This window comes from Peromyscus californicus, unplaced genomic scaffold (genome assembly GCF_007827085.1).
Source record: "Peromyscus californicus insignis strain IS unplaced genomic scaffold, ASM782708v3 Scaffold_11__1_contigs__length_118956290, whole genome shotgun sequence".
Lineage (NCBI taxonomy): Eukaryota > Metazoa > Chordata > Mammalia > Rodentia > Cricetidae > Peromyscus > Peromyscus californicus.
In genome coordinates this window covers 45,112,451-45,356,883 of record NW_026294402.1, presented here as the reverse complement: position 1 = coordinate 45,356,883, position 244,433 = coordinate 45,112,451, and the positions used below count along the sequence as shown (strand labels likewise).

Genomic DNA, 244,433 nt, shown 5'->3' with positions numbered 1-244,433 from the left:
AACTAGGCCCAGTTTTAATCTCCCCAGTTCGGTGGGGTGGAAACTGGCCTCCCTAGACCTCCAGAAGTCCTCCCAGAGGACCCCAAGAGGAGGTGGTCCTGGGCATTTTCTCACAGAACTTAATGGAAAGTTTTCATTGCCCTTTGAACTGCACAAAGTAACTTAAATGCCCTATCTTCTTATGTTTTAGACTGAGATGTAAGCAACTTAGATTGGTAGTTCTGTACGACTATCACAAGTTCTCAAATGACACTATTTTGTGCCTTAATGAATTGTCAAGTTATTAATAAATGCAATTTAGGAGGTGAAGATTTTTTTTTTCTTTTTTCTTTTGAAAACATGGGACTCCTAGCAGGAAACAAGAGATGGTTAGCCTTTAGTAGTCAAGGCTCGAAAACCAACAGACTTCAGCAGTTTGGGCTTTGGTTTTTTGGGTTTGGTTTTGTTTTGTTTTCAAATTGGGCCCGTGAATGTATGCTTGAAGGCTTTCATTTTCTTTTTATTTTGATAACTTTTAGGTTCGTATAAGGCACAATCTGGACTGCTGGGGTGGCTACTTCGTTTTTTAAGTTACAAAATGTGTGTGTGTGTGTGTATTGCACACATAAGCCACTGAACAAGCATGATCAGAAGACAACTTGCTGAGTGGGTTATCTCCTTTTACCAGCTGGGTTCCGGTAACTGAACTCAGGTTATCAGGTCTGGTGGCACACACAAAGTCCACTGAGCCATCGAGCTGGCCCCCAAGCACTCCTTTAACCAGCCCTGCCACATGACTTCAGCATCAGTTTCCACACAGCTTTTATTGTTCTGGGCTCATAAGAAATGAACAGAGGCCAGGCAGTGGTGGCACACGCCTTTAATCCCAGCCCTTGAGAGGCAGAGGCCGGAAGATCTCTGTAAGTTCGAGGCCAGCCTGGTCTACAGAGTGAGTTGCAGGACAGCCAGGGTTTATACAGAGAAACCATGTCTCTGAAAAAAAAAAAAAAAAAAAAAAAAAAAAAAAACGTAAATTAATTAAATTAAAAAATAAAAGTGGATCCAAGCCATGCTTAAGGGTGCATGCCTTTAATCCCAGCCTATTAAGATAGAGGCAGATGGATCTTTGTGAGTTTGAAGCCAGCCTGGTCTACATAGCAAGCCCCAGGTCAGCTGAGGTTACATAGTAAGACCCTGTCACACACACACACACACACACACACACACACACACACACACACACACAAAATGCACCCAGGTGCATGCTCATAATCCATTGCTTAGGAGGCAGAGGCAGGGGAGACATCGATAGCTCGAGGCCAGCCAGGGTTCACAGAGAGACCTTGATGGATCCAGCCTGGCATGGGAAGTTCAAGCCTGCAATCCTCCCTGCACTTGCCTGGCATGCAGAAGGCACTACTCCATCCCTAATACCCAGCAAAAGAGACAGAGGGCTAAGCTAAGAAGTCCTGACTTTCCCAATAGAAGATTTCTATTCCCTTAGCTAAACCGTGTTCAGCAATGAAGAAACAAGCACAGAGAGGAGTAGCCTAGTTGTTCCCATACCTCAACAGGCTAATAAAACTGGCGCACTGGCCTTAAGCTACCCTGCTTAAATGTCAGACATGATCTGCTCCACCAAGCACAATGAGGTGGAGGCCTAAGGAATAACTATGATTAAACATGATATCACAAGCTGAGGAAATAGAACCTAGAAAATTGCCTGGTTTGAGAGTTATCGAGGCCAGACTTCAATACCCACCTGTGTCTCTGACTCATGGTGACCTACCTCTCCCCAAGCCTCAGTCACACTCTCCACCCCCTCACCCCTGTAAAACGGAGCTAACCACCTGGTTCCTCCTCCAGTAACTGTGAGACTGTGAGAACAAAGCAGGTAATAAGGGCAGAGATGCTAATAAAGCCTCCAGTAAATGCATGAAAATGGGCCACAGCGGGGAGAAGCTGCTTCCAAAGGGGGCCAAGTCCAAAGGCGGGCTTTGAGGAAATATGATCTACTGCCCATCATCCAAGGGTTTTGTCATAAGTGTAGATTCCTGGGCCTGTGGATGTAGCTCAGCGATAGAATATGTGCTTTATATGCTCAAGGCTTTGGATTTAACCTACAGGCTGAAAGTTGAAAAGCTAGCTAGGGAGACAGTTCAGTGAGTAAGAGCACTTGGAACATAAACATGAGGTTCTGAGTTCAAATTGCCATTTAAAAGGCTTGATGGAGCTGTAATACCTGTAGCCCTGGTGCTGTGATAGGAAGACAGGAGTGCTTGGGGCTTGCTGCCTGCCAGCCTGGCCCTGGGTTGAGTGAGAGATGCTGGCTGTCTTAATGGAAGTGGTAGAGAATGATAGAGCAAGACACCCTCACACATGCCCCCTACGCACACACGCATGCATGCATGCATGCATGCACACTTTAAAAAGCATTTCATTTCATGCATCCCAGTACTCAGGAGACAGAGGCAAGTGGATCTCTGAGTTCCAGGCCAGCAAGGGCTATATAGTGACACCTTGTCTCGATATAAAATAAATAAATAAAATTGAAAAATCTTTTTAATGCAAATTCCTGGCCTCCACCTCAGCCTTACTGAGTCAGAGTAAGTCTCTAAAACTGGAGCCAGGCAACTTACAGGGCTCTCCAGAGACTCTAATGTGACTGATGTTTGAAACTCATTAAAAGGGTTTATCCAGAAAGACAATTACCAGGTCAAGCAACAGGCATGGGCTCAGAAAGGATCTCAAATCTTTGGAGGCCATCTCTGTCCAGAAAATGCAAACAACACCAACTGTTTACCAATAAGGAATTCTGTCCCTCCTGGCTATGGGTTTTGCCTGATTAGAAAGGTAAACCCTCTGTTGCTAGGTTGCTGGCAGGCAGCCAGGCTCTACCAATACAGCCTGTGGTACTGAACAACTTCCACACACACACCCTCTCCTTTCCAAGGCTGCCTCTAGCCTCCTCTCCACTTCCCACACACACCACAAGAAACTAATGACCAGGGAGCCCAGGGGGCAACAGCTGAGTCTAGGCTGAGGATTGAAGGAAGCCTCTGAGACAAGGCTGTCTTAGCACAGAGCCAGAGCTGACGCCCACACAGCAGTTCACTCATCCAGTGTGAATTGAGAGAAGACAAGGCTAGGCTTGCCCAGTTCCGTACAATAACGCAGCAAGAATATGATCACACAGCCTGGTGAAATCAACAGCCATCACGGCCCTCTGTGCCACAGAAAAAAGGACCAATCCTAAGGAAATCTGAACATCGCCATCCTCAATAGGCTTTTTGCCTGTTCCTCACAGACACAGGTTTACAAACAGGCACAATGGCAAAGGAGGGTCCGTCCCATCCAGTCACTCAAAAAGGCTAGCACAGAGGGAGACCTGTAGGTTACAGCACTCCTAGACTTCTGACCCACTACCACCACCAGCAAGAGAGGGGTGAATGGCTCAGTTCATGAAATGAGACACACAGGTGCCTTCCCAATACAGCCATCGCTCGGCACGAACCAAGGGCTTGGTTGCAGACACACCCCTGTGCCAAAATCCAACGATGTTCAAGGCACTTCTATAAAATGGTTTGGTCCCTGTGTATAGTCTGCACCCAGCCATGTGTTTTAAACATCTCCAGATCATTTCACCTAACAGGTCCATGCTTTTTTTTAGGGATATTTAGGGATAAAGACAAGGAGAGAAGTCTGCTCATAGTTAGTAAACTTTCATTTGGATCTATGAACACGGATCTGCATCTTCATTTAGCCAGATGACAGTGTAAACTGACTCCCAGGCTCATGCTCAATTCATTATGATGTAGCAGTCACCACGGTGGCACTCATGACATCTTACATTTATATTTATTCAAACACTGTCTCATTCTAAGGAACTCACATATTTCATATCAATCTTTTCACCTTCTTTCCCTCTTTTTTCTTTGTGTCAGATTTCTCCCCCACCCCCGTCTATGGATGGCGATACTCCAAACAGTGAGACAAGGCTTTAGCTGAGGTCACACAGCAGTGAAAGGAAGCTATAGCACTCAGAAGCATGACCAGGGCTATTTCCCCCCTCATCCCCTCAGCAGCTAGGGTAAAAGCATTACCTGAATTCTTTTTTTTTTTTTTTTTTTTTTTTTTTGAGCTGAGGCCTGAACCCAGGGCCTTGCACTTGCTAGGCAAGCACTCTACCACTGAGTTAAATCCCCAACCCCTACCTGAATTCTTGGCAAGAGCAAATCAGAGAACTGGCCTCATCAGTCTGGTTCAGAATACTGCATCCGACTGTTGAGAGGACACTCGGGAGTCAGGGATGCTGTGGGCTGCAGGGCCATTTCCACCAGTTGCCTGCCGTGTGACGCTGGGCAAATAACTTACTCTCTACTGAACCTTGGTTTGTGTATCCACAGCCTGCCCAGCTTCATGTGGCTGTGCAGCAGAATAAATCATATGATGCTTAGAGCTGAATACGGCAGCGTGCACCTACAAACCCAGCACTCAGGGCTATCTCCAGGAAGACCAAGGATTCCAGCTAATCTTGGCTGCACATCTTAAGAAAAACCAAGCCAGTGTGGTGGCCATCACCTTTAACCTCAGCACTCACTCCAGATGTGGAGGCAGGTGGGTTTCTGTAAGTTTGAAGCCAGTCAGTGACATAAGAGCACCCATTTCCCCATATTTCTATGATGCCCTTTTTGATTTCCAGCCTCACTGCATTTTGAATTTGAAACACGAAGATTCTTACAAACCGCTGGGTCTTGATCACCGCACTGCAGCCTCCCCAATCTGGTCCTACCTATGGCATCCATAGATGCCCAGCTATTCTCTGCTCAGTTCCGCTCTGTCCACAGGGTAGAGCCCAGCTTCCCTTCCCCTCTCTTATTTTAGAAGCTTCTTATCACAACTTATACTAGGCCCAGTCAGCGTAACAGGATAGTAGGTCTCAGCAACCAGCGGAACTGCCCCTGCCAGAGATTTGATCTCACAGAGAAGAGGCTTATTCTCACATGTTCCTGCTCTCTGGGTCTCTTACCTGCATCTCCCCTGAAGGTGATGTTCCTTCTTACTTCTTTTTCAGAGCTGCCCAGGAGAACTCTTAGGAGAAAAGTCACCAGGCAGAGAAAGGACCTGTGCCCAAATCCCCTGCCTATGCCTCTCATAACTCGGCAGAAAGAGAGCTGGGGCTGTAACCACAAACCAGAATGTATACTAATTTCTAGGACTTCAGGAAGTCCACTCCCTCTCTGATCTGGCTGTGAGATTCCATTTAGCTGGGGTCCGTGGTGTTCTCGGGAAGCCCCAGCGAAGACTGAACTTGCTGACTGCAAACTCCAGGCTGTGGTCACTGAAGACGATCAAGGAGCGTAAAGAAAGAGAGGACCCGCCTTGACTAGATCACATTCTCTGTGCTCATCTATTCTTTCCACGTCCCCCATCCCAACATCCCAAAGGAGGTGAAGGACGGAAGACTTCAAGCATGTGCTGCTGTGGGATGGTCTGTATGTCAAATGTGTTGCTGATTGGTCAATGAATAAATCACTGATTGGCAGTGGCCAGGCAGGAAGTGTAGGCGGGACAAGGAGGAGAATAGAGCTGGGAAATGGAAGGCTGAGTCAGGGAGACACTGCCAGCCGCCTTCAGGATAAGGAAGATGTAAAGTACCGAAAGCAAGAGGCTATGGATTTGTTCCAGAGTAAGATACATCAGGTTTGACCAGCCAAGACCCCCTGAAAGGTCTCCGATGACACCATGGCCCAGATGATCCAACATCCAGAACCGTTTCAAGGCAACTGGCTCAGATGAATACACCCTCATGGACTACTCCATAATCCTAAAATGTTCTTTGTGTCCCCATAAGATACAGCGCCCCCCCTCCAGCAGGAAGTAGTAAAAAAAGCTACGCCCAAATTCCCAAATATACCAAGCTGACTTTGGAGATGTGTAAAGGTTAAAACCTTCCTTTTTAAGAAAAGAAAACGGGAAGTGCTGTGGGATGGTCTGTATGTCAAATGTGTTGCTGATTGGTCAATGAATAAATCACTGATTGGCAGTGGCCAGGCAGGAAGTGTAGGCGGGACAAGGAGGAGAATAGAGCTGGGAAATGGAAGGCTGAGTCAGGGAGACACTGCCAGCCGCCATCAGGACAAGGAAGATGTAAAGTACCGGTAAGCCACAAGCCACGTGGCAAGGTATAGATTAATAGAAATGGATTAATTTAAGCTGTAAGAACAGTTAGCAAGAAGCCTGCCACGGCCATACAGTTTGTAACCAATATAAGTCTCTGTGTTTACTTGATCGGGTTTGAGCGGCTTGGGACTGGCGGGTGAGAGAGATTTGTCCTGACTGTGGGCCAGGCAGAAAAACTCTAGCAACAATGTGCCATGGTGGATGAGGCTGAGCCCAGTAGTAAAGTATTGTCTAGCACAGCTGAGGGCCTGAACTGGATTCCTAGGGGAGGGACAAATGGGGGGCAAAGCTGAGGGGGGGAGGATCTGTGAGTATCAGTTTTCCCTTCTAAAATAAAAGGTTAGTATACACCGATTGCAAGTGCTCTATCACTGAGTTACAAATCTAGCCTAAACAGTAGCATAAGGTGTTATTTGTATGCTACTTGCACAAATCCAATCTGATGATCTAGAGGATACAAAAGCAAACAAAAAAACCCTCCTCTAAATCATAAACAAAACACCAGCCTCAAACCGAACAGTCTCCATGCTTCTAGGTTAAGCTAGAAGACTGGTGCCAAGCAGCACATCTGAAGGCGTGGACCCTCATTCCATGTCCGGCATAGCTCACCTTGTTCAATCCCAAGTCTGCCTAGGTCGTTATCTGCACATTTAAAATGTGAACACTGCTTTTGAACCTCACGGGCTAGGCATGAGGAATAATCATAATAGAAAGCCTCCTAAGGCCTTTTACTGCCCAAGGCTCACGCCCTGCTAAACACAATTACCTTCCACTGAGCTACTGTACTATAAATGATGTGCTGGCATCAGAAGGTGAGCGCGCTAGACATTCATACATCCTCCAGGCTGCCTCTGTCAGGATCAGCAAAGCAGCAGTGGTAGGCTTAGGGATGTGTATGTGATAAAATTTGCTGTATGTGAAAGCGTGACAATGGGCAGGTGGCTGGTAATTGCCCCTAGGAGAAGCTGTTCCTCCTCTTCAAGAACATGGTCTTTTATTATCTGCAAATACAATCAAGGACATAACAAATACAACTGAAATTAACAGAGAAGTGTCAACTTACAAGATAGCCTACCAACGAGGAAATCTTAAGTGTGATGGACAATTCATCCACATAGGAAACATCTGCAGCTGTAGAAATAAAGGAGGCAATGTAAGGACGTGTCCCAAAGCTTCCAGCCTGGCTATTTCAACACATACTGGAATTATAACAAACAAACCCAGCTAAGTTCCTGCAGAGAAAGGAACCCTGTGATGTTTAGTGAGAGTAGGGTGCCCTCTGCCGGACAGGAAGGGAGTCTCCATGATGGCTCTACAGATAGGGTAAACCTGAAGCAAGTATGTGGCAACAACGTGTGGTACTGTGTGTGTACACATACATACACACACACACACACACACGTGTGCACTGTACTATATTCAGTCATCACAGGCTGTGAAAATGAAAATATAGAAAGAGCCCAAGACAACAGAAACAGGCGGGATCAGGAAAGTTGCTAAGATTCACTCCTAAACGTCACACACAGAGACACACCTGTTTCCCTATGAATCTCCACAAGTATTACTCTGGAAAGAAAGAATGGAAACACCCCATAGGGGATTCCAGAGAAACTCAGAGATACACTGTTTACAAAGAAACAAGAAAGAGGTACCACACGCTCCTGAATGGTACGTTGAGTGAACGCACTTCAGGTCACTTCTCTCAAAATGGGATTAACCTTTGCTCTCATGCCTGAGCCAGCTAGCAGCAGCTGCAAGAGGCTGTCTGCAAAACAAGAGTGGGGGCTTCACGGCACTCAGCTCCAGTGAAAAGCTGAGTGTGCTTCCATACACACATACACAGGGTTTCTCTGTGTAGCTCTGGCTGTCCTAGAACTCACTCTGTAGACCAGGCTGGCTAGAGATCCGACTACCTCTGCCTCCTGGGAGCTAAAGCCATGAGTCACCACGCTCAGCTAAGTGTGTCTTAAGAACCATACAGTTCGAGGCCAGCCTGGTCTACAGAGTGAGATCCAGGAAAGGCGCAAAGCTACATAGAGATACCCTGTCTCGAAAAACCAAAAAAAAAAAAAGAAGAAGAAGAAGAAGCCGGGCGGTGGTGGCGCACGCCTGTAATCCCAGCACTTGGGAGGCAGAGGCAGGTGGATCACTGTGAGTTCGAGGCCAGCCTGGTCTACAGAGCTAGTCCAGGACAGGCTCCAAAGCTACAGAGAAACCCTGTCTCGAAAAACAAAAAACAAAAAACAAAAACAGAACCATACAAAGCTGGCTCCAGGCTGTGCCTTGAGAAGGGAGGATGGCTCAGCATCTGCACACATTCTACCCCCATTGTCCCGTTCAACATGGGTCCTTGCCTGATGAGGCCAAGCAGGGCCAAGCCCTCCAGTGAAGCTTGAGTCTGCCTACTCAAACTTTCTTTTCCTCCCTAATAAATCCATAAATGGCAAAAAATTGTATTCGTTCCTTTTCTCTAGATGTGTTAAATAGAACACTACAAGAGACCACGAGCATCCATTAGTATACATCAGTGTCTTATTAGTTAACTGCTCTTCCAGCAAGGACTCCAGAGGGCATGGGAGACAGAGCAGGGAAGGAATGCTTGGGGCCTGGAGTGGGGAGAGCCCAAATAAAGGCCTAGGAGACTAGGGGTTACAATTAGAAAAGGATGCCAGCATTCTGCATGCTTCCTTAGCAGTGGTCTTTGGTGTGAAGTTTACCTAGTTAGTCTCTATCGAGGGCAGTGGTGGTTAACTCTGGCTACACACGAGAGCGTTCTAAAAATAACGATGCCTCTGCTCATCCCTGGCTGCTAACTCGTTATTCCTGAGCGAGGACTGAGCAGAGTGCGGCGGCTTTGAAGCCTCCCCCACGTTCCTACCCTGCAGCTCTGGCTGAGGACTGCTGCTTTATTGGTTATGATTTCTGCAGCGTTGAGCACAAGGCTTCTGCAACAGCTAGCAAAGAACCCGAGAGGCCCTGCCCTTCTTATTTGGCAACGTGGCTGACTGGTGAGTTTAAATAACTGGCTGAAGGGCAAGGGTACTAGCTGCCCAACTGTTCCCGCAAATAGAGACCAAAGAGCTTCTCACAGCAGTGCTGTCTCGAACCCACAATGCAGCTCCCTGAAAAGCCCTACTCTGAAGAAATCACCCTTCAATCATCCACTTTGGCTTTTTAAGGCCCACCAAAAAGTTACCTAGTTTATCCTTTTTATCTATAAGAAAATTTTTCCTATAAGAAATTATAGGAAAAGCCCAGAAAGTAGAAACAAAAACAAAAGCAAACAAAAGTCCTCACTTACCTTGAGGTGTTTTAAAGATACTTCAAGATGCACTTAAATTTCAAGAAAAAAAAAATCCATGCTTAAAATGTTCACTTAAACTCAAATTGTTCATTCAAACATAAGCTGGTTTACAAGGCTCTAACAGGAAACATGCAGCTAGTTCTCCCTACTACAACTCTACACCCTCACATGCCTAATCTCAATGTCCCTCATTTCATTGGACAGACATGTTGATTTGAACTTGTTCAAATATCAAGTCTAGGCTGAATTCCACAGCTAGGGAGACCCAGGGAAGTTTTTAGCTTGAAAATAGTATTTGCTACTTAATATTCAATCTGAATGTGTGACTACAAATCCAGATTGCAGCTGGGCATCTTCTACAAAGGACAGGGGACAAGAAGGACCTAATGGCTCTTCACATCTACAAGAAAGGTCTTCTAAGGCAGACTCATTCAGAAGACCATCTGTGCCAAGTCTGGCCCTCCAAAACCAGGAGATAGAGAAATGTAAATATATCATAAAGGGCCTTGTTGCTCTTTTTAGAAGCAACCCTCGGGAATGTGCTCTCACGCCCAAGTCTGGAGTTCAGAACTGCTAAGCTCCACACATACACTAACAGGCTTACTTAACAGCTGCCCTTCGAGTTCTCAAGACTTATGACTTGCTGTATTTTCTGTGTCTAAGAATTCAGACCAAGATGCTGGGCACGGTGACTTGTGCCTAATAATCACAACACTGGGAGGTTGAGGCAGGAGGATTGTTGTGAATCCCAGGCCAGTCTGGGCTACATACTGAGTTACAGGCCAGTCTAGGCTACAGAATGAAACCGTGTCTCAAGAAATAAACATTAAGAATCTGTGCCAAACTGAAAACAAGAGCTGTGTGTTAGTAAAACGGTGTCTCTGTCTTTTCTTTCTTCGTTGTCAATAAGAATCCATGGGACCAAAATGCTGGGGGAATGCTGAGCCCTGGAGTAAGACTATATGGAGTTTGCCCCATCATGCCAATTATCAAGACACAGGTTTACAAGGTTTCTGCTTAAGGCTGTCTGCGCCTAACAAAAGGTGAAAAAGGAAGTCGCCACAGGGGTCTGAAGTCTAGAGGGTTCTTAAATGAGGTTCTAAAGATGGAGAAGCAGACAGGGAGTAAAAGTGGTGTCCTACACAGGACAGAACAATGGCTACAGTGGTCTGTTCCCACTTGGGACTAGATTAATGAAAGCGTCTAAAATAGCATGGGAGAAATAAACCAAACTAAATCTCAAGGACACCTGGTTCATGAGGGAAGAAAAATGAAAAGTAATTATGAAAAACCAGGCAATGAGATTGCATGTGAAGAACAAGACAAGAAAATGATGTGGAAAACTCACTTGCTCCTACCACCCCCCAAAAGTCTAACACCTCCCCAAAGGGAGAAACGATCCAAATGCCAGCTATAACTGGATCGAGATGCCTATGAAAACTAGACCCTTGTACTCCGGAGACTTGAAACCCAAACCGTAAGATAAGCTAGGCATGTGGCACATTCTCTCTTTGAAGCACAATGCTCAAAAATAAATTCCTGTTGTGCTTTATTTCTCCTGGAAGGAATAAAACATCACTGATTCCAGAAGGCTTCTTCCCTAAGTTTCAGGGTAAACGTTCTGGGATCTTTGACCTGGAGAAGTTGCATCTATGAACTGAGGCACGGGCATGGGGATGGAGAATGCCCAAGTCATGCTGTTTCCAATTCCAATTCCCAATGATGATTAAAGCTGAATGCAAAAGAAAAAAAGTGACCTTAAGAAAGGGGAAATCAAGTCCAGGGTTGGGATGACACCTTTAATCCCAGCACTTGGGAGGCAGAGGCAGGTGGATCTCTGAGTTCAAGGCTAGAATGGTCTATAGAGAGTGTTCCAGTACATACAGCACTACACAGAGAAACCCTGTCTGAGAGGGAGGGAGAGAGGAAGGGAGGGAGGGAGGGAGGGAGGGAGAGAGAGAGAGAGAGAGAGAGAGAGAGAGAGAGAGAGAGAGAGAAATCAAACTGTCAAAATGTATTCACTTTTTCCTTCACAGAAACCCAGTAGGTATGTAATGTAACCACCGGCACAGGAGAAAGCCCAAGGGTCAGGAAGACAGTGACCTGGACAGCACTGGTTTCAGCCCTGTGCTGCTTCCTGGTTTCATCTGCATCAAGAATCACAAGGTCACAGAGACTGGGAAATTTAAAGGAACATTCAGATTTATGGATCCAGCAAGGCCCTGAAACCCAATCAGTGCCTTATGGAGGCCTTCAACTTCCTGTTACAAAACCATTAAAGCTGAACACATGCCCACGTCATCCATTCACCTGAGGAGTTCAATGTGGGAGCCTAAACGTAGACTCACATGTAAGCTTTCCTGAATCTGGGGAGACAGAGATTTAATTGCCTATTTTCCCCTTTAAAGAAAACAAAACTACATTAAAAGCCAAGGTGTCTGGTGTTAGCTACACAGCTATACACGCACAGTGACTCTCATTCACCACCCTAAGAAGCACACGTAGCAAGGTTCCCACTGGGGAAGTGGCTATTTGGAATCCTTACAGAAGGATTCCAAAGGTCTTTCCCAGAACTCCAGACTAGGAAACAATGACCTCAAGACAAGACTGGGATCAATCACCACCTTGATTGAAAACCGTGTCTTTTGTACGCCTGACTTCAGCATGAGGAGACAAGGCTGCAGTTTCCTGCACATCCCCGAAAGGATTAAGATAACCTGTCTTCTTATCAGATGATAAAAAAGGCAAAGGAAGATTTTGCTAACAGATTCCTATCATACAGACTGGGTCAATACTGGTACTTGGTGTCACAAGATTTAGGTTCAAATAAAGCCACTTCAGGGCTAGAGATCAGAAAAGTCTAGATTTGCCAAGTCTACCCACTACTTCGTTCCGTCCGCAAAGGAGATTATGAATCATGTGTAGATCTCATTCCTCAGCAGGAACAATTCACAAGTACCTTAGTCTGGGGACTGAGCAATGGTGTATGCAGCACCACAGTTTTCGGTGAAGATGTGAGACTGACCAGATGCCTTTTTTGCAGGGGAAGCTAACCCCCATGTTGCCAAGAGGTACTTGGCATAGTGTCCAAGATGTACTGTGCTCTCACCAGAAAACAGAATGGAGAAAACCAGAGTGAGGTTTTCAAAGGGACAGGAATTGACATTCCCAAGAGATCTCTATACCCATCTGGCTTTTTTGTGCTACTTTATAATTAAGTTCTTACTCGGACGACTGTGTGTGCATGTATGAGTGCATGCCTATGTATGTGTATGTGCAGGCCTAGGTTCCTGTCAAGCACCTTTAGAGGATCTTTACATTTGTTTCAAACTTGTAAGATGATCAAATAGCTCAACTTTGTGCCATTGGGAGGGGTTTGCATATGTTAAGAGTTGAATCTAGGACCTTACTTACAGCAAACACGTGCTCTACCACTCAGCCACCCCCTACTCCTGTACTTGGACTGGAAAAGAGTCACTCTTCACAGAACTCCACCATCTACTCTTCCATGCATCCTGTAGTGCCTTGGCTTCTGCAATGTGTCTCACTACAGTTCTGTTCTTCAGATCACATTCCCACTATTTGCTTTGGAAAATGGTGATCGGATACTGAGAACTAAATTGCAGGGACTATTCACACAGTAGGGCTGCAGTTCATCGTTCCTATTCAGCTGTCATTCTGTATGTCTGGACCTGCTACCTCACCTCTGCTTCATTCAACTCCAGATGTTCTTTTAGAGGGGAACCCCCAAGAGTAAATACTTTCATTCTACTTCTTATTTTTCTGTCCTCTTTATTCTTTTATTGGGACTAATTCCCATTAGAAAGCTACTTTCCTCTAAAGGAAAAAGAACAACGGAAACCATGACCAGTTCTACCCTCTCGGCACTCCTAGAACCTGTCACCCTAAGGAAATAAGGCACCTGTAACATGGCCCACAGGGACAAGAACACTGCACACAGAAGATTCTGTGGAGTACAGAGCAAGGACTGTCCTACCAAGGCCTGGCAATACCACACAGCACTGCTAAGAAGGTATCACCCACAGGCTCCAAGAACTCAAAGAACTGTACCTAAACATCTTCCCTAAAATAGAGACTGGCAAAACTAATCTGGTCTGTGGCCAGTCTATTCCTCCTTTCAAGTGGTGTTTCGTAGACGAGTGGAGAGGCATGGGCAATTTTGAAAGCAGGAGAGGTCAGACAGCCTGGATTCTACTCCCAGGCCTGTGACTGACTGCCCACACACATGACACTGGATTCTACTCCCAGGCCTGTGACGGACTGCCCACACACATGACACTGGACAAGCCACTTCTCTCCACCTTCATCTGCTTCCTCTTCTGAGAAGTGGGTCCTCAGTGGTTGTTAGGATCAAATGAGAAAACGCCCTCCCCACTGTGCCGTATCTTAAGGGAAGGGGAGGTAACAGGCAGGCTCACTACCTGTTAACTGTCCTTACCACGCCTATGCAACCAGACCTGCCTGCTGAAGGTCCCCTTGCAGCAGAATTGAAGTATGGGTGCTTTATATACACAGTCCTTTTCATTTCATTTTACATAAAGAATTCTCGATGTCCCCAAAATGGCCTCTGACTACTTTAAAATGTGACTTCACCCAAATCTATTATACTTTTCTCCAAAGATGCTCAATATAGTTATAATCTTTGTACAGAGTCTAGAATTCAAGATGTATCACACTGAAACTTTAAAAATCTTAAAACCCTTCCCAAATATAATTAAGACTGGTTTGAAAGAAGATAAAATGAAAATGAAGGCATCGTGAGCAGTAAGATTGGGTCCCAGTTCTTCAGTGGCCGTCTTTTCCTGAGCTCCAGGCCAGGGCCGTAGTCCTGCGAATGCTTCTGTCTTGCTGGAGGTGAAAGGACATGTCGGCGGCAACTAGGCTGCGCTTTTCAGCACTAGGATTTGAACACGGTCTGCTAGGAGCTGCCAAACAGCTTGGGTGGAGAAACCATGTGGCCTAAGGATAGTTTGCTAGTTCCCGGATGGCAGGCCAGAGTGTGGAGAAGAGCCAGCACACACACACCCAGCCAAGAGCGCTCAGCTCTTCCTGTAAGCGGCTTCTGCTCTCCTCCACTCTAGTAAATGACTGAACAGAGAAAAGAAGGACAATGGAGCAATGTTTCTCCCCAGGCTTTCGGGACTCTGTCTGCAGAAAGCTCACAGGCAGAACAGACACAGGGGCAGGAAGCGTGTGACTCTGACACAGACACGACAAACTCAGAGCACCCGGATCTGGCTTTCGTATCAGGCGACCTTTATTACGAGCGTTATATGATGACCTGGAAGTCAGCTCAGTGGAACCACTAGTTAACATGGTGGCTGTCCGTTGGAGCCATGGGGGTGCTGCTAACCTCCACTTCTCTTCCTGCTTTGCTTTGTTTTCCGAGGCTTAAGGATGGTGTAGTTCACATACACTGTATATTGATCCGACAGGAACGGGACATAGAATGCCCGAAGCAGCTTTGAAGACCTGAAAGAGAGAGAAAGGAGGGGATAGGAATTTCATCATTTTACTAATGGCTCTGGAAATAATTGAAAGAAACCAAGTGCTGCATCAAGGATTATATTTTATATAAATAGAGAAAAGTCTACTGTTCAGGTACCAGATCATGATAATAGATCTTGCTACTCATGCCCCCCCCCCTCAAAAAAAAGTATATCTCCCTAATAGGCAGCCTTTCAAGAGCTATGGGTCTGCATTTTGCATTCGAACGTGACACACAAAAGTACCAAGGTATACAAAGTTCCAAATAATTTTATATCTAAACAATTACAGAAATGCCAAATGCTCAAACAATCCTGGTTCCAGCTCTAGCTTTTCCTAGAGAGACGAGGAAAACTGTATCCTGGGTACCTGTACAGTCTTGCAACAGTGCCTGAATCAAGTGGCTGGTCTACGTACGTACAAGCTCGGGCTAGCACAATTTGTTCTGGAAAATTTTCATGACTGAAGTATGAGAACTGGAAACAACCTACCATGGGGTTTTGAAGCATGTAAGTGATTTGGTTTTAAATTTGTTTATTCCATCCGATAAATCTATGAGAAAGGTGACAATGGTGTCCCTGTTTCACAGATGGAGAGCAGAGGCATAAACCTACTCAAGGTCATGCAGATTAAGTAGCTTGTTCAAGTTCACGTAGTAACTGATAAGAGCCTCATTCAGGTTAGATTATAGAATCTGCAAGCTTAACCATTATGGGTTATCCTACAGCCTATGAATTTATCCTTTCCTGGAAGAGGTAATAATGACAGCTTCAAACACATCAAGTATTACTTCCTGATTGAATGTTTCAGTCTGAAAATCCAAGTTGGCCCAGTTACTGATACAGGAAACAAGATAGCTCAAGGGTGTCCACGGCCAGTCCTTTTCCAGATTCTAAACTTGTAAATGCCATGTCGACGTGGCATTTGCACTGGCAGCCTACCTCTGGGCTTGGCAGACTGCTGAGATGCCTGCACACACAATGATATTGCACTTGGCAAACACACCTCTTAGAGAGACTTCCCAGCTGAGATGCTGGCAGTGGCCTGTGCTCAGCAGAGACGCACTTTACTTCAGCAGCCAACAGCTCAAGGGCTTGGAGAGACAAAAGAGGCTTAGAGGAGACCTGCAGACAAAGCAGGGCTCTCGTGAGCAGATGACCAGGAAGAGGATGCACCTGTTCCAGACAAAAGAAGTGAATTCCCTCCTTCTGCTCACAACGCAATTGATGCCTCACACGGGCACCAATTCCTTCAGGTCTGTGACCATTCTGGAAATGACTCCTGTTCGTTAACAGCAGATATGCTCAGGTGGAGACAAGCCCTCAGTGTAACAACAGGGTCTGCAGAGTCAACTGTGGTGTTCCCTTCTAGAGCAGCTCGCGCAGTTTCAGTACAGAATGAACCACTGGAGGCACTTCTAGCTGCTTTTGGCCTCCAGTGAACACAGTTCGGAATCCTTACTTCAACATATTCCATCTCTAATGGTCATAAGAAAAGTGGGGCAGGAAGACACTCCACAATTCCAAGACAAATCAGATGTGCACACGCACGCGCGCACACACACACACACACACACACACACACACACACACACACACAGAGAGAGAGAGAGAGAGAGAGAGAGAGAGAGAGAGAGAAGTGCACAGCACATGTCCAATGGCAATGACAGGATAAGCAAATTTCACACTATGGTCTTTGGGTGGCAGTAGACCAGATGAATGTCCTCAAACTCAAGAACTGCTGAGTTGGGCCAGCACCTCCTGCCAAGCCTGGTGACCTGAGACTGATCCCCAGAACCCACTCGGTGGAAGAAGGGAAAAAAACTCAAAGTTCTCTTCTGACTTGCCCACATGCATTCCTCCCCACTCAGGAACACACAAAATATACAATAAATGTGATTTTTAAAAAAAAGCATTGATCAGTAGACAATATATTCCTAGCACAAAAAGGAAAGAGCATACTCTCTGCTCAGTTCAGCTTCACCAAGAAAGATGTTCCGCAACATTTGCAATACGATCCTGGATGACTCCTGTTATAATAAAAAGACACACCCTATTCTTTCATTTTCCATGACAGTGTGTGTAAGATTGTATTTGGTATAGTTCACAAGTGGGTAAGCTAGAGGAAGGTCTACAATAATGACAGAGGGACATAGATGACAAAGACATCTTAAAAATCATTGACTAGCCAGGTGGTGGCGCACACCTTTAATCCCAGCACTCGGGAGGCAGAGGCAGGTGGATCTCTGAGTTTGAAGTCAGCCTGCTCTACAGAGCAGTCTACAGTCAGGGCTACACAGAGAAACCCTGTTTCAGAAAAACAAAAACAAAAATCAACAACAACAATAACAACAAACCACTGACTAGTCTACTCTAAATACAAAATAAATAAATAAATAAAATGTTTGAATTAGGAAACAAAGGAGCCATGTGACTCACCAAAGGTGTCACAAAAAACAGCATTCAAGTGCTGTTTTTGAATGAGAAGAACTAGGAGCAACGATGCACCAGACTTTATTAGTGATAGAACCAAAACCCACAATCAGTCTTTCAGGACGGCTGCATCAGTTTCATGCACAACAGCTAATGAGCAGTTGGCTGTAATCTGAGACATTATCCATTTCAGGAATAACACATGTGTATGTGTGCGTTCCCAACAAATAGAATACAGAATACAAATTCAGACTATATGGCCAGGTGTGGTGGCACACACCTTTTATTTCAGCACTTGGGAGGCAGAGGCAGAAGGAGTTCTGGGAGTTCAAGCCAAGTCGGGCCTATGTAGCAAGTTCCAAGCCAGAGTTATATGGTATACCATGTCTCAAGAAACAAAACACAATAAAATAAGTAAATTAAAACTTAAAGAAAGAAAACACAATAAAAAACACCCAGTATGTCTGTGTATGTGTGCATGTGCGTGTGTTTATCCATAACCAAAAGAATATAGAAAAGTTGCTTCATGTATTATATATTTTTTATGTATTATTATTTTTATGTGTACAAGTGTTTCCCTATATGTATGTGCATCATGTGCAAGTCTAGTGTCCAAATAGGCCTGAGTAAGGCATTGGAACTGAAGTTACAGACAGTATTGAGCCAGGTCCTTTGTAAGAGCAGCAAGTACTCTTAACCAATGAGTCACCTCTCCAGTCCCCCATTTATTATATTTTCAAATGAATCTTTAGTTACCCTCCTATTCCTACTTTTGTAAATAATTTATAAGATAACTAAAAAACAGGGTCTGCTGGACCCAAGACAGTGAATGCTGGTGACCATTTTCCTGGCATGCTGACAGCAGACACCACAGTCCCACATATTTCAGAACGCTGCTTCAGCTGCACACAGAACATACCATCACCAAAAGTACTAGACTAGACTGAAATGGAATATCCACTATTGGTTATCGTTGGGTATAAAAGGCGAGCTCAAACAACAGAAAGATAAAAGAGATTGAGACAAAATACCTGTAGTCTACACAACAGAGATTGCTATGTAGAGTATATAAAAGAGATTGAGAGAAATACCTGTAGTCTACACAACAGAGATTGCTATGTAGAGTATATAAAAGAGATTGAGAGAAATACCTGTAGTCTACACAACAGAGGATTGCTATGTAGATTGCTTATAACTCAGGAAGACAAACAACTCAATAGGAAAAGCTACAAAGTGCTTGAATAGCAAAGAGAAATGCAAATGGCTAATGTGACGTGACAAAATGCAAGCCTGGACACTAATTCAATAACCAGGCTTGCAAAAACTATCAAGTCTGGTGTTAGCAAACACTGGTACAGAAGTAGGAAACATGTCAGCCAAGTTCAACCTACACAGCCACATGGATGGGCAAGATGAGCAGAATCAGTTAAAACAAACAGTGTGCATCACGGCATAGTAGGGGCTGTTACTATGACTCATTTACTTTTTTGCTTCACAAATAATTTACTTTGTTTTCTATTATACCAGAAAACTTCAAACATACAAAGCAGGCAAAATATGTTACTTATATACTTAAAAGGAATGGACAAATTTGTCTCAAATTCAGAAAAAAAAATTACTTTCTTGTTTTGTTTTGCTTTGTTTTGTTTTCAAGACAGGGTTTCTCTGTGTGTAGTCCTGGCTGTCCTGGAATTCGCTCTGTAGACCAGGCTGGACAGATCCGCCTGCCTCTGCCTCTGCCTCTGTTGGGATTAAAGGCATGTGCCACCACTGCCCCACTACATTTTCTTTTTCAAAGACAGTGTCTCACTGTGCAGCCCTGGCTGGCCTGGAACTCAGAGATCCACCTGCCTCAGCCTGAGATTAAAAGTGTGCACCACCATGCCTCACCTGGAAAACATCAAATTCTTAATAAGCTAAACAAATGAAAACAGTCAATATGGCAATTATGTATGAAGATTTGCATGCTTGCCACATAGACACAGTTCTTTCTCAATGGGCTAATGGTCTAATTGAACATATTCATATCTGAATACAAATGATATAACCATAACTTAGCATATTTACTATTAAAGCACCAACACACAAGTTCAAAGTGATAATGTATGCCTCTGAGAACTGGCTAGAATGGGAAAAGCATTTAGTCCACATCTTTCCATCTCACAGTCACCTCGCTGGAGGCTGTGTGGATGTCTGAGGACGCTGGTGACCCTTCTTCCACTTCCTCTGGCTCAGTGTACAGTCAGTCTTTTTCATTCTATCTTTCCCAATTTGTATGTACTTATTAGTTAACTTGTTGACTGTCTCTTTACTCCATATTCAGGGACCGAGTATGTTTTACCTATACTACATGCCTGGTACTACTGTATGATGAAGAGCATATATGCTGGGAGGATGGATAGAGGGGCAGAGGACAGACTAGGTAAAGCTAGGTAAAGGAAGCAGGCAAAGGACATCATACAACCACACTGCACTGAGCACCATCAGTGACAGGGCTTAGATAATGCAGGAATACAAGGATGGTAACCGACAACTCCTACTCCCAATGAGGAATTCCAAGTCCAAGAGGTTGTGGTTTGGGATAATCATCTTGTCAAGAACAAACGTGAAGTGAACCAAGAGAAACCCCAATTCTGCCCTGTTCACCCAGTGTAGAGCCATTGGAAAAGTAGCACTAACTTCTAAACACAGCATTCAGCAAGGAGGCTTTTCCAGGTAAGCCTGAACATAAAACTGTATAAAAGGTGGGGGATCAGCATAAGGAGAAAGCAGGAGAGTTAGAGGCTCCTCTGAGAACCCAGGGCTCCTCTCCTGCACACTCTGGCACGATCTGACACAGAACCACTAGCTGAGTGCTTCTAGAAGGCAGGCAGAAGCTAGCAGCCGTAGACGCATGCTCACCCCTCAGCTGGGACAGGAAGAAGTCTACGGTTGTCTGACTGCTGGTTTTTAGAACAAGTGAGCTGGAGTCCTCTCGTCTGACACTAGCTTCAGTTCTACATTTCTTCCTTCTTTCTTTTGCTTTGACCTTGAAAGAAGGGAAACCCTGATTACACTCGTTTCTTAACCATCAGTAGCTGTAGCAGCTTGAACAGTTAAGGAAGATCAGAAAGACTTGTTACACTGTATTGTTTCTGAAGAAAGGGAAGTCGGATTTATAAAACAGAAGAACAGTTAAGTACCGGAAGGCTGAGTCTGCACACACTCACACATGTGGAAACATAAATCAGCTTCACCACAAGCCAGGACAAAAGGAATACCTATCAAAGCTCATAGCACAAGGCCTGTAATGAAATGAAATGCCACCAGTGTGACCTGAAAGAACACGGGCATGTAACTGGGGAGACGTAAGATATATGTATGTCATCATCACAAAAGCCCAAACGCTCTGCCCCAGTAGGAAAGTCTCTTAAACAATTCAGGCATGGAACAGACCTGGACAAAAAAACTGCCTGGGCAGCATAATTGGCTGACAGCTCATAATATGTTCTGATTCAATTACCAGCCCTGTTTATTGGGGCTTGGGAGCACTCTGCTGTGCAGACTTAAATCTGCACTTGCTGACATCAATGGGAGACTGGCAGCTAGTCCCCTACATCACCAGTTCAGCAGGTGATGAATATTGGGTCATTTTGTCAGCTCAAAAAGAAAATCTTCTGGCACTCAGGTTTCCCTTCCATTTTTACCTATCTGTCCACCCACCTGCCCATCATCTATCCAACCATTCATCCACCTTCATTCAAACAGTAAAATCATGTTCAGCCCCACTGGGCACTTTCTAGAGCTGCTCTTTGCTCTTTCTCTTCCATGTAGTGCACATTTCAGTGAGATATTTTCTATATCTGTCAGTGCAGAACTGGCCCTTCAAAGTACCTGCAGTTCTAAATAGAATCTGAGACCAAAGCAACAATCACAGAGCCTGCATGGGTCTGCTCTAGGTTCTCTGCATGTATGTTATGGCTGGGTAGCTTGGTGCTCTTGGGGGACTCCTAACAGTGGGAGTGGGGTGTCTCTGACTCTTTTGTCTGCTCCTGGGACCCTTTTCCTCCACTGGGTTGCCTCATCCAGCCTTGACATGAGGGTCTGTGCCTAGTCTTATTGTAACTTGTTATGCCGTGTTCAGTTGATATCCCTGGGAGGCCTGCTCTTTTCTGAAGGGAAATGGAAGAGTGGATAGGGGGAGAGGGGAGGTAGGAGGAGTGAAGGGAGGGGAAATCGCCATTGGGATGGATGGATGAGAGAATAATGAGAAAGAGAGAGAAGCTGAGCTCCTTTAAGATTCAGCCATAGTCAACCTACCATCCCTTGCTGAGCAATTCTAATGTTCAAAAGGCTGGTGTTGGGCAGAACTCAGAGTGCTTATTAACGCAGCGTCTAACCCATGTGTGAGGACACTGATCTACAGTCAGTGACACCGCAGAATGACTCACTCCTGTTCGGCGAGAGTGCACACGGGAATAACGGTTAACATGCTGCCCTTGCTGGAGGGCCAGCTCCTAGGGACAGGACTCTGTCCAATGCTGCATCTCCAGCTTTTAGAACTGTATCATGGAAAACACTCACAGTTCTGCAAATGGAAGCATAGGCCACTCTCAAACCAGATTGTCTCGTCGACTTCCCTAGCATCTAATGTTCTTCCACAAGGAAATGAAGCACCAAAAGTAAAACAGGTTCTTTGTTTTTCCCCCAAACATTTTAGTCCTAAAGTCATGAGGCAGAGCAGAGCAAAGCAGGAAGGTACACAGTGTGGGTGGAAAAAAGAGGGAGCTACGGTGGCCCATGGGGTGGCAGGTACAAGTGATACAGAACTGTCCATATTAATGAAGAAAATGTTATTCTAAGAGGTCAAATAACCTTTTCAAGTTCCAGTTCACACAGGATTTGCCAAGTCATGGTTATCTGTGTGACTGGTGTAATACTTAACTTTCAGGCCATGTGAGGACTATGGTCACAGTTCTGACCATTTAAAGGAACTTACAAAGATCTGTGATGTGGCATGATCAGGAAGTCTGCCGAGGCACAGACTGGAATCACAGCACTGTGATATGGGTGCACAGTGAATCATGCTGCTGATGTGTACAACATCTGGCAGAGCATCATAGCCTCTGCACCAGTCACCTTTACCCACTATTCGCAACAGCCGAGTTGAGAAAGACGTGCTATTAGGCAACTGGACACTTGTGACTTTCAGTCCCAAGGGTTGGGGGGAGTGCTCTTCACCAGTCTGTTCCCATCTGGTATCGACTGAGAGATACAGGTAGTACCATTCTGGTGGGAGGAGCACACATGGTGTCTATCGGTCTCTGTCTTGCTCTTCAGACCCTTATCTGGGCTTTATCCTTGTGGCAGAGAACAGTGGGAGCCGTGCCAAGACAAAGGCTTCGGCAGGCTTTAAAGGTTTGAATAAACATGAGTATACTTTGCCTCGACAGTTTGTATTTCATTAAGTGCAAGCCTCTGACAAGATCCTTTTCACTGCTACATCAATCCAGCTCTAAGAATGCAAATCTGGGGCTAAAGAGGTGCCGGCTCAGCAGTTAAGAGCACTTGCTGCTAATGGGGAGCACCCACAGCAGATGGCTCACCACCACTTGTAACTCACGGCGCACATACATGTATGCAGGCATTCATACATAAAGTAAAAACAACAAATACATCTTTTTTAGAAGAACAGAAAATCCACCAAATAGCATTTTTAAGGCCCTACAATGTGCTGCGAGTCACGAAGAAGCTAGAATGAAGACCGGCGGTGCCAGCTGCTCGTCTACTGGCTTGGGGCGTCCTGAAGCACTCCAGCTCTGCAAATGGAGCCCCTCACACTAACTCAGTGAGGAGATGTGGAGATGGTCTACTGGCTTGGGGCGTCCTGAAGCACTCCAGCTCTGCAAATGGAGCCCCTCACACTAACTCAGTGAGGAGATGTGGAGATGGTCTTTCTAGACAACTCATTCCACAACCACAGAAAGCAGAGCTCTCTGAGCTCCACGAGGGATTAAAAAGGTTCTTTTACCCTTCCTAAAGGCCAGCAGATTTCAACCATTGAGGAACTGAATAAGACATCGGTCCACATGTAATGTGTTCCGAGGCCAAATCTGGCCCAGAGTAGCTCTGTCCGATGCAGGTCTTGGGAAAGTGTCTGGGGAGGATGAGGCAGGTGGATACGGAGGAGGGAGAGGAAGGCGGGGTGGCAGGCAGAGGCTGACAGACTCGGACTGAGAGCAGTAAGCTGGTAAAGAAGGGTAAGAGTCCATCAACTCTTTTGCTCCTGTTTCTCAGCATCCTTGGCACCAAGGAGAGAGGTAAGGGCACCACCGTGACGGGCATGGAGGGAAAAGACAAGAGCCCATCACTTATTGCTCAGGAGGAAGAACTGAGTCTACCCAAGGACCAGCCACCATGTGAAGCATGACAACTGTTGGCCATCAAATCTTGCTGTGGGTGCAGTCTCCTTCCCTCCTGAGCATGAAGGGGCAATGGCAGGTAGGGCTGCCTTTATCTCTCTTGTAAGAATCTTAGAAAAGTTTAGAATATAGCATGCCCATAAATGCTTCTGTCATAGTAAAACAATCCTAATCGTCATCCCTTGAGCATGGGCTGTGGCTTCCCACCACCACCAGGAAGAGGGAGAAGTGATACAGTCTGACTTCCGAGGCTAGGTCATAAGCAACAGAGTTCTTGGAACGGAAATGGAAAAGCCAGAGACAGGTATGCTGGGTGACGGCCTCAGCTGAGATCTAAGCAGAAGCTAGTCTCAACTGCCAGATGGACGGGTGAGAAAGAGACTCTGAGGAAGAACTAGCTAGATGAGCCAGCTGTGGCTTTCTTTTACATCTTTAAGAATGGGTGATGGCTAGACCGCAATAACGGGACCACAGCTTCCAACTAACCCACCCTTCACAGCACTTTCTTCAGTCACCGTACTTGACAGAAACAAATAGTTCCACCAATGCTGGCTCCCATCAACCAGATACAAATGGATATAGGTGTACAGGTGTGAGTGTTTCAGGCCTCATAGTTGCTAGCTTCACATCCTGGAAGCTAATTCAAAGGCCATGCACAGTCTGTAGAAATTCTCTAGGTTAGCCAGAGTTCAGGGTCCTATACTGGGCATTGAAAGAAGAAAGCAGCAAATATTATCATATACTCCCTATCTGGCTACAGCTGAGGTCCTTCGACTAGAAAGGGCCCCTACTCCGCCCCGTCAGCTGCTGTTTAACCTGCCTCAGTTCCTCAGCTGTAATGAAACCTGCAAGAGTTTGAAACCCCGCCTAAGTTCCCACCACCTGTCTCAAGCCTCTAATCATGCCAGTCTAGAATTCAATTAGATGACGCTCCAAAATGCTCCAAAATGGGAAGAGCCACACATGGAAGCAACATAAACAGACAAAAGCATCTATGAGGAGCCTCTGCAGGTGGAGAACGCTGCACAAATTGGTGTAGGGCCTTTAGACAGCTTCCAAAGCTACAAACCAACCCCACTGCTCATGAGGTCAACTTGAATAACCTGGAGAGGACTTCCCACCAGGCTCCACCAGGCTCCCACAGCCCCACACTCACCACTGAGCTGTTACTTTATTCCAGCACTTGCCCATCACTCCTCTCAGGGGACTCTTACAGGAAGCATTACATCCACCCACTTGTCAAGCTATTAGATACAAGCAGCAATTGTGTCCTGCTTCAAAGAAAGGAAAATCGCCTCTCGTTTCATCAAGTACATAATATGAGCTGGCCATTCAATGGCAAATCTGCACTCCTACAGTTGGGGCTAGAGAGACAGCTCAGCAGTTAAAAGCACTGGCTGTTTTTCTGGAGGACCTGGGTTCAATTCCCAGCACCCACAGGGCAGCTCACAACCATCTGTAATTCAGTTCCAGGGGATTGTTACCCTCTTCTGGCCTTGGAGAGCACCAGGCTCTTGAGTGATGCACGGAGATACATGTAGGGAAAACACTAGAGAGGTAAAATAAAACAAAACAATTTTAAGTGCTACTGCCAACTAGATTGGACCCATCTCCTTCAAGTCTGCCGGTCCTTATAAACGTAGCCAGACCCTGCCATGACAAGGTCAGAAAGCCTGGGCGAGAACCAATCCCACCTGAGCATCAGCTGTACGCTGGTCACTGACATCTGCCTGGATGCTTCGGCTACAGGGCCTGAGTCTCGAGGCCTCAGTAAAGCAGAAAAGCCAATTAAGACAAGAGGACAAGGACACAGGCTGCCATGCTCCCAATTATCTTACTAAGTAGTCTCCTGAGTCCAACAGTCAAGCCTCACCTCGCTTTCCATTCAACAGAGAGTGGGCTACTCACACAGCCACTGGGGTCCAGCATTTTAAAATCTGCCCCAATCACAAAAATGCCCTGATAATCTTTAAGTTACTTCTCTCTTGCAAAGACTCTCCAGTAACATTCTCTCAAGTGTGTTTCTTTTTAATATGTTGGTATTCAAATTATCCTGATTGCTTCCATTTCAGAGAGCTAAGGCCCTATTTAGACTATGTCAGCAAGGAAATGTCAGCAAAATCAATCAAGAAAACTGCACAATCTACAAAGAAATGTAAAGACAATATAATCAGGAACCCTGCAGAGCTTGTTAATTAATCCAAAGGTCTAACTTGCTAGAATACTTCATAATTTTAAAGCACTTTCACTCGCTCTCATTTAATCCCTACAAAACATATAAAATACCTTTGCTTTCCAGGTGTGAGGTGTGGGCCTCCAAGCAGTCCTGACAGCAAGCAGCCAGGATTAAAGTCACAGATCCTCGACTCCAGGCTTTCACGATACCCCATGTCTCTGTGAGAACCTGACCTCTTTAATTCACAAAGCAATGGGTTTTTCTTCCTTTCTTTTATCTTGAAAGTCTACCACTGCACACAAGTTATAAGAAATTAAAACCCTCTGGGCACAGTGGTGCACACCTTTAATGCCAGCACTCCAGAGCAGAGGCAGGTGGCCAGCCTGATCTACATAGTGAGTTCCATGATAGCCAAAGCTACATAGTGAAACCCCATCTCAAAAAAAAAGAAAAAAAAAAAGGAAAAGAAAAGAAAAGTTAATACCCCCTGAAGGCACCAGCTCACAGGAAGGTGGCTTAGGATCTGCTGTTCCTCGGAGATGAAGCTCTTTCCTAACCCAGATCTCATTGTCACAGCTTTCTCAACTTGAAACCAAAGACACAGTAAGATCTAGCCCGAATACTCAATCAGGTAGGAGCCAGGCACCACGAAACCCATGTACTGCAGACAGAGACCTTGGCGTCACCATGCTGCTCCGCTCTTTCAGAGTCCCCCCATTCACAACCTGCCGCCTTTCACAATTGTTCCCTCACCCCCTCAATGCCCTCCCCATCTCCCTTGTTATCAACTTAAAGCCATGGCCACTAATTAGAAGATTTCTCACGTGTGACTTTCTGTCTCTAATGCTGTGGTTTCTTAACCACTATCAACATCAACAACAAAAATGATGTGTTTACAGCATCATTATTCATACTGCCAAAAAGTGGTAACAATCCGAAAGTCTATCAGCTAGAAGAAGGAATGAACAACAGGAAAGTAGTAGTTCAGCAGTAAAAATCATGCTGAACAAAAGAAGCTGTATTAGTTACTTCTCTGTTGCTGTGACAAAACACCACGATCAAAGGACTTATGGAAGAAAGTTTACTTTGACTTATGGTTCCAGAGGTAAATGGCAGCAGGCACCTGAGCTGGAAGCTGGCAGATCACATTTCTGTTTACACACAGCAAGAAAAGTGAGCCAGCCGGAGGTGGGAGGAGACTAACTCTCAAAGCACACCCCCAGCAACACACTTCTTCCAGCAAGGCTAAACCCCCAAAAGGTCCCATCACCTCCACAAACAGTGCCACCCACTGGGGACCAAGTGTACAAACACATGAGCCTATGGGTGACTTTTCTCATACAAACCATCAAGGAAACCAAACACAAAACCACACACATTGCATGATCCCACTTATAAGAAATGGCCAAAAAATTCAAACCTATAAATAAGAAAATTATGAGTTGGGGCTGGCAAGGTAACATACAATTGTGGTTGTATAATTTGGCATGTAAATTATACTTCAATAAAGTTGCTTTTTAAAAAACTGGTTAAATTTGCCTTACTAGTGTGGCTACAGTCTATACGTAGTTGGAGAAGAAAATGGCAATTGAATGGGCAAGATGGCTCAGCAGGTACAGGTGCTTACCACCAAGCCTGAAAACCCAAGTCCAATCCCCAGGACTAACATGGTAGAAGGGAGAAGCAAGTACAGCAAGTTGTCCTCTGACCCGATGAGAGTCACGTGCACATGCACACAGTTTAAACAGAGAGAGCAGGTACTACCCTCATCCCATTCCAAGTGGGAACGCTTGACCCCACCCTCTTAGCACACTCATTTCTCCACTCTTGTCATTTACTGTCCTCAATCACTTCACACCTACTCTTTCCAACTTTCCAACATCTCATCTCTTGTTTTCTCATCAAATGAAAACTCCCACTTCCTAGTTCCCTGAGAAAACTGATGGTATCAGAAGAAACACTCTGCATCTACTCCTCACACCCATCTGCTGACTAGGAATTCTACTATACTCAAGATTACATAAGCTTCAAACCATTCCTCACAAACACTGGCTGGAAAGGCATACGTGGCCTGGGGCTGTGACATTAGACAGACAGACTCCTGCTCCGCAGACAGCTCCAGCAGATGGGTATGCACTATGACCTGGATGCTTAAGGCTTTGTGACGTGAGTTTCTTCTCTCACTGAACTCAACGGCAATGCTGCAGCAATGGTGCTTTCTCCGGCGGCATCTGCTTTTAGCTGTACACGAGTCTTGGCATCAGCACATGGCTCATTTCTTTCCCTCATCCTTTTTTTTTTCTTTAAAGGTCATTTTGGGGTGATAGGCATTTTAGAATTTCCCAGAACTCATTAACAATTACAATAAAGTAGCAGAACCCAAAAATTAACATATAAGAGTCAATCAGTTTTGTACAAATCAGCAATGAACAAGCGGAATTTTACATTCTCTTTAAAGAATTAGTACGATTTACATTAGTACTCCCCCAAAAGATATACTTAGGTATATCTTCTACAACATGTGTACAAGATCCATATGAAGAAAATTACAGTGAAATACACCACAGAGCGGCTAACAGAGGCATTCCATGTTCATGAACAGGATGGTTCCATATTATTGAGATACCAGTTGTTCCAACTAATCTTGACACAATCACAATCAAAATCCCAGTGAATTTCACAAATACTAAAAATCTGATTCTAAACTTTATATGGTGGGCAAAAGAACCAGCATAACCAACAAAATATCAAAAGTTCTTTGGAAAAAATGACCAACTTGAAGACTGACTATAAAGCTGTATCAATCAAGACTGGTCAAAAGAACGAATTCAGGGGTGGAAGAGATCCAAGAGTCCAGGAAGTGGTGTATGCATACACAGACAACTATAGTTCTCTGAGAAGGAAGCAGAGCAATAAGATGGAGAAATGAGAGGCTGCCCTACTAAGTGGGCATTTAAAAATATATTTTATATCTATAGAAAAATAAATGAATCGAGACACAAATCTTATAGCCTTTAAAATTAACAAGGATCATAGATCTAAATATACAGTGAAAAATATAAAACTCCAAGACAGCACAGAAAAATAACTAGATTTTCAGTTTGCTAACTAATTTTTAGAAATAATGTTGTGATACAATCAATGAAAAATAACTGTAAGATGAACTTTATTAAAATTGAAACATATGCTTTTTGCAAACGATATCAAGAGAACAAGAAGAACAAAAAGGACACACTTAAAAAGATGTATGTGTGGGCTGGAGAGATGACTCAGAGGTTAAGAGCACTGACTGTTCTTCCAGAGGTCCTGAGTTCAATTCCCAGGAACCACATGGTGGCTCACAACCATCTGTAATGAGATCTGGTGCCCTCTTCTGCAGTCATATGTGCTGTATACATAATAAATAAATAAATCTTAAAAAAAAAGATGTATGTGACAAAGTATTGTAATCCAAAACACACCAAGAATTCCTAAAACTCCACAACAAGGATATAAACAATTGAAAATGAGTCAAAGGAGCCAGGCAGTGGTGGAACACATCTTTAATCCCAACACTTGGAAGGCAGAGGCAGGGGGATCTCTGTGAATTTGAGGCCAGCCTGGGCTACAGAGTTAGTTCCAGGACAGCCAGGGATACACAGAGAAACCCTGTCTAGAAAAACAAAACAAACAAACAAAAAGAGTCAAAGGGGCTGGAGGGTTGGCTCAATGGCAGAGCACTTGCCTAGCAACTATAAAGCCCAGAGCTGGAAAAAAGGAAAGAAGGAGGGAGGGAGGGAGGGAGGGAGGGAGGGAGGGAGGGAGGAAGGAAGGAAGGAAGGAAGGAAGGAAGGAAGGAAGGAAGGAAGGAAGGAAGACAGGCAGGTCCCAGAGACTTTAAAAACACCTCATCCGAACAGACTTACAGATGACAAACAGGCATATAAAAAAAACGTTCCACACCATATATCACTAGAGACATGTAAACTAAAGCCATATGAAGATACATACTACACTCCCTACCACAAGCAGGTAAATCCTCACTCTTTCTGAGTAGGATGCAGAATGGCATCTTCCTACAAAGCTAAACATGCTCACACCATACAATTCAGCAATCATACTGTTCAACACTGACCCAAGGAGGATGAAAACTCACCTGCCCAAAACGTGTAAATGGATATTATGCAAATTGAGCAGCCCTAATCTGATCATTTGAAATCCCGAACAGTCTAAAGCTTAAAATTTTCTGAGTGCCACACCATTAAAACTTGTTTCTTGCACAAAATCATGATGTAAAATTACCACAAGGCTGGAGAGATGACTCAGAAGTTAAGAGCAATGCTGTTCTTCCAGAGAACCCAGGTTTGATCTCCAGCATCCACATCAAGTGGCTCACAGCTAGTTGCCTGTAACTCCAGCTCCAGAGGATCCAAGGCCTCTGGTCACTGTGGGCACCCCCCCACCCCCCCACCCCCCACACCACATGCATATACAAGCGGCAGACACATGCACCTGAATGAAAATAAAACATCTTTTAAGAAACTTACCAACAAGGTATATGTGTAAAGTATATATGAAACATCAAGGTTGTGAGTAGACCTGAGTTCTATCCCTAAGATATGTTATTATAGATATCTGTACACATCCCCAACTCTGACATGTAACACACTTCTAGTACCAAGTACTTCAAATAAGAGAAACTCCGTTTGTAATAGCTTTACTTACAACTTCTATTATATAATATACTACATGTGTGCATCCCTCAAAATTTATGCTGAAACAGATATGGTGACTCACACCTGTAATCCCTCAGCAGGGAAGTGGAGGCAGGAGAATTGCAAATTTGAAGTCAGCCAAGGCTACAGAGTAAGAGCCATCTCAAAAAACGTTTTTCCTATGCTCTAATTTGATCCCCAGTTCGATGATGCGTGGAGGGGAGCCTCTAGGAGGTCGTTCATCCATGTGTGTAGAGCCCTCCAGAATGGGGCTAGTTCCTGCAGAGATGCCAGACAACTGGTTCATCCTCTTCCTCATGTTAGATAAAAGTCAGCTATCTGGAACCTAGAGGAGGCCCTGCATGAGAACCTGACCACAAGCACACTGGCCTTGACCTTCTAGCCTCCAAGCCTATGAGGAACACAGTGTCTGGTGCTTTGGCCATTCAGCCTAGAGTAACAGGTTACAGCTGCATGAACTGAAACCAATTTGTTCTGAGGCTTCTAACTTCTTTAAAAAAAAAAAAAAAGATTTATTTATTTATTATGTATATAGTATTCTGACTTGCATGTATGCCTGCAGGCCAGAAGAGGACACCAGATCTCATTACAGTTGGCTGTGAGTCACCATGTGGTTGCTGGGAATTGAACTCAGGACCTCTGGAAGAGCAGTCAGTGCTCTTAACCGCTGAGCCATCTCTCCTGCCCCGGCTTCTAACTTCTTGGACTGACCAGCTACTAAGTCTCCAGTGTGCTCCTAACAGTCCCTTTTCGTGATTACCAATACACTCAATTGGATATCATCCTCTAAAGAACCTTCAGATATAAATCTAGTTCCTCCTTTTTTTTTTTTTTTTTTTGGTTTTCGAAACAGGGTTTCTCTGTATAACAGCCCTGGTTGTCCTGGAACTTGCTCTGTAGACCAAGCTGGTCTCCAACTCCTGACAATTTCCTCTTTTATGTTTATGGCTGTCTCCCTCTTTCACCTTCAACAGTAAGTTTACAAACATCCTCACACTCCAATTCACACTTCCCATCATTCTTCTCACCACTAATTCCAGGGCCTTTGTGAAGAGCCAAGCAAGTCCTGGATCTCTATTTTAAGAAGAAAATATTTCTCTATTTCTAGAAGCCGGGCAGTGGTGGCGCACGCCTTTAATTCCAGCACTCAAGAGGCAGAGGCAGGAGGATCTCTGTGAGTTTGAGGCCAGCCTGGTCTACAGAGTTCCAGGAAAGGCGCAAAGCTACACAGAGAAACCCTGTCTCGAAACAAACAAAAAACCTTCACTAGATCTGCCAGGCATGGTGAGGCAGATTTGCTTAACGTGGGAGGCTGAGGCAAGAGGATCGCCACAAGTTCAAGACCAGACTGGTCTATCTAACGAGTTCCAGGCCAGCCTGAGCTACAGAGTGAGACCATGTTTCAAACAACCACAATAAAATCAAACAAGTCCTATCTAGTACTTGCTGAGCTTTGATTCTGAAAATGATGGACATCAAGCTCCTCAGAGCACAGTTAATCTTGTTAGCAATGTCTGAATGCTCAGTTAAGACAGTTAAAGTCAGTTACCAAAACTAATCAAAATCTTATTTGAGTTTCCACAGTCGACCTACCTGTACTACTCAGGACCTTTCATTACGATAATAATAGAATGTACTTTGCATTCCGTGGCCTCAAGAAGAGAGTACTCTTAAATTTCTCAGTACTCATGGACAAAACTGTACCAAATAAAAAGGAAATAAGAATTACTCGAGACAGCCAAGGACTAGATTTGCTCAACTCCAGCATTCATTTTTACCACTGATTAGGACATCTGTCACAATTGAAGTCACATACCTAGATGCATCCAGGAACGGTCTGTGGGCCAGGCTGATCCATTCTTCTCTGTTGGATGAATAGTTTGGCTCCCGAGGTGTTTCTCTCATGGTATCCAAATCCACTAAGTAATGGCATTTGCTGATGTTAATCTGAAATGGAAAGGTCAGCTCTTTATCAGTAATTATGAAGATCCCCAAAGAGTGGGACCCAATTACAGTCCTAAGAATTCCCACAGCGCTGTAAAGGAATAAACACCCAGGCTACCTATGCTTCTTCCACTCTGCTAACAGCATGGGCTACCACTGAGGCTCCCGGGGACAGAGCATGCACTTGTTCAGACAAGCACATAGGAAGTTGTGGATGGTCTGCAACTAGTCTATGTTTTTAAGTCTCTCTGGTCCCACAGACACTTATAAAGCCATCTTGAGTGTACAGCCTACCTCTAGAAAACCAGTCTTGTGCTCACTACTGCCCCCTTCATCTATCTTATTCTAGAGGTCTAAAGGGCACGATTAATGCAGATGCCAGTCTAACTCTCCTCATGAAGCCAGAGGTGGAACTGCACCTCATAATACAGCAAGATCATGAGCATCTCCTGCAAGAGGTCAACAGAATGGACAGAAGTGTAAACTGTCTCCACAGCAGGCTCAACACAACTGAGGAACTACAGCAGCAGGAGTGAAGAGCAGGAAAAGTACAGACTATTAGCAGTAGTTGTCCAATTGCTCACAACATGGACACTCTAGAACCTACAGGTGAATATCAATACATTCCATCTTAAAACTGAAAAGGCCTGTTCATCAAAATCACCATTATGAGAGTAAGCCAACCAGTGTAGACTAGAAGACAGATTACACACAACAAGCAGTCAAGGTTCATAGTATATATATGATGACCTCCTGTCTATCAGTAAAACAAAAGAAACCACCCAACAAGAAATGGGCAAACTACTTTAATAGGTATTTCAAAAATCTCTTAAATGAAACAAATGAAAAGTGTTCAATCTCACTAGTAAGCAGAAAATGTAAAATTAAATCACAATGAAAAAAAAAATAGAAGTCAGGCAGTGGTGGTATACACCTTTGATCCCAGGAGGCAGAGGTAGGTGGATCTCTGTGTTCAAGGACAGCCTGAACTACAGACTGAGTTCCAGGACAGCCAGGGATACACAGAGAAACCCTGTCTAGAAAAAAAAAAAATTAAGACAAAAAATGTTGGCCATAAAGTTTGGTACAAATTTTTTTTAGAAACTATTTGGTAGATCTACCAAAACTGACCTTACAATCACAGGAAACCATCTTAATATCCCCAGGTATAATAACATACCCAAGTATAAGATCAGTGTATGAAATCATTAATATTCAGTCTGACATATAAAAATAATTTCATATAATTCAATCTAAAATATATCTAACAGAAATACCTGGACCATAAGACAAGTTCAAGAATGTTTAAAGTGAGGGTGCAAGAGGGCTCCGTAGGTGAGGTGCTTCCCACCAAGCCTGAGGACCTGAGTCCAATCCCCAGGAGGCAAATGGTAGAAGGAGAGAACTGACTCTCTCTCAAGTTGTCCTCTGACCTCCACATGTAACCCATGGCACATGTGTGCCCACACACATATATACAAGCAGCACATATAAATAAATAAAAGGAAAGAAAGTTTAAAATAAAAACAAAAGCAAGAAAACTATTACTATAAAGTCAGCAGACTACCTCGGAGATGATGTAGACCTGACCAAGGGAAGCACTGGGAACCTCTAGGTCTGGGTCATTCTACTTTTTGTCTTTGAAATGGCTTCACAGGTACGCTCTCTTAAAACGATTAGCTGTACACTTACATTTTATATATTTAGGTTGTACCTGAGGGAAGGGTTTTCCAGCACACACAGAGCAACCTGGTTTTTCCTTTGGCAGCAAGCTGTTCTTTTCCAACTGCCGCCTCACAGCAATGTTCTCCTTCTCTCTCAGTTTTATTTATATGTCAAAAAGGCTTTGGTCTCACATCTGTCTCTACATATGGGCTATTCCTCCAGGGGAAAGAAAGCACACTGAGAATTCATGTCAGACCCAATCCCATTCCACAGAACTCTCTAAAAACGGTCCTTTGCACAAACACTTCCAGAAGTAGCCTTTTTTTCTGTCTGCACACCCACTCTGAAGCTCCTGGGTGATTGTAAGAACATGACAAAATTCTTTAAAGGCTTTCAGATGCCATGCCTCAAAGGAGAACCAGCAAGGGCAGAGGGCCTGATGGCCTCCTGCTTGGACTCCTTCCCACTGGGGGTCCAGGCCTGCATGGTTACAATCCCTCACCTCAGCCTGACCTTTCCTGGTCAGGCACACCACAGGTCTAATTACGGAGGTTTGGCTGGATACAGTCTACTGTAGCTGGAGGTAGTAACTAACTTAGCAGTCAGCCCAGGCTCTACTCATCAAATCGTCCCTAAGGAAATTCTAAGCAAATTAAATTCTAAGTAAAGGTCTTCGAAAGACACCAAGGCAAAGCCATATTGAGATAGCAATGCATTTTGTAAACCTTTAACTCTGCCTTATCCTTTGGCAAACAGTTGCTGAAAACTAAAAGCCACAACAAAGGCCTCCAGGTATGGTATGATCAGAGCAGGTTCTTCATTCAAGGGAAGATAAAGTTATTAGAAAAGGAACTTCAATGCAGCAGGCTTAGTTTCATTCTGGTCTACATTCTACCACCAATTATGTGTGAGCTGTACTCATTTAAGGTTTCTTTGTCTGTAAAATGAACATACTACCACTAACCCCTCAGAGTTGCTATAAAGATCAATGAAATGCTTGAATAGAACTTACCAATTCTGTGGAACTACACCAATAGCTCAAATAATAAAGGAATATTTGACCACCTCTGCAAAATCAGAACCTAATGGGGAAACCTGAAGCAACAGCATCCACCAGCACCAACCATCCTACTTTCAACTTGGACTGTTGTCTATTGCCAAGTCAAGCTAAACCCAGCATGTAAAATGGAAGGGCTGCAGTCACTGACTATCCCTGACTGAATCAGAAACATGCACTAAATGGTGTCCAAATCAATCATCAGGGAGTTGGAGAGATGGCTCAGTAGTTAACAGCACTTGCTCTTGCAGAGGACCCAAGTTGGGTTCCCAGCACCCACATCAGTTGCAAAACCCATGCACAGACAAATCAAAAATTATATATATAAACTCTACACATGAGAAGGAGGGAAGAAGAGGGGAATGGAGGGAAAGATTGATTTCAATAATCACTTAAAACTCAAGACAGTCCCCAAATTACATGCTCTCATAGCACAGAGTGCTTCTCAAAACATTTCATAATTATCATTTATAAACAGTGAAATTTCTACAAACTTTACAAAAAGCTGGAGCCATGTCTATCTGATTCACTCTTTTTTTTTTTTTTTTTTTGGTTTTTTGAAACAGGGTTTCTCTGTGTAACAGCCCTGGCCGTCCTGGAACTTGCTCTATAGACCAGACTGGCCTCGAACTCAGATCTGCCTGCCTCTGCTTCCTGAGTGCTGGGATTAAAGGCATGGGCCACCACCACCCAGCTGGCTGATTCACTCTTATATTCCAAAACACTACAAAGCACACAGCAGGTGTCTTGTAAATGCATATTTAACAAATGAACAGGAAAAAAAAAGCATCTTAAGAGGAAGAGGGGGAGAGGGAGAGGAAAACTAGAGGAGGGCCAGACATGGTAGCATATGCCTGTAAGCCCAGTTCGGGGCTGAGGCAAGAGGATCAAGTGTTTGAGGCTACACTGGGCTATAGCCTGAGGTCCTGTTTCAAGAGACTCCCACCCCACACCCCTGAAAAAGTGAAGGAGAAAGAGATGAAAAGACATGAGAATGAAAGAGACCATTTGAGAGGAAGGGGTGTGCATACTACGAAACAAACTCCAAGCCTACGGAAAGGCTGTGAGAAGCCGAAAGACTGAGCAAAGGTGACCCCTGAAACGGCCAACATTATACCAAGTGTATTTATCTCCACTACAATGTTGTGTGAGGACAAGGAAAGAACAGCCCAACCCCCTCCTTTCAGTGTCATCCCGATGTCCATCCAGCACCTGAGCCAACTCCCCAAGTCCTAAAACAGGAAGGGTGTGAACTTGCATTCAGGCATGTACCAGTTGGAAACAACAGTGACGCACACACTGTAAAAATAGAGATCTCTGTCGAAGGCCAGTGCAAAGTTCAGGGAGGATCACAGAGAAAGCATCTCCACAAATACCACAGACCTTATTTCTCTAATGTCACTCAAGATGCTATAGTAACCAACTGCAGAAAAAAACTGTAGAAGCATAAGAGAATAATGTGACAATCTCTGGAAACCAAATGTCCTATCATATCCAAGACAAGGATTAAAGCTGAAAAAAAACTAGACATTTTTCCCACAGCTAAAATTTGGTACCGAGGCTGCCCAATTCAACAATGGCTGACATGAGCTATTAATACTTAACCTCTGAAAAAGAATGTCTTTCCAAACACACAATATCTGATTAATGTCTCCTCATATGCCTCTGTAAGCAACTGCAGTGAGACCCAGAACTTATAGCTCAGTCCTCCAAGCTCTGTAAAGAGAGGATTGGGTTTTCCTGGGTCAGCATTATCCCCCTGATACCTGATACCACACCTGGCAGGTCCCAAGCATCTACAAGGCCGTATGGCAGGAAACAATGGTCCCCATGGTCAGCACAGGTCACCACAAACACCAAGACATTCAAGACTAAAAGCCATCTCTTGTGCTGAAGAGACCTTCCCCGGGCTTCTAACCCTGGGAGGCAATCTAGTCCCTTCACGATATCCTACAACAAAGATCAAATCATACTATCATAAATCTAACAAACATCTCTGGTTAATAAAATAAGTTCAAGGTCCAGTAAACTGATGACCAGTTTTGAATGAGGCTAGAAAAATCCACTGTAACAAGATTCAACTTCTTAGAAATTTTACAGAACAGAAAATTAAAGTAAGTAGTTAGCATCATCAATTTAAAGACTTACAAATTCTACCACTGGTATCCTAACACACAGCTCCACTCAGATATTAGTAGGCACCTGATACTGAGAATGGGCCTAGAGAATCCAAGGGAACAGAAAATCAAAATCGGATTGAAGAGCAAGTGCCTGCTTGAAGAGAATTACCTGGAGCAGGAACAGTGGTGCATACCTACAATCCCAGCACTTGGAAGGCAGGGAGATCAGGAGTCCAAGGCCAGCCTCCGCTAGTTAGTAAGTCTGAGCCAGCCTGAGCTACATTATATCTTGTTTCAAAACAAAAGGAAAACAAGAATCTGAAACTAGATAATTGATGAAGACAAAAAAAAAATTTCCTCCCAATCCTGGAGGCTAAGCAGTCCAAAAGCAAGGCCACGTGCTACGTCTGGGGAATGCTTTCCTTCAGGCCTCTCAGGCAGAAGGCATCACACATTCCAACAGCAACTGAGTCCAAACTCGCCCTTTTATACAAATCAACTCCCTTGTGAGCAACAGTGACCTGCCCATGAGGTGGAACCCCACAACCCAAACATCTCCCACTGGCTCCATCTCCCAGCACTACTGTTGAGGATCAAGTTTTCACACATGAAGTTTGGAATACGAACTCAAACATTAACCCAAACTCCACACAGATGCCCCTTGATTTTGTCAGTTCTCAGATGAGATATTAGAGACAATCCAGTGCACTTCTCCAGCTCGCAGGAGTCTGTGCAAGTGAAGGCCTTCTCTAAGGTGTCTTTTTTATTATAAGAAATAGGAAGCTAAGAATGCAGCCCAGTGATATGACATTTGACGTGATTAAGACCCTACGCCAGAGCCTCAAGACCAAGAAGAAGGAAAAACAACCAAAAAGCCAAACCAACCTGCCTGCAACCCCTGTACTCAGGAGGCTGGACCAGGAGGAGTGTGAGGCTGAGGACAGCTCAAACTACGAAAGCCCATCTCCAATAAAGAAAAAAGGGGAGGAAAAGCAAGGAATAGATGGGAGGAGAGGGCAGAGGAAGAAAGGGAGAGAAGGAAACAGTTTTGCATACACTTTACCAGATCTTACCGTATTTGGCTCAATACATCTTATTTAAGCCTAATGTTTCTACTGTGTCAGGAAAGAGGACAGCCAAACACCCTACCCTGTCACTTACCCTCGGAGGTCTTACCACCTCTTCAAAGGGTTTAGAATACAATGAGAGCCTTCTCAAGTCTAGAAAGGAAACAATTCCACTGCTAAAGGCATATACTTGTCAAGAGGTAGAGGCAGGAGCATCAGGACTACAAGGCTCCCTTTGCTGCACATCGAGTTGGAAGCCAGTCTGGGTTCCAGGAAACTTTGTCTCAAAAGACAAAACACAAAATTCTAGATTTTTATAGCGCTTCCTCAGTGTCAAGCATTTTATCAACAAAACCGTATGACTTGAGAGAGGGAATACAGCAGATCAGACACACCTAGCACAAACATCTGAGTCTCCAGGGGACTGAAAAGAGGGGAGAACACAGCTGCTGCAGTGATGTGGTTTGGGAAACAAGGATTACAGCAGGAAGCAACAGAGAGAGACTGGTGAAATCGGAAAACCCTGGAATTTAGATCTGTGAAAGACAGGAAGGAAACTTACACTGGATGCTCATCGACACTATAGGAAGAGGGACATTTCCCCTCAGCAAAGCTTTAGCAAGAGAGAGAAGGCAGACTTCTATGGTGAGCTCCTAAGACACATGACCTGATATGATGCAAAAATGTAGTTAAAACAGAGATTTGGCCAGGCAGTGGCCTTTAATCCCAGTACTCGGGAGGCAGAGGCAAGTGGATCTTTGTGAGTTCAAGGCCAGCCTGGTCTACAGAGTGAGATCCAGGACAGGCTCCAAAACTACACAGAGAAACCCTGTCTCGAAAAAACAAATAAACAAACGAGATATGCACAACAGACAGCAGATGCCGGCTTCCTACCTTACTCACTGGTGCTATGTTGGAAAGTCATCTTGGGGAGGTCTTACCATCAAATGAATGACTGAAAGGAACAGAGGCCCTTGCATTTTACATCTGCAAATCCCAGTGGCTACTCTTCTCCCCTGGCTAAGTGAATAGCCACCCTGTGAGTATGGATCCAGGAAATCAGTTCCAGGTGGGACACTAATTCTGACAACACATCTATATGGGACAAAGTATCCATCATGCTTCCACTTGGGAAGGGCAGAAGAAACCAACTGTGTGTGTCTACAAGTGGAGGCTGGGACAGAGACCGGAAGCACCAGCAGGTCATCCAGTACTTGAGTCTCACTCCCACCCCATCCCCAGGGCAAACTGTTCTGCTTGGATCATCTTCTCTCTTAAAGCCCCAGAGACATTAGGTAGAAATGCAACCTCTGCCCATCTATATCTCACATCCACATATGCACTGGCCTAGCACCTCTGGCACAGTGAGCATCTAACCAGACAGTCCTCAGGCTGGACCAGTGGGATCAAGCTGAAGGATTTCTGAACATGCTGTACTGTGGTCTGTGGGCAAGATCACCAGCATGAATTCAGGCCAACAGCAGTTGTCCAAGGTAGTCACTGTCTTAGCCCATAAGTCAGTGCACAAAGCAGGATGGAGCTCAGCCTCCTTAAAGCCTTTTCTTGTTTGACCTGTTCAGAACTGAGAGAGAAAAGGATTCACAAAGCCCTCCACATTCCTCCTAGTGAACTTCAATACAAGAAGTCTAGGAAAATGTAAAAGCTCTTCATCTCATCTCAGCAACAAATAACTACTGGCTGGACTTTTTCCTCGGTTTGTTCATTTACTGATGGATTATAAAAATTGCATGGGAGATACCTTAGTTCATCCTTCCAATAAATAGGCCTGTTGATCTGGACCTCCAGCATCTCCACATTCCACAAAATGGTTTGTCTATCTTCATCCCGCCTCATGGAGAAGATGATCTCAAGGGTCACAGAAAGTTATTCACTTCTGTAAAGTGTTTCTTTTTTTTTCTTTTTTGGTTTTTTCAAGACAAGGTTTCTCCGTGTAGTTTTGGTGCCTGTCCTGGATCTCGCTCTGTAGACCAGCTGGCCTCGAACTCACAGAGATCCGCCTGATTCTGCCTCCTGAGTGCTGGAATTAAAGGTGTGCACCACCACCTAGATCTCATGATCAGCTCCTCCAAGCAGATGATGCCAATTGTACCAAAAGATTGAGCAATCAAAGGGTTAACTGTCAAGGCAATTTGATTCTTATTGATTTTTGCCATAACCATCTTGCAGATTAGCTCATTACTGACTTCAGATTGGGGCAGTCTCATGCACTCTATGGTCCTGCACCCCTCAGCATCTTAACTAAAGCCCTTAACAAAGGTGTCGATGAGTGTCTGGCATGGGCAGAGAAGCTGCAATACCTCGTGGATCTTTGGGCTTACACCGTTGATAGACATGATAGACTGATAAATGATAGATTGACTGGTAGATGATAGACTGACAGACTGACAGACAGATAAATGATAGATGATAGATAGATGAATAGATGATAGGTAGATGAATAGATAGATAGATAGATTTATTGATGATAAACTGACAGACTGACAGATAAATGATAGATGATAGATAGATAGATGAATAGCTGACTGATAGATGATAGATAGATTTATTAATAGATAGATTTATTAATAGATAGATGAATAGATGATAGATGAATAGATGATTGATAGATGATAAATTGATAGATAGATGATAGATAGATAGATAGATTGATGGATAGATGATAGATATTAGATGACAGACAGACAGGCACAGTGGCAGATTTTGCTGACAAATGACAATTTGGGTTCTGCAGATCCACAGAAGTTTCCAGCTGTTTTAAAACTCATTTTGAAAACAAATTCATACCAACACAATGAATATAATGAGGGCTATTTAAGCATAATTTAATTATTACATTTGCTTATGCTTAAGGAATGCTAGGTAAATGCAGAAAGCTGCATATAGTTGAACCAATCGGTGCAGGGATACACAAAATGCACAAGGCTCATCACGGTAAGTCATCTCCAGCTCCCTCAGCTATGGGGGATGAGCTCCTCACTGACTCGCCTCTGGTGTGTGTCAGGATTCACATGAGCTTTCACTGTTCCACAGATGCTGCTATCTCACCTGCCCTCCTCAAACTTATGGAAGACAAGTACCAACCCATTATGGGAGTATATACCTTTAAACATTAACAAATGTAAAACTGGGCTGCATGCTTATTGGGATCATATCACTTTTCTTTTGGAGACAGGGCCTCATGTATCCCAGGTTGACCTTAAATGTGCTAGGTAGCCAAGGATGACCCATCCTCTTGCCTCCACCTTCCAAGTCACCAAAATGTATCACCATGAAGTGCTAGGGATCAAACCCGGGGCCTTGCAGACACTAGACAAGCACTCTACCAATTACCTTTTATTAACAGTGTTTTATACTGTGGCCCTAATCCCATTCCCCATAAACTTTGTGGGTTTTACTTTACAATGACACTTAGCTCTTCTACGCCATCTTGTAACAGAATTGTAGCTATTGCTGTTTGGGGGAAAACTTATTGATCAATCTATTTCTTCCAAAGATAACACACGAGCAAGCACCCAGCAACTCCATTTACACATCAAATCAAAGTCAGAGAAAAGTCTTTTCTCTAAGCTTCCTTAATAGTTGTCTTCTCCAATGCCTAGCCACTGTCTGGTAAGTCTAAAATCAGATCCCAGACTTAAGAGCTGGAGAGTTATTTGCTTTGAAATAGGGAACAAAATCTGAATTTGTCAAGAAAGGCAATACTAACATGTCTTTTAAACTCAGAACTAGTTTCTAGCAGAAATCTTGGCATGATCCACTATTAAGTCCATTTTTTAGTAATGGGTGAAATATGAGGCTGAAAAAATGATTTCTGCAATACAGCTCTAACAGTGCACTAGAAACCACAGTTCCTTTGCAACACCCCTAATTCCTGAAAAACTCAGGGGGACAGAGGGACAGTGAAGTAACACACCTTCCCTAGTTTCCATGCGGGATAGAAATAGGGAAGGACCAAACTACTTATCTTAGACTGCCAGCAGACTAAAACCCATCACCGACAGTCAGTGAGCCGAAAAGCACAGTGCTACAAAATGTGTGTGGTGGCACACTCCTATAACCCCAACAGTTCTGAGTTCCAAGTCAGGCTGGGCTACACAGCAAGCTCCTGTCTCAACAATGCACACAAGAGCCAACAGTATCAGCAGGTAAATGAACTTGCTGGTAAGCCTGATGACCTGCGTTCGATACCCAAGACCCACACGGTGAAAGGAGAAAACCAACTCCCAAAAGTTGTCCTCTGACCTCTACATGGGAACATACAAATGGAGAATAAATTAAGTAATTATGTAAAAAATGTAAATGCAAACAAACGCCCTACTAGTTACCGTGCTCTGCAAAGACGGTAACAGAACGGTGCCGCGTTGCTATAGGAACTGTGACTGCTACCAAAAGGAACAAGCACGAGAGAAGGAAAGCATGTGCTTCCATAAATTAGTTGTTTGGCTATTACAGTCAGAATTCTAGCACTATTTCTTAAATAATTAAACATGACTAAAAACTTTAAAAAGAAATGATATTTTTGTTTCTATCTAAAGAACACACACACACACACACACACACACACACACACACACACACGAAGGAAAAGTGAAGGGGCCAACCAAGATTGCTCAGCAAGTGAAGGTCTTGCTGTACAAGCCTGACAACATGAGCTAATGCACCAGAACCCATGTAAAGGTAGGAGGGAACTAACGGCACAAAGTCCTCTGACCGCCACACGGTCCATGGTGGGCAATATATAAAAGCTTGAAAAGGTAAAAGAAAAAACAAAACACCACAATAGTAACAGTGATGGCAACTGGAGAAGGAAAGGATGTTTTGTTCTTGGCCATCGCTGTCATTATTTCACACAATGAATGGGTATTGCTTTTATTGTCAGAGGAAAACAAATCTTTAAGTAGCCAGCTCCAAGAGATGAATCTCGCCGGGCGGTGGTGGCGCACGCCTTTAATCCCAGCACTCGGGAGGCAGAGGCAGGCGGATCTCTGTGAGTTCGAGGCCAGCCTGGTCTACCAAGTGAGTTCCAGGAAAGGCGCAAAGCTACACAGAGAAACCCTGTCTCGAAAAACCAAAAAAAAAAAAAAAAAAAAAAAAAAGAGATGAATCTCTAGTCTCAGCTCATATGGAATTAGTAATAAGCCATCAACTGTTCCTACAGATTTCCAAAGGTCCAAAGAGAACAGCCTGGCTTTGGAAAGCACTTTCCCTACCACACAAGAAGCCCACTGAAGGTGCAGCAGGCTTCGGTAAGAAACTCTCAACTGCAGGAGCACAGATGAGCACAGGGCTGGTACCAAACACCCTGTCCTTGCCTGTCCTTGCCTTTAACAGCCAGCATTTTGTGACTCCTACTGGAACTACGAAAATCTCCCCCCCTAGGGTAAAGCTAATGTAGAGTCAATCAAATGTAGCAATGTCTGATAGTAGGAAATATGAAATGATCTAACCCAAGACAACTACTATAAATTTTGTATCCAGCTTTCTCTCAACATTATCCCAATGGTGAAGATTCATCATCTAGGTCCCTAATTCATTCCCCCATCATCCAAAGTTTCATTTCTCATGGTTTCAATAACCTTCACAGACAGAATATTCCAGAAATAAACAATTCTTTTTATTTTATTTTATTTTTTACTTTTTGGTTTTTCGAGACAGGGTTTCTCTGTGTAGTTTTGGTGCCTGTCCTGGATCTCACTCTGTAGACCAGGCTGGCCTCAAACTCACAGAGATCCGCCTGGCTCTGCCTTCCGAGTGCTAGGATTAAAGGTGTGCGCCACCACTGCCCGGCTTGAAATAAACAATTCTTAAAGTGCTCAACTGCACACTAAGTATGATAAAGTCTATTATGATGAAACCTCACAGTCCCGCTGAGCACCTGAATCATCTTTGTGTCCAGTATATCTGTGTATATATATATAGTGTATATCCAAACAATATACACTACCAGTCCATTAATCATACAGTAGCATCTTGGTTATCAGACCCAGACCCATTATCATAGCACATCGGTGCTCACGCTCAAGGAACTCTAATTTTACTAAGTAATGGCTCCATAGCACAAAGGAAATGATGTTGATAATTTGGATATGGCAAAGAGAAGCCAAAAAGTATTTCCTTTAAGTTAAAAAAAAAAAAAATTCTCAACTTAAGAAAAGAAAAAATTTCTATGCGAAGGTTACTAAAATTTATAGTACAATGAAATATTTTGAGAAAACATAGTCAAATAATTTTTAATACAGTATACATTTATAATTTTTTATTTCGTTACTGTTAAATTTTTTACAGTGGCGGGGGAGGGGGTAGGGAGTTCAAGACAGGGTTTCTCTGTGTAGAGAACTGGAACTCACTCTGTAGTTCAGGCTGGCCTCAAACTCAGAGACCCGTCTTGCCCCTGCCTTCCCAGTGCTGGGGTTAAAGGTGTACGCCACCACACCTGGCTGTTGCTGAACTCAGAACGTGCCTAATTTGTAAATTAAAGTTTATCACAGGTGTATGTCCAGGAAAATCATAGCACATCCAGAGTTTCAGAAATCCACTGGGATTTCTGGATAAGGAACTAGCAGAAGGCCAGGCATGGTGGTCCACCATTAATCCCAGCAATTGAGAGGCAAAGGCAGGTAGATCTCTGAGGCCAGCCTGGTCTACATAGAGAGTTTCAAGACAGCCAGGGCTGCATAATAGAGAAAGCCTGTCTCAAAAAATAAAAAATAGAGAGAGAGCGTCTGGCAGAGTGAGACTAACTGTAATTACTACAGTAACAGCAGCAGGCTAGCAACTAGGTTTATAAGCCTGTCCTATACACTGTGGTGAATACACAGGGGACAGGGGGGGTCACCCCCTGGAGCAGTCAGGCACTCATGAGGAAAGACACAACAAACAAATCAGAATGCACAGGTAACATAAGAGAAGGCAGGCCAGTGACTGAGTGACTGCAGACAAATCCGTCATGCACTAAGAGACAGCCTACTAAACACAGATGAACGTGTTCACTCACACGGAAGAGAATTCTGATAGCATGAGCTGGGAGACTAGTACTTCAGGCATGGTCGCCAGCACAAAGACACTGATAAGGAAAAGACAACAGCATGGATAAACAAATCAAAACTAGGTTGAGATTAGTAATAGAAGGAAGGAGAAGATCTGGGCAGATTACAGTTTCTGTAAGGGATCCTTCGTCAGAGGAAGAGTATTTGTGAGAGAAGCCTCAATACCAGACACTATGCTAAATGACAGGTTTCTGGGGGTGTAGCCCAGTCCAGCACACAGCAGACCCTGGGTTCGATTCCCAGTACTGCAGACACCAGGTTGCTCACACAAGAGAGAGCCTCACTCTCTGGCTGCAGGTCAGTTTCAGAAGACAACTACAAGTCTCAATATGCTATATCTTGAGTATATGACACAAGAGAACCCAAATTAAATATATTGACATTTAAGCTATTACCTATTTAATAATAAGTTGGCAAAAAAAATAGTGCTTTCCAACCATTTTACCAAATGGTCTTTCATTGTCTATGAATTTTATTCTATAATTTTTATTTATCATTTTATTCTATCACTTTAAAATTTTTTAATTATATATTTATTTATTTATTTATTTATGTGCGTGTCAAGGGAGCACACAAACTCATATAGGCACCACATTGTGGAAGTCAGAGGACCACACAATGCCTTCACCACTAAGCCATCTCCAAGGCCAGCCCTCACCTTTTTTATCCAGAGATTCTACCAATATCAAATGTCAAAACTGTTATCTTTCAAAAGAGACAAATAAAATTCACATGACTCCAGAGTGTGTGAAGACAAGTAGGTAGAAGATCCTGGCACTGACAGGGATTGCTCCATGGGACTTACTTACTATGAAACAGCTTTTCTGAGTGTCTCTGTGCTAAAAGCAGAACATAGCAAAAGCTAAGTCAAAGGTAACCTGGTCACTTAGACGTTCCCCACCAAGTATTTCAATAGACCAAGGAATGATGTGAGTTTCAGTATACCTAAAAAGACAGTTCAAGACTCTCAGGAAAATCTCCAGCCCCCTCAAAGCTTTGTAAGTTAACTGTATTATATGCTTTACATAGAAAATGAAGCATGCTTTGGAAAGAAATGACTCCATTCACTCCTTCCACACATGCATTATTTCATCTTTCACCCTCAAGAAATCATTTTCTGAGATGCTCATCTGGTCAGTGCTCCAATGTAACCTGCCTAGAGATCTAGGGTGACTTTTTCTCTGGGCAGCAACAAGAGAAGATTGGCAGCCCTTACGTATCTGGAAGGCTCCTCTTGGTTCTGGTCATTCATGTGAGCAGGAACAGTCCGAGTGGCCAGTGGTCCCTCTGCAAAAGGCTTTGGTAGCTGACCTCTGAACTCGGATGGAATGAACCGAAGCTGCCAACTGTCAGAAGCACAAATGAGAAGAATGAGAAATACAAAGCAATCATGCTGCTCAACAGACTTGAAACAAACCACCCTTCACCCCAAATCGCGAGGAAAACCTTCCACTTGAACAAAACATGATTTCTGCTAAAACTTCAACCAGAAGCAGAGGCAGAGGTCACAAGTCGGTCTGAAATCAAGAAATTTGCAACTAAAGGTTTCTCAATCCCTTTACTCAAGTCTCGGCTTCGAAACTCTCAACTAGACAGTCATCCACAGAACAAGGAGAGTGTTAAAATGTTACTATCTCACACACAATTAAAGAATTAAAGCCAACTCATCAGGTGCACAGAAAAAGATGGCAAACACACTAGGAAAATACTATTTTGGTGTGAATAATCCTCAAAAGGTCTTTCAGCTATGAAACGATCTGGAATATAAAAGTCAAAGGCCCAGGTCACCATTTAAAAGACAAGTTTATGACTGATACAAAAATGTTCATTATGTTAATAACAAAACAAAGCAACAACAAAAAAACCAACATTACCAGGTGAGGAACTGTGGAAGTCAGCAACATTACTCATCTTAACCAGTCTTTTTCACTTAAAATGGACCAAATAAGAAAAACACACAAGTCCGTGGTAATATGTTACCACATCTAACAAAGTAAAAAGGATGCCGCCCGTATATCTCAATCATAGCTCTCCCTACTGCCTATGGATCAGTGTGGAAATTTACTACTGAATGGAAAAACCTCCTTTCTAAATCCATTCTTCTTGCCAGGGTCTCTACACCACTGTTAGAAGTGTGTTAACGTCAAGTGCAGAATGATAAATACGTGCCCTCAAGAAGAGCGGCCTGGATGAGGAGCTTGCTATGCAAGCTGGAGGACCTGTGTTTGGAACTCCAGCACCCAGATAAAAGCCGGTGTGGCAGTGTACACCTGTAACCCCAGCACAGCACCGAGGAGACACACAGGAAGATTCTGGAAGGATTGCTAGCTGAAACCCTGGGCTCCAGGTATAGTAAGGAGAAAAACCCTGTCTCAAAAACTGGAGTGGAGCTGGGCATGGTGGCACACATCTTTAATCTCAGGACTCAGAGGCAGAGGCAGGTGGATCTCTGAGTAAGAGGCTAGCTTGGTCTATGTAGCAAGTTCCAGGCCAGCCAGGGTTACACAGTGAGACCGTGGCTCAAAGGCAAAATAAATAAACAAAGAAGGTGAAGAGCAATAGAAGATGATACATGACATCAACCTCTGGCCTCTACACATGAACATGCAAGAATGTGAGTGTGCATGCACACACACTACTAGCAGAAGCCCAGGGACAAACCATTTCACAAATCCTTACACACCTGTGACTAGGAGACATGCAAAGCATATACCTAGATACACCCTGTTTATGAAAAAGAGAGGCAGGTATACAATGCAGATTCTGCAGCAGTCTAAGAAGATAAATTATTCAGTAATTCCTGTAAAAACTCCAAAGAGGGCTGGGAAGACGTCCAGTGTCTGAGTTCAGTCCCAGAACCCATGTGAAAAAGCCAGTTGTGGTGAGGTGTACTTACAATAGCAGTGCTGGGGGGGGGGCAGAAACAGAAGACCCCAGGGTCTTGCTAGCCAGCCAGCCGGCCTAGCCTAACTGGCAAGCCCTGATCATGAGAGACCCTGTCTCAAAAACCAGGGTGGACATGCCTGGGGAACGACACCCAAAGCTGACCTCTGGGCCTCCACACACATTTACACATGGGTGCATGTGTCCCAAATATACACACATATACATACACCTCCAAAGAAAAAAATTAAACCCTCCAAAACAAATAAATCCTAACACAATCTTGCCATAGAATTGCTACTTTTTTATGTAAATTGCTGGGAAACAGGGCTGAAGAGATGGCCCAGAAGTTAAGAGCACTTGCTGTTCCTACAGAGAACCTGAGTTCAGTTCCCAGTACCCACATGGAAGCTAACCACTACCTAACTCCAGTTTCGGAGGACCGGATGCTCTGTTCTGGCCTAGTTGGGCACCAGCCACGCATGTGGTACACATAAACACATGCAAGCAAAACACAGATGCACATAAAAAAGAAGTCAATCTTTTAAAAATAAATAAATAAAATGCTGAGAATTAGGGACTGGAGAGATGGTTTAGTGGTTAAGAGTGCAGGCTGTGCAAGTCTGAGGGCCAGAATTCAGATGCCAGCACCCATATTAACACACCAGGTATCCCATACATGCCTGTAACCTCAGCACCGAGGCGGGCAGAGACAGGAGGATCCCACCAGGGCTTGCTGACATCCAACCTAGTGGGAAAAGAAAAATGGAGGCAGCAAGCTCCAGGTACTGGGAGAGACTCTGCCTCAAAGGAACAGGCAGAGAGTGACAGAAGAGGGCACTCTATGTCCACCTCTGACATGTTTGTGCACACACACATACCCACATACATGCACACATACCATCCCCACATAGAGCCTCCACACATACAGGAATACTATCAATTAAAGGACAACTTACTTATCAGGCAGAAGGAAGCTACTGGGAAACCGATACCATTCTTTTCCTACACAAACATTCACAGGTCTGCCTTCTGGGACAGTGTGGATAGTTGGGTCTGTGGCAATTCGGTAAAATTCTGGATACAAATCAAGGGGCCCATGATATCCTAAAAGGGAGAAGAGTTCATGAAAATCAAAGACGAGGTTCTAGCTTTTAAGTATAATTCATGTTAATATCCCACTATAATCCACATGAAATTTCTAAGAGTGTGAAAGCCCACAGCAACTCAGTGGGAAGCCTGCTCTACCAGCACAGATGTCTCTCTTGGTAGGACAACCACCACAGTGGAGGCCTTATTTGCCACATGGAACTTGCTTCCTTGTTCTCTGTATACTGTTCTACCCTCTAAAAGTTCTATTCTTTGGGTATATTTTACTATTATGACCCCAATACTGGTTATTAGGAAATATTTGGCCATGAGAATTTAACTCCAATTTGCATAACATATATAGGCTTCATTACATTAGCAGCAGCCACTAGAAAGGCTGGAGAGATGGCTCAGCAGTTAAACGCACTGACTGCTCTTTCAGAGGTTCCAGGTTCAATTCCCAGCACCCACACAGCAGTTCACAATTATCTGTAATTCTGGTTCCAGGGAATTCAATGTCCTCTTCTGGCCGTCACAGAATCAGATACCCATGTGGTACCTATGCATTCAGACAAAATACTATACACACAAAAATTTTTTAAACTGAAAAAGCGGGGAGAAACCAATGCTATTGGAGGGGTACATGAAGTATACATGGGTAGTGATGTGAAGATATAGCAATCTTCTCCTTTCAGTCCTGAGATATGGAAGCCACACCCCACTCACTATCAAGTCTACATGCCTTCCCTTTGGGAATGGCCTTTTCCCAGTATAAGCCAACCACATGCTACAAGAAAACCCTAAGGTGAAGTTCTTTGTGAGTGTGGGTTAAGACACTCCCAGCATGTCTACCTCTGAACAGAGCCACAGAGCGAGAGAATGACAAGAGCCCAAACAGGAAGACTGTTCCTAATGCCAGCCAGCTGGACGTCACAGTGTAATGCTCCAGGCGATACCGTTGAAACACAAAGTGGTAACATTTCTAGAAGGAAAGGCAACCATATTGATAAAGAAGATACACATCATCACAGAAGCAATATACATAGCCACACACCATCACAGAAACAATATACACAGACACACACCATCACAGAAACAATATACACAGCCATACAGCATCACAGAAACAATATACACAGACACACACCATCACAGAAACAACATACACAGACACACACCATCACAGAAACAATATACACAGACACATACCATCACAAAAACAATATACACAGCCAAACACCATCACAGAAACAATATACACAGACACACACCAACACAGAAACAATATACACAGACACACACCATCACAGAAACAACATACACAGACACACCGTCACAGAAACACTGGGGATGCAGAAGCAGAACAAGGGGTATGAGGAAGGGTCTAGCATGTGCAAACACTTGGTGTGGTACCTATTCCAAATTTAAAGTCCAAAGTCAACTCCTCTAGCACTGTGTATAGGTCTGCTTAGCCAACCAACTTTCCAAGAATGAACTCTAGTGTCAAAGGAAAATAATGTGCATATTTTTGCTGGAGCATAAAGTTCTAGGTGTTTTTCTTTTTGGCTTCAAGACAGGATTTTACTCTGTATCCCTGGGTAGTTTGCAATATTCTTGCTCCCATCCCTCAAATATAGGATTATAGATGTGAGCCCCAACACCTGGCATCTAATAGCTTATTTTAAAATATTTGAATAAAATTAGTATTTTAGATATGACAATATTATGACAAAAGTTAAAAATGATATATAGTTGCATGTGTGCCTATTAGAATCACAATAAACTTGATATAGTATATGATGCAAAAGTGTGAGGTGTCTTGATGGAAGATGAAATGTTTTTAGCAATTTCTAAATTATCTCACATGAAGTTATATTTTTATAAATAAAGTTATCTTTTAAAACCATCACCCTGATGGACATGGTGTCACACACCATTAATCCCAGAACTAGGGAGGTATTCGAAGCCAACCTGGTCTGCATACCAAGGCTACACAGTGAGACCCCCATCTCAAAATGTGTATATGTAATATAAATATTAATATTATATATATATATATATATATATATAATATCACCCTAACATAGACAAACCTTAAAACATGCCAAGTGAAAGTGGCCAGTCATAAAAGAGCACACACTTTAGGATTTCATTCACATGGGATGTACAGAATAGACAAATTGATAACAAAGGAGATTAGTGATAGGATACTGAGAAAATACCATGACAAAGGGGTGGGGTCAACAGGTAAGGGGCTTAGGGCTTTTGAGGTGATAAAAATGTCCTAGGCTGGCGGCTGCAGACATCTGCAAAGTCAGATGTTAAAGTCACTAAGTTATACACTTGAGAAAGCTGAACTCATAGTTTATGACTCTCACCTACTAAACCTGTTAAAAACAGGAAACTACCTTTTTTTCTCTCCCTGACAACTGCAAAGGTCAGAGACACAGAGGCAATCAGACAAATGGAAGGTTAACTCTGCCAGAGAACCGGCCTGGACCGGCTTGACACCAGGATTACAAACTGGCCATATTGCTAATTGTCTGCTGTAATCCAAAGTCCTGATCACGGCTGACTCTGATCTAATAGCTGCAGAACCCACATTCTGTTTAGTCTGTCCCAGGACCACCCTATATAGTGGTCCACATGATAAGTTAAAATGCGTTAGTAAATGGAGCCTACTGACAAGAGACAAATGATTATAAACATAATCAGCAAACAGTGAAACACGTTCTTATCAATACACAAAGCTTTCAGAGTATGGTCTGTAGCAGGTTTTACGTTATGGATAGAGGTGCTCTCCGTAACTTATCTTTAAGGGTTTTTGTTGTTGCTGCTGTTGGGTGAGACAGGGTCTCACTGAGTAGTGCTGGCTGGCCTGGAGCTCACTATGGAGCCCTGGCTGGCCTGTAGCTCACAGACATCCACCTGTCCTTAAAGTTTTACAAGCAATTGTGCAATAAATGAAACATAAAGAGGCAGACCGACGCTTCCCTAAGACTTACCTGCAGTGCAGAAAGAGCAACGGCACCACAGAGACATATAAGTGGGTACACGGGGAAAAGAAACCGCTCCTCTTTGTGAGGTTGAAGGAAGAAAATTATAAACCAAATGTACATGGGTGCCAAGGTAAGCCAATATGGGTGTCCTAAATTCTGAACTGCAAGACAAAATAACATTCCCCTGTCATCATAAGAGAACCAAACAATATATTGTTTCAAAGTTTGTTTTTATTTAAATTTGATACTATATCCTAGGACATCCCATAAAATGTTTCAGCTTAGGAATTTACCCTCATTCTAACAATGGAGACATCAAACAGAAAGGAACATATTCCTGAGTTCTTCCAAGACATCCAAAGCTTAGAAGAAGGTACAAGAGTTAAAACACACAGGAAAGCACAGTTAATGGGTAACAGAGCTTAATAAATTCTAGTTGGGTAAAGATAAAAGGCATATTGTCCGTAATGTGTCCTGCCACTAAGACTAAAGAGTCCCCAAATTAGCCAAATCCACTTTGAGTAATCCTTTTATCTACACACCAGTGGGTTTGAGGGGGGAGGGGGAGGGAGGGAGGGGGGGGAGAGAGAGAGAGAGAGAGAGAGAGAGAGAGAGAGAAGGAAGGAAGGAAGGAAGGAAGGAAGGAAGGAAGGAAGGAAGGAAGGAAGGAAGGAAGGAAGAAAAGATAAATCAAGTCAATTCTTGAACCCAATCCAGTCTGCTATGTTTTGTTCTGTTGTCCAAACTGGAACCAAACGCCTCATTCTCTGGAGTGCTAGGATTACAGGAGCGTTACCATGTTCAGTAACAGTATTTCAAAGCAAACATAAAAAGTTTCCTGATTATGTTTTCTCTTTATAATACACATCTACTCTGAATCACGAAATTGGAACCAACATGTACTTAAAGACTCTGAAAGGATGAAAGGAATACAGAGAACCACCTGAGCACCTGCTGGAGAGTTCCTGGCTTTACAAGAGCACTGAGGAAAAAAGGCAACCATACTGGGTTGGCATTATCGACAATGAGGGAGGGCTGCAGAAACTGTCAAGAAGTGGACAGACAGCACCCCCTGCTGTTCATTACGTCTACAGCGTGACAGGCAAGAGCCCTCCCAGCTGTCTGATTTAGCTTGCTAGACCATAGGTGCAACCACAGAACTCTTTGGAGGTAAACACTCCTGACCTTGGGCCAGTGAGATGGCTCAGCGGGTAATAAGATTTTCCCTGCCATATAAACTTGACAACCTGAACTCAATCCCAAGATCCCACAATGGAGAGCGAAAACTGCCTCCTACAAATTGTCCTCTGGCCTCCACAATATACACTCCCCCAACATACACATACAAGTAATTTTCTAAATCTTTTTAAATGAGTGAAGATCCCCTCACTGTCTAGACAGCACATGCCATATAAACCATTAACAAGAAAAGCTGAACAGGAGAGAAGGAAAGATCAATCATCTGGCACACAAATCCAACTGAGATGTCTCCTGGTAAATCTTTCCAAATCTCTCATGAATTTCTGCTCAGATCTGTCTTCCACAGGGCAGACACCAGATACCCAGCTCCCCCGCTTGAGAAAACAGCAGCTGTATGACACAGGGTCAGAGCTTGCAGCAACATGGGTGCCACACAGCAGAGGGAGCTGGGAGCATCGGTCCCCGGCAAGACCAGAGCAGCTGCTTTGGTTCCAGCTTCAGAGTGTCTGTCTGCAGATGGATCACTGTCAACAGTCATCCGAGAGCCTCTACAGGGGAATGGCTCAAAAGGGCTGCTCTCCAGAGCTTTTCCAACATCGATGCTTCTCTAGTGATGGTAAAATCCCACTGACCTCCTTCCCTTCACGCAGCGGTTCTCAACCTTCCTAACCCTGACCCTTTAATACAGTTCCTCATGCTGTGGTGATGGCCAGCCATCAAATTATTTCATTGCTACTTCATAATTGTAAATTTGCTACCATTATAAATCATAATGTAAATATCTGATATTCTACCCCAAGGGATCATGACCCACAGGTTGAAAACCACTGCTTTAAAAGGATACAAAGCCCCATCTTGTTTATATCAAACAATTAACCAAACCTTAATATGGGTTCAAATAACCTACAAATACAGACTGAAATCTCAGTTATTCAACCATTTTCAAAGAGAAAAAATGGAGACTAAAATAAGCAGTTTTTCCACTATTTAACCTGTTACTTGCTTTCTGCTCCCTCCCCCGAAACCTACCGCATCCTAAATCACTCACCATGGAATCTCTGCAGCAGGTACTCCATAAGAAAAGTCAGTGGCAAGACCAGAAGCGCCAAAGCAAAGGCAACATTGAAATTCAGAAAACCATTGATTAAGTAGAAATACCATGGTTCTGTACCTGAGGGAGACAAATAGGGAATCATTAGTGATGCCTTCAACACCGGCTACAGTATTTGACCCTTACTGTTTTCTGCTCAAGAAACACTGACAACCCAACACTCAACGAAAATCCACAAGACTACGCTTTCTTTAGTGCTCAGGCATACACGGGAAGCACATGAGCAGAAGACTGGAAACAGACTGCTTAAGATGCTTTGGATGGGAATTATTGGGTTTTAATCATTTCACCTTATTCCTATCGGTAGGAATTTAGTCCATCTTCTCCTCTACCATAGAAGATGCAGAATTCTTCTCCTCTAGAGGGTCCAGTAATTTGGTGCCACTGCAGAAGCATAGGCTCAGCCCTCACCAGGCACTCAAGCTTAAGAGCTTTCATGCTGGACTCCTGGTCTCCAGGAGGAAAACATTTCTGTTCTTCATAATTTTACTAGTCTTAAGTACTCTGTTAAGGAAGCACCAACAACTCAAACAGAAATTTACTATACCTACTCCCAAATGCCATGCCCAAATGGGACAAACACTTTCTCTAGTATTAATAGCTTAAGAGCACAGAGCACACGAAGCTAACAAATCCTAAAACATCATTTGAATTTAACTGCAGTTTCAGTACTCTGTAGACCAAATAACAGATAAACTTGCTTGGAGCCATGCAGCCCCTTGAAAAGTTCAACTCCTATTTTATAGTCACACACATAGGGCACCATGTGTTTCATAAAAGGCAATAACTCAGGGCTAGGGATATAGTTGAGTGGTAGGGTACTTGCCTAGTATGTATGAAGCCCTGGGTTCAGTCTTCAGTAGAGCCAGACACACATACACACACACATACACGTTTGCTAAATATATATTTAGCAAAAACAACAGCTTAGCATGATTTTTGTGTGTGTTTCTGTGTATGTGTGTGTACAGGTGCCCACTGAGGCCAAAAGAGGAAATCAAATGCCCTAGAGCAATGGTTCTCAACCTGGGGGTTGGGAAACCCTTCCACAGGGGTTGCACATAAGATGTCCTGCATATCAGATAGTTACCTTATGATTCATAACAGTAGCAAAATTACAGTTATAAAGTAGCAATGAAAATAATGGTCAGGGGTCACTACAAATGAGGGACTGTATTAAAAGGTCACAGCATTAGGAAGGCTGAAAACCACTGCCCTAGAGCTACAGGTGGTTTTAAGCTGCCTGTCATGGTGCCAGGAACCCAACTTAGATCCTCTGCAAGGATAGACATTCTTAACCACTCAGCCATCTCTCCAGCCTTCCCAGCTCCCCTACCCATTATGGTCAGAGACTCAGGTCCTGCTCAGAACTCAAAGGATTCAGAATGAACTAAAATGGCTGAAACATAAGTCTCACTCACACTAGTATTTATTCTATCCTTAGACCTGAAATATGAACTAGCTCCCCTCCCTGCACATTTACCATTTTCTCATCTGTTTTCCTTCTGTATGATCACTTCAATCAGGCAGTGAATGACACGTGTAGGTTTTAATCAGTGTGTGTTGTGACATCTGCCTTACACCATAGCAATTTCCTGCTATCAGCTTTGCTTACAGGGTAATCAGGAGGCAGAGGCAGAATCAGAAAAACCTGACTCTTGTAGCTTGCACAGCAAACTAAGGTTAAATTAAAATCATAACGCTAGAGACACTTAGATGAGTAAGAGGGAAGCAGGTCTACTGTGGAAAGGCCCAACCAAGTTCAACTGTGCCCCCTCTGGGGAAAGCTCGTTCCTATTCAAAGACAACTAAAGGGCTAGGGACAGAAGTCCTGTCCCAAACAATTCGTTCAGGACATCTTTAATCTTTCATTTTTTTCCCATTTAATCTCGGAGTTGTAGAAAATCTCTGGATGGTTATATTTTCAAGACAGAAAAATGTCTTCTCTGGGTTTCAAATTAGTGACTTCACAACATCGAAGCATCATAATGTTGGTCCCTGAGACTAGCCAACTGACAGCCAACAAGCATTTTAAAGTAAGTTACAAGTATTTTTCTTATTTGGTATCAAGAAAAATCCCAAGTCAGCACTCTATTGGGCCCAACCAAAGCAGTTCTAAGATCTAACAGTAATGAGGTCCTGATCGATACTCTACAAATCAATCATCCATTCCTTCTTGACAACTTTTGATTATAAATCTACAGTATATAAGGAGTTCCAACTCAAAGCTAGGATAGCATTCTCTGTAGGAAAAATCTAAACGAGAAGCTAACACTCTTAAAGAATGTAAATCAGACTTTTAAAAAAATTGTCGCCAGTTGTGGTATTACATGGCAGTAGGATTTGCTGAAGGAGGCAGAGGCAGGAGGATCACAAGTTCAAGGCCAACCTGGGCTACAGAGTGAGTTCCAGGACAGCTAGGACTAAGTGGAGAAACCCTGTTTCCAAAACAAAACAAAAATTTGTCAAGTTCAAATTTTGATCAGAGTAGAATTTGTGTTCTTGGAAGAGTTCTATCAAGGAATCCTTAAGGCCAGCTACCTACAGTAATACACAATCACTTTCATGGCTGCTGAGACAATCCCCACAAAGCTTTTCCACAACTGAGAGAGTAACCAGTACTCTACATCCAAAACAGCAAAAGTAAATGGAGTAAAATTAAAGCAGATTTACAAAGGGGCACACACCCCTAAGGTTCTTCTCAACAAACACTGTGTGAAATGAACAGCAGACACCAGTGTCCAAAGAAGGACTGGACACAGCTCTACTGTAACCCCAAACCTACTGCAGGGTCCTTGACCAACCCACTATTAAACTGGAAACATCCAGTCTTTCCTCTCCACTTTCCCTACTAGCCTGATTATTTCTAGAGCTATCTAGAGGACTACAAAACCACCTCACTTTCATATTTTCTTTAAAAAGTTTAATAAGCAGTCAGACTACCCAGCATATAATGGCCCATTTATGAAAACGGAGAAGCCAGATTTTCAAAATTAACAAATTAACTCATTCACCTATAAATAATGGATAAATTTCCAATTGGGTACATGTAAATCAATTTTCACCATGCAGTCTGGACTGTAGTCAAATGAAATCATATAAGGTGCAATTTAAAACATACGAACTTTCCTTAGCTGAAGGGAGACATCTAGAGGCTCCCAAAGCAAGCTACTAGTTTAACTGGCTATGCTACCAAACAAATACTAGACATGAAAGCTGACCTGGACACAGATATAATATCAACCTGATTCCCAACAAAACCAGGACATCCGGATATAGAGAGTATTCTGGAGACACCTAGAAGATTAAAAAAGAAAGTACACTAATTCCAAGGGGGTAATTTGTTCATAAAGTATTTCCTGGCTTGGCTGATCTAAAAAAAATCTCTAACACATCCTTCTGTAACTAACCAGCTCAAATGCACTCAGAGACTGGAGTGGTTGGGTAAGAGATGGAGGTACCCAAGTTCCTGGAGACTACATCCCAGGAGGTACAGGCATCCAGTTTCTCTTCATCTTAAACTGGACCATCTACTCACTCTTTCCTGACTCTAGTCTCATTTGCTCATCTTGTAGATTTTCCAAACTTTCTTCCCCCCACCCCCCAAAAAAACTAACATCAAGCCAGGCAGTGATGGGGCATGCCTTTAATCCCAGCACTTGGGAGGCAGAGGCAGGTGGATCTCTGTGAGTTTGAGGCCAGCTTGGTCTACAGAGCAAGATCCAGGACAGGCTCCAAAATTACACAGAGAAACCCTGTCTCGAAGGAAAAAAAAAAAAAAAAAAACAAAAAAAAGTAACATCTAATGTGTATGTATAGGAAACATATGTAGGAATATACTCCTGAAAGTTAATAGTATTACATGGAGATGATGGGGCTATGTATTTATTTTCTTTTTGTTATTATATTCATTTTCTGATAATACAAAGAAATTTGGTTTTTGTTGTTGGTTTGTACTTGTTTTTGTTTTTGTTTTTTTTGTTGTTTTTGAGATGTGGTTTCTCTGTATAAAAACCACAGCCCTGGCTGTCCTGGAACTCACTTTGTAGCCCAGGCTGGCCTTGAATTCACAGATATCCACCTGCCTCTGTCTCCCGAGTGCTGGGATTAAAGGTGTGTACCACTACAGCCAGCTGTTTCTTAAGACTGGAGTCTCATGTAGCCCAAGCTGGCTCAAACTTGCTATGTAGCTAGCCTTGCACTGCTGCTCCTGCCTCCACCTCCCCAGTACTGGAATTACAGGCATGCACCACCACCACCACCACCACCTCAAAAGTCGTTTATTATTTAAAAAAAAGTTGTTTTGTTGTTGTTGTTTTTCGAGACAGGGTTTCTCTGTGTATGTAGACCAAGCTGGCCTCAAACTCACAGAGATCCGCCTGGCTCTTGCCTCCCAAGTGCTGGGATTAAAGGCGTGGGCCACCACCGTCCATCTAAAAAATTTTAAAAGCACCAAACCCGTAGCATAAGACAGGCTCGGATGGTCAACTCTGTAGTTCTGTCACTTGGGAGGTTGAGTCGGGAGGTTTGCTACAAGTTTGAGGCTAGTTTTGGCTACCAAGTGACACCATGCATAGCCAGAACTCCTTAAAGCTCTTTAGGTCTGGATCTAGGGATAACGTTCAGGAGCACGGAGGGTCAGTGCTAACTACCACACCAGTCAAAGAGACGCAGGGGCTATGTTATCACTGCACTATAGTCAAGAGCTCTGTGTTCAGCAGAAAAGGACACAGCACAAAATGCCACATTTGGCCAGGGCATGCTGTTATCCCAGTACTGGAATGTAGCAAGCAGATCAGCAGTTCAAGGCCGACCTGGACTACACCTGGAGCACACAGGGAAGGAGGGGGAGGGAGGGATGTCTTGATGAAATGAGAAAACTGGATTCAAATTGTGAGGCTCAGGTAAATTAAGCTGTTTTCCACTTTTTCCTCAAATTTTCCAAAGCCTTACCATAAAGATCAGGCCCATGAGAGGTAAAGACATTATACAGAACAATGTTGAGAGGAGCAATCACCAACTTCCCATAATAGTAGCTGTCAATGACCACCACGGGTACCTAAAGTAAAAGAAAAAACAGCAGATGTAGTTTCCAAAATGCTAATGGAAGAACTTCAGAATGAAAAATAAAATAAACTCCTGACGTTTCCTTCCCAAATCAGAAACTACTTAGAACATGAGAGTAAAACAAGAAAAAAGGGAACTCACCAGGAAGAGAATTAGGGCCACCAGTGACCAATGGAAGAAACTCTTCCACCTGTTTTTCAGGGCCAGCGAATCAAAGGCGATGGGTAAACTATTCAACAGAGAAACACAGTAAGACGTTAGTAAAGCACTTAATACTTAGGACAGAGCAAAGACGCCTGTGCTGAGCAGAGAACCAAGCAGCCCTCCCAGGAGCACAGAAGAAAGGAAGCTGGTATGTGACAAGACGTCTTCTCAAAAATAAGCTGGTCTTTCCAAGGACCCATCAAGAGAGACTTGCCACAGACGGACAAGAAACAGACACTATGCTGCTAGACAATCTTGACACTGATCTATCTATATGTACTGTGCATGTAAGACATATTGATTATAAATTCACGTACACTGTTATCCTACACCTACCCAACAAGCACCGACCTCTCCCTTCTGAAATTAACGAGGATTTTATTATATACTTTTAACTTGTAAATAAGTAAATTCTCGGGCTGGAGAAATGGCTCAGAGGTTAAGAGCCCTGGCTGCTCTTCCAGAGGACCCAGGTTCAATTCCCAGCACCCACATGGCAGCTCACAAGTGTCTGTAACTCCAGTTCCAGGGCATCTGACACCCTCACACCAATGCACATAAAATAAAGTTAAATTTAAAAAAGAAAAAAAGTAAATTCTCACGTGTGTGGGAGTCTGCAGGTGCCATGGCGGATGTGGAGGTTAAGAATGACTTTGAGGAGTCAGTCCTGTTCCTCCAGTTATGTGGATTCCAGGAATCAAACTCAGGTCTCCAGATTTGTATGTAAGTGTCTTTCCTGCTGGGCCAACTCTCCCTCAGGGGCTCTCCACTGCATTTTTTGAGAGCGAGTCAACCACTGACCTAGAGCTTATCAGTCAGTCCATCAAGGCTAGCTGGCCAGTGAACTCTAGAGACTCCTCAGTCCCCAGCCCAGCCCTGGCGTTTCAGAAGCACCACACTTGCCTGAAGTGGGTGCGGGGGATTAAACCTGAGTCCTCAGGCTTGCATGGCAAAGTCTCCAAAAATCCTTTTCACCACATTAAATCTGCTCTTTGTTTATCTGTTGCTGTGGTGAGGTCCTATACATTCTAGGCAAACATTTTACTACTAAGCTATACCCTATAAGTACTTTTAAAAATATGGAATACTATATTTAAAATAACATTCATAACAACTATTAAGATTTATTTTTTAGTTATGTGTATAAAATACATTTGTATACATGAGTGCTGATGCCTGCAAAGTCCAGAAGAGGGTGCCTGATTCCCTGGAACTGCAGTTACAGGCAGTTGGGAGCCACCCATCACGGATGCTGGGAACCAAAGTCAGGTTCTCTGCAAGAGCAGCATGTGACCTTAGTCACTGAACCATTTCTCTGGTCTAGTCAGGAAGTTAAGGCAGCACAAACCAGGAAAGAAGTGTGGAAACAGAGTAGGCAAGGAAGTGGAGACACAAAGTCAGGGAAGACATTGGAGCAAGAAAGGGGAAGGGCTGCAGGAGAAACGCCCTAGGGATGAGGAGCACGGGCTGCTCTTCCAGAGGACCCACCTGGCAGCTCCGTTCAGGGGATCTGATGCCCTTTTCTAGCCCTGCAGGAATACTGCATACATGGGGTACACAGACATACATACACTCCTTACACACCTTTTTTTTTTTTTTTTTTTTTTTTTTTTAAGAAAAGAGAAGGACAAAAGGAAACATTTCAATCCTCGGTGACAAGGAAAATAGCAACAAAGAATGGAGCAGTGTGAGAAAACAGCAGTCTTTAGAAGAAAGAGGAAGGGGATTAGCAGGAAAGGGAGGGGGACAAGAGAGTGTACTCCGAAGAGGGATATGGCTGGAATACATTGCATACATGTACGAAAATGTCATAGTGAAACCCAGTATGTATAATTAGTACATGCCAGTAAAAGCATTTTAAAAAGCAAGCATAATGTTAAAGGCAAATTACCTCAAATCTTACTGTCTATATTCTCATTTATAAAATACTAATTATTGCTGGGAGGTGGTGGTGCACGCCTTTGAGCCCAGCTCTCAGGAGGCAAAGGCAGGAGGATCTCTGTAAATTCGAGGCCAGCCTGGTCTACAGATCGAGTTCCAGGACAACCAGGGCTACACAGAGAAACCCTGTCTCAATTACCCAACCCCCAACCCTCCAAAAGTACAAATTATTATATTTTCTTTCAGTGTTGTAAAATTTAGAAATAAAACTTTTGAAGGGTTTGGTAATGCTAGCAATGCGTAGCATTCAGCAGGAGCCTAGTAGTGACTCCTCTCGTTAGAATAAACCACATGAATAAACAATGAGAACAATAAGCTTTTGTTCCAGAGTCTCTGTCAGTCAAACTGATTCCTTTAACTTTAGTTGATGGCTGGACAATCTGCATTGGATACAACACTTGGATTGCCCAGGTGCCCAGTGGTATACAGGAGAGGAATAACTTAAGTTTCTTACCCAAGGGCTGCGCTGAACGGCCACCCTAGGATCGCCCCGGCTGCTACTCCCAGCACAGCAATGGGCGTCTTGTCCATATACCACCCGGTCATGGCGATCAGTGTGGTGTACATGCAGAAGCTGCTAGGAAGGAATGCTACAAGAGCACAGAAACGAAAAGAAAAACAAGAGTCTGAGATTAGATACTGATTTTTAAAATTCATCTGCACTGCAAAATGCCAATATTATGAATCTATTTTGGAAAACCACTATCAGAAACAAGCACTAAGTAAGGCTAGAGGCATGGCTCGGTTGATAGAGTGCTTGCCTATAACACACAGAGCCTGGATTCGATTCCTAGGGCCACAAAAAACTGGGCATACTGGCACACGCCTATAATCCCAGCCCTCAGGAGGTAGAAGCAAGACCAGAAGTTCAAGGGCACCCCCAGCTGTGCAGCAAGTTTGAGACACATGAGGCCCTGTCTTGGTCCATGAGCCCCTGGGTAGAAAGAAATACACAAAGGGAGGAAGCGAAGGAAAGAAATGGGCAGTCAGAGGACATTCATTCCTCTTCAAAACACAAAGTGTACTGATTTTGATTTCCTCACATCTCTTTTCCAAGTACACAAGGCCCCAAGTTACACAATTTTAGTAGCCATCCACTCCTCTCCTGGCCTGCACCTAAATTTAAAGCTTACAAAAGCCAGGAACCTCCAACTTTATTTCAGGGAATATAATTCAAGACTCAGACCCATTGCAGATGATGTATTGGTTCCTTTGGCTCATCTTCTGATATGCTTCTAAGACATCCTGGCTCACCCTGTACCCTATAGGGACACTAGGAAGTCTTCTCAAGGCTCAGAGCTACATTCTGGCCTTGGCATAGCCCCTTAATTATTACATCTGCCATAACTTTGTCATGGCATGCAACAGTCTGAAAACACTCAAGGCCTTTGCAACAACAGCAAGATATTCCTAACAACTCTAAACAAAAATGTGGCTTCTTATGCTTTATAAGGCCTGATTCCTGGAGCAGAAAAGTCAGTTGATTCTAACAAGAACAGAATGAATAGGCAGTGAAATTTAAGACACTCAGCGAGGGTCCACTTCAAAGGCTCTACGGTAAAGACTCTGAATTCATGAGTGCCTCAACTGACAGTGTGAAACTAAAACTCACAGGAAGCTCCACACACATACATTCTGTTTCTGGATTAGCAAAGTAACTAAAACATTAAACATGTGAGATGCAACTTTCACAGATAGATGCTAAATATTGAAGTCAATTCTAGCTGCCAGCGCAGAGTACAAAAGAGCAGAAATATCTGAGGTCTCTGCTAATCTTGATGAAGCAGATGCATTTACTACAGTGGATCTCAAAGGGTGGTCTAGTTGGAGTCCAGAGGTCCCTGTAGAACATTCATTTTGATATATCCAATGAAGAAAATGCTAACCATGCAACTCGGTACAAGGTACAATTGTGTATATTTAGTGTACGTACTAGAGTCTTAATTATATAAACATAAACTAAAATTGAGATAATTTAGCAAGATAATTTTTCTGGAAAATTGGAAACAACCTATCTTTTGTAGCAGGCTGCCTTAGCTCAGAATGTAAGAGTTCAAAGGCAGCACAGCTGAAAAGCCACCAGTCCTACTTAGAACCTTTATTCTAAGTGTCCAGAAGCTAACTATAAAAATAAATGCCCAAGAGATGGAACCTCTATAGAATACATCAAATAACAGGCAGAAAACAGAACCATCAATCAAAAATACTTTCCTCCCCCTGATGGCCAAGAAAGGAAGTGAGTCATTAGGAAGGAGAAGGAACAGAAGGTACTCTGTGAGACTGCCAGTTCCACTACTCACGAATCTGTGCAGTTCACACAACAGTGACCTGCCAAGCACTTGTGTATATAACCTTGTTGGACGAGTGCTTCCTTTCAAGACAACTGTATAGGAAGGTAAAGCTGCTACCCCCTGATCTGCCCTTCTACTTACCAGACGATGAACAAAACATGCCAGTGCTGAGCACCAAGAAGGCCAGCATCATTCGACTCACATGCAGCCCAAATTTCTTGCACACAGCCCTGGAAGAAAAGATAAAGACCATTAATACTGTGGATACTAAGAGACAGAAATTGCAAAGCAAAGAAGAAATGCAGGCCTGTATGAGAAATAACAACGAAGAGCTAAAGTCAAATATAGACCTGTCTAGACTTGTTAGCAATTTCATATGCACAAGAAACCCAAACCTCTTACTCCTGACACAGAAAAGCTCCTTAAGAGGAAATGCATTTAAAAGTTGTTAAGAATGTCATGTGCATAAGAAACAGACTTCTTACTCTTGGCACAGAAAAAAAGCTTGTCTTTAAGAAAAGCTACATATTTAAAATTATGTCTACTATCAATAGGGAAATAGCATGATATAGTGAGAAATAACAGACCCCAGGTTCAGGTAGGTTCAAATTCTGGCTCTGCCATTTACCAGCAGTGGCTAATTATATAACCTGCCAGATTTCACATCTGTAAGATAAGGATAGCAACCATGCCTACATAAAGTGTCTGTGATGATTAATGCCGGAAAAGTACTTAGTGAAGTGCCTAGCACAAGTTGTTTAGCAAAGATTGTTCTCAACACAGATGGTAGAAAAGCAGAGAGGGATGCTTTGTGCAGTGGTGTACACCTTTAATCCCAGCACTCAGGAGGCAGAAGCAGGCAGATCTCTGAGTTCGAGGCTAACCTGGTCTACAGAGTGAGTTCCAGGACAGCCATGGCCACACAGAGAAACCCTGTTTGGAAAAAAAAACAAAAGCAAAGAGGAATAATACAAGGGGTTAAAGGTTTAAGCAGTGATGGGGGAAGGGAGATAAAGAAGAGGGGCAGATTAATCAAAACTAAGGATGTTTGCAGGACAAAGAAATCAAACTAGAGCTAACCTGGAAACGGCCTCCCTGCTGGCTAGCATTCATGGTGCTGGAAGGTGCACTATAGACAACTGAAGGAGAAAAGTCATCAGTGATCTTCTCCAGCAGTGAGCCCTGCATGCCATAATACAAACCTGTCAGGCAAGATGTGTCCACAGGCTCAACAGTGACTACTGTTAAGGGGTAACCAACTGCGTTCTGATGGATCTGAGTCCTCCTTCACAGGAGGAATTCATGCTGAAACGGTAAACCTGGCTAGAAGCCCACTGCTGGGAAGATCCAGGCTACAGTGGGTAAGCTACTATTTCAGTTTTGCTAAATGGACATGTTGTCAACTGTCTTCTGGGGCTGGAGAGATGATCCAATGGTTAACTAGCACTGGCTGCTCTTCCACAAGACCAGATTTCAGTTACCAGCATCCACATGGTGGCTCACAACCATCTGTAACTCCAGTTCTAGGGATCTGGCACCCTCTTTTGGCCTCTCAGGGCACCAGGCACATACAAAGCACATATACATACATGTAAAATATCTTTACACATTAATTTTAAAAAATCTAAGTATTTGTTTATATCCATAGATTAGTGCTATACTCAACCTTGGGCAGAGAAGCATCAATTTACAGTGGTCAACGTTAATGGAGAGACCCTAACCTGCCCAAGTGATGAGAGTAAGTGACAACTGAGTGCTTAGCCCTCAAAGGACATCTATATAAAGCACCAGCACCAGGGTTCAGGAACATGACTGAGGAGGGGATGGAAAGAATGTAAGAGCCAGAGGAGTGCTCTGAAATCCTGTCTTCTGGACGTGACAGGGCCACATCCCTCATCAACTCACTGCAGCTGTGATTACCGGCACAAGACCAAGTCCATCAACATTCTAGCACAAATGAGGGAGGGCTCCCGAGGCCCTACCCACAGCTGAGGACCTACTGATATTGATGGCTACTGGCAAGGGAGTCATTTTTCTTGGGGATGTAGCGATTGGTAGGTGGTCTGTGTTCTAGTGAACTGTTCCGCACCCATTGGCATGCAAGCAGCACTTAAAGAACTCAGTGGGGATTTTTTGTTGTTGGTTTTGGGTTTTTTGTTTTGGTTTGGTTTTTGGGTTTGTTTGTTTGTTTGTTTGTTTGTTTTTGAGACAGGGTTTCTCTGTGTAGCCCTGTCTGTCCTGAAACTCCCTTTGCAGACCAGGCTGGCCTTGAACTCACAGAGATCTGCCTGCCTCTGCCTCTGCCTCCCGAGTGCTGGGATTAAAGGCATGGGCCATCACACCCAGCGCTGCTATTGATTTTAGTATTTTTCATGTGTTAGGCATGTTCTCACTCAGGTTTATTTCATCTGTTTCTTTCTGAAATGGTTTTGATTCATCTTTTAGAAGTTCTTTTAGTGAGAATATATTAATAATAATTTCTCTAATTTGTAGCTGGTTTTTCCTTTTGTGTGTGGTTTTTGTTTTGTTTTTTGTTTGTTTGTTTTTCAACACAGTGTTTCTCTGTGTAATAGCCCTGGCTATCCTGGAACTCGCTTTGCACACAAGGCTGACCTTAAACTCACAGCCACCAGCACCTGGCTGGCTTTTCTTTTTTTAAAAAAATTGGAAATCTGTATTTAGCTCTTGATCTTAAAAGACAGTTCAGCCCAGCACACACTTTGAGCACAGCTGGCATTTGCCTTGGCATTCTGGTTTGTTCTGCGAGGGATGGAGCCCAGAGCCGAGCACGGTATTCAGGCGCTCTGCTGCTGAGCCCTCCTGCCCCCTCTCACACTGTGAAGTGCTCTGTCTGCTGCTGTTGATGGCTCTTCTCTCTGTCAGTCTCACTGCTCAGCATGCCCTCACAGGTACTCCATTAATTCCTCGTCCAGTTTCAAGACCGTTTCTTTATCTCTGGTGCTGTACACAGTGTCACTAAGTTCTTTTTATATTCCCATACTAAGATGCAAGACTTACTGAACTTATGGATTACCTCCCTTTCCCACTAACTCTGGAAAACTGTGAGCTATACCTCCCTGAATATTGCCTCTTCTAATTCTCTATATCAGACATAGACACCTTACACGTTAACTTCCTCTATGTTTCTTTTTTTCTCTATACTTTATTCCTAGCAATTTCTTCAAATTTATCTTTCACTTTACTACTTTGCTTACTAGCAATCTTAATCTGTTTAGACTATCTGAGTTTTAAATATCAATGTTATATAAATTGTACTGATGTTACACACACATATATGTATATATGCATATATATAAAGTCAACATAAAATAATCACATTTTCATCTCTATACGCTCTTACTATTTTTCACACTGGCCTGGTCATTTCTGGAGGTTCTTGCTTCTCTTCATGTTTTCAGTTCCCTCTTTCACTTCTCCACATACAATGCTGTTTTCATTTTAATAATTTCTAATAAATGAAGATTCACAGGCCAGCTTTCTGGTGACTGTTATTTCTGCTAGCTCTTCAATGTCTTGTCTCTGTGATTTCCCTGGTTTGTGTGGGACTTTTACTGGGACTTCTTTGCTCTTTTCTCATGCCTCCTGGAACTGAACCCAGAGCCCCGGGGTGCACATGAAGCAAGAGCTCGAGGCACAGCCACTTCCCAGCCGGACTGTCATACTGTCTTGAGCAGCCGAACTTTACTCCTGGTGATTTTCTGACATCTGCATTAAGAGTCCCGTGCCCTAGGGAAATGTTTACATGATGTATGGAACCTCCACTAATCCCGGACAATTTACCATAAACCCCATCGTGGGACTTAGGAGATGAGACAGGTGATTTGAATTCAGGCCCAACTCCACATGAAAACCAACTTATGGCTACAATCCCCAGAGGGAACACTGGGTTTGTCTTTACCGCTACCCTCGTCAGAGTTAAGGCCAAAAATTAATTTTAATCTGGCACATCTAACTATGGGAAGACTTCTAATAATGATCCTTAACTCTGAGTACCTCTTTTAATGTGTTAAGGCACTATTAAATTTAATGGTTTTTATGTGTTACATTTTTTAAAAGGCAGCTATTTTATTGCTAGAATACTTCAATGCCTAATGGATTCATTAACATTCAATCAACTGAGAGCTACTCGGTGTGAGGCAATGTACTGAGTGCAAATGAGAGCAGAATCTTACACTGGGAATAGTCTCCCATCAGCTCAGCTCTCGGGAAAAAGTGAATCTATCCTTCACTGAGAACCAAAAATAAGGTTTCACTAAATGCTACTAAGACTAGCGAGACATGTAGTGCGAATTAAAATCAGAGGTATGCCAATGGGAACAGGAGTTGGATGCACTCCTCCTCAATTACCTTTCAGACGAGAAGCTGTCCTTAGCTAGAGCGCCAGAAGAGAGAAGGCGTGATCTCTGACAGCTGCTGACAGAGATCTGTGCTACAGTGTGCCAAGTTTTGATACTTACTTATAAAAGTAAAGTTCACAAATACAGCTCACAAAAGCCAGGAGACATCTCAAAAAGTAGAAGACAAGAATCTGAAAGAAACCCAGAGTGAAAAAACAGAAGTCAGCAACACGAGCCAAAAAGCTTGTAAGGATGAAAAGTTGTCATTTGCTGTTGGTAAACTGTTCTATAAACTGATACAATCCTCCTGAAAGCTGAGTTTATTAAGAACCACACAAATTTCCAGATCCCCAAACTCGGTGTACCTACTTCTTTTACTGCAGGAGGGGTGGGAGCTTCCATTCATAAAAACATCTATTGCAGCGCTATTAATTTACTAAAAACTGCAAAATATCCAGTGATAAGTAGATATGCAACTAATCATGCCACATCTATTTCAGAGTATAACAGTCGGGGTTGCAAAGATGGAAAAACGTGATACCTTGTTCATTTGTTGCTAACCCAACGAGTCTTCTCCTTTTCCCTCCCTCTCTCCTTCTAAATACAGGGTCTCACACTGTAGCTCAAGCTATCCTCACCATGGATCCCAGGATGACCTAAACCTACAGCAATCCTCTTGCCTCAGTCTCCCAAGTGCTAGGATTGTACATATAAGCCATAAACAGCCATAAAATTTTAAATACTGATTATTTACAAAATACATCAGCATTACAGCTATGGAAACTACATGCATATGAAAGGCTGGAAAGACACACAATGGTAAGAAGAGATGTGGCAGCCTACTGGGATTAAGGTGTTTAACTCCTATCTTCTAAATGTCTGCACTATGGACTAATTAATTCTATAATTAATGGCACAAGTTTAGTTAAAAATAACAATAAGGGTTATATTGACTAGCTCTTAAGATCAACTTATTTTTATTTTATGCATATGTGAGTTTTGCCTGCATGCATGTCTGTGCACCACCTCCATGCAGTGCCCCAGGAGGCCAGAAGAGGGCATCAGATTCCCTGGAACTGCAGTTACAGATGGTTGTCTTAACTGCCATGTGGGTGCTGAGAAGTAAACCCAGGTCCTCTGGAAGAGCAGCCAGTGCTCTTGAACCCGCTGAGTCACCTTTCAGGCCCTTGCTTAGCTGTTATACTATAGAGCACTGTATGTCAAGAGTGCTGAATCCTCACAGCTGACTCTGCTTCCATACACAGAAAGATAAATGTAAGGTGCCAACACGGAAACCTTGCCCATGCTTATCACTACAACCGACCAAATTCCCAATTGAGTTTTATAAAGAGCCCATGAGTCAGGTTCATTAATAGAACACTGAGAGCCTACGACACAATGGCCACTGTTACAGGTGCCGCGGGGGCAGATGATTTGAGACAAGTGTCTATGATAAGGACTCCTCATAAGCAACGTTTGAAAGTTAGAAAAGAAATGAACTGGAGCTGGAGAGGTGGCTCAGAGGTTAAGATCACATACTACTCTTTCAGAGGACCCAAGTTCAGTTCCCAGCACCCGTGCGTGTCCAGCTCCAAGAGATCTAACACTTTCTTCTGGACTGTAGACACCTGCACTCTCACGCACACACAGACACACACACATAATAAAAATAAATTTTTTAAAAAATGAACTGAAGCCGGGCGGTGGTGGCACACGCCTTTAATCCCAGCACTCGGGAGGCAGAGCCAGGCGGATCTCTGTGAGTTCGAGGCCAGCCTGGGCTACCAAGTTAGTTCCAGGAAAGGCGCAAAGCTACATAGAGAAACCCTGTCTCAGAAGAAAAAAAAAAAACTGGTCTAAGAATGTTCAGCAGGACAATGATGCCATTGGCTCCCTATCAGCACTGTAACTCCAAGTCCCCGTCAGTGCAGAAGGAAAGAGAAAGGAGGTCTAAGGGCAGAATGAGAGAAAGAAAGTGTATAGCTATGGTTTGTCCTAAGCGTTTGAGTTCTAGAAGCTGGTCTCCAGAGAGGGCATTAAGATGATGAACGTACAAGAAGCAGGCCCCAGTAGACAAGCAAGGAGGCTTAGGAGATTCTGTTCAATAAACAAATTAATACTCTCTCAGAAGGGGCAGGTCCTCGTGGGACTGGATTAGTTCCCCTGAGAATGGGCTGTCACAGACTGAGTATGCTACCTCGGCTTTGCCCTCAGGTATACACCTTGTTTCCTTCTGCATCTCCTTCAAATGATACAGTCAGGGTGCCCTTACCAGAATGCTGACACTGTATCATTTCAATTCTCCAATCATTATGTACACCAGGCTAGCCTCAAAAAAAAAAAATCACTGAGATCCCTACCTCTGCCTCCCAAGTGCAGGATGGAAGGCCTGTGCCACCACATCCAGCTGTTTGTTTCCTTTATAAACGACCCAGCCTTTGCTATAGCAACATAAAACGGATAAGGACATAAACACAACTGAGAAAGAAGCCAAGAGATTCGGTTGACAAACTACCAGCATCAGTCTGGAAATTTACCGAGACATTCCGCATAAAGATCAAAATACAAACTCAATTACGTTCCACCATTGTAAAAGGGGGGAGGGGACCAATGACAGAAGTCTCATAAGAGACAGGTAAAAAGAAAGCTAACAGAAGATAACAGGAAAAACATTCCTGCAACTTGTGGGATGAAGGAGGAGTTCATTTAGAAAGACCTAGGACCCAGGAGGAACGTACTTGACTATGTCAAAGGTAAGGATTTCAGCAAAGAGCTGCGGACAAGTCAACAGAGCTGGCGCTCTGAACAAAATGACACTTGCATGACATCTACAGACCAGAGAGAAAAGGAGGAAATCCAACAGCAGCTAGGTGAGGAGGATCACATCTTTTCCCCCCATTCTTCGTTATTTTACTTTTTAAACAAATTTATTTTACATCCCAGCCCCAGTTTCCCTTTTCTCCTCTCCTCCCAGTCCCTTCCCCCACTCTCTTTCTGTTCCCATACCCAAACCACTCCTCCTGTTTAGGAAAAGGCAGGCCTCCCATGGAATATCAACAAAACATGGCACGTCAAGTTGCAGTAAGACTAAGCCCCTCCCCATGCATTAAGGCTCGGCAAGGCAACTCAGTATGAGGACTAGGGTCTCAAAAGCCAATAAAAGAGTCAGAGACAGGCCCTGTTCCCACAGTTAGGAGTCCCACAAGAGGACCACGCTACACTACTGTAACATATATGCAGAGTGCCCAGGTCAGTCCCATGCAGGCTCCCTGGTTGTCTGTTCAGTCTCTGTGAGCCCCTATGAGCCCAGGTTAGCTGATTCTGTGAGTTTTCTTGTGGTGTCCTTGACCCCTCTGACTCCCACACTCCTTTCTCTCCCTCTTCTGCAGGATTCCCTGCAGAATGTTTGGCTGTGGGTCTCTGCATCCATTTCCATCAGTTGCTGGATGAAGCCTCTCTGATGACAATTGGGTTAGGCACCAATCTGGTCACAGGAAACGGCCAGCTCAGGTTATGCATCCATTATTTCAGGAGTCTTAGCTGGGGTCATCCTTATCCTTGTAGATACCTGGGAGATTCCCTTGTGCCAGGTTTTTATCTGACCCCGAAATGCCTCCCCTTTCCAGTAGTCTCTTTCAGTACTCTCCCCTTCAATCTCCCACCAACCTGATCGCTCATGTTCCCATCCCCAACTGCCTCAGTCTACTCACGAAATCTCTATTTCCCTTCCCAGGGAGATCCTGGCATCCTCCCATGTACCCTCCGTGTTACTTAGTCTCTCTGGGTCTGTGGATTGTAGCATAGTTATCTTTTATATTACAGCTAATGTCCACTTATGAGTGAGTGCATACCATGTTTGTCTTTCTGGGTCTGGGTTACTCATTCAGGATGATTTTTTCTAGTTCCATCCATTTGGGAGGCTCACGTCTTAATACCACACTCAGGAGGCTGAGGCAAGAGGATTGCCAGGAATTTGCAGCCAACTGGACTACAAAGTGAGTACCAGGCCAGCCACAGCTACAGAGTGAGAGCCCATCTCAGAAGCAAAAAGAAAACCTAATTTAAAAACAAGTAAAGGAAGCCAGGTAGCGGTGGCGCACACCTTTAATCCCAGCACTCAGAAGGCAGAGGAAGGCAGTTCTCTGTGAGTTTGAGGCCAGCCTGGTCTACAAAGCGAGATCCAGGACAGGCACCAAAACTACACAGAGAAACCCTGTCTCAAAAAACAAAACAAAACAAAAAGTAAAAAATGTGAAAGGGTAATTCACAAAAAAGGAAATCTGATTAACAAATACATGAAGAACATTTGTCCATTATAGCCAAGGAATCCAGCCACAGTGAGAAGCAGTTCAAATACACGAGAAAGTCAGAGGCAACAAACAGGACTGAGGACTGCTGAAGGGAACACTAGGCTTCTAAACCACATGGAGGCTAAACAAGAATATTTTAAGGGTGTTACTTTAAGGGTTGTTCATGTTGCATTTGTTTAACTCTGTGAAGCTGTGTTACTGTGCCTGTGTAAAACACCTGATGGTCTCATAAAGAACTGGCTAAAGCCAGGCGGTGGTGGCGCACGCCTTTAATCCCAGCACTCGGGAGGCAGAGCCAGGCGGATCTCTGTGAGTTCGAGGCCAGCCTGGTCTACAGAGCGAGTTCCAGGAAAGGCGCAAAGCTACACAGAGAAACCCTGTCTCGAAAAAGAAAAAAAAAAAAAAGAACTGGCTAATAGTGAGGCAGGAGAAAGGATAGGCAGGGCTGGCAGGCAGAGAGAATATATAGAGGGAGAAATCTGGGAGAAGAGGATGGGAGATCTAGGAGCCAGAGAAGGAGGGGGACTCCAGGGGCCAGCCACCCAGCTACATAGCAAGCCACGGAGTAAGAGTAAGATTTACAGAATTAAGAACAGGAAAACCCCAAAGGCAAAAGGGAGATGGGATAAGTTAAGGAAAGCTGGCTAGAAATAGTAAGGCCAGGCATTCATAAGACTAAGCCTCCGTGTGATTTATTGGGGGAACTGGGTGGCAGGCCCCCCCAAAGGAGCCAAACAACGACCTTCAACAAGGGCCTCTGTGTGGAGTCCCACCCCTGTGCATGACAGAGCAATTCACACACAGATCCAGAATCAGAGAAGTGCTCACACTCGGAAGAGCAAGAAGGGAGAAAGGCAGCCATGAGTAGAGTGCCAAGCATCACCACACTGTCTTCCACCAACAACCTACTCTCTCTTCAGCATTAGGATGCAGGTGAGGGGGATGAGGGGCGTAGAGACTCTCCAACAGTGGTTCTCAATCTTCCTAATACAGTCAGGACTCTTTACTACAGTTCCTTGTGTTGTGGTGATCCCCCAATCACAAAATTCTTTCGTTGCTACTTCATAACTGTATTATGCTACTGTTATGAATCATAATGTAAATATCTCATAAGCAGGATACCCAATATGCAACCTCTTCAGGAGCTGCAACCTACAGGTTGAGAACCACTGCTCTACAAGCTAAAATTCTCTTTGCAAGTGGGTCCCTATTGACTCGGGCTGGCAGAACTAACAGGGAGAAGAGACTGAAGTATGAACAAAAGGGAAATCTCTCTCCCATTTTACTTGCATCCTGGTTAGTTTTTATTATCAATTTGACATAAACTAGCATAACCTGGGAAGAGAACCTCCCTTGAGGAACATCCTTAATCAAACTAATCTGAGGCCATATCTGTGAGAGACTGTTTCAACTGATGACTGACACAGGAGGACCCAGCCCACTGTGGACAGCACCATCCTAAGCAAACAGACCGGCACTGTATAAAAAGCTAGCTAGAAAGAAGTGGTGGCACATACTTGAATCCTAGCATTGGGGAGGCAGAGATAGACACATCTTGGTGAGTTCAAGGCCAGTCTAGTATACAAAAACAAGAAAGCCAAATGATTAAGGCCAGGGAGCACACCAGCAAGCAGCATTTCTCCATGGTTTCTGATTTACTCCCGGCTTGAGTTCCTGCCCTGACTTCCCTTAATGGTGGATTACGACCTGGAAATGTAAGCCAAACAACCCCTTTCCCTCCAAGTTGTTTTCAGTCAGAATGTTTTACCACAGCAACAGAGGGAACTGGAACATGTGCTGTTCACACCACATGTGTAAGGTTAAGTGAAAGAAGAGGAACACTTCTGGAAACATCAAGTTCAATGTGATAATGGATATTCAACTGGAAATAAAAATGTAACACTGCAAGCTGCTGGTTCTCTACTGAGTCCTCCAGCTTATTTTTCCTCTAACAAATTCAGAGGCAGAATGAAGCCTAAAAAGCCAGAAATGAGATACTTGGTACAAAAAGAAGAGACGGTGTCCTGTCACGTTCTATGTGTGCTACCACCCTGATCATTGTGAAATGCAACTATAACCATGGCTCTCTTCCAAATCTTTTCAATGTGTGTGTGTGGGGGGGGGGGGGGGGTAGCCAAAAAACAAAAACAAAAACACTCCCAGTATTTCCTAATAGATCCTATCAGACCTTACACAGATTTGACCTCTTCCCTATTCCCAGTCTCATTTAATCCAGTCCACCACTTTCCATACATCAAACTAATTTATAGGAGAAACAATGCTGGCCTTTTTCCTATCCTTAGACCTTCAATTACAAACACTGTTCCCAGGGCTAGAGAGATGGCTCAGCAGTTAAAAGTATGTGTTGCTATTCCAGAGGACGGGAGTTCAAGTCCCAGCTGAGCCACCTGTAACTACAACTTCAAAGGTTCTGACACCTCTGGACTCCACAGGCATGCACACACACACGCTATTAAAAATAACAGCTAAAAAGTTCTCGGATTTGGGGCTGGGGACATGGTTCCACAACAAAGAGTGCATGCTATACAAGCATGCAGATGTGAATTCAGACCGTGGCACCCATGTGAAAGCTAGGTATGGATGGATAGCCATGTGCTTTTGTAACCTCAACATCGGGGGCGGAGACAAGTGGCTCCTAGGAGCTCACGGGCCATCTCCTAGGCAAGAGGAGAGTTTCAGGTTTAGTGAGAGACCCTGTCTCAAGGGAGCAAAGCAGAGAGCAATAGAGGAAGACACCTGGTGTCTCCTCTGGCCTCTGAACTTGTGCCCAGGCACATGTGCTCACACAGACCCACAAACCTACACCCACACCCCTACCTCTTCCCAAATTTGGCAAAATGCATACGCCTAGATATTCAAGTAACAAAATAAACTCAAAAAAAAATCCACATCAAAACATACATAGTCAAAAATTTTATCCCTAAGGCAGGTCAGGTTGCAGTTAACTCTTGAGCACTCTACTTAAATTAGACCCTCTTAAATATGCTACCCCATCATGGCTGTACTTTTCTCTTATAAACCTACATTTCTGAATTATTTAATGTTTCTCTTCCCCCAAGGAACTGTAACTTCCATGAAGGCAGACTCAACTTGGTCATTGTTCCATCACTTAACATGACCTATACTAAATCAAAGCTGCTCTATTAGCACGTGCTGGATGATGGGCAGTGAGGTGACTCAGCAGGTTAAAAAGTGTGGCTGCACAAGCCTGACAACCTGAGTTTGATCTGAGACACCTACAGTGGAAGGAGAGAACCAAATCTAAAAGACTGTCCTCTTACCTCCACATGGCTCACACACCCACACCCAAACATGACCATACAGACACAATTTCAAACAAACAAACAAAAAAGCCCAGGCCTGCGGACACAGTAACTCAGGAAATGAGAGGGAAAAGTACATGAGTCCAACAGTTCCAGACTCGTCTATGAAACACAAGACGACTCCTCCAAGAAGAAAAATAAAAAGAAATCAGCCTCTTCACCATCAATGGATTTTGTTCTCTTTTCTTTTTTTTTTTTTTTTAAATTTATTTATTTATTATGTATACAGAAGGGGGCGCCAGATCTCATTACAGATGGTTGTGAGCCACCATGTGGTTGCTGGGAATTGAACTCAGGACCTAAGGAAGTGCAGTAAGTGCTCTTAACCTCTGAGCCATCTCTCCAGCCCCCTGTTCTCTTTTCAAAAGTGCTCCAGACTTACCTGTTGATGGATGTGATTGCTATCAGGTTAGCTACACAAACTTACTATTGATCGATGTGGCCGCTATCAGGGTAGCCACCCTTACCTTATTAGTCTGCAGAATCCGGGCATGAAACGCAGCTGGCCAGGCATGCAGCAACAGGTACGCATACGAGCGAATGGCATACACTGGGGAGTATTCCCACGTCTGAAACCCCTTCCCATAGATGAGGTAGTGTGTCTGAAAGCAGAAACGGATGCGATCAGGGTTGTACTAGCAAAGCCCCTCCTAAGGGGCTACAGGTAAAGATTCTGTGTCAAAACCTTTAGAGACAAAATGTTGAGAATTAACATTTGTAACTAATGAATAAGAAAAACAAATGACCTCATAGTTTTAAATTCAGAAACTAAAAATTTTACTGTATTTTCTTTTTTTTTTTTTTTTTTGGTTTTTTGAGACAGGGTTTCTCTGTGTAGCTTTGCGCCTTTCCTGGAACTCACTTGGTAGCCCAGGCTGGCCTCGAACTCACAGAGATCCGCCTGGTGTATTTTCTTAAAATAAAGTTTAACCAAAACAGAGGCTTTAAGTCTTTTATTTTCCTAAATTATACACACTAAGCAAGCATCTTCCCTCTGGTTTTTGATACAAATGTGTTCGGGTAAATTTACTTCCAAATTTTCTGTACTAGAAGTCAGCAAACAATACATAAACATATAAATCAAGAAACAACATTCAAGTGCACTATCAGTGGCACTATTGTCTTAGTTAAGGCTGCCCTTGCTGTGAGGAAACGCCACTACCCAAAGCTACTTGGGGAATCCAGAGTTTATTTCTTCATTATTATTGTTATATTTTTCATTATTTAAAACAATTTCCAAATTCAAATATATTTTGGTCATATTCTTCTCCTCCCCCAAGTTCCTCCAGATCCTTTCCTCCCTACACACCCAACTTCAAGTTCTTTCTCAAAGAAACAAAGGCCCAATACAAGAAAACAAATAAAACCACATTCAAAAAGGAAAAAACCAAATTCAAAAAGTCACCACCACCCGGCTGAAAACTGATTTTCCGTCTCTCGGCAAGTATAAATGACAGTTCAGTTGTTAACCTTTACCCTAGTGACTAGGTTTCCATTCATTCACTCATTTAAAAAAAAAATAACAAAATAAAATATAATAAAACAAAAACTATCACATTGAAGCTGGACAGGACAAACTAACAGAAGGAAGACAGTTCCAGATCACAGCTCATCATCAAAAGCAGTCAGGACAGGAACTCAAACAGGGCAGGATCCTGGAGGCAGGAGCTGAGGCAGAGGCCATGGAGTGGTGCTGCTTACTGGCTTGCTCCTCATGGCTTGCTCAGCCTGCTTTCTTATAGAACCCAGGACCACCAGCCCAGGGACGGCACCATCCACAATGGGCTGGACCCACCCCCATCAATCACTAATTAAGAAAAACCAAAAACCAAAAAAAAAAAAATAAGCCGGGCGGTGGTGGCGCACGCCTTTAATCCCAGCACTCGGGAGGCAGAGCCAGGCGGATCTCTGTGAGTTCGAGGCCAGCCTGGGCTACCAAGTGAGTTCCAGGAGAGGCGCAAAGCTACACAGAGAAACCCTGTCTCGAAAAACCAAAAAAAAAAAAAAAAAAAAAAAAAAAAAAAGAAAATGTCCTACAGGCCAGCTTGCCTACATCCCGCTCTCATGGAGGCATTTTCTCAATTGAGGATCCTCCCTTTTCTAATGACTCTTGCTTGTATCAAGCTGACATAAAACAAGTCAGCACAACTATTTTGGCAACATCAGAAGAAATACACTTAAAAAATTGGAAGAATGTAGCTTCCCTCTAGGAAGTGGAATCTGGACATGAGGAAAATGAATAACTGTACTTCCCTCAAGTAATTGTTAGCTTTAAAACCTATATCTACAAGTATTACTAAGATTTACAAAACCATTTAAAAGATAATTATAAGCCTCACCTTCAAGTGTGTCAGCTAAAGGCCACAGACTTCAACAGTAACTAAATCAACAGTGTGGGCTTTTTTAAAGATCTGTTTTATTGATGTGTGTATGTCTACATAAGTGTATGCATGCAAGTGTGTGCCTGTAGAGACCAGAAGAGGGCATCAGATTTATCTGTCTGTTTATTGAGACAGGGTCTCTTTATGTAGCCGTGGTGGAGACCGGGCTGGCCTTGAACTCACAGAGATCCACCTGCCTCTGTTTCCAGAGTGCTGTGATTTAAGGGGTGCGCCACCACCACACTGTGCTATCATGACTTGGAGCTGGAGTAACCTACATCTGAGCCTCTGGGATTTGAACTATAACCCTCATGACTGAGCAGCAAGTGCTCTTAACCACTGAGCCATCGCTCCAGCCCCAAATCAGTAGTTTTTAGGATACAAAAGTGCAGACAATTCATCACAGTTTTTATGATATAAAAGTGAAAACAATTTATTTTAGTATTTTCACACTTGCATTTTACTTGTTTGTTAATTAGTTCTAAGTACCAAATCAAGATCAAAGGCCAAGTCCCAGAACTGGGGGATGGGGATGTAGCCCAGTGGTAAAACATTCGCCTAGCACGCCCAAGACCATGGGTTAGATCCCTTGGATTGCAAAAACTAAAACAAACAAACAAACAAAAAACCAGCTAAAGAGATGACCTACTGGTTCCCAGTAGTTGAATGTTTCATCACAGTCAGAGATGTTGCTCAGAAGAGCAGCGCACAACCTTGCTGAGAGCAGACACTTGAAAGCAGTGGATCCTTCAGGGGCCCAGACTTGCCCTGCTTTATTTCCAGACCTGCCCGGAAGGAAAAGCAAAACCATTAGTGTATCAGGAAGCCTGCCAGCGAGGACTAAATCCAGATAGAAAAGACAGGAATGACCAAAGACAGCAACGCAATAAAGCCATTCACCTAAAAGAACGCCTTGCCATGTTTGAGTAGAATGGATAAGGGATTGCGTTTCAATCACACCTTCCACTTCCTGCTACTAGGGTATCCTACACCTTGGCCTGTTTCACCTACAACACTCGCTTTCACCTCAAGCCAACTAATCACTCACTTGAAGGCCACAATGTTCTCTCTCCATTTCTTAAGGTCATCCCTTTGCCAAGACTCTATTCCCCACTCTTTCAGATGAATGGAGGCCTAATACAAAGTGCAGGTGCAGCAGACTGTTCCTTTAATGCAGACCTCACCTACAGGCTACAGGCATGCTGATGGATTCCAGGGGGCAGAAAACAGCAGAGGCTACTGAGAGAATAAAGCGGCAGGCAGGGAGACTCGGGTGTAAAAGGCATACTCTGCTGCCAACAGCTCCCACACAGGCTCGGCTAACTACCAGCACGAAGCCTGCTCAGTGTGGGCCTGAGCCTGAAGCGTGGCAGACCCTCGCTCCCATAATGCAGGGACCTGCGGAGGGGCGAGGATCAACCCGAGCTCGGACGCTCCCAGGAGCGGCAGGAGCAGCGGGCCAGCAAGCCCCGGCTCGCCGCGGAGACCCCCGGCCGCCCGGCCCTCCCGCCGGCCACGCCCTCCGGCCGCACACGCACTCGGGCCGCTGTTCCGCGCCGCCGGCCTCCCGGCCGCCCAGCAGCTCCCGCAGCTTCTCCGCGGCCGGGCCCGTGTCCCCGCCGCCGCCGCCGCCGCCGCCCTTGAGGCGCTGCCGGGCCCTTCGGCTCGCCATGCCTAGCGTCGGGGAAAGGGTAGAACTCCGCACGCTACAATATCGGGGAAAGCGCAGACATTGCTGGGCTAGGAAACGGTGTCCGCCGAGGGACAAAAAGCTTTGACATGCGCACAAAAGACGACAATACTGTTGTCATTAGACCAACTGGGGCGAGGGCGGGGATCATCAGCCTGGACTAGCCCTCCCACTGCTAACACTGGGTGTTTCTCCCTTCCTTTAATTCGCTTCTTCCCATTTCTCAGCACGCCACACTTGCCAGTGCTATAAAGAGTAGTGTGCGGAGGTATTCAGTTAAAGAGCTCCACACAGCTGCTACCCAAGGGGTGGGTGGTCTCTAAAAGGTTACTTAAACATTTAACACCTTGCCTAGTCTTGTTGAGAGGAGAGACAAACTAGCAAGGCAATAATCCATACTGAGAAGTGAAAGCCTGAGGAAACGGTACGCCGAAAATTCAATCAGGCATTTGTCACAGGCGTTGCTACTACAGCGCCGCGGTAGGCACTTCACACACGTGCTTTTTAATTCGCTCAGCTACCCTGCTTTTACTGATAAGGAAGCCAAGGTCCAAAGTTGCTTGTCTAATAAATGGAGCTATATTCCAATTGAGGACCGATTACAAACATACTATTCTGGCTACATCAACAAAAGGCCTTGTTGGGAGAGTTTTGTTGTTTTTATTTTTATTTTATTATTTATTTGTTTATTTATTTATTTATTTATTTATTTATTTATTTATTTATTTATTTATTTTTGGTTTTTCGAGACAGGGTTTCTCTGTGTAGCTTTGCGCCTTTCCTGGAACTCGCTTTGGAGACCAGGCTGGCCTCGAACTCACAGAGATCCGCCTGGCTCTGCCTCCCGAGTGCTGGGATTAAAGGCGTGCGCCACCACCGCCCGGAGTTTTGTTGTTTTTAAAGAGGGCTAGGAGTTCGAACTTGGTTTTAGAGGCACTTTACAGGGGAGCAGGGGGGGGGGGGTCGTAAAAGAAGTTAGGTGGTGATGGTGCGCGCCTTTAATCCCAGCACTCATGAGGCAGAGGCAGGGGGATCTCTGTGAGTTCAAGGCCAGCCTGGTCTACAGAGTGAGTTCCAGGACAGCTAGGGCTGTTACACAGAGAAACCCTGTCTTGAAAATCCAAATAAATAAATAAAAATTTTTAAAAAATGAAGATTGATCATATATGGATCAGTTTCCATACATAGTCATTAGTTACCAAGACCAAACATCCAACTTCAGTAGAAGTCATATATATCCCTATTTCCTTTCCTGGAAACCAGGGAGAGAGAAGTAATAGAGTAGGTCTTTGGTCAGACCCAAATGTCAACTCAAACTCTGATACTTGAGTTCTATAACTTCAAAGTCAATGACGGAAACAGCAGTATCGTGATGTTCATAATCTCAAATGTGTAACATATGCAATAAGACATTCCTAAACTCAGTGAGATGATAAAGAGGAACTGAGAATGTGGGAAATATATCTACAAATACATGTGGTAAGAAATCCAGACTACAGCCTCTTCAGCAAAAGAACAGTTAAGTACATAACACTTGTTTTTCAGTCATTACTCAGGATCAGAACTGAACTACAACACCAATCACATTAGTCTGTAAGAGTATTTTTGTTTGTTTTGGGCATAGCTTCGTTTGGTTCTTTGAGACAGGACCTTACTATGTAGCCTTGGCTGGCCTCAAACACAGTCCCTTGCCTGCCTCTGCCTCCTGAGCACTAGGTTCAAAAGAATGCACCACCACCACCACCACCACCACGCCAGTCTGTAGATTTAAATGATGTTCACAGGTGTCTTTAGGGTCCATCAAAACTACTTTAGTCACAATAAAAAAAAATCTTATATACACACACACCAAAAAACAAACAACAACAACAAAAACCCCACAGATTCCAGAAAGGAGTAACAGTTCCAAGTCATTCTTTTTCACTCACACACAACATACAATGAGGGGTCCGGCTGTAGAAAAAAGGACTTTCCTAGCCTATCGCAGTGAAACATGCAGCTGTCTCTGAATCTCTTTCCTAAACTGGGACTGCATTGTTGCTGCTAGCTGGGGGCTGAGCGCCTTATCACAAGCTTGATAGGTCAATCTGTAGCAGAGACTGACCTGTTCAGTGTCTGGATGCTGAAAACGACCAAGGAACTGTATGGAAATAATAGTGTCCTGGGACACTGCTCGGGCTACGGTGTGAAACTCTAGTTCATCAAATCCTTTCTTTTCATCTAACCAAAAACTAATATCATGCACATAGCGTGGAGGATACAGGGAATAGCTTTTAAAGGGCTCTATTTTCCCAGGGGCAAATCTTTTCAGGAAACGGTTATCAAAAGTCCACAGTATTCTCCAATCAGAAATATCATAGACAAGCATGGCCAATATGTCCAAGTTTATAGAAACAAACACAAAACGCTGGTGTTTGTGTGCAACAGTTGTAGATGTGAAAACAGTCCCAATAATCAGATTCTCAGTACAATCTGGGCCCAAATTTAGAGACTTCACATGAATTATATAATCCTTTCCATTTGGTTGAAGGACAAATTCCACTGAAGTGCTCAAATTGGAGCCCTCCAGCAATGTCTGAGTCAGAAGGTTATCTAGACTCTCCTTCAGGTGACCCAGCAGTGACATAAGGCAGCTATCCTTCCCATTTGTATTTAACCCAAGAATAAACAAAGTCTCGTGAAATGCTGGCATCCTGAAAGGTAAAATGTGGCACTTCTGAAAGACAGGCCCACTGAGGATGTGCAGAGAACCTGGGAGGAAGTCCGGCGAATGGATGACAGCTTCAGCGTGAACTAGAAGAGAAGATCTAAGGCAGAGCTTGACCTGTTCACGGATCCCCGCGTGAGCTGCTCTGCAGCTGTCTCTCCCAGGACTCTTGGGAAGGGCATGTCCTGAAAATGACAGGACAACGTCTTCCATTTCTTGTGTTATTCCACCAGTCAGGGACTCAGAATCTGAGTTATCTTCATGGAGACTAATCCAAAAGGCAGGCAGAAGGTCGCCAGTCTCTGGAGGGAGGACACTGGTGCCTCCCTGTGACAACAAAGGGAAGGAGCACTTCAGCCTTTTGAAAGGAAAATTTTTGCCCAGTTCAGCAATGAGTTTCTCATTGATGGTTCTGATAGGATGACAGGAGGATGCTTCAAGAAACCGCCTGTTTAAACACATAAAATAATTTTTCACTTACAATAATAATTGCTAGCATTAAAATCGTTTGTTCTTATACAGAAAACAATTATCCTTAAACTGATCCTGAAAATAAATCATTTGTCATATGGAGAAAGAGCATGCACATTTTTTTTGAGAATGTACATTTTGGGGTTTAGTTTGGGGCCTGCTATTTGTTTTGTTCTGTTTTACAATGACGGGAGCAAATTCTGGGCCTTGTGCATGCTAGGCAGGTTATTCTACCACTGAACTGTACTCCCAGGCCTGGAGAATTAGCATATAGTCTAGACCTCTGCCACCACCCCTACAATATATCAGCCTCACAGCACCAACATCATTAACAATTCATGAACCATTCATTCAAAATTCGGTGACCATTAAGACGATCATGGTACAAGTAGGGACAGGAGTGATTCCAGCAAAATAAAAGATTACCTGTTCAACTTTCCTGCAAGTCCTTCTGGTTCTGTAAAGGAAAACCACTGGTCTTCCAGTCTGACTCTGAATGCTCTGGGCTGAGAGCCTTCAAAGGGTAAGCTCTGGGTGAAGACATGGTTCAAAGCACCTTCTACATGAAATGACTTAGCCTGACTCCTGCCAAAATAAGTGAACAAACAACTTCTTTAAATTAAATATTATACATTTATATTTCATTTAGTTTAAATTAAATATTATGTACTTACATTTTTGTTTAAATTAAATAGATGCATATATGTTGTTGTTTGTTTTTGCTCTTTTGGGGGGCCCACCACCCAGATCTCAAATAAATCACACATAGAGGCATATACTTAATTATAAATGTCCGGCCTTAGCTTGGCTTGTTTCTTGCCAACTTTCCTTAACTTAAATTATCTCGTCTACCTTTTGCCTCTGTACTTTTCCTGTTCTCTTACTTCTGTAAATCTTACTCTTACTCTGTGACTTGCTGGTTGTGTAGCTGGGTAGCTGGCCCCTGAATCCTCCTCCTTCTCTGGCTACTTCCTCTTTTTCCCAGATTTCTCCTATATATTCTTTCTGCCTGCCAGCCCCACCTATCTGTCCCTCCGGCCTTGCTATTGGCAGTTCAGTTCTTTATTAGACCATCAGGTGTTTTACACAGGCACAGTAACACAGCTTCACAGAGTTAAATAAATGCAACATAAACAAAAGTAACACACCTTAAAATAATATTCTCCAACCTGTGTGTGTGTGTGTGTGTGTGTGTGTGTGTGTGTGTGTGTGTGTGTGAAGGCTGCCATCAGTTTAAAAAAATATTTTTGAACCTAAATCTGGAAATTAGAAAGGCAAGAGCTTACTTTTGATTTTTTTTTTTAATTACTTCATGCAAGAGATGGGAGGAGAGAAGGTTTAGGCCTACGGTATCACTTACCTATACCCAGTGCATTTGTATCCTGGCACAGCCTCACAGCTGAAGGGGTACACATCACTTAAAATGAACCCTCCCAAGGCTGCCATGGCAACCACTTGCCAACTGTTGTGCCACTCTCTCTGGGGCTTATCAGCAGGAGTTCCACCTTGTCCTCTGCACAGTGCCACATGGACCTCTCCTTCCTTTGCAAGAACATCAGCACAGCTTATGGAGGACAAACACCAGAAATTTATCAAGACACAGAAACTACAAAAGGAATCAGCAATACGCACATGGTTTAGCTCTGAAATAATTAAAATTCACCTTACTTGCAGAGGTCTATTAAACCTAAGCATATTAAAAAAAAAAAAGTCCATCTGTGTCCCCACAACATTGGCCACAAGCTTTGCATCTGTGTTCTTTTCCTGTATGTCACAGAAAGGCCAATGTCCACAAAGCTCCTCCATAGAATTCACTCTGTGTTGCTTCTCCCCATTAGGAAAACATCTTACTACCTTCTGCCTACTCTAGAGTTCAGGGTTTGGATGAGCACTACATCACCATGCATAAAGCTCTGGCTTTAATAATCACCATACACACGCATCTATACTTCAACGGCCTAATTTAAAATACTGCCCTTGCTAAAGGTTTCTCAAATCTATAACCCAGGGGAGCCCTCCAATACTATCAGTTTAGTATACTGGTATAAAGTTATTGATATTTTAAAGTCATAATCATTTTAAGAAGCAGCTACTATTAGTAGCCCCAGTTTATAGGTGTAGAAAAAGAAGCAGGTAAGGACTAAAGTTGCCTACAGTTTTAACTAGTAAGTGGTGAGCCCGCGTTTGAACCCAGGCCATGTGGCTCTTGAATCCATGCTCTTAGTCATCAGGCTATACTGGCTCTTACTATTTTGCATTTAAAGGCATTTGGGGGGTGAGCTGGAGAGAAAATTAGGCAGTTAAGAGTTCTGGCTGTTCAGAGGCTCGATTCCCAGCACCCATATGATGACGACACCCACCAGAAACTCCAGTCCCAGAGGATCCAATGGTCTCTTCGGGCCTCCCTGAGCAAACTAGGCACACTCATGATGCACAGATATGCATGTCAACAAAACACCTATATACAAAAAAAATTAAAAAAAAAAATTGGGACCATCGAGTGCTTGACACCAAGCATGACAGCCTAAGTTCTATCCCCCAGATCCACTATGGAAGGAGAACTGACTCCTCTAAGTTGTCTTCTGACCTCCACACCCATACATTAAACACATGCAGATAGACACTAATTAAATTTTTTTAAACAATCTTGCCTTCTTCCTCCTAAGGCCTATTTGTGCTTTTACACCTCGGGTTATATGACTCACTTTAAGACAAGATTGTGGTTTCCTCTGGGTTTATCTTCTTTCCACGTGTATCCTAGCAACTTACACACGTCCGCCTTATTTCCCCAACTACAAAGTTTGTGTGCGGTAACTTGGTTAAGGACACCTGGAAACATTTCCCACGCGAGGACTCGTCTTTCCTCACCTCTGGAAAAACCTGGCAAGCAGTTCCCTGTTCTTAGCTACTCCAGCTTTTCGACCACAGTGCGGAAAGTTGAAATAAATTCGATCAAAGTCTCTGTCGTGTGCTTGCAAGGCGTGCGCCAGCTGGGTGCAATCCACACCAAAACAGACTTCGATACCTGGCAAAGAAAGTTTAAAGGCGTGGAAAATATAGATCAAAAGAAGTCTTAAGATCTGTAACCCAGACGAAAACACAGAAGCGCAAACCAGCCCAGGCCTGGGCACACAGCACTTCCACGTGAGCGCCTCCAGGAGGCGCACTCGCATCCCCCAAGCGAGCCACACCCCCGGCGCTCTGGGCCGGGCCTGGCGGAGGGGTGGGACCCGCTACCTCGCTCGCGCAGGCGCTGTAGGTTCTCCTGGGTCACCCGATCCTCCTCCAGCTCGGCCCGGTGCTGAAGGCAGGTAGCGGTAATACGGACGCCGGGATCCAGGGTGTTGATCAGAGAAGCTGTGAAGGAGAAATTCCCTTCCCCGACCAACAGGAGGCGCCGAGGAACCATGGTCTCCTCTGGCTCCCTGCCGGCGCTCGCCGGGGCGCACCTTTATGGCGTCACTTCCTTCGCATAGGCCTCGGTTTTCCCCCCCTTCTCCGTCCGGCACTCATTGATGACGCATCAACAGCGTGTGGTTGCCTGGATAAACACTTAGAGCCACTGCCGGGGAGCTACAAGGTTGAAAGTGGGATGGAGCTTTCGGCTTTGCCCCCTCACCTTCGTGTGCCTCGGAAGGCTCGTTTGCTCTTCAGCACAAGGACGGACCTGAGCGTCTTCGCCACACCTGCTTGAGGTCACAAAACAGTCACTAAATGAGGGGCGGGGAGGCGAGTCCTGCGTGTTCCAGAGGCACAGGGTTTTGTAACTGCACCCACCATCTCCTGAATGGCTACCTCTTGTTCTCTTAGCTACTGCTCAACGTATCTCCAGGTGCTTGTAGATCCTATTTTCAAGGGGAAACAAACAAACACAAAAACATTGAATGCCTGTTTTGTTCCAGGGCACTGTGAGAGCAGTTAGGTGTGTGGATGGACTAGATGTGGCCTGCCTACTGTCTGATAACGAATGCACACAGCAAAAGAGGCAACGCTGTTATAATGGGGTGTGTGTACCCACCGCGAGTGGAGGAATTCAGATCACAATGAAGCGCACACAAGGGGAAACACTACCAAGTTGAGAAAGGGAGGTATAGATTCCCTGAAGTTAGCCTGTGTTGAAAGCTGATGGGAGGTGGGGGCAGGTGTTCATTTTATCCACATAAAAAGGATTGGAATCAGAAAGAACACTGTTTACAAAAGCATAATGAAAAAAAACAGTGATTACTGGCTGAACACGGTAAGAGAGTGGCAAGTGACACTGAAGAGTTCAAAGGTGGCCAGGTTATGTGGAGTGTTGTAACCATAACAGCCTAAACCTTATTCTGAGAATATAGAAAGCCACTAAAAATCCAGTATGTCAGCCAGCAGGAGGCTGATGAAGAAGCTTGGAGAGGTCTCAAAATATGAAATGAAAAGCTTTGCTAGCTTTCATCCAGGTTGATGAAGCTAATTAAAATTTATTGATTTGGCAAGGGCTTGTTGTTCTAGTGAATACACCTGATAAAGTGGCCTTCAGAAAAATCAACTTTCCACCCAAGGTCACATTTAAAACGAAGATCTGTCACCCTGACATGGATGGGAGGGGGCATGTCGCATGTCTGTCTGCCAGTGATTAGCTGAAGACCGGAAAACAGCCACGAAGTAATTCATTTGCTCATAGTACTGATGAATGATCCCCAGCCCGAGGACCCACCCTAGGCTGACCTAGCTAAAGAGCACTCTAAGGACCATAACAAATTCTGGAAGAATGCTGGAGAATTTGCAAAGAAACATGGGGGAAAGTGACCTGTAGACTAAAAGCTACCATGAGTAGTCCCAGCAAGTTTGATCAGAGACCCCAATCAGTGCCTTCAGATACCCCAAAAGCAGGCCTCTCTGGGAAATTGATGAGTGCCACCAACTGTTGCTTGATTGTGACATTTGCTTTCTACAGTTTCCTTAATCAAAAATGGTCTAGGTAACCAGTAAAGTCAGATTAAAAAATTCAGATGTTCGGGCTGGAGAGATGGCTCAGAGGTTAAGAGCACTGGCTGCTCTGCCAGAGGTCCTGAGTTCAATTCCCAGCAACCACATGGTGGCTCACAACCATCTGTAATGAGATCTGGTGCCCTCTTCTGGCTTGCAGGCATACATGCAGGCAGAACATTGTATAAATAATAAATAAAAATCTTTAAAAAAAAAAATTCAGGCCGGGCAGTGGTGGCGTACGCCTTTAATCCCAGCACTCGGGAGGCAGAGCCAGGCGGATCTCTGAGTTCGAGGCCAGCCTGGTCTACAGAGTGAGTTCCAGGACAGGCTCCAAAACTACACAGAGAAACCCTGTCTCAAAAAAACAAAAAAAAAAAATTCAGATGTTCTAACAACAACAAAAGCCACTAAGAGATTTAAAATAGGAAGACACTGTGATTTTTTTGGTTTTCAAAAACAACTTTACTATGGAGAAAGGATTAGACAAGAATAAGATTGATGACAAGGAAATCAGATAAGAAGCTCCTTACAGTAAAGGGGACAAAAGGAGACAGTGGTCTGAATTGGAAATTGGCAGTGAAGATGAAAAGTAGTGGACTGATTCAGAAATCAGCAAGACTTAGTGACTGACTGAATACCAAAAGAAAAGTCAAAAATCAGCCTTGGTTTTCTGTCTCAGACAACTAAGTGAATGTGTGTCATTCTAGCTCTAGGGACAGCATCACCTCTAAACTCTAGGCCTACTAGGCTTTCTGGGTCCAGCTACCCAAGTCATCATGCTGTTTGGTGACATCAGCACAGGCATGCACATATCTTCACAAAGGTAGATGATGTGAGGGCAGTTGCTTACAATCTCATCCTTCATTGCTATAGTATTGGTTTTGTCTGCCTGTGAAAAGGCAGTTGGGGTGTGTTTCTCAGACCATTGGCCATGTGTCTGTGGTGATCTGTATTCCTTTGTTTGGAGAACTGGAAAGATCAGGTTTGAAGACATCTTTAACGAATATGGAATGGCCACATAAGGATTATTGTTTCTCTCTGAGATATTCAAACAAATCATTGTATTCACCATCAAGTTTCTCATCGATAACACAGGTATCATCTTACTCCTTTGCCCAGGGACCAGGCTTATTATGTAACAAAAAAGCTTGGCTTTTGATTGCTTGCCAAAAATTTAAAATATAGACATTTCCCATCTGGTATGTGCAAAGAACTATTGATTGGGATGGTAACTATTGGTTGGAAGGATATATACAACCATGAACAAAATACAAATTCTGTTCTTAACAGTGTGGGTTTCAGTTGATAATATATTGCATGTTCTTGAACCTATGACCAATATAAAGTAAACAATGTGAAGAAAACTTCTATGTGAGGTAGAAGGAGTGTTAGCTTATTTGAGCTGATCTGGAAAGGAAGTTATTGTTAATCATTCATTGTGTTGTCTGACTGTTCAACGTTTCACCTCTCATTCTCCCTGTGGCAATACCCTTAGACCCTCAACTCTTACATCTTGAAATCACTACAACATTTAGCTCATTGCTCATACGGTGTTGGGGATGCTGAAAGGTTTTCTGTCTTTTCGAGCAATGTGAGACAGTGGCATTTGTATAGTCAGTCATCCACTACTGATGATTGACATGATAGATCTGTTGTTGGTGTAACTCTTTTGGGGGCCTGCCACCCAGCTCCCAAATAAATCATACACACAGGCTCATTCTTAATTATGAATGTCTGGCCTTAGCTTGGCTTGTTTCTTGCCAGCTTTTCTTAAATTATCCCGTCTACCTTTTGCCTATTCCCATTCTCTTCTGTAAATCTCTTACTCCATGGCTTGCTGTGTAGCTGGGTGGCTGGCCCCTGATGTCCTCCTCCTTCCCTGGCTAGTTCTTTCTCCTCTCTCCCTGAGTTCTCCTATTTCTCCTCTTTGCCTGTAAGCCCCACCTAGATCTTTCTCCTGCCTCACTATTGGCCATTCATTTTTTTATGAAACCATCAGTTGTTTTAGACAGGCAAAGTAACACAGATTCACAGAGTTAAATAAATGCAACATAAACAAAAGTAACACACCTTAAAATAATATTCTGCAACATAGATCAAGGGGTATATGCACCTTAAGAGGAAGAATCAGGCCCTTATAAATTATATTTGGACAAAAGCCTAGCGTGTTATTAAGGTGTGCTTATGTTAACACTTGGCCCTGTAAAGCAGAAGTAGAAACAAGTGTGTTTTCTGCTCTCTCATTATTTAGTAAGCTTTCATGTTCTTTGTTTTTCCAGAGACAGAATCTTATCTGTTTCCTCAGAAACCCACACTATGGCAGCCTTATTTATGCTGATGGTCATGGTGAAGTGTGGACAGACTGGACTAACATGTCCAAGTTTTTTCAGTACGGATGGAGATGCAACACTAATGAGAATTCCTATTCAAACCGTACTCTGATAGGCAACTGGAACCAGGAAAGATATGACCTAAAGAATATTGTAAAACCTAAACCCTTGCCTTCCCAGGTAAGATAACTTTCTCTTCTTTTGTTACTTTCTGTTAGAAGAAATGCCAGGAGCCATGTGAGAGGTTTATATTTAGTATTATGAGAGCTCATTCTTCAGCTGGATCACCTAGCCCACTTCAGTGTCAAATTCAGTGTTCCCCATAAGTTATCAAATGATGAGTAGATTGCTTTTTCTCTTGTTTTGTTTGGATTTCACCTGTTAATCTACAGAAAGCGGGCTGTCTTCTGACTCAGAATACCTTCTCCTCTGAGCTTGTTGTTTACCTGTTTACCTGAGCCTTGCCCTTTCATCTCCTAAACAAACAGCCAATGGATTAGAAAGTATGACAGTCTAATCACAGATGAACCTCTAGACTACCTCAAATGATGGAACAATTAAAGTCGTGCTGCACTGGCCCTTACTTTTTGATGTTAGCTATAGATGACTGGATTCTTTGTGTGTGTGTGTGTTTTAAGACTTACTTAGTTTTTATGTGCATTGGTGTTTTGCCCACATGTATGTCTGTATGAGAGTGCCAGATCCCCTGGAACTGGAATTACAGATAGTTGTGAGCTGCCGTGTAGATGCTGGGAATTGAACCCAGGTCCTCTGGAAAAACAACCAGTGCTCTTGAGCATGGAGTCATCTCTCCAGTCCCCAACTATGAGATTCTTTTGTTTTTTTTTTTTGTTTTTTGTTTTTTGAAACAAGGTTTCTCTGTGTGTAGCCCTGGCTGTCTGGGAATTCACTCTGTAGACCAGGTTGGCCTCGAACTCATAGAGGTCCGCTTGCCTCTGGCCTCCCAGTACTGGGATTAAAGGTGTGTGCCACCACCCCCTGGCTGTATTCTTAAGCTATCACTTTTTCCTTCTAGTTTGGACACTACTTTGAAGCAACATATGATGCAAGCTACAACAGCAAAAAGCCACAATCAGCCCATAGTAGGTGGACTTGTCTTACTAATTCTTAACTCTTAGCACACATCTTAGTTCCTGGCAGATGAAAGGAACTCAAAAGGAAAATGAATGTGTAAATAAGTGAACAATTTCTCTAGTGGCTCAGTTTTGACAAGACTAAGAAATAAGTATGAGCTCTGTTAAAAAAAAAAAAACAAACTCCTTGTTGACTGTGTTCCCGTTTATCTTTCCTTCCCTTAGGATTTAAGCGAGAGCCTCATTGGTTCCCTGGACATCAGCCTGAACTGGATCCTCCTCAATACAAATGCACAGAAAAGTCAACTTTTATGAATAGCTACTCAAAGCCTCTACCTACTCATTACTCTTGGTGTGTATATGATCCAAACATGGCCCAATTTTAGGATCCAGGAATCTAAGCAAGAAAAAGTAGCATCACTTTTTTCTGAAGTAGACTGTAGAAAGGAACACAAAACATGATTTCTGTCTAAATAAAGCACAGGACACCAAAAGACAAACAAACAAACAAAATCTCTATTTCTATTTACGCTAACTGTCCTGGTGAGTTTTTATCAACTTAACATAAACCTAGACAGACATGTCTGGGAAGAGGGAATTTTAATTGTGAAATTACCTCCATCCAGTTGACCTGTAGGCAAGCCTGTAGTAAGTGCATTTTCTTGATTAATGATTGATATAGGAGGGCCTATCCCACAGGGGGCAGTGCCACTGCTGGCCTGGTGGTCTTGAATGCTAGAAAGCAGGCTGAGCAAGCCAAGGAGAGCAAGCCAGTAAGCAGTACACCTCCATGGCCTCTGCATCATTTCCTGCCTCCAGTGTTCTGTCTTGAGTTTCCTACCCTGACTTTCCTGGATGATGGATTTAAAAGGTATAAACTGAAACAAATTCTTTCCTTTCCAAATTGCTTTTGTTCATGGTGTTTTATCACAGCAATAGAAACCCCACCTAAGACTATATACACAAATATCTATGTGATAACAATTAATGGGGGAGGAATTTGAAAAAGAACAGTAGGGGTATAGGGGAAAAGGCCAGCCATTTTAAGTAAGCAGAGTCATGCAGCACATGCCCCTAATCCAATCACTTATCAGGCAGGGTCTCTGTGTGTTCAAGGCCATGCTAGGGAACAGAGCCAAATGTGGTGACACACGCTTTAATCCCAGTACCAACCACAGAGACCTGGAGGTCTGTACAAACAGGCAGTGACAAGGAAGTGAGGTAGCTGGGCTAAGATAGCCAATGAGAAGGCAGAACAGCAAGGCAATAAAGGTGTGGGTAGGATAGGAAGTAGCTCGCATTTGGAAGCTGCAGAGTTGGTGAGGTAAGGTTGGCTGGCAGCTCTCCCTATTTCTCTGATCTCTCTAAAGCTTACACCCCTATATTTGGCTCCGTGTTTTTTTATTTAATAAGACCATTTAGAAATTCGTCTACATATGTATGTCTTTCACATCTGTAAATGCTCCTCTCTGCTTTCCATCAGTGGCAAGTCTGAAAACCCTGCCATGGCTTAGATGTTGCTGGGTGCATTCCCAAAGTCAGTCAGTTATAGCGGGTTTTTACTGTGTCCTTACTGAGTAAGCCCAGCTGAGGACTATGAAAAGGAACAGCTGACCCTATTATTACAGAGAATTTTAAATATATTGACTTAATTTTGGAACATCTCAAGAATACAGTTTCATCTCAATAATTTCTGTATAAATAATAATAATAATAATAATAGAGAGACAACCAATTGTTAACTCCTCCACAAAGAGCACCAAAGGATCAAATAAAGCTAAGTGTGCTGAGCCTAGCAACAAGGAATAGCAACTTGACATGGGGTCTCAGTGGCTCAGAAAGATGCTGGAGTAAGCCGCTGGTTTGAGGGAGGGCTTGCAAAGCAGTGAGTGGGAAGACTGGAAGAGAATTGTGGGTAGTTCAAGTTGGTAAATGTGGGGAGAATTGTGGGTAGTTCAAGTTGGTAAATGTGGGGAGGCTTTTCTTTAGTGTAATATTGTGGTTTCTGGTTCAATCCCCTTACTCCAGAAATGTGCTTATTTAGATAATCTGTTTCTTCAGAACTTCTTTGGGTAAATTATGTGTATCTTGGGATTTCTCTGTTTCATCTGTATTTTCAATACCTGGCAAGGTGTCAGGAATAAGGTACCCAGTCTCTTTGGTACTCGGTAACAGTGTGTAAATCATTAGGGTGTCACCAAGTGGCCCTAGCCAGTGCCTACACTACACAACAAGGTCTAATAGAACAATTGTTATTTTAGGCCACTAGTGGGCTAATTTAAAACGTAGGAATGGAGAACTAGAACAGAACTTTATACATAGATTTTTATCTTGCAGACTTTGTTTGAACTCTATTTTCCTGGAGTTTATTCCTTTGTTTATTTTGACAGATTATATCTTTGTAAATTATAGTTCTGTCTCTACTTTGTATCTTTTACATCTGTTCTAAATGGGCATTGGTCAGAATCTTGAGAGTAGAGTCCAATATCAGATGTGATCATGGCCCCCTCCTCTTGCTCAGAATGTCAATCACTAGGAATGTATCTAAATTCTCTTGGGCAGGCATAACATTTACACTACATTTCACTGTACCTGACCTTTTGTTTGTTTGTTAGTTTTTTGTCTTTTGAGACAGGGTTTCTCTGTCTATCCCTGGCTGTCCTGGAACTCACTCTGTAGACCAGGCTGGCCTCAAACTCACAGAGATCCACCTGCCTCTGCCTCCCGAGTGCTGGGATTAAAGGTGCGCGCCGCCGCCACCACCACCGCCGCCGCCGCCGCCACCACCCCCCAGCTGTACCTGACATTGTCACATTCCTAATTCTAGTTTGCAGAAATACCTTTCTGATGCCCTTATTTCCCGTTTACTTTCTACTCTTCCATCACCATATTTCCATATAGTAAATTTTAAAATACTAGATTGTTCATTCCACTCACTTGATTTAATCCGTTCATTGGCTTCTGTTGCCTTCCAAATAAATGCTGCTTCATTCCCCATATTCCCTCTCATATACCCAGTTCTCCAATCAGACCAAAATACCGGGGCACTTCATGCTGTTCTCTTTCTAAATTCACACTCCCACCATGTATGTCTTGCTAACTTTAATAAACCATTGAGAATAAGGAAGAGGCAAGGATAACTCAGTGTTAAAGTGAGTGCTTAGCATACCTGTAGTTCTATCTCCAGCACTAAAACCAAAACAGGGGCTGGAGAGATGGCTCAGGTTAAGAGCCCTGGCTGCTCTTCCAGAGGTCCTGAGTTCAATTCCCAGCAACCACATGGTGGCTCACAACCATCTGTAATGAGATCTGGTGCTCTCTTCTGGCAACCAGACAGAACACTGTATACATAATAAATAAATCTAAAAAAAAAAAAAAACCAAAACAGATACAAATACAAGCCATCAGATACCTCATTAGATATAATACAAAGAAAAAGCACCATGTTTTAAAAATTAATGTGGAATAATCCTATGACCAAAAAGTCCAATTACATTTATGCCACAAGGAATTGAAAACAATTACAAAATTAATGTAAAATATGTTAATAGCAGCAGTCTCCATAATAATTAAACAGTAGAAACAGCAACTGATGTTGGACAAATAAACAAAGTCCAGCAGCTGATGAAGGATAAAATCTGGCGTATCTATTCAGTAAAATATTATTTGATGTAGACAACAGCATGACTGAACCTTGAAAATGTTATACCAGGTTTAAAAGGGGTGGGGCCTGGAGATGTGTCTCAGCCATTAAGAGCACTGGCTGCTCTTCTAGACAACCCAGGTTCAATTCCCAGCATCCACTTTGCAGTTCACAACTGTCTATATATCGCCAGTCCCAGGGGATCCAGTACCCTTTTCTGGCCTCCATGGGCACTGCATACATGTGGTGTATAGAAGACATATATTCAGGTAAACACTCAGACACATAAAATAAAAATATATTTAAAATATCAACTGTGTGTGGTGACACATGCCTTTAATCCCAGCACTCAAGAGGCACTGGCAGGTTTATTTCTGAGTTGCGGCCAGCCTAGTCTAAGAGTGAGATTCAGGACAGTCAGGACTACACAGGGAAACCCTGTCTCAAAAACCATTTATGTATGTATAGAAAATGTACATGTATTTATATATGTATATACACATATTTAAAATCTCAAAAAGATATATAAGCTAGTCACAAAGGGCCACATGTTAAAGATTACATTATTAGCAAGTGTCCATATCAGGCAAATCAGTAAGTAAATAGACATATGGTTGCCTAGAGCCGAGGGATATGGGATCTTCTACAGTAAAGTCTAAAACTGACTGTAGGATAGATGTTCAAATCTATGAATGTATTATTGAGAGTACACTGTACAGTTAAATGACTAAATCATATGTAAATGGAATCTTAGCAATTCTGTCTTAAAATTTTAGTCAGTGACTTATTCAGTAAATTGTTTGCTTCACTAAGTCAAGTCCTCAACATGTACAGTTTAAAAAAAAAGACAGTGATGTACATCTCAACCCTGGAGAGGAGGAGAAAAGAGCATCCCTGGAGCTTGTTGGACAGCCAATCCTGCCTAATCTGTGAGCTAAAGGTTCAGTGAGAGACCTTGGCTGGAGAGACAATTCAGTGACCTGTGGAGAAAGCATTTGCTGTGCAGGAGTAAGGACCTAGTTCAAATGCTCAGAACCCAAGTAAAGCCAAACACAGCACATGTGTCTATGATCCTGGAGGTCCCATAGTAAAGGCAGGGGCAAAGACAGAAGAATCCCAGGAAGCTAGAAGGCTAGCTAGCCTGGAGTGCATGGTGGACAAAACAAGGAACTCATCTCAAACAAGGTGGAAAGCAAGGACCTGAGGTTGATCTCTGACTGACACACATGCACCGTGGCATATGCACACCCTCACTTATGTACACAAATGTTCACATGAACACACGGACACACAAACAAAAATAAGGTGGAGAACAACACCATCAACCTCTGACCTACACACACACACACACACACACACACACACACACACACACACACACACGGCACACATACAGAGACAAAGAATTTCAGTCAGTATCCATCTCCAAAATTTCGTCTACATTCAAAGTAGGCATTCATCCCAGTGTCTCCTCCCCATCTCTCTTCCCCCCTCCCTCATACACACACACACACACACACACACACACACACACACACACACACACGCACGCACACGCACACCTCTCCTTTTTCTACCTTTCTCTCATCTCAACTTTTTCTTAGTGTTCTGTTTTTATTTTTGCAATGTCAAGGGTGGGAACTAGGACATCACACAATCACACATACTAAACAAGAACTCTACCCCTGAGCTAGCCCCTCGGCACTCTTTCATAGTTTAAAAATAGTTCCTGGCCGGGCGGTGGTGGCGCACGCCTTTAATCCCAGCACTCGGGAGGCAGAGCCAGGCGGATCTCTGTGAGTTCGAGGCCAGCCTGGGCTACCAAGTGAGTTCCAGGAAAGGCGCAAAGCTACGCAGAGAAACCCTGTCTCGAAAAACCAAAAAAAAAAAAAAAAAATAGTTCCTAGAAGCATTTCAAGTAGCCCCCCTTACTGTATCTCTTACCATAATTGGGTCACAGCCCTTTCAAGTCAATCACTGCAGACAAAAGGAATTTGCTTTATTTGAACCACCTGTAGCTGTGCACACATGGCTTGAAAGGGTGTATAATAAATTCTGGGACAAATCTTGTCATTGGCTAGACCAAAAAAGGAATAATAGCATTTCCTTATGCAACCGATATTGATTGCTGCACAGACACAGAAATTGATTATGACTTTAAAGAAAAGGGCTTTCTGAGTAGACCATGGTATGTCAGATTATTAGGGAGTTGTGTTTTTTGTCTGTCTGTTTTGTTTTAATAAGGAAATCAGTATGAATCTATAGAGACTTGAAACTTGGCTAGGCATGGTGACACAGGCCTTTAATCTCAGCCCTTGGTAGGCAGAGGCAGGCAGATTTCTGAGTTCAAGGCCAGCCTGGTCTACAAATCAAGTTCCAGGACAGCCAGGGCTACACGGAGAAATCCTGTCTTGAAAAAGCCAAAAAAAAAAAAAAAAAAAAAAAAAATCGAAAATGGGGGGGGCTGTTGAATCCTTTACACTACACCTAAGAGGCTTGTTTGATGATTAGCACCCATGTCCTATTTACTGTCCTGTGAGTTAGCTGATAGCCCTTGTCAGGTCACACTAAGGTCACCATGTCTCCCTGGTGAGGTAATTAATTTCAGAGATGCACTAGAGCCTTTGATGTGGGGTTAGCCAGAGCTCTTCTCTCTAGAGGAACTGATATTCCTTGGACTTGGCCGGGCATCACCTGTTTTGTTTTGTTTTGTTTTTCCTCCTTAATCTATCCCTAACAGTACAGAGTGTTGCAGAGAGAAGACCAGAAGACCAGGGAAGGTGAATGACTCGCCTGGGTTTGTACCACTAGGAAGTGCTGCCAGTCATTCTGACCCAAAAGTCCTTGGAGTCCCCTGAATCATAGATGGAGAGTTAGATCCGTTACGTTTGTAGATTTATTTAAAGCACAATGAATGTATAAACACAAGACAAATCTGTTGCTGAATGATATTTTATTAGCTTAATAATCTGGGCCGGCCCTTAGCATTAATAAGCTTCAGCACTAGTCACAGATTTTCATTCACTGATGGGAAACTTTCGAGTTTTAAAAAACGCAATGAGAGAAAGGGCGTCTACTTCTTAGGGGCCGCAGTGACAGCAGGCTTGTCTTCACGGGTGATGGGAATGGTACGCTCAGGGCCAGAGGCCTGTTTCCTTGGTCCATTCACAGTGAGGACCCCATCAGATGACAGGGAGGAAGTAATGGTGAGAGGATCCACATCAGCAGGGATCCGGTACTTCCTGTGGAACTCCCTAGAGATGAATCCGTGTTCGTCCTAATCCAAGAGAAGGAAAAAAGAAGCAGAGAAATAAGAACAGGAAATACCACTGCTTGCCCCAAACTCAGACATCCCTTTTCCTGAGGTTCCCAAACAGCCCTGCCATCATAAGGAAAAAAGAAGTATCTGGAGCTGGGAGTATAGTCTTGTGGTGAAAGCCCCTGAACTTCATTGCAACAAATACACAGATAGCTAAGTCCAGAGCTGTTCATCCACGTTTAAGGCTAGAATAAAACTGCCCAGATTTGATTCCTACCTACAAAGGAATGATTCTGTGTTGGGTGGACTTTGGCACTGAGGATCTCTGTCCTTGAGGAAGCCTATAAGTTGTCCGAATCCCTCAGGAATGTGTCAGGATGTTCCTAACCCACAGGATTGCTGATATTAAATAAAGTTGACTATCGGGGAGACTGGTCCAGGCTTAAAACAAAACTGAAACAGCCTGAGGACATTAAGATACACTTATTATGCACAGGTTCTGAGTCCTTAATTTGTTTTGTTTTTTGAGATAGGTAGGGTTTCTCTGTGTAGTTGTCCTGGAACTCACTCTGTAGACCAGGACAACTCGAACTCAGAGATCTGCCTAACTCTGCTTCCTGAGTCCTGGGATTAAAGGTGTGCACCACCATGCCTGGCTGAGTTATTAATTTTTTTTTTTTTGGTTTTTCGAGACAGGGTTTCTCTGTGTAGCTTTGCGCCTTTTCCTGGAACTCACTTGGTAGCCCAGGCTGGCCTCGAACTCACAGAGATCCGCCTGGCTCTGCCTCCCGAGTGCTGGGATTAAAGGCGTGCGCCACCACCGCCCGGCTGAGTTATTAATTTTTAAGAAGCAATCGTAACACCTTTTCATGAAGTCAAGAAAAAAAAATCGCCAAAAGTGCAAGAGGAATTGTTGGCCCTAACCCTTACACCTTCTGAATCCCAAGCATCCACCCAAACAAATCTCAATTTGCTGACTTCCTTGCAGCCATAAGCCTGAAGCTCTGGAATATGAACAAACCAAGTAGCTTAGTATTAAAATGAGCAGAAGAAGAGACGTGGAATCCTGAACATCTAAAAGTCACAGACAGAAATGCCTCCAACCCTGCAGTTAATGTCATTATGTACAACAACCATTATGTACAACACACTGCGCCTAAATCAATGGTTGCCCGTTTTGATTACAGACTGAAATTACCCAAGGAGATCTTTTTAAATAAATGTTGATGCCTGAGTTATATCCCTGAAACTTCATATTTACTTGGCGCCTAGGGTGCGCCCGCGGGTTGGGAATTTTGAAACGTCTTTTGTTACTTTGTTGTCACCAGACAACGACAAAGCAATCAAAATAAACAGCAAGGGGCACTTCTCTCAGCAAAACCATAACAGTAACTACAGATCTATCCCTAGTTTAGCTCCCTAGCCATTGATGGCAGCTCCTGCTCTAGTCCCTTACGTTTCGGGGGGCCTGGAATTCTGCCAGCCTCGGAGACTGGTGGCAGGATCCAATGCGCACTAAATGGATTCACATAGATAGAGAAGCGCCCACACACCTGGCGTTCCTCGTGCTTCCCATGCACTTCAATCACATCTCCCAGCACCTTGACTTTCAGTTCCTCTGGGGAGAAGTGCTTCACGTCCAGGTTGACAGAGAATCTGTCCTTCTCCATACGCATCTAGAGGAAGGTGGGGAAGGGAGGAGAAAAGATGGGAGAATGTTTATGAAATTGGAGAAGACTCATTGTTTGATAGATTTACTTCCTGTCCAGGTAATTCATCCTTTTCACTGCTAAAAAAAAAAAAAGTCCTTTTTTGAATGACTGTGGTGCATGTGAGCCACCATAGTGATACACAAGGAACACCTCTTGGTCATCAGTCCTGAAGTTTACTTAAAGGCACAGAGAAAAAGGTCACTAGGGGACCACAAGGATGGGTCTAGTCATAGCTTCTGCTGCCTCTCTACCCAATGCTGGCTTTGTCATTTGTCTGTAAGACAAAGGCCCCTTTTTCTTGTTCAGCTCCCTGCCAAGTTTCCTACCCACTCCATCTGGAATGTTCTGCTGGTCCTGTCCTTCCAAAGCCCTTGCCCACTCAGCTCCTGTGTCCTAACACTGGAATATTTTTAAACCAGCGTGTTATCTGTGGCAGCCTCTCTTAATCTTATCTGTTCAACCCCTCTCCCACTCTGTCAGGACAAGCCGGGGCTTCCCAGGAGTGGACATACATCCATTCCTCATAAGGCACAGACTGAGGTCAGGGCACTGTCTCAGCCCTGAGGAACCCAGAAAATCAGAGGCAAGGGAAGAGAGAGACAGAATATAGTGATTGATGTCTCCAGCTCCATCCAGGGGGCATAAAAAGTTCAGAATGAATGGGTTTCTCTCTGATCTCTGCAATTGGAGATGATAAAATCCGCCAGGACCATGGTTGTTAGGGAGGTAAGTAAAGGAGTTGAAACAGCTTTTAATGCAGATCATTATGAATAAAACCAGAAAGGGACATCCTGCTTTATCATTAGGGGACAGAAGATGATTTTCACCATGCACAGAAAAACGTAACAGGGAATGGAGGAACACCAAACAGCATGTTTCTTCCAAGGGGAGAAGCAAACAGTAACCTCATTTCTCCCGTACCTTGGCACACACACGTGCCTGAAATGACTTAGGCAGGGACAAAAGGGAAAACAAATGAAGTGTCCAGGAGGCTCAGGAAGGACTCCTGCCCTGGCACAGGGGAGACTCACCTCTGAGAGTCCAGTGTCAATCCAGCTGGGGGCGCGAAGGAAGGAGGGTGGCCGAAGGTAGAAGGGACTCAGCGAAGTGGCAGTTGAGAAGAGGTCAGACTCCAACAGGTGCTCCCCGAAGAACTGGTCAAAGAGGCGGCTGGGGGAGTGGAAAGGGAAGAAGGGCCGACGAATCCAGGGGTGGTGGATGGCGATGTCCATGGTGGCTAGATGAATGTAGGGTCCGTTGGCTGCTCAGCTCCTTCAGCGGCAGCTACAGCCAGCCCCTTATATATGCAGTCTTGTGAAGCTTCTGGAATGGTGATGTCAGGGGTTTTATTATCCCAGCTCACCGCCAGTTCATGGAGACTTGTGATCAGGGATTTGGCAGGGTGACACATACCCAGTACTCACTGAGCTAAGAAAAGAGAAACACAAACACGGCTGAGCTGGCCAGTGACTTGTCATGGTCTTGTCTCACTAGCTCCCTGTCCACGCCCAGTGACACCCACCCCCATCCTTGTTCTCTGGAGCTCGGACAGAGGCAGGAATCCCAGGCAGCTGGTGGTGTGCCCCTCCTCCTCTCCAGTCTTGCATGCCAGGGGAGTTGAGCCAGCAGCTATCTTGAGCCTGGGCAGGGACTGGAATCTTCCTAGGCTGGGCCCCAGGGACATTAACCCTTTGTGGTGCCCTAGCGGGGAGCAGTGACCACCAATATGTCGGTCGGTACCAGGTGTCTGGCTGGAACCCTGAGTTGACCTGAGTTCAGAATACCCTGAAATTAAAGAGACAGAGCATGCTTCTTGCACCTTTGATGCTATGTGGCTCATGGAACATTAAATCTTTTTTTTTTCAGTAGTGTGCATGGTGCCCACGATTGAGAAAGACAAAGGGTGATATGGAAGTGTACAATTTGTGAAGGGCCAAACTAGGCCTCCCTTTGCATTCCTGCAGTGAGTGCACCAACTTCTTTTCCCAGGTCACTTCCGGGACCAAGACCCTCAGCTGTCCTCCCAGGCTTCTGCGACAGCTGAAGGGTGTGCAGAGGAGGGGACTTAGGGGGTCCAGGCTGTGCTGGTCACACCCTCATCGCTGCACTCTGGGACCAGGCTCCCGGCCCTCCCCCAGAGGCCTTGCACTATTTTGGGTGGTGTAGACCCCGCCCCCACTCTGACCGAGTCCTGGCTCTCCCTCCCGCTGAAGGGGTCGCGTCGATCTTGTTGGGGCTGCACTTGGGATCAGGGCTGCCAGTCGCAACCGCAGTCATGTCGGGCCGCACAGTGCCACATGCCCACCCAGCCACTGCCGAGTACGAATTTGCCAACCCCAGCCGCCTGGGCGAGCAGCGCTTCGGAGAAGGTAAGGCCCAGATGCTTCCCACCCCCACCTCCTGAAATTCTGGGCTCACCGCCCAGTCTCACTGGCCTCCACCCTACCTGGGGCTTAAGTGAACTCCTGGAGCGAGGCATCTCCCACCCCAGACTCCCCCCTCAAGCAAGGCTCTCCTCTTGCTACAGACTTCAGGACAGGACTTTAGATCCGCAGAGCTTTGGGTACCCGGGCCTTGCACGCTGAATACCTTCTGGTTTCGCTTCTGTCCTCCAAATCCCTGCTTGCTTCATGGCCGTCTAATTTCCTTCCCCAGGCCCTCTTCAGCAGCTTCCCCACCTGCTCCTGATCTCGCCTTTCAGCCCTGTGCACACTGCTTCCTCCTTCATCCTGCCTCTTGCCTTCTCTTTCTCTCTCTGCCCCCCTCAGGCCTCCTGCCAGAAGAGATCCTGACCCCCACCCTCTACCATGGCTACTATGTCCGGCCTCGGGCCGCCAGAGCTGGGGAGGGCAGTAGGGCAGGGGCCTCAGAGCTCAGGCTCAGCGAGGGCAAGTTCCAGGCGTTTCTGGATGTGAGCCACTTTACCCCAGACGAGGTGACCGTGAGGACTGTGGACAACCTGCTGGAGGTGTCGGCCCGGCACCCCCAGCGTCTGGACCGCCACGGCTTCGTGTCCCGAGAGTTCTGTCGCACCTATGTCCTGCCAGCAGATGTGGACCCCTGGCGGGTCCGAGCTGCCCTCTCGCATGATGGCATCCTTAACTTGGAGGCGCCTCGGGGTGGCCGGCATTTGGACACGGAAGTCAATGAGGTCTACATCTCCCTGCTCCCTGCGCCTCCTGACCCAGAGGAAGAGGAAGAGGTAGCCAGAGCTGAGCCCTGACTGTCCGCGGTAGACCCAGCACCCAGTGAATCCCCTGTCTACATCCCACGGCGATTCCAGAAGTCCACCACCCCAGAGGTAGCAGCGTCCTCGGGGGAAGGGATAGGTGTATGGTCCACAGTGTATGATTTGGTCCTTTGATGTACCATAGCCTTTGATTTAGTTCTGAGTGGAGCTGAATAAACCCAAACCTTAGGGCCTTGTTTGTGCGGCTCCTGTTCTGTGGCCTGGAAGACCCAACCGCGAACCGACTGGAAGAAGGTCATAGGTAGCAATTTCCACTGTGAAATGCGCCCATCGTCTCAGCATCCTAAGCTCACACTTGGATGCTGAGATCACCCCCGGAAGCTGACACTGGCTCCAGATCAAATTCCTAGCCATAATTTTCTCACAATGCAACAAAAGGGAGAGTGATCCTGGGAGGGATAGGGATACGCCATCCAAACAGCCCAGAGGGCACTGTCTGAGCTGGTGATTAGAGGCACAAAACAAGGGTCTCCAGGCTGTCTGGCCTTTTTGGGTAGGGGTTGGGAAAATGTTTTTGGCTGGAGAGAGTTGCCTAAAGCTCTGGGGTGACTGTTTTGCTTTCCTGTATCAATGGCTTTGCACTGAAAGGTCTCTGATAGAGGAAAAGAGTGTGCGTACATGGGCATACAGACACATTAACCCACCAGTATCCCTGAACCCACAACCTTCCCATCTTGAGTACAGGGAAGGCCCATGCGAGAAAGCAATTGTCTCTGATTTTGTAATAACCCATGGAAAGGAACCACAGAACACTGTACCTAATCTAAGACTCAATGCAGATTCTACCATCACATTGCAGTGGCAGTGATCGGGAAAGGCTGAAGATGGTTTTAATGCTAGGAGTACGGTGTGTTCAGAAAAGTCAGTTCACTGGGAGAGGCTGTGGCCATACTTAGTCTTTACAATCAAGAGAACATGCATGTGTATGATTTGAGGGGTTCCAAAAAAGTTCTTTCCATATGTGTGTGTGTGTGTGTGTGTGTGTGTGTGTGTGTGTGTGTGTGTGTGTGTGTGTTTTCCAGGTTATGGTGGATATCTGAAATTCTTTCATTAATGTGGTTATTTCTTAACTCTTGGGGGTTAAAAATTCATTTGAAACCTGACAAAAGTTATCAATCCTCTTACCAGAAAAATACACACACTTGCAGATTCATCAGCACAGATTTTAAGATCCATTCATACCCTAAGAGGGATGTGTGGACCTCTGAGGTAAGAGCTCTTCTTCAAATAATTTGATTATTGGCGTAAAAATCTCTTTCTTTTCAAAACCAAAGCAAGACCTGGAGTGTATCTCAGTGACAGAGTGCTTGCCTGACAGGCACAAGGCTCTGGAGTAGATCCCCAGCATATTCCATAATGAACAAATACGATAAAGGCATACCTCAGAGAAACAACATTGATTATATTCACCTCTCCATTTAGTAGTTCAGTAAATATTCATCAAGTAATATACAAATCAAGCAATAAAGTATGGGACACAAGCATTGGAAATATAAATAAGGAATGGGTATCTTTGATTAGCTACTCTTAGTAAACCTAACATCTAGGTGAGAAGAAATTTAAAAGGCTGAGCGTAAGTATGAAGAGAACAATTTCTATGACAAAACAGAGCAGATACATTATAGCAGTGGTCAGAAAACTACCACTTGCAGACCAAGTTTGGCTCTGTGTGTGTGTGTGTGTGTGTGTGTGTGTGTGTGTGTGTGTGTGTGTTACATTTTTAAAAGCTATAAAAGAAAGACTATAGACGTGGCCTGTAAAACTTAAGATATTAACTCTCTAGCCTTTGAGGGAAAGTTTTTTGACTTGTTTTTATATCATCAGCTATGAGATTAGTAAGAATGTTCATCTTTATGCAAAAAGCTTAAAAATGGTTAAGGCAAAGGAGGTATGCTACCTCTTTAATCCTATAATCGTGACGCTGCAAAATTAGCCACCTTTTATAAATACATATAAAAGGGTTTTTTGTTTTTGTTTTTGTTTTTGTTTGTTTGTTTTCAGAGCTGAGGACCGAACCCAGGGCCTTGCGCTTGCTAGGCAAGCGCTCTACCACTGAGCTAAATCCCCAACCCCACATATAAAAGTTTTAAATAAAAAAAAGAAAGTAAGTGAAGTTGGGTGTGTAGTGGCACACAGCTGCAACCTCAGCTCTTGAGAGGCGGAGGCAGGAAGTTTGGGAATCCAAGGTCAATCCTCAGCTACATCATGAGTTTGAGACCTGTCTAGACTTCATGAGACCCTGTCTAAAAGTAATAATAAAATAAAGATTTTCAAGTTCTCCCCTCAGATTACAACCTGAGCAGCTTCATAATTTCTTTTATAGTTAAAATTAGTTGGCCTACTTACTTATTTTGGGGAAGCCAGGCCTCACACTCATTAAACTTACACTCTACCTACCACTCAGCCCTGACCTGAGTCAAAAAAAGACTTTTTTTACAAGGAAACATTTTGAAAATCTCTAATTTAATCTAAACCTTCACTTCATCAAAACTCTTTTAAAGTAGCTGGACAGTGGGGGTGCACACCTTTGATCGCAGCACTCGGGAGGCAGAGGCAGGTGGGTCTCTGTAAGTTCTAGGCCAGCCTGTTCTACAGAGCGAGTTACAGCCAGAGCTACACAGAGAAACCCTGTCTCAAAAAACAAAGCAAAACAAAATTTTCTTTAAAAGTTATTAATCAACTTCTGTGACATTTTGAATTGCAGAGACTTTGAACTTTACAAACAGCCCACTCCATTTTTCTTATTGGACATTTATATATACATATATATTCACAAACAAACATTTATATATTTACATATATGCTTACATATACATAGCTACATACACACATATACATATATATGTATATACACACACACCCTTGGTAGGGCCTTGTACATGCTAGGCAAGTACTCTACCATCGACCTGGTTTTTACTATTTGTTTTAGGACTGGGTCCAACTAGGCAGTATCATGGACTATGGGGGTCCAGCCCCTCCATAGTCCCTTCCCAGGGTCCGGGAAGAATCTACAACCAGCTGATAATTAATCTTTGATGAAAAGAAATGAATCTATGTACACGAAACTCCTTAGTCCATACACTTTTATTACTCTGAGTCAGTTCTCTCTCTACACAGCTTCTATTCTGCTCTCATGCCTAGCTCCTTTCTTGCCTGATTTCTCTCTACATTTATCTGCTGTCCCCTCTAAGTTCTGTCTTAATTCTCTCATCTTAGTTCCGCCCCGTCTAGGTTCTCATCCATCTAGTTCCTTCCCATCTTAGCTTCTCTCTCATCTCCTTCTTTCTATCTTGTTCTTCCCCATCTGGCTCTTCCTCATCTTCCATCTCGTTCCTCTAGTCCTCTCTTCTAGCCCTTCAGTCTAGTTTTTCCCCAATCTCAGTTTGTTCCTCTCAAGTTCTTACCCATCTAGTTCTTTCATTCTCTTGTCTCTTCTCCGTCTCTTTATTCTCCCAGTTCTCCTTAAGTCTCTCTGGAATCCAGTTATAAACCCAAGCAATAGCAATCCTCTGGCCTAGCAAATTCACCAGGCTTGAATTCTACAGGGTCATAAAGGTAGGTAAGAATTTTCCTCAGGTAGTGACTGTCAGGCCTTCTTTTACAACCCAAAATGGGAGTGGTAAAAGAGGAGGTCAACTGAGTGCTAATGACCGGTTAGTACATCAAAAAGGGATCTATGTGCTCAGTCTACATTCCTAGAAGTGGTTAGGTAAGAAGTTAGGGGTCTATTAATAAGGTTGTATAAGAAAGGAGGGTCTCACCCTTAAATGCACAAGAAATAAAGCTATCTGCCTGACCTAGGAGACAGGTGTTGTTTCATATAGCCTTGGATGCTTGACAGGCATTTTAGATAAATACACTGTTAGTAGTTCTTGGAAGCACACAAGAAAATCATTTTAGGAACCAGCTAATATATATATATGCTAAAGTATCACCAAGACTTCTTAAGCCATGGCTTGACCTTTGGAGAAGTCCTTGACTTTTCCAAGTAGTAGCTTTTGTGATAGTAGCTGAATTCCATTACGTTTTCCTGCGGCTTGCAGCAAGGCAGCCCAGATGGGATTTGAATCCTCTATGTAGCCCAGACTGGTCTAGCCTCCTGCCTTAGACTCCAGAGTATCTGAGATTACAGGCTCGTACAGAATCCTAAAAAGCTTGGGTCTCGGAACCCTAGCTAGGGATGTCGAGGGAATGAAGGACAGTTGCACAGACAAACATACAATGAAGCTGGGCTCAGTTCCCTAGCACCTCAGCATGTTTGTTACATACAGCACCAAGGGGAAGGTCAGCAAGGCTTGGTTGGAGGTCTCTGTGTTGGGCTGCAAACTTTGGCAGGGAGGAGGCCGAAGTTGCTGGTCTTTGTACATACTGATCAATCCTTCCTAAACATCCGTACTCAAAAGGCTGAGTGCCCCCCCCACTCCCCCCATATCACAATACACCTTCACTCGGGACTTCAGCCACACAGGGCTGGCCTCCGACACGCTGGCACAACCAGGGCTGGCTGATTGCTTCTGAAGCCCCTCCCCCACACTGAAACTGTGCCGTGTCCCGTCAGCCATATCTTGCAGCACTTTCTGTACCACCTCTTACACACACTGACAATAGAACTTGACAGTCAACGAGAAGCCTAAAGTTGAATTAGACACAAACTGACCGGGTCAGATTTCAATAGAATACTCATTAGTCTGATATCACTCTACACTTGTGTTAATCTGCTTAAGGCATATCAAGTTTTATACTCCAAGTGCTTTTTGTCTTTTCTGTGGAGTTTCTGGCCCTCTGAAAATCTCCTGGATACATTCCTGTAAATTACCACCGAAGAGATGGCTGGCAACGGAGCAGATCATGAAAGGCTTTGAGAATTCTATCCTGTAAGTAACAGGAAATTATCACTGGCTTTTGAGCCAGAGAGAGGAAGCAGGTTATAGGATGAAAAGAACATAGTTAATAGTAGAATAAAGAATGGTCTGCAGGAGAGAAGCCTGTGCAAGGGTTGGAGCACGAGAGAGTACAATGAAACGCTTTACCATCTGATCATTGGCTGAGAAGAAGAAGTAATAGTAGTAAGACTAGTTAAGGCTTCCTGAGGGAGTTCCGTGTGTCGGGCCATGGAGCAAAGCTTTATATACACACCATCTCATTCAGTAGTCACAATCCTATAAGGCGGTCACTCTCACATCCCCATTTTTCCTAAGATGGGGAAGAGTCCAGAATCCAGCATACTCTGCGGAGCGCAAGGCTGATTATGGGCATCCCAGGACAACACTAACGATGCCAAGAAAAGCCGGGCGGTGGTGGTGCACACCTTTGATCCCAGCACTCGGGAGGCAGAGGCAGGCAGATCTCTGTGAGTTCGAGGCCAACCTGGGCTACAGAGTGAGTTCCAGGAAAGGCGCAAAGCTACTCAGAGAAACCCTGTCTCGAAAAAAACAAAAACCAAAAACAAACAAACAAACAAAAGACGCCAAGAAAATATTGACGATTGGAATTATCCAAAGATTCTCTTGGAGCCATATTTTCCCTTTGTTGTTGTTGTCGTTTATTTGAGACAGGGTCTCTATGAATTCCTAGCTGTCCTGGAACTTGCTCTGTGGACCAGGCTGACCTCAAACTCACACGAGATCCCCAGCCCTTTGCCTCCCAAATGCTGGGACTAAAGGCATGCGCCACCATACCCAACCCAATTTCTAATGGAATTCACTCAGCTGCATCATAGCTACTGGCCAGTGAGGAACAGGCCCAAATTTGGGTCATTGGAAGCAGAAGCTGCAAGCAGGGGTAGGTGGAGATTTTGTAGTCCTGAGCTGGGAAGAGGACAGTGAGTGCTCCATTCCAACCACAGAACCATCTGGTTTATACCAGAAAGAGGATGAGGTAATGCATTCGGTGCTTATGCCTCCCTGTGCTGGAAATCTAGATGGTAAAGGGTTAGGAAATTTGCACACATTACTTCTAATAGTGAGAATGTGAGAGCATTCCATTTCCCTACATTTCAGGTTCCAAAAGCCTCATATTGTGGACATATGAAACTGGTACCAATTATCTTGACAGTAAAACTCAAACCTGAGTGTGGCAGGGCAGACATGAGGGAGAACCCTTTGCTCCGTTATGAAGGATATATTTCAAAGGCAGTGAGATACAGTGAGAAACATTTCCTGTGGAAACTCGGAGCCCTTTTGTATCTCAGGTTTCTTTTTAAAACGAAGTTTGCAGCTCAAAGTTTGTGGCTTCATCAAAAGAAGTTTCAAATCCCAAAGGTGAGATAACTCTCACCTGGAGCCCGTGTGTCTTTCCACCCTCTGGCTGGGAACAATCACCTGGGAATGATTCCACCAGGTGGCTTCCAAGGTCCAACCTACTTGGTTGAAATCTGACACTGACAGCGACTCCCTGGGAGCTGCTGCGGTTCGCTCAACAGGGAACCAGGAAATGCGCAACCTCTTTATGTCCGAAAACCAGCTGGGCTCCCGGGGAGACGCATCCGCCATGGGAAACAGGCTGTGCTGTGGGGGAAGCTGGTGAGTAGGGCCGAGAGGTGGAGGGGACCGTCTCCGGTGGTGGATGTGAAACCCTGAGAATCAGAGAGAGCCTGGAGAGACCGTGCCTTCCTCCACCCGCCACGTCCAGGGTGGAGCACCAGAGCAGGACCTTAGGACGCCTTAGAAAACAGCAATCTGTAGAGTGTAGAGTTAGCTGGACCGATGGACCGGCCTTGTGTCTCTCTTCTCTCCTTTCCCTTTCCTGCTCTCCTTTCCTTTCTTCCCCAGACCATAATAATTGAAGCGTTTGAGTGCCCTTTATGGGCGGCCACTTACAATCGCAACTGTCCCAACACCTCCGTAAGTGGTCTTACAGTTGCTCCCGGTCCAGAAGCAGAGGCTCAGGGAGGTTAACCAATATGACTGTCACGTGGCTAGTGACTTAGCAGGTAAAACAAGATTCCACACGGGCTGCTGGACTTCAGAACCCATACTTTCCTTGCTAGGTAATCATAGAGGCGATCAGGGATTGAGCAACAGGATTTGGACAAGTGTTTGTTTGAGGTGGCAGAAGTGGGAAGGAGAGCGTCCATGGGAAATGTGAATGTAACTTTTGTGCGATTTGCTGTGTGGCCTCAGGCAGTCCTGTAATTTCTCTGGGCCTCACTTTTGTAAAAATGCACAGTCCCTGCTGTTTGCAGCATAGGTTTGTTTTGGAGAGCAAAAACTAGTAAAAACAAAAACAAATAACAACAACAAAAAACACCTAATAATAGATTATTTGTGGTTTTATAAATTTCCCCCCAGGGTGTTCACCACTACTACAAACTCCCAAATACGGCTTTGTCCTGTCATCTGCCTTCTGGCTGGATTGTTCCTCGTCTGGGACAGAGTTCAAAGATTACTTATTTCCAAATAAAGTGAGAGAAGAGTGAGGTACATTGGAAAGCACCTACAATTTGAAGACAGAAGCCTGGACTCAAGTCCTGTGCCTGCTAGTTCATTTATCTATTTGGTTACTAAACAAACATTTACTGAGCACGTGCTGTGTAGCAGGAAGTGACAGATGCAGAAGGTGGCAATAATAGGAAATTTGGCTAAGCATAGTAGTGCATGCCTTTGACACCAGAGATTGAGAGGCAGAGACAGACAGTTCTAGGGTAGCCAAGGCTACATGATGAGCGTGTGTATCAAACCATCAATAGGTCTCTGCCTATACCTGCCTATATTTGTGTACATATTTTTTTTTATTTGTTTGACTTTTTTTTTTTTTTTTTTTTTTTTTTTTTTTTTTTGGTTTTTTCGAGACAGGGTTTCTCTGTGTAGCTTTGCGCCTTTCCTGGAACTCACTCGGTAGTCCAGGCTGGCCTCGAACTCACAGAGATCCGCCTGGCTCTGCCTCCCGAGTGCTGGGATTAAAGGCGTGCGCCACCACCGCCCGGCTTGTTTGACTTTTGAGACAAGTTCTCTCTGTGTAGTCCTGGAAACTTTATAGATCAGGCTGGACTCGAACTCACAGAGATCTGCCTACCTCTGCCTCCCCAGAGCTGGGATTAAAGATGGGCACCACAACACTTGGCCCTTATTTACTTTTTTTGTTTGTTTATTTTTCGAGACAGCGTTTCTCTGTGTAGCCCTGGCTGTCCTGGAACTTGCTCTGTAGACCACGATGTAGACCTCAAACTCAGAGATCCACCTGCCTCTGCCTCCCAAGAGCTGGGATTAAAGGCCTGCGACACCACCACCCGGCTTAGTTTGCCATTTTCTAATTCTACCATTTATTTAGTCACTCAACAATATTGATGATGTAAGATGTTTCCTATTTTGAGACAATAATTCCACAATAAGTATCCATATCTACCTATATATGATTATGTATTGGGATTATGAGATTGCTATATCAGACAGTATGTGCAGTTATGTTTAAAGATCTTTATCCTTATTGCCAATTGCATTCTGAAAGGATTGTTCCAACTTTTATTCTTATGACTACTGTGGAAAAATGGCCTGTTTAAATTCTTGAAGTCTAATCTCAAACTAATTCTGTCACCTATGACTATCAGGCTGTGTCTGGGTTCTAGGCAACATCCAACTTGGGAAGAGGCTCTGTCCACTAAAATTGGATGGTTCTGGTCATGTATTCTGAGATTAATATTCTCTCTCTCCACTTAAATAGAAACAAGTAGGGAAAGAGGAGTGGCAAGGGGCAAGGCATGGGTTCCTACCTACCGTGTACCTGTGACACGGCAGTCGTAACACAAAGCGAGAGCTGAAGCAGCGGAGGAAGTTGGAAGACAGAGGCTGCTGGCTTTCTGCCAAACCACCTTTACTGTTCAGCTGAAGACCAACTCCCTGGCTCTAAGGAAGTTGCCTCAAAACAGAGCGTGGAAAACATGTGTGGAAAAATCCTGGTTCCCCCACCCCCACAGGAATTCAGACAACATGATTTAGATATCTGCATGCCTCTCTCTTCCTTTAATTTCCAAGAGAAGGAAACTTCCTGAGGAGAGGCAAAGTCAGACAGACAGGGCTCTGGTGAGATCTGGAAATATACTAGCAAGAAGCGGCTCCCAGAGTAAGTCTAAAACTATTCACCCTGTTTCCTCAGACAAGTGTTGTCTCCCCCGGCATCAATCATTGATGGTCACGTAGACATGCCGGCTCCATAGGGACCCCAGGAGCGTGACTGCTGAGTCACTCCCCAAATTCGGTGTTCCCAGTTCTGTAGCTGGAGTGCTCCAAAGGGCATTAAAGGTTAAGCAAAGCATTTCTCACTTCTGTTAACTAAAAACAAGGACAGGGCAGCAAGAAGGGTAGCTACTTACTGGAACAGAGCTCTGCGGGGGGCCTTAGCTAGAGAGCCCTGGTTGTCACAGCTCCTATGACTCCCAGAACTCCCAGGTTGCCAAAGATCTCCCCACCCCCACGCCCCAAAAAATAGCACTGAAGATTCAGTCTCTGGATCCAGGAATATATTCCATAATTTGGCACATTTCCCTTAGCCTCTACTGGGATTAGCTTGATAGACAATCCCAGAATAGCCTTCATGCAAGCAACATCCCTGGCATGTAGTGCCTGGTTGCCTAAACCTGTATTTTAGGTTTGGTTATGTCAGTTTTACCACTCTACTTTCCGGAACCATCCATCTAGGAGAGGTACTGTATCCTTTACAGATACTTTCAGGTTGACCCTGGCACAGAGTGAATCTTTGGGGTGGTGGGAGAAAGTCATCCAAGAATGTGAAGGAGAGCCCACAGAGTAACTGTGGTGGAGAGAACATACAGAACTCTTGCACATGGGTGATCTGTTTTTCTACACAGGAGCTGCCCATCAACTTTCCAGAAGAAAAACAAAACAGGTAATTGGGGGAGGGTATTGTGAGCAAGGGAAATCCGAGAAGACAGTAAAACCAACATCCTTGGAGAAGGCGTAGAAAAGAGACATGACATTGGATAAGACAAAGGGAGGTGATAGAACACAAAGAATCTTGAGTTTATTGGATCCAAGGCTAGCTCTTCACCTACGGATCTTACCTTTCCCATTACTTCAGAGGGGCAGAGTTGGTTGCTCAGGCTTTCATTTACCCACAAAATACCACTGAGCACTTGTATTGTAGGGGAGCTGTTCCGTGGGTTCACAATGAGGAAGAGAAGCCCAAGGGAAGGTTCCAAGGTCTCAGCTCTGGAAGAACTGAAAACCAACTCTGAGAGGCAGATTCATGTAAATACATAATTATAATATCGTCTGCTGGTGTATAGCAGAATACAGAGAAAACACCCGATGCCATCGGAATAATGCAAAGATCACCAGTCAGTAGAAGAGGGTGCCGGCAGAGGCTGAGGAGTTAGCGCATGCAAATGCTTGGGGGGAAATAAATGGTCTGATTGAAAGTGGCCCAATGGTGTAGCTGAGCACGTACCACATCTTTGTAGTAGCCTGTTAAGTCATGTGTCTTCCCAGGTCCGCTGTAGATTTCCCAAGAAAGAGGAAATAGCTTACTCATCCTTATCTCCCCAGAGCGTGGCCCAGAGCCTAGCACAATGCGAGCTCCGGCTGGTGAGCAAAGAGGATGGAAGACAGTAGAGCCAGGTGGAGAATGGGTCAGGTTGTGTATCCTGGGAAAGAGTCTGGGTGTAGGCTTGTAGAAGTGAAAGAAGGGCAAATGCAGCCAGAGAGACTTGCTAGAAGCCCACTCCAACAGTCTATAATAGACACTTGAAGAGGGCAGTCTCAGTAGAGATGGGGAAGAGAGAATGAGTTTAAGTTGGCTTTCTTCCCCCACAGGGAGCCCAGCCAGACCCACACTGAGCATACTGAAGCAGCAACAGCTCCGGCAGAATGGCACCAAGGTAATGACAGTCCCCTCTCAGGCTCACTCCGAGGAGGGATCCCAGTGCTCAGCTTTTTCACCCCGAGACAGCTTCATCTCAACCATCTGTAGAAATTGCTGTGTCAGTCTGGGGAGATAGTTCAGCAGGTAAAGCACTTACGTGCAAGCCTGACTATCGGAGTTCCGATCTCTAAAACCCAGATAAAAGCCAGAGGCAGTAGCAGAAGTTTCTATAACCCGAGCACATCCCTCCTGGGAGATGGGAAACAGAGACTGGAGAATCCTCGACACTCTCCAGCCAGCTAGCCTGGCTTATGCAGCACTACACAAGAAAGATCATGTCTCAAACAAGGTGGAATGCAGGGGCCTTCTCCCGAGGTTGTCCTCTACACACACACACACACACACACACACACACACACACACACACACACATACACACATACACAGGAAGAGTGGAACTCATGTGTTACCTGGCCTCCCAAAAGAGCAAAGTAAAGGGATCTCGGTCTAACTGACCCTGCATGGGACGTGAGGGGCAAACCAAACCAAGAGCCTCTCTTAATTCTGGTAATTTCTGCCAGGTCTGTGAGACAACAGCACCAATGTATGAGCAAGTGTTACACCGGCCCGGATCTCAAAAGGAAAGTTCACACTCCACATCGGAGGAGAGCAACTTGCATTATGCAGACATTCATGTGCTCAGCCAAGTGCAGCCATACTCTGGCAAGAAGGTGAAACACCCGCATTTAGAAACCGCTACAGAGTATGCCACCCTCCGCTTCCCCCAGGCCACACCTCGATATGACAGCAGCAATGGAACCCTGGTGTGAGCCCTTGGAAGGAAGTCCTGGCTTCCACGATTTTACAGTACTGTGGGGACAATTTACTGTTTTCGACAGTAGGGATGTTGGCCATGTTGTAATCTTAAAGAACACCAGAACATCTGGAATTATGGGTCCCCCTACTCTCTCCACTATGAATCTTTTGGTTTGCCACTGTTATTGTGGAGTTGTGGTAAGGCTATGAGTGGGCTGAGTTCCCAATAATATTTAAGTGTGCAAAACAGTCATCCTTTAACCCCTAACATTACGTGGACTCTCAAACGCAGCAGGAACCCTTTATGCACGTTGGCTGTTTCTGGTAGGAATTATTTAATGATATTTGGGGTTTTGTTTTGTTCTTTTATTTGCCACATAGCTGAGGATGGCCTTGAAATCCTGATCTATCCCAGCCTCCCACTCCCAGTGCTGGGATTACAGACATGTAGCCACTATGCTCAGCTAATCATATCCCCTTTACACACTTTTACTTCAAAACCTCTGAGGAAGCGTTCTGAAAAAGCTTTTGGAGCTTTTGCACACGGCCCCGGGACTGCTGTGGGAAATTAACCTAGTAGCTGGGTCAAGGGCTTCAGACCTTAACACAGAGATGGGGACGGGGACTGACAGATTCTAGTCTTCTTCAACCACGGGCCGCAAGGACTTCAAATTGTGGACACTAACAGCCTGGAGAGGACAGCCTGGAGAAACTCTCCTTGTAGGAGGACTGTTAGCTCTCTTCTGAGGAACCGTTAGGATCAATAAATAAATAGTATGAAGGACAGGCTGAGTGGTTGTTCCTGGGGCTGGGTTTTGCAACATGTCCCAGCCCACAATATGGAAGGATCCAGCCAACGGAGATGCCTGCACATCCTGCTCTCTAGTCAGCGGTTGGGATACGGCTTGGTGAACAGAGTGCAAGCTCCCATTGGCTGAAGGCGGGAAGTGGGCGGGACCATATGAGCGAGGAGACTGGCAGGGGTTGTGATCTGGAGGCTAGAAGGCGGGTCCAGAATGGTAGGGGCGTGTTCTTGGCCGGCTGGAGGCGGGGCCTGCAAGGCAGGAGGCAGGCCAAGGCTTGCACTGGCTGGCTCTCGTCCCGGCCAGGCAGGCCTGGCCTTTGCAAGCCTCCTTGTCGCCATGGCAGCAGGAACGCGCAGCTCAGAAGAAGCGCCTTCCAGCCTGGTAGATGCTGAACCAAACGGGCAGATAATTTAAGAGGTAGGTGCCGAAAAGTGGTGGGTACCTGAGAAATATTATTATGACCTGTTGAGCATCCAGATCGGAAGTAGGGACATCCGGCGGGGACGAGGTGCGGGAGGGGTGAGGGTGGGGGGATGGAGGCAGAAGTTTTGGGGTCTGAGCTCTCACTGAACCCTGTAGAATCTTAGTGTACAGTTCTGCTTCAGACTTTAGAGCTTGGAGATGAGTTGTAATTCACTTCTCTTTCTTAACCCATCATACCACTCTCCCCAAATACACCTGTTGGTTCGTTAAGAGGCTGATTTCCTGAAAGACAGGCACTGACAAGGGAATTGCAGCACGCTCGTGGGAACACACAGACACACAGACACACACACACACACACACACACACACACACACACACACTAGTGTTGATAGTATCAGTCTTGTAGAGAGTCTATGTGAATTTACAACGTTGTAGTTTTACATAAAATTCAGGCGTCTCGTCCTCATTATCACCACCACCGACCGATACAGCAATTGCTAGGCTTGTTCGCTGACACAGACCCAGTTAGTACAAGCAGGTTCAAAAGAGATGGGCTGGAAGACTGCCTTCGTTGCAAACTGTTGGAGCAACTCCCTCGCGTATTTTCTACGTGTTGTCGAGGGGTAAACAAAATAACCCCGTCCAAGGGTTCTTAACTATGAGGGTAAAATAAAATGCTGTAATTAACACTATGTAAACATAAAATTATGTAGACACATTCTGTCTTAGAATGATAAATGCTGGGCTGGAGAGATGCCTCAGAGGTTAAGAGCACTGGCTGCTCTTCCAGAGTTCCCGAGTTCAATTCCCAACAACCACAGGGTGACTCATACCATCTGTAGTGGAATCTGATGCCCTCTTCTGGCATAAAGTCAAACATGCAGATAGAGCACTCATACATTAAAAAATAATTATGAATGCTAAACCAGGTGTGGCATGTTCACCTATAATCTCACCACTTGGAAAGTGGAGACAGGAGGATCAGGAGGAGTTCAAAGTCCTTCTCTAGAGAAAATTGGAGGCCAGCCTGGGTTACATGGATCCCTTTCTCAACCTCCCACCCTCCACCTCAATGTATACGCTGTCTGTGGTGGTTAAAAGTCCTGAGTATACAAAATAAAAAGTTCCTGAAGAATGGAAGGTGTGCCAGGAGCAGATCATCTGGTATTTCTTCTGCTTATCTGAATATATCCTATGGGTTTTGTTTTTTTGACAAGTTTAGGAAAGACTGGGTTTGTGGGGGGGGGCGAGCCAAGAAAACATCCTTCTTATTTCTGTGAAAACCTAAATTGAAATTGTTTTAAAATGTCACTGAAGAACTGGAGAAATGGCCCAGTTGTCAAGAGTGGTTGCTGCTCTCCCAGAGGACCTGACTTCAGTTCCCAACAGCCAACTCAGTAGCTCACAGCCTCCAGTAATTCCAGCTCCAGGGGCTCCCTCCCCACTTCTGGCCTCTGCGGCCACCATCTCCATCCCCCCCCACACACACACACAACACATAAATAAGAGAAAATGCAGCTGAGATGGCCCTATTGTGATCACAATAACTTAGCTGCTCCTCAGGGTCCTAAGTCTTCTACTTCAAGATAAGTTGGGGCCTGACCCCTCCTAGGTTAATTTAGCTTTTGAATTCTTCCTCCTCCTATGTGTTTTCACATGTCATCCTTTCCTGTTTTAAGGTGGCCCGGAGGCGGCTCTTCTAAGGACACTGAAGATGGGGACTCACATGGTTATGAGAGTCTGTAGCTCCACGATGCCTGGTGCGCCCTCCGTAAGTTCTGGTGTACTGTCAGGAGTGTGGTGACCTCACGTGAGTGTGGGGCTGCTCAGGAGTGTGATGACCTCACGTGAGTGTGGGGCTGCTCAGGAGTGTGATGACCTCACGTGAGTGTGGGGCTGCTCAGGCGTGTGGTGACCTCACGTGAGTGTGGGGCTGCTCAGGAGTGTGATGACCTCACGTGAGTGTGGGGCTGCTCAGGAGTGTGATGACCTCACGTGAGTGTGGGGCTGCTCAGGAGTGTGATGACCTCACGTGAGTGTGGGGCTGCTCAGGAGTGTGATGACCTCACGTGAGTGTGGGGCTGCTCAGGAGTGTGATGACCTCACGTGAGTGTGGGGCTGCTCAGGCGTGTGATGACTCCTTCTTTGTTCCTCCTCCTCCTTGTAGAAATTCTAGTTCACTTGGGCATCAGTTCCTTATCCTTTTCCTGGAATTAATAAAACCAGGCTGAGGTTGGAAAACTCTAGCTGTTAGTATATATGCATTGTTTAAAGTTTGTTCAAAAGTAATGTTAATTACAGAGCATTTGAGAAACACTGCAAATTACGATTTAAAACATTTTAAAATAACCCATAAGACTCCCTCCCAAAAGCAAACTGTGAAAATTCTAGGCTATATTCTTCCAGTCTTTTCGTCTCTGCAAATGTTTCCCATGAGATCCTATTATACACGAACTTTGATGTTGTTAACTTTGTCCAATGTTTATTTGTCTTTCATTTTTATAATTTTATTATTTTACTTTATGTGTATGGGTGTTTTGCCTCCATGTATGTCTGTGCACCACATACATGCCTGGTGCTGACAGAGGCCAGAGGAGGGTGTTCAATCCCTTGGAACTGGAGTTGCAGACAGTTGAGAGCTGGCATGTAGGTGCTGGGAATCCATCCAGGGTCCTCTGGAGGAGCAGCCTGTGCTCTTAACAGCTGAGCCGTCTCTCCAGGCCCTGCAGAGTGACTTTTTGAGGCAGAGTTTTGCTAGGTATCCTAGTCTGGCATTAAAATCATTGTGTAGCTCAGGCTGGCCTCAAACATGAGGGACTCCTCCTCCTGCCTCAACCTGTGGAGGTCTGAAATTCCAAGTATGACTACCGTGCCTCGATTGGCTATAATCGTCTTGACCATTTATCGGCTCCTTTTTGTTGGACTTCCAAATCTCTCCACCACTCACATTGAAAATAAGTAGCTTGGGGGCCAGAGAGATGGCTCCGTGGTGAAGAGCCCTGACTACTTTTGAAGAGGACTTGGATTTGATTCCCAGCACCCACATGACAGCTCACAGCTGTCTGTTACTCCAGTTCCAGGGGATCTTCTGACCTCCATGGTGCTCAAGAACACATGAAGTGAACGGACACATGCAGGAAAACATTCACATGTTTAAAAAAGAAAATAAGCAACTTCAGATTACTTGAAAAGATAGGAACTTTTTTTTCACCCATGGGTTGGTATTTTATTTTTGTTCCTTTAAACCATACTTTATTATGTATAACAAAATACAATTTATACATTAAATAACATTATAATAGAATGACTTGGTATAATTCTAATCAAAGACTTTATTTTTTTCTTATATGTGTGTGTATGTGCATGTGAGTGGGTGTTGGAAATTGAATGTAATGGCAGCACCCTTAACCTTTGAGCCATCTCTCCAGCCCAGATACAGTTTTGTTTTGGGGGCTTTTTGGTGGTTGGTTGGTTGGTTTTTTGAGACAGGGTTTCCCTCTGCAACCACCCTGGCTGTACTGGGACTAGCTCTGTAGACAAGGCTGGTCTCAAACTCGCAGAGATCCGCCTGCCTCTACTCCCTAAGTGCTGGAATTAAAGGCGTGCGCCACTGCTGCTGCCCCCACCACCACCACCACCACCAGGCCAAGATAAAGTTTTAAACAGAAGAAAAACACGAGAGTTTTCAGGGTACAGAACACTTCCCCACAGGAAAAAAAATTTAAACATCATTTTTTTTTCTAAGTGGATCAGCACAATGTGTTCAGGGACTAGTCATGTCTGGTTCCTGCTGCACTAATGGTCAATGGAGTTGAAAAGAGAGTCCAATTTTCACAGCCATGCTCTTGGAGGAAGAATACATGTTGGATTATTTTTCAATGCAAAAATTGTTCTTGTTGCTTCAATACAAAGCAAGCTGGCTCCATATAACCAGATATGAACATTTATTTTATTATTATTATTATTATTATTATTATTATTATTATTATTATTATTATTATTTTCGAGACAGGGTTTCTCTGTTTTGGTGCCTGTCCTGGATCTCACTCTGTTATCCAGGCTGGCCTCGAACTCACAGAGATCCGCCTGGCTCTGCCTCCCGAGTGCTGAGATTAAAGGCGTGTGCCACCACCATCCGGCAATATGAACATTTTATAGAATAAGTAACCTATAAAGGAAGAATTGGGATGTCAGATTTTGCATACATCCCTCAGAGGGCAGCTGAATGTCAGAAATCTGGATCCTGAGATGTAAAGACCCTGGGTCCTAATGAAAGATTGGTTTTTGCTAGTGTAATTAATAATGGAGAGGCCAGTAGTGATTGACAGTGGGGAAGGAGCACTTCAGGTATTGTCCTAGTAGAGAGACCCAAAGGTCACTTCCAAAACATCCACCAGATGTCGCTGTCTTGATCTGATTTTCAACCACAGGCTATTTGGCAATTTGACATGCGATTTAAAAACAAAAACGTGTAGAATGCATTTGCATATCTGCCTTGGCACTGCCGTCTCGCGGTTACTTTGGCAACATTCTACCCTGGTCTGTTACCACTCTGCCTTGTTTTTCCTTCTGCCCATTTCTGGCTGTCACACACACCCTGTGCACTCTGTCCCCTCCTCTAGACTCATCTAATGCTGAGTTCAGTTTTTCTATTCTTTCCTCCAGCCTTGGTTCTTGACTCAGTAAATGATATGTATACATAAGTGGATCTTTCAGTTCTTCAGGGGTTTTTTTGCTAAAAGAATAGGGCCTGGCATATAAACATATAATAATAGGGACCCAACATATATTTAATGAAAGAATACATGGGTAAAGGAAAAGAAAATACAAGAGGATACCACAGGTTATATTTGGCTGGTGAGTACCATAAGAGACAAAGAAAGATCCAGAGCCTTACATGAACTGTAAGGGCTAACTGATGGCGTACTGAAGTACTAGACCTTTGGATTTATTTATCTGTTTTTTGTTTGTTTGTTTTTCCAGTGCGAAGGATTGAGTTTAGAGTCTCACACAAGCTAAGGACACACTTTAGCACTCAGCTGTATCTGCAGGTCTTGTAAAACATTGTTTATTTTGAAGCATGGTCTTATTAAATTGCCAAAATAACCTTGAACTCTCTCTGGAGCCCACCTAGACCCTGAATGTGTGAACCTCCTGCCTCAGCTTCCCGAAGAGCTGTGATTATAGGTCATTGCTATTGGGCTTGGCTTAGACCTTTTTTTTTTTTTTGAGGCAGGGTCTTATATGGCCCAGGCTGACCTTGAACTCACCATGTAGCCAAAGATCACATTAAACTCTGGATCCTCCTGCAGCCAGCCACCTCCCAGTGCTAGGATTACAGGCATGTCACGCCATACTTGGTTTGGTCTTTGAGTCTTTTTTAGGTTTATTTTATTTAATGCATATCAGTATTTTGTCATCTGTATGTATGCATGCCACATGAGTGCTTGGTGTCCATGGAAGTCAGAAAGGATGTCAGATCCCCTGGAGCTGGAGTTATGGAGGGTTTGTGAGTCACCATGTGAGTGCCAGGAATCAAATCCAGGCCTTCTTCAAGATTAATAAGTGCTTTAAACCACTGGGCATCCACTCAGTCCCACTGATCTTTTTATTTAAAAAAAAAAAAAGGATTAGTGAATTCAGCCAGTTTGGTATTTAACAGCTACAATGTACCAGACAATAAAGATCTTAGTTCTGGGATAAACCAGTAACAAAACATACAAAATTCCATCATGAGCTTCCTTATGAGCAGGGAAAAAGCTAATGATAAATGAACAATAAGCAAGATGTGGTGGTGCAAGCCTACAACTGCTGCACGTGGGAGGCTGAGGCAGGAGGATAGCCAATTTGAGGTTATCCTTCAAGGGGGAACAAAAGAAGAGGGTTGGGGAGATGGCTCCGTAAAGTCTCCTCAGAAAGCACAAGGAGCTAAATCCGATCCCAGAACCCTGTAAAGAAGCCAGTGTAGTGGTGTCCACTTTTAATCACAGTCCTGAGGAGGCGGAGACAGGTAGACTCCTGGAGCTGGCTGGTGTGCCCCAAGTACCAGTGAAAGACCTTGTCTCATAAATAAGGTAGATGTCACCTGACCTCTGGCCTCTACTTGCATGAATACACATGTACACAAGTGCCTACATGCACACATATGTACCCACCCACTCCCCACACAGAAAAAAACAAGTAAACACAGAATATCCAAGGGGATAATGAAGGCTATTGGGAAAAATAAAAATAAAACAGCCAGAGGCACGTAAGAATGCGGGTATGAGGGAGTATTGTTATTTAAAATAGAATAGTGAGTGAAGGACCAAGGTCTAAAAGAACATTAGGGCAGGAATCTGAAGGAGAAGCAGGAATGAGCCATGGGTATCTGGAGATGAGGAAAACAGATTAAAATCAAGAGTGGTTAGAAGAGGGCCTCAGTTAGCATGCATAAAGCCCTGGCTAGTTCTCAACATTTAAAAGAATAAAAGGAAGAGAAAGAAAAAAAAAAAAAAAAAAAAAACTCCCAAACAAAAGTGTGGCCAGAGAAGTTTCCTGGAGAAAGCAGAGCCTGAAGGGGGCATGCTGGCCATGTGGACCGCAGGGGAGGAGGGTGCGGGGCACTTGAAGCAGGGAGTCAGTGGGAAAGCTCAGACATGAAAATGAGCCTGAGAAATCTAGGAGCCTTCCAGCCTGGATAGAGGTGATCCCAGGGGAGGCCTTCAGAGCCGGACACAAAGAATTTCTATTTGCCGTGGTACAGAAAGGGAGTGTGTAAAGACAATGGGCACCGGGTAGCAAGATTTTGAATCTATTGTCTGAGAATGATTATGATGAATATAGACTGGCAAGTGGAAGAATCGAGAGACAAAAGAGCAGTTTAGGCATGTGGTATACAGTGAGAGAGTGCTTACGCAGCATGCATGAGGCCCTGGCTTCAACCCCCAGCACTGTAATACATACATACATACATACATACATACACATGTACGTACATACATACATACATACGTATGTACATACATACACACACACATACATACATACATACGTACGTACGTACGTACGTACATACATACGTGGCCCTTAAAGAACCCAACTGATAGGAGAAAACAAAAGGGAGACTAGGGAATTGTTTCAAAGGGGCATTGATTATTTCATTGATAGTTTTAATTACTGGTTTATTTAAACTGCCTTTCTGCTTCTTTGCATCATGAATGACAGCCTGTAGTGGATGTGTTAAGTTTTTCATAGGTGTGAATCTCATGCATTTTAGTTTTACACAGAGAGGAGTCACAGGCAGTGTTTTCACCAAATGACAGCTTTGTTTAAGGCTGAGAGTCTTAATTACGGAAACATGTTATTATATTTATTAATAGATGGCTTGAACGTATTTGCTAATGTTTCTTTCACTGGTTCATTCATTCATCTAAGAACATTAGTTTAGTACCGTCTATGTTGCAAGCATCATATAGATGTACTGAGCTGTGGCTTCATGCCAGGGTGCTTGCCTGGCATGTATAGCCATAGGCTCAATTCCTAGTGCTCATACTTTATAAAGCTTCAGGACCCAGACTTTGGCTTCACTACTCAATAGTTAGGTCAAGAGCAAACTCTCCTCCAATCTCCCTTCATATGTACATAGCAAACTGTTCATTTTAATTGTGATCATCAAATGTACACCTATTAATGCTTCAGATAGGACTTCGATCATAGTAACACTGAATCAGTTTTGCTATTCCACTAGATATTTGAGTGACTTTTAGTTTGGAGAGGAAGTACCTGCCATTGTTGCTGAGATAATGCAGGACTGAGGAGGTCAAACAGAAGCAGAATCCAGCAGGAGCAGGAACCTGTGGAGAGCAGTTTGCTGCAGTCCTTGCCTTCTCCCAGGCCTGCAGCAGTGGGAGGGGTCGCAGCTCCCAGAGCGCTTTGCGGTTTTCCCATCTACAGGCATCACATTGTATTGATTATTGCCCCAGTCATTCCTCCTAACCCACTTCCATCTAACCCACTTACTGTCCCAGCTCTTCTGTTGATATCTCAACAGCCTAGGGTAGGGGAACCGGAATAGAATATATTCATGTTCCTTAGAGCTAAACACAGTACTTTAGCAGGCACGATAAATACATCTTCTGAGCAATTTGAGGTTGTATGGCCCAACAGGAATTTTGTGCTTTTTCCAATCTTGAGAGACATGCTGTATGTGATCTAATCTAATTTGAGGAGATATCTCAATAGTCTGTAGGACAGTGGAACAGAATATTTTGAAATTGTGTCATCTATATTTAAATGAATTAAAATTAAATAGCATCAAAATTCTAGTTGCCTAATTGCCTTAGCTATATTTCCAGCATTCAATAGCCACATGTGGCTAGTAGCTGCTATTTTGAACAACACATAGAATATAGACTATTTCCATCTTTGAAAGTTCTAATAGACACTACTTCTCTAGGTTTTTGGGAACTGGTGTACACCATGATTTTATCTTAATTTCTACAGCATGCCATGAAGGACTTTGCACAAGGCACAAGCCCAGACCTCAGAGGTCTTTGTTTAGATCTCAGTCCCTGTATTGATTTTTTTTGAGAGACTGTAAGCACCTTGTCCGGTGTGGGTTCTTTCTTATATGAAATTAATAATTGGGCCAGTGAAATCATGATTTTGGAGATTTAAAATCTAGTATGGGGACTGGAGAGAGGGCGCAGTGGTTAAGAACACTCACTGTTCTTCCAGAGGACCTGAGTTTGGTTCCCAGCACCGACATCGGGTCGCTCACAGCATCCTCTAGCTATAGCTCCAGGGCACTCACCACCCTCTTCTGGTGTCTGATCTCCACGGAGACCTTCACACACATGACATATTCTCACACAGACACAAAGATACACATTTTTTTTTTTAAAAAAAAAGTCAGTTATAGCTAGGTGTGATAGCACGTCATACCAGCGTTGGGAGGCAGAAACAGTAGAATTAGGAATTCAAGGTCATCTTTGACTAATTAGGAAGTTGGAGTCCAGCCAGGGGTACCTGAGGCCCTGCCTCAAAAGACTAAAGTGATAAATCAGTGGCTTACTTACTAAGTCTTCCCTCCAAAGCATTGAGCTCACAGGTATTGCTCTCATCAAAGCCTGCTTTTTTGTTTGTTTGTTTGTTTTGTTTTTTTGAGAAACAGTGTTCTCTTGGCACAGATGACCATCTGCAGGCCTCTGTCCGATGCCCGACTGACTCATCAACTAAATGTTTTGGTTTGCATCATTAGGTGTGTAGATGTGCTCCATGCAGTTCTATGCAATTGGAAGTTCCATGCTTCTGTTTATAAAGGACTCCATTGCCATAAGCATAGGGTCGTGAGTCTCCTGGTGGCACTCTGCTGTGAAGGAAAGGGATCACCATTCCTTGTCTTGGCAGTGACACTCCCCAGCTAAATGGTGTAGGATAGAGAGTTCTTGGCTGCTCAGGGTCAGCTTTGCCCCAGCTTCAGCCAGAGTGGAACCCACAGGATTTAACTGGTAGAGCTACTGACTCAATGCAGGTTTGACGCTCTGCTTGCTGTGCTCAGAGGCACACGATGTTTCCAGGAGACTTTGTTTCTTTCGTAGCCTTACATATCCAGTCAGACTGCCCCAAGTAAGGCTTCTCCTTTTCTTTAGTGACCGGAGGAGGAGGTAATTTATTAGGTTAACTATGATTCAATAGGCTCATAGTGACTTTTCTTCCTGAAGTCCTAATGGGGTTTGAGAGGGGCATCCAGGATGGCTAGAAAATGGTTTGTAATTCCTTGATTATTGAGTTTCGTGTCCCTGACCAGCTGTGTCCTTGGACAAGGCTCTGACTTTTCTGGGTCTTAACACTGTAAATTCTCCCCTTCTGTATAGGATCACAAGATGGAATGTAATGTGGACACTCCTTTGACTTCCTTCCTTCCTTCCTTCCTTCCTTCCTTCCTTCCTTCCTCTCTCTCTCTCTCTCTTTTTCTTTTTTTCAAAGATCAGTTTACTCTGAACATGCAAATGACTAGTGTTCTTAAAAATAAACAATCAAAGTAGTGACCTCAGCCAGGTCACAGAAGGGAGAAGTCCTGTTATACTTAAGGAAGCTTTTACCTGTCAATGTACCAGGGCATTTTCGGTGCTTTGTTTCAATTAAAAGCATTTATAAAAACTCATTAAAATATGGTTTGCTTGTTTTTTTTTTTTTTATTTTGTTTTGGTTTGGTTTTTCGAGACAGGGTTTCTCTGTGTAGCTTTGCGCCTTTCCTGGAACTCACTTTGTAGACCAGGCTGGCCTCGAACTCACAGAGATCCGACTGGCTCTGCCTCCCGAGTGCTGGGATTAAAGGCATGCGCCACCACCGCCCGGCTTGTTTGTTTTTTGAGACAGGGTTTCTCTGTGTAGTTTTGGTGCCTGTCCTGGATCTCGCTCTGTAGACCAGGCTGGCCTCGAACTTACGGAGATCTGCCTGGCTCTGCCTCCTGAGTGCTGGAATTAAAGACATGCACCACCACCGTCCAGCTGCTTTTTTTTTTTTGAGACAAAAATCTCACTACGTATCTGTGGCTGGCCAGAAACTTGCTATGAAGACCAGGCTGGTTTGGACTCAAAGAGATCTACCTGCCTCTGCCTCTAGAGTGCCAGATCTGACTTGTGTATATATATATTTGTTTGCTATTGAAAGGACTGCACGTAGCTTAGGCTGACCAGAAACTGGCTATGTAGCCAAGGATGACTCCTGAGCCTCCTGCTTTCAGCCCCCAGTAAAGGATCACAGGTGTACACCACCATGCTGGCTCTTAGCAGCTATTTTATCTTTAAACTTAATTAATTAGTGTGTGGGAGAGCATGATGTGTGTATATGGGTGCCTGTACCAGAGAGGAGTTCTCCCTTTCCACCTTGAACATGGTTCCTGGATTGAACTCAGGTGTCAAGCTTCTGCAAGAGCCTCTCTGCACTGAGCCATGCTGCCCACCTTCCCCCTCATAGCAGTTATTCTGAAGAGAGAAGAGACGTGTGTGGTAAAGCCTTGGTCACCCTTGAATTATCTTTCTCTCTTTCTCTTTTTTTTTTTTTTTTGGTTTTTCGAGACAGGGTTTCTCTGTGTAGCTTTGCGCCTTTCCTGGAACTCGCTTTGGAGCCCAGGCTGGCCTCGAACTCACAGAGATCCGCCTGGCTCTGCCTCCCCGAGTGCTGGGATGAAAGGCGTGCGCCACCGCCCGTCGTAAATTATCTTTGATGTTTCTGTTGTGATGCTATGATCTGTTTAGCACTGTCCACTTACTTATACCGTAATATTTAAAGACCCCCACCCCACAGCCTCTCTCCTCTGACTCCTTTTTGTTTTGTTTCTTGTCCTTCTACTTCCTCTTCTCTGGGCTGCCTCGCTCTCCAGCCCCGCGTGGAAAAAGGTTGCTGTTAGTTCGAAGAGCGGGGTGGGGGAATCCTGTGACTCACTCCTTTTCCCACCCACCTTGTGGTGAGGTGCTTGCAGCCTTAAGAGAGCAGTGAATACGTGTGTGTGTGTGTGTGTGTGTGTGTGTGTGTGTGTGTGTGTGTGTGTGTGTGTGTGTTCACGTGCGTGCGCGGGAACGCCCGCCTCCAAACCTGCAGTGTAGTGATTGTAAGCATATGCTCACGCTGGCAAGCCCACTTGTGTCAGCTCGGGGTGTGTGTGTGTGTGTGTGTGTGTGTGTGTGTGTGTGTGTGTGTGTGTGTGTGTGTGCGCGCGCGCGCGTGCACGCCTGTGTGAGTGCTCGCTGCGCGCGCGCACCGGTCCGGAGCGTGTGCGCGCGCCCTCGGCTTCCCCGCACTCACGGGCAGCCCGGGGCTGGCCGCCGGCGCCTCTTGCCTCTCCGTGCCTGCGGTGCGCGCCCTGCTGTTTCTATAGGAACCAGCACGGCGCCGGGCCCCTCCGGCTGCGGCCCCGCGCGCGAGCATGCCCAGTGCAAGCCGCTAGTTTGGCTCGGGGTCTAGGTTTCCAGTAAGTGGCATGCGGGACTCGGGAGAGATCCCAGGGAGCTGAGCCGATCGCCTTTGTGTGCAGAGAGAGGAGGAGGCGGCGGCGGACCCCACCCGGGGAGCCCCACGGCAGGAACAATGCTAGCCTGCCTGACCCGCGGGAACTTACTGGACGTCCTGCAGGAGGGCTTCAATGAGGTAACTGCCCCGCTCCTCCCACCCCCAGCTCCCCGTCACCCCGCGCCTCCCGCCTAATCTCCGGAAGGGGATGGGGAGGGGGGCATCCTCTGGGGGAGCCCAGAGCACATCATACGTTAGGGTTGAAGAGCCTGGGTGGCAGAACCAAGGTGGTGGGTGCGGTGCAGACAGATGCACGAACCTGAGGACATCAGAAGGGCGGTGGGCCTCTCTCTAAGCTGGACGATTACCTTCCTGAGCGCGGAGGACAGTAAGGACCACGCACTCAGAAGGCATCTCGGTGCAGGGAAGGTGGTCCCCACGCCTCTCAGGGATTCTCCAGGGACATCCTTGAGGGAAGCCCTGAACAGGAGGCAGCGGAGCTCTTTCTATTTCAGGAGCTAACCGGATGAGTCACGGGAGGGGTGTGGTGGTGTGGCATTGGTAGAAAGTTTGAGAGGACAGGAGACTGCGGGTGGTCCACACGAGGGGCCCTTTCCAATGTGATTTTCCTGGGTCCTGCAAGTTAGGTCCTCCACTACCGAGGACAAGGTTGACGGAGAGGAGCAACCTGGGTCACAGGCCCAGTTTTAGGAGCCAACAGGGGCTCCCTCCTATGAGAACTACTGTGAGGAGCCTCAATCTGACAGGAAAGGTGGGCTAGGGTTGACTCAGGCTTGTTTCCTCCTCACAAGTTCCTCTCAGAATTCTGTTACCTCTTCCATTTGCTTCTTTTGTGACCCAGGCGGTTCTGGGGTCTTGTTTGAGACCTTTGCCATTTGCCCCTCCCTGCTCCTCACCCATCCTTTTGGTTGCCTTAGCCTGGCAGCCATGAAGGCACAGGCTATTGGGCATGGCTTCGTGCCCACTTTCCCCTCTGTCCACCTCTCCCTTCTCTATGGATTTCTTAAATTTAAGATTTCTCCTGGTTGGGGGAGTGGGCTTGGGCATGCTATTCAAGTGCCCTACCACTGCCCTGCTCTTCCACCCTTTAAGACAGCCCTTGTGTTTTTAAAATCAGTTTTTAGTCAGATAGCATAGGAAAACATACCTCCCCGCCCCAGTGGTGACTGAACCTAGGGCCTTGCATATGACTAGGGGCTGTACCACTGAGCTACACCCCAACCCGATTTTTCTTTTTAATATTAACATTACAGGCAAGACGGGAGAGCCTTTTGTGCTGTTCTCAGTTTCTACCCCCTTCCCAACCTTTCCCCCAGAGGCAACCAACCATTCTCATGAATTTCCATGTCGGATTTTTTTTTTTCCCCTCCCGCTGCACGACAGGCTGCCTCCTTGATCCCTGTTTCTAATTAAGAAGCCCCACATTCTGACCTGCCTTGGAGCCTCCCCCAGTTCTGGCCCCTGTGCCCCAGCCTTGTTCCTGACCCACACAGAGAAAAACGGAAATGTTCTGCCAGTGTGGCCAACTGTGCTGGAATTTTCCTTTGGCTGAGGGGTGTCGCAACCTTCGTTAAAGGGCAGGGCTTGTATCCCGCCTGCACGGCGGGCCTCCTCATCTTCACATCACTCCTGACTGAACACATGTAAGGGAATCGTTAACAAAGAGCTACAGACCCAGAGGTGAAACACAGTCAGGAAGCACACCTCTTGAAGTGCCTCCAGTAGTCACATTCATCTGTTCTCTCTCTCTGCCCCTGGGCCTTCTCTGGCCCTTAGCTGTGTAAATCTGACCCATTCATTGTGGCACAAGTCCCTTGGTCCTCTCATGGCTCTCCCCCTTTTCTGTTTTAACCCGGCTCTCTGGTGTCAGGACCCACCTTCTGATTAGAAGGCAGCTGGCACCAAGCCAAGTCCTAGTCTTTGCTTTCTGCCCGTTTTTCATTTCTAAATCTTTATCTAAAGACCCATGTGAAAACGAAGCAGCCTGGCCATCATTTCCATGCCTCTGTACACGTATATTACCTAACATCCAGTTCTTCCAGAATAAGGGGAAAGGGGCGTGAAAAATATTCTTTTTCCTGTGGTGGTAATGGAATATTCCTAAAAACAACAGCCAGACAACCTTGCAATTAATTCTTCTGTTTAGAGCAATTCAGTAATGTGTCTTTGCCCCCTGTGGTGTTTGAATTGTCCACCCACCCCATAAACTGCTCTCTCTGCAGACCCATGTACTCCATAGTAGTAGAATCCTTAGTAGATCTGAACTCTGGAAACCAAAGTAGCACTTTGATTTCATACCTCTAAGTAATATAAACACCAATGTTGCATTTGAAGGATTCCCTAGTTAACATAAATTTTCCCATACATAATACATTTTCTTCATCCCACCCTGCCATATACTTGCACATAATCCTGCTGCTGAACAACAGTCTGAGGGAAGTAATTGGTATGGTTGGTGGGGGCCTTGTTTGATCTAGTCCAGGCTCCAGGTTGCTAATAGGCCCAGTAATATTCAGTCTCCTTTGCTAGAGTCATATGATAAGGCTGTAACTGGAGACTTAAAAGACGGTGTCAGAATACGCTTAATTCCTCTGAGAAATTCTTTCTACTGAGGCTAAGAATACCGCACATGCATTCAACTACCTCTTGGGAATAATCTAAGTATATCTGAAGCTATCCTTCTTCACCCAGATGGTTTATTATAGGTCTGTGTGGTTAGGGCTGCAACCTCATTCTCCATGGCAGAGAAAACTCCCACAGGAGACAGGGCTATGGCCTTAATTGGTTAATTATAAAGAGATCCAGCAGCAGAGAGAAACCCTGCCCTTTGAATCAAGGCTCCCCTCTATGTATTGTTGGTCGCTCCTCAGTCCATATGTCACTAAATAGAACTGCGTGTGACAGAATCTTTTCAATCACATTGCCCACCTAGAGTCCTGGCCTCAGCATGCCTGGCAAAGAAGTCACAGAATTGATTCATGTCAGAGATGCTAAAGCAATCTCTTGTATTGACATGGTTAATCCATAGATTTTGGCTACTGTCATTGGTAACCCACCTTGGCTATGTGGGTTTTCTGTAATTCTCTACTTCCCTATTCTGCATTTGTTTCAAAGCTATTTGTGTGTGTGTGTGTGGGGGGGTGTGGTGTGGTGTGTAATGTGTGTGGTGTATGTGTGTGTGTGAGATGTGTGTGTGTGGTATGTGTGTGTATGTGTGTGTGGTGTGTGTGAGTGTGTGAGATGTGGGATGTGTGTGTGTGGTGTATGTGTGTGTGTGTGTGTGTGTGAGATGTGATGTGTGTGTGGTCTGTGTGTGTGTGAGAGAGATGTGATGTGTGTGTGTGTGTGTGTGTGTGTGTGTGTGTGAGAGATATGGTGTGTATGTGTGTATGGTATGTGTGTGTATGTGTGTGTGTGTGTGTGTGAGATGTGGTGTGTGTGTGTGTTTGAGATGTGGTGTGTATGTGTGTGTGAGATGTGATGTGTGTGTGTGTGGTATGGTTGGTGTGTGTGCAGCCTTGAAATTGATGTCAAGTGTCTTCTTCAGTTGTTCTCCCCTTACTTTTTAAAAAATAATTTGTTTTACATATATTTTATGTACATTGGTATTTTGCCTGCATGAATGTCTGTGTGAAGGTGTTGGATCCCCTGGAACAGGAGTTATAAACAGTTGTGAGATGCCATGTTGGTGCTGAGAATTGAACCCGGGTCCTTTGGAAGAGCAGCCAGTGCTCTTAACAGCTGAGCCATCTCTCCAGACCCTCTCCCTTCACTTTTTGAGACAGGGTCTCTCATGGAACCTGGAGCTCACTGATTCCACAAGCCTGCCTGGCCAACGAGCTCTGGAGATCCGCCTGTCTCTGCCTGCCCAGTGCTAGGATTGCAGCTGGGTGCTGCTGTGCCTGGCATTTTGCGTTGGTGCTGGGCACTGGGTCTTCCTGCTTACGTAGCAAACACTTCACTGACTGACCCGTTTCCTGGGCCTGTTGTTTCTGACATGAGCTCTCACGTAACCCAGGCTGGCCCTGAACTCCATATGTAGCAAAGCATGACATTGAATTCCCGATCACCCTGTCTCCATTTTCGCAGTGCTGTCCCTCAACACCTAGTTCAAGCTACTTGGTATTGGTTGTTAAATTAACATTGTCTTTGGCAATATGAATTTCTGCCAGTGTTTTTCCTGGGGGATAACCTCCTTTTTAAAAACTTTGGTGTTTGTGTTGGGAGACTTTAATAGACCTACGATTATGGTATGGTTTGACCAATAACATTTGTTTATTCATTCATTGGATGAGGGGAGTACATAAAGCTATTGAAAATTGTATAGGGAGAGACAAAATCTACTGGGAGAGCCCCAGCAGGATGCTCAATATGTCATAAACACCACAAAAGAGTAATGTTTATGGGAGATTATAGAAGCACTTTCTAACTAATAAAGCCATGAAAGGAAACAAATATTTATCCACCTTTGTGTTCACTGAGGTCAGATCCCCCCCACCCCACACACACTGATCAGCTGGTATATGTGTGCAGGCAGTCACTCAGCAAACGCTCACTGAATTACTGTGTTTACCAGGCACTCTGCCAGGCTCTGGAAATAGAAGCCGAATAACAGAGTCTGTTCCCTAATGGAGTTCACAGGCCAATGAAGATAGAGAAAGCATCATGCTTGGGAACTTTGTGGTGATACAGACATCCTGCTTGTGGGAAAGAGTGAACTTCTGCCTAGCTTTGATGTGAACGGCTAAGAGGTTGAAAGTTAAGGGAATGACTTATGAAAACGTTGGTCAGCTGGAAGCCAGTTGTCTGACCATGTGGACCGGCAGATTTTTTTTTTTCCCTATCCATTTTTCTCCAAGTAGGAAAGGAACATATTAAAAAGCCACCTCAAGGTTCATAGGCTTGGCAGGGGGAAGTAGCGCATCGCTGGAGTCCCAGCCACTCAGCAGGTTGAGGCAGGAGGGTTGCTTAGCCCATGTGTTGCTTATTGAGTCACCATGGGCAACAGAATGAGCCCTTGTCTGGGTGGTGAGATGGCTCGGTGATAAAGGCTTTGGCCACCAAGCCTGTGACCTGAGTTCAGTATCTAGACCCTCCATGGTGGAAGAGGAGAACTGAGGCCTGCAAGTCGTTCTCTGCACACACGCCATGGCAGGCGTGAACCCACCCACCCCTAGTCATCAATAGATACGTAAATAAATAGATACGTAAATAAATAAATGTTTTGTGTTTAAAGGGAAAGGGGCAGGGAATTTATCTGCTCGACATTCCCTGAGAACAGAGTGTGAGCCTCTGTCTGGCCTCATCCTGTGAAGGGGATGGATACTAAGGAAGGAAGAGGATACTGAGGCAGGAGAGCTGCCGGGAGCACCCTCTTTTAGTGCCTCCTGCTTTCCATGAAGTAGCGTTGCAGCATTGGGCCAAAAAGAGGCTCTCAGACATTCCCGCAATGAATTCCTCAGTGCTTTGCTGTAGAAATTAAAGGCCCATTAAGTATTTAATGTAACGAAGGACTCCGCCTCTCAGCTGATTTTTTTCTATCTAGACTGACTTCCTCACTCCCCACCCAGCCTCACTGGCTTTGTTCCCACTGGCACCAATGCCAGCCCAACAGATGCTCCCCGGCTGAAAGCTACCAGGCAGCCTTGCGTTCCCGGTGCTGAGTGATGGGCAGACCAGGCGTGTGCGGCCCTGATAGGGCATGGTTTGCCAGGTGCCACTCCCCCCGGCAGTTTAGAGTTTGGGTGTGCATAATACTTCATCTGCTTTGATGGGCTTTGTCTGGGCTGTGGGGACCAAAGGCTCAATCTCCTGCTTTTCTGAACGCATTTCTGTATTGGTTCCTAAGCTAACTGCCATTGAAGTGGTCATACACATAACCTTCATTGGCCACATTTGGTAAGGGGGTGAATCCGGTATCAGAAGCTCTGAGGGTAGGCCAGATGGTCTGCTTCTAAACTAAGAGACACCATAGACTATAGATTGATTGATGAGATTATAGATTGACTATAGATGCATTGATTTATTCTCATGCGTTTATTGAGCACTTACCTTGTAACGTGTATTCATGAAGGAACAGACTGTTTAGAGAGCTTATAATTATTGGAAATTTTATAAGTTTATGAAATGGTATCATTCTGAAAAAACCTTAGCTGCTCTTCTTTTTCTATGTGGTCCTTTGGCCATAAAGCTGAACATTTGATATAAATGGCCCTGTCCATGTGAGGAAGAAGAAATTTTAATGATATTTTTATTTTGACCCAACTGACCACCAAGTACAATGAACAAAGAACACTGGAGTAAAGGACCAAAAGAATTAATAGAAAAGAGCCTGGTGTCGGGCGGGTGGTGGCTCACGCCTTTAATCCCAGCACTCGGGAGGCAGAGCCAGGCGGATCTCTGTGAGTTTGAGGCCAGCCTGGGCTACAGAGTGAGTTCCAGGAAAGGCACAAAGCTACACAGAGAAACCCTGTCTCAAAAAAAAAAAAACCAAAACAAAAAACAAACAAAAAAAAAAAAAAAAAAAAAAAGAAAGGAAAGAGCCAGGCAGTGGTGGTGCACACCTTTAAACCCAGCACTTGGGAGGCAGAGGCCAGCTGATCTTTGAGTTTGAGGCCAGCCTGGTCTACAGACTGAGTTCTAGAATAGCCAGAGCTGTAGAGAGAAACTCTGTCTTGAAAAAACAAAACAAAACAAAAAGAATTAATAGAAAAGAAATACAATATTGTGGGTTTTTTTTTCCCCTGCTGGCAGAATTTAGCCCTGTCATAACTTAACCTGGGCTTTTGTGTCTGCGGAACTCCCTAAGCCTGCCTTCTCACCTTCTGCTGCTGGAGAGGCTGCGCTCTAAACAGGAATCCTCCGGCCTCACTGTTTAATTTCCTTTGGCCGGTTGGCCTCCTTCTGCACTTGCTGCTCTCCAGGTTGGCCAGCAGGGGGCCACAGAGCCAAACCACGTCGATGGAGTTCCCTGGTGGAAATTACAACCTGCTTTTGCAGCTCTACCCAAACAAATCCTCTGCAGAAACAGGCTTTGATCTCCTCCGCCGAGGGGCGGGGAGCAGAGGCCAAGGCTGTGAAGTTGTTTGGAGGGAAGGGCAGATCCTAAAGAAAAACAGAAGGCAAGTTACATCTGGCAGCAAGGAGGCTTTCAAGGCCAAGGGTCCCTGCCCAGATGAAGGGTGTGGATAGGACTGTCTACACTGAGAGTTTGAACCCAGATTGTAAGGTCCATGGAGTGACTTGGAGGAAGCTGACGGAAACAGGCACCTGTGAGCCTTGTCAGATTCAAAGCCCGCTTAAACAACTAGACCACTGCTGCTTCTGTTTCTCCTTCCTCTGAGGCCTGATTCGGCTATCATAAAATCTCTGTCTTTCTAGAATTATCCATGACACTGACATCTTTTTAAAAATATTTATTTTTTTGTGTATGAATGTTCTGTCTGCATGTGTATATGCTGGTGCACTTATAAGGGCCTGGTGCCTGTGGAGACCAGAAGTGGTATCAAATCCCCTGGAACTGGAGTTACAGCTGGTTGTGAGCTGACATATAGGTGCTAGAAACCACACCAGGGTCCTCTGCAAGAACAGCCAGTGCCCTTAAGCTGTGAGCCATCTCTCCAGCCCAGGACACTGACATCTTGATCACTTCCCCAGAACAAGTTAAAGGTGAAACTCACGACAAAGTCAGCGTCTGTACCGTCATGGACAGCGTACATACCAACTGTCTGTCTGACTCCCTTTTTCTTTGTGAAAATCTGGCCGCAAGTGCCAAAACCCAGCTTGAACAAGAAGAAATAGGAAGTGGAGTTTACTGACTCATGGAATCCTAGGAAAATCTGAAAAGTTAAACCACAGAAAAGGCAGGGCCATGGCAGCAATTTAGACTTAGTGAAAAGCAAAAACTTCAATTCTGGCAGCAAGGCTCCCCAGCTCTCTGCCCCCCTTCCCACGGTGTCTTTATTTCTTTTACAGACAGCTTCTCATGAGTAAATGGGCAGCCTGGTTTATCACAACGTCTAAGTGTGGTTTGTGTGGGTGCTCGTGTACATACGTGTGCATACATGTGCACATGTGTGTGCAGGTCATTCCTCTGGTGCCTTCCGCCTTTTGTTTAAAACAAGTTCCCTTATTGGCCTGGGACTTTACCAGCAGTCTAGAGTGGGTGGCCAGGGAGCTTCCAGGGGTCCGCCTGTCTCCATCTCATCTTAACACCTCTGGGGTCAAAGCACGTGCCACCATACCCCAGCTCTGGGAGATCTGACACCCTCTTTCGGACTCTGGGGCACTTTGTCTGTCTGTCTGTTTCTCTCTGTCTCTGTGTGTCTCTTGTCTGTCTCTCTGTGTCTCTGTCTCTCTCTCTGTCTAGCTGTCTCTCTCTTGCGCGCGCGCGCACACACACACACACACACACACACACACACAATTGAAATGAATCTTTTCCTTTTAGTTCTATTAGGAGTATGGTGCAAGGGAGAAGCAGGGAAATCAGAGGGGAGGTTTTGCAGGGAAGAAAAAGAACATGAGTGATTTAGGATCTGAACCTCTCACCCCAGTCCTAACCAAAGAAGACGTATTAAAAAAAAAATCTGAGGCTGGAGAGATGACTCAGTAGTTAAGAGCACTGGCTGCTCTTCTAGAGAACCCAGGTTTGATTCCCAGTACCCACTTGGTAGTTCATAACCATCTGTAACTCCAGTTCCAGGGTATCCAGTACCTTCTTCTGGCCTCTACAGGCACCAGACACACATGTGATATACAGATGCACATGCAGGCAAAACACCCCTACACATAAAAAACTAAGCTTAATTAACTAAAACTCTGGGCCTATGAGATGACCTACCACCCAGTCTAATGACCCAAGTTTGATCCTTAGGAGCCACATGATAGAAGGAGAGAGTCCTCCAAGTTGTCCTCTGACCTCCACATGTGTGTTATGATATGTTTACACACACCCTAACCTCCCTAGACACAAAGTCACACACAAATAAGTAGATAAAGATAATACAATTTTTTTTTAAACATTTGGCTTTGGGGAACTGAGGATATAGGTCAGGGGTAGAGTGCTTGTATACGTTGAGACCCAGAGTTTAACACCTAGCAATGCAAAACAAATATCTAGTTTTGTTTAAATTACAATGTAAAGAATACCAATATACAAAAAAAAAAAGAGGAAGATGAAAATAAAACAACGGGTGGAACTTGCAGAGAGGGACAGACTCTTGCAGAAATTACTTAGTGCTTTGTCTGCTGTGGAGGGAGATGCCCTGATCTGTTCTTGTGAAAGCCAGGCAGCTGAGCCGGGCAGGGCTGGGCTCACACCACAGCCTCTTCTAAGGTAAGCATGCAACAGGAAGTGGGTGGTGCGCTGCTCCTCACAAGAATGACTCTGTCCTTTCAATCAGGCTTTTCAGAGCAGCAGCAGGCATTGGTAGCAAAGGAACACGATCTCTTCTGCCTTTTAAGTGAGAAGTGCAGAGAGCCCCAGGCCACAGGAAGACCAGACCCCCACTTTAGAGGTCGAACACAACCCCCCTCTGCGGGTTAGACAGAAAATTGTGGAGCTGAGACCTGAAGAAGAGCACTCTAACCCTTCACCTCGGATAAGAACTGCCCCATGCTGCTGTGAAGGTCTGAACACTCTTGTTAGATTCCTTTGGGCTGACTTATGCCATCGGGAGTGATGATAGATGTCCCAAATGCCAGCTATTAATTTTTAAAAAATAGTTGATTTAACCTAAGACTTGCTTATCAGTTTCTAAAAACTATGTGAGTCTGGGCATAATACAAAATAGCCTCAGCATCCTAATACTTTCCAGGGAGGACTTCCGGATCCATCATAATGATGACTTAGCTTCCCAGTTCCCACACTGCCCCTTCTGCTGCAATGAACACCTCTGGGCCACTTCATCAAAACACATCTGGAACCATGTCGCCCACACCTTTAAAAAAACTGTTTTCTTTTTTAGAGGGAGAGGGTCTCGTTCCCTCACCCAGGCTGTCCACTCAAGTTCACTGTGTAGCCCAGGCTAGTCCTCGTGCCTCAGCCTTCTGAGTGCTGTGATTACAGGTGTGTACTCCCACATCTGGCTCTATACCTGGTGTCTTGAACCCCGACACTGTGCTCCAAACCCAGTTTCCACTATTAATTTAATTAAACTTAATATTTTTGTTCCATCGACCTCTCCTTTCCTGGTGTTTTCCATCCTCTCATCTTTTTTTCAGGGGGGGAGGGAGAGGGTTTTGAGACAGGGTTTCTCTGTGTAGCTTTGGTGCCTGTCCTGGAACTCACTCTGTAGACCAGGTTAGCCTCGAACTCACAGAGATCCGCCTGCCTCTGCCTCCCGAGTGCTGTGACTAAAGGCGTGCGCCACGACCTCCTAGCCTCATCCTCTTCATCTTATCCACTGGCTTCATCTTTTCTCCCTGGCCCTGACTCAGACCAGTGACTTCAGCCCTCCCTCCCTTTGCCCGGGTGGTCCTGGAGTCCCTGACTACCTCCAGCTCTCCCAAGCCTTTACTTAGTTCCTCCACGGATGGTCTGGGCCTGCTGAGCCACGCTAGAGTAAATCCTCCGCCTTGCCAGGTGACTCACTTGCGGCATCATGCTCTCTAGCCCCTGCGAGCGTCTTCAGTGGTCCCACAGGGTCTGCTCCAAATCTCCCTCCCTTACCTTCTCTCCCAGTTGATCCTCCTCCCAGGAATGAATGGCTTGGGGAAAATGGGACTGGGACTAAACTGTCGATATTCCTCTTCCCACCCCCGCTCTTCCTCATAGCCCCACACTCTGAATGGGGAGAAGTAGTCCTTTCCTTCCTCCCAGCCTGTCTGCATCAAGTAGCCCCTTCTCCTGATCATTTCTATGTTACTGACCTCTTCCCCCAGCCGCAAACAGTCTCATCCTAAAAACCACTGGTGCTCTATCCTGTTTTTCCCTCCAGCTAGGACCCTCTCTCCCTTCTTCGCTTTCTTTTCTCACCTTCTGGGCTCCTCTCAGTTCGCTGCCACCTGACTTCGGCCTTGCCCGCTACAGGGTCTGTTCCCCAAAAGGTCACCAGCTTGAGCTGTTATTACTACATCAAGCGGTCGTCCGGTTCCTCAGGTCAGGCTGCTGCTGACCTGAACGTCTCTCTTCTCCGAATTCCTTGCCGCACACTGATCTGTCCTGAGTCTTCCTGAATCTCCTGACATTTTTTGTTGCTCATCTCGCCATTTCTCCCTTTAAAAATGTGTTTGTACGTGTGTGGATGGATGGATGTGTGTCAGTACGTGTATGGGAGCTAGAGGCTGCTGTCAGGGTCTTCCTTGATCACACACCACCTTGTCTATTGAGGTAGACCCTTGAACTTGCCCATTTTGGCTAGTCCGTCTAGCCAGCTTACTCTCGGGAATCCCCGTTTCCACCTTCTACTCTGGCCATCACGCTCACCCAGCTTTTATGTGGTTTCAGGGATCTGAACTCCTATCTTTATGCTTGTGTGGTAAGCTGAGACATTTCCCTAGCCTGACACTTGTTCCCCACCCTTTAAAAATCATGATGATGATGATGATGATGATGATATGATGATGTGGTGTACATGGGCGTGCATGCCACAACACATGTGGTGGTCAGAGGACAACTCTGTGGAGTTCGTTCTTTCTTTCCACCTTTACATGGGTTCTGGGGACTTAACTCAGTTCAGCAAGTGCCTTTACCTGCTGACCTGAGTTCATCTCACTGGCCCACCACTTGTTGACAAGTCCCAGGTTTCTTGTTTATAGTAGAAATAATATTTTTTTTTCGAGACAGGGTTTCTATGTAGTTTTGGAGCCTGTCCTGGATCTCGCTCTGATCCAGGCTGGCCTCGAACTCCCAGCGATCCGCTTGGGCTCTGCCTCCCGAGTGCTGAGATTAAAGGCATGCACCACCGCCGCCCGGTGAAATAATATATTCTTTGGAGTAAGATGGAATGGTTTCAAGTCCTGGTTGACTACTTATTGGTAGTGTACCCTTGAGCATGTTTTCCATATGAAAGGGGCATAAATAACTATGATTTTAATGACTGGGTTTTAGTTTGCTCTCTATTGCTGTAATAAAACACCGTGACCAAAAGCAGTGTTGAGGAGGAAAGGGTTTATTTGGCTTATACTTCCACATCAAAGTAAATCATCGAAGTTGGGGCAGGAACTGAAGCAGAGGCCATGGAAGAACAGTGCTTACTAGCATGCTCCTCATAGCTTGCTCAGCCTGCTTCCCTAGACCACCCAGGACCACCTTCCTAGGGTGGCACCACTTCCAGGGGCCTGGGGTCCCTCACATCAGTCATTAACCAAGAAAATGCTGTGTAGATTTGCCGACAAGCAATTTAGTGGAGATATTTTCTCAGTCAAGGGTCTCCTCCCAGATGTCAAGTTGACAAAAAACTAACCAGGACAGGTCTGGTGGCTGAAGAAGATAATGCATGCAGTGTCTCTCTCTCTCTCTCTCTCTCTCTCTCTCTCTCTCTCTCTCTCTCTCTCTCTCTCTCTGGCTGACAAGAGTGCATTTGAGTTCTCTTCTTTCCTTTAGGTACCCTCACTTCTCATCCCTTTTCATACCAAGTAACTTCTCATAGTTTGCCTCGCTTTTTGAAATGCTTTGGAACACAGGATTTAGAGTAAGCATGAATGCCAATCTTTATTCTGCCATTGACCAGCGCTATGACTGTAGCTGTGCCTCGGTTTTCATATCTATCAAATAGGAAGAATAGTTCTGAGAAGAATCAGTGTGTACGAGGAGGTGATTAATATGCGAAAGTGTGTGGTCAAGTACTTAGCACAGTACCTGGCATGTAGGAAGTGCTCAGTGGAAGGTAGTCATTTGCACAGTTCATATATATATAATATATATATTATATATATATAAAACACATACATATATACATATAATTTATTTTCATTTTATATACATTGGTGTTTGTGCGTTTATTCCTGTCTGTGTGAGGGTGTCAGATCCCCTGGAACTGGAGTCATAGATAGTTGTGAACTGCCATATGGGTTCTGGGAATTGAACCCAAGTCTTCTGGAAGAGCAATCACTGCTCTTAACTGCTGAGCCATCTCTCCAGCCCTACATAGATACTTCTTAATGTGTGTCTTCAGCCCAGTGCCCCATGTCTTGTGCTCTGATCTGTATTTTGTCAGCTGGCTGGGAAACATCCCCACCCCGGCATTCTACAAATAGTTCAGACTGTGCCCCAAACTTAACTGTTTGTGTTGCCCACTACTTGTTCTCCAGGTCCCCTTTAGCCCTTCCAGCACCGCCAGCCAGCGGCTCTCGGGCATTGCTTTCTGGTCCTTTCCCTCTGCTGCCTCCTGTCACACCTTCAGTTTGCTCCTGGAGTGTGTTATCTTCTCCCTGGTGATGCTTCCTTTCAGGAGCTCAGCTTCATCACTTGGCCTCCTTATGGCCTTGTCTGACAATGGGTGTTCCTTATTACAACTGATAATTGCAGAGATAGGCTAGTCCTTAGCTAACATGATCAAGAAGAAAAGGAGAGAAATGAAAAAATATATGAAATTAGAAATGAACTTGGAAAAATAGCCATTGAAACGGGAACAAAAATTACAGAAGAGTTTACAGACCTCTGTATAACTATGTGGTCATTTTTAGGAAATTAGACAGTTAGAAACAGAAGTTCTCACGGAGAAATAAATAGACAAGACTAGTTAAGAAAGCAGCAAGATAATTTTCAAGGAAAGAGGATTGGCCCTTGAAGATATTAACCTATATTGCATGGGGATGGGAATATAGTTCAGTTGGTAGAGTGCTTGCCTGGCATGTGCCCAGGGTTCAGCCCTCACCACCCTTGTGAGGATCATGGTCTAAACTGGTCATGGCCACCCTTGGCTACTTAGTGAATTGGAGGTCAGATCGGATACACGAGCCAGCCAGCCCTCCACCAGCACTTGGGAGTCTGTCACGGAAGGATCAAGAGTTTGAGGCCACTCTGGGCCACACAGTGAGGCTTTGTTTCTTAATAAATAGACTCTCTGAGTAGCACGTTTTGGTGCTGGTACATGGGTAGACATAGACAAGTGAGGCGGAATAGAAAGCCCAGAAATAGGCCCAAGAATTTATGGAAGTTTAGAATGTGATAAAGTAGCATCTCAAATCATTGGAATAGAGAAAGTCTATGTTTGTATAAATGGGTGTTGGAGCAAGTGGCTAACCGTTTGGGAAAGTATAAATTAGAGCTGAATTTCATATCATATACAAGAATAAACTCCAACTGGATATAAGATCTAAAAGTAAAAATGAAAGCATACAAAGATTTTTCTTTTACCTCTTAATTGGGCTTTCTAACCGTGAATCAAAATTTGGGGGCTTAACAAAAATTAAAAACAAAAACCTCATAACACTATACCATAAATAAAGTGATGACTCATGAACTGGAAAGTATCTGTGACATATGCCCAAACAAGGAACTGCCATTCTTAATATATGAAGAATGCCTGGGACACCCAAAATCATTTCTCTCTGTTTCTGGTCTGTCAGGGAGTGAGGAGTCTAGCCGAGTTGTCCCAACTCCAGGGACTCTGCCATACTTCCTCTGCTGGAGATATCTGATGTGTCCATAAGTGGAATGCTTGCCTGGCATGCATGAAGCTCTGGGATTAATCTTCAGCACCACATAAAACCAGGCATTGTGGCACCTGCCCAGAACCCCAGCATTTGGGAGGTAGAAGCAGGAGGATCAAGTGTTCAGTTATCCTTGGCTACATAACGAGTTCAAGACTAGCCTGGGACCCTTCAGAAGACCTGTCTCAAAAAAAAAAGAAAAAGAAAAAAAAAGAAAGAAAAGTTAAAAGCCCTCAGAAAGGCGTGATAGTCTTGCCAAAAGCCTACAAACTGAATTTCATCATCAGGACCGCAGGGGAAAACTAAAGGCCAGTGAGATGGCTTGGTGCTTGCCCTCAAGCCTGGTGACTTTTTTGATCCCAGGACCCATGTGGCACTTTTTTAAAGAACAAATTCAGAGGAAGTCTGTAGATTATGCCAATGGTAGTTTCCTGTTTTGGTCACGTGCTGTGGTTCTCTCGTGGTGATCTGGGTAATGAGTGCCGATGAGCTCTTTGTATAGTGACCTTTGAGGACAGGATGTCCTATAGACAGGGCTAGCCTCAAACTTGCTGTGTAGCTAAGCATGCCCTCCTGCCTGAAGGGGATTGTAGGCACGTCGTCACCACGCCCACTTTATGTAGTGCCAGTGATTGAACCCAGAGCCTTCTGCATAGCAAGCTGTCTACCTATGGAACTGTGTCCCCAGCCCACATTTACCTTTTCATGAGCCATAAATTATTTCACAATGAAAAGTAATTAAGTTAAAAAAAAATAATCCTTAGGGCCTTTGAATGACCCGGTCCATGTGAGCCAACAATGGGGCTTCTGGAGGGAACAACGGAAGAAGGAAGGCAGAAGAGAGCAAAAAAGGAAGCAGAGAAATAAGTAAGGGAACTTCACATATCCTTTACACCCAATGCATTGTGGTAGGTGTGAAGTGACAGGACTCCAGAGGGCTTTAGGCCAGAAGGAAGCTAATTCCCATGAGCTGAGGAGGCACTCTGGCACGGAACTACACCCCAGCTCTTTGTCTTGCCATGCATCTAGGGAGAGGACCAGTGGTCTGAGTTGGTCTTTTTCACACTCAAATGGGCGTACAGACATCAGGGGATCCTGTTAAAACACAAGTTCTGATTTGGCAGAGCTGGGAGGTGCTAAGAACAGTCTGCTTTTCCATCAGATTCCCAAGTGATGCTGCTGTGGCTGGTCTGAACCACACTGAGCAGTCGAGAGCCACTTAGTGTAGATGAGTAGTACACAAGGGACCCACGCATCGCCTGTGGAGGGGTGCTTTAGACTAAAGAGCATCCTTTGAGGTTTACCAAATCACTTACAGCTCAGAGATGCATTAATTTAAGTGTGGGAAGAACTTTTGCCTTGGGTATTAAATTCAAATACCATATTCATGGTTCACTATCTGTGGAGACCCACAGAGGCTTCCTAGTGAGACCTTACTCAGGGCCAGAGAATCTGAGCTTGCTTTACCCAGCAGGGCTGCAAAATGGGATGATTTGGCCAGTGGTTACCAGGTGCTTTGAAGGGTCTACACTTGGCTGTGCCATGTGCTTTCATCTTGAAAGGGGGAGGTCTTTTGCTTTATCCCTTGGCATTGTACAAAAAGCCCTTTGGAATAAACCATGAGGTGACTGGATATTGACCCAGGGCCCTCCCGAAGCTATCCAGTGTCTCTGTCTTTCTTATCGTCTCTTTCTATCTGTCTATCATTTCCTCATTCCTCTCTCCTCCCCTCAAGAACCCTTCAACAGGTCGAAGCTGAACTCCTGCAGTCTCCCACAATTATCTGGGTGGCCTTGAACAGGTTATTTCCCCTTATTTTGAGTCTCAGTTTTTAGTCTTTATCGCAGATACAACATCTAAACCAATCAGATTAACAGGAGAGAACAATGTGTTTAAGAGAACTAGCATAGCTTTGGATACAGAATAGATGTTCTGAAACTTGTTGACTGTTGATGCTGTGCATCCCCGTTTGTTGGAAGACCCCAGCAGGGACTGATTGATGTGCATGAGAAGTAGTTAGCAGCCTGTAGCTAGAGTTTTCCTGCCTGGCCCACAGTCAGGACGAATCTCTGTCACCCGCCAGTCCCACAGCCGCTCAGACCCAACCAAGTAAACACAGAGACTTATATTGCTTAAACTGTTTGGCCTAATGGCTCAGGCTTCTAGCTATCTAGTTCTTACATCTTAAATTAATCCATTTCTATAAATCTATACCTTGCCACATGGCTTGTGGCTTACTGGCGTCTTCACATGCTGCTTGTCATGGTGGTGGCTGGCAGTGTCTCCCTCACTCAGCCTTCCACTTCCCTCGCTCCTTGTCCTACCTACTTCCTGCCTGGCCACTGGCCAATCAGGGTTTTATTTATTGACCAATCAGAGCAATTTGACATACAGACCCTCCCACAGCAGCAGCCTCTCTGTGGTCTTGCCATGCATCAGATAGAGAGGACCAGTGGTCAGTTTTGCATCCTAGACAGTTTGCTTCTTTGCAGCCAGGCAAGGCTATGGTTACTTAAGAAGAAATTATATTGACCTACTGAAAAATTATGTCCCTGCACAATGAACTTCTACAGTAACTTAGGTGTAGGCCTGATGAAATGTGACAAGTGATTCTGTCATGGAAGCAAATATTTGTTGAGCACCTGTTCTCCTAAGAGGTACAGTGTTCTGAACTGTAGTGACTCCCTGCGGAGATCTTATTTCACACCTCAGGTGTTTGGAGTTCACTGACCTCTTTGCCTCCTCTGCTCCTTAACCTGTTGGACGTCATGCTGGGCCAATGTCTAATGCCATCTCAGCACTCTGTCCATCCCCTTGGAGCGCTTGCCTCTGCCAGCAAGCAAGTTTGTGTGAGATGTGTGTGTGTGTGTGTGTGTGTGTGTGTGTGTGTGTGTGTGTGTGTGTGGTATGTGTGTGGTGTGTGTATGTATGTGGTATGTGTGTGTGTGTGTGTGTGTGTGTGTGTGTATGTGGTGTGTGTGTGTGTGTGTGTGTGGTGTGTGTGTGTGTGTGGTATGTGTGTGGTGTGTGTGTGGTGTGTGTATGTGGTGTGTGGTGTGTGTGTATGTGTGTGGTGTATGTGTGGTGTGTGTGTGTATGTGGTGTGTGTGTGGTGTGTGTGTGTGTGTGTGGTGTGTGTATTGTTTTTGTGTGTGTGGTGTGTGTGTATTGTGTTTGTGTGGTGTGTGTATTGGGTGTGTGTGGTGTGTGTATTGTGTTTGTGTGGTGTGTGTGGTGTGTGTATTGGGTGTGTGTGGTGTGTGTGTATTGTGTTTGTGTGTTGTGTGTGTGATATGTGTGGTGTGCGTGTGTATTGTGTTTGTGTAGTGTGTATGTGGTGTGTGTGTGTGATGTGTAGGTCCAGAGGTTGATGTTGGGATGCCTTCCTCCATCACTCTGTGTTATTTTTTGAGACAAGCTCTCCCACTGAACCCGGAGTTTGGGTAGACTGTCTGGCCAGTGAGCTCCTATGGTTTGCCTGTTGCCTGTGTCCATACCAGTGCCAGTGTTACAGGTGTGCACCGCCCACTGTGCCCAGCTTTTTATGTGGGTGTTCAGGATCCACACTCAGGTCCTCAGACTTGTGTTTGCACTAGCAGTAGGGCACGGAGCTGGCTCCCTAGCCCTCCTGAGTGAAGGTACAAGATCTTTGGAGTCCCATGGGTTGCACTCAAATGATTGGTGAGCCTATTGAATGACGCACAGAGTCCTCACAGAGTCTGAGGGATGTGAGAGGATCAGGGAGGTTTTCTTGAAAAAGTAACACTTGAGTTGAGAATTTAGAAAGCATCGGCAGGCCGAGGGGGTGCAGTGGTGAGAAAGCGTGGTGCATTTGGGGAAATGTGTGTGGTCTGGACAGAATGAGGCATGACAGGGACATGGAGGAGGATGGGAAGATCCCACAAATCACCACAGATGCCCCAAGGTCTACTCCCATCACACAGCCAAAGCACCGGGAAAGGCAGAACAGGCCAGGCCTACCGCAGGGCAGCTAAGAAGATGGGATTCGTCTTACGGATAATGGGAGGCCAATGAAGAACTTCAAGCAGGAATGCTTAGAGGGTGAATTAAGGTGGCTGATATCATATATAGGCAAGCTGAGTCAGGTGTAATTCCAGCACTTGGGAGGTAGAGACAGGAGGATCTCTGAAAGGTCTAGGTTAGTCTGGTCCACACAACGAGCTCCACTCCAGCCAGGACTGCATCGTGAGACATTATTGTCTCAAAAAAAATTAAATGAGAAAGATACAGGGAAAATGATTAGGAGTTTTATGTGTTTTGTTTTGAGACAGGAGCCCATGTAGCCCAGGCTAGCCTCAAACGCTGGTATTGCAGGTGTGTGTCACCTCCCCCATTAGGAGTTTTACTACCTCAGTGTTACTCTTTTTTTTTTTTTTTTTTTTTGGTTTTTCGAGACAGGGTTTCTCTGTGTAGCTTTGCGCCTTTTCCTGGAACTCACTTGGTAGCCCAGGCTGGCCTCGAACTCACAGAGATCCGCCTGGCTCTGCCTCCCGAGTGCTGGGATTAAAGGCGTGCGCCACCACTGCCCGGCCTCAGTGTTACTCTTAATGCCCTTTCTGCTCTTGTTCCCTTGAACCAGAGCACTCACTCCAGAGGTGCCCTTTGCCTGGCTGCCTCAGGTCGTGTCTTGGGACATTATGTATCCGCTGCTTTCTGGGGATGGGTGTCTGACTCATGTTATTGTTCTGCAGTGAGTTGGAATGGCAAGGGGCCTTTGTAAATGCATAGGCAGTGTTTACTGGACTGCAGAACTGGACATGCTGTGTCCTAGTTCTGGGGACATTGGGGAAGTCATGTCACTTCTCCAAACTTTATCCGTAAAATGGAAATAATACTGGCTTTATGGTTGTGGTGGTCTGGATGTAATTGGCTGCCATAAGCTCATAGGAAGTGGCACTATTAGGAGGTGTGGCCTTGTTGGAGGAAGTGTGTCACTGTGGAGGTGGGCTTTGAGGTCTCGTATATGCTCAAACCACACCCAGTGTTTCAGACAACTTCCTGTTGCCTGTGGGATCAAGATGTAGCTCCTTCTCCACCACCATGTCTGCCTGCATGCTACCATGTCCTGCCATTGATAATAATGGACTAAACCTTTGAAAGCCACTCAATTAAATGTTTTTCTTTGTAAGAGTTGCCGTGGTCATGGTGTCTTTTCACAGCAATAGAAACACTAACTAAGACAATGGTTGTTTTGGCTTTTGTTTATATATGATATAATATATATGTGCATATATTTTATATGTGTTTATATATAGTATTTTAATATGTTAGATATAATATAGTATATATTAGTATATAATACATATATTTGAGAATCAAATTAGATTATGTTGGGTACAATAATAATGACCAGGATTGGCAAGATGGCTCAGTGGGCAAACCTGCTTGCTGCCAAGCTTGGCATCCTAAGTCAGTCCCCAAGACCCACAAGGTGGAAGGAGAGAACCGACCCTCACTGGCTATCTCCTGACCACCACACTTACCCCGTAATGTGCACAAGCACGTGCCCAAGCACACACACACAATAAATAAAATGTACAAACAAGCAACCCTTTGGTGAGCATCCACTTTGTGTCAGGCCCTGTGCCAGATACATTCGTCGAGTCTTTAAACCAGAACACCAGAATTAGTAATTAAAATAGAAAAGCATAAATAGGACTGGAGCTATTGCTCAAGGGTGGATCACTTACTAACATACACCAGTCCTTAGGTTCAATCCCTAGTACCACAAAAACAAAGCAAAGCATCAGAAATGGTGTTTTGCTTGTGGCAGGCTCTCAGTAAATGTCAGCTTCCTCCTACCAGTTCCTGCTGGCCTTTGCAGGTCCTATAGTTCAAGTAGCCGATGGATTATCCATTCAGCACTGTCTTCCAATGGCGATTTCCAAAAATCAGCAGAGAAACTAATGAAGATGTCATTTGAGCCCAGGAAAGCAGCCCGTAAATAATTTCCAGCATCTTTCACCAAGGAAGTGCTTGAGACTTAGAAATCAACTGTACTTTAACCAAATTATAATTTAATATAATTAGCCCTTAAACTTAATTTTTAGGTTCAGGATCTTGGGCTGTTACAGGAACAAAACATCTGCCACCCGGACTGTGATATTGTTTGTATGTTCTTGAAATATCAAGGTCTATCTTCTGACTAAGTGGTAGCAATAAACATCAGAATACACATTCTGGAAAATGGAAAATGGAATGTGCAGGGTTGTGTATGGGTTGGAATGAGTTCCTTAAATGCCTCAACCTTGAAGCCTCATAGGTTCCTGGTAGTACAGGGCCCCAATTTCATATGAAGTAAAGGAAAATGCTTCTCAGTCCTCAGACTTACCGTCCACTTTATGGTTTTCTTTTCCTTCTCTGCATCAGTCTTAATGTAACCAGATCCTCTTTGACAATATAAGACACAGATTAAAACTAACTCTGTAGCAATCCTAGGATTATGGGCTCAGGAGGGTAAATCTTCCGTTAAGTGTGAGATGACCGCACCCACATCTCATTCTGGGGAAAGCAGCTGTGGGAGGCGGCGCTGTGCTTGGGTCCTGGTTCATGTCTGATTCTACAAGATCAGTTAATAGGAGTGTCATGGTCCATTGTGCGTAAAGTACACGAGGAGCTGTGATTGCAAAGCATGGTGGGTTGCTGGCAGCAGTGACTGTACCTGAATACTGGCTGGCATCCTGGACTCAGCCTTGATCCCTATCAACAGAGCATGGAAAGTGGGAGTCACAACCTGGAAGCATTAGTCTCTCTGTCTGTCTGCAGCACTGAATTAGTCAGAGGTTATCTTATCCCTAGGTGTTAGCCTAAAGCTAGAGATTTGGGAACATGCTCCGGGCCTGATCATGATGTCTTAAACCCTTTCTCTCCCACTCTGCCTCACCCTCTCATGCTGCCTTACAGGGACAGGATGGGGGTAAGACTGATATGCCATCTTTCCCTTATCTCCACCTTTTATTTTCCAGCAACAGCTACAGGCCTATGTGGCCTGGGTGAATGCCCAGCTGAAGAAGAGGCCATCCGTGAAGCCTGTGCAGGACCTGCGACAGGATCTCCGAGATGGAGTGATCCTGGCCTATCTCATCGAGATTGTTGGTCAGTCGGCCTTGGACTCTAACGCTAGTGTAGACGAGAACATGACTTCTTTCTCCTCCATGTACCCTTCAAAGCAGGTTGTTCCTTCTTTAGAATACATGGCGATGGAGTTGGGAAGACCTAAAGTCCTTGCCCAAGGTTAATTCACATACTGGTCAATAAACACCACATGCTAGGCACTCTGTTATATGGGGAGATGGTAGCCCTGTCTGTGCCCTCAGAGGTTCCCGGTCTAATTGGAAGGACTGGAAAGTGAGGTCCATTGTATTACTGTACTTAGTGTTCTGATGGAGTAAGCACAGAGGAGGATACATAGAAGAGACATCCTGCCTTAGTCCTAGGGGTTCCGGAATGGCAGACCAGAAGAATCCATGTCTAACTAGGGAAGGAGGGTAAAAACGCAAGTGGGAGGGCTGGAGGGTTGGCTCAGCAGTTGAGCGTACAGGCTGTTCTTACAGAGGACCTGATTCAGCTTCCAGCACCCATAGCTCACAACCATCTATAATTCCAGTGCCAGGGGAACCAACATTTTTTTCTGCACAAATAAATATACATGCAGACAAAACACTCATACACACACACACACACACACACACACACACACACACACAGAGAGAGAGAGAGAGAGAGAGAGAGAGAGAGAGAGAGAGAGAGAGAGAGAGAGAAACAGAAAGAGAGAGAGAAACAGAAAGAGAGAGAGAAACAGAAAAAGGAGTAGCATTCAGGCCAAAAGAGAAAATGTCACTAGCAAAAGGACTTTCTTCTATGACACTCAGAGCCGTGTGTTTCCACAGAAGGGTTTTCCTCTTTAATTCTGGGTCCTGTTCTTATTAGGGTCCTATATTCCCAGAGTGTTTGTCCATAGCTCTTCTATGATTTCTCTCGCTGACTGGCAATTAGTCATGGTATAGACTGAACTATTGAAGAGAGTGATACACTATACTTTGTTTTTATGGTTCCACAGCCCCAGCCAAATGCATGGAATAAATTCTTGAACATGTATTACTGGTCAGTTGATGTTGCTTGCTGTCCTGGAGGTATGTGGTGTGGAAGAAGCTGGTTTGCAACAGGCAGCCTATCTGGTTTTGTTTTTTGGGTTTTTTTTTTTTTGAGACAGCTCATGAGTGACTATTCATTTGTACTGAGTGTAACAGGGGCAGCAGTAATTGCCGCTGTCAGGATGGAATGCTTTCTGTCTTTTGTGAGTTTATTTGACCACCACACCCTAGGGAAACAGGGTATTTCTGTTTCCAGGAAGCAAAAGGGAAGATCTATAAAAATAAACTAATTAATGGATGCTTAGTATGTGTCAAAAAGATAGCCAGTCTGTTCTTTTGATTTCTTTGTGATGTGGGTTTGAGTCCAGGTGGAGTACCCCTCATCCAAAATGCTTGGGACCAAAAATGCTTCAAATGAGAGAGAGAGAGAGAGAGAGAGAGAGAGAGAGAGAGAGAGAGAGAGAGAGAGGAAGAGAAGCACTTATAGCTAAAAATTATGGAAAATCCAAAGTCTGAAAATGTCCCCAAATCATACATTTTTGGGGCACTAGTATGATGTTTAAAACATTTCAGGTTTTTGGACTGGAGAGATGGCTCAGCAGTTAGGGTCACTGGCTGCTCTTCCAGAGGACCTGGGTTTGAGTCCTATGGTCCTCTGGAACTCAACATGGTGACTCAACCATCTATAACTCCAGTGTCCAGGGAATCTGATGCCCTCTTCTGGCCTCCCTGGGTACCAGACATGCACACAGTGCATAGACATACTATAGACATACTTACACACCCATATACATATATATATATATATATAGTTTCAGATTTTGGAGCATGTGTAAGTTCAGAGTTTTAGATTATGGGTGATAAACCTGTATTATTTTACTGATGAGGTTGACAAGGCTCAGCAACCTCACAAGTTCATATAAATTTAAGTATTCAGGTAAAGGTGCAAACCTAGCTCTGTTTTAATTCCAAAATCCTGGCTAGAGAAATGACTCAGCTGTTAAGAGTGTATACACTGCTTTTGCAGAGGACCTGAGTTTGGTTCCCACCATCCAAGTAGAATGGCTCACAGTCTTCTGTAATTCCAGCTCCAGGTCATCCCTCTTCAGGACCCCTAGGTCATCTGCACTTGTATGTACACACACACACACGCACACACACACACACACACACACACACACACACACACACACACACACTAAAAATAAAATAAATCCCCAAATCTATTTTAAGCATTTTCTTTTCCCCTTATTTAAAAAGGTTACGTGTGGACTCACAGGAAACCTAGGCACAAAAGGGTTAGAAACAAAACTCTTCTTCTACCTGTCTTTCTTCAGCGGAAGCTCTGTCAGCACTTGGGTTTTTCTGTGACACAAAGCAACGGAAAGAAGGAAGGGCTTGTTTCGCCTCACGGTTTGAAAAGTCCACAATGGGGCTTTTGAAAGAGTGCTTGTGTTTGGGGCAGCCAGTCAAGGTGCAGCCACAGCCAGAGGAGAGAGCAGTGAACACTGGTGCTCGGCTCACTTTCTCCTTCAGCCCAGGGAACGGCGCCACCCGTTCTTAGGGGTTCTTCCCACCCCAGTTAACTTAATTAAAACACCCTGTCACAGACGTGGGCAGAGAGGCTAGCCCAACTGTAAATAGTCAACAGAGAGACTTGTCTCCTAGGTGAGTCTATATCCCGTAAAGTTGATAGTAAGTGTTAGCCATCACAGTTACCCACCCTCCATTCTGGAGGCAGCCTGTTGTTTCCAGAGATGTTCTATAAGCCTGGAAGTCAATATTAATGTGCTTTTATTTCCCAAGATCCAGGTTTTAAATACTATTTGTGTGCGCATGTGCGCATGCATGTGCACGCATGTTTCTGGAACTTGAACTTGGCCTTGAGCATGCTAGCATGTAGTAGCTAGCACTCTACTATTAAGGTATATCCCCAGCCTGAAATAACCTCAAGGGGGCTGAGGAGATGGTTCAGTGATGCTTCATGTGTTTGAATCCCCAGTACCCGTGTTTAAAAAGCCATAGATGGTCACAAGTGCACCTATAACTCCAGTGCTGTGGGGGTTGGAGACAGGAGCATCACTGGGGTTTGCTGACTGCCACCTTAGCTCCAAGTTCAGGAAAACAAAAACAAAAACCCGTTTCAAGGGAATAAAGTATATAGTGACAGACCAAGAGACCAGCTTCTTCCATCCGTGCAGCCACGCACACCCATGTGTGCGCACACCGCATACCTCCTATACACTCAGACACACATAACAAAAGAGAGAAAACCTGATGATCTCTCTCTAATTTTGCATATTTAGCCTTCAGCCTTTCCTTGAGTTGGAGACATGCATACACAGTGTCCTGTTCATCATTGTCGTTTGAATATCTTACATGCAGCTAACCAGAACTTTGTATTTCCTTCCCATACCAAGCCTTTTACCCTCCCTGCCCATCCTCACCTTGCATCTTTGTCGAGGAACACTTCATGTCATTCTCTCAGTTGTGAAGCAGAACTCTTAGAAGTCATTCCGAAGTATTTTCCTCCCCTCCTGAATCACAGCCAGTTCTTAACATGTACCTTCTGCTTTGTATTCAGAATATACTCAGTGTCTGACTTCTGGCCAGCCATTCTCTTCCACTTTAACCCTTACCATCCTTATCTCTTGCCTTGAATATTTTGGCTATCTTTCTGACTAATCTCTCAGTTTCATCTCCCGCATGATCTATACATACACACAGTCAACTATGGAAAACACATACCAGATAAGCCAATACCCCAAAGCCCCATTTGACTGCCTTTGCTTATCTTGGCAGCCTTTCCTAGGTCTTGACTGATAACTCCACTCTAGCCACACTGGTCTTTTCTTTTTCATTTGAAACAGGGTCTCATGTAGCCTAGGCTGGCCCACAACTTGCTATGTAGCCATGACTAACTTCAATTAACCTGATTTGTTTTCTGATCTTCCTGCCTCAGCCTCCCAGCTGCTGAGGTCATTGGCATGTACTGCATGCCTAGTTAGCCACACTGATCTTTTTGCCCCTCAGGCTGAGTTAATCCCATATTGGGGTTTGTTTGTATGGCTCTTCAGCCTGGCATGTACCCTGTGTCTTAGTTAGGGTTTCTATTGCTGTGAAGAGTGGCTATGACCATGGCAACTCTTTAAAAGGAAAGCATTTCATTGTGATGACTCACAGTTCAGAGGTTTAGTCCATTATCATCATGGCAGAGAGCGAGGCAGCGTGCAGGCAGACATGGTGCTGGAGAAGGAGCTGAGAGTTCTACATCCCGACTCACAGGAAGTGGTCTGAGAACCTAGGTGTGGCTTGAGCATATATGGGACCTCAAAGCCCACCTCCACAGTGACACACTTCCTCCAACAAGACCACACCTACTCCAACAAGGCCATACCTCCTAATAGTGCCACTCCCTTTGGGGGCCATTTTCTTTCAAACCACCACAGCTTCTTAAATATAAACATTTCTTATTCCGACTTTTCAAGACTATATTATCAGAAAGGCCGTGATCAGTATTCTTTTCTGTCTTTATCCTTACCCAAAATTATATTAAACATTGGCTTGTTATACTATAGATATAAACTAGGAGAGAAGGCACGTTTTTTTACCTTGTTCCCTGTTCTCTGTAGTAACCAGAACAGCGTTTGGCATACAGTGGCTACTCATGAATATTTGTTGAATTAATAAATATGCACACAATATAACTTTACAGGACTGTGAGTTTACATTTGAAATACTGAAGTGTTCTGAAAGTTTCTCATGTTTCTCTCCTACAACCACTTCCCCTGGTGCATACACCAGGACTTAACTTACTCATTTATTTGTAGAGAATTTTAGTGTTTGTACCCCTCCCTTGTGCCTGGCTGCTAAGAAACCTCGATAATGTTCTTACTTACCACGTTACGTGTTTTTTCTTCCCCCCTCTCCTAACAGCAGGAGAAAAACTGAGTGGAGTACAGTTGAGTCCCAGTAACCAACAAGAAATGAAGGATAATGTGGAAAAAGTGCTGCAGTTTGTAGCTTCCAAAAAGATTCGTATGCATCAGACGTCAGCCAAAGGTGAGCCAGCGCCTCCTCCTCGGGGAAAGAACACTTAGCTTTTGCCAGTGCTAACCGGTTTGAGAAGCTCCCTTGGCCATGTGGCCAACTGTTCTGAGCAGACTGGAATAGGATTAGGCTCATGGTCTTAGATCCTTGTTGAATGAAGACAGGTGCCCTCTTGGAAGACAGTGATCAGGTGCTGAGACTCCAGGGCTCCAGAGACCTGGCTGGAGGCAGCAGCTCTCTATTAATTTGAATTGAATATAGATAGGCTTGAGTGTGTGGGGGAAAATTAATGGTACAAGAATAAATGACAAAATTGAGATATTAATTTTGGAATGTCTCATTTAAATTTTCAAGGATGAAGATGGATTGCGTTTTTTTTGAGATCTTTGAGTTTTATGATCGAGTACTATTACAAACCATCATAACTTACGCTTTTCCATTCAATTTCCTAGAAGAAACTCTCTCACTTCTTCTATTTTTCTTTCTTTTCTTCCTTTCCTTTATTTTCTGAGACAGGATCTTATGTAGCCTAGGCTGATCTTGAAACTGCTATGTAGCCAAGGATGACCTTGAACTTCTGATCCTCTAGCTTCTACCTCCTCAGTGCTCAGATTACAAAACTGTACCACCACCCAGCTTTATGTGGTGTTGGGGACTGACCCCAGGGCTTTGTGAATGCAGGCAAGCGCTGTCAACTGAGACACATCTCTAATACTGCCCATCCTCAGTATATGTGGTTTTGAGACAGGGTCTCACTGTGTAGCCCAGGCTGGCCTGGAATTTGCTATGTCCTAGGCTTTCCTCAAATTAGGTGTTTCTCCTGCCTCTGTATCTTAAATTATGGGATTAGAGATGTGTACCACACTCAGCTTAAAAGGGAAATATTTTATAGCTTTTCTTTTTTTGGCTGTGAGAACATTCCAGGCAGACAAAAGGGGCTCTATGGCTTTTATATGTAGTCTTCTGTAGTGGCATAACCTTTTGCCCGTGCTGTAAGGAAGGAGCCACGTAGGGGTCCTTCGAAAGCATAGGTTTCTTTCTCCTTTTGATGCTTTTCTAGAATTGACTAGAACTGGTTGTTTCAGCATCAGCTTTTGGGTCTGTTGCCTGCAGTTTTGCTGAGAAGGAGGGCGGGGGGAACCCTTTCATGTTAGGTTATTGGTGTTCTGTGTGTTTGAAGTTACTCAGGTGAGCAAATAGTGACCATTAAGAGCATTTGGTAGAAGACTTCAAATAGTCCTCTGCATGCTTTGTGCATTTGAAAGGCTATAAAGCCAAACAATGGAATTGTATCCATTTGCTTGCATTAACTTTAACCAGATCTTTCACAGTGCGGTTCCCTCCTCTGTGTGTGTGTGTGTGTGTGTGTGTGTGTGTGTGTGTGTGTGTGTGTGTGTCTTCTTTGCTCTTTTTTTCTAGGGCAGAATTTAGAGTGCAGTGATAGCTTTGGTCTGGTCCCCATGTGGAGTGGGCTTGGGGATCTGGCCCAGTAAAACAGACTATTTAAGGGAACACTGCCATTCATTGTCTTTTACCTAAAGAAGCCCAGTGCTTCCTAATTAGTCCTACTGCATCTATCTCCCTCTCCGTTCAGCTTTCCACACCACAGCTAGAATGAACGAAGAGCACACATCGTGCTCGTGCTGTGCCCCCTGAGGTCACGTGGACAAACCTGGCATCTTTCCTATAGCCTACTTGGTCCCCTACGGCCCAACCTCTGATTCCCCACCTGGTTTCCCTTCTCCTGCCGAGCTCTAGGGCTCTGGTCATACTGAACTCTTTCACTTTCTCCACCGCAGTGCTGGACCATGCATATAATGCATGTCCTATAAGTACTTAAAAGTTTCCTAAAGCCACATTATAAGCAGGAAGGACCGAAAATGGTTTTAATAATATATTTTATGTAACCCAGTATGTCCATAATATGATCACTTTACCATGAAGTTAATATTAAACATTACTGAGATAGTTTATATTTTACTTTTATTTTTTATGTGTATAGGCATATTGCCTGCACATATATATCTATGCACCATGTGTGTGCGTGGTGCTCTCAGAGGCCAGAAGAGGTCATCAGGTCCCCTGGAACTAGAGTTACAGATGGTTGTGAGCTGCCATGTGGGAGCTGGGAATCGAACCTGGGTCCTCTGGAAGAGTACCTGGTGCTCGTAAGCACTGAGCCATCTCTCCAGCCCCACATTCTATGTTTATACTGTCTGAGATCTTTTGCATTCCTGTGTGTGTGTAAGGTATTTACTTAACACTTAGTTACAGTACTTGCTTAGAGCATATTGCAATTCAGAGTAGTGACATTTAAGTGCTTAGTAGCCACATGTGGCCTGCAGCTCTCCTAACAGACAATATCGCCCTATTATACTGATCTCTAGACCTTGGCACGTACCTTTTCCTGGATTGTTCTTATCCCTTTTCCCCTATTAGCTAAAGAAGCATCACCCCCTAGTCTCAACTGAGGACTCACTTCCTCTAGTAATACATCCTTAAGAACTCTAAGATTATCTCTCCACAAACTGCTGAAGACTCCTGTACCTCTCTTATCTAACCATTTTATTATCATACTTTACTGTAATTGCCTTTAAGCTTTGTGTGTCCCTTACTGAACAGGGCTTTATGAAAATGGAGACTGCCTGCCCGGCTTACTATATCACCAGCATTATACAGTAAATGCATCAATCCATAGCCTCTTCCTCCCTCTTAGCACCTTTCAATCTGTCTTGTCCTTTAGATATTGTGGAAGGAAACCTGAAGTCCATCATGAGGCTGGTCCTTGCCTTGGCAGCTCATTTTAAACCCGGCTCTAGCAGGACAGTGAGCCAGGGGCGTGACTCCAGAGCCCCTGTTCAGACTCATCAACCGCACTGTGCTACTGCTGTGGCCCAAGGAGCAGCTGCTGCTCTGGCTGATGTGTGCCATGACATGTCTCGGTCAGGACGGGATGTCTTCCGGTATAGACAGAGGTAAAAATCTGGGGAGGGGAACTGGCATTTCTCTGCTTAGATAATAACAGTGCAAGTAGATGGAAATATCTACCAAACAGCTCCACACTGCAGAAAAGATAACAGAATAGAGTAGAGGTTTGGGAGGGAAATCCTCATGAGAAAAGCTTGGCCTTTTTTTTTTTTTTTTTTTTTTTTATGATACTGGCTAGTGAACCTAGAGCCTTATGCATGCCAAGCAAGAGCTCTACTACTACTGTGCTATACCCCCAGGCTTCTTACGTCTGATTTTGAGACAGGGTCTCATGAAGTTGCCCAGGCTGGCCTTGAACTCACTCTGTAGTTCAGACAGGCCATGAACTTATCTTCCTGCTGTCTCAGCTTTCCAAATAGCTGGGATTATAGGCCCACAGCTGCAAGCCAGGCTAACTAAGCCTTTTCTTTCGAGATGTTTATTTTCCAGCTAGCAGAATGTAAGGATCCATGTGTGTAAGTTTGCTCTCATGCCCAAAATTTAAATATATGTGGTTGGCACAGTGTGTTTTCTTCACTGGGAGATATGTAGTCCATCTGGAGGAGGCTGGATCCTGGAATGTATCCACAAGGCCAATCTGTCTTGAAATTTCATGGCAGGAAGTGTTTTGAGGGCTGTGTAGTTGCTAAAGGAGAACATGACCCCAAGGTGTCGCAGAGATCGGCAAAATCACTTGTTTTTGTGTTTGCCTTCCTGGCTAGGTTTTAAGTGCCTTAGAAGAAGGAGTTTTACCTTGTTCACCTTCTAAGTGCGTGAATGTGTGTGTGTGTGTGTGTGTGTGTGTGTGTGTGTGTGTGTGTGTACAGGATCTTGCTATCTATGTAGCCCAAGCTGGTCTCAAACTTCTGATCCTCCAGAGTACTGGAATGACAGGTGTGTGGCAGGCACACACATCTGCTTTCCTGTAGTGCACACTGCATGTCAGGGTATCTCTACTTGTAGAGCTGACCTGAACTGCAGGGCTAACACTGTCTTCTTTTCTGGTGCCCCACGCCCCCTTTTAGGAACAGCAGCATGGATGAGGAGATTGAGAATCCATACTGGAGTGTTCGGGCACTTGTGCAGCAATACGAAGGGCAACAGCGGTCTCCATCTGAGTCTAGCTGCTCCAGGTAATTGTGGCCTTACATTCTTGACATTCTTACATTCCGTGGTAAAGAGCTGAACTCTTGGGGATTCTTAGCCTCAAGTAGCAAGACCAAAAGCACTAAGGCACCCATGGGGTTGAGTCCCATATCCTGCTAGGCTTGGGTCTGGAAACCTGACTAGGGTAGCAAGGGGGTCAAGAAAGGACAGACACTAAAGAAATGACTCACAGACACCAGAAAGTTGGGATCAGGTGGGATGTGCGAACCTCAGTGTATTTGTTAGGTACCTCACAGAGGGGAGGAGTTAGCTAGTCTTGGTAGGTCTCTAAGTGAACAGTCTAAGGCTATAATCATCCAACATCCAGGAGCTGCTAGTTTTTGCACACGCTGGTTAATCATTTGTAAACACTCATACTTGCACACTGTCAACATTTGCCAGAGGAAGCCTTTACCAATTCTGAGCCTGACCAGTCTGAGGAAGGCTTTGCCAATTTCCCATGGGTCTGAGGCATTGGTCCTTAACATGACAGTGCCCATATTAGTAGTACATATTCACTCAGGTCTTTATGTACTCTTTACATATTCACTCACAGCTTCTTCAGCTTCCCACAGTTGGGGTGTGTGTAGCTTATTGCTAGAGTGCTTGTCTTGCCAGAGGCCCTGGGTTCAACCCCTAATATTGAAAAACAAAAAGCACCTAACCTCTTTTTACTTTCCTCAGTTTGTGTTTGGCATTCAGGGACTAGCGCTCAGCACGGTCTGTGGGTTTGGTGTTGACAGAAGAGTGGGATGCAGTGCTAGTGAATTTCCCACCTACAGAAACTGGAGCATTCCAGTAACAGTAGTTAGCTCTGTCCACATGGGGGTGTGACTGGGACCTTCAGAGTCCAGTCCAGCTCAGTGTTAGTGCAGAAGCTGCTGGTGTTTATGATAGCCAGGCCCCAGACCTGTCCTGCAGGCCGAGTCTGATCCTTTAGTTACAGCCACAGAAGGCTGGAGAAAGCTCCCGGCAAGAGAGGAAACTGTGCAGGACTGTCTGACGCATTAGCGTTTCCACGTTCATTTATAGGACTGTGAATTGGGGCACATTAGTATGCATCTAAGTGGGCTCTGGGTGTTTGTGACTCTAGTAAAGAGGCTGTCTGCTTCCCTTAGAGCCAAGTGCAGGGGCCAGAACAGGACACTCTGCTCTAATAAAAGCCTGACCAGTGCCAAGTATAGTGGCAGAAAAAGATTACTCTCCTGGCTCACGGAGATTATGCCCCTATAAACACATCCCCAGCCTACTTACTAACTTGATTTTGTTGCTAAATTGTATTGAGCGTATCCTCTAATGATCTTTTCCCTCCCACTCCAACCCAGCATATTCTGATCTATTTTAAATTTAATTGTGCCTTGTGTGTATTTCCCATCTTTTTTTCCTTCCTCCTGTTCCTTTTCCTCATACAATCCCAACCTATTTTGACATACCATTTTCTAATTTATGGAGGTCTTGTGGACCCCTTTCCATCATCTGAATATACTGCTAACCTAGCTCAACTTTAAAATGTTTAAATGCAGTGGGTGTAGTTTCTGTTTCTGGCATGGGTCTAGTACAGACAATTCACCATTAAACATTTCCAAGTGTTCAATGTGGTACCTTAACAGTTTTGTGTAAACGGCATCTCTATCCAGTTAGGAGACATTTTGACCAACCCTCAAAGAAACTCGACCGTGAAGCAGTAGGTGTGCTTTTAATGAGACTCCAAACCTTTGCTTTTTTGCTGGTGGCTGGGACTATCTTTGGCTCAGCACAGAATCAAAGGCTGTTCTGTTGTATAATGAGATCTCTTGGCTTCCAGCATCTCTGCTGGCCTTTGACTCTCCTGAGCCTGAGTGTGCCTGTGAATAAGAAAGAGAAGGGAAGAGAGTCTGAGTCTCCTCGGGGTGGCTGCTTCCTTCCTCCAGGCAAGACCCAGACTGCAGTGTGAGCTCAGTGTGAGGGGCCCTCTAGATATCATGTTATGTTGGGCTAATGGCAGCAGTAGGAGATGTGTCATAGATTACATTTCCCTCTCTGTTCCCCCACCCCCGCCTCCTGATTTTGCCGTGTTCTTTGGGATAGAGTCAGCACTCTGCCTGTTTCTTCACTGACCCCTCAGGAGAGGAGATGGCGTCTAGCAGGTTCTGCCATTTGCCCACTTCTATTTGGGCACCTATTGACCCTGGAACCCCTGGGAGAACCAGGAATGTTGGAGATGCTGTAGCTTTGGGTGGGGTATAGCTGTGATGATAGGAGAGACATCCTACGGTGTCTTCCCTGATGCCTCCCCAGCTGCTTTTCAAGGATGCCCTAGCAAAGCCCTACCCTCCTGTTGCTCCAGGAAACAGGCCGGACTCTCGCTGTACCTAAGCAGAACCGGTAGAGGGGAAGGAAAGTGGGAGCAGGGGACGGGAGGGCATTCTGCAGGTTTGCTGGGGGGAAGGGGGACAGTGGGAGGGGGTACGCCAGTCTCGATCCTGCCAACATCTCCCAATCTGCGGAGAGCGGGGTTGAGCTCCTCGGGATTAGATCAGTCTCAGACCCGCGTGTCCAAGGAGGGAGGGGTCAAAGAGGTGCAACAGCATCTTCGCTGCTGCTCTCCCCGGCACCAGGACCATCCTCAGAACCACGCGGTTCTGCCACCGCGCTGCCCATCCCCCCGCCGCTCCTGGGCTCTGGTCACCGTCGGCCCTGCCGGTTCCGGACCGCGCCCTTGGCCCCGGCCTCGGCCGGCACCCCTACCTCTCTGCCCAGAGGCAGCCGCGGCGCTTGGGTCGAAGCCCGGCGCTGCCTGGCCGCGTGTGACAGCCTGGGAAGAGGCGGGAGGGAGGGGGTGGCAGGGGGAGAGGGGGACGGGAAGGGAGGGATCAGAAGGCGGCGCTGAGCAGGAGCACAGCACGCCGGACTCCACTCGAAGCTTAGCGGGAGCCACTGGAGCCTCTCGCCCCGAGGGAGATGGGTTGAGATGCCGCTGCCCCGGGGAATGCTCGGAGCTGTGCGGCCGCAGGGACCGAGATGCAGCTGCCAGCGATCTGCCGCTGGCGATGGGAGGAGGCTTCCACCGAGGCTTGGCTGCGGCGGAGTCTGAGCTGCTGGGACAGCGCTCTTCACCCCAGGGAGCATCCCGGTCCCCGGGGCCAGGACACCCACCTCTGCCCTTCCTACTTTCTCCGGAGACCCGGGAGAATCGTTCCACTGGCTGGCTGATCTCTAGAGTCGTTCTTCGAGACCCGCGCGGGGGGACTTGCGAGAATTTAGGAGCGATATGACTCTCAGCCTCCCACCTCACCCAGGGAAGCAGGCTTGCTGAAGCCGGAACCAGGAGGGGACCATGGGAGGGACACAAGTCAAATGGTGAGCTGAAGCCACTTTGGCTCTTGAGGTGCCGGTATGAAGGGGAAGCAGGGCCAGGACCGGGGGACGTGGTTGGCTGGGGACAAGAGATGATTGGGTGTGCTATTCGGTGAGAACAGGCTGCTGGTCTGAGATTAGCATTACAAAATAGAGTGATTTTAGGAATTTGGAGCCGACTCCAGGGGCGATGGGACTCTTCCTTTTTGTCTATTATCCATTTTTTTTTTTAAATGATGTGTCTAATTTGGCAGTATCTTTGTTGGGGTTTGCTGATATGATAAATTAATATCGATGAAATATGAGATTAAAAATGTATGGGTAGGACCTATTTGTAAACAGCAGTTCTCTGACCTCAGAGAGGATTATGATAAGTAGGGATTATTTGTTTGTCAAGTATGACTTTTAAGCTAGTTGGGGAGGAGCCCAAGTCTTACAATTAATTAGCATGAAGACACTTTTCTCTGACCTGAGGCCGAGAATTTGAAACGCCTTCCTCTTCTAGGAGGGTCTTACTGTTCTGACACATAACCCAGGATTTTACTCCCTCCGGGTTTTTTATCTTAGCCATCTAGTTTCCTGGTCTTACCTCCTGGCAGCCTCTTTCAAGAAAAAGAAATGTTGTTTTCCTTTGCCTGCTCTGCCACACCCCCGGTGGGGTTGGATATCCAGACGTCCGCCTCCTTCTGCCCTTATATGGGAGGCAACTTACTTGGAGGGAAGAGATGGAACTGAGCATGCGTCTGTGCTTTTAGGAAAGCCTTTTCCCAGCATCGCAGATCCCCATTACACCCTCCCTGTGCTCTGTCTGGCACATCCCTCCTGTGGTCCAGCCAGATGCTGGCAGTGGGACTTGTTATCCATAGCACCTTGTCAGCTGAGGAAGAGGGGTGGCTGACAAAGGCTTTGTGTACCCGGATTCCCAATTTTGTAAGAGGTAAATGCTGGGGACGGAGCATTCATAAATCTCTCCTTATCAGAGACACAGCCCCTTTACATGAGAGCCTTCCCGGCTGTGAACTCACATTGGCCTGAAGGTCAGGTTGCCTGCATAGTAAAAAAAGCTGAGAGAGTTCCAGGAAACACTCAACGTTTCTAAGTAGTACTTGCTACCCCTCACTTCTCTTGATCTATACACCTCCAGATGTAGAAAAGCAGCTTGGAAGAAAGACGAAGATGTAGTACTAATTGAGACCGTTCCCACCAAAGTTCTTCAGCTGTGGACGCTGGGGAGACACTAGTCTGCAGTTTTTGAAATCTGCCTGCTTCCACTGTACTTGTTTCTAGTTTTCCTCTGGTTTGTGGGAAGAGGAAATGTTAACTCCTACTTGTGGTTGTAAGGATTAGCCTGGGAGACTTCAGGGGCACATTAAGGGGGTCAGTGAATCCTAGACACTTTCACTGTTGTCTGGGTGATAGATTTGGAAAGAATTCCTAGGAGGGGGCTGAGCCGCAGACTCCACAGGCCCTGAGATTGTGTTCGTGCTGATGTTCTCATAGTGCAGCGTCAAGAGAAAGGGCCCTCCAGACTCTCCCTAGTAGACAGAAGCATTACCCTCATGTTCCCATCTTGTCTTGTCCAAGGGAAGATTGAAAAATCTGCTTCCCTGAAAATCTGAACAGTTCCTCTCAAAGCTACATGAGAACACAGGGATTATTGAAAGGTGTCTTAATATAATTTGAAAATATGAAGCCATGGCAAATAATAATAATAAAAATAATAAATCTTCAGGAAGAGCTAATCAAGTGAACTTTGATCCAGCTGCAACTAGCATGTTTTCTCCGATTGCCCCATCCCTATTCTCACTGTTTTGAAGACTTATTTTTATTTTATGTGTACGAGTGTTTCGTCTGCATTGTATGTCTGTACACCACATGCATGCCTGGTGCCTGTGGAGGTCAGAAGGGGGTGTCAGATCCCATGGAACTGGAGTTGCAGATGGTTGTGAGCCACTGAGTTGGTGCTAGACTGCACCTGGGTCCTCTGTAAAAGCAGTAAGTGATCTTTCTTACCCAGTAAGCCACCTTTCCAGCCCCCACTCTTCTTACCGTCTGCTGGCTCACCTGGGGATAAATTTCTGCCCCTCTGCCCAGCCGGGCACGGCAATCACACCAGCAGTTTCTACCCCGAAACTGTCTCCTGCCCAGACTCCCCTTTGGGGATTAACTTAGAGCTGCTCCCTGGTTGCCTGGGAAGATTCAGATAATTGGAAATGTGATTTTGATCCAGCTTTGATCAAAGCTAATGACACACAACCATGACCCTCTGAACATGGGCCTAGGAATCGGTAGTGGTGGATACCACAAAACAAACAAAAACAACAACAAAAAAACCCACAGGTTTTTAAAAAATAACTTACTGAGCCAGGTGGTGGCGCACACCTTTAATACCAGCACTCAGGAGGCAGAGGCAGGCTGATCTCTGTGAGTTCAAGGCCAGCCTGGTCTACAGAGCGAGATCCAGGACAGGCACCAAAACTACACAGAGAAACCCTGTCTCGAAAAAGCCATAAATAAATAAATAATATATTGCCTATTCTGGTAAATCTCATTTCAATCAATTATGCTTAAAGGGAAGTCTTTTTTTTTTTTTTTTTAAGATTTATTTATTTATTATGTATACAATGTTCTGCCTGCAGGCCAGAAGGGGGCACCAGATCTCATTATGGATAGTTGTGAGCCACCATATGGTTGCTGGGGGTTGAACTCAGGACCTCTGGAAGAACAGCCAGTGCTCTTAACCACTGAGCCATCTCTCCAGCCCCTTAAAGGCAGTCTGATTGTAGAAGAGACTCCCTGGGGTGCCGGAGAGATGGCTCAAAAGTAAAGAGTGCTTCCTGCTCTTCAGAGGCGCCAAGTTCAGTTCCCAGCATCTAGAATGCTCACAACTGCCTGTAACTCCAGGTCCAGAGAACTCAGCATCCTCTCCTGGTTTCTGTGGGTGTCTGCATTCACCTGTACACTGCCCCCAACCACCAAGGCCATATGCACATACACATAATTAAAATGTAAAATAAAGTCTTTAAGTAACATGAAAATACTCCCTAGGACTAGGTTTTTACCGTTTATTCATTCCACATTTATTTCATTTGTTCAACAAACATTTGTTCTAATTGTGAGCTAATGTGAATTAGGCATGGTATGAATAAGATAGCTCTGGGGTGAATTGTGAAAGTTGACTTCTCTATAACTGTTCATAATTGTTTCTCTTCTCTTTTGTTTGATCACAGTCTGACTTCACCCAGTCCAATCCACAGTGCAAAGAGTGAATCCATTATAACCCAGTCAGAAGAAAAGGCTGATTTTGTGATTATTCCCTCTGAAGGAATAGAGAACAGAACAGGTACCACCTGCCCACCTGCCTGGGTTGCTTCAAGGGAAGGGTTTTAGCCTGAAGATTTCAGAGGGTTTGATTATCTACTTTAAGCTTCTGGACTGTGCCTGTCTTCACCGTCTCTGCATGCAGGGTCAGGGTCGGCTTGAGAGGGCTCTAATGCCTTTGAGTCAATCAATGTAGTTATCCCCGTACATAATGCCCTTTCTGGTACTGAGCTGTCAAAAAAGCTCACAGCAGCCTCACTTAGCTGACTGCCTATAAATTAGGAAATGACCTTGGGGCAGTCAGAAGCCTTATTCGGGTAAATAGTTTTTATAATTCCCATTTTGTGAAGATAATTTTGGTTCTTCACTAACTTAGGTTGGAGCCAGGAAGACATAGTTTGAACCAAAATGCCCGTGAGAACATGCAACAGAGAACAGGTCTTGGTATGAGGGCTACAGAAAGGACCACAGAATTCTCTTTGTTTAAACTTTTGAGTCTGTCTCGTTTATCTTCTTTTTTTTTTTTCCTCCCCCTACTTAATCATGAAAAGAAACATGGGTAAGACAAAGTACAAGTGTTAGGTTGAAGTCCACCCATCCATAAGGGTCGCAAAGAAACTGAACCCCACCAAAGAAAATCTGAAAGGGATCCTTCTTTCCTCTGCTTCCTGTCAAGCATTTGCACCAGTCGGTCAGAGCCTGGGTGTGGTGGTGCACATCTGTAACCTCAGCACCCAGGAGAGTGGTGGTGCATATCTGTAACCTCGGCACCCAAGAGAGTGGTGGTGCACATCTGTAACCTCAGCACCCAGGAGAGTGGTGGTGCACATCTGTAACCTCAGCACCCAGGAGAGTGGTGGTGCACATCTGTAACCTCAGCACCCAGGAGATGGTTGATCACAAATTCAGGGCCAACTAGATTACCTATTGAATTCCAGGCCAGCCTGGGCTACACAGTGAGACCTGTCTCAAAACCCAAAACACAAAAGAGTCACCTGTGGAGCCAGAATCTCTTCAGGCTGTGGAGAGAGAAGAGGAGTATTTACTGAGCACTTTTGCTATCAGATACTACTGGGTCCTTCATGTTTTACCTCTTTTAATCTTTACCACAACTCCCATGATTTACTAGGCGCTTCTTAGAAGTAAAGAAGCTTGCTCAGAGAGTCCACAGCCATCTGTATTCCGTAGTGCACATGACATGATGATGCATGTAATTACTATAAAGCAGACAAGGACACCAGAGCAAAGAGGTCTTAAAGACAAGGAAATAAACCAGGGAGTAATATTAAAGTTTTGTGAGTTCACTTTACTAATTTTATTTCAGGATGACTCACAGGATGTTGTGTGAAAAGGGTTCGGTTATGGCTCAAAGGGGTGAAAGGAATGGGTTTGTCTTCGTTAGGGTTTCTATGGCTGCGGTAAAAACAAAACACCACCTACCAAAAGCGACCTGGGGAGGAAAGGGTTGATTTGGCTTAGAGGTTGCCGTCCACTATGAGGAGAAGCCAAGGCGGGACCTCAGGGTGGGAACCAGGAGGCAGGAACTGAAGCAGATACCGTGGAGGCACGTCGCCTGCTTACTGGCTTGCTCAGTTTGATCCTTATACATCCCAGGACCAGCTGCCCAGGCAAGGCCCCACCCACAGTGGCCTGGGCCCTCTGACACCAATCATTAATTAGAAAACGCCCAACAGATTTGCCTGCAGGCAGTCTGATAGAGGTGTTTTCTCATTTGTGGTTCCTCTTCCCAGGTCCATCTAGGTTTGTGTCAAGTTAGCAAACACTGGCCAGCGCAGGGTTGGTTGACCCAGTCTCCTGTCCAAAGTTCCAGAGTCACCGAAAAGGGATTTTACTTTCATCTGTGGCTGACAGTTCCTTTACTTATAAATCAGACTCTGGGAATGTCAGTTCCAAGGAGTTGGGAGTACGATCTTTGTGTGCCATAACAAGTGTGCAGGGGCAGGTGCCCTGCTGCTCCCCAGGGTAAGGCTTAGGAGGGTGGACTCTCCGAACAGAGCTTGTGCTTTCCCGAGCCTGGTACCCCAGTTAACAGCCAGTTCTTTGTGTCTCACAACCCCACCTAGTGGACAGTCCTGTTTGTCTGTGCAGACAGGTTCAGAAGGCAGGTGACCTGAACCTGTGAAGTACTCTGAGCCCCGTCTGCCGGAAATCGCTTCTCTTCAACATGGACTGTTCTCCCACCTTTCATTTCGCAGACGAGACAGGCTCTCCATTATCCCGAGACTGGAGGCCTGGGAGCCCGGGAACGTACCTGGAAGCCACGTGGGAAGAGCAGTTACTGGAGCAACAAGAGCATTTAGAAAAAGAAATGGAGGAAGCGAAGAAAATGATTTCAGGACTGCAGGTAACTCCTTCCTTGAAGTTTGTTCTTGGTGCCCTAGCTAATTATTCCTTTCAAGTCGGTAGTATCAATCGGCAAAGAAAAAAAACACAAACAACACCTGATTTTAATTGTGTGTGAGTAGTACACAGAGAGCGAAAAATTCCTTATTTGTGAATGTTTTAAGTGGACTTTGGAACTCTTGTTTACAGTCCAGCTGTTAGGATTTGTGCAAGCTCGGGAGCTCTGACTGACCCCTGTTTTGTAGGTAGGTGTCTTCTCTACTCTTACAGACCTGCAACTGCAGCTTACAGCAAAGCCTGCCTCTCAGGAATTCAGCAGCAGAAATTTCAAGAGGCACGAATACCAGCAGGTTTCCATTTGAGTCTAGCGGAGGGACTTGGCTCCCTCCTAACACATCAGCAACTGCTGCCCAGGCAAGCGGTCTGCTAGCAGAGGTTTTCCTTGAACAACGAAGTCCTTCAGTTGTTCCTATACCTGCGCTATCACCTGGGGGAATCTCCCCCAGAGACTGACGACCCACTTGACATAGAGCCCACCCCGTGACCCCCTCGATCCTCTGTTTGGAGGAGCCCTCGTAGTGTGCTGATGACCCTGAAACTGCCTAGGAATATTCCATTCTGTTGGTGCTGGGAACCGCACCAGTTTTGAATTGTGAAATATTTATGGACACATAAACAAAGCCCACATTATGTGTGAGGCTCTGGCAGGCGGTGGAGGGCGTGCTCCCAGCCAGCCCGCAACAGGGTGGGGACACAAAAGGTTCCTAAAGAAGAAAGGAGATTGGTGCTTTGGTAAAACAATTTGCATAATGTGTGCCCTAGGAACCTACACCGATTCGAGGGATGTTTACATCCTCCTAAACGTTCCCCAAGAAATTGGTGGTGTCTGCTTCTTGGTCTGTATTAAAATAATTTTTTAAAAAACCTGTTGAATTCCTTTCTGCCACTCAGTAAGGAATATCTTAATGGTTTGTTGTTGTTGTTTTAATAGGAAGTGTTCTATGCATTTGGGGGGTTTTACCTAACCAGGTTACCCCCCCACCCTACCCCAGGGACAATTTGTGTTATGTGAACAAAGCATGGGTAGCTATCAGTTTGACTCTGTTTGATTTGCATTCCTTAGTTTGGGAGAAATTCAATGACCAATGAAACAGAAAAATAAAAAAGAAAGAAAGCTGACAGGCAGAAAAACAACATCCTAATATTTCCTTTGAACAGAGAGAGGTGTTTTAATTCGCTGTCACGTGATGACAATTAGGATTCTGTCTCACTGAAGAGCACAAAAGGGCTCCCAGCATCCACTGGACTTCTTAACTCTTTCAGTGATGAACAAGTTGTATGCCAAGTTACATCCAGGATTTGTGACTTATTAGTATGCCATAATTAGAGACCATTGAACAATCTGCCCCTGGGGTTACTATTTCCGAGATGTCCCCAGTGTCTGAGGTCCCCGATGTCTGATGTCCCCGCTTCTGCAGTTCCCTGCAGCCCTGGGGCTGTGTGCCTGCCCACTCATCCCTCTCACCATGACTCCATGGGAAAACCAAGGTCATTTGATTTTCTCATACATTATTATTAGTGTTTAGTAGAGGAACGGTTGGCTGGATTCTAAAACATCATCATCATGTATGATGAATTTGTGTTATATTTACTAAAAGATGTCTTATTTAAACTCATTCTGTCTTTCGAGTTGAAACAAAACTGTGACAAATAAGGACAGAATTTCCATCTTTAACTCACCTGATACATCTTTTAATACCTACCCGAGCAGGCAGATCTCTAAATTTGGGGGCCCTAAAGTATACTGGATGCTGCTTTAAGCATAGGATTCTAGGCTGGTGAGATGGCTGGGCAGGCAGAGGCACAGGCTGCCAAGTCTGAGGATCTGAGTTCGATCCCTGGGACCCACACAGTGGAAGGGGAGAGCTGACGCCTGAAAGCTGTCCTCTGACCTCCCCACGTGTCCCATGACTCACCCACACCCACACACATACACACAAATATGCACCCCAGAAAGACAGCTCGGCTGTTCAGAGCATGTTCTCAGAGCATGTTCTGCTTTTACAGAAGGCTTGAGTCCATGTTCCAGCACCCCAGTGAGACAAGAACTGTAACTCCATATCTAGGCTATCCAACACCCTCTTTTGGTCTCCATGGACACTGAACTCATGTGCACAAACCCACACAGAGACATTAAAAATAAAAATAAATTTTGTCAGAGCGAGGTGTTGCATGGAGGCAGAGGCAGAGGTAGATAGATCTCTCTGAGTTTGAGGCCCGCCTGGGCTTCATAGTGAGTTCCAGACCAGCCAGGGCTGCATAGTAAGATCCTATCTCAATCAATCAATCAATCAAAAATAAATTTCAAAATAAATAAAATGTAAAAGGGAAGGAATGAGATTACAAACTATGAATACCATGTTAGGAATGGGTTCTGGGGAGAGGCAGTGTCCTAGGGCCCCAAAGCCTAAGCTTCCAGAGCTTCAGGGTGTATCTGCCTCCTTTGTCCTCACTAATACACTAATGAAAAACAGCCTGGAGTTGAAGTGAAGGAGGCCATCTTTGTAAAGATTTTTCTTTCTTCTATTCATGTTGCCTTAGGGAGTGAAAATGCAGAATTACTAAAACAAAAAACAAAGAACAAATAGTCCCAAGGCCATGTTTTTCAATGGATTTCAAACAGTTTATTGTAATGCACATCTCTGAGCCAGGATGATTCCACACTGATTTTAGATCTCACACTGATTTCAGCTGGCAGAGCTGTGTTTGAACAACTCTAGTTTGAAATGTGTTTGGACACTTCTGAAGGGAAGGTTTGTTAATAATTCTCAGAGCAGAGGGTCTGTGTGTATCCAGAAATATGAAAATGATCCAAGGGACTTGGAGTGTAGCTCAGTTGGTACAGTGCCTTTGTAGTTTGCATGGGGTTCTAGGTCTGATCTTTACGCGTTGTAAACTAGGCATGGTGGTACATGTTTGAAATCCCAGCAAGTGAGAGGTAGAGACAGGAGGATCAGAAGTTCAAAGCCATCCTCTGCTGTTTAAAGCCAGCCTGGGATACATGAGACTGTTTAAAATTGGGGGAAGGGACCTATAACAAGGACCTCTAGAAGGAACTGTGCACAGTCAGGACCATGGGAAATAACCAGAGGTTATCATCTGGCTTCCTTCAGGAACCGGTTATCTGGTGATTTCCATTTGTGGTGAATTTACCAAACCTTGCTCTAGACTGAATCAGGTGTCAGGGGGTTCAATTTCTTCCTCCCTTTGTGGTTTATCCAGGCCTTACTACTCAATGGATCCTTACCTGAAGATGAACAGGAAAGACCCTTGGCCCTCTGTGAACCAGGAGTCAATCCCGAGGAACAGCTGGTGAGCTCCATGTTTGTGGCTCCATACTAGGCCTGGCTTGTTTCCATACTTGACCTCACCTGTTTGAAATACTCTCTCCTGACTCATGGAGTTTGTCTACGATTTGGTTACTCCTTCCTGGTTTCTTCATTGATTTAATCAACAGATGTCCAGCAAATGTTGACTCTTTGAGTCAGACACTGGTCCAAGGTGCTAGAGATATGATATTGACCAAAGATACTTAAGACCCTACTCCCCTGCGGTTTACCGTCGGCCCCTGAAGCCTTTCTTTTCTCTATGTTATGATGCCCATGCGTCTCAGTACCTTGGACCAGTCTTACAGTCACTGGGCAGTGTTATCTGCCTTCCGGGTCTTCACTCACTCCCCATGTGCTTCTCGCAGACGGATTTCCAACTCAGATGTCTCTGCAGAGTTGTAGAGTTGTGCGTGCACACACAGCTGCTTGCTTATAGTCTCCATTAGTGGATGCTAGATGCACCTCAGTTTCAGTGGGTCCTCAACGAAGTATATCTATCCTCTACGTAACCACAGAGTCTGTTTGTCCTTCTGTATGTGTGCCCCAAACGGAAACCTGGATAGCATCCTCGAATTCCTTCTGATCTTCCCCTTATGGCCAGTGTCTCCATTTTCACAACCACTACTTAGTGTGGGCCTTTAGCCAACATCCTGGCAACTTCCCAACAGGCTTTGCTGAATCTAGCGTCTTCTAACCTCTTCTAGTTCATTTTCAATACAATTACAAGAATAATTTAAGGATAATTTTATTTTGTCTTCCTTTGTATAAAATTTTTCACTGATGGGGCTGGAGAGAGAGAGCTCAGTGGTTAAGAGTACTTAACCTGAGTTTAGCTCCCAGCACCCATGTCAAGTGGATCCCTGAAATTCTAGAGGATTTTTTTACCTCTAGCCTCCCAGGCTACTGTACTCATATGCACATATGCCTAGGCAGACACACACAGCTGCACATTATTAAAAAGAATAAAAATAAATACTTTTTAAAAACAAAAAAAAATTATATTAATCCCCCGTTGGCCTCATTGGTCCTTCATGGTCTGGCTCCCATTTTCCTTTTCAACTCCCTCTCTTCTTTCCTGACTCCATCTCCTTCTCCCAGTACACACACACTTACCCTAGACTTCATCCATATTGTTTTATGTCACGTGTTTTGGCGTATGCTTATATCAGAGAGCATGTGTTCACAGTACGGAAGTGGTTTCTAGTAGGTGCTCAATGAGTATTTGTTGAATGAATGAATGAATGGTCTATGAATTTAACAGTGCAAGTGCATGGCCATCTTTGTCTTACATTCAGATTATAATCCGGAGCCGTCTGGATCAGAGTATGGAGGAGAATCAAGACCTCAAGGTAGGACAGGACATATACATTTTCCCCCTTTGAAAAGAATTGTGGGACTATCACGTGCCAGCTTTGGGACAATTCTGGGAAGGGAAAGTGATGCGGTGCCAGGAAGCTCGTTGAATCTTACCTGGGTTAGGTCTTTCCTTGGAAGAGAAAGACACATCTAAACTGTGTCACAATGGAGACACCTTTCTGATCTTAATGCTATATAGTAGTTTTCTGTGTTATTTTGGGGGTACCTTTCTGTAGTTTGAAATATTTCTGTATTTCTTTTTCTCTTTTGGTGTTTTGAGACAGGATTTCTCTGTGTAGCGTGTAGTTTTGGAGCCTGTCCTGGAACTCACTCTGTAGACCAGGCTGGGCTCGAACTCACCTGCCTCTGCCTGCCTCTGCCTCCTGAGTGCTGGGATTAAAGGTGTGCGCCACCATGCCTGGCTCTCTCTATTTTTTTTTTTTTTTGATTTAAGAGAAAAAGATGAGTCTGGTGTGGGCATGGTGGTACATAAATTAGAGTCTAGCCTGATCTACATGCTGAGTTCCAGGCCAACCAGAACTACATAGTCGGAACCTACCTCAAGAGAGGGGGAGGGTGTGTAATATTAGTGTGGCTCTTTTTTTTTATGAATATTTTCCAGAGTTCTTTTAGGTCAGTACTGTTGTTGTTGTTATTGTTGTTGTTTTTGGGGAGTTGTCTGCTTGTTTTAATTTTGAGTCAGTGTTGGGGCTATAGATCAGTGGTGGAGTGCTTGCCTAGTACATGCAAGGCATTGTTTCAACTCTGATACCACAATAAAATAAAACACAAGAAAACTGAGTCCTAGGTATGTAACTAGGGCATATAGGTCAGTGGTAGAGAATTATGACTGAGCATATCTCACCAGAAATATGCTTGTGTGCATGCATGCACACACACAGACCTGCATTTTTGATAACTTTTGAGCCCATCTGTTGGAGGCAGGTTAAAACCCAATTTTAGATATGCTAATTATGAATCATTTCTGTGACATAATAGCTAGAGATGGGCCCAGGTCATGTAACAGGCATTGCTTTCCTCAAATCTCTCTTTTTAGTTGCAGTCATACATATGGAAATTTCATTACTCAATTTTCTATTATAAAACCAAATTCATTTTTGTTTGGACCACAAAGAACAATAGCCCCAGTCCACAAAGAACAAGAGCTCTTTGGAGAATCAGAAGCATGCCAACCCTTTGTTGAAGTTAAATGAAATCGAAATAACTATTCAACAACAGCAGACATAGGCATATCACGTATTTAGTGGACATTTAGATGATGTGGTCACGTTTTCCTGTTGGTGGAAAGCCTTTGGGGCTGGATGGAGTGTCTTCTTTCTCAGCACGACTCTTCTCTACCTGGGCCGCTCAGCAGTGGGTGCCACAGAGGACAGAGGGGTCTTAGTCTTGTTTCCAAGGGTCAGTCTTTACTGCTTTCAGGACTCCATCTGCTTTGTACCTCAGCTGATGGGTTAATCTTCATGGAATGGCCAACTGGGTTTTGTCTTCTTGCTGACAGAATGAGGTAATGCTTATGAAGCAACTCAGATGCCACCATCTGATCTCACTGTATTTGGTTTATAGAAAGAGCTACTGAAATGCAAACAGGATGCCAGAAACTTGCAGGGGATAAAGGTAAAAGGAAGACATTCAATTCTTTCTCTTTTTTATTTTATGTTCCGTAAGCCTCTGTGAGGTAGAGTGATCTATTAGTGAGTGTTGAGAGCCAGGTACTCGGCTCGGGGACTATTGGGATTTCCTAGGAGTCTTTAACAGACTTGGTGCCAGGAGTCTAGAAAGGGCTTTGTGGTGGGTAGAGACATGCTAAGGAAGACATCTTTGTTTTGCTGAGGCTTGTGTCTCGGAGTTGTGACTCATGGGGCTGCCGTGTGCCTCTCTGCCACCTTGATTTTCTCTGTGTGAAAGCACTCTCTCAGTTCAAAAGGATGCCCTTTTTAGGAAAAAACGAAAAAGGAGCAATGTTGGAATGGTTAATAACATTCAAACAGTTTAAAGACACAAAAGGATAGACCGTGAAAGTTCTCCCACCAGCTCTGCCCCACCCCACCCCACCCCACTGCCACCTCAACCAGTTTTGTCCCCTGGAGACAACTTATCAGTTATCCAATATGTCTATTTATTGTTTTCTCCCACCTTTCAACCCAAACGATTGTGCATGGCAAACACAGCTTGGCCCTGTGTTTCTTTCACTTAGCAGTGTGTTTGGGAGATTGTTCCACTTTAGGAAAGACCATTTTAGGTCTTCTTTATACTTGCGCAATGCTCTTCTTTTTAATTTTTATCATTTATGTGTATGGCTGTTTTGCCTGCATGTATGTTTGCACCATTTACATGCCTGGTAACCGAGGAGCCCAGAAGAGGGTGTTGGATCCCCTGGAACTGGAGTTACAGATGGTTGTGAGCCTCCATATAGTGCTGGGAATTGAACTCAGATCCTTTGGAAGAGCAACCAGTGTGCTTAACAACTAAGCCATCTCTTTAATAATCTTATGATATTTTAGACCAGCTACTTTGGGAGAGCTATTTTGCTTATATATACAATGCTTGAGCTAATAACCTTGAATATATGTTATTTACCCAAATGGGATTATAACATCTGAGTATTCATCTAAAGCCCCTGTTTTGCACAAACTTTCATTAACTAGCCAAGAATAACTCAGTAACATTTTCCAAAGCATATTCAGTAACCTCAGTGCTTTGAAGTATTTCAAAACAGAAATGTGCCTTTTGGTTAAATAAGTTTGAGAAATTCCTGATAGGCTTGAAGATCCATTGTGAATAATATCACATTGAAGGATCTCGGAAGGTAAATCATAAAGAGATTGGCTTGGGGATGGAGAGATTGCTCATAGGTTAAGAGAGTTCTCGCTCTTATAGAGGACCTGACCTCCATTGACAGACAGACACACAGACACGCACATGTGCATACTCTGCAAATAAAAATAAAAGCGTTGAAAACTGAAGATATAGCCCCCAAAACTTTTAGAATAGCTGACCACAGAAGCTCCTTTTTCCCTAACTCATTCTCTAACATCTATCCTGGGGAGTGCACTTTGGAAATGTGCTAGGCTACAAATGCCAGGGACAGCTTAGATGCCCTCTGCCATGCATTAACCTGTTCGCTGGATAATTAAAAAGGGGTTCCCTACTGGGCCTGGTACATACTTGTGATCTTACCATTTTCGGAGGTTGAGGTAAGAGAACCATGAATTCAAGGCCAGACTGTACTACCTAGAGCAGTGGTTCTCAACCTGTGGGTCGTAACCACTTTGGGGACAAATGACACTTTCACAGGAGTTGCCTAAGCCCATCAGAAATATCAGATGTTTACATCATGATTCATAACAGCAGCAAAATTAAGGTTATGATACAGCAATGAAAGCAGTTTTCTGGTTGGAGGTCACCATAACATGAGGAAGTATATTAAGGGGTCGCAGCCCTAGGAAGGTTGAGAACCACTGCTCTAGGAAATGGGGACTGGACAGAGAGGAGAAGGCGCTAAGTCAGGTGGAGTATTATATACCCAAGAAGTAGACGAGAAAACCAGGAGAGGAGGATCATACTGTTCAAGGTCGGTGTCCTTCAAGTAGGACTTGATGGATGTTTAATGTGGATCTAGGTCTGTCTGATCTCAAAAGCTACTCCCCCCCACCGCCCTTGCCTGACTAGGACACCATGATCCCAGGGATGAGCTGTAGGTGAGGGAAAACCAGGTTTCTCTCAGTAGGACAGTGGATGGGATTTCCCTGTAGATGATGGTGTCTTGGAAGAGGAGAGGAAAATCTCTACCCAGGTCCTTGTGGCAAGGTCCTTGTTATTCCTTTCATCCTCTAGTTTGACAGAACTGATGCTCAATGCAGTGAGGAGCTCAGTAAGAAGTGCTATCTGGCCGGGTGATGGATTAAGGCTGCAAAGTGGGTGTCCTTATTCCCCCAGGATGCCTTGCAACAGAGGTTGACTCAGCAGGACACATCTGTTCTTCAGCTCAAGCAAGAGCTTCTGAGGGCAAATATGGACAAGGATGAGCTGCACAACCAGACTGTGAGTTAAATGTGTGGCCAGTGACCTCAGAGAGCCCATTAGTCACCTAGGATGCTACGTGAAGCGCTGTTCAGTCTGCCCTCGTAGTCTCTTTATTTTGCTCCTGGGTGCCTACCTTCCATGTCTATAGTTATTTTTATTCCCGTAAGACTCATTTCTGGTCCTAGGTCACAGCACCTAAGCCTGCAGCACCCTGGATGGTCCCTGACTCAGCTTGGGGAACACTAAGGCCAAATTGTGTTTCCACGATCTGCTTAAAAGATGTGGCGAGCTGGTGTGTGTTTTTGTCCCAGCCCGCCCTCTCTGTGCCGTATACCGTAACTGTTGTTAATTCTTGTTACCAAGTGGCTGGTTTCCCTAAGGGTTGGCATATGACACCTTCATGCCACTGAATCCTTTCTTCCCTTTGCAGGTGGATCTGCAGAGGAAGCTAGACGAGAGGAACCGGCTCTTAGGAGAATATAAAGTAAGAAACACCCTCCCAGCAACCTTTTGTGAATAGCCCGTGTTAGCTGATGCTCAAAGAGCATTTCCAAATTCAGCTCTGTCTTTGCCCTCTGGTAGGAAATCTTCCCATTAGCTCTGAAGCATAGACAGCATAACTCTGGAAAGGAGCATAGCACAGGAACGTGGGGACAGTCGGTGGCAGGCTCACCTCTATCTCAGTAGAGAGAATGGCCCATAGCGGCCCGCCCTCCCTCGTACAGGCAGTTTGCTCCCTTCTTGCCTTTCTAAGAATCCTGGCACCATATAAAACTGTTAGAGTGTGGAAAGCCTTCCAGGTATAGAGTGAAGAAAGCCTGTGTGCCTGAGGCTCTTTTTTTCACAGGGTAGGTCTCACAGAGTGTGAACCACTTGATGGCCTTGTGTTTGCCACACCTCTGAAAGCTTATCTCCATTGCAGAAAGAGCTCGGGCAGAAGGACCGCCTCCTTCAGCAGCAGCAGGCCAAGTTGGAAGAAGCACTCCGCAAACTCTCGGATGCCAGTTACCAGCAGGTCAGGACGCAGCAGCCACTGGCTTGCCTGGCCCGTTGGCCTGAAGAAACACTTTCCTGATTTGCTCTGTTTTCCAGGTGGATCTGGAACGAGAGCTGGAGCACAAAGATGTCCTTCTGGCTCACTGCATGAAAAGAGAGGCGGACGAGGTGACCCAGAACTTGGGTTTTCCTTCTCGTGTTTGTTAGAATTCTGTCTAGTGAGGGCGTTGAGTGCAGGTTCCAGGGCCTGGGTATGTAGCTCAGTGGTGGGGCACTTGCCTAATGTGCTCAAGATTCCAGGGTCACTCTCCAGCACCGAGGGGACAGGTGGAGGTGGTATTTAGCATCTAACACTTAGAAATGAAATAGAAAATAACAGGAACCCTCTTGGTTATAATGAAGAGTATTAAATTCCGTAAGCAACTGAATACAGTCTTACTAAATCCACCTAGCACAGAGTCGGATTTAAGATGCATGTGTTCTAGGCCAGGCGGTGAAGCCTTTAATCCCAGCACTCGGGAGGCAGAGGCAGGAGGATCTCTGTGTGTTTGAGGCCAGGAGTTCCAGGACAGCCAGGACTACACAGAGAAACCCTGTCTTGAAAAACAAAACAAAACACAAACAATAACGACAACGACAACAACAAAAATATGCACATGCTCTTGCGTTCTTGATTACTTCAAACAAGAGTACTAGAGTGGCTGTGGGCTTCCAGGCCAAGGTCCAGTTCATTCATTCTGCATTCCAAATACCCACTGAGTGTCAACTGCAGCCTTGATACAGCAGCAGGGGGACGGGGAGTCCACATCCCACTCACGACGCTAAGAATAGTTTTTCATTTGAGGTGTGGGTGTGGGTGTGTGCGCGTGCGCGCGCGCGCACAGGTGTACACACCAGTTCTCATCTTCAGCTATGGTTGAAGCAAGGTCTCTCTTGTGCTGTGTACACTGGGCTAGCTGACCCATGAGCTTCTGGCGATTCTCCTGTCTCCAGCTCCCACCTCGCTGTAGAAGTATGAGGTTTACATGTGTACATCGTTTCATGGAGCTTTTTACGTGGATTCTCGGGATCAAACTCAGGGTGTCTGGCTTGTGTGGCAAACACTTTCACTCCCTGAGCTGTATCCGCAGCCTCCACATAACACTTCTGATGTAAACAGTAAACCAGTCAGTAGTTACATGCTACATCAGAAAGTGCGGAATGTAAAGGAAAAGGTGTCTGTTAACAACTGTCATTTCTTCTTGATGCTCTAGGTGACAGATTACAACAGCCACGGCTCTCAGCGCAATGGCTTTGTCCTTCCGGTGGCAGGGAGAGGTGCCGCATCTGTCGTCCACAGAGGGGTAGGTTCCTGGGACCAGAGAACAAGCAGAAGTGAGACCCGAGTCCCAGCTGCCACCAGAGGCCAAGCTTTGCGTACTCCAGGCCTTTGATTCTCGCACCTGATGAGTGTATACAGAAAAAAGGCATCCAGTATCCAAAATTAAAAATCAATTCCTAAAATTAAGAGTTAATGAAGACTGGAGAGATGGTTAAGAGCACTGACTGCTCTTGCAGAGGTGGAACCACAGGGTGGCTCACAGCCATCTATAATGAGATCTGGCGCCCCCTTCTGGCCTGCAGGCATGCAGGCAGACAGAACACTATACATAATAAATGAATGAATGAATAAATAAATAGATGAATGAATACATACATACATATATATGTATGTTTTTCGAGACAGGGTTTCTCTGGAACTCAGTCTGTAGACCAGGCTGGCCTCGAACTCAGAGATCCACCTGCCTCTGCCTCTTGAATGCTGGGATTAAAGGCGTGCACCAAAATCACCCAGCTTAATAAATCTTAAAAAAAATAAATAAAATAAATCTTTAAAAAAAAAAGAGTTAACTAGTGGGCACATACACAGTAGGTATCGGAGGAGGCATATTTTCCTCCACAGAACTCAAGGTTCTATCCTAGGAACTTTTCCTTTAGTCCTCTTTAGCCCCGTGGTTGGGAAGGGGTAGGAGTAGGGCATTGCACCCGGCCACCAGCCCTCTCCTTTCAGCCACAGACCAGTGACCTCCAGCTCGTCCGAGATGCTCTCCGCAGCCTGCGCAACAGCTTCAGTGGCCACGATCCTCAGCATCACACCATCGACAGCCTGGAGCAGGGGATCTCTAGCCTCATGGAGCGTCTGCATGTCATGGAGACACAGAAGAAACAGGAAAGGAAGGTAACACTGTGATTTCTTGCCTAGGCAAGCTCTGGGGGCAGCCTGGTCTGATGGGCCTTCCTTTATACGAAGGCAGCGCCAAATGACAACAGCAACAACAATAATAATACAAGACCCCGCTGAGTTTCTAGTCAAGCTTCCTTGGGGCTTCTGTCTCAGGGAGCTGACTGTTGGACGTGGTATGACAGTCCAGGGAGGGACTGTGTGGTAAGTGGTGCTCAGCAGCTCTGTAGCTGTGAGGAATAGGGGTTCTTGAGTCCCCAGGATCCCTGCTGCCTGTTCTTCTCTTCTCCCTCCAAGGGGAGCTGACTCTGGGTGAGAGAACACCTGGGGTGTGCACAGGAAACTAGAGAGCCTTTGTTAGCTGCGCATGCTATTAAGATAAATATGTCACATTTCATATGTTGTAGTAGGGGATGTCACTTTCGTTTCCTTTCCTGTTTTAAACTCTTGGGCAAATCCTTGCGTTGATAATAAATAACTCTTGACATCATTACGACTTTCCAGGTTCGGGGCAGGTCACTCAGAACTCAAGCAAGCAGTGAATACCGGGCATCCTGGCCCCCTAATTCAAGTAAGTATGCATTACCTCAAAGTGAAGGTGTCTGGACTGTTAGACTAGAAATTTGGTTCTCCTCCTCCTCTTCCCCCCACCCCCTCTTGGTAGCATGCAGAGAGCCTTTCTGTACCACAGACGCTAGCTGACCCATAGGGTGGAGGCCCCAGGTAGACGCCAGCTTGACTTCTCCACATTCAGTGTGGATGTTGTCTTTAGCCATGAAGCCTTTCTGTCAGTTTGTGGGGTGCCATCGATAGGCCTGGCAACAGCCGGGGTTGTCTGGGGATTCCCGTGGGACCCCTTTGGCCAACAATTCCGATGTAAACCAATCCTTGTACTGGAAGCTTCATTTGGTGACAAGAGATGTGTAGTTGGGGCTCTGTCTTCCCCATTATTTGACAATTTCATTTAAATTACATTCATAAATGTATAAATCTTAGAAAGTTTCTTTATACTTGGTTTCCATACTACTCAAATGGCCCTAATTTTAGATGTCTTTCCCCGCATTCCCTCCTCTCCCCTCCTCCTCCTCCTCCTCCCTTGATCCTTCCATTCCAGCTCCCCATATCCATCCATTATCGATTCTATTTCCCTTTCCTAAGGAGATCTATCTGCCCCTCCCCCCAGGCCCTTACTCTACTCCTGACCTCTGTGGTTCTGTGTGTTGTACCTTGGCTATCATTAACATAACATCTAATATGCACATATAAGTGAATACACACCATATTTGTCTTATGCACATGTCTTAGTTAGGGTTTCTATTGCTGCAGTGAAACACCAGACCAAAAGGCAAGTTGGGGAGGAAAGGGTTTATTAGGCTTACACTTCCACATTGTTGTTCATCACTGAAGGAAGTCAGGACAGGAACTCAAATAGGGCAGGATCCTGGAGGCAGGAGCTGATGCATAGGACAGGGAGGGGCACTGCTTACTGGCTTGCTTTTTATGGCTTGCTCAGCCCCCCTTTTTATAGAACCCAGGACCAGCAGCCCAGGTATGGCACCACCTACCATGGGCTGTGCCCTCCCCGATTTCTCATTAAATGAGAAAATGCCCTACAGCTGGATCTCAAGGAGGCATTTCCTCAGCTCAGGCTCCTTCCTCTGATGACTCTAGCTTGTGTCAAGTTGACACACAAAACCACCCAATACAGCACATATAAGCAAGCAAGTACACACCATATTTGTCTTTCTGGGCCTGGGATACCTCACTCAGGATGATTTTTTTCTAGATCCATCTATTTACCTGTGAATTTCATGATTTCCTTCTTTTTAATGACTGGGTAATATTCTATTGTGTAAATGTACCATATTTTTAAAATCCATCCTTCTGTTGAGGAACATCTAGGTTGATTCCAGTTTTTGACTATTATGAATAGAGAAGCAATGAATAAGTGTCTCTGTGGTAGGATGAAGTGTCCTTTTGGGTATATGCCCAAGAGTGGTATAGCTGGATCTTGAGATACATCTATTCCCATCTTCCTGAGGGACTGCCACACTGATTTCCATAGTGTCTGTTCAAGTTTGCACTCCCACCAGCAATGGATGAGTGTTCCCCTTACTCCACATCCTCACCAGCATGAGCTGTCACTTGTTTTATTGATCTTGGCCATTCTGGTGGATGTAAGATGAAATCTCAAAGTAGTTTTGATTTGCATTTCCCTGATGGTTAAGGATGCTGAACATTTCTTTAAAGTGTTTCTCAACTGTTGTTTTTATCTAAATTGTTCTGTTACCAATAAAGACTCAGATATTGGGGTGAAAACCTGATAGATCAAAGAAGTGGAGGAGGAGAAACCAGCTAACCTTCCTTTTTTTTTTTTTTTTTTTTTTAAAACTGGAGACCCAGCAAACGCCTCTCTCTCTACACGTCCCAGATCAAAGAGACCACGAAATCTCTAAGTCCCTCCCTACTCCTTCCTGTGTGTCTTCACCCGTGTTTTTGGCTTCTCTATGGCTAATTCTGGTTACTAGCTGTGCCCCCTGATTCAAGGTTAACTTTATCAACACAGTCTCAGGGTGTCACAGTGCAATCAAATATCCCACAACACTGAGCCATTTGAGTTTCCTCTTGAGAATTCTGTTTGGATTTGTAGCCCATTTTTAATTGGGTTGTTTTCTTGATACCTAGCTTTTTGTGTTCTTTATGTATTTTGGATATGAGAGCCCCATCAGCTGAGTAGTTGGTGAAAATCTTCTCCCATTTTGTAGGCTGCTGTTTTGTCCAAATGATGGTGTCCTTTGCCGCACAGAAGCGTTTCAGTTTCATGAGGTCCTGTTTATTAATTGTTGGTCTTAGTGTCTGCACTACTGGTGCTCTGTTCAGGAAGTCATCTTTTGTGCCAACGTGTTCAAGGCGATTCCCCACTTTCTCTTCTGTCAGGTTCAGTGTATCTAGTCTTATGTCGAGGTGTTTGATCCATTTGGAGTTGAGTTTTGTACAGGGTGACAAGTAATGAATCTAGTCGGATTTGTCTACATGCAAACACCCAGTCTGACCTGTAGCATTTGTTGTAGATGCTGGTTTTTTTTTTCCTAGTGTGTATTTCTGGCTTCTTTATCAAAAATTAGGTGTTCATAGGCATGTGGATTTATGTCTGGGTCTTTAATTTGATTCCATTGGTCAGTGTGTCTGTTTTTGTGCCATTTTGTTATTTTCATACTTCCAGTTTCTGGGTAGATATTTTTTTTTGCAGTGCTTTGCTTTTATGATTTTTTTTTTCCTGAGCAAACAAGAGTCATATTATCTCTAGGATTATGAGGACTCATGACATCACCATCAGCCAGATAGAGAATGCTGCTGATGTGGGCTGAAATGTCTGGAAACTATGCAAAATTCAAAACATTCATGCTGAATAAACCATAAAGCAAAAAACATATATCTATATCACTCTGGTTTCAGATAACACACACACACACACACACACACACACACTCGCGCCCACACACACACAGTCTGCTTTTTTTAGGGGCAGGGAGTTCAGATTCTTTAAAACTTCTGAGAGTCCAGGTCGTTCATTTAAGGTCTGCTAAATATTTGTACCACCTAGTGGCCATGGTTAGGAAATGTGTTTGAACCAACTCCTGCGCCCTCATCCATTTTCCTCTGGTTGGTTCAACTTGTTCGGGCTGCCCCACTGGACATTCTCACTGTTTTGAGTCTTGGTTTAGTAATGTTTGAATTTTCTCATTTATTCTTTTACAAAGGCCCAATTTTAAAGAATCCAAACAAATTATGTGAAGATCAAATAGCTAACTAGAACCAATTTGTGTGTGTGTGTGTGTGTGTTTGTGTGCAATTTATTTTTCCTTTTCCCCCATGTGTGTACGTGTTTTGCCTGAGTGTACAGCTGTGCATTGGGTGAGTGGTGCCTGTGGAGGCCAGGAGAGGGCATTAGTTCCCGTGGTACAAGAGTTACAGTTGTGAGCCACCTTGTGGGTGGTGGGAATTGGACCTAGGTCCTCTAGAAGAGCAGCCAGTGCTCTTAAACTGTAGAGTTATTTCTCTATTGCATATGTACAATTTCTAAAACCATACAAAAGCTGGGCACGGTAGCACATGCCTATCATCCTGGCACTTGGGAGCTTGAAGCAGATTATAAATTTGAGACCCACCCTAGTGAGACTCTGTCTTAAAACAAGAGCAAAATTCTAAAACAAAACAAAAAGACCAGGCCAACTGAACCGGAAGTTAAGTGTATTTCAGAGGACTCCTGGGAAGAAGACTCTGAAGCTAATTTTGGAACTAAAATCATCGGTTTCTCCCCCAGCACCGTCATCTCACTCAAGGAAATGTGACAATCAGAAATTTGGGAACAGTTTGCTCTCCAAAAACTTGCACATTTCATACTTGGGCAAACATTTTAAGGATTTTACTCTGTGGTCTGGTTTTTTTTTTATTTAAATTTATTTTGCTTTTTTGAGACAGAGTCTTATGTAAACCAGGCTAACTTCAGACTATATAGCTGGGAATGACCTTGAACTCCTAATCCTCCCCCTTCACCTCCCAGGTATGTATGTAGACCAGTTGTTCTCAACCTTCCTAAAGCTGTGACCCTTTAATATAGTTCCTCATGTTGTGGTGACCACCAACCATAAAATTATTTCCATTGCTACTTCATAACTGTAATTTTGCTACTGTTGTGAATCACAATGTAAATATCTGATATACAGATGGTCTTAGTCAACTCCTGTGGAAGGGTCTTTCAACCCCAAAAGGGGTCGTGACCCATAGGTTGAGAACAACTGGTGTAGACCTATATAGACCAGGCTGACCTCAAACTCCAAGAGCTCTTCCTGCCTCTGCTTCCTAAATACTGGGGTTAAAGTCATGCACCACCATGCTTTGTTAGGATTTGAATTTGATTGTTATCCCCTCTGATACCTTTTCAAGGTTAGTATGAACTGCCAATGTAGAAGTTCTTGGATATTCTTTTTAAAATAATAAACTCTGTCCTCTACCAATTCTTTCACTAATATAGTATTATTTAAACTACTATACTTAGTTCACTTAAATGTTAACCAGAACTTCCTGTGACATCCATTTTCACAAACAGGCCAGCATGTCCCCATCTCATCAAATCTAAAAACCTGTGTCACTGTGGAAGCCCTTTAACTACAGACTTCTTTTAATCCCCTACACCAAACTTCTGAACAGGCCATACTTATTATCTTTCATTTTTTTAAAAAAGTGTTTGACATTTATTTATCTATGGTGCGTGTTTGTGAGCCCATGTGCTGCAGTCCACATGTAGAGGCTTGAGGACAACTTGCAGGAGTCACTTCTCTTCTACTCTCTGGGTTCCAGCAACGGAACTCGGCTTTGCAGCAAGCGCCCTTACCTGCTGAACCTTCTCTCTTACTCTGTCTTGCCTTTACCACCCAGTGTAGTTCATTCTTACTCTACTCAGTTATTCCATTCATCCTCACTGTTGGGTTGCAGGTGACCTTCTCACTGTGTAGTCAAATGGTTGCATCTCAAGCCTTGCCTTCCATTGTCTTTAGCATTTAATATCCTCAAACGGTCTGATAGAAACGTTCTCCACTGTCAGTTCCAGTGCTGAGCAGTGATGTCCCAATGCCGGCACATTGAGGACCCCTGTAGTACCGCTAAAGTCAGACTGCAGGTGTGGACAGGAACAAGACGGACTTGCTGCTGCTTTTCATTGCAGTCTGCTGAGCTCGAGTCATCAGTTTTCCTTAGATTCTCTGAATGCTAATTCTTTAACTCCTCCTCTACCTCGCCCTTGGATGTTGATGCCCTGCGATGCCATTTGAGGCCTCATCCCAGACTGTCTCACAGTCTCTTTAGAGATAGCTTTCCATTCCATGTGGCTTCAAGCATTCTTGTATGTGGATTACTTTGACAGTTTTATTCTAATCCCAGTGCTTTTCTGAGCTTCAAGGGTATGTATTTGAATGCCAATGAGATGCTCCTCTTCGTAAGTTCAAAGGCACTTGGAATTCACTCCTCACATTGAATGCAAACTGAGTAGGAAAAATAGAGACTATAAAATCAGACATCTCTGTAGTGCAGTCTGGGGGCTGCCAATCCATAGCGTATGGCTGTAGACAAGAATGCTAATCAATGGCACTTGGTCTGACTTTCTGTGTTATCGAATGGAGATAATCTTGAAAGATTTGAGCATTAAATGAAACTTCACCTAGTAAATCGCTGGCAAAAGATGGGGGCACACAAGATACGCGAGGCAGTGGTAGCTGGTCAAGAACTCCTTCCATCCCGCTCTGACTGTACCTTTTTCTTTTCCATCCCAGCCAGTTCCTGTCCTGCCATTGACTCATGAAGAAAAACAACACACACACACGCACACGCACACGCACGCGCGTGCACACCACAAAGTGAAAAAATATTTTTAAAAAAGGACATATATTACATTTGTACATTTATATGAAATATCCTGAACAAGCAAATTATTAGAGAGAAAGAAGGTTGGGTTAGACACACGCCAGGATAAAAAAGGAAGGGGAAATAGTAAATGACTACTTTTTACAAAAAAAAAAAAATGTTTTATATTTATACTGTATGTGTATGTAGGCACACATGTACCACAGTGCGTGTGTGGAGGGCACAGGACAGCTTATGGGAGTCATTTCTTTCCTTCCACCTTGTGAGTCCTGGGGATGGAACTCGAGGCACCAGGCTTGAGAAAGCACCTTCACCCACCAAGGCTGTGTGTTTCAGTTCAGGTTTCTTTCAGGGGTGGTGACAGTGTCCGGGGCCAGATAGTACCGAATGTTTGCACAGTACTGTGGATGTACTGTCACTGAATTGTACACTTTAAAATGATGAATTTTACCTTATGAATTCTATCTCAATTCTTTTTTTTTTTTTTTTTTTTGGAGCTGAGGATCGAACCCAGGGCCTTGCGCTTGCTATGCAAGCGCTCTACCACTGAGCCAAATCCCCAACCCCGTGTCTCAATTCTTAAAATGTAAACTTCTTGAAACAGTATAATTCTGACTTCTGCCTAGAGTATAGAAAGCTGGCTAGAACCTTCTGCATTAATAGCAAGAGAAAGTTGGATAATCTAAGAAGTCACAAATTGTGAACCCATCTGAGGATGAGGTCATAGGGAAATCAGCCAGTCTAGAACACAAGCACATGGCTCTGGAGAGCAACAGGATGCTAGCACCAGCTTTTGTGTAGAGAAGCCAGGAAGGGTGATGGACCACTGTGCCACAGATACAAAGAATGTTGCTAAGATTGCTAATGGCTAAGCAGAGAACCCCAGGTGTTGAGGACATAAGAGTATAAGAATTTACAACATGCAGACACTTTTCCATGGATTTCTATTCTGTGCATGAAAATATCTGTTTGTGGGGACAGAGTCAAAAGAAAAGCTCCCCTGTTGGTACTGGCCCAGAGGACAGGGGCACTTCCACCGCAAAACACAAGGCCCTATCTGGACCATCATCTATTGTGGAGCAAAAGACTCCTGGAGAGAGACAAACCCTCCCCATCCTGCCTCAGCACCAGGCAAAGGTGAAGACCTATTCCAGCCATGTGGAGAGGCGAGTACACAGTCCTCCATCATGAAGCAGGGGCAGGATGCTTGTAGGCTCAGATCTTTAGAGATTGCCTGTTCCTGGGGCAGAGGCAGACTGAGTGACAGGGTGTGGGGCAGGGTAACAGAAGTCTCCCTCATCTACGCCATGAGGAAGAACTCTCCAGGAAGCCAGCTCTTCCCCTTAATAGAAACCTGGAGGAACATGAAGATGGGTGTGTTCTAAGATAACCTCAGCTAGGTTGCTGTTTCAATTCCTTTGGCTGTCCCTGCTCCTGTGCTGGCAGAGGACACAGTACACCATTTCCAGGGATGTTTTCAGCCCTCACGCCACTTCTTTCTGAGGTAGACTCACACTGTGGTCAAACTTATGGTCTTCCTGCCTCGGTCTCCTGAGTACTGGGATTATCTACTTCTTTCACACAGGATGTCTGATGTTCATAAAACATTATGAGGACCAGCTGGGCAGTTGTAGCAAACATCTTTAATCTTAGCACTCAGGAGGCAGAGAAAGCGAGTCTCTGAGTTCAAGGCCAGCCTGGTCCACAGAGCGAGTTCCAGGAGAGCCGGGGATACACAGAGAAACCCTGTGTAGAAAAAGCAAACAAACAAAAACAAAACAATGAGGCCCACATAGTAGGAGAGAACTGACTTCAGCATGTGTGTGCACCATGCTCCCATCCCATACACATGTAGCTGGAGTTTCTCTCTGGGTCCCGCCAAGCCGCTGCCGCCACCCCCTCCCTCCCCACAGTCCCACAGCCCACTTATAAAATAATCACTCAGACGCTTATATTACTTATAAACTATATGGCCGTGGCAGGCTTCTTGTTATCTATTTCTTCTATCTTAAATTAACCCATTTCTATTAATCTATACCTTGCCATGTGGCTCATGACTTACCGGTACTTTACATCCTGCTCCTCATTGAGGCGGCTGGCAGTGTCTCTCTGCCTCAGCCTTCCACGTCCCAGACTGCTCCTCTCTCTTTGTCCCACCTATACTTCCTGCCTGGCTACTGGCCAATCAGCGTTTTATTTATCAATCAATCATCCACAGCGCACAAACACACACAAAAATGCAAAAAAAAAAAATTTATTTTTAATTAATAGACATTCCCAAAAGGAAAGGGGAAAAAGCTACTGCTAAGAACCAGATCAGTCAACAGAGCCAAACCCAAGTGTCACAAGGATGTTGGAACCATGAGGTCAGGAATTATAAATAACAGATTAATATGTTCAGTGTTGTGATAAAAATATGCCAATGAGGGCTTTTAGTAAGGAGACTATATCAGGTCTTTCTTTAGACTGCCAGCTCCCAAATAATGACACAGAGACTTTTTATTAATCATGAAAGCTTGGCCTTAGGTTAGGCCTGTCCCCAACTAGCTCTTAAAGCTTAACCTGTTTATATTATTCTACATTCTGCCAAAGTCTGACTTCCTCCTTGTTTGGCTGGCGAATCTCTCGCACCTCAGATTCTTTCCCAGAGTTCTTATCTCTCCCTGGAAATCCCAGCTATCCCTTCCTGCCTAGCTTTTGGACATTTAGCTCTTTAATAAACCAATCAGAAGGTTCCATAGGCAGGTGAAGAAGGACAGAGGCATGTCTTCACACAGTGTACAAAACATCCCAGCATCTCCCCCTTTTAGTCCAATAAAAGGCTCTTTCTCTAACATCAATAAACTACATACAATAAGAACAATTATCAGGTAAGAATTACAGTCACAATGTCCAGTCCATTTGTATTTGGCAACTTTTTAGAAAGTACTCTATTATCTATCCTATCTTGGTGAGTTTTGTACCTAAATCACTTTCTATCATAACTTGTATTACCAACCTAAAAATACCTTTTTATAACTTTAAAATAATTTCTTAGCTAAACAACTTAAGCTTTTATGTCTCTCAACCTTTATAAACTTTACACTCTCCTCATAAACTTTTAACTCTCTTTTGTGAGTTACTTTTCTGAATTTGGTAACAAAGAAAACTGTAAGACCCTAACTATCTAGTCTTCAACCCCATCAGAGACCTGATAAGGATAAAATATTGCCTAAGTAAACATAAAATGCTGAGCAAGCAACTTTCAAAACTATAGAAATTACAGAGACATCTGGCTGCCTGGACAGTCATCCAAGGTTTCTTTGTAACACTGGGGCATCCATCTTTAGCCTACAGGCCCAAAATATCTCATAGACTTTTCTGTGAAGCATGAATTTTGAAAGACTGTCCTACCCTGTCTTGGCAAAATTTGGCAGTCAACTTTCTTTGTGTCCTGCTTGTCCAAGTTGGACAGTATACTATGAGCAGTCAAGGTAAGGGCAGTTTCTTGTCTAGTGGCTAACTTTTGCCACATTTAAAGCAAACTCCATATGGAGATTCTTGAATATCCATCATCTTCTTTGAAGTAGATTGGTGCTGCCCGAAGCAGATGCGTCTTACTCTCATGAAAAGCCTTATGTTATTAAAACATCTTAAATGCCGTATTCTGTAGATCTCTGAAGTGTTTGAAGACTACCTATCTGTCTAAAATATATCTGTTTAACCTTGAAAACATATACATGATGCTAAATAAAGCTTTCTTCTGTTTATATCTAAACTCTTACTACAAGTTTTATTATCCTAATTATCTTAAACAATTTGTAATAGTAGCTTTCAAGGATTTGAACTTTATATTACATTTTGAAGTGAGTTACATAGATACAATACCTTAAACAAGAGTAGAAACATATATACAGTATGTTGTAACAAAAATAACCTCAAATTTGTATCAATATACAAAAATCCATACCAATATAAAATATTTGAGACTAGTAGTGGCTTTTTAGTTTAAAAGTAGATTCAATAATCTACCTTTTTGTCCTGTCATTCCTGTATCCCCCTTATCCTTCTTTTCATTTCCCATCCCCTTTTTCTCTCAACACTAGATAGGAGGAAAAGAAGAATAGAGGAAAGAAAGAGAAAGGCAGAGAGAGAGAGAGAGAGAGAGAGAGAGAGAGAGAGAGAGAGAGATCCCTTAATCTAACCTCCATTGCTTAGTTTCCTCCCTGACCATATCCAATAACAACTTGCAATCAACTCCCAAAATGACAGCAAACATCCATAACCCATCTAACAACCAAAACCCACCCATCCCACTTCTCAAGAATGTGGGTATTATGTTCTTTAAATTGCTTCCTGCTGTCTGGGGGCAACAACATCTTTAGGGGACCCTGAGAAAATTAGGATAATGGTCAAGTCCTGGGAAAGCTAACTGCATCATTTGTTGTCCAGGCTCTGTGTGATGGGAAAGTGCAGAGCTCATCTGAAGTCCTGGCTGGAATAGTCTGTGAGGCTGGACAATCTTAGCTAACCGCTTTGAAGTTGTCCTGGCTGCAGATTTTGAGAAATGGCAATGGGGGATTTCTGTGAGGCTGGCTCACCTGAGCTATTTGTCTGGTCTTTATTGGTGTCTGGTCCTTTTGTTCTGAAAACATACAAACTTTTAAAGGGGACATACATATCTACATTAACACAAGTATGGAATGTACAGTGTGCACAAGTCAGCTAAAGATGATTTTCTGTTCTATGTTTGAGCAGCTAAAAGGTTATCTGTCAACTTTATAAGTCTGTTTGAACTGCATAACTAAACTGTCATGAGGACTCTGTAGCCAACAAGAGTTATCATGTCTCATCTAATCAGAGCTGTTCCCATGTAGAGGGATCAGCATACATGTCACCTGTCTTGTAGTTTTCTGGGTTTCTTCCTTCATGTCTGCAGCCAAGATTTTCAAGAGGCTTCCCCAGGTCGAATCTGATCTTTATTAATTTTGAAGGAATCCATACCTCTTTGTTTCCTTTGGAAACACAGGCATAACCTCTCCCTCAATACAACACATTTCTTGACTTCCATTTTGAAATTAAGACATCCTTAAAATATGCTGGTTTAATTCAGCATTTTTTCATAATCCAATGTCTTTTAGTGGCTGTTGTTTTTGTTTATTAGCATTTACAAATTTAAAGTTAATAAAGCACTGTATAGGGTCAAAGTGCTCTGTGTCATGATATTTCCCATCCTTATGTGGCTTACTCTTTTTATATTAATTTAATTTCTCTTCATAGACTTTATTATTTTTAAACTATTTTGTTCTATGTCTGTATATATCCATTTTCTTTTCTTTAGCACCCAAGAACATTTTTAAGCATACTGTACCTGTTCAGAGGTTTTCTTGGTCTGTACCTGGCTTTCTGTTTACCTGCAGCCTTCTCTGACCATGTGAGCCAAGCTTTAAAAGGGCAAGCTACCTGTGTGCACCTGTAGGCTCCTTCTGCAGCCTGCCTCTGGCTCTGTCCCACTAGGGTCCATCCATCAGGCTACCTCACTGGTTCTGGGCTGCAACTGCTGCTTGCCCTTCTGTGATAGCTGAGCCTCATGCCTGTGGGCACTAGCCAGGAGCCGCACCTGTCTGCCCTGGAATGTTGCTGGGCCTGCAGGCATTTCTACCTGTTCTCCCACTGGGAGTAGTGCTTGGCTGCATAACAGGGCCTCTAAAAGAAGCCCCACCTCTGTATGCTGTGAGCATTGGGCCTGGAAGCTACATCTGGCTCCTCATCTAGAACTTTTCTCAGCTTTCTCCAGCCCTATGCTTGGATATATGTGCTTCCACATTGGATACCAAATGTAGCAGGTTTCTCTTGGACCACCAGCTCCCAAATAATGACACAGAGATTTCTTTTTTTTTCTTTTTTAATTTAATTTAATTTTATTTTATTTTACAATACAATTCAGTTCTACATATCAGCCACGGATTCTCCCCCCTCCCGCCCCCCCTCCTTCCCCCCCAACCCACCCCCCATTCCCACCTCCTCCAGGGCAAAGCCTCCCCTGAGGACTGAGATCAACCTGGTAGACTCAGTCCAGGCAGGTCCAGTCCCCTCCTCCCAGGCCGAGCTAAGCGACCCTGCATAGGCCCCAGGTTTCAAACAGCCAACTCATGCAATGAACACAGGACCAGGTCCCACTGCCTGGATGCCTCCCAAACAGATCAAGCCAGTCAACTGTCTCACCCATTCAGAGGGCCTGATCCAGTTGGGGGCCACTCAGCCATTGGTTCATAGTTCATGTGTTTCCATTCGTTTGGCTATTTGTCCCAACACAGAGATTTCTTAAGTGTGAAAGTTTGGCCTTATCTTAGGCTTGTTCCCAACTAGCTCTTAAAACTTAAATTAACCTGTTTATATTAATCAACATTCTTCCAGGTGGCTTGTGTTACCTCTCCTCAGTACCATAATACATCCGACTTCCTCTGTGTCTGGCTGGAGAATTTCCCTTGCCTCAGATTCTTTCCCTGAGTTCCTATCTCCTCCTGGAAGTCCTGCCTATCTTCTCTTGCCTAGCTATTGACCGTTTAGTTCTTTATTAAACCAATCAAAGGTGCCATAGGCAGGTGAGGGAGGACAGAGACACATCTTCACACAGTGTACAAAAAGATAGCCCCAACGTGAGACAGAAATGATAAGGAATAAAATAGAGAGGTTAAAAATAAAAATACAGATAAATATGAAGACGGTCTCCAACATAGGCCTCAGTAGACTCAACACAGCCACATAAGGAGTCCACAAACTTAAAAATATGGTGATAGAAATTAGCAAAATTTAAACATAAAGAGAAAAGGAGTATGGGACAGAAAAGAAGCACAACTCAAGCAGAGTAGATCAGACATCAGACTAAGATGTGTACAGTAGGAATCACTGGAGGAGAAGAAGAAGAATAGGACCGAAACAGTTTTTGAATAGCTAAACCTGTTGCCACACACACACATCCATAATGCCACTCAGGAAGCTGAGACAGGAGGATGATGATTCTGACGCTAGCCTGGGTAGATTGTGGCCAGCATCATAGTAACTGAAAGAGACCTAGTTTGGTGGGAAAATACAACTTTGGAGTGAAACAAAAACCTGGGCTGAGGATGTGGCTCACTTGGTCGAATGCTTGCCAAGAATGCCTGAGGCCATGGGTTTGATTCCCTACCATTACATAAACTGAATGAGGTGGTGCATGCCTGTAATCCCAGGCCTGGAGAGGTAGAGGCAGGAGAATCAGATGCTCAAGGTCTTCTTTGACTATACAGCAAGTTGGAGGCCAGCCTGGACTGCATGTGACCCTGTCTACAAGAGAAAAAAAAAATAGGCACCTAACATTTGGCCAGGTCTTTTGTTTGTTAATGTGTGCAGGTGTTTTGCCTACATGTATGTCTATATACCATATGTATGCTTTTTGCCCATGGAGGTCAGAAGAGGGCATGCATTTCCTGGAACTGGAGTTATAGGCAGTTGTCAGCTGCTATGTGGGTTCTGGGAACCAAACCCATGTTCTCTGCAAGAGCAGTAAAGTGCTCTTACCACTGAACCATCTCTCCAGCCACTGATCAAGTCCTTTTACTGCCAGCCACTCCTACCAGGGAGAGCTGGAATATAGCAGAGCTCCAGCAGCAACTGGCAGGACAAAGGACAGTCCTGACATCTGAAGACTTTCCAGGGGTCACTGAGATTAGCAAGTTAGAAGGTTCTAAAGGAATTTTTATAGCAAAATTTAGGAATTGAGTCCTTTGCCAGCCTCTGCTTTGGGACTGGGACATGCTAGGGATCTAGAAGCTTAAGGAGGGTACTAGAAGGATTACAAGACATGGCTGCTCCACTCCATAGTCTCCATGACACAGAAGAAAGCAGTTTAACCTGCTTAAAATGGAGAGAATGACATGAAGGTTTTTTGTTTGTTTGTTTTAAGACAGGGTCTCACTATGTAGCCCTGGCTGTCTTGAACTCACAGAGGTCTGCCTGTCTCTGCCTCCCAAGTGGTGGAATTAAAGGTGCACACCACCATGCCCTTCTCTGTATTTTGTTTGCCTGCATCTATGCATACCATATGGGTGCAGTGCCTCTGGAGGCCAGAAGAGGGCATCAGAACCCCTGGAACAGGAATAAGGGTATGAGTAACCATGTGGGTTATGGGAACCTGGGTCCTCTGCAAGAGCAGCCAAGTGCTCTTAACCACTGAGCCAACTCTCCAGTCCCCCAACTCTTATTTTTAACACATATTTCCTGGTACTTTATTGTATTTTAACATTTTTGTACATTCAAAATTTACACATATCTTCATATAAATGGAGAGGCTCAATAACCAAGTCTGTTTAGCAAAGTAATAATAAAAATAGCAAAGTCCAAAATTCCTTTCTTATGAAGGTGTTTGGAGTTTGGCATGCATATTTTTTCCTAGAATTCCTCCTGCTTCCTCTTCCTCCTCCTCTTCCTCTTCCTTTCTCTCTGACAGCTGTTGACTCTAAGTTGTGTTTTAGAAGGTGGAGGTTGACAATGCACCAAGTTCCAGAAGCACAGTGGAATTATTTATGTGTTTGATTTGTTTGTTCTGATTGTTTTACCATATTATTAGTACAGATCCTGTTTAATTCAGAAGCATAGTGGAATTATATGTGTTTTATTTGTTTGTTCTGATTGTTTTATCATATTGATTATTAGTACAGATCCTGTTTAGTGCCAGAAGCATAGTGGAATTATACATATGTTTGATTTGTTTGTTCTGATTGTTTCCACCATTAGTTATTAGTACAGATCCTGTTTGGTAACTGGATGGATGTTACCAGAATCATCTATATCATGTAGTAGAATATTTTAGGGGTTTTTTTTTCCCCCAAAAGACATATTTTTAGGGGCTGGCGAGCTGGCTCAGTGGGTGAAGGCACTCACTGACAAGCCTGACCATCTGAGTGTAATCCTCGGTCTCATGTTGTGGAAGGAGAGAACTGACTCCTAAAAGTTGTCCTTTGATCTCCACACACACCTACACTAAAATAAATGTAATACAATTTCAAAAAAAAAATCACACAGGAGGCTAGGTGTGGTGGCCTACATTTTTAAACCAGGCACTCTGGAGGCAGAGGCAGGCAGGTAGATCTCTGAGTTCAAGGCCAGTTTGGTCTATATCATGAGTTCTAGGCCAGACAGAGCTACATAGTAAGACTCTGTCTAAAAGAAAAACACACACACACACACACACACACACACACACACACACACACACACACACACAGGACAGAGCCAGTCCATGTGGAAGGTCTTGTACTTTGTAGACTGAAGTACTCTATCTCTGGGTTTTCTTCCATTGTTCTCCTCCCCCCCCAACACACACACAAATCACGTGGGTATTCTTATTCCAAAATCTGAATGTAGACAGTTTGTAGGTCCTGCCGGGTGTCTACTCTGAGTCCCCTGAATTCTGGCCAGGCAGTATTCTGACCTCTTGATCTTGAGCAACAGCACTGTCAGAGCAGGTATTCCTCTGCCAGAAATCCCTGGAATGCCTGGGGAATGAGGTTCCCAGGATGATGTCCATGCCCAAGGCATCTCCTGTCCTCGTGGTGATCATAAACCATCCTCTGTGGACATAGTGCTTGGCGAGGCTGATGGAGGAGCTGTGACCTCCAGCAGCTTCAGCCTCCTGAGACGTTTTGAGTAAACGAAAGGAGGAACAGTTTGGATCAAATCGAATGTTCTGACCAGAGTCTCTGATTGCAGCGTTGCCTCACTCCCAGAGTTCTCCGTCCGTCAGCAGCACCTGCACCAAAGTGCTCTACTTCACTGACCGGTCACTCACGCCCTTCATGGTCAATATACCAAAGAGGTGAGGTGCTCAAGTCATTATTTCACTGTAAAAAAAACAACAACGAGAGAGAGAGAGAGAGAGAGAAGAAAGAAGGAAGGAAGGAAGGAAGGAAGGAAGGAAGGAAGGAGGAGGAGAGAGAGAGAGAGAGAGAGAGAGAGAGAGAAAGAAAGAAAGAAAGAAAGAAAGAAAGAAAGAAAGAAAGAAAGAAAGAAAGAAAAAATCAGTTACTGCCAGATGAGCAGCTTGTGTGGCAAGAAGAGCCCAGGAGAGAGAGAGAGAGAGAGAGAGAGAAAGAGAGAGAGAGAGAGAGAGAGAGAGAGAGAGAGAGAGAGAGAGAGAGAGAAAGAGAGAGAGAGAGAAGAAGAAAAAGAAGGAAGGAAGGAAGGAAGGAAGGAAGGAAGAAAGAAAGAAAGAAAGAAAGAAAGAAAGAAAGAAAGAAAGAAAGAAAGAAAGAAAGAAAAGAAAAGAAAAGAAAAGAAAGAATCAGTTACTGCCAGATGAGCAGCTTGTGTGGCAGGAAGAGCCCAGGACCTAGAGGTTCTAGTTCTGGCTTGGCAGGTTTTGATTTGGTTTGGTTTGGTTTTTGGTTTTTTTGAGACAAAATATTACTATGTAGCCCTGACTGGCCTGGAAATCTCTATGTAGACCAGGCTGGCCTCCAGGTGATAGAGATCCTCCTGCCTCTGCCTCCTGAGTGCTGGGATTAAAGGTGTGTGCCACCATACCTGGCAACCAGTGGCATTATAGAGGACAAGCAGGATCTACTTCGAGGCACAGGAATGAATAGTCGTGTGTTGTTTTGTTTTAGTTTGTTGAGATGGTGTCTCCTTTTGCAGCTCTGGCCAGCCTGCACTCACTGTGTAGATCAGTCTAGTCTGGTCTTGAACTCGCAGAGATCCACCTGCCTCTGCCTCCCTACACTAATGGCATGTGCCACCACACCTGGCCCCACAGGAACAGTACTTCTTGTCCTGATAGCTATACAAATATACTCCGGGTTTGGAAAAGCTTGTTCTTTTAAGTGTTCAAAGCAGCTCCTTCTGGTAGCCATGACCTCTTAGTCATATTACTGTGTGACAAAGGCAACTCGTGCCTGTAAGAATGTATGTGGAAAATGTTCCAGAAACTCAGTTCAATATGTTTCCTCCCAGTGAAATAAATACACTGTAAGGGAGCAGGGGCCGTACCTCAGTAGTAATGTGCTTGCCTTGCACTGCTTAAGCAATCAAACCAACTACCGAGAGGCTCTGAGGTCCTCCTCTCTTGGAGTCTGCTCATTTGGACTGGACTGGGTAGAAGCAAGCTTTCTAAACACAGAGGAATTGCGGATCCTTGAGCTGGGTGGCACATACCTGTAATCTTAGCACCTGGGAGGCCTAAACCAGGACTGTGAATTTGAAGTCACCTTAGGTTACATAGCCAAGTCAAGGCAAGTTTGGGCTACAGAGTGAGACCCCGTCAAAACAAAACCAAACAAAATCCCACCTGCTGAATTTAATTTTATCAGCCTAAGAAAACTGGACTGTTATCTCATGGGAGAAACAGAGAAAACTTAGGTGAATTTATGGTTATTTCACAAATTTTATTTTTAATACCTTATTTTCAGATTAAAAACAGCAAAAACAATGAATTCAAGTTCTCTGATCACCTGATGTATAATGCCATGCTCATTCCTAGTGGTGACTGGTTGCCCAACCTCTGGTATTTTAGTGATATTGGTCATCAGGAGCCGTGGTGACCTAGTATTAAAGCCGTGCTATCTCTGCCTGTTGACTTTGGCGGAAGCCTGGGTTTAAAGCTAACACATTATCTTTCCAGCCTATTGATTAACAAGCTATTTTGGTACACTCTTCTTTTGTTACAGGTTGGGGGAGGTGACACTGAAGGATTTTAAAGCAGCTATTGATCGAGAAGGGAATCACCGGTACCACTTCAAAGCACTGGATCCTGAGTTTGGCACTGTCAAAGAAGAGGTAAAGGATCCACGGGCAGTTGGGGGAGTATTACTGGTCACTCCTGAACTAGCTCTTTTGCTCTCTTGCTGTGAAGAGACACCATGACCACGGCAACTCTTATAAAGAAGACATTTAATTGGGGTTTGCTTACAGCTTCAGAGGTTTAGTCCGATATCATCATGGCGGGAAACGTGGTACCGGAGAAGTAGCTGAGAGTTCTACATGCGGATCTGCAGGCAGCAGGGAGAGAGAGACACTGGGCCTGGTTTGGACTCTTGAAACCTCAAAGCCCACCCCCAGTGACACACTTCCTCCAACAAGGCCACACCTACTCCAACAAGGCCACACCTCCTAATCCCTTCCAAGTAGTGCCACTCCCTGATGACTAAGCATTCAAACATATGAGCCTGTAGGGGCCATTCCTATTCAAACCACCACAGTTCCCCTGAAGAAGCCCAGGAATTATGAGAGGTTCCATGTCCATGAACCAGTTGCTTTAAATTCCATAGAATGGCCCGTGATGCTGACAGCTTTGTTAGTTAGAGGACTGAACATTGTATTTTATTTTTTGTGCATGGGTGTTTTGTTTGTATGTATGCCTGTGGACCACATATAAGTACCCAGGGAGGCCAGAAGACAGTGTTAGATCCCTTGGAACTGGACTTATAGACAATTGTGAGCTGCCACGTAGGTGCTAAGAATCAAACCTGGGTCTTCTGAAAGAGTAGCCAGTGCTCTTAATCACTGAGCCATCTCTCTAACTCCAAGAACTGATCACTTTTTACTAAAAACTTTGATAGAATTTTTACTTTAAAAAAGAAAGAATACTGTTAGGTTAAGTAAAAACCCTAAGACAAGGGGCAGGGACTTGCATTTACTGTCCCATACACACAAAATCCAAGACCATAAGCAACGTTATCTATCTGTATCCAGTTGTCATGAAACTTCACTGTCCTTTATATTTATTTACTTACTGTGTGTGGGAGTGGATGGTTATGCGTGCACTTGTAGAGGTCAGAAGACACCTGCAGGAATTGATCTCTCCTTCTACCGTGTGAGTCCAGGGGGTTAAACTCAGGGTGTGGGACTTGATGACAAGTGTCCTTATCTGTTGAGCCACCTCACCAGCCCTTAGAAAACTTCTTGCTATTAAGTTTCAAACCCAGAAAAACAGCCCAGGTGCCTATTTAACATGTCAAAGTTGGATCAGTCTACCAGGTTCTCCCAGCATCCCTCAGTCCCTACCTGTTACAGGGAATGGCTGGCATACCCTGCCCACTACCCTGAACTCTCCAGCCCAGGGCCTGGACTGCCCTTCCCCCAGAGGCTCTTCCCTAATCTGGACATTTTGGTTACCCACCCCTTTTGGATCTTTGTCCTCCTGGCTGCTGCACCTGGTTCCCCTCTCTCCCCTGTCCCTTCCCCCGCTTCTCCCACAGGTCAGTCTGGTGTCCACTCTGGACTCTCCCAGATGTCCCTGACTCTGACTATGCTCTCCCAAATGCCTATAATAAACTGAATCCTCCACCATACCTAGGAGCAGTCGTGTCCTTTTCTCTCTTTCCTTCCTTCCTTCCTTCCTTCCTTCCTTCCTTCCTTCCTCCCTCCCTCCCTCCTTTCTTTCTTTCTTTTCTTTCTTTCTTTCCTCCCTCCCTCCCTTCTTTCTTTCTTTCTTTCTTTTTTTCTTTTTTTCTTCATCTGGTGCTGGAACTGCATGAGTGGCTTAATGAGTTCCCTCTCCAAGGACCTCTCAGCCACTCTGAATCAAGCTGCAGCTCTGACTCTCCTAAGGTATGTCTGGATCCTTTGATTCTGCCGGCTTTTGTCACCCACCACATCTGATTCTAGAGTCTGCCTCTTCCGCCGCTTCTTCCCTCCACCTTAACTAACCATCCATCTCTCCTCCTCTACGCAGTCAGTGTCTTCTCTTCCTTTTTGCACTGCCCACCACGTAGGCATATCCCTGCTACAGTCTTTGCACTGCCCACCACGTAGGCATATCCCTGCTACAGTCTTTGCGCTGCCCACCACGTGGGGATCCTCCCTGCAATGCCCTTCAGGGCCCTACCACGTGGGCAGTTCTACCTGCTAAGACACTTGCACCTCTCCAGCTGTTTTCTCCTCTGCCTGCTCTAACCACTTGTCTCTCCCCTTTTTCTGGGTAAGTGTCACTATGGAGTTCTGGGATTTGTCTCCTTTTACTATAAAAGCCGCACTGGTGTGCCAGGAAGCTTCTCTCACATCACGTGGAAAGGGACACCTCTCCTCTGACATGGCTCTCAGTCCACTTGGGGACACCTTGGATTGAAATTCGTGTTACCAGGACACTTATCCCTCTGCTCCCTCGTGGCTCCTCAGCTCCTCCCTGGAACCTCCTCACCTCCCCCGAGGAGCTGCCCGCATGCTCCTGAGTCTGCCACCCTTTCCTTGCCCCTTCCTCCTTTTCTCCTTGGACGCAATTCCTTTCTCGGACTCAAGAGATTTTCTTAAAGCCTTGCTGTCTTACTGAAAATGCTTGGCCTCAGTGTAGCTCCATGGCCAAAGATGGCACACTGGGTTCCAAATTCTCACAAACTGTAACAACTTCTGCTACCACAGGTAGGCAGATTTTTTTTTTTTTTTGGACTGACACCTCACAAAAAAACAAAATGGAGACTTAACTATTAATTATGAAAGTCCGGCCTATAGCTTAGGCTTGTCCCACTAGTTCTTATAACTTAAATTAACCCATTTTTATTAATCTACATTTTGTTTTGTGGCTTTTAAACCTCTCTTTTATCTTGTACTTCCTGTTTTTCTCTGTGTCCTCTGACATTCCTTCCATGCCTCGATTTATCTCCTCTTCTCCACTCTTTGCCTGGAAGTCCCACCTAACCTCTTCTTGTCAAAGCTATTGGCCATTTAGTTCTTTATTAAACCAGTCAGAAGACACCTTGGCAAAGTCACATCTTTACAGTGTACAAAAAGATTATTCTACGACATTTCCCCCTTTTTGCCTTCAGAAATAGATCCCTGAATCTAATCTCCTTTGTTCTGCTTTTTTCCTGACCATGACCAATAACAATTTGAAACCAACCCTTCAAAACCATGAGAAACATTCATAACCTATTGAATGACCAAAAACCACCCACCCCACCTCTTGGGAATATAAGCATCATATTCTCTAGACTGTTTCCTGTTGTCTGGTGGTGATGGCATCTTTGGGGACCCTGAGAAAATTAGGATAATGGTCAAGTCCTGGGAGAGCTAGCAGTAACATTTGTTGTCCAGTGTCTGTGCAATGGGAAAGCACAAGGCTTATCTGCAGTCCTGGCTAGAATAGTCTGTGAGGCTGGACCATCTCAGTCAGCAGCCTTGAAACTGTTTTAGATGTAGAACTCTGAGGAAATTGCAACAGAGACACTCTGAAAGGCTAGATCCCCTGGGCCACCCATTTTCATTGGTGTCTGGTTCCCTTCCTCTGAAAACACACAAACTTTCAAAGGTAACATACATATCTGTATTAGCATAAGTATGGACTATGTGTTGTACACAAGCCAGCCAGGGATGATTTTTTTGTCTTTTGTTTGAGCACGTAAAATATATGTCACCTGTCTTGTAGTTTTTCTAGGTTTATTTTTTTTATGTCTGTAGCCAGGATTTTTAGGGGGGTCTCCCCTGATCAAATCTGATCTCTACCAACCTTGAATGAAATTATAGCCTTTTGTTTTCTGTGAAAACAAAAGCATAACCTCTTCCCCAAAGCAATACATTTTCTGACTTTCATTTTAAAGTTAAGGCATTCCTAAACTCTCCAGGCTTGGTTTAATTCAGCAGTTCCTCTTACAATCCCATGTCTCTCAGCAGCTGTCAAAAAATAGGCTTGCTGGGCGGTGGTGGTGCACGCCTTTAATCTCAGCACTCGGAAGGCAGAGGCAGGCGGATATTTGTGAGTTCAAGGCCAGCCTGGTCTACAGAGCGAGATCCAGGAAAGGCGCAAAGCTACACAGAGAAACCCTGTCTCAAAAAACAAAAACAAAACAAAACAAAAACAACAACAACAAAAAAAGCTCATTGGGAGTGGCTCTGTTGGGAGGTGTGGCCTTGTCAAAGGAAGTGTGTCACTGTGGGGGCAGGCTTTGAGTTCTCGTTTGCTTAAGCTTTGCTCAGTGTTACAACCACTTCCTGTTGCCTTCTGATCAAGATGTAGCCAGCACCGTGTCTGCCTGCATGCTGCCATGCTCTCCACCATAATGATAACGGACTAAACCTCTAAAACTGTAAACACAGCACTCCAATTAAATGTTTTCCTTTATAAGAGTTGCTGTGGTCTTGGTGTCTCTTCACAGCAGTAGAAACCCTAACTAAGACACTAACCCTTGATATTTTCTCAGCCTATGCTTCTCCTCATCATCCATTTTCCAAATATAACCTTCTTTGGACAAGAAATTTCTGGGTTCTGATGTATTATCAAAAATGCCTTCATTGTGATTATAGTATAGAAAAAAGTTGAAATCTTTTAACATTTATTTTTAATGTGTATATTTGTTTTACTTGCATGTATGTGTGTGCCCCACATTCCTGCCTGGTGCCCAAATAGGCCAGAAGATGGTGTCAGATTCCCTAGAACTGGAGTCACAAGTGGTTATGAGTCACCATGTGGGTGCTAGGAATTGAACTAGGGGGTTACCAGTGCTCTTAACTGCTGGGCCATCTCCAGCCCCCAGTCTTCTTTCTACCCCTTTCTATATGCCTGGTACCAAAATGGTCTCCTTTCTTGTTCTTTAAACACACATGCTATTGCTTTCTCCTAGGAAGGCCAAAGTACTTTGTGGATTGTAATTTACTGTTCTTATAAATATCAAATATCCATGAATGAAATAGTGTTAGTGTTTTTATCTCCCAAAATTAGAACATATATATATATATATGTGTGTGTGTGTGTGTGTGTGTGTTATATGTATGATATATATGTATCATATATCACAAACATATATATGTATACACACACACATATATATAGTTTCAAAGGATAGAAACAAAGACATAGCCTAATTAATTCTTTTATACTTTCTTATCCTTAATGCTTAATGTCTTATTTTTTAGATTTTTTTTATTATATTAAAAATTTTGTGTGGGGCTGGAAAGATGGCTCAGTGTTAAGATTGCATACTCTTGGCCTGACAGTGGTGGTGCATGCCTTTAATCCCAGCACTTGGGAGGCAGAGCCAGGCAGATCTCTGAGTTCGAGGTCAGCCTGATCTACAGAGCAAGATCCAAGACAAGCACCAAAACTACACAGCAAAACCCTGTCTCAAAAAAACAAAAAAAAAGTGCATACTCTTTTTTAAAAAATATTTTTATTTTATAATTAATTTAATTTTACATATCGGCCATGAGTGTGCATACTCTTATAGAAGACCCAGGTTGGATTCCCAGCACTCGTATCAAGTGGCTTACAACCTCCTGTAACTCCAGCTCCAGGGCACCCAATGCTTTTGGCTTCCCAGACATCTGTACGCATATGCACATACCTACACACACATGCATATAACTACACACACTCATACATGTAATTGAAAGTAAATCTTAAAGAATATTTGTGTGTGTTTGTTCTCCAAGTCAGAGAGAACTTGTGGAGTCAGGAGTTGATTCTCTTTCCCACCCTGTGAGTCCTGTCATTGAATTCAGGTCATTCGGCTCTGTGACAATGTCTTTATCCACTGAGCCACCCCACCAGCCCTTAGCTCTCCTTTTCACCAGTAGTGTTGTTTAAGTGACTCTGTTACTTCACTCTGTAGTTTCTGTTCTGCTGAGGCAGCGTATCACACTGTGACCCAGCCTGGCCTGGAACTCATAGCTACTCTCCTGCCTCAGCCTGCTGGGCACTCCAGTTATAGGTACGCACCACATTCCAGGCTGTATTTTTCCATTGTGGCTTTTTTTTTTTTAACCTAGGTTTTCCATGATGACGATGCCATCCCTGGATGGGAAGGGAAAATTGTGGCCTGGGTGGAAGAAGACCATAGAGAGAATTAACCGGACCCCGGACACTCCCTGGCTGCTTCTCTCAGGAAAGACGACTAATACCAGAGTACGCTGAGAAGTTTCTAATTCCTGCTGCCAAAAAGAAGCTTCTTCAAGTATGATGGTTACAGGCCAGTCCTGTTGGTGTGCCGGGCATATCTAGTACTTAAAGTCTCTGTCCAAACACAGACCATGGGTCCATCTGGAGCTCCTTGTCCGTGGGAACAGTGTTTTATTCTACTCTGAGGACACCAAACCGAAGGCCTTAACCACCAGGGGTGGATGATCCCTCTCTTGTAGGGGCCTGGCTGCTATTATCTGGAACCCGGAAGTGGATGCATCTCTCCTTTATGGTACAGTGTTCATTCCATTGGCCTCGATGGTTGCAGCAATCAGAGTCCCAGCATTTGTGCTCACAGACAAGGCAAAGGTACCGACTTTTCTGCTTCTCTGCAGATGTTGCAGCCCAGGAGTAACTCAAGTGGTACCAAAGATGAAAGCCCACTTGCATCTGTTGACCTTGGATGTGGATGATGCTGACTTGTTGATTGGGTGGGGAGAGGGTTGCCCATAGTGTGCTATACTATGCCAAAACCATAATGAAGACCTTGGACCACCTCTTCTGGTTCTGACTCTTCTGCAGCTTGTCCTTCGCCCATTTGGGCATTTTTTTTCCTCACAAACTGCCGGTTTTCCCTGGGGACTCTTTAACTTCAGAGCCATTTCTTTTTCTCCACACAGATGAACTTTGTGCTTGAAAAGAATTAGAAGCGAGAGGCTCCTGGAGCATCCAGGAGGGTATGGAAAGGTGCTGCTACCACTTCTCTGTGACAAATGCACAGCATCTCCTTTGCATTTGCAAGGAGACAGACCATTAATTTGTGTTTGTGATTTGAGCACCAGCATGATTTACTGGTCTGGAGTTTTCTGTTTTTCAAGGCTGGAGTTGTTTTCTGTTACATGCTTAGTCTGGGCTGTTCCTTTAGGGCACAATGGAACCCACGGGGCATGGAGCATGAGTTGTGAGTGGCAGGGTTGAATCAAGGTCAAGAGTCATTTCATATTGCAACACTGTCCAGTTTAGACGATAAAGAGTTCAGTTTCCAGAGGTTACTCAATAACTTGGGTTTTCTCATTCACACACCTAGCACCATCCACCCATCAGCCATGATTATCTATTTATAGAAGTCCCTCAAAGCGGTCTGCAACCACCCCTGTATACTGCCAAACAGAACAGTGGGACAGATGGGTCCGTCAGTCCTGGGATCTGCCTGTCTCTGTCTGTCACTCATTTTCAGCCATTTGAACAGACTACTCTTGGGAACGCTGAGATAACATCTTATTGTTTTATATAGACATGTCTTTTAAAAATAGTTCATGTTTGAGAATTGTTTGGTGCTCATTTGCTTTTGCCTGAGAACCATGTCTATTTTTATAACTCGTGTGACTTCTGTGTATTCTCACATTCCCTGTACCCTGCCCATTTTCTAGAGTGCCCAATAGCTTTTCTACAGTCTCTTCTTACCGCCTCTTGTGGTTTCAGAACAAGCTTTATTTTGTTACGAGTATACTAATGGCAGTCCATTCCTGTCCAGTTCTCCTTGCTGTTTTAGTGCTGGAGGGTTTGTTTTTTTTTAATCTAGTTGATTGCTCTTCTAAAAGACATGAGATCAAGGACCTTTCAAAAAGAAAGTCTTTCATGCACACTACCCTGGTCTTCTATTGAAGAACAATTTTTCATCAGCTATAACTAGGAAAGTTCAGGAAAGTCAGCCATAGGCAAGAACAACTCATTGTGAACGCCAACAGAAGAAAACAGTATTATTTCCACATTTTTTCTCAAGATGACTGGAGGGATAAAAGTCCGTACATCACCAATTTCTCTGTTGCATGAATTTTAATGTTTGCTATTTGACAGCATGAAGGTGACCAGGCTAAACTTCGTTACTGTAGTCCAAGTACAACTTACCTTGAATGTCTGTCTCTTAAACCAGATATCCCTTGTCCATTTTCTTTCAGCAAACAGTCTTAACATTATGTGGAATTAACTTTTCAGCAAAAATTAAATCAGAGAAAAAGCTTCGAAGTCCTCTATATTGTGTTTTATTTTTATCTCTTTTTGGAAAAGGAGCCACGTGATCTTAGTGCCTACATAAAAAGCAGAGGTTGAATGTAGGGGACAATGTAGTTCACTAATCTCATGTACCATGGGCAAAATGGCCAAGCATCTTCACTGGAAGATGTATTTATTAATTCCTGTACATTCTGGGCCAGGGATCCTCATTCCAGTCCATAATGCTGGAGAGCAGGAGCAAGCATGAATTCCTTCTGTTTGGAATAATCTCCTGTTTGGCTATGCTCCAGGGCAGTGGTTCTCAATCTGTGGGTCATGACCCCTTTGGGGGTTGAATGACCCTTTCACATGGGGTCGCCTAAGACCATCAGAAAACAGAGATTTACATTAAGATTCATGACAGTAGCAAAATTACAGTTATGAAGTAGCAAGGAAAATAATTTTATGTATGGGGGTCACAACAACATAAGGAAGTTATTAAAGGGTCACAGCATTAGGAAGGTTGAGAACCACTGCTCTAAGAGAACTTGTGGATTAAATATATTGTTCCCTAATGGTATTGGTGTGAGCCGGTCCATCCTGCCATTGCACCGGGGAGGCTGAGGCAGGTGGATCTCTGGATCTCTGAGTTTGAGGCCACCCTGGACTACAGAGTCAATTCCAGGACAGCAAGGACTACATAGTGAGACCCTGTCTTGAAAACAACAAAAACCCAAAACAAATATACTCATGTGCAGAAATGTACCTACACACACACACACACACACACACACACACACACACACCTGTATACACACAATTAAAAACAAAAATAAATCTTAAAAAAGACCTCATAAGTGCTAATTTAGTTATTTAAAAACTGAAGAGTACCCTCTTCAGGCTCAAGTCCCTAAATCATCTGGGTTGGAACACTTTACAGTTTGTAGCTAAAACTTCCACCTGGTGATAGATACATGCCTGTAATTCCAGCATTTGGGAGGCTAAGGCAGGAGGATTACCAGGTTTTTGTCAGCCTGGGCTACATAATGAGATCTGTGTTTGGATTAAAAGGAAGAAAGAAATGGAAGTATGGGTTAAATACATTTGGCAACAGTAACGCTCCTTACCAACTTTTCAGGTCTTTTGTCTGGGATGTAAATGGGAAAAGATCTTTATGTTTTACATCCAATTCAAGAGTACTTGATTACTGAAAAGCATTCTGGTTATAATTGAAATTTTCACTTTTACTCATAAGCATCGTGACTGCACACTCTTTTTTGTTGAACTTGTTAAGAGGAATAGCTTGCTTAAACTACATATATATAAAGTTCTATTTTCTTAGAAACATGGACGTTTGTAACCACTGCTTTCAGAGATTACTACTGTGTGTTCTGTTTTACAGTGTCTTCACAAAAACTTTGTTATGCGAGAGGTTTCTGATCATCGAAGTGGTAGCAGTTTTAACTGCCTGTATGTACCAGAATTGTGAACAAGTCAAAACCACATACACACACTACGAATAAAATGGAGTTTACAAACTAAATCCACTTCATCATTTTCATTTACGTCTCTTAACTGAGGTCAGACAGTAAAGCCATTTACATTTAGTGAAGGTAAATTTCCTCAAGTGATCTCCCTGGTAGCATGTTTACTCATTATCAGGAGGGTGGAGATAAGGATTGTTTTATTGCTAGAGATATTTTACTGTTGGTATTTCTAACGTAAGTACAAGATAGATTATTATAAAAAATGATTAGCTAGTTTTGCACCTATTTTGAAATCATATGTAAATATACAGACACAGGAGAACCTGAGAGCATAAACTCTATAATATTAATCTTCAAAAGCAGTGTGAACCCTAATTAGTTCAGAAGTGTTAGTTTCAGAAGACTGGATCCTGGTCCCTGTGCAGGCTAAGCATGCTTTCTCCCACTGAGCCACTCAAGACTCCAGCCAGAAATACATATTTATCTATCTTTCTATTTTGAGACAGCATCTCACTATGTTATCCAAACTGATAGATTCAGATGATTAATCATTTTCCTTCAGCCTCTGGAGTAGCTAGGACTACAGGCATGGACTACCACCCCAGCCCAGAAATTAATGATTAAAAGAATCAGAGTTCACAAATCAATTTAAAGGCCACCTCCCCCAAATTCAAGCAGGCTTCATTTATCACTAATGTTATTGATTTAAATGTTTGATGTGTTTTGATCTTTAGCTCTGAGTGCTTTTTTCACTTGGCTTCTGATTACATACTTTCAACTTTGTTTTTGTTGACTATGTAGACTTGGCTGGCCTGGAGCTTGCTATGTAGACTAGTCAGTCTGGCCTGGAAATCACAGAGATCCACCTGCCTCTGTGTCTCAAGGGCTAGGATTTTTAAAAACAAACAAACAAACAAACAAACAAACAAACAAAAACATTTTTTTTTAAGGTAGAGTCTATGTAGGTAGCCCAGGCTGGCCACACAGCACCAGAACAGTCATGCACCACCACGCTGGTTATCAGTTTGGCTTTTTTCCCAATTTCTTCCTGCGTTCTTGGTGTTCTCTGACCATCTGTACAACGAGGAAACAGTGTACATACAGCACATGCTTCTTCCTAATCCAATTCACCTTCAGCTCAGAAATGAGGCTTTCTAACTGTATGGCCATACAATGGATGTTTATTTAATAAACGTTGCACATAAAATCGTTAGTCGATAGTAACTCAAAAGTCATGCACGTGGAACTGATATTACTATACTAACTCAGAAGGCAATGAGAAACAAAACAATAGATTTCTGAACTGCCTAGCAGATTGGTTTTGCTGTAAAATAAAATGGGCCACATAATGATGGTTTGTTAATGACCTGTACAGCATACAAAGGTGACCCCGCCCCCCCCCAAGGTTAGTCACCAAGTGTTTGTGTTGCTCAGTGGCACTGCAGCCACCACTGTTCGAGTGGATGCAATCATTTCTACGACAGGGTGTCTTGAATTTCTTCTGCTTGTGTTTCCTACTCCTGTGAGGAATTTTCACATGATCCCCAGGTATAGAGGTATACAAAGTTACAAACGAAACATTTATTAAATAATAAATTTATTTAAAAACAATTCTTCGGCAGTTTCACCGGTCATTAAAGGTGAAATCAAATTTCTATATAATTAGATGTTCTTTGTTTTGACATACAGAATTAAATTTATAAAACACATCATGTATGTGTATGAAGTTTTTAAAGGATAAGTGAAACCATTTTAAAGTCCCATCACCTAAATATTATTTCTCACCTATACTACATTTATTTAGTGTGTGTGTGTGTGTGTGTGTGTGTGTGTGTGTGTGTGTGTGTGTCCAGGGCACACATATGAAGGTGGTCAGAGGACAGTTTTTGAGAGTCTGTTCTCTTTGACTATGTGCATTCCAAGGATAGAACTTAAACCACCAAGTTTAGTGGCAAGCACCTTTACCCCACTGGCTGTCTCACCCATATGTATATGATTTTGCATATAAAGTCTGGGTTCACAAATGAGAGGAAATATACAACATTTACCTTTCCAAGACTGAGTTAATTTGCTTCATCAAGTTGCATCCATGTTGTGAATGACAAAACTCCATTATCTGTGACTGAAAAAGTTACACTGTGTATATACCACATTTTAGTTAGCCATTCCTTTAGGATGGACACAGACTTTTTAGTCCTATAAATGAGGGATTGTGTGTGAACTGTGCTGCAATGAAGGGTGATGTGCAAGAGAAGAAGAGTTAAATCTTGGCTGAATATATGCTACTGCAATACAGAGTATCAACATTTTTCAGAGTGGATTAATATTTTGATTTATGATTGTCAATACTGAGAATGTTGCTTCATATAAATACATAGCACATGAGCTGGCAAGATAGCTCAGTGCGGAGCTGGAGAGATGGCTCAGAGGTTAAGTGCACTGGCACACACACACACACACACAGAAAATAAATGTAATAAAAAAATTAAAAACATACAACATAAAACCTGTATTTAAGGACATGCCAGAAATTACTGGAAATTCTGTCCTAATCTCAAACTCAAACCAGCTACAGCAAGTTTAAAATTCAAATAGTCTACGCATCCAATCCAGAGATAGACTACAATAATTTTTACACGCTAAAGAATAACTGTGCAAGAATGTCTTTGTTTTCTGTAATTAAACCATTATGTTCACGTAAGAGCAGAAAACCGTACCGTAAAACCGGTGCGAATCATAGCATACATGATGAATCTGTGCCAAAGTGTTTCAAGCAGTGTTGGCTGGCCGTGAGTGACCCCGAGGTCATGGCAGTGCAAAGTGCCGGTGTTCTCAGAGCCAAGGCTGCCGTGACGCGGTGACGTGCAGAGTAGGCAACAGTAGCGAGAAACAACCTAGGTTTGGGTAGTTGTGTCGGAAACTTTTCACTGTTGCCATTTTTTTTTTCTTTATTTTGACCCTCACCTCGTTACTCCACAGTTTAAGAAACCTTTTTCTATTGAGTTCACACAACTGCAGAATGGCCGGACAATGCATTTTGCAAAGTTGTATCTTAATTTCTTTTTTTAAAGACAGGGTCTCAGTATGTAGCCCAAGCTAGTCTGAAACTTGCTATATAGACCAGGCTGGCCTGAACTTAAGTGAGCCACCTGCCTCTCGCCTCTGGAATGCTGTTTTTAAAGGCGTGCGCCTCCATGTCCGCTGTGCTTCTTAAATCTTTTCGTTATTTAAGAGGATACGGTGGTAATTTGGGGGTAATATAACCGTTTTCGCAAACAAGTATTTTTATATAGCGAACATAATTAGTCCTCTGAGACAAACTCGAAATGTGAAAATGTACCTTCCTCTTGGCCGCCCTTCTTACCATTTGGCTGAAAACCCTGTTGCTTCCATTTCGAGGGGGTTAGGGACCTGAAATCTTTTCAACCTAGGACAGCCTGCAAGGGGCGGGGTCTGCAGCCAAGGGACGACCCCGGAACCCCGGAGGTCACTCGCGGGCCTTTCTCCCTCCAACTTTGGGCGGTTCGTTTCCAGACCACAACCACTGACCTAAAGCTTTGGATTATTGTCGGCCCAGGCTCGTTCCCCAGCTTTCTCTGAAAGCAAAGAAGGGTGTTCCCTTTGGCACCGCCTCCCTGAGCGCAGGCTTCAGCCGGTCCGACACTCCCGTCCCTTAGGCCACCACCTTAGAGCCGGCCGTGCGTCCCATCCTCTGCGACACCTCTCCTCGGGCCACCCACACCCCTGATCCTTTCCCAACGTGCGCTGCCCGCGACTGCCTCGAAGCCCCTCGGTCCCAGCAGACCCTAAGTTGCGGCCGGGGTCCTTTCTGGGTGCCCCAGACCGGTTCCCCGCAGAGAGGCGCGGACGCCGTGCGTTCCGGCTGCCCGTCCAAGGAACCGCTTTTACGACATTGCGCGACCGTAGGGCGCGGCTGACGGCAGAGCCGCGGTGCTCTTGGAGAGGTCACTCCGGAGACGGCGGAGCTTTTGGGGCGTGGGGGTCGGTGGCAGTATGTGGCGCGTCTGTGCGCGGCGGGCGCGGAGTGCAGTGCCCAGGGCCGAACTCGGGGCTCGGTGGGCAGTCTTGAAGGAAGGCCCCGGGGCCCCATGCGGGAGCCCGCGGGCCGGCTCCGCCGCGGCTCGTGGCAGCACCGGGACCCCGAGCTATGGGGTCCGCTTGCTGTGCGGCTGGAGCTCCGGCTGGGACACTGCGCCGCGTAACCGCTTACTGCGGCAGCTCCTGGGGTCTCCGGGCCGTCGCTCTTACTGCCTCCCCCCGCACCAGAAGGTGAGTGCTCCACCCCAGACCCCGGTGTCCTTCAGAGCCGGCGGTTCCTTGGCGTGGGGGAAATCCTCCTTGAGAGGCCTCTGTGAGCCAGCTCCCTTCAGGATCTATTACTGCCTTGCCCAAGACCTTCCCCAGTAGGGATCTCTTCCATTGAAAGAAAAGCTTCAAGCCTGGGGCTATATGCAAAAGGTCTGGATTCTCACGCGGCGCCGTCTCAGATCCACTAGACCGACTGGAGGATCCACCTGCCACTTTTGAAAGTCATGAACTTCTGGGTGGCACGAACTCCCCTTGTATCCCCAGGGTCCAGTTCGTAACGGGACTCAGTAAATTCTTTGCATGGAATTGAATGGAATGAAACTCTAAACCACACCGAGAGTTAAGTGTCCCTGTTTCAATGGTGCCGCTTTTTCTCCCGCAGGTTCCATTGCCTTCCCTTTCCCCTACGATGCAGGCAGGCACTATAGCCCGCTGGGAAAAAAAAGAAGGGGAAAAAATCAGTGAGGGTGATCTAATTGCAGAGGTAAGTTTTTAGAATATGCCGCCGCCGATGTTAAGGGAGTGGTTTTGCTGAGTCGACTGAGCCTCAGCTTTCAGGTGGGTAGTTACTCCTTTCTCTTCAAGAAACTTATTTTTCCTCTCACAGTCATTAGAGATGTTTGGCTAGATAAGTTGTCAGCAACTAGCTAAACTGTTTTTTGAGACAGGGTTTCATCGTGTAACTCTGGCTGGCCTGCAACCCAGAGATCTGTTTCCTTTTGCTACCGAATGTTAGCAATACCTGGCTACTACCCAAAATGTTTTTTTTTTTTTTTTTAAAAAAAAAAAAAACAACAACCATTCTTTCCAGTCTGTGGTAGTGGGTTTATCTTCATATGAGATTCTAGTCACATTCTAATTCAGTGCATGTTGGCAGTACAAACCTAAGCTAATGCTTTGTGTTAAAAGGTTGAAACGGATAAAGCCACTGTTGGATTTGAGAGCTTGGAGGAGTGCTATATGGCAAAGATCCTTGTTGCCGAAGGGACCAGAGATGTTCCAGTTGGAGCCATCATCTGTATCACAGTTGAAAAGTGAGTAAAAATCCTTGTAATTGGTGCACATTTGGTGCTTCTAGAACATTTTAGCTCAAAGTGGAAGTTCAAGACTTGTTGGGAGGTGGGGACTAGATTTGCTTTATAAACTCTATGTTTATATGTTCTTTTTCTTCTTCAGACCTGAGGATATTGAGGCCTTTAAAAATTATACATTGGATTCAGTAGCAGCTACTCCACAGGCGGCCCCAGCATCAGCTCCAGCTGCTTCTGCTGCACCAAGTGCACCTTCTGCAAGGGCTCCTGGGAGCTCCTATCCTACTCACATGCAGGTAAGGCTCAGCCTCTGAGTGTTGGCGCCTGGTGATTTTTACTTACACCTTTTTTATGGGTGGCGATTGCATCCTGAAAACTTTTCATTAAAAACAGTGCTTGCCATTTGGCAGTGCACAGATATTTAACTGTGACACTTGATGGCTTTTATTCTTGATTGTTGTCTCTAAGTGTGTGAATTTGGACAGTTCCTTTAACCTTTCTCAGCCTTAGCACGGGACACAGGATAATCCTTGGTTTTCCTCTCAAAAACAATGTTAAAGGTTCTGAGGATGATTTTTTTCCTCTGCAAGTAGAATTTATAATCGACAACAGGCACTGTCTGTTGAATGAAGTCCCCAGATGAAGTTTTCTTTTGTTTGGAGTGGTGTATTTCCAAGCATAGATGGAGTATTCCAGTAATACTCATAAATAAGAAGAGTAACCATGAAGAGTGTGAATTGACTAAGGAGATGGCTCAGCAGTTAAGAGCACTGGCTGCTCTTCTAGAAGACCCAGGTTTGATTCCCAGCACCTACATGGCAGCTCACAGCTGTCTAACTGCAGTTCCAGGGGATGTGACACCCTCACACAGACACATGTGGGCAAAACACCAATGCACATAAAATAAAAATAAATAAATCATTTAAAGAAAAGAAGTAGGGAATTAGCCGGGCGGTGGTGGCGCACGCCTTTAATCCCAGCACTCGGGAGGCAGAGCCAGGCGGATCTCTGTGAGTTCGAGGCCAGCCTGGACTACCAAGTGAGTCCCAGGAAAGGCGCAAAGCTACACAGAGAAACCCTGTCTTGAAAAACCAAAAAAAAAAAAGAAGAAGTAGGGAATTAAGTGTACAGAATACCATCATAACAAAGCTAGTGGCCATAAGTGCAGTTACTGTGAACCTAAACCAGCTTTTAGGAAACTAAAACATGCTTTTTTTTCTTTTAAAGTAAGATTTTCTTTCATACGCATAATCTAATTAATGGTTTTCCATCCCCTTAGCTCCTCCCAGATCCTCCCACTTCTCTACCTATCCAAACCCACACCCTTTCTTTCTTTCTCTCATTAGAAAACAAACAGGCATCTAAAAAAGAATAATAATAAAATAAAATAAAAATAAACCAGAATAGGGCAAAACAAACAGGGGAAAAAAAGAGCCAAAGAAAAAGCACAAGAAACATAGACACCAAGACACACGCGCTGAATCCGTTTATTAGATAATAGTTTTCCTCTGTGTATTTATGTGGTTTTTATGTTGGAAGTAGGTAAAATCTAAACGATTAAGATTTGACCTTTCTTTAACTTTTTTTTTTTTTTAAAAAACAAAGTGTAGTTGGATTTTTTGGGGGGCAGCCAGCTACAAATAATGACACAGAGACTTACTAATTATTTAAGCTCAGCCTTAGCTTAGGCTTGTCCTACTAGCTCTTATAACTGTAACCTATTTATATTAGTCTATGTTCTGCTATGTGGCATTACTTCATCTCTGTATTGTCCATCCTGCTTTCTTGGAATTTGCCTGGCGACTCCGCCCTTCTTCTTCCCAGAGTTCTCTCTCTGCCCAGAAGTCCAGCCTGTGCCTCCTGCCTAGCTATTGGCTGTTCAGTTTTTATTACACCAGTCATAGCAATACGTCTTCACACAGTGTACAATATCCCAGAAACACAGGGTTTCTCTGTGTAGCCCTGACTGTCCTGGAACTCTGTAGACCAGGCTGATCCTCCTGCCTCTGCCTCCCAAGTACTCAGATTAAAGGTGTGTGCCACCACCGCCTGGCTTACCTTTCCTTAACTTTATAGGAAGTTTTCTGAATGAATCAGTTTTTTTGGAAGTTGTGTTCAACTCTGTTGGTGGCAGTCACTTACGGAATTTTGCCTGGTCTTTAGCTTTCATGATTATTTCAGTTTCGCAGCCATATTTTATTATGTAATACCTTCTCTCTTCATTTTATGGTGCTTTATGTTCAGGTGTTAGAATTGGGCCCTAAGAATCCTTTGAGATGATAAAGATATTTCACATACACATACTTTCATTTACTTCACTGGTGATTATGAAACAAAGAAAACAAATTCTGAACAGAAAGTAATTTTTAAAGAATTTTCTAGAGCCAGGCATTGTGGTATATCCCTTTAATCCCAGCACTTGGGAGGCAGAAGCAGGCAGATAGATCTCTGTGAGTTTGAGGCCAACCTGGTCTACAAAGTGAGGTCAAGAACAGCCAGGGCTGTTACACAGAGAAACCCTGTCTCAAAAAAACAAAACCAAAAACATTTAAAAAATTTAAAAAAAAAAAAGGATTTTCTAGGTCTTGTTTTATTTTCTCCCACTTCTAGAGACATTATTGATTGAAATTATTTTTTCCTTAATATAAGGCTGTTGCTACTTAAAAGACTAAGAATATAGTACATAAAATCCATATTAACATATCACTGTGTTCACAAACTCAGTGAACACAATCTCATAAATAGGAATACAATTAAAATTTTTATATGTGTTTAGTGTGCATGTGGGTATACTGTGCATATATGTTTGGAGGTCATAAAACAAGTCATGGAGAAACCATATATCTATCCATCTATCTATCTAAAAGTACAAAATATAGTATCTAGTTTTTGTTTTTTCCTCTAATCTTGAGATCAAACTCAGGGCCTCAAGCATGCTGGTCAAATACTCTTCTACTATTGACCTTCATCCTTGGCTCCAAGAAGAGCTCTCAGTGTTCATGTTTTCATAATTTATTTTTATTGTATGTGCATTTCTGTTTTGCCTGCGTGTTTGTCTGTGTGAGGGTTGGGTACTCTCAAACTAGTTTTACAGACAGTTTCGGGCCGTCATGTGGATGCTGGGAATTGATCCCAGGTCCTCTGAAAGAGTAGTCAGTGCTTTTAACTGCTGAGCCATCTTTCCAGCCCCATGTTCATTTTTTAAATTTGTGTGTGTACGCATGTGCATGCTGGTGCTCTCAGAGGCGGGAAGGAGATTATGGACTCCCTGGAGGTGGAGTTACAGGTGGTTGTGAGCTGTCCTACATGGATGCTGGGAACTGAACTCAGGTCCTATGCAAAAGCAGCAAGAGCTCTTTTTTTTTTTTTTTGGTTTTTCGAGACAGGGTTTCTCTGTGTAGCTTTGCGCCTTTCCTGGAACTCACTTGGTAGCCCAGGCTGGCCTCGAACTCACAGAGATCCGCCTGGCTCTGCCTCCCGAGTGCTGGGATTAAAGGCATGCGCCACCACCGCCCGGCTTGCAGCAAGAGCTCTTAACTGCTAAGTCATCTCTCTAGCCCTTAATTTAAAAAAAAACAAAAAAAAAACAAAAAAAAAAAACCTCCTCTCTAGTAAGTGTGAATTAAGTGTGGTTTCTTATGAGTGAAAAGATAAAAAGATAAATAGATCCTCATTGCAGAACACAGCTAATTCAACAGAGTGGTCCGTCTAGACCAAGATCATTCTGTGAAATGAAAAGTATCTATTAGTTCTCAACCTGAGAGTTTTGACCCCTTTCACAGGGGTCGAATATCACATATCTTGCATATCAGATATTTAGATTACAATTCATAACACTAGCAGAATTATAGTTATGAAGTAGCACTGAAATAATTTTATGTTTGGGAGTCACCACAGCATGAACTGTATTAAAGGGTCTCAGCATTAGGAAGGCTGAGAACCACTGTCCTGGTTGAAAAGATACTCTGCATATATACTGAGCAGCTCGTTTTGACCATCTGAAAGAAATGCTTCCCACCTGCCTGTTGGTTTTAATTTCGGAGGATGGGTTAGGGCAGCTGGTCAAGTATACTCACCCTTGTTCTGAAAGGTGACTTAACTGGTGGAAAGCTATTAAGCACAGAGCCTTGCTGTGATGGGTAATGTGGTTTTTTGGTTGTGGTTTAATTTTGAGCCAAGGTCTCACTGTGTAGTCCAGATTGATCTCAAACTCATGATCCTTCTCTTCTGCCTTTTGAGTGTTGAGATTACCGATTAATTCCGCCAGACCTGGGTGTGACAGGTGACTGAATTGCCAGTCTCTGTCTCTCGTGGGAGATCATGCACTTGCTGATGTTGTGTGCGGTGCCCTCTGGTCAAGCAGTGATGCATTTATTTCTACAGATACTTCTTCCTGCCCTCTCCCCCACCATGACCATGGGCACGGTCCAGAGATGGGAAAAGAAAGTGGGTGAGAAGCTCAGTGAAGGAGACTTACTGGCAGAGATAGAGACTGACAAGGCCACTATAGGTGAGAGTTCTTCAGTTCTTGGTCGTTGAGTGAGGAGGAGGATGGCCATCCTTTCCTGTACTGAGTGAGTGATATATGAATTTTATAATTCCTGGGATTTACTGCCTAGGGCATGATATTTTATAACAAAGTCACACACAGTCACATATGTCAGTTCTGAGCTGTACTCATCAATTGAGGATGTGTCAAGATTTGTTATTGGGCCATGGTTTGCTCTCTGCCATGTTCTTATGATATTCAGAAGCAGTATCAGAACTGCCATTGTTTAAATGTGAGAAAGTGTGGGGGACCAGCCCCCACCTTTACCTGGGTACTCTTGAGGAGTAAGGGATAAGAGATTTAGATAGAAGGATAGAAGGGAGGGTAACTGATAGAAACACAGGATCGCCTCGGGAGGGCCTGGATCCTATCCACCGGCCCAGAACTTCATTCAAAACGCTTTTTATAACAGTGCCAAGGGACGAGGCAAAAGACCTCCTCCTTGCTAGTTACAACCAAGTGTAGACCCTTTCAAACACCTGGTACCCAGGCCCATGGTCCAGTCATCCTCTTATGCAGTCCTGCTGGGTAAAGCAAGCTCAGGTCTCACCTCTGAGGGCTCCCACAGGAAAGAAGGGACGGGGGAGGAAGAAAGTCCTCCCCCCTCCTCTGGGGCCGGAGAATACCAAAGGATTTCAGATAATTTTGAGGAAAAACAGAACCCATGCCTGTCAGTCTTCACGTGTATCACATTTCTATGTGCCCCTTCTTTGATTTATTTTATTCTCAAAAACAAAATCCACTCAGCAGCCATGCATTTGTGCTTGCACTTATTGATAATCCTAGGTACTTTGAACTTCTTGCCAACTTATCCATAGTTTCTAGAAGCAGGAGGCCCATCCCACCATAGAGGCAGGCATAGCAGGACGTAGGAGGCATCAGGAAGCAGTGGTCAGAGTGTGCTCTTCACACCTGCCATTCTTAAGGTAGCCTAGGGCAATTTGAACCAAAGAGGAAGACCCTCCATCCCACCGGAGTAATTCCATCTCATCCTTTCACATACTACTTCCTCATAGTTTTAAAATGGTTTTTGTTTTGGTATGAGACTGGCCTTTAATCTGCAGTCCTCCAGCCTCAGCCTCCAAGTTCAAGTGCTGGGATTATAGGCTTGCACAACTCTGCCTGGTTCCCCGTAGCTTCTATTAGAAGAAATAATTCTGTCTTAGGAAAAAAAGCAAAAGACCAGCAAAATGAGTTGGCATGGGTAAAGGTGCTTGCCAAACCTAAGATCAAAGGTTTGCATCACCTCTGCCCAGCTTCATTGAGTATTCCCAGTTGGGAAGCGGAAGGATTCATTAGAGATGTGTTCATCAAGAAGAGGTGTAACTGCAGAAAGCAAGATCTGGAAGGCAGAACTGGCCCTTGTTAGCAGCTTAATTTTGCTTTTTTAAATTTTTAGTTTAATTAAATGAATTAATTACTGAGATAGGGTCTCACTCACCTGGATGGCCTGGAACTCAGAGATCCCAGTGCTGGGATTAAAGGCATGCACCACCATGCCCTGCTGTTTTTCTTCACGGGGAACTCTGCTATGTAATCTAGTCTGGTCTTGAACTTTTGAACTTACTATGCTGCTCAGGTTATCTTTGAGCTTGACATCCTCTATTTCAGCTGAGGAAAACAGTAGCTGAATAACCTATTACCTGTGGTCCCAGACCCCGGTGTTAGCTGTATTTCATCACATTGGAGTATTTATCATAATGTCAAGTACAGCCTTTGAGACGCTCTGAGAACACTTTTAGTGCTGAAATCCGTGCTACTGTCCTGCTTGGTAGTTCTGGTAATTTGGCTTCCATGTAACTGACTTTCAGCAGTACATCTGATACCATCTTAGAATCCTGTGAGTTCCACACAAGGGCTGCCCTTGAGGTGTTTTCAGTAACTCTCAGAATGAACCACTGTCTGCAGTCCTGGTAGGACAGATACAGTTATCTCCATATCCACCAGAGTATCCAGATCTCCAGAAAAGTCTTCGTATGTGTTCAGCACAGGTGCAGTTTTTTTCCCAGATTGTTTTGATTTCAGGACTTGGAGGGCCAACTCCATTTTTTTTTTTTTTTTTTTGTTCTGGGGACCGTTTCTAAGTACTTAAAAAACATTGATTTAAATCCCTAACATTTACATGAGGGTAGTATAGTCAGTCATTTATTTCTTGGTAATGTGTTGGCAAACTGATTCAAGGATAGAAGTCTGTAGACTTGAGTTCCCTGTATACATGGATATAGTATTTGGGAGGTAGAGTAGGGCCTCTATTACTGAGCTATGCCTCTACCTCAGTACACTTTAATCGTTTAATCATTTCCAGTTACTTCTAATGCCTAAAGCAACAGTGCTGTGTGAATAGTTGTTACACTGTATTACTTAGGAAATAGTTGCAAGAATAGAAAGTATATGTGCCAAGTTCAGATGCACAAGGTAACATTTGACCTACAGTTGAATGAATTTAGGGATGCTGAACCTGTGGACAGAAGGTTGACTATACTGTTCCCATGTTCCCATGTTCAAGACTCGAAATAGAGTCACAGAGAGGTTAAGTAGTTTGTAAAAGCAAAACGAAACCAAACCAATGCCAGTAGTTTGAATGTGCAAGACCTTTTACTTGAAAAACCCTGGTAAAGTTGTAAGAATGATGGAGTCCTGGTCCCATAATGTTTTTCTTTCTGCTTAAGGCTTTGAAGTACAAGAAGAAGGTTATCTGGCAAAAATCCTGGTCCCTGAAGGCACAAGGGATGTTCCCCTGGGAACCCCACTTTGTATCATAGTAGAAAAGCAGGAAGATATACCAGCCTTTGCAGACTACAGGCCAACGGAAGTGACCAGCTTAAAGCCACAGGCACCACCACCTGTCCCACCCCCGGTAGGTGTGCTTCTGGATTGGGAAATTATTCTTTCAGCCAGATGATAGCCTAGGTTCCTGTGTGTCCAGATCTGCCACGTAGGGAAGTGACCGGCAACACCTGTTAACCTGTGGTGGATAGCATGTGCCATCCACATGATAGTTAGTAGTTTGCCACCATCTTGAGTCCTGCTGAGAACAAAACTGAGTTACATGTTCAACCTCCTGCTTTGGGTGTGAAGATCATGCCCATGAGAGGTGATGCTTTCACTCCACATTTTCTGTTGCTTTATTAAATGCTTGTTTTCATTTTCATTTCTGGTATTTGTGTATTGTAGTTGATGAACATGCATTTTGGACTTTGAACCCTGATCTGACGTGATGTTAGAGTCATACACTTGTACTCTTCAGCATATACCTCTGTGGGTTTAGAAAAGGTGCACGTTTCCTCACTGTCTTGTATTGATGGGGATGTTGTCACGGAGCAGTGTAGTCCATTCCTTAACACACTAGAGACATTGGACCTGGTGGTATCATTTTATATCCTGAAGTGAGTAAAGGCAGAAATCAGGTTAGTTCTCCTCAGTGAAAATAAAGAAGTAGCAGAAGCTAGGCCTGTGGTAGTTCAAGCACTTGGAGTGGCTGAGGCAGGAGGATCACCATAGGTTACAAAGTCTCAAAGGAGGAAAAATGACAGGTGATAAGTATGTTATTCACAAGTCTGATGCATTTATCTAATTATTCTTTACCAGTAAAAAATCGGGAGTCAGATATTAGGGTAAGAACCTGAAAGATGAGAGAAACATCAGAGCAGCCACCAGTGACCTTCTCTCTTCGTTCCTCATCCCAAAGGGCTGAGTCCTCTCTCAGACCTGCTTTATTACTTCCTGTCTCCTATCTGTCCTCAGTCCTCCAAAGCCTCTATGGTTAATGGTTTTGGTCAGCTAGTGGCTAGCTCCGCCCTCTGACTCCAGGCAAGCTTTATTGTCAGAGTACGATCAAAATATCACACAACCACAGGTCAGTTTAATTCTACATCTCTTCTATTATCACGACTTGTTTCTGTCTCTGACAGAAAGTGTTCTTGTCATTCATATTGTACGTTAGTCAAGCCAGAAAAGTGCATTTGTGGTCTTTTGGGAAGTGTAGTAGAGTATTATTTTAAGGTGTGTTACTTTTGTTTAACTCTGTGACGCTTTGTTACTGTGCCTGTGTAAAATACCTGATGATCTAATAAAGAACTAGTCAATAGCAAAGCAGGGGAAAGGATAGGCGGGGCTGGCAGGCAGAGAGTATAAGTAGAAGGAGAAATCTGGGAAGGGGGATTGAAGATCGAGCAGCCAGAGGAGGAGGACACCAGGAGCCAGTCACTCAGCTACACACACAGCGAGCCATGGAGTAAGAGTAAGATACAGCCAGGGGGTGGTGGCGCACGCCTTTAGTCCCAGCACTCGGAGGCAGAGGCAGGCGGATCTCTGTGAGTTTGAGGCCAGCCTGGTCTACAGAGTGAGTTCCAGGAAAGGCGCAAAACTACACAGAGAAACCCTGTCTCAAAAAACCAAAAAAAAAAAAAAAAAAAAAAGAGTAAGATACAGTAGTAAGAGAACAGGAAAAGCCCAGAGGCAAAAGGTAGGTGGAATAAGTTAAAGAAAGCTGGTAAGAAACAAGCCAAGCTAAGGCCGAGCATTAATAATTAAGAACAAGTCTCTGTGTGAGGTTTATTTGGGAGCTGGGTGGTGGACCCTCCAGAAGAGCCAAAGAGAATAATAACCTCCAACAACAGGGAAGAAAGTAAACATCACTAATTATTATAAAGACTTACTGTATAAAATATGCAATGATGAGTGGATACTTTCTAACTTTTTTCCAAGGTGGCAGCTGCTCCTCCCACTCCCCAGCCTCTAGCGCCTACACCCTCAGCCCCTCCTGCTGGACCAAAGGGGAGGATATTTGTTAGCCCTCTTGCAAAGAAGTTGGCAGCAGAGAGAGGGATTGACCTCACCCAAGTTAAAGGTAAGTTCTTTGTAAAGAAAGACGTTATAAAGTTAAAGTTTAGCTAAATGGTGTCCCTAAGACCAGGGCATACAACTGTGTGGGAAGGAGATACCTTTGTTCCTTCATGGAGCAGGGAAAGCATCTTTGTGTTTTATTTTACCGCCTATGTAATTTGTATGCCTTTTAAAATGTTCCTCTAGTCATAGGAAATCTTTTAATAGTAATGATGAGGAAAGGAAACATCATTCCACATTTGTCTTCAGAACTCTGAGGAGCTCCCTTAGTCTTTTAGGAACTTCGACTCAGGAAAACCCAGGTTTTGTGGCTTTGATGCAGAAAAGAGTTTCAGGACTTGTCAGGGTAAAAAGTTGTTCATAAACTGGGTGTGGCGGCACATGCCTTTTAATCCCAGCACTCCTGAGGCAGATGCAGGCGGATCTCTCAGTTTGAGGCCAGCCTGGTCTACAGAGTGAGTTCCAGGTTAGCCAGAGCTACACAGAGAAACCCTGTCTCAAGGAGACAAAAAGAAGAAGAAGAAAGATGCTCACAAAAGAATGGTGTAGTTTAGAAAAAGATATTTTATTGAAGATTTTAAAGCATGGGGATTAAGAGAAATATGCTCAGAGAAATAGTAATTGTAGATGTAACCAACGGTCTTATTAAATAAGAAACACAGAGCCGATTCAGAGAAGAAAGCCAAGAGGTCAGAGCTAAGAGCCTCACCCTTCCTGATTCAGGGATCCTCTCCAGCCAAGAGAGCTCTCCGAAAAGGACCTACTTCCTGTGTGTCTGTCTTTAAAGTCTTCCTGTTCTGCCTTCTCATTGGTTGTAAACCCAAACATGTGACTGCCTCGTCACTGCCTGAATGTACCGCCCTCCAGGTCCTTAAAGGCGTGCGCCACCGCCGCCACGTACTTGCTATGGCTCTAATAGCTCTGACCCCCAGACAACTTTATTTATTAACATACAATTAAAATCACATTTCAGTACAAGTAAAATACCACCACAAGTAATATATACCCAAATGTAGGTATGGGCTTTTTAAGGGGGAGTCCTAGAAGGTCAGACATACCCAAGTGTAAGTGTGGCTCTACCAGGGAGAGCTGTAATGAAATGTCTGACTATTGGCCATATGTACCACTTTGGCAACCTTCTTCTCCCTCCCTCCCTCCTTCCCTTGGTAAATGAGATTATGGGGCGGCTCTGAAGGTGCAGGGGATGGAATTATAATATGATAATGTAACCAGGAGCCACTAGGGGTGCACAAGGGCTTTAGTATTGGTCTTGTACTGTAAGTGGGGTTTCTGGTGAGCGTCCTAGAAAATTGCAGGTTTATCATTCGGAAGGGGGACAGCCTTCAGCAAATGTTAATTGCTGGAATTCCTCTCAGCTGGTGAGAGGCTTCAGTCTACTTCAAGGTGAGGGGCTCCTTTCCCTTCTCATATCCCCATAATTCTCCCTGTCTTTCTTACTTGTTGGCAAAAGTGTATGTGTTTGTTGAGCAATATTGAGTTATAGAACTTGGCTATGTAATGGATGTCAGTGCTAGGTTGGTGGAGTGTAGCAACAAGCAAAACAGGGCTGGTGAGGTGGCTCATCAGGTAAAGGTGCTGCTGATGTCCTGAGTACTGTCCTATCCCGGGACCCACATGGTGGAGACAGAGAACTGGCTCCTGTCCTCTGACCTCTGTGGACAGCGTGACACCGCATGCATGGGTTGAGCTCAGGTCATCAGGCTTGGCAGCAACAACCTTACACATTGAGCCTCTCAACAGCCCGGCTCTTTCTTTCCCTTTTTTATTCATTTATTTAATTTAATTTTTATTTATTTATTTATTTATTCATTTATTCGATACTGGGGGTTGAACCTACGATCTCATTTATGCTAGGTGGGTACTGTAACACTCATGTATATTCTTAGCCCCTCTCTTTACTTTTATTTTGAGATAGCATCTCAGAATAAAAAAAAAAATTGCCCAGACTGGCCTTGAACTTGCAGTGTTCTCTCTTCAGCCTCCTGAGTAGTTAGGCTCACAGGCCTGAACCACTAGGTCCTGTTTTAAATTCTGTATTCTTCCCATTACCCTGTGCTGCCTGTCCCTGCTCTACCAGCCATAGTCACTGAAGGAAACCACAATTATGTCCTCAGATCTGTAGTTGTGTGCACTCAGCCTGGTTTCCCCCGACCACCAGGCTGCTGTTTTGTTGTTAGAGGTCAAGCTGATCTCAAGACAGCATGATTCTGCCATTCTTCATCCTTTGTGCTGAGCATCGGGGACAAGGGTAAGGTGTCTCATAGAGCGGAGGGGCTGAGTTAACAACTGCCTGAAGAACCTGGCCTAGTAGGGTCGTTTGTGGGAGAGTTAGAGGCACTGGTTATTTGAACAGAGGGATAAATTGAAGAATCCTAGTATTGTTTTCATGCAGGCAGGGTTAAGCAATCCCTTTACTCTTAGCTAAGCAGATAGTTATTTAGTACTGTCTATGTGTCAAGTACCTGTGCATAAGATGGAGAACATTCCGACTTCACTGGCCAACAGTAGAGAATGAGTGAGCAAAAGTCTACCGTAGTGAAGAATGGGATCCAGACCTAGACTGCTCAGGTTTAAATGTCAGCTCTGCCTTATGCTAGCAGTGTGACCTTTTCTGACTCTGTAACTTGTATACAAAAATAATACTTAATAAGTTGTGAAGGTTAATAAGTAAACAGTGCTTTTGCAGAGAAAACATATTAGCTGTCCTGGCTCTAAACTTTTATTATGAACTGAGATGACTAAAGAGCTAAAAAGGAATAGACTCAGTGATAAACCTGGCCATGAGTGACGGTGACAGGACATGGTGACTTTTAGGCAGGGTGGGTGAGGAGGATCTTTTCCAAGGAGGTGGCATGTGATCTCATTTGGAAGACAAGGAGTCGTCTGTGAGCCAGCCATGTGAAGTATTGGAGAAAAGCGTTTTGCAGAGGTCGATATGCCAGCAGCACATGGTCTGGGATCATACAAACCTGACATGCTTGAGGAAGGCGGCTGGGACTGTAGCACAGCAGTAGAGCACTTGTCTAGCATTGTGTGAATGGTAACATTCACAAGGCACAAAAATGTCTTCAGCTGTTGCCAGGGTCCCCTGGGGAGCAAATTGCCCTCCTTGAGAATCTGGTCCATTAGAAACAGTTGGGGTGACACGGGACAGAATGGTTTGGCAGGAAACAGAATTCTTGAGAATATAAAAAGAAATGGGATTGGCTTTTAGTAGAATTTAGGACATTTTGTCTGCTTTGAGATTATGGATGGCTGGTTGGTGGAAAATAAGAATCCTGCCTGCTACTGTCTGATCTGTAAATTAAGGTTATCTGATAAGCTTGGGGATGAGTCTAGGAAGGGCTGAGGCCAGAGAGATCATAAAGCAGTCTCCTAGGGGTTGGGAACAGTGTGAAGGAGCCAGCTAGGTTCTGGGAAGCTTCTGGACATCTGTTTTAGGTTTTCAGTTCTGAGCTGAGTTAGTCAGTCAAGTGTGTGCTTTTTATCCCAAGCAACATTGAGTCACTAATGAGAAGATAAGCGAGTTCTAGTTTTACAAGGGAATGCTCTAACAGTTCCTGAAGAATGTCATTTGGGGAAGGCAGGGAGGGGCCAAAGGAAGGGAGGAAAGGTCAGGGTCAGTGAGATGGAAGCTTCAGTGGAGTCGGAGTCTCCTTCGTTTTACTTTTTTTTTGCTTTTGTACTGAGAATTGAACCAGGCTTTTGTGCCTGCTAGGCAAGTTCTGCACCACTGAGCCCTGTCCCCACCCTGGAGTAGGGTAGGGGTGAGGTTGATGAGACTTTGCAGTAGAGGGTGGAAGTGGCCGAGACCCAGTGAGCTTAGATTGTGTGGTGTTTCCTGGCACCAAGTACTTGGAGTTTTTTCCATATAACCACCAACTGAGTCTCCAACAGTTCTGCCCAGTTCTGACATCAACTACCCAGAGTTAGTGTGAGACTACGATGTAAGACTGCTCTTACTTCAGATTCTTTTAAAGTCCCCAGGGCCACTTGTTTGTGTAACTCATTAGCCATGAGTTAAGAATTGCCAATTCTCCTTGGGTTTGAAATTAGTTAAAATGACTGATAGACCTTCTTATATACTATTAGTCTACTGTAGTGAGTACAGCTCAGACACAGCCAATGGAAGAGATGAATAGGACAAAGTATAGTGGGGAGGGATGCACAGAGCACCCATGTATTTATTCTCTGGGCTTGCCATCCTTCCAACACATTGCTGTCTGCACCAACTAGGAAGTTGACTGGATCTCACCATTCAAAGCATTATTTTCATAGAGGCGTCATCATAAAGACATTGTTGACTAAATCACTGGCCAGTGTTCATTGAATTCCACTTCCAGTCCCTCTTAGTGGAATTGGTGCAGGAAGCAGGGGAGTGGAGGAGGAGATGGGGAGGAGACTGGAAAGAAGACTGAAAGTTACCATCCTTTAATCACCTGTTTGGTCTTTAGGCCAACTAGGCTGATGTCCCTTATCCAGATGCCCCGCCCTCCTTAGTCACCTCATTAGCATAAACTGATGTGTAAAGAAGCTTGATTGAAAATAAAAAAACAAATACTTATCATTTGGAACAAAGACCACGCATATCTGTGTTTCTCATATCACAGTGCTAGCAAAAGGAAGATTGTTTCTGTTATGGATTTCAAGGATTTAAGCTTATTTATTTATTCGTTATTGGGACTGAAGGGCATGTGTGAGGGCTAAGGCATATGTGTGGAGTTTAGGACGACTTTGTAAGATGGTTCTCTTTTACCTTTGTGGGTTCTGAGGATTGAACTCTCTGGTCATTAGATGTATATATCAAGTACCTTTGCCCACAAGCCATCTCATCAGCCCTCAAGAGATGTTTAAGAACTAGAAATAACATGGTCTGGGATTTGACCTTAGAAGCTAGGAGCAGGGGGCTTTTGTTTGTGGGAAGAAAACATAGTTTGACAGATGAAAGAACTCAGAAGTCTGAATTGGATTGTTGTCCCCAAGAGAATGAGAATCACGATGAAATTTACTTTAATGAATGGAACTAATTATGATTAGTAGATGAGAGACAGTAGGTTGTATGTCTAGATGCCTGGAAATTCAGAGGGAGTTGAAGAATTGAGTCAGAGGGTGGGAGGGGGTTGAGACAGGGTCTCATGTAGCCCAGTCTAGCCTCAAACCTTGGTATATGGCCAAGGATGATCTTATATTCCTGATCCTCCTGCCTCTACCTTCTGAGTGCTGAAATTTCAAGTGCCCATCACTATACCTGGCTGGGAGTTTAGGTTTTTGAGAGGACAGGGACTAGGCTCATACTCCAACCCCAAGTTACTGAGTGGAGGAAGGAGCAAGAGAAAGAAAGAAAGAAAGAAAGAGAGAGAGAGGAGAGAGAGAGAGAGGGAGGGGAGGGAGGGAGGGAGGGAGAGAGAGAGAGAGAGAGAGAGAGAGAGAGAGAGAGAGAGAGAGAGAGAGAGAGAAACAAACAAAACTCCATTGTAAAGGACCAGAAGTCAAATAGAGGGGCAGGGTGCTTAGCAAATTTAGCCAAAACATTACCTACTGAGGAAGAAACTATTGAGGCTTAATTCCTGGGCTGTGGAGTTCAGGTGGTCTGACGATCACCCCATAATGTGTATTTGGTGCAAACCACCTTTTGCCTCACTGTCCCATTTCATTTTCACAATGTTGCTGTGAACAAGGCTGTTGCTGTAATGCCCATCCTGCAACTGAAACAGGTGACTGTGGCCAGCTGTCTAATGTGACGGAACTCTGCATTTTTATTGCCAGTCTGGTATTCTTCCCTTTATCCATATTGGTTACGATCACCTGATGTACTTTCTTGGGGAGTTAGGCAAGGCGATGAAAAGCATTGGCTAACTCAGCAAACTGACGGTAGCTGATTTCCTCCTGAGGGATGGAGGGCCGTGGCATCACGCTCGGCACTGGTTGCAGAGGGAGGTTATGGTTTCTGTGTGCTGAAAAGGCGAGGATCTAATAGAGGTACTGCCACCTCTGTTCTAGAGCTCCTGGTGAGGATAAACAGTTCTAGCCAACTCTGTTTTCATAACGAAGGAAAGGAATTGGGAAGAACTGCACACAACGGGAATCCTTTAAAAGGCTGCCATGGGGGAAGATGAATCAATTTGACCAATTTTTTTCTAGAAGTGGGCCAGTGTAAAAGGTATTATAATAACTAAATTCCGAATCTGCTTCAAGGTCAGGATGACGTATTTGGGCCTAAGCCTAAACCTGAGATGTTATAGATGGGAGGAGGGAGGGGAAATTGAAACAGTTAAGCCTGTGAGGGAAGTAGGCCTTTCAAAGGCCTTGCAGTGTTTGCTCCTTGGTTTGTGGCACAGGTTGGTTTAGTTTTGGCTAGTGTGAAAAACCTGTAAATTGTGGGAAATGAATGATTCTAAAGATGAGATCATTGCAGTTACATCATCATCCATTATTACATTCTGAAGAAGAAAGGTTTATTTGTTCAGAAAATTGTCAATCTCTTACAAAGAAATACTTTATGGTCAAATAAGAGTCTGTTTCAGGGTTCAATGAGTTGAGGTTTCTCTTTTGTTTTTTTTTTTTTGTTGTTGTTGTTGATGTTTTTGTTTGTTTTTTTTTAGATAACCATAGCCAACAGCTAATTTTCCTTTTAGATTTATAAACTATGATCTGTATTATCTCTGTCAGTATTTCCTGACTTAAAAGTAAGGAAATAAGCAAAGTATAGAGTTCAGTTTAACTAGATGAAACTCTAAAAGAAAAATGATTACTATTTGCAGTAGCTACAAAGAACCAGTATTGATCCAGGGCATTCTGTATCTTCAGGGTCACAGTACTGACCTTGGAGAGCCAATGGTCTGCTGTCACATATGTGATATTTATGTTTCTTCAGGAACGGGACCAGAAGGCAGAATCATCAAGAAGGATATTGACTCTTTTGTGCCTTCTAAGGCTGCTCCTGTGAGTTATATTTGGCTTCTTAAAATTGTTATTATTGTGGGAACTGAACCCAGGGCTCTGCACATGCTTGGCAAGCACTCCTGTGACTGAGCTGCATCCCTGGCCCATAGCCCGCATTTTTATATATATAATTCTTGAATTTAAAAATGCTTTGCTTTCTCTCCACCCCTGCACCCTGTTGTTGGTTGCTTTTGTTCTTTAGCTCTTTGCTCTCTGTGGGGCCCATCACCCAGCTCCCAAATAAATCACACATGGAGGTGTATTATTACTTATGAATGCCCGGCCTTAGCTTGGCTTGTTTCTAGCCAGCTTTTCTTAACTTTTTATTTATTTATTTATTTATTTTTGTTTTTTGAGACAGGGTTTCTCTGTGTAGCTTTGCGCCTTTCCTGGAACTCACTTGGTAGTCCAGGCTGGCCTCGAACTCACAGAGATCCACCTGGCTCTGCCTCCCGAGTGCTGGGATTAAAGGCGTGAGCCACCACCGCCTGGCCAGCTTTTCTTAACTTTAAGCTATCCCATCTACCTTTTGCCTCTGAGCTTTTACCTTTGTCTATTTCTGTATCTTTTCTTTCCTTCTTACCTTGTGTCTGGCTGGCCCCTTCTTTTCTCACTCCTTGATCTCTCTTGCTTCTGTTCCTCCTCCCAGATTTCTCCTTCTATTTATTCTTCTGCCTGCCAGCCCCACCTGTCCCTCTCCTGCCCCACTATTGGCTGTTCAGCTCTTTACTAGACTATCAGGTATTTTAGACAGGCACAGTAACATAGAGTTAAACAAATGCAACATAAAAGAAAGCAACACATCTTTGCATCATTAAACAAATGTCCCACAGCATAAACACATGTAACACATCTTAAAATAACATTCCACAACAGCTCCTCACCTTTTCCAGTGGTGCTGAGGAACCAGGTTTGAACTTGAAATTGTACTGCTTCAGCATCTTGAGTGCTGTTGGGATTTTAAGTGTGCACCACCATGCCTGACTGCCTTTACAATGTCAGTAAAAACCAGTCATTGAATATACTCTTCCTCAAAAAATGATAACGCTTAAAACATGATTTAGAGTTGTAGTTTTAAAAAAAAATGAAGAACAACCCTCTTAATTGCACAGCCTAATTCAAGTCCCTTTGCTTCCGGGGATGGAACCAGCTATTCTTTAGAACTTGGCTGTCTCACTTTGGCAGGTAGTCCTCCACAGCAGTAGCATCTCACGGGTGGTCCTCCAGCCTTCACTAAGATCAACACAGTCACTAACTGCTTTCTTTTCCCTCTTAGGCTCCAGCAGCTGCCATGGCTCTCCCGGGTCCAAGAGTGGCACCAACTCCTACAGGTGTCTTCACAGATATCCCCATCAGCAACATTCGCCGAGTAAGAGCTCCACCACAGTCTGGAACCAGAGCTGTTGGGAATTTTCACTCTGGTTGTTTAGTTGTGCCATAGTTTAAAACACCGAAAAGGACGTTGCTAGTTGAAAATGCTGGATTATTAGCGTAAGGGAGGTTGATTTGGTCAGTTGGGTCATTGGGATAAAGAAGTCTCTGTTTGGCTAATCTATTAGAAGGTGCAGTCCTTTGTCTTCCTGCTCTGATGTGTAAGGTAAGCTACCAGGGAGCTGAGTGAAGAGGTAAGCAACTGAGTTAGGTAAGTCTGGACTCAGTTAAGAGAACTGATGTTGAAATCTCTCTGGTTTCAGGTGATTGCACAGAGGCTAATGCAGTCGAAGCAGACCATACCTCATTATTACCTTTCCATTGATGTAAATATGGGAGAGGTGCTGTTGGTACGGAAGGAGCTTAATAAGGTAAACCTGGAAATTCTATCTTTCTCACTCAAGCTTTACAGTGCTGCCCATGTGCTCTGTTATTAGAAGCCAGTTAATGATAGAAAATTCCTGTCACTTGAATTGTTAAGGAGAGACTATCCTGAGGAATTCTCATTTAACTTTTTTTGATTTGTTGCAATGTTCGGACAGTGTCTCACTATGTACCTCACACCTGGAGCTCCATATAACAAGGCTGTGCTGACCTTGATGTTGGGATTGCAGGAGTGCACTACCACCTCCTGGCTTCTCTGTTAACTCTTATTAAAATTTAGCATTTCATTAAGACTCACTTGGGGGAACTGGAGAGATGGCTCAGTGGTTAAGAGCACTGGCTGCTCTTCCAGAGGACCTGGCTTCAATTCCTAGCACCCACATGGCAGTTCATAACTGCCTGTAACTCCAGTTCCAGGGGATCCGATACCTTCACACAGACATACATGCAGTCAAAACACGGGGTGCACATGAAGTAGAAATAAATAAAATATTTAAAAAAAAAAAAAGACTCACTTGTCTGTGGGTGGGTATTCGTCTAGCGAGTTCACTGTGCTTTGATGCTTGAGGCAGCTTTGCTTTGGTAGCTAAGAAGTGACCTCACGTGTTTGTAGTCAGACATTACCTGCCCACTGAGCTCAGCTTTGGGAACAGAGAGCATGAAGCAGTCTGTCTTCACTTTGAGTTATAATGGAATTGGGGCACTACTAAGTGTGACAAGGATGGACGATGGTTTTATGAAGGTGGCGGTATTCATTTGTAGACCAGTCTCTTTATGAAGCTGCCTCTCAATTGTATGCTGAATTGCACTGTGTGTGTTCAGTACTGGAGGAGTTAGTTCAGCACAGTTTAGAGAGACCAGTGATGGCCAGGGAGTTCACAGTGCTGTAAGACAGATGTGGCTGAACTATGGAAAACAGGAGGTGTTTGGATTGGCAGAGATGGTTGAGGATCGTAAGGGTTAAGGGCTTTAAGAGTGGAAATAAGGCTAGGAGATGGAGATCCATGAAGTGCCTGTTGCACGAGTATGAAGCTCTCCATCACTAACATAAAACATCAGGCGCTTTGATTGCCTGTAACCCCAGCACCGGGAGGCCAGAGACAGGGTCCCTGGTGTGCTTGCTAGCCAGTCTAGCTAAGTCGGTGAGCTCCGCATTCAGTGACAGACTTTGTCTCCAAAAATTAGAGAGTGGGCCTGGAGAGATGGCTTAGTAGTTAAGAGTGCTCTTACAGAGAATCCAGGTTCAGTTCCCAGCACCCACATGGTGGCTTATAGCCACCTGTAACTCCAGTTCCAAGCTATAGACCCTCATTCTGTAGGCAACAGGCTCACACATGGTGCAAATATGTACATGCAGGCAGAACACCTATACACATGAAATAAGCCTTCAAAAATAAATAATTAAATGATTAATAAATATAAATTAATAAATAAGAGAGCAAGTGAGGAAGGTGCTCAACCACATAAAATAAATTCTTTAAAAACTAGTGGAACAAAAGACCCCCATCACCTCCCTAGAGTAGTGTGCAGGACTCTTCTGACTTCTCTCCTGTTGTCACACTGAAGACACTCTGGTTATCTGCTGTTTCTCTTATTTTCGCAGTATTACACTCCTGTGCTTGTGTTCTCTCAGTGTACAGCCTGCTGTTCATGTGCCTTCCTCCTTCACCTCTTTAAGCACTTGGAAAGTATTGCCTTGACCACTTTCTGATTCTAAATTTACCACCTCCCTCCACCCGTTCACACAGCACTTTGTAAGATGCTGTATGTTTGACTGTTACTTATGCTTTTAGAAAGTGGGCTCCCCGAGAGCAGAAGTTTTGTTTATCGCTCACTGCTTCATACCCAGGCGTTAACATTATGTATCCAGCACACAGTGGACACAGTAGAGTTAAAATGACTACAGGGATTAAAGATAATGTCATGCAATTACTGTCAAAATATTGAAACGGAGCTGGAGAGACGGCTCCGGTTTAAAAACACTTGTTCTTGCAGAGGACCCATGTTCAATTCCCATCATCCACACATCCACTTACAACTGTCTGTAACTCCACTTTCAGGGGATCCAGCATATCTTCTGACCTCCACAGGCTCCTATTTGATGTCACACACACACACAGATAAATATATTTAAAATATTGAAATAGATGTATCCAATGTACTTGAGGTATTACTTTGAATGGCTCTTTTGAGCTATTCGTACCATTCTAATGCCATGCTCCATTCACACATTTGAAGTGTCCTACTCAGTGTCTTTCAGCATATATCCACGTTCCCACAGTAGACTTTGGAATGTTTTCATCACCCCAAATAGCCCTTTGCCACAATCCCATCAACCCCTCCATTCTCCCCCAGTCTTACATTTTTGACTTGGAAGATTAGCAGTAGGTGAATGTGGAATTCTCTAATAATCATGAAGTCTGGTCTTGACCAAATGCTTTTGATTTATCATATGGTTTCAAGGTTCAGCCATGTTGTAGCGTGTATCAGTTTTTCGTTTCTTTCTTTTTTTCTTTTTTAAGCTTTATTATTTGTGTGTTTGGTACCTGCAAATGTATGTGCACATGGGTGTGCAGGTGTCTACAGAGGTAAGCCAGAGGAGGGGACAGATCCCCTGGAGATCTTGTCTTGTTCTTGATTTTAGGGGGACTAACTTTTCAACCATTGAGTATGAGGATAGATAGTTATGGGGGTTTGTATACCTTTTTTTATCATCAGGAAGTTCCTTCTAAGTTCATTAACTTTTATTGTGAATGCTACTGAATTTTGTTAAAGTGTCTTTGAGCTGTTGAAGCAGTTCTGTTAGGGCATTACTTAATCTTTTTCTCTTTTAAGGAAAAAGATCTCACAATGATGCCCAGATCTTAGGGTTCAAATGATTCCCCTGCCTAAGCCTCTTGAGTAAATGAGACTATAGTTACATGCTGCTTTGCACACTTGGATTTGTAGATGTTCCTGAGCTGTCCATTCCTGAAACAAATTACATTTGGTCATAGCTAGTGACTGGTTTTTCTCAGCTAGTGTTCTATTAAGGGCTTTTCTGGTATATTTGTAAGATAATGCTTAGGTTTTAGACTGTTGGGTTTTTGTCTGGTTTTGGAATGAGACTAACACGGAGGAATTGTTAACTTGCTCTTCCATTTTTTAGAAGGCTAGGTGAAGAGTTCATGTTAGCCTTTAAATGTTTGGTAGAATTGGCCAGTAAAGCTGTAAAGGTTGATGGGCAGTGGAGGCGCATGCTTTTAATTCCACCACTTGGGAGGCAGAGGTAAGTGGATCTCTGTGATCTGCAGACTAGGCCAGCCTGGTCTAGTCTAGTCTACAGAGCTAGTTCCAGGACAAAGAAACCCTGTCTGGAAAACAAACAAACAAACAAAAGTTGTGTGATCTAGTCTTCTGTATGAGCATATTTCCATGACCAGTTTCATCTCTTTGATTGTGCTTATTCTGAGTTCGTATTCCTTATTGGTTTGTTTCTTCCTAGAAATTTGAATGGGTTGTCTGATTTGTTGGGTTGGGTATTCATAGTACTACTTTTTTATGTAGGAGAGACAGTGTGTCCCCCATTTCACTCCTAATCTGAGGAATTTGATTCCACTTCCTCTTTCTAAACGAAACATTTGTTAGTGTTGTTGTCATTTACTTAATCCTTAATATATATATTAATAAAAATATATACATATTTTTTTTTTTTATTTTTTTTGAGACAGGGTTTCTCTGTGTAGCCCTGGCTGTCCTGGATCTCGCTCTGTAGACCAGGCTGTCCTTGAACTCACAGAGATCTGACTGCCTCTGCCTCCCTAGTGCTGGGGATCAAAGGTGTGCACCACCACTGCCCAGCTTACTTGATCTTTTAAAAAGAAAAAGCCAACTTGGTTCAGTTGAGTGAAAATAGCAACATACCATAACTTAGGGTGTTCAGCTGCTTCGGTGCCAAGCAGGAAACACATAGCCCCTAAGGCCTCCATGAAACAAAGAACCAGCCTTCGGGGTGGGGGGGGAGTCTAATAAAACTAGTTGATTGTTGTTTTAACAGATGCTTGAAGGAAAAGGAAAAATCTCTGTCAACGACTTCATCATAAAAGCTTCAGCTTTGGCTTGTCTGAAAGTTCCCGAAGCAAACTCTTCTTGGATGGACACAGTTATAAGACAGTAAGTTGACTGGAGAACGTGCACACTGATCTGCAGTTTGCTCATGGTTGCTAACTGCAACTAGGGATGGGGGGTGTGACACCTATGGACAAACGGGTTTGAAACAGCATAAAATACTTGAGATGCTGTTCAACAGGTCAGTAAAGGCTGTGATTATTTATGACTGTGGGAGAGCAGGGTGGAGTCAGTAACCTGATCCCAGTGAGTTCTGACAGCTGTACTGAAAAGCACTTGTTGATGTATAGGCTCATGACTGGCTTGGTACATTTCATTAGGTCTTTCGAACCACTTCATCAGTTAGCTATTTTCACTTCCATTTTTTTGGTGAAGAAACAAGAGGCTCAGTGAGTTCTGTAGCTTGTCCCAAGTTAGTAAGTTGATCAGTGTCGGAATTCCAGCGCAAGCCTGGGCCTTTTCTAGTATGTTGGTAGACACTTTTCTATTATATTTTTTAAATTTATTTTTAGTTATGTATCTGAATGTATCTCTGTGTGTGGGTATGTGCATGTGAGTACGGATGCCCAAGGAGACCCGAGGCACCAAATCCTTTAGAACTGGAGTTATAGATAGTTGTTAGCTGCTTGACATAGGTCCTAAGAACCAAGTCTAGGTCCTCTGCAAGAGCTGTTTATGGCTTTTAACTGAGCCATCTCTCCAGCCCCAGGATTATTACAATTATTATTAAAAGAAAAAAAAACTGTTTTTTTTTTTCCCTTTGCTTTCTGTGCTCACACGCTCACATTACCACTTTCATGTGCCCTCAGAGATGAGCCAGTCAGTTTCCTGTGGGCAGCAGCTAGGTGCTTCATTCTGATTCTGTGTACCTGGAGATGGTGTCAGACCTCCGAGACTGTGCCTCAGTCCCACATGACTGCCCCCTCTTTAGATGCTACTCTCAGATCTGCTAGCTGACTCCAGACAGGTTTCCATGACCCCTTTAGCAGGACAGCTCACAGGAAATGCTGTGAGGAAAATACTCGAGTATACTGTCTTACTGTAAACAATTCTACAAAGGGTACAGATGAAGTTGAGGCCACCTTGACCTACAGAGTGAGACAGGTCTCAGCAGAGATGCTACTCAGGTGTCTCGGGCCTTTGCTGGTCTACTCTAGAAAAGATGGGGATTCCTGCTTGGTCTTCTGAGATGCGACCACCTCTGTGTCCTGGGGCACTCCGGTTTCTCCCCTGAGGTGTCTCTGCTTTTTCTGTTTTGTTCTCCTTCCTCGCTCCCTTCCTTTGTACTTCCCTGTCTACCTACCTTCCTGCTTCCCTCTTCCCTCTCTTTGATGGACATGTGTGCCATGGCCAACTTCAGGACGACTTAATGGGAGTACCTTTTCTCCTCCCACCATGTGAGTTCCCAGGATTGAACTGAAGTTGTGAGCTTGGCTGAGACACCTTTACCCACTGAGCCATCTTGCCAGCCCCAGCCCCGTGTGCCTGCTGTCACCCTTCGTTCTGGCTGCTCAAGCTTTGTTGCGGAGACTGTCCAGCCAGTGTACTTGCACTTCACACCCAGAAAGGAAGGCCAGCTTGTTTCATGCTGATTATGATGATGTTTTTGTGAGTCACTTGGCGGCTCACAAAAGGGAAGTTGAAGTGTGAAATCAGCCTTCTGATGGAGTTCTCTCCCATCCCCTTTCATCTTTTTAGAAGTACAAGTGAACGAGAAGACACATCAAGAGTTAACTTGTAGGATAGACGTCTCGGAACAGTAGCACAATTGCCTCTAAAATCTTTGTGTGTGTGTGTGTGTGTGTGTGTGTGTGTGTGTGTGTGTGTGTGTGTGTGTGTTTCTATGTCTGTGTGTGGGGTGTATCAAACTCAGGAATTTGTGCATAGGCAGGTGCTCTACCACAAAGCTACATCCTATGCACCTACAGTGTCTGAAGTAAATGTCCAAGATCCGTATTTTCTTTAGCCTGACACTTTTGTTCCCCCAGAGCAGAGGATGGAAGAACTGAGGGAGACCCCAGCTCTCCAACTCTTTTTTTTTTTTTTTTTAAGATTTATTTATTTTTTATAAGCATTGGTGCTTCACCTGCATGAATGTCTGTGTGAGGTGCCGGATCCCCTGGAACAGTTGTCAGCTGCCATGTGGGTGCTGAGAGCTGAACTCGGGTGCTCTCAGCCCCCAAGCCACGTCCCCAGCCCCCTGCAGCTGTTAATCCTTGATGTTGATGGGTTGGATCCTCTTTTCCTTCTCAACAGAAATCACGTGGTTGATGTCAGCGTTGCTGTCAGTACCCCTGCAGGACTTCTCACTCCTATTGTGTTTAATGCACACATAAAAGGACTGGAAACCATCGCGAGTGACGTTGTTTCTCTAGCATCCAAAGCCAGAGAGGGTAAACTGCAGCCTCATGAGTTCCAGGTAGGATGCTGTCATGACCTGTAAGGAGTGTGTGACTCCGAAGGTCAGCCTAATGCTTTTGTTGCATTGTCTGTTCGAATTTTGCTACATAGACATGATACTTGGTCTTGAAAATAAAGCAATTCAGTTAAATGGGAAAAGCTGAAAGGCATTTTCAAACTTGCATGGGAAAGCCAGCACAACTGACATTGTTTCTTATCATAATGTGTATCCTAGTCAATACTTTTTTTTTTTTTTTTTTTTTTTTGGTTTTTCGAGACAGGTTTCTTCCTGTAGTTTTGGTGCCTGTCCTGGATCCTGCTCTGTAGACCAGGCTGGCCTGGATCACAGAGATCCACCTGGCTCTGCCTCCTGAGTGCTGGGATTAAAGGCATGCACCAATGCTGCCCTGCAAGACTTTCTTAAATAAAAGATTATCTCATGGCTTTTTCTGAGAATATTTGTAATTTTCTCTGGGTTATGTTGACAATGTAATCTATTTTTATACTTTTTCCTTTAGGGTGGAACATTTACAATCTCCAATTTAGGAATGTTTGGAATTAAGAATTTCTCTGCGATTATTAACCCACCTCAGGCATGTATTTTGGCAATTGGTGCTTCAGAGGATAAACTGATCCCAGCAGATAATGAAAAAGGGTGAGTAGGAAAGTGGAGAAGGTGTTGGGAACAACTCAACTATATTATATTATTACTGGTTTTTATGTAGATATGGCTTTAGGTAGAGTCAGTAAATGCAGCATGAAATGTAAAGGGAAGCCACTTTGATTTTACTAACTTCAGTCAGTCATATTTGAGATGTGATCTTACTTGAGACTTCTAGATGGCAGGTTGGTACATTTTTTTTCTTCAAGAGTCAGATAGTAAATATTTTAGCTTTTTGGGCCATATGGCCTATTACTGATTTCTTGCCATTGTACTGTGAGAGCAGGCAAAAATACTATGCTAATGACTTCCAGGAAAGTAGATCTATATAAAAATAGACAGAAAGCAGACTTTGGCCTGTGTTGTATAGCTTGGCAACCCATGTTCTCAGGATGTATTTAGTTTTCTTTCAAGCTGTCAATTTGAGCTAAAAATAAAGAGTGGGTGGAACCAGTCTTCATGTGCAGAACTATAATCACAGCTGTTCTAGGGGCTGAATCAAGAGGGTTAGAAGTTCAAAGCCAGGCTGGGCGGTGGTGGTGGTGCATGCCTTTAATCTCAGCACTCAGGAGGCAGAGCCAGGTGGATCTCTGAGTTCGAGGCCAGCCTGGTCTACAGAGCGAGATCCAGGACAGGCACCAAAACTACATGGAGAAACCCTGCCTTGAAAAAAACCAAAAAAAAAAAAAAAAAAAAAAAAAAAAAGTTCAAAGCCTGCCTCAACTATCTGGCAAGTTCAAGACCAGCCTGGCTAACTGTCTCAGAACTTTAAAAACCAGGTTTTTTTGGTGATGGGTGTGATGGCACATGCCTTTAATCCCAGCACTTGGGAGGCAGAAGCAGGCCTGGTCTACAGAGTGAGTTTCAGGACAGCCAGAACTCTTATTACACAGAGAAACCCTGTCTTGGAAAAACAAACAGTTTTGTTTAAGACGCCTGGAGATATAGCTCAGTAGTTAAGCACTTACATAGCATATAAGAGACCTAAATTCGCTGGATGGCGGTGTCTTATACCTTTAGTCCCAGCACTTGGGAGCAGAGGCAGCCAGATCTCTGAGTTTGAGGCCAGCCTGGTCTACAAAGTCAGTTCCAAGACAGCAAGGACTAAACAGAGAAACCCTGTCTTAAAAAACAGAGAGAGCCGGGCGGTGGTGGCGCACGCCTTTAATCCCAGCACTCGGGAGGCAGAGCCAGGCGGATCTCTGTGAGTTCGAGGCCAGCCTGGACTACCAAGTGAGTTCCAGGAAAGGCGCAAAGCTACACAGAGAAACCCTGTCTCGAAAAACCAAAAAAAAAAAAAAAAAAAAAACAGAGAGAGAGAGAGAGAGAGAGAGAGAGAGAGAGACCCAAATTCAGTCCTCGAATGAATGATGAATGATGAGTGGATACTAATCTCCATGGGCAGGATTACAGGGAGGCATCAGCATCTCGGTGGCTGTTGTCTGGTTCATTGGTTTCTTTCAGAATATCCACTGATGTTCTTTCTTTCTAGCTTTGATGTGGCTAGCGTGATGTCCGTTACACTCAGCTGTGATCATCGAGTTGTGGATGGAGCGGTTGGAGCCCAGTGGCTTGCTGAGTTCAAAAAGTACCTTGAAAAGCCTGTAACAATGCTATTATAATTTACCCAAGAACTTCTATACTCTCTGCTGACATTATATTTATATGTTATTAAACAGGTGGTTCTTTTAAAGTTTCACTAGTTAAAATTTATTATTGAGTCTGTCCAGATAATTTATTTGTAATAGGCATTAATGAATCTTTTTTAAATGCCAATTACACCCAAATATTATACCCCTTTAAAATTAAACATCATTTTAAAGCTGAATATGCCTAGTGAAGGGACACGTGGCCTAACTCTTTGGTGAGAAGTCCTTCCTGGGGTAGAGGAGGGGTAGGATTATAGCTCCCTGCGGACTGGCTCATAAAGTAACATGGATGAGACCTGCAGTTTAATTGATTCAACTTACTTAGTGTGAGGGAAACAGAGTCATGAAAAATATTTCTCATGGGAAGAGTTTGAACTGAAGCTTTATTTTGGAATCTAACCCTAGAGTTTCCTATTACGTGATCTTGGTTTATCACATGAGAACCTCAAGAAAAATAAGTGAAACTTTTAAGAGTCAGCGTTTTCAACCAACTCTTATTTTTATATGAATCTCTAAATAAAATAGCTTTCCCTTCCTTAAGATAAAGATATAAGCCAGCTTCTTGGTATAAGTGAGAATTTATGTATTTATTTATAAGCAATTTCAATGTATAATTTGAGAATTCTGCAGTTTCCTCCAAATAAAAGAACATGCTTATTGAAATAAACAAGTTGCAGGAGTAGAATTTTCCTTCTAAGATGAATTGGATGTTAATTGTAAATGAATTCAGTTATCAAATGTTATTACTCAACTGGAGAACTCTTTGGAATGAGTATGGAATGTATATGGGAGAAGTTGTACATATGTAATATATGGTTTTAGAGTTGTATATGTGCCAAAGTCTATTTATCACCAGATCCTGCCTGAGAAGAAGTAGGAGAGAGGATGTTAGTGGGCAGTTTGCAGTGCTAACTATTATGTCCAAACTGGGCACGTAGCTGGGTAGCTTCAGCTACTCAGAAGGCTAAGAAAGTAGGATAGTTAGACAATATAGCAAGACTCGATATCTCAATAAAACAAACAAAAATGATGCCCAAAAACTTGATAATTTCTGGTTGGATAAAGTTTTTTTAAAAAGTGTATATTCAAGGGTTTGGTTTCTTAGCCCAATTCTGTCTCATTGGAGGGAAGAGCTTAAATAGGTGTCCCCTTACCGGCCTAAATGTTCCTTTCATTTTATTATGTTTTATCTTTCTTTTGGAGGGAAGAGGGCTGATATTGCAGGAACATTATCACAATTCCAGACTTCTGTTAAAATGGTGTATTTTAATAAATGTTTGGAATTACTTGTGACTTTAAAATAACCCTGACCAGTGCCTCCTTGTGTGTAATATGTGGGGCCATCCTCTGGAAGTTGAAGTGTTTCATCGGTGTTGAATCTGTTTCTAAATGTTTGTTATCACGTGGTGCACAAGTGACGCTCCAAATACTCCACAAACATCCAGCTGCTGTATCCCTGTAGACAGTTCAGTGCTGTGACCTACCTCTTTGGCACTGAGTGATCCTAGGCTGCACTGAATACTGTACAGAAAGAATATGCTTATCACAAGGGTCCATCATTAGCATGAGCCAAATCTAGTCAAATGTGGAGTTGAAAAATGACTCATTCTTTGCTAATGCTCTATTTTTCCGTTGGAAGAAAAATAAAAGTTTTTCGTCTGACAAAAAATATTCTGAGTTAAGACTTATCTCCCTTCTGATCTAAATCTGAACTTAGCCAACATAGTATCTGAAGGAAGTTAGAAACAGTGTTTTGGATCAAGAAAGATTGTTTAAAAATTAAACATGTTTTCAGTGTGTCAACTAATTTTTGATCTGTTTGTAGTTTGTTTCATATTAAATGATTAATATCCAGTGTCAGCTGCATAATTCAAAGCTCCCAGTACAGGTGAAAATTCAGTTGTCTGCCTGGCAGGATGAGTGATGTCATCAGGCTATAGTCTAACACGTAGCTTAAAGGGTCACTGGAAAACCCATGATGAGGCATGGCACTTACTGCCAGATGGAAAGTGATCTAGCTCTCTTAGATCATTTGCTCCCGACCTGGGGTGAATGTGGAATTATGGTTTGTCCAGACATGAACTACAAGAGAACAGAACGGGGGCTGGAGAGATGGCTCATGGGGCTAGAGAGATGGCTCAGGGGTTAGGAGCACTGGCTGCTCTTCCAGAGGACCTGGGTTCAGTTCCCAGCACCCACATGGCAGCTCACTACTGTCTGTAACTCCCGTTCCAGGAGATCTGACACATTCACACAAATGCACATAAAAATAAGATTAAAAAAAAAAAAAGAATAAGTTTTAAAAAAAGAACAGAATGGCCTGTGAGACATGACAAGTAGGAAGAGTCCTCCTCTGTTCGTGCATGGACCCTAGGATATGCTGAAAACTGTAACCATTGACAGTAAGAGATAGGAAACCACATCTGTAGAAAAGCCTGCTCTGAATTTTTCAGGAAAAAGACTCAATGAGGAGCTGAAGAGAGGGCTCAATGGTTAAGTACTTGCTGCTCTTGTAGAGGCCTGGATTGGTTCCCAATACCCACATGGCAGCTCACAACCTTTTGTAACTCCAGTTCCAGGGAATCTGAAGCTACCTTCCAGCACCAGACATGCATGTGTACACATATATACATATGGGCAATACAATGACATGTAAAAAACCTACATGTTTAAACTTTGTACATTTCATTATTAATGCCCTTCCTGAACATTATTTCACTTATAGAAGGAGGGGGGAGAGTGGTTTTATTAACATAAAATTCATTGAAATACACAAGTAGGATATTTTAGAAATTAGTTTGAATAGCAATTTAATACACTGGGCTTTTTAGTGTGCATGTTCATGAGGAGGTCATAGGACAATTTAGGGAACCAGTTTCCCTCCATGAGTTACAGGGATTGAATTTAGGTTGTCAGGTTTGCACATCGTGAGTACAAACACAAAGTAACAAGTAGCACCTATGTGTTGGGGACAAAAGTAGAGATGCAGGGCTGGCGAGATGGCTCAGCGGATAAGGTGTTTGTGTCCTAACAAAGACTGTTAGGGTCCAGCCCCTTCATAACCTTTTCCCAGGGTTTATGGAAGAATCTACTACCAGCTGAGGAATCTAATCTTAATGATGTCAAATGAATCTATGTACACGAAACTCTTTAGTCCATTCACTTTATTCTTCTGAGTCAGTTGTCTTTCTACACAGCTGCTTTTCTGCTCTCATACTTAGCTCCTTTTCTGCCTGATTCTCTCTACACTTTTCTGCTGTTCTAAGTTCTATCTTAACTCTCCCATCTCATTCTTTCCCATCTGTTTCTTCCCATCTTAGTTCTACCCCATCATAGTTCTCCCCTAGTTCTCTGAGGTTTTCAGTTATACACCCATGCAGTCAGCAATACTCTGGCCAAGGCAAGGTTACCAGGTTTGAATTCTTTGAGGGTCAAAAGCAGGGGTGATAAGATCCACACAGAGAGCAGTAATTGTCAGCTATTATTAGCAACCCCAAAGGGAAGTGACTAACAGGGAATGAATCAACTAGGGACTAAATTCAGTTAATAGATCGAAAAAGGGAATTTATGTGCTTAAACCATATACTTAGAAGTGGTTAGGTAAAAAATATTAAGAACCTATAAGTCACTAAGTTACGGGTGAAA

The 244,433-nt window shown here is 44.3% G+C and overlaps 8 protein-coding genes and 1 pseudogene across 20 annotated transcripts; 6 read left to right on the top strand and 3 right to left on the bottom strand.

Moving 5' to 3' along the window:
- Nucleotides 1–14,722: 14,722 nt before the first annotated feature.
- Nucleotides 14,723–80,625, bottom strand: Alg9 (ALG9 alpha-1,2-mannosyltransferase). 4 transcript variants are annotated; one of them, XR_008222811.1, is made up of 16 exons: nt 80,335–80,625; nt 79,446–79,581; nt 76,883–77,017; nt 68,882–68,952; nt 64,545–64,633; nt 62,567–62,702; nt 60,109–60,196; nt 59,854–59,959; nt 54,838–54,960; nt 52,596–52,750; nt 50,443–50,572; nt 49,461–49,608; nt 46,835–46,964; nt 32,515–32,645; nt 32,292–32,396; nt 14,848–14,959 (listed from the first exon to the last, which is right to left on the bottom strand). XR_008222811.1 is itself a non-coding variant. In XM_052760226.1 (15 exons), exons 1-15 carry the CDS (start codon nt 80,466–80,468, stop codon nt 14,836–14,838), a joined length of 1,836 nt encoding a protein of 611 aa, XP_052616186.1. In that variant the 5' UTR covers nt 80,469–80,619; the 3' UTR covers nt 14,723–14,835. The 4 variants fall into 4 exon arrangements, 3 of the variants coding, with proteins under 3 accessions (XP_052616186.1, XP_052616192.1, XP_052616194.1); XM_052760226.1 differs by lacking the exon at nt 32,292–32,396 and having other exon boundaries at nt 14,723–14,959; nt 80,335–80,619; XM_052760232.1 differs by lacking the exons at nt 32,292–32,396; nt 80,335–80,625 and adding an exon at nt 79,697–80,297 and having other exon boundaries at nt 14,723–14,959.
- Nucleotides 80,626–82,275: 1,650 nt separating this feature from the next.
- Nucleotides 82,276–87,073, bottom strand: Fdxacb1 (ferredoxin-fold anticodon binding domain containing 1). Of its 2 annotated transcripts, none has more exons than XM_052760173.1 (5): nt 86,902–87,073; nt 86,533–86,689; nt 85,025–85,228; nt 84,091–84,249; nt 82,276–83,641 (listed from the first exon to the last, which is right to left on the bottom strand). In XM_052760173.1, the coding sequence occupies exons 1-5, from the start codon at nt 87,071–87,073 to the stop codon at nt 82,465–82,467; spliced, it is 1,869 nt and encodes a 622-aa protein (XP_052616133.1). In that variant the 3' UTR covers nt 82,276–82,464. The 2 variants fall into 2 exon arrangements, with proteins under 2 accessions (XP_052616133.1, XP_052616139.1); XM_052760179.1 differs by lacking the exon at nt 86,902–87,073 and adding an exon at nt 86,025–86,122 and having other exon boundaries at nt 86,533–86,643.
- Nucleotides 87,074–87,382: 309 nt separating this feature from the next.
- On the top strand, nt 87,383–98,568 carry Cfap68 (cilia and flagella associated protein 68). 2 transcript variants are annotated; one of them, XM_052760193.1, is made up of 5 exons: nt 87,383–87,496; nt 90,912–91,142; nt 91,999–92,065; nt 92,282–92,408; nt 98,440–98,568. In XM_052760193.1, exons 1-5 carry the CDS (start codon nt 87,452–87,454, stop codon nt 98,555–98,557), a joined length of 588 nt encoding a protein of 195 aa, XP_052616153.1. In that variant the 5' UTR covers nt 87,383–87,451; the 3' UTR covers nt 98,558–98,568. The 2 variants fall into 2 exon arrangements, with proteins under 2 accessions (XP_052616153.1, XP_052616148.1); XM_052760188.1 differs by lacking the exon at nt 87,383–87,496 and adding an exon at nt 89,524–89,727.
- LOC128123963 (ubiquitin-conjugating enzyme E2 L3-like) lies at nt 87,505–88,476 on the top strand (annotated as a pseudogene).
- A 65-nt stretch (nt 98,569–98,633) lies between the features above and the next one.
- Nucleotides 98,634–102,167, bottom strand: Cryab (crystallin alpha B). The gene is made up of 3 exons (XM_052760215.1): nt 101,702–102,167; nt 100,512–100,634; nt 98,634–98,976 (listed from the first exon to the last, which is right to left on the bottom strand). Exons 1-3 carry the CDS (start codon nt 101,900–101,902, stop codon nt 98,773–98,775), a joined length of 528 nt encoding a protein of 175 aa, XP_052616175.1. The 5' UTR covers nt 101,903–102,167; the 3' UTR covers nt 98,634–98,772.
- A 27-nt stretch (nt 102,168–102,194) lies between these two features.
- Nucleotides 102,195–104,098, top strand: Hspb2 (heat shock protein family B (small) member 2). 2 transcript variants are annotated; one of them, XM_052760209.1, is made up of 2 exons: nt 102,195–103,039; nt 103,721–104,098. In XM_052760209.1, exons 1-2 carry the CDS (start codon nt 102,946–102,948, stop codon nt 103,891–103,893), a joined length of 267 nt encoding a protein of 88 aa, XP_052616169.1. In that variant the 5' UTR covers nt 102,195–102,945; the 3' UTR covers nt 103,894–104,098. The 2 variants fall into 2 exon arrangements, with proteins under 2 accessions (XP_052616169.1, XP_052616161.1); XM_052760201.1 differs by having other exon boundaries at nt 103,439–104,098.
- Nucleotides 104,099–109,431: 5,333 nt separating this feature from the next.
- On the top strand, nt 109,432–116,348 carry CUNH11orf52 (chromosome unknown C11orf52 homolog). The gene is made up of 4 exons (XM_052760220.1): nt 109,432–110,441; nt 113,723–113,760; nt 114,687–114,751; nt 115,317–116,348. Exons 1-4 carry the CDS (start codon nt 110,353–110,355, stop codon nt 115,563–115,565), a joined length of 441 nt encoding a protein of 146 aa, XP_052616180.1. The 5' UTR covers nt 109,432–110,352; the 3' UTR covers nt 115,566–116,348.
- Nucleotides 116,349–116,652: 304 nt separating this feature from the next.
- On the top strand, nt 116,653–208,495 carry Dixdc1 (DIX domain containing 1). Of its 7 annotated transcripts, none has more exons than XM_052760136.1 (21): nt 116,653–116,774; nt 118,463–118,554; nt 150,384–150,513; nt 155,448–155,573; nt 158,305–158,536; nt 159,554–159,661; nt 166,241–166,353; nt 168,548–168,696; nt 171,978–172,067; nt 173,380–173,433; nt 175,025–175,075; nt 177,398–177,502; nt 177,915–177,968; nt 178,407–178,499; nt 178,577–178,648; nt 179,734–179,823; nt 180,531–180,698; nt 181,206–181,272; nt 196,851–196,956; nt 198,803–198,911; nt 204,831–208,495. In XM_052760136.1, the coding sequence occupies exons 2-21, from the start codon at nt 118,498–118,500 to the stop codon at nt 204,909–204,911; spliced, it is 2,055 nt and encodes a 684-aa protein (XP_052616096.1). In that variant the 5' UTR covers nt 116,653–116,774; nt 118,463–118,497; the 3' UTR covers nt 204,912–208,495. The 7 variants fall into 7 exon arrangements, 6 of the variants coding, with proteins under 6 accessions (XP_052616096.1, XP_052616099.1, XP_052616091.1 ...); XR_008222806.1 differs by lacking the exons at nt 116,653–116,774; nt 118,463–118,554 and adding exons at nt 128,559–128,916; nt 199,047–201,491; XM_052760139.1 differs by lacking the exons at nt 116,653–116,774; nt 118,463–118,554 and adding an exon at nt 128,562–128,916 and having other exon boundaries at nt 155,451–155,573.
- A 3,872-nt stretch (nt 208,496–212,367) lies between these two features.
- Nucleotides 212,368–242,595, top strand: Dlat (dihydrolipoamide S-acetyltransferase). Its single transcript, XM_052760164.1, has 14 exons — nt 212,368–212,729; nt 213,151–213,252; nt 213,678–213,802; nt 213,945–214,095; nt 218,183–218,309; nt 221,018–221,205; nt 223,056–223,197; nt 230,089–230,156; nt 231,433–231,525; nt 231,851–231,958; nt 236,008–236,123; nt 238,335–238,497; nt 238,997–239,133; nt 240,632–242,595. The coding sequence occupies exons 1-14, from the start codon at nt 212,454–212,456 to the stop codon at nt 240,759–240,761; spliced, it is 1,926 nt and encodes a 641-aa protein (XP_052616124.1). The 5' UTR covers nt 212,368–212,453; the 3' UTR covers nt 240,762–242,595.
- Nucleotides 242,596–244,433: the final 1,838 nt, after the last annotated feature.

Coding starts and splice junctions, on each gene's coding strand:
- Alg9 (XM_052760226.1), bottom strand. CDS start 80,468: ATGGCGAGCCGAAGGGCCCGGCAGCGCCTCAAGGGCGGCGGCGGCGGC. Junction 77,018..79,445: donor CATTCAACTACTGGGAACCA/GTAGGTCATCTC, acceptor TTCTGCTTTCAG/ACACACTACCTCATCTATGG. Junction 59,960..60,108: donor TGGCCCTAATTCTCTTCCTG/GTGAGTTCCCTT, acceptor CTTTTACTTTAG/GTACCCGTGGTGGTCATTGA.
- Fdxacb1 (XM_052760173.1), bottom strand. CDS start 87,073: ATGGTTCCTCGGCGCCTCCTGTTGGTCGGGGAAGGGAATTTCTCCTTC. Junction 84,250..85,024: donor TACAAATGCACTGGGTATAG/GTAAGTGATACC, acceptor TTATTTTGGCAG/GAGTCAGGCTAAGTCATTTC. Junction 83,642..84,090: donor CTTGCAGGAAAGTTGAACAG/GTAATCTTTTAT, acceptor GTGTTTAAACAG/GCGGTTTCTTGAAGCATCCT.
- Cfap68 (XM_052760188.1), top strand. CDS start 89,638: ATGGAATGGCCACATAAGGATTATTGTTTCTCTCTGAGATATTCAAAC. Junction 92,066..92,281: donor AAAGCCACAATCAGCCCATA/GTAGGTGGACTT, acceptor TCCTTCCCTTAG/GATTTAAGCGAGAGCCTCAT. Junction 92,409..98,439: donor CTACCTACTCATTACTCTTG/GTGTGTATATGA, acceptor TATCCCTAACAG/TACAGAGTGTTGCAGAGAGA.
- Cryab (XM_052760215.1), bottom strand. CDS start 101,902: ATGGACATCGCCATCCACCACCCCTGGATTCGTCGGCCCTTCTTCCCT. Junction 100,635..101,701: donor TTGACACTGGACTCTCAGAG/GTGAGTCTCCCC, acceptor ACCTTCCTCTAG/ATGCGTATGGAGAAGGACAG. Junction 98,977..100,511: donor GGAAGCACGAGGAACGCCAG/GTGTGTGGGCGC, acceptor CTCTTGGATTAG/GACGAACACGGATTCATCTC.
- Hspb2 (XM_052760201.1), top strand. CDS start 102,946: ATGTCGGGCCGCACAGTGCCACATGCCCACCCAGCCACTGCCGAGTAC. Junction 103,040..103,438: donor CGAGCAGCGCTTCGGAGAAG/GTAAGGCCCAGA, acceptor TGCCCCCCTCAG/GCCTCCTGCCAGAAGAGATC.
- CUNH11orf52 (XM_052760220.1), top strand. CDS start 110,353: ATGCGCAACCTCTTTATGTCCGAAAACCAGCTGGGCTCCCGGGGAGAC. Junction 113,761..114,686: donor CCAGAAGAAAAACAAAACAG/GTAATTGGGGGA, acceptor CTTCCCCCACAG/GGAGCCCAGCCAGACCCACA. Junction 114,752..115,316: donor TCCGGCAGAATGGCACCAAG/GTAATGACAGTC, acceptor AATTTCTGCCAG/GTCTGTGAGACAACAGCACC.
- Dixdc1 (XM_052760131.1), top strand. CDS start 128,857: ATGCTAGCCTGCCTGACCCGCGGGAACTTACTGGACGTCCTGCAGGAG. Junction 172,068..173,379: donor TCAATCCCGAGGAACAGCTG/GTGAGCTCCATG, acceptor TCTTACATTCAG/ATTATAATCCGGAGCCGTCT. Junction 175,076..177,397: donor GAAACTTGCAGGGGATAAAG/GTAAAAGGAAGA, acceptor TTATTCCCCCAG/GATGCCTTGCAACAGAGGTT.
- Dlat (XM_052760164.1), top strand. CDS start 212,454: ATGTGGCGCGTCTGTGCGCGGCGGGCGCGGAGTGCAGTGCCCAGGGCC. Junction 213,803..213,944: donor ATCTGTATCACAGTTGAAAA/GTGAGTAAAAAT, acceptor TTTCTTCTTCAG/ACCTGAGGATATTGAGGCCT. Junction 236,124..238,334: donor ATGGACACAGTTATAAGACA/GTAAGTTGACTG, acceptor CCTTCTCAACAG/AAATCACGTGGTTGATGTCA.